General features: G+C 44.8%; 10 protein-coding genes and 1 non-coding gene across 18 annotated transcripts in view; 2 read left to right on the top strand and 9 right to left on the bottom strand.

Moving 5' to 3' along the window:
• LOC105105244 (UDP-glucuronosyltransferase 1A1) overlaps positions 1-57,110 on the bottom strand; it is a 93,043-nt gene extending 35,933 nt beyond the window's left edge. Inside the window, exon 1 of the mRNA XM_031452447.2 lies at positions 56,165-57,110. Within this exon, the coding sequence (XP_031308307.1) occupies positions 56,165-57,019 (855 nt within the window). The 5' untranslated portion in view covers positions 57,020-57,110. The remainder of the gene's footprint in view (positions 1-56,164) is intronic.
• LOC135321173 (UDP-glucuronosyltransferase 1A3-like) lies at positions 527-1,945 on the bottom strand. Its single transcript, XM_064485277.1, has one exon. It carries the CDS (start codon positions 1,738-1,740, stop codon positions 844-846), a length of 897 nt encoding a protein of 298 aa, XP_064341347.1. The 5' UTR covers positions 1,741-1,945; the 3' UTR covers positions 527-843.
• Positions 6,049-7,300, bottom strand: LOC135321235 (UDP-glucuronosyltransferase 1A3-like). The gene has a single exon (XM_064485439.1). It carries the CDS (start codon positions 7,260-7,262, stop codon positions 6,366-6,368), a length of 897 nt encoding a protein of 298 aa, XP_064341509.1. The 5' UTR covers positions 7,263-7,300; the 3' UTR covers positions 6,049-6,365.
• Positions 11,566-12,817, bottom strand: LOC135321234 (UDP-glucuronosyltransferase 1A3-like). Its single transcript, XM_064485437.1, has one exon. It carries the CDS (start codon positions 12,777-12,779, stop codon positions 11,883-11,885), a length of 897 nt encoding a protein of 298 aa, XP_064341507.1. The 5' UTR covers positions 12,780-12,817; the 3' UTR covers positions 11,566-11,882.
• On the bottom strand, positions 17,083-18,334 carry LOC135321233 (UDP-glucuronosyltransferase 1A3-like). Its single transcript, XM_064485436.1, has one exon. The coding sequence runs from the start codon at positions 18,294-18,296 to the stop codon at positions 17,400-17,402; it is 897 nt and encodes a 298-aa protein (XP_064341506.1). The 5' UTR covers positions 18,297-18,334; the 3' UTR covers positions 17,083-17,399.
• On the bottom strand, positions 22,600-23,851 carry LOC135321232 (UDP-glucuronosyltransferase 1A3-like). The gene has a single exon (XM_064485435.1). It carries the CDS (start codon positions 23,811-23,813, stop codon positions 22,917-22,919), a length of 897 nt encoding a protein of 298 aa, XP_064341505.1. The 5' UTR covers positions 23,814-23,851; the 3' UTR covers positions 22,600-22,916.
• Positions 37,564-38,568, bottom strand: LOC135321183 (UDP-glucuronosyltransferase 1-6-like). Its single transcript, XM_064485389.1, has one exon. The coding sequence runs from the start codon at positions 38,482-38,484 to the stop codon at positions 37,564-37,566; it is 921 nt and encodes a 306-aa protein (XP_064341459.1). The 5' UTR covers positions 38,485-38,568.
• A 12,140-nt stretch (positions 57,111-69,250) lies between the features above and the next one.
• USP40 (ubiquitin specific peptidase 40) lies at positions 69,251-145,775 on the top strand. 5 transcript variants are annotated; one of them, XR_838640.3, is made up of 33 exons: positions 69,272-69,380; positions 70,509-70,726; positions 73,281-73,348; positions 74,447-74,560; positions 77,095-77,259; positions 78,973-79,119; positions 81,431-81,574; positions 83,751-83,879; positions 89,545-89,637; positions 91,011-91,118; positions 96,694-96,994; positions 99,607-99,688; positions 101,188-101,359; positions 103,194-103,278; positions 104,284-104,354; positions 105,063-105,385; positions 107,607-107,730; positions 109,058-109,115; positions 114,548-114,601; positions 115,360-115,448; positions 116,692-116,778; positions 120,904-120,940; positions 122,693-122,757; positions 125,158-125,232; positions 126,121-126,247; positions 128,104-128,198; positions 129,510-129,628; positions 133,020-133,085; positions 135,417-135,627; positions 135,767-135,862; positions 139,726-139,817; positions 141,123-141,336; positions 143,117-145,775. XR_838640.3 is itself a non-coding variant. In XM_010999020.3 (32 exons), the coding sequence occupies exons 2-32, from the start codon at positions 70,528-70,530 to the stop codon at positions 141,232-141,234; spliced, it is 3,708 nt and encodes a 1,235-aa protein (XP_010997322.2). In that variant the 5' UTR covers positions 69,251-69,380; positions 70,509-70,527; the 3' UTR covers positions 141,235-142,798. The 5 variants fall into 5 exon arrangements, 4 of the variants coding, with proteins under 4 accessions (XP_010997322.2, XP_010997321.2, XP_031308303.1 ...); XM_010999020.3 differs by lacking the exon at positions 143,117-145,775 and having other exon boundaries at positions 69,251-69,380; positions 141,123-142,798; XM_010999019.3 differs by lacking the exons at positions 77,095-77,259; positions 143,117-145,775 and having other exon boundaries at positions 141,123-142,798.
• A 1,617-nt stretch (positions 145,776-147,392) lies between these two features.
• DGKD (diacylglycerol kinase delta) lies at positions 147,393-249,426 on the bottom strand. 4 transcript variants are annotated; one of them, XM_031452442.2, is made up of 30 exons: positions 249,252-249,426; positions 223,292-223,402; positions 221,504-221,584; positions 182,085-182,189; positions 181,676-181,808; positions 180,722-180,828; positions 180,214-180,339; positions 179,926-180,028; positions 179,162-179,324; positions 176,603-176,711; positions 173,502-173,641; positions 172,499-172,583; positions 171,266-171,360; positions 171,059-171,158; positions 170,704-170,983; positions 169,248-169,397; positions 168,237-168,365; positions 166,901-166,997; positions 164,863-164,973; positions 163,226-163,322; positions 163,015-163,122; positions 161,942-162,055; positions 160,825-160,959; positions 160,380-160,531; positions 159,467-159,578; positions 159,290-159,382; positions 158,304-158,423; positions 151,639-151,756; positions 150,315-150,445; positions 147,393-149,520 (listed from the first exon to the last, which is right to left on the bottom strand). In XM_031452442.2, exons 1-30 carry the CDS (start codon positions 249,405-249,407, stop codon positions 149,431-149,433), a joined length of 3,651 nt encoding a protein of 1,216 aa, XP_031308302.2. In that variant the 5' UTR covers positions 249,408-249,426; the 3' UTR covers positions 147,393-149,430. The 4 variants fall into 4 exon arrangements, with proteins under 4 accessions (XP_031308302.2, XP_064341343.1, XP_064341346.1 ...); XM_064485273.1 differs by lacking the exon at positions 147,393-149,520 and having other exon boundaries at positions 149,892-150,445; positions 249,252-249,409; XM_064485276.1 differs by lacking the exons at positions 147,393-149,520; positions 249,252-249,426 and adding an exon at positions 246,670-247,159 and having other exon boundaries at positions 149,893-150,445.
• TRNAA-CGC (transfer RNA alanine (anticodon CGC)) lies at positions 156,036-156,108 on the top strand. Its single transcript has one exon. It is a non-coding gene; the product is annotated as a tRNA-Ala (tRNA).
• Positions 249,427-256,280: 6,854 nt separating the features above from the next.
• On the bottom strand, positions 256,281-283,855 carry SAG (S-antigen visual arrestin). The gene is made up of 15 exons (XM_031452437.2): positions 283,787-283,855; positions 279,894-279,954; positions 277,893-277,937; positions 276,073-276,266; positions 274,301-274,360; positions 271,864-271,940; positions 270,629-270,764; positions 269,682-269,766; positions 267,691-267,763; positions 265,124-265,261; positions 263,626-263,703; positions 262,481-262,504; positions 260,396-260,451; positions 257,505-257,520; positions 256,281-256,509 (listed from the first exon to the last, which is right to left on the bottom strand). The coding sequence occupies exons 1-15, from the start codon at positions 283,841-283,843 to the stop codon at positions 256,410-256,412; spliced, it is 1,200 nt and encodes a 399-aa protein (XP_031308297.1). The 5' UTR covers positions 283,844-283,855; the 3' UTR covers positions 256,281-256,409.
• Between the last annotated feature and the right edge of the window lie 4,503 nt (positions 283,856-288,358).

Below are 288,358 nucleotides of genomic sequence, written 5' to 3'. Positions count from 1 at the left end.
TCAGGAAAGCCCTGTTACCGCCACGGAAACCTGGGGTGGGGTGTGGCGGGATAGGTCTGGTGATGCGGTCGACCCTTCCTAACAAACCCTTCCCTTTGAGACTCCTTTCTCAGCATCCCTACCCCCACCTTCATTACATTTATAGCCTCAGTTTTATCTCCTCCCTAGCCCTGCCCACCATCCTTAATGACTTCAGTGTCCCAAGCAGAAGACATGCAGTCCAACGCTGGTACATCCCCACATCACACACCAGACACCAACTCTCGGGAAGAAGACACCTCGTCAGCACGGTTCCATCTCTCAAAAGTTGGACTCGGTGATCTCTTGCTCCGATCACAGGAACCCCGTCTTCTCTCTCCACCATTGTGTCACTCCCATTTAGTTTATTCGACCTCTCTGAAACCTCTGCCTCCTTTGGGTGTTTAGGTCTCCTGTGACCACACCTCAGTCCCTTCCAACACTACACCACTAAGAACTATCGTGTCAACAAATGCAATTTGCTAGTTCTTAAATCCTGCTACTGAACACCATGAAGCAAAAACCCCGGTGGATGAGTTCACGGCTCAAGTTCTCCGCTCCTGCTCAGCTGGAGAAAACTGCACAACCACGACGTGGTGCCTTTACCAAAGGGCAGTCTGGGTTGAATCACACCATTGCTTCCCAAACCTATTACAGACCCTCACCCCTTCCTGTCACTCCTCTCAAAGACCATCACAAGCCTTCACCACACTACTGGAGACTCTTTAACGATTTAGCTCACCCAGGACTGTTAGCAAGAGACTGAGAGGTGGAAATATTTAGAAAGATCAGTAGATAAATAAGTACCTGAATATAAGTTCTTTTTTAAATGGGTTGCACTTGGAACATGGACGGAATAAAAGCACCAATACAGACCTGAGATAGTGGTTTCCTGTTGGCACAGTTTATACCCCCAATGAAGACCATGTTGGGCATGACTGGCCGGGGGTAATCCATCACAAAGTCTCCTCTGAACAGCCACACGGACGCAGAGCTAAAAACTTCCACCAGCGACACCTCTCTCTGAAGAAGCTCGGACGCCATCCGTTCGTAAGGAGTGTAAGATGCGTGGCAAATGTACTTCAGGGCCAGAGGGTACAGCATGTTCTTGACCCTTTGAAGGAATGTCATGTGGTCTGAATTCCTTGTTAACAGCCTAGGAACGTACGAGAAAGGGTTTGGGCACGCTGTGCCCTCAACATCGAAGTCACACGGAATGCCACGCAAAAAAAACACCGCAGGAAGGGTCAGGTACTTGGCCAGCACTGCCCCGCAGGGGTAAACAGGGTCAGTTAACACCACATCAAAGGAACTGGCATTCAGGCGCCTGATCAGATCCTTGTGAGACAGCAGCGCCTCGCAAGACCTTTGAAAGATTAAAGACGCATTTTTCAAGCCTACCATCGCATTCCAAAACATCTTTAGAAAATTTACTCTTTCAAATAGCACATGCACCTGGCCCATCATGACATAATCAAATTCGTCCTGCGTGTTCGGAGTAGCGTAGGTTTCCGTGGTGAAAAAGTCCTCTGGCTTGACGTGCATGTTCACCTCTGGAGAAAGGACGACTGTATGGTGGCCCCTGGCGTGGAGCTCCCGCACGGCCTCCCGCATGCTGAGCCAGTGGCTGCCCTCCATGGGGACCACCAGCACCTTCCCGCCCTCGGCCCAGGGCCCGGCGCACAGGCACAGCAGCAGTCCAGCCAGCACCTGGGGTCCCATGGCCGCGGTGGCCCGAGCCAGAAGCAACTGACTGCGGGGCAGGCTGTGCCTCCTACAGTGGTTTCCACTGTCTTTATCTTATATCCCAGCCATTTCAACAAAATGGCATGTAATTGGAGGCAAGTCCCCCCCTTACGTTAATCATTAGAGAATAAATCTCTCCCTGTCTTTCACCATTTTACTTTCTCCCAGATAAAGACCAACCCCTCTTACCTTGGGAAAACTCATCTGACTCTGCTGCTCCCTCTGGGGGGGTGCATTCCAGTTCACTCTCCTGTTTTTCATCCAGTTCCCAAAGTGAGGCTGTGGACGCCCGTTTCCTTGGATCCTCTCCTATTTCTCTGTGAACCGTATTCTGTGAAGTCGACTCTGAGATTTGAGGAGTCACCTAAGGCCTCATCTCGAAACACAACCTCTCTGCTGCAGGTGACGCTATCTGGAGCCCTTAAATCTCTTTCCCACCGTCATGGGGAACACAGAGCACATCCAGGAAAACAGGCATTTCTAAGACAGCTTTCTGTCCATGGGGACCGGACGCTGGCTGCCCATCTCATTCCTGTTCCACCCCAGGACGCCTCTCGTGACTCTTCAAGGAGAGACTACTTGAAGCAGCTCTCAGACATGGAAGTATCTGCAGCGATCCTTGACGAAGACAACAGAAGGGTTGGTTGAGATTCTGTATCTGCCTCGTGGAATAAGAGTTACCGTTATCTCAAGCATCCACGAGCAAGACCACCCTTAGCAGTGACACGGGGGGTCAGAGAACGCCATCCTCCAGGGGCTGCTCACCACGGGACAGGAGGGAGCCGTCCCCTGGCCTCGGATCAGGCTGTCTGAATTCTTCTCCTGATTGTTGGAGGTACAATTCTTCCGCTACTCTGTTTGGGCCCTGGGGTGTGCATTAATTCGGACCTTTTTGCATCTCGTAGTTTATGTGCAAATTTTTCTCCAAGGTCACTTGCAGCCCTAAGTCCAGGTGAGGACACATTCCTCCAGAACAGGAGGCGTACATAACGTGGGGTCCCCTGTGCAGCTGCTTGGATTGCAAGCCCACGAGCCTGGCCCTGCCCCGTGGAGTGACGCCACGCGTGCTCAGTACACCTGGACATCTCCTTGTCCTTTCTGCCCTGGGGATGCGGCCAGAGGGCTCCTTGGGCTGCCCAGGCTTCCCTCGCCCTGAGCAAGCTCTTCTGCATCCTGGCGCTCCCCATAGCCACAACAAGTGCCAGGCTACGTGCTGGAGAGGCTGAGGGTTCCCTTTGGGAGTAAGTGACCCCCACTAGGGAACTTCACTGATAACGGAATCCAGCACCGAGCAAACACGTGCCCAACACGATGCTTCCTGGGTCACATGAGCTGCCACTGGGCAGGGAGCACCTGGCTTATCCATCCTTGTAGGCTGTGAGTCCAGGGTCCCAGTGTTCTTACTTCCCCTCCAACAGCCACATCTGTGCTCTCTTTTACGGAATCTTATTTCCGTCCCAGCCTCACAACTGCACCTTTGCCCCAAGGTCATTTTCTGACCTCTGCTCCCCGCTTACAGCTGTCATTTCTGCTCCCCGTTCACTGCTACTGACAGCCACGCAGAATCCCGTGTGCATGTGGGATCGAGGCTGCTCGTGTCCCACGTTCCGTGTGCAAAGGCATGAGAGTGAGCAGAGCAGGGCGCGGGGAAGGCGGAACTCCAAGTGTGCTGTTGCCGCTGCAGCTGCATGACTGTCCTCAGTAACAGGAGCTGCTGTTCGGGTCCCCAGCCACCCCCGCCTCTAGTGGCACCGTGTCTGGTGGCAGAGCTGCTAGTTAACCAAGCTGGATCCCCTTGCACCTGCTGAGGACTCAGCAGTCCCGGGACGTGTCCTGCTCTGACTGCAGTGGACCCTGGGGGAGACTCTCTGGGGCGACATTTCACGTTAACTTTGTAAGTGTACGAGCTGATGGATGTTCACTCAGTTTACCGCGGTAATCGCATCACGGGATAGGGAAGTCATGTCCTTCTGCTGTGCACCTTGAACTTGGACAGTGCTGCATGTCAACTGTATCTCAAGAAATCGAGGGGGGGATGGCAACAAGCTCCTGAAAAAAATTTTGTATTCCGTGTATGTTTAAAGAATAATGTTTTTGATGTATTTGATTGAATAAAATATAGATTAAAAAATAATTTACTACCTTGGGTTTTTTTTTTCAACATGCCTTAAAAAAGCTCTCAGTTACATACATGGCTTGCACTATAATTCTATTGGATGATTCTATGCTAGACCAGAATAAAATCTAGTAAGAAATTTTTTTAATCGGTGACTTCACAAGAAACCATTCCCTAATTATAGTCCAAAATAATTAGAAGAAAAAGAACATAGCCACAGTATATCTTAACTAGATAGGAATTATAAAACAGACTTGTTTTTTTAAAAAAAATCAATAGCCATTGATTCAAAGAAGAAATCAAAAACAGAAATTAATGTGAACAAAGAGAAAATGATAGCAATTTGTACCAAAACCTAGAGATCTAGAACATGTTTTATTTATGACTTTCAGTTCTTCATTATTTTTATAAGGAATTAAGGTTTACCTAAGGAAATGAGAAAAGCAACTATAAAATGAACCAAAGGCAACAAGGATGATATCATTCATTTAAAAATAAGCTGCAATCAGTGGAAGAGAAAACAGCAATAGTAAACAGAATAAACAAATCCTAGAGTTTTTTTTTTTTTGAGAACACCAATAAGATAATGCAACCCATCCTAAATCTTAAGAAGGAAAAGGAACACACATATAAAAGATTTAGACTTCAATCTTTCATAGTTTGAGATCAATTTCCATAAACATTTAAAGGAGTGATATCTACGGGTAAACCAAGCCAAATAAATAAAAGTGATAAAATCTCAAAGTAAAAGACCATTTAGTGGAACAAACATGACAACGGTGTGCATACCCTGTTATGATACTTGAGGATTTCAATGTAAATGATCTGTCGTGTAACAAATAATTGGCACAAACCTATCTAAATGCCTCCAGATGACATACCTTGTCCTGCTCGGCATCTTCTAAATCACGAAAATGGATCATATTTATTGTGTGCTCAGTGTGGCAATACTAAGGCCAGAATGCTTAGGTCACCCACCCAAGGTCATGCAGCTAGAAAAATGGGAGTGAAGACTTGAACCAATGCAGTCAAACTCCATACAATATATTCCCATTGGAAAACTAGAAGGAAAACAGCGGCAATAATTTTTAAATGCCTTCCGACTTTTCACTTTTTACAAATCTAACGGATACATACAGATTGTGTAACGGGACAAATGCACCACTTCAAGGAAGAAGAAAACCAAGTAGGTCAGATCCTTTGCAGGAAGAGGGCAGCGCTCAAGCGGTAGATCGTACGCTTAGCGTGCGCAAGGGGCTGGGTACAGTCCTCAGTGCCTCGATATTAAAAAATTAAATGAATAAACCTAATTACCTCCCCCCACCAACACAAACTAAACAGAAACACAGACCAAAAAATAAACACACAAAAAAATTGATTATCTGTGTTGTGAGCAAAAAAGGAAAATGAAGTCGGTGTTCTTGAAAATAATATATACATTAATAAACAGAGCTACGACAGTAAAAATACAAAACCTAGAAGACATTTAAAGCCATAGCAGTTAAGATCAATTCAATGACTATGGCATAAACGGGCAAAATACATGGCTAACTCGGTAGATTAAGAAGCAAATCCAGCCCCCTAGAGTCCTATTTCAATTGAACCCAAACATCCGGGGTTTTGTAAGATGCCTCTGGAATGATCAGGAAAGCCCTGTTACCGCCACGGAAACCTGGGGTGGGGTGTGGCGGGATAGGTCTGGTGATGCGGTCGACCCTTCCTAACAAACCCTTCCCTTTGAGACTCCTTTCTCAGCATCCCTACCCCCACCTTCATTACATTTATAGCCTCAGTTTTATCTCCTCCCTAGCCCTGCCCACCATCCTTAATGACTTCAGTGTCCCAAGCAGAAGACATGCAGTCCAACGCTGGTACATCCCCACATCACACACCAGACACCAACTCTCGGGAAGAAGACACCTCGTCAGCACGGTTCCATCTCTCAAAAGTTGGACTCGGTGATCTCTTGCTCCGATCACAGGAACCCCGTCTTCTCTCTCCACCATTGTGTCACTCCCATTTAGTTTATTCGACCTCTCTGAAACCTCTGCCTCCTTTGGGTGTTTAGGTCTCCTGTGACCACACCTCAGTCCCTTCCAACACTACACCACTAAGAACTATCGTGTCAACAAATGCAATTTGCTAGTTCTTAAATCCTGCTACTGAACACCATGAAGCAAAAACCCCGGTGGATGAGTTCACGGCTCAAGTTCTCCGCTCCTGCTCAGCTGGAGAAAACTGCACAACCACGACGTGGTGCCTTTACCAAAGGGCAGTCTGGGTTGAATCACACCATTGCTTCCCAAACCTATTACAGACCCTCACCCCTTCCTGTCACTCCTCTCAAAGACCATCACAAGCCTTCACCACACTACTGGAGACTCTTTAACGATTTAGCTCACCCAGGACTGTTAGCAAGAGACTGAGAGGTGGAAATATTTAGAAAGATCAGTAGATAAATAAGTACCTGAATATAAGTTCTTTTTTAAATGGGTTGCACTTGGAACATGGACGGAATAAAAGCACCAATACAGACCTGAGATAGTGGTTTCCTGTTGGCACAGTTTATACCCCCAATGAAGACCATGTTGGGCATGACTGGCCGGGGGTAATCCATCACAAAGTCTCCTCTGAACAGCCACACGGACGCAGAGCTAAAAACTTCCACCAGCGACACCTCTCTCTGAAGAAGCTCGGACGCCATCCGTTCGTAAGGAGTGTAAGATGCGTGGCAAATGTACTTCAGGGCCAGAGGGTACAGCATGTTCTTGACCCTTTGAAGGAATGTCATGTGGTCTGAATTCCTTGTTAACAGCCTAGGAACGTACGAGAAAGGGTTTGGGCACGCTGTGCCCTCAACATCGAAGTCACATGGAATGAAACGCAGAAAGAACACCACAGGAAGGGACAGGTACTTGGCCAGCACTGCCCCGCAGGGGTAAACAGGGTCAGTTAACACCACATCAAAGGAACTGGCATTCAGGCGCCTGATCAGATCCTTGTGAGACAGCAGCGCCTCGCAAGACCTTTGAAAGATCACAGACACATTTTTGAAAACTAGCATTGTATTCCAAAACGTCTTTAGAAAATTTACTCTCTCAAAAACCAAATGAATATGGGCTATCATGAGGTAATCAAGTGTGTCCTGCGTGTACGTAGTAGCATAGGTTTCCGTGGTGAAAAAGTCCTCTGGCTTGATGTGCATGTTCACCTCTGGAGAAAGGACGACTGCGTGGTGGCCCCTGGCGTGGAGCTCCCGCACGGCCTCCCGCATGCTGAGCCAGTGGCTGCCCTCCATGGGGACCACCAGCACCTTCCCGCCCTCGGCCCAGGGCCCGGCGCACAGGCACAGCAGCAGTCCAGCCAGCACCTGGGGTCCCATGGCCGCGGTGGCCCGAGCCAGAAGCAACTGACTGCGGGGCAGGCTGTGCCTCCTACAGTGGTTTCCACTGTCTTTATCTTATCTCCCAGCCACGCAAGCAAAATGGCATGTAATTGGAGGCAAGTCCCCTCCTTACATTAATCATTACAGAATAAATCTATCCCTGTCTTTCAACATTTCTACCTTCTCCCAGCTAAAGACCAATCTCTCTTATCTCCAAAACAACTCATCTGACTCTGCTGCTCCCTCTGGGGCCATTCCAGTTCACTCTCTTATTTTTCATCCAGTTCCAAAGCGAGGCTGTGGACGCCCGTTTCCTTGGATCCTCTCCTGTTTCTCTGTGAACCATGCTCTGTGAAGGTGACACTGAGGTATGAGGAGACACCTCAGCCTTCGTCCCCATCCAGAACCTCTCTGCTGCAGGTGACCCTACTGGAAGCTCTTAAAACTCTTTCCCGCCATCATGGGGAACATGGAGCACATCCAGGAAATCAGATAGTATTACTAAGACAGCTTTCTCTCAATGGAGACAACACTGGCTGTCTGTCTCATTCCTGTCCCACCCCAGGACGCCTTTCCTAGCGTGCACAGAGGAGTCTACTTGAAGCTGCTGTCAGATAAGGAACTATCTTTAGGGATCCTTGATGAAGACAACAGAAGTGTTGGTTGACATTCTATATCTGCCTCATGGAATAAGAGTTGCCATCATCTCAAGCATCAATGGGTAAGACCCCCCTTAGCAATGACATGGGAGGTCAGATCACTGTCCCCCAGGGCTGCTCGCCATGGGACCGAAGGGAGCCGTTCCCTGGTCTCAGATCAGGCTCCCTGAATTCTTCTCCTGACTGTTGGAGGCTCAAGTCTTCTGCTACTCTGTTTAGGGCCTGGGGTGTCCATTAATCTGGACCTTTATTGCATCTCATAGTTTATGTGCAAATTTTTCTCCAAGGTCACTTGCAGCCCTAAGTCCTGGTGAGGACAGATTCCTCCAGCACAGGAGGCGTACATAATGTGGGGTCCCCTGCGCAACTCTTGATTCACATGCCCACGAGTCCAGCCCCGCCCCAGGGAGTGACGCCACGCGTGCTCAGTACATCTGGACATCTCCTTGTCCTTTCTGCCCTGGGGATGCGGCCAGAGGGCTCCTTGGGCTGCCCAGGCTTCCCTCGCCCTGAGCAAGCTCTTCTGCATCCTGGCGCTCCCCATAGCCACAACAAGTACCAGGCCACGTGCTGGAGAGGCTGAGGGTTCCCTTTGGGAGTAAGTGACCCCCACTAGGGAACTTCACTGATAACGGAATCCAGCACCGAGCAAACACGTGCCCAACACGATGCTTCCTGGGTCACATGAGCTGCCACTGGGCAGGGAGCACCTGGCTTATCCATCCTTGTAGGCTGTGAGTCCAGGGTCCCAGTGTTCTTACTTCCCCTCCAACAGCCACATCTGTGCTCTCTTTTACGGAATCTTATTTCCGTCCCAGCCTCACAACTGCACCTTTGCCCCAAGGTCATTTTCTGACCTCTGCTCCCCGCTTACAGCTGTCATTTCTGCTCCCCGTTCACTGCTACTGACAGCCACGCAGAATCCCGTGTGCATGTGGGATCGAGGCTGCTCGTGTCCCACGTTCCGTGTGCAAAGGCATGAGAGTGAGCAGAGCAGGGCGCGGGGAAGGCGGAACTCCAAGTGTGCTGTTGCCGCTGCAGCTGCATGACTGTCCTCAGTAACAGGAGCTGCTGTTCGGGTCCCCAGCCACCCCCGCCTCTAGTGGCACCGTGTCTGGTGGCAGAGCTGCTAGTTAACCAAGCTGGATCCCCTTGCACCTGCTGAGGACTCAGCAGTCCCGGGACGTGTCCTGCTCTGACTGCAGTGGACCCTGGGGGAGACTCTCTGGGGCGACATTTCACGTTAACTTTGTAAGTGTACGAGCTGATGGATGTTCACTCAGTTTACCGCGGTAATCGCATCACGGGATAGGGAAGTCATGTCCTTCTGCTGTGCACCTTGAACTTGGACAGTGCTGCATGTCAACTGTATCTCAAGAAATCGAGGGGGGGATGGCAACAAGCTCCTGAAAAAAATTTTGTATTCCGTGTATGTTTAAAGAATAATGTTTTTGATGTATTTGATTGAATAAAATATAGATTAAAAAATAATTTACTACCTTGGGTTTTTTTTTTCAACATGCCTTAAAAAAGCTCTCAGTTACATACATGGCTTGCACTATAATTCTATTGGATGATTCTATGCTAGACCAGAATAAAATCTAGTAAGAAATTTTTTTAATCGGTGACTTCACAAGAAACCATTCCCTAATTATAGTCCAAAATAATTAGAAGAAAAAGAACATAGCCACAGTATATCTTAACTAGATAGGAATTATAAAACAGACTTGTTTTTTTAAAAAAAATCAATAGCCATTGATTCAAAGAAGAAATCAAAAACAGAAATTAATGTGAACAAAGAGAAAATGATAGCAATTTGTACCAAAACCTAGAGATCTAGAACATGTTTTATTTATGACTTTCAGTTCTTCATTATTTTTATAAGGAATTAAGGTTTACCTAAGGAAATGAGAAAAGCAACTATAAAATGAACCAAAGGCAACAAGGATGATATCATTCATTTAAAAATAAGCTGCAATCAGTGGAAGAGAAAACAGCAATAGTAAACAGAATAAACAAATCCTAGAGTTTTTTTTTTTTTGAGAACACCAATAAGATAATGCAACCCATCCTAAATCTTAAGAAGGAAAAGGAACACACATATAAAAGATTTAGACTTCAATCTTTCATAGTTTGAGATCAATTTCCATAAACATTTAAAGGAGTGATATCTACGGGTAAACCAAGCCAAATAAATAAAAGTGATAAAATCTCAAAGTAAAAGACCATTTAGTGGAACAAACATGACAACGGTGTGCATACCCTGTTATGATACTTGAGGATTTCAATGTAAATGATCTGTCGTGTAACAAATAATTGGCACAAACCTATCTAAATGCCTCCAGATGACATACCTTGTCCTGCTCGGCATCTTCTAAATCACGAAAATGGATCATATTTATTGTGTGCTCAGTGTGGCAATACTAAGGCCAGAATGCTTAGGTCACCCACCCAAGGTCATGCAGCTAGAAAAATGGGAGTGAAGACTTGAACCAATGCAGTCAAACTCCATACAATATATTCCCATTGGAAAACTAGAAGGAAAACAGCGGCAATAATTTTTAAATGCCTTCCGACTTTTCACTTTTTACAAATCTAACGGATACATACAGATTGTGTAACGGGACAAATGCACCACTTCAAGGAAGAAGAAAACCAAGTAGGTCAGATCCTTTGCAGGAAGAGGGCAGCGCTCAAGCGGTAGATCGTACGCTTAGCGTGCGCAAGGGGCTGGGTACAGTCCTCAGTGCCTCGATATTAAAAAATTAAATGAATAAACCTAATTACCTCCCCCCACCAACACAAACTAAACAGAAACACAGACCAAAAAATAAACACACAAAAAAATTGATTATCTGTGTTGTGAGCAAAAAAGGAAAATGAAGTCGGTGTTCTTGAAAATAATATATACATTAATAAACAGAGCTACGACAGTAAAAATACAAAACCTAGAAGACATTTAAAGCCATAGCAGTTAAGATCAATTCAATGACTATGGCATAAACGGGCAAAATACATGGCTAACTCGGTAGATTAAGAAGCAAATCCAGCCCCCTAGAGTCCTATTTCAATTGAACCCAAACATCCGGGGTTTTGTAAGATGCCTCTGGAATGATCAGGAAAGCCCTGTTACCGCCACGGAAACCTGGGGTGGGGTGTGGCGGGATAGGTCTGGTGATGCGGTCGACCCTTCCTAACAAACCCTTCCCTTTGAGACTCCTTTCTCAGCATCCCTACCCCCACCTTCATTACATTTATAGCCTCAGTTTTATCTCCTCCCTAGCCCTGCCCACCATCCTTAATGACTTCAGTGTCCCAAGCAGAAGACATGCAGTCCAACGCTGGTACATCCCCACATCACACACCAGACACCAACTCTCGGGAAGAAGACACCTCGTCAGCACGGTTCCATCTCTCAAAAGTTGGACTCGGTGATCTCTTGCTCCGATCACAGGAACCCCGTCTTCTCTCTCCACCATTGTGTCACTCCCATTTAGTTTATTCGACCTCTCTGAAACCTCTGCCTCCTTTGGGTGTTTAGGTCTCCTGTGACCACACCTCAGTCCCTTCCAACACTACACCACTAAGAACTATCGTGTCAACAAATGCAATTTGCTAGTTCTTAAATCCTGCTACTGAACACCATGAAGCAAAAACCCCGGTGGATGAGTTCACGGCTCAAGTTCTCCGCTCCTGCTCAGCTGGAGAAAACTGCACAACCACGACGTGGTGCCTTTACCAAAGGGCAGTCTGGGTTGAATCACACCATTGCTTCCCAAACCTATTACAGACCCTCACCCCTTCCTGTCACTCCTCTCAAAGACCATCACAAGCCTTCACCACACTACTGGAGACTCTTTAACGATTTAGCTCACCCAGGACTGTTAGCAAGAGACTGAGAGGTGGAAATATTTAGAAAGATCAGTAGATAAATAAGTACCTGAATATAAGTTCTTTTTTAAATGGGTTGCACTTGGAACATGGACGGAATAAAAGCACCAATACAGACCTGAGATAGTGGTTTCCTGTTGGCACAGTTTATACCCCCAATGAAGACCATGTTGGGCATGACTGGCCGGGGGTAATCCATCACAAAGTCTCCTCTGAACAGCCACACGGACGCAGAGCTAAAAACTTCCACCAGCGACACCTCTCTCTGAAGAAGCTCGGACGCCATCCGTTCGTAAGGAGTGTAAGATGCGTGGCAAATGTACTTCAGGGCCAGAGGGTACAGCATGTTCTTGACCCTTTGAAGGAATGTCATGTGGTCTGAATTCCTTGTTAACAGCCTAGGAACGTACGAGAAAGGGTTTGGGCACGCTGTGCCCTCAACATCGAAGTCACATGGAATGAAACGCAGAAAGAACACCACAGGAAGGGACAGGTACTTGGCCAGCACTGCCCCGCAGGGGTAAACAGGGTCAGTTAACACCACATCAAAGGAACTGGCATTCAGGCGCCTGATCAGATCCTTGTGAGACAGCAGCGCCTCGCAAGACCTTTGAAAGATCACAGACACATTTTTGAAAACTAGCATTGTATTCCAAAACGTCTTTAGAAAATTTACTCTCTCAAAAACCAAATGAATATGGGCTATCATGAGGTAATCAAGTGTGTCCTGCGTGTACGTAGTAGCATAGGTTTCCGTGGTGAAAAAGTCCTCTGGCTTGATGTGCATGTTCACCTCTGGAGAAAGGACGACTGCGTGGTGGCCCCTGGCGTGGAGCTCCCGCACGGCCTCCCGCATGCTGAGCCAGTGGCTGCCCTCCATGGGGACCACCAGCACCTTCCCGCCCTCGGCCCAGGGCCCGGCGCACAGGCACAGCAGCAGTCCAGCCAGCACCTGGGGTCCCATGGCCGCGGTGGCCCGAGCCAGAAGCAACTGACTGCGGGGCAGGCTGTGCCTCCTACAGTGGTTTCCACTGTCTTTATCTTATCTCCCAGCCACGCAAGCAAAATGGCATGTAATTGGAGGCAAGTCCCCTCCTTACATTAATCATTACAGAATAAATCTATCCCTGTCTTTCAACATTTCTACCTTCTCCCAGCTAAAGACCAATCTCTCTTATCTCCAAAACAACTCATCTGACTCTGCTGCTCCCTCTGGGGCCATTCCAGTTCACTCTCTTATTTTTCATCCAGTTCCAAAGCGAGGCTGTGGACGCCCGTTTCCTTGGATCCTCTCCTGTTTCTCTGTGAACCATGCTCTGTGAAGGTGACACTGAGGTATGAGGAGACACCTCAGCCTTCGTCCCCATCCAGAACCTCTCTGCTGCAGGTGACCCTACTGGAAGCTCTTAAAACTCTTTCCCGCCATCATGGGGAACATGGAGCACATCCAGGAAATCAGATAGTATTACTAAGACAGCTTTCTCTCAATGGAGACAACACTGGCTGTCTGTCTCATTCCTGTCCCACCCCAGGACGCCTTTCCTAGCGTGCACAGAGGAGTCTACTTGAAGCTGCTGTCAGATAAGGAACTATCTTTAGGGATCCTTGATGAAGACAACAGAAGTGTTGGTTGACATTCTATATCTGCCTCATGGAATAAGAGTTGCCATCATCTCAAGCATCAATGGGTAAGACCCCCCTTAGCAATGACATGGGAGGTCAGATCACTGTCCCCCAGGGCTGCTCGCCATGGGACCGAAGGGAGCCGTTCCCTGGTCTCAGATCAGGCTCCCTGAATTCTTCTCCTGACTGTTGGAGGCTCAAGTCTTCTGCTACTCTGTTTAGGGCCTGGGGTGTCCATTAATCTGGACCTTTATTGCATCTCATAGTTTATGTGCAAATTTTTCTCCAAGGTCACTTGCAGCCCTAAGTCCTGGTGAGGACAGATTCCTCCAGCACAGGAGGCGTACATAATGTGGGGTCCCCTGCGCAACTCTTGATTCACATGCCCACGAGTCCAGCCCCGCCCCAGGGAGTGACGCCACGCGTGCTCAGTACATCTGGACATCTCCTTGTCCTTTCTGCCCTGGGGATGCGGCCAGAGGGCTCCTTGGGCTGCCCAGGCTTCCCTCGCCCTGAGCAAGCTCTTCTGCATCCTGGCGCTCCCCATAGCCACAACAAGTACCAGGCCACGTGCTGGAGAGGCTGAGGGTTCCCTTTGGGAGTAAGTGACCCCCACTAGGGAACTTCACTGATAACGGAATCCAGCACCGAGCAAACACGTGCCCAACACGATGCTTCCTGGGTCACATGAGCTGCCACTGGGCAGGGAGCACCTGGCTTATCCATCCTTGTAGGCTGTGAGTCCAGGGTCCCAGTGTTCTTACTTCCCCTCCAACAGCCACATCTGTGCTCTCTTTTACGGAATCTTATTTCCGTCCCAGCCTCACAACTGCACCTTTGCCCCAAGGTCATTTTCTGACCTCTGCTCCCCGCTTACAGCTGTCATTTCTGCTCCCCGTTCACTGCTACTGACAGCCACGCAGAATCCCGTGTGCATGTGGGATCGAGGCTGCTCGTGTCCCACGTTCCGTGTGCAAAGGCATGAGAGTGAGCAGAGCAGGGCGCGGGGAAGGCGGAACTCCAAGTGTGCTGTTGCCGCTGCAGCTGCATGACTGTCCTCAGTAACAGGAGCTGCTGTTCGGGTCCCCAGCCACCCCCGCCTCTAGTGGCACCGTGTCTGGTGGCAGAGCTGCTAGTTAACCAAGCTGGATCCCCTTGCACCTGCTGAGGACTCAGCAGTCCCGGGACGTGTCCTGCTCTGACTGCAGTGGACCCTGGGGGAGACTCTCTGGGGCGACATTTCACGTTAACTTTGTAAGTGTACGAGCTGATGGATGTTCACTCAGTTTACCGCGGTAATCGCATCACGGGATAGGGAAGTCATGTCCTTCTGCTGTGCACCTTGAACTTGGACAGTGCTGCATGTCAACTGTATCTCAAGAAATCGAGGGGGGGATGGCAACAAGCTCCTGAAAAAAATTTTGTATTCCGTGTATGTTTAAAGAATAATGTTTTTGATGTATTTGATTGAATAAAATATAGATTAAAAAATAATTTACTACCTTGGGTTTTTTTTTTCAACATGCCTTAAAAAAGCTCTCAGTTACATACATGGCTTGCACTATAATTCTATTGGATGATTCTATGCTAGACCAGAATAAAATCTAGTAAGAAATTTTTTTAATCGGTGACTTCACAAGAAACCATTCCCTAATTATAGTCCAAAATAATTAGAAGAAAAAGAACATAGCCACAGTATATCTTAACTAGATAGGAATTATAAAACAGACTTGTTTTTTTAAAAAAAATCAATAGCCATTGATTCAAAGAAGAAATCAAAAACAGAAATTAATGTGAACAAAGAGAAAATGATAGCAATTTGTACCAAAACCTAGAGATCTAGAACATGTTTTATTTATGACTTTCAGTTCTTCATTATTTTTATAAGGAATTAAGGTTTACCTAAGGAAATGAGAAAAGCAACTATAAAATGAACCAAAGGCAACAAGGATGATATCATTCATTTAAAAATAAGCTGCAATCAGTGGAAGAGAAAACAGCAATAGTAAACAGAATAAACAAATCCTAGAGTTTTTTTTTTTTTGAGAACACCAATAAGATAATGCAACCCATCCTAAATCTTAAGAAGGAAAAGGAACACACATATAAAAGATTTAGACTTCAATCTTTCATAGTTTGAGATCAATTTCCATAAACATTTAAAGGAGTGATATCTACGGGTAAACCAAGCCAAATAAATAAAAGTGATAAAATCTCAAAGTAAAAGACCATTTAGTGGAACAAACATGACAACGGTGTGCATACCCTGTTATGATACTTGAGGATTTCAATGTAAATGATCTGTCGTGTAACAAATAATTGGCACAAACCTATCTAAATGCCTCCAGATGACATACCTTGTCCTGCTCGGCATCTTCTAAATCACGAAAATGGATCATATTTATTGTGTGCTCAGTGTGGCAATACTAAGGCCAGAATGCTTAGGTCACCCACCCAAGGTCATGCAGCTAGAAAAATGGGAGTGAAGACTTGAACCAATGCAGTCAAACTCCATACAATATATTCCCATTGGAAAACTAGAAGGAAAACAGCGGCAATAATTTTTAAATGCCTTCCGACTTTTCACTTTTTACAAATCTAACGGATACATACAGATTGTGTAACGGGACAAATGCACCACTTCAAGGAAGAAGAAAACCAAGTAGGTCAGATCCTTTGCAGGAAGAGGGCAGCGCTCAAGCGGTAGATCGTACGCTTAGCGTGCGCAAGGGGCTGGGTACAGTCCTCAGTGCCTCGATATTAAAAAATTAAATGAATAAACCTAATTACCTCCCCCCACCAACACAAACTAAACAGAAACACAGACCAAAAAATAAACACACAAAAAAATTGATTATCTGTGTTGTGAGCAAAAAAGGAAAATGAAGTCGGTGTTCTTGAAAATAATATATACATTAATAAACAGAGCTACGACAGTAAAAATACAAAACCTAGAAGACATTTAAAGCCATAGCAGTTAAGATCAATTCAATGACTATGGCATAAACGGGCAAAATACATGGCTAACTCGGTAGATTAAGAAGCAAATCCAGCCCCCTAGAGTCCTATTTCAATTGAACCCAAACATCCGGGGTTTTGTAAGATGCCTCTGGAATGATCAGGAAAGCCCTGTTACCGCCACGGAAACCTGGGGTGGGGTGTGGCGGGATAGGTCTGGTGATGCGGTCGACCCTTCCTAACAAACCCTTCCCTTTGAGACTCCTTTCTCAGCATCCCTACCCCCACCTTCATTACATTTATAGCCTCAGTTTTATCTCCTCCCTAGCCCTGCCCACCATCCTTAATGACTTCAGTGTCCCAAGCAGAAGACATGCAGTCCAACGCTGGTACATCCCCACATCACACACCAGACACCAACTCTCGGGAAGAAGACACCTCGTCAGCACGGTTCCATCTCTCAAAAGTTGGACTCGGTGATCTCTTGCTCCGATCACAGGAACCCCGTCTTCTCTCTCCACCATTGTGTCACTCCCATTTAGTTTATTCGACCTCTCTGAAACCTCTGCCTCCTTTGGGTGTTTAGGTCTCCTGTGACCACACCTCAGTCCCTTCCAACACTACACCACTAAGAACTATCGTGTCAACAAATGCAATTTGCTAGTTCTTAAATCCTGCTACTGAACACCATGAAGCAAAAACCCCGGTGGATGAGTTCACGGCTCAAGTTCTCCGCTCCTGCTCAGCTGGAGAAAACTGCACAACCACGACGTGGTGCCTTTACCAAAGGGCAGTCTGGGTTGAATCACACCATTGCTTCCCAAACCTATTACAGACCCTCACCCCTTCCTGTCACTCCTCTCAAAGACCATCACAAGCCTTCACCACACTACTGGAGACTCTTTAACGATTTAGCTCACCCAGGACTGTTAGCAAGAGACTGAGAGGTGGAAATATTTAGAAAGATCAGTAGATAAATAAGTACCTGAATATAAGTTCTTTTTTAAATGGGTTGCACTTGGAACATGGACGGAATAAAAGCACCAATACAGACCTGAGATAGTGGTTTCCTGTTGGCACAGTTTATACCCCCAATGAAGACCATGTTGGGCATGACTGGCCGGGGGTAATCCATCACAAAGTCTCCTCTGAACAGCCACACGGACGCAGAGCTAAAAACTTCCACCAGCGACACCTCTCTCTGAAGAAGCTCGGACGCCATCCGTTCGTAAGGAGTGTAAGATGCGTGGCAAATGTACTTCAGGGCCAGAGGGTACAGCATGTTCTTGACCCTTTGAAGGAATGTCATGTGGTCTGAATTCCTTGTTAACAGCCTAGGAACGTACGAGAAAGGGTTTGGGCACGCTGTGCCCTCAACATCGAAGTCACATGGAATGAAACGCAGAAAGAACACCACAGGAAGGGACAGGTACTTGGCCAGCACTGCCCCGCAGGGGTAAACAGGGTCAGTTAACACCACATCAAAGGAACTGGCATTCAGGCGCCTGATCAGATCCTTGTGAGACAGCAGCGCCTCGCAAGACCTTTGAAAGATCACAGACACATTTTTGAAAACTAGCATTGTATTCCAAAACGTCTTTAGAAAATTTACTCTCTCAAAAACCAAATGAATATGGGCTATCATGAGGTAATCAAGTGTGTCCTGCGTGTACGTAGTAGCATAGGTTTCCGTGGTGAAAAAGTCCTCTGGCTTGATGTGCATGTTCACCTCTGGAGAAAGGACGACTGCGTGGTGGCCCCTGGCGTGGAGCTCCCGCACGGCCTCCCGCATGCTGAGCCAGTGGCTGCCCTCCATGGGGACCACCAGCACCTTCCCGCCCTCGGCCCAGGGCCCGGCGCACAGGCACAGCAGCAGTCCAGCCAGCACCTGGGGTCCCATGGCCGCGGTGGCCCGAGCCAGAAGCAACTGACTGCGGGGCAGGCTGTGCCTCCTACAGTGGTTTCCACTGTCTTTATCTTATCTCCCAGCCACGCAAGCAAAATGGCATGTAATTGGAGGCAAGTCCCCTCCTTACATTAATCATTACAGAATAAATCTATCCCTGTCTTTCAACATTTCTACCTTCTCCCAGCTAAAGACCAATCTCTCTTATCTCCAAAACAACTCATCTGACTCTGCTGCTCCCTCTGGGGCCATTCCAGTTCACTCTCTTATTTTTCATCCAGTTCCAAAGCGAGGCTGTGGACGCCCGTTTCCTTGGATCCTCTCCTGTTTCTCTGTGAACCATGCTCTGTGAAGGTGACACTGAGGTATGAGGAGACACCTCAGCCTTCGTCCCCATCCAGAACCTCTCTGCTGCAGGTGACCCTACTGGAAGCTCTTAAAACTCTTTCCCGCCATCATGGGGAACATGGAGCACATCCAGGAAATCAGATAGTATTACTAAGACAGCTTTCTCTCAATGGAGACAACACTGGCTGTCTGTCTCATTCCTGTCCCACCCCAGGACGCCTTTCCTAGCGTGCACAGAGGAGTCTACTTGAAGCTGCTGTCAGATAAGGAACTATCTTTAGGGATCCTTGATGAAGACAACAGAAGTGTTGGTTGACATTCTATATCTGCCTCATGGAATAAGAGTTGCCATCATCTCAAGCATCAATGGGTAAGACCCCCCTTAGCAATGACATGGGAGGTCAGATCACTGTCCCCCAGGGCTGCTCGCCATGGGACCGAAGGGAGCCGTTCCCTGGTCTCAGATCAGGCTCCCTGAATTCTTCTCCTGACTGTTGGAGGCTCAAGTCTTCTGCTACTCTGTTTAGGGCCTGGGGTGTCCATTAATCTGGACCTTTATTGCATCTCATAGTTTATGTGCAAATTTTTCTCCAAGGTCACTTGCAGCCCTAAGTCCTGGTGAGGACAGATTCCTCCAGCACAGGAGGCGTACATAATGTGGGGTCCCCTGCGCAACTCTTGATTCACATGCCCACGAGTCCAGCCCCGCCCCAGGGAGTGACGCCACGCGTGCTCAGTACATCTGGACATCTCCTTGTCCTTTCTGCCCTGGGGATGCGGCCAGAGGGCTCCTTGGGCTGCCCAGGCTTCCCTCGCCCTGAGCAAGCTCTTCTGCATCCTGGCGCTCCCCATAGCCACAACAAGTACCAGGCCACGTGCTGGAGAGGCTGAGGGTTCCCTTTGGGAGTAAGTGACCCCCACTAGGGAACTTCACTGATAACGGAATCCAGCACCGAGCAAACACGTGCCCAACACGATGCTTCCTGGGTCACATGAGCTGCCACTGGGCAGGGAGCACCTGGCTTATCCATCCTTGTAGGCTGTGAGTCCAGGGTCCCAGTGTTCTTACTTCCCCTCCAACAGCCACATCTGTGCTCTCTTTTACGGAATCTTATTTCCGTCCCAGCCTCACAACTGCACCTTTGCCCCAAGGTCATTTTCTGACCTCTGCTCCCCGCTTACAGCTGTCATTTCTGCTCCCCGTTCACTGCTACTGACAGCCACGCAGAATCCCGTGTGCATGTGGGATCGAGGCTGCTCGTGTCCCACGTTCCGTGTGCAAAGGCATGAGAGTGAGCAGAGCAGGGCGCGGGGAAGGCGGAACTCCAAGTGTGCTGTTGCCGCTGCAGCTGCATGACTGTCCTCAGTAACAGGAGCTGCTGTTCGGGTCCCCAGCCACCCCCGCCTCTAGTGGCACCGTGTCTGGTGGCAGAGCTGCTAGTTAACCAAGCTGGATCCCCTTGCACCTGCTGAGGACTCAGCAGTCCCGGGACGTGTCCTGCTCTGACTGCAGTGGACCCTGGGGGAGACTCTCTGGGGCGACATTTCACGTTAACTTTGTAAGTGTACGAGCTGATGGATGTTCACTCAGTTTACCGCGGTAATCGCATCACGGGATAGGGAAGTCATGTCCTTCTGCTGTGCACCTTGAACTTGGACAGTGCTGCATGTCAACTGTATCTCAAGAAATCGAGGGGGGGATGGCAACAAGCTCCTGAAAAAAATTTTGTATTCCGTGTATGTTTAAAGAATAATGTTTTTGATGTATTTGATTGAATAAAATATAGATTAAAAAATAATTTACTACCTTGGGTTTTTTTTTTCAACATGCCTTAAAAAAGCTCTCAGTTACATACATGGCTTGCACTATAATTCTATTGGATGATTCTATGCTAGACCAGAATAAAATCTAGTAAGAAATTTTTTTAATCGGTGACTTCACAAGAAACCATTCCCTAATTATAGTCCAAAATAATTAGAAGAAAAAGAACATAGCCACAGTATATCTTAACTAGATAGGAATTATAAAACAGACTTGTTTTTTTAAAAAAAATCAATAGCCATTGATTCAAAGAAGAAATCAAAAACAGAAATTAATGTGAACAAAGAGAAAATGATAGCAATTTGTACCAAAACCTAGAGATCTAGAACATGTTTTATTTATGACTTTCAGTTCTTCATTATTTTTATAAGGAATTAAGGTTTACCTAAGGAAATGAGAAAAGCAACTATAAAATGAACCAAAGGCAACAAGGATGATATCATTCATTTAAAAATAAGCTGCAATCAGTGGAAGAGAAAACAGCAATAGTAAACAGAATAAACAAATCCTAGAGTTTTTTTTTTTTTGAGAACACCAATAAGATAATGCAACCCATCCTAAATCTTAAGAAGGAAAAGGAACACACATATAAAAGATTTAGACTTCAATCTTTCATAGTTTGAGATCAATTTCCATAAACATTTAAAGGAGTGATATCTACGGGTAAACCAAGCCAAATAAATAAAAGTGATAAAATCTCAAAGTAAAAGACCATTTAGTGGAACAAACATGACAACGGTGTGCATACCCTGTTATGATACTTGAGGATTTCAATGTAAATGATCTGTCGTGTAACAAATAATTGGCACAAACCTATCTAAATGCCTCCAGATGACATACCTTGTCCTGCTCGGCATCTTCTAAATCACGAAAATGGATCATATTTATTGTGTGCTCAGTGTGGCAATACTAAGGCCAGAATGCTTAGGTCACCCACCCAAGGTCATGCAGCTAGAAAAATGGGAGTGAAGACTTGAACCAATGCAGTCAAACTCCATACAATATATTCCCATTGGAAAACTAGAAGGAAAACAGCGGCAATAATTTTTAAATGCCTTCCGACTTTTCACTTTTTACAAATCTAACGGATACATACAGATTGTGTAACGGGACAAATGCACCACTTCAAGGAAGAAGAAAACCAAGTAGGTCAGATCCTTTGCAGGAAGAGGGCAGCGCTCAAGCGGTAGATCGTACGCTTAGCGTGCGCAAGGGGCTGGGTACAGTCCTCAGTGCCTCGATATTAAAAAATTAAATGAATAAACCTAATTACCTCCCCCCACCAACACAAACTAAACAGAAACACAGACCAAAAAATAAACACACAAAAAAATTGATTATCTGTGTTGTGAGCAAAAAAGGAAAATGAAGTCGGTGTTCTTGAAAATAATATATACATTAATAAACAGAGCTACGACAGTAAAAATACAAAACCTAGAAGACATTTAAAGCCATAGCAGTTAAGATCAATTCAATGACTATGGCATAAACGGGCAAAATACATGGCTAACTCGGTAGATTAAGAAGCAAATCCAGCCCCCTAGAGTCCTATTTCAATTGAACCCAAACATCCGGGGTTTTGTAAGATGCCTCTGGAATGATCAGGAAAGCCCTGTTACCGCCACGGAAACCTGGGGTGGGGTGTGGCGGGATAGGTCTGGTGATGCGGTCGACCCTTCCTAACAAACCCTTCCCTTTGAGACTCCTTTCTCAGCATCCCTACCCCCACCTTCATTACATTTATAGCCTCAGTTTTATCTCCTCCCTAGCCCTGCCCACCATCCTTAATGACTTCAGTGTCCCAAGCAGAAGACATGCAGTCCAACGCTGGTACATCCCCACATCACACACCAGACACCAACTCTCGGGAAGAAGACACCTCGTCAGCACGGTTCCATCTCTCAAAAGTTGGACTCGGTGATCTCTTGCTCCGATCACAGGAACCCCGTCTTCTCTCTCCACCATTGTGTCACTCCCATTTAGTTTATTCGACCTCTCTGAAACCTCTGCCTCCTTTGGGTGTTTAGGTCTCCTGTGACCACACCTCAGTCCCTTCCAACACTACACCACTAAGAACTATCGTGTCAACAAATGCAATTTGCTAGTTCTTAAATCCTGCTACTGAACACCATGAAGCAAAAACCCCGGTGGATGAGTTCACGGCTCAAGTTCTCCGCTCCTGCTCAGCTGGAGAAAACTGCACAACCACGACGTGGTGCCTTTACCAAAGGGCAGTCTGGGTTGAATCACACCATTGCTTCCCAAACCTATTACAGACCCTCACCCCTTCCTGTCACTCCTCTCAAAGACCATCACAAGCCTTCACCACACTACTGGAGACTCTTTAACGATTTAGCTCACCCAGGACTGTTAGCAAGAGACTGAGAGGTGGAAATATTTAGAAAGATCAGTAGATAAATAAGTACCTGAATATAAGTTCTTTTTTAAATGGGTTGCACTTGGAACATGGACGGAATAAAAGCACCAATACAGACCTGAGATAGTGGTTTCCTGTTGGCACAGTTTATACCCCCAATGAAGACCATGTTGGGCATGACTGGCCGGGGGTAATCCATCACAAAGTCTCCTCTGAACAGCCACACGGACGCAGAGCTAAAAACTTCCACCAGCGACACCTCTCTCTGAAGAAGCTCGGACGCCATCCGTTCGTAAGGAGTGTAAGATGCGTGGCAAATGTACTTCAGGGCCAGAGGGTACAGCATGTTCTTGACCCTTTGAAGGAATGTCATGTGGTCTGAATTCCTTGTTAACAGCCTAGGAACGTACGAGAAAGGGTTTGGGCACGCTGTGCCCTCAACATCGAAGTCACACGGAATGCCACGCAAAAAAAACACCGCAGGAAGGGTCAGGTACTTGGCCAGCACTGCCCCGCAGGGGTAAACAGGGTCAGTTAACACCACATCAAAGGAACTGGCATTCAGGCGCCTGATCAGATCCTTGTGAGACAGCAGCGCCTCGCAAGACCTTTGAAAGATTAAAGACGCATTTTTCAAGCCTACCATCGCATTCCAAAACATCTTTAGAAAATTTACTCTTTCAAATAGCACATGCACCTGGCCCATCATGACATAATCAAATTCGTCCTGCGTGTTCGGAGTAGCGTAGGTTTCCGTGGTGAAAAAGTCCTCTGGCTTGACGTGCATGTTCACCTCTGGAGAAAGGACGACTGTATGGTGGCCCCTGGCGTGGAGCTCCCGCACGGCCTCCCGCATGCTGAGCCAGTGGCTGCCCTCCATGGGGACCACCAGCACCTTCCCGCCCTCGGCCCAGGGCCCGGCGCACAGGCACAGCAGCAGTCCAGCCAGCACCTGGGGTCCCATGGCCGCGGTGGCCCGAGCCAGAAGCAACTGACTGCGGGGCAGGCTGTGCCTCCTACATTTGTTCCGCCATCCTTATCTTATCTCTCAGCCATTTCAACAAAATGGCTTGTAATTGGAGGCACTGTCCCCTCCTTACATTAATCGTTACAGAATAAATCTCTGTGTCTTTTACCACTTCAACTTTCTCCAGATAAAAACTAACCCTTCTTATCTTGGGAAAACTCATCTGACTCTAGTGCTCCCTCTGCGGGCTTTCCAGTTTACTCTCTTGCTTTTCATCCAGTTCCCTAGTGAAGCCATGGCCTCCCATTTCCTTGGATCACCTATTTCTCTGTGAACCGTTCTCTGTGAGACTGACACCCAGCTCTGAGGAGTCACTGATGACCTCGTCCCCAGACAGAACCTCTTTGCTGTAGGTGACCCTATTTGAAAGCTCTTAAAACTCTTTTCCCCATCATGGGGAACACGGAACACATCCAGGAAAACAGACAACATTGCAAAAGCTGCTTTCCCTCAACGGGGACAACGCTGGCTGTCCGTCTCATTCTTGTTCCACCCCAGGACACCTCTCATGACTCTTCAAGGAGATACTGCTTGAAGCAGCTGCAGCGATCCTTGATGAAGACAACCGAAGGGTTGGTGGAGGTTCTATATCTGCCTTGTGGAATAAGAGCTACCGTTATCTCAAGCGTCCCTGGGCAAGACCACCCTTAGCAGTGACAAGGCGGTGTCTGAAAGCACCAACCCCCAGGGCCTGCTCATCATGGGACAGGAGGGAGCCGTCCCCTGGCCTCGGATCAGGCTCTCTGAATTCTTCTCCTGTCTGTTGGATGCTCAAGTCTTCTGCTGGTTTGTTTGGGGCCTGAGGTGTCCACTAATCTGGACCTTTATTTCATCTCGTAGTTTATGTGCAGCGTTTTCTCCAAGGCCACTTACAGACCTAAGTCCTGATAAGGACAGATTCCTCCAGAACGGAGTAGGGGGTACATAATGTGGGGGCCATTGTGCAACTTCTTGGGTCCTGCTCTGGGGAGTGACGCCAGTCTGCTCAGGAAGTCGTGAACGTCTCCAAAGTCCTGGTCCTCCTACTTCCCCTCCAACAGCCACATCTGTGCTCTCTTTTTCGGAATCTTATTTCCATCCCAGCCTCACAGCCGCACGTTTGCCCCAAGGTCATTTTCTGACCTCTGCTCCCCGCTTACAGCTGTCATTTCTGTTCCCCGTTCACTGCTACTGACAGCCACGCAGAATCCCGTGTGCATGTGGGATCGAGGCTGCTCGTGTCCCACGTTCCGTGTGCAAAGGCATGAGAGTGAGCAGAGCAGGGCGTGGGGAAGGCAGAACTCCAAGTGTGCTGTTGCCGCTGCAGCTGCGTGACTGTCCTCAGTAACAGGAGCTGCTGTTCGGGTCCCCAGCCACCCCCGCCTCTAGTGGCACCGTGTCTGGTGGCAGAGCTGCTAGTTAACCAAGCTGGATCCCCTTGGACCTGCTGAGGACTCAGCAGTCCCGGGACGTGTCCAGCTCTGACTGCAGTGGACCCTGGGGTAGACTCTCCTGGTGAACTTTATGGCTTTCCTCACTGTGGTCATTGGCCCTTTGTTTACAACCACTGAAAAAGACATCACGCCAAGTGAGGATACACAGCGTGCTTAGGGGTTTAGTAAGGGTGACGGTTGTGGTTTGTGGGAGGTGAGGGCCAGAATAAAGGTTGCAGTAGTGCTGGAAACAGACTGACAGGCAGTCACTGAAGTATCCAATAGGGGGCACTCACAGAAAGAAGGCAGCTCACAAAGGAGGGGCCCAGAGGACACCCGGGGCAGGTCTGCAGAGGGTATCCCACGCCGCCCAGGAGAAGGTGGTATGGATCTGGGGGTTGTGGGTAGACGGGGCCCTGGAAAGGGGTTCTCAGCTATGAATGAGGCATTTCAGCCCCTGAACTATTCCCACAAACCCGTTAAAACACCCATGAGTGAGGGGTGAGGGCAGGAACATTCCTGCAGAGGAGTGAAAGTGTTCTTGTCACATTAAAGAGCTCTCTCTAATTCTAAATTAACGCAGTGGCATTTTATTTAGACGTTGGTGTCATCTGATCTCTACTGGCATTTCTTGGACTTGGAGCCCCTGGAGAGAGGCTCATCTCGGCCACCTCCCCTGGACTCTCATACATGGTTCAGGTGAGGGACCACTAGCCACTGTGGGATCGAACGTGCAACCCAGGCTTCAACTACTCAGCACATCTCATCCCTTTGGCCACAGGGATTAGTGCAGAAATGGACACGTGACTTAATGAGAGCCAGTGAAGCAGAGGCGCCTTACTAGGAATCCTGAGGAAAGGACTCAGGCCACAGCCCCCAATGCTGGGGTATCATGACCCTGAGAAGGCTGTAATCACCAAGGAAGCAGACACAAGAATTACAGATGAAAAATGGGTCCTGGGGTCATGGTTTGAGCCCTGGAACAAGCCATATCTAACCAGTATACCCTGAGATCTCCCCAGTATTTGAGCCAATAATACTGCAAGCAACAAGAACAAATTCACTGAGTCAAGAATATGGTGGGGTTGCTCAAAGAGCTGATGTGATCAGAAGTTGCATCAGTTCTAGTAAGTGAGGGGGGTCAAGTCCAGGTCTCTTCTTCACTGGTCAAACAACTTCATTTAAAAAAAAAAAAAAAGATGTTTAAATAAATAATTAATGAGGGAAATGTAAATTAAAATACCTTGAGATTTTTTTCACCTATTGAGTTGGCAAAAACTTTCAATCTGAAGGTAAGTGTAGACAAGAATTTGAAGAAAAAGTACACTTATACATTGCTGAAGGGAGAAGAAGTCTTAATATTATTGGCATTTAAAATGTACAAGACCCATATGTCCAGAGAAATTTCTAAATTGAAAAGATATGTGCACCCCAACTTTTATAGCAGCACCGTTTATGACAGCCAAGACATGAAAGCAACCTAAATGTTCATCAGCAGATGAAAGGACAAAGAAGATGTGGTATATGTATGTGTGTGTGTGTGTGTATACACACACATATACATTAAAAATAGAATACTATTCAGCCACAAAAAATAATAAATAATGCCATTTGCAGCAATATGGATGGACCTAGAGATTATCATACTAAGTGAGGTGAATCAGACAGAGAAAGGCAAATACCGTATGATATCACTTCTATGTGGACTTTCAAATATGATACAAATGAACTTATTCACAAAGCAGAAACAGACTCACAGACATAGAAAACAAACTTATGGCTACCAAAGATGAAAGGGGTGGGGGAGGGGTAAATTAGGATTTGGGATTAGCAGATACAAACCACTGTATATGAAGTAGATAAACAAGAAGGTCCTGCTGTATGGCACAAGGAACTGTATTCAATATCTTGAAATAAAAAAATATTTATATATTGAAATAAACCATAATGAAAAAGAATATATATTATATATATACATACATATATATATATGTATCTCCAAATCACTTTGCTGTACACCAGAAACCAATACAACATTGTAAATCAACTATATTTCAATAAAAATAAATAAATAGATAGATAGATAGATAAAATAAAATGTACATGACCCAGCAAGTCCACTTCCTCGCATCTACCATATGGAAATTCCCATAAGAGTACAATAAGGCACAGTCAAAGATGTTCATTGTAATTTGTTCAAATAAAAAACAGGACACAGGCTGAAAGAATATATTTGCCATACCTAGTAGCTGCCAAAGAATGAATATCCAGATTACATAAATAACTCTTACAAGCAGACAAACAACCAGTATAAAAATTTTACCCTTGCCGATACAAAAATGGCAAGAGACTTGAATGGGCAAATGACTGATAAACATGTGAAAAGATCCTCACGCTCTTTAGTTGTACAGATAACCAATAACTTCAGCACTCGAGGAAATACCGAATAAGATTATGAGATATCACTGCACAATGTAGCAAACGTTTTAGCAAAAATGGCTAAATCTGACAGTGTTAACTGAAGGCAAGGCTCTAAGGCAATAGGAGCTCTCCTGCAAGGCTGATGGGAATGTAATGTGATACAGCCGCTTTGGATAATGTTTCTTGTTATCTTCTTCTTTTTTTTCCCCCCCTTTTTTATTTTTTGGCGGGTGAAGGTAATTAGATTTTTTTTTAATGGAAGTACTGGGGATTGAACCCAAGACCTTGTGCATGCTAAGCACGCACTGTACCACTGAGCTACACCCTCCCCCCTTCTCGTTATTTTTTTAAATTAAGTTATATATACCCTAAAACACAGCAGCTCCACCCCTAGATATGTACACTAAAGAATCCCACTAAATGTAAAACCATGTTCATTGTACCCTTGTCCACAGTAGTCAAAAGCTCGATACAACCCAATGTCCACCAACAGCAGAATGGATGAATAAAATTGCGGCATATTCACACAATGCAATGCTACTCAGCACTGAAAATGCACAAACTACAACTTGCAAGAACACACAACACGAATCTCTCAACATAAAATTGGCCAAAAGAAGCAAGGGGAAAACAAACCCAGTATGATTCTATTTATATAAAGTACCAAAACAAGTAAAACTCATCTATATTATTTAGAGATGCACAGCTGGATAGCAAAACCATAATAAAAAAAAAGGACATAATCATCAACAGAAATCAGAACAAGGGTAGAAAGGGTACAGAGCAGGTACCCAGAGCAGGTGTCTGGCACTGACCACATCTATTTTGTGACTGGAGTGAATGTTATGGGAGTTTACTCAGTTTATATTTATCTATTAAAATGAGCATATGTATTTGATATACTTTTCTGTGTGTTCTATTTTCTAGTTTTTAAAAATTAAAAAAAAAAACGTTATTTCTCATAGACACTTTTGTGTTTACTTAATTCCACAAATATATGACAGGTGCAATGCTAGTTACCAAGGATAGAGAGGAACACAAGACCTACTCTTTGCCTTGAGGGGAAAATAAACACAAACAAATCATTTAAGTGTAACAAGATGTGGTCTACTAAAGACATGAATAAATTGTTAAGGACACATGAATGAAAGAACATGTTTGGAGGAGGACACATTCTAGGCAGAGAAACCAGCATAAGTGAAGGACCAGCTCCTTGGGGTAGTCTGGGAACAGTACATAGTCTGGTGTTCAAAACAGCTGAGAAGAGTGTATCGCCACCTCCCATAAGCCAGGCACTGGCTAAGTATACAAAGGTGCCCAAGACATGGTCACTGTCCTGGAGGAGGTGACCCCAGGAAAAAATGGGCAGTGGTCTGTCCTGGGAGGAGAGGCCTCCTGGTCTTCGTGTAATTTAAACATTATGTTTGTGGGAGGTAGGGGAGACAAGACTACAGAGAAGACCCAGATTTTAAGAACTTTAAAACATATTTTTAATGTTAAAAAAGGAAAAAGGACAACCTAAATGCTCATTAACAAGAATAAGGCTAAATGAACAGTGACATATTCACATAGTACAGCTACGAAGAAAGAAAGAAGCTTACATGAACGACCATGGACAGAACCTGCAGAAAAGTGGTGAATAAAATACACCACTTGCAGAAGGATCTATGTAGTAAGAGATTCCCATGTACAGTGCATAGAATTGTTCTTGGCATACAGTAAGCACTCAATAAATACTAGCTATTTATAGGTAAGTTTAAGGTATATAACAGGATGATTTGACACACACAGATATTGCAAAATGATTACCACAGTAGGGATAGTTAACACCTCTATCACATCACATAATTACCATTTCTTTCTCGTAAGAACATCTAATACCTACTCTCTAAGAAACTTTCAAGCATATAATACAGTATTGTTAACTCTAAAGTTAACCCTGCTGGGATTATATTCCCCAGAACATTCATACACTGCTGGTGGGAATATAAAATGGCGCAGCCACTGTGGAAAAGAGTTTGGCAGTTCCTCAATAAGTCAAACATAAGATTACCATATGACCCAACAATTCCATTCCTGGGTATGTACTTGAAAGAACCAAAAACGAGTGTTCAAACTTACACAAATGCTCATAGCAGCACTGTTCACAAAGCAAAAAGTGGAAGCCCGAATATCTATCAACTGATGAATGGATTAAAACAATGGGGTACATCCTTACAATGGAATATTACTCAGTCATAAAAATAAATGAAATATTGATTCATACTACAAAGTGGATGAATCTTGAAACATTAAACTAAGTAAGGAAGCTAAATACAAAAGGCCATCTAATGTACATTATCATTATTATCTTTTTATTATCATTATTTACTATTATTATTTTAAATGGAGGTATTGGGGATTGAATCCAGGACCTCATGCATACTAAGCATGTGCTCTATTACTGAACTATTACCTTCCCTTGGCCACCTATTGTATAACTCTGTCTCTATGAAGTATCCAGAGTAGGCAAATCCACAGTGACAGAAAATGGATTAGTGGTTACAAAAGGCAGTGGGGAGGGGGGAATGAGGAGTGACTGCTTAACAGGGGCAGGGTTTCCCTTTGGGTGATGAAAATGTTCTGGAACTAGGTAGTGGCAATGGTGTACAACACTGAGAATGTACTATACTAAATGCCATTGAACTGCACAATTTAAAATGATAAAATTTTGTACCAATACCATGCTGTCTTGATAACTGTATCTCTATAGTATTGTCTGAAGTCTGAGAGAGTTATTCCTCCTGCCTCTTTCTTTTTCTTCAGTAATGCTTTGGCAATTCTAGGTCTTTTGTGGTTCCATATAAATTTTATTATGATTTGTTCTAGTTCTGTGAACTATGTCCTGGGTAATTTGATAGGGATTGCATTAAATCTGTAGATTGCCTTGGGCAGTGTGACCATTTTAACAATATTGATTCTTCCAATCCAGGAGCATGGGATATGTTTCCATGTTTTTAAGTCTTCTTTAATTTCCTTCATCAATGGTTTATAGTTTTCCATGTATAAGTCTTTCACCTCCTTGGTTAGATTTATTCCTAGGTATTTTATTACTTTGGGTGCTATTTTAAAGGGAATTTTTTTTTACCTTCTTTTTCTGTTGATTCATCATTAGTGTAAAGAAATCAAAAACAGACATATGGACCAATGTAACAGAATAGAGAGCCCAGAAATGAACCCACAAACTTCTGGTCAGCTAATCTTCGACAAAGGCAAGAATATACAATGGAATAAAGAAAGTCTGTTCAGCAAATGGTGTTGGGAAAACTGGACAGCAGCATGTAAATCAGTGAAGCTGGAACACTCCCTTACACCATACACAAAAATAAACTCAAAATGGGTCAAAGACACATGAGACAAGATACAATAAACCTCCTAGAAGAAAATATAGGCAAAACATTATCTCACATACATCTCAAAAATGTTCGCCTAGGCAATCTACCCAAACAATAGAAATAAAAGCAAGAATAAACAAATGGGACCTAATTAAACTTACAAGCTTCTGTACAGCAAAGGAAACCATAAGTAAAACAAAACAACAACCTAAGGAATGGGAGAAAATTTTTGCAAACGATGAAACCAACAAAGGCTTGATCTCTAGAATACATAAGCAGCTCATACGACATAATAAGAAAAAAAACAAACAACCCAATCCGAAAATGGGCAGAAGACCTAAACAAGCAATTCTCCAAGAAATGCAAATGATCAATAGGCACATGAAAAAATGCTCAATGTCACTAATTATCAGAGAAATGCAAATCAAAACTACAATGAGGTATCACCTCACACCAGTCAGAATGGCCATCATTCAAAAGTCCACAAATGACAAATGCTGGAGAAGGTGTGGAGAAAAAGGAGCCCTCCTACACTGCTGGTGGGAATGCAGGTTGGTGCAGCCACTGTGGAAAACAGTATGGAGATTCCTCAAAAGACTAGGAAAAGACTTACCAGTAATCCCGCTTCTGGGCATATAACCAGAAGGAAGCCTACTTCAAAAAGACACCTGCACCCCAATGTTCATAGCAGCACTATTTACAATAGCCAAGACATGGAAACAGCCTAAATGTCCATCAACAGATGACAGGATAAAGAAGATGTGGTATATTTATACCATGGAATACTATTCAGCCATAAAAACAACAACGTAATGCCATTTGCAGCAACATGCAAGCTCCTGGAGAATGTCATTCTAAGTGAAGTAAGCCAGAAAGAGAAAGAAAAATACCATATGAGATCACTCATATGTAGAATCTAAAAAAAAAAAAAAAGAACATAAATACAAAACAGAAGCAGGCTCATAGACATAGAATACAAACTTGTGGTTGCTAAGGGGGCATGGGATGGGAAGGGACAGATTGGGATTTCAAGATTTGTAGATACCGACAGGCATATGCAGAACAGATAAACAAGATTATACTGTATAGCACAGGGAAATATATACAAGACCGTGTGGTAGTTCACAGAGAAAAAAAATGTGACAATGAGTATATGTATGTTCATGTATAACTGAAAAATTGTGCTCTACACTGGAAATTGACACAACATTGTAAAATGACTATAACTCAATTTTAAAAAGTTAAAATAATTTTAAAAATAAAATGATAAATTTTATTTTATGTGTATTTTACCATAATTTTTAAAATGGTATAGCCACTTTGAAAAAGAGTGCCTCAAGGATGAAGCATAGTTACCAAATCCAGCAATTCCACTCCTAAACGTATACCCAAGAGAAGTGAAAACATGTCCACACAAAACCTATACACGAACATTCACAACAGCAGTATTCATAATAGCCAAAAAGTGGAAATAACCCAAAAGTTCATCAAATGACAGGTAGATATACATAGTATGGTCTACCCATAGAGCAAAATGACTCAGCAATAAAAAGTGATGCTACAACATGGATGAACCTGGAAAACACGCAATGTGAAAAAAGCCAGCCACGTATTATATGATTCCACTTGTATTAAATGATCAGAATAAGCAAATTCGTAGAGACAGAAATGTAGTGGTTGCCAGGGGCTGGGGAGACGGGGGAATAGGGAGTGAGTACTGACACTAAAGAATTTATTTGGGTAGGGGGTAACTGAAAATGTTCTAAAATTGATGGTGGTGATGGTTGCACAAATCTACAAATATACAAAAAGCCATTGAATTATAAAGTTTAAATGATGAATTGTATGGTCTATGTATTATATCTCAGTAAAGTTTCTTTTTTAAGCCCACTTTACCTCATTCTCCTAGAATCATCTAAATCATTGCTTAGCCAAGTTTCTAGTTTTTCAGATACTCATGTTGAATTCTTTCTTTTTTAACCCTGACTCAGTCTAGTATTGGAAATTACTTATTAACAGAAACAGTGCTGTCAGAATGTACTGCATGTCTGTTAATTTCCAAGATAACCAATCATAAAGATAAACAAAGGGTTTTGAAAGAGAACCAATCCATCAAAGTCATTGTAGACATTGGCAGAAGTCATGTACTCTTAAAAGTGCCTATTAAGAATGACTTGGCATTTTGGGGTTTTGTTCCCTTGACTTGTCTAAACTTCAATCCCCAGCTCAGTAAGCCTGAGTGAGTGTTGCTCATAGAGACTCCAGTAGGGAAAAAAGGTGAGCTTCAAAGGATGGGCAGAGCATCTTTGCTGCCCCCTCACCACCCACCTTGGGGTCCAGCTGGGAAGAAGTCACTGGTAGGCACTCAGAATTTGTCTAGATGAGTGTTAAGTTCAGCACTATTGCTATTTTGGCCTAGATGATTCTTTGTTGGGAGCAGGTGGGTGGGTTTTTCTTGTGCTTTGTAGGATGTTTTAATAGCCTCTACCTCCTAGATGACAATGTCATCCCCCAATTGTGACACAAAAAGTCTCCAGACATTGCCCCTGAGAGGCAAAATCGCCCCTGTTTGAGAACTATTATCTAGACGATTCTGGAGCACAAGAGGAGGAAACTTGGGGACAGAAGAGCTTAGTCCTGAGGAATTGGGATCTGGTTTTCTAGGTAAATGCTCCCCAAAAGACCACGTTGCTTTTATCATCTCATAGAGAGAAAGTTTCAACCAGCGTTGAGCTAAAGTCTAAGGAAGAGAAGGATCGGGCCATCGTTTCCACCGACCGTCACATGCTGCCCTGCATCCTCAAACAACCCTGCGAGGGCGAGGCAGGTGTTATCATCCCCACTTCAGCTGAATAAGCCCAAGTCCATGGTCACACAGCTAGGGGGAGGCTGGCTAGACCTGCTGACTCACTCAGTTCCTTTCTCCCTCTGTGAGGCTGAGACTTTCCAGGTCTTGCATAATTGGAAAAAAGAAGGCCGGACCTGCGGGAGGGAGAGGGACCCGGGAGCAGGTTCTCACCCTGCCTCTGCTTCCGGCTGCATCCCGTGGCCCTAGGCAGCATCCTCAGCTTACCTCGAAGCATCAGTCTGCTTGTTTCTGTGAGAGAAAGGAACTGCCTCCTGTTTGAGGGGCCGCCATCCTGTTATTCCATCCCAAATTAACTCTCTCTTCCATTTGAGTTGCCTTCACAGTTTTCAATGTTCTCCCTCGAGCTCACTCTTAACCGCTCGACACCACAACTGCCTGAGTGTTCCCATTTCACAGGTGGAGAAATGAGCGCTCAGAAGGAAGCCACTTGCCTCAACCACACAGCAGGTTCAAATCCAGGTCTTACAGCTCTTACCCTCCGGATGTGATGAGGACAGGAAGGGATCCCTGGAACCAGCAGGGGAGGGAGAGCTGGCCCTTCCTTGCCCCGGTGCAGGCCAGGGCCAAGCTCTCCCTCTTTCCGTGCGGCAGCGCAGCCTGGGCAGAGCGGCTGTGCTGCTCCCAGAGCCTGAGTGCCAGCCAGGACTTGCCTCCAAGGTCTGTGCGCTCCTGAGCAAGGCGAGTGGAAACCTGTCCTTCCAAAGCTGTGAGCACTTCCCTGCATTGCTAGTGGATGACACTAGGGTTTACCCCTGAATTCCTTTGTTCTGAGAAAACACTCCAAAGGCCCTCTAATAATGAAATGTACAGTGAAAGTCTCTTCTAAGATGGAGATACTTGAAACCTGAGCCTCCCAGTTGGCTCAAGGACAGACAGGTCTCAACTGAGAAGCAAGAAGGATAACAGAGGGAGCGTTCCAGCAAGCAGCCTAGACCAGAACCCCTATGGACAGAGGGAAAGGCACCTTCGAGTAAGCGGCAGAAGCAGAAGTGCCCTGGGGCCGGGTGTCAAGCACACAAGGTTTGAGCAGAGGCCCTGGGCAGGGGCAGGGCAAGTGGCTTCAGAACATCTGAGGCTGCCCCGTGGCCCAGCTTCTGGGGGTCTCCCAGTGGGAACCTCTAGCCAAGTGGCCCAAGGGCTTCTCTGAGCAACACCTGGGGAGCCCTGGAGGTGGCTGAGCACCCCCTCGGGCAGAGGAGGCAGGAAAGGCTGGGGTCAGAGTCACACCACCATGTGCCTTAGGGGGCAGGGCTCACATGCTCTTCACGCAGGCGAGGCTGGGAGCACCCCAGGTTACCCTAAGAATGGGCCCACTCTCCTAAATTGTGAATCATAGCTTCATGCAGGGAAGGTTCACCAAACTCCAGTTTTCATAAGGCTTTGCACATTTTTGAAAGCAATATATGAGTATTTGTTTAAAGCTAGGCCAACAGTTACCTATAAAACATGCTTGCTGATTTGATAAGCAGAATTGAATCTCAGAATATATTAATTTGAATATTTTTTATTATTTCTGAAGTCAAGTGTGTTTTTATTTGTATTGCATTTATATATGGCTTGACCATGTTGTCTGCCTACTAAGGAGTGTTTTGTTAGAGTTTTTTAGCTATAAATCAGGCACTTTTCTTTAATCTATAATGTATCTTCTTTTTTAAATAATTTATTGAGATGAAGTCACATAACAAAATTAACCATTTTAAAGTGAACAATTCAGTGGCATATGGTACTTTCTCAATGTCATGCAGCCACCACATCTATAGGATTCCAAAACATCACCATGACTCCAAAGTGCACATTTTTTTTCACACTGTTGAAATAGTTTGATCATTTGTCAAAAGAAACTTGATTCTGATCTCTGGGATTTAATCCCTAATCATTACAAATACAAATTGATAATCACATACTGTAGAAGGGAATGTTCCCTATGGTGACATACGAGATTGCAGTGGAAGTCCAAATGTGAGCCAAGCACCTGACAAAGGTTCACAGGGCTGAAAAAGCACACTCATTACAGTCTGGTGTTCAGTAGGACTAAATATAACTCAAATTTAGTTTCAATATGACTAAAATAGGATGATTGGTACCAAGGTACCAAAAATGATATTTTTTTTCCTTCTTATGCCAAATGTTTCTTAGTACATTTTTGCTCATTAACTTCATAGTTAAATTTCCCTAACACATGGGATTCCTATTTCATGCCCTGTGCTTCCTAAAACCAGTCCAGTTAAGCTTATCACCCCTGGCCCCGCCAGCTTCCACAGCTGCTGCCAACTGTCCAATGTGTTAGCAAAGAAACAAGCAGATGCAGAGAAACAACAAGTTTATACTGTAGAGCACAGGGAACCAGATTCAATATCTTGTAGTAACTTACAGTGACAAAGAATATGAAAACAAATATATGTATATTCCTGTATGACTGAAGCATTATGCTGTACACCAGCATTGCAAACTGACTATACTTCAATAAAAATATGTTAAAAAAAAAAAAAGAAAAAAGAAAAGAAATGAGCAGATGTTAAAGAAGGGTAGTAAGGGTCTTTGGGACTTATTGGAGGCTTTCTTTCTGATTAAAAAATGCATTAAAAAAAAGAATTCTGAGGGGAGAGTATAGCTCAGTGGTAGAACACATGCTTGGCATGCACAAGGTCCTGGGTTCAATCCCTGGTACCTCCATGGAAATAAACAAATAAACCTAATTACTCCCCTACCCACCCCCCAAAAATTAAATAAATTCTTTTTTAAAAAAAGAATTCTGATGTGAGTGATCTGAAGCCTTTTAAAGGTGTACATATTAAAACAGAAACAAAAACAAAAAAACTCATAAGTTTTTATTTTCCAAAGTAGCTCTTCCCCATATGTCAGGAAGGCATCTCAGAACACTTGCTTTAGGTCAGAGGTCAACACACTTTCTATAAAGGGTCAGTCAGTACGCAGACTTAGCAGACCACACACATCTCTGTCACATATTCTTTACTGTTGTTATTTTTAACATCCCTTTGAAAATGTAAAAGCCATTCTTTGCTCTGGGCTGTAAGAAACCAGGCCTCTGGGCAGATTCTGGGTACTGACTGTTGTGTGCTGACCCCTAGTTTAGGGCCCAGGGAAAAAGCGACACACAGAGGTAGGAGAATGGCTTTTGACCTGGCCTAACCTCTCAGCTCTGTGTCTTCCTGGTTTAGCCTTACCTGTTTCCTCAATAGCTAAGTGTCGGATTTGGAATGGAAACTTCTAAGGCTCATTCTATGATTCTGTGACTGATTACCTAAATCAGCTAAAGACATCTCCTGCTGTGGCCAGAAATGAGCCCTGTCTTTGTTCCAGGCCTCAGCATCATTCAAAACCTCAGCCTCAGCAGGGGAGGGTACAGCTCAGTGGTAGAGCATGTACTCAGCATGCACAAGGTCCTGGGTTCGATCCTCAGTATCTCCATTAAAAAAAAACAAACAAATAAATAAATCTAATTACCTCCACCCTCCCCCCCCCAAAAAAAAAACAAAAAAAAACAAAAAAACTTCAGCCTCAGATCTCCCACTGGCCCCTCGAACCAAGCCTGGCATCCCTTCTTCAGGCAGCCCCTCCAGGGGCCAAATGCATGAGGGGAGACAGAGGATTTAAGAAGGATGTTTGCCCATGAAGAAACAGGGCAATCCAAAGGAAACACAGCTACCAACCTGCGACAGGGCTCCTGGCTTCTTGCAGTTGATCCCCCCAATGAAGACCATGTTGGGCATGACTGGTTTAGGATATTCGAATACAAAGTCATATCTCATCAGCCAAATGGTGTCCTTCCGATACAAGGCAGGTAAGGACACATCTCTCTTGAGGAGATCTGATGCGAGGTCTTCATACTTAGAATACAGACAGTAAAGTAAAATGTTTTCCAAGTATTTAACAAGGAAGTTGGCCACCCGTTGGGGGAAAGTCATCCTGTCTGAGAAGCGAGTATAGAATCTGGGAACATAGGACGTGGGGCTTGAGGTCCTGGTGAACGTGTGCTCGAGGGAACACGGGAAGCCCCTGAAGAGGTACACGGAGGGCAGGCTCAGGTACTCGGCCAGGATCACCCCGCAGGGTAAGGCAGGATCAGTGAAAAGGGCATCGAACTGACCCTCCCGGAGGAAGCTCAGGGTGTCGGAGTCCATCAGGAGGCTCTGGCAGTTGAGGAAATACATGCCAATAACAATCATGTTATTCCTGTACTCGACCAGAGGGGTGTTCAGGAACCATCTCTCAGAAAAGTGGTTTTTCCCAAAAAAGCGGTAACGGCGCTCCAGCTCCTCTTGGTCATAGGGCACTGGATGGATTCTCCTTGTGTAGTGCTTGGATTCTTTTAGAAGCAAATTGATTTCCGGCACCACCACCAGGATCTCATGCCCTCTCTCGCTGAGATGCTCGACTATGTCCTTCATGCTGAGCCAGTGGCTTCCATCCTGAGGGACCACCAGCAGCCTGTCACCCACAGCCACGCCCCAAAGGGCTAAGAAGAAAGCCCCTGCAGAAACTCTCCGGAGCGCAGGGAGCCAGCAAGCCATGCTGGAGGAGGCGCAGGTAGCAACAAGAAGAGGCAGTTCACACAGTCAGAACCCCAGGGTTCCTGGCAGGTCTCCCTAAACTGATTTAATCAGGACTCTTCACAAACCCAGCTTACCTCTCCTTGCTCTGAGTGGCCTTTGTATATGAAAGAACCCAAATTAATATTTAACCCAAAATATTAAAGCACACCGCTTACTGGAAACAATCAGAGCCCTTATCAGCTTTCACTTGAGCTTCCAGGTTAATTTGTGTCTGCATCCCCACAGCCTGTCTCTCCCTCTTCCACCGGGGAGGACAACTTGGAGGGCCCCTCCAGGAAGCCCGCCGCCACCCTCCACCCCGAGCGCTCCAGATTCTGCAACATCAGTGTCGCAGTTGGGGACCAGTAGCTGTCAAGTGCTTCTCCCTTTCCTTGAAAACTTTTCTCATCACTGAGACAAAGCTTTCACAGATGCCGAGTTCACAATTGGAAACAGCACAGTGGAGCTGTTCACTCCAAATCCTGGCTACCCTGTCACCACAGCGAGGGCTGGAGTCAAATTCGGGCTGCAAGAAAACCCACGGCACAGACGAAGCCAATATACCTTCCCGCCCCGCTGCTCCTTCTGGTTTAACCACTGCTACTGGGGGTTCCCTGTGTATCAGAAAACAGAACAATAAATCCTAACAGACAGGTGCTTCAAGACCACAGTGCCCTCTTTGACTGTGGTTCAGAGCAGGAATTCTGGAGTCCTCCTTCCCAGGTGTGAGAATCCACCTCTCCGTGCCTGAATTGCCACATCTGTCACATAGGGATGCATCTGTTCCCCACGGCCACCCCCAGGGGACTGTGAGAATTAGGAAATTAAACCCCTAATCTGCAGCTCCGTCAGAGGCGCCCCCTCTGGCTCTGATCAGGCAGCCAGCTTCTGTGTGGATGAGTTGAGGAGCCCTCTGTTGTCAAAAAATAGCTCTTTTGAGTCTCAAGGAGTGAAAGAGCCAGGCCTGCACTGTGTGCAAAAACTTAAAAGGGGAGAAAATGCAGAAATAGAAAACAAAAGGAAAGCATCAGGGAACGGGGATCTGATGGTAGTGACTCAACCAGCTGGCGTCTGAAGCACACAAAGGCCGCTCTCCCTGGAAGTGGGAGCCTGTCTGTGTGCTCTCACTTACATGCGAGATCTAGAAAGCGCAGCAAACAAGCGCGTATACCAAAAAAGAGACAGACTCACAGATACAGAGAGAAAGCTGGTGGTTACCAGTGGGGAGAGGGAAGGGGGGTAAGATGCGGAGAGAGTGAAAGGCACAAAGTACTCTGTATAAAGTCAATAAGCTACAAGGGTGTGTCGTACAACACAGGGAATGTAGCCAGTGTTTTATAACAACTACGAATGGAGTATAACCTTTTTAAAAATAAACTGGCCTTAAGCTAACTATAAAAAACAAAAACAAAAACAAAAACAAAAACAAAAAACAAAAAGGTAACTAGCATCAGGACCCTAGACACTGCAGCACACTTTCTGGCTCACAAAACAACTTCCCAGTGCCCCTTTGCTGAGGGCCCCTGTAGCCAAGACTGCACACAGGGTAGCCCAAACAGCAGAAGGGCACTCCCACCCTTCCAGGGGCTGGATGCCTGAGATCAAGGCGTGGGCAGGGCTGATTCGTCCTGGAGGCTCTGAGGAACAGTCCACTCCCGGCCCCTCTCCTAGCTTCTGGTGTTTGCTGGCCATCATTGGTGTCCCTTGCTTGTGGATGCATCACCCCATCTCTGCCTTCACATTCTGCCTTCTCCTTGCATGTGTGTCTGTGTCCATGGTTCCCCTTTTTCTCAGCACACCAGTCATATTAGATCAGGCCCCTCCCCTCAAAGATCTTATTTGAACTCAGGACCTTATTTCCAAAGAAGGTCATATTCTGAAGTACCAGGTGTTAGGACTTCAAATCTCTTTGGGGGGAACACAGTTTAACCTGATACCCATACACACTCTTGCACAATACAGACCCCAAAAGCAGATCTGACCATCCTTTTCCAAGTGAGAAACTGAGGCTTGCTGCCTATGGAAAGGGCATGTTTTTGGTAAAACATTTATTTTGGCAGCTTCAGAAGGAAAAAAATAGAATTGTTTATGTCTCGGTCAACCAGTCCCAGACTTCTCAGTCTCAGGACTCCTTGACACTTTTAACGATGACTGAAGACCCACAGAACTTTTGTATCTGTGGGTTATGTCTACCCAAATGAGCTGTTTTAGAAATTAAAGCTGTCACGTTTAAAAAATTGCTTCTTTGTTAATGTATTTAAGATAACAGGAATAAATGCATTACAATTTAACATAAATAACATCTTTAAAGAAAAGCAACTATGATCACCCTACCCCAGAAAAATTAGTCAGAAGAGTGACATGTTTTCCATTTTTTGCAAGGGACAGATTACAGGCTTATAGGGTCATTGACAAACTTCTTCTCCAAAAGAACACGTGGGTCTTTAAGTGTTCGATTTCAGGTGTGCAAGTCTCTGTGATAGCTGGCATGTCGTCAGAACCCCAGAGGAGGAGTCAGAAAGCCTGGAGCTGGCTTCCAGCCTTGCCACCCACAGGTCAGGATATAATCCATCTCCTGATTTTCAGGCTTCTCAACTCTCCCTGAGACCAAGGGAGATCACGTTTGTCCTGCCTGATGTACTGCCTTGCTGAGGGAGGTCCAATAGGGTGATAGATGTGGAAAGCAGGCCATCTGGGTGAGAGGTGGTTCCTAGCATGGCTCAAACAGACCTGCCCAGAGCTGGTCACGCACAGTTTAACTGGTTCTCAAGGCCCTGTCCTAACCCAGGCCTGTTGGCTCAGAAAGCACTTTGGGGCTCAGAAAGGAGAAGAAGCCTGAGGGATGGGTTGGAAAGGGCCATTGGGAGCACAGGGCTGGCCCCAGGAACGCAGCCAAGATGTAAATTCATGGCAGCATCCTGGGGGGAGGGTCAGGGTCTCCCTAGGAGACAGTATATTTGATGGAGGATATGGGGGCATTTACCCTGTTTGGTAGGCTGTAGGGTGGAGGCTTCTGAAGTCAGAATGCTCCGGGCCCAGGTCTCGGCGTAGATCCAAAATAGTCAAGTCTGAATCACCATGGATGGGACAGGACCATCCAGGGAAGTATAGCTTGCCCAGTCTGTCATTTCCAGTGGGCACGTGTCCTATCGTAGGGGCTGTGTTTATGACTTCCTGGGAGGGGCTGCATCAGCGTGGGTGGTGGTCCCAGAAGCCAAAAACAATGGGGAGGGGCACAGGACACTAAATAACCATGACAAAGGGACCATTCAGAAGAGATACAAAGTAGGACTTCCACTCACCTGCATTTACTAGAGTAAGGAGACTTCGAACACAAGGGTGAAGGGGGAAGAACGTGCCCGGGTTTCAGCAGTAAAGATCTCGTGATATTTGGTTTTGGGCTGCAGCTGCTGTCTTCTCTACTTGGCACACTCTCTTCCCACATCCCAACTCCTAAGATCGCCCTCCTCGTCCTGCAAGGCCCCCTAGTGTCAGCTCTATTTGGACCCTTTACTTTTCTTCAAAGTATGTTTCATAATTTGTAATTAACCAATGTCTGCCTCCCCGTTGGATGGCAAGCTTCCGGCTGGTGGTCATGTTCATTTGCTTGTGCCACATCCCCAGCACTTAGCCAGGCACGTAGAAGGCTCTATTTAATAGATACCTGTTCAATGAAGGACCTTTTATGTTAAATAACAAAAGAGCCAACTGTGTGTTGTTCTGTAACACTAGAAAACCAACAAATGAGAGATTAGAGGCCATGAGATCTAAGTGAAGCTCATCCTGGGCAAATTTCACTGCATTTAACTTCCCAAAAGGTCACAGGTAGGGCACTTCCCAAGATGTTCCCAGTCTGCACAGGGAGGCAGTCAAGGGAAAGGTTAGGCATTTGGCCTCTGAAATCACAATGCCTGGGTTCACTGTACATGAATGTTTATAGCAGCGTTATTCATCATAGCCAAGAAGTGGAAACAACCCAACTGTTCATCCGCTGATGATTGGATAGACAAAATGTGGCATACCCAGACAATGGAATAGTATGCAGCCATAAAAGGGAATGAAATCCCAGCACATTCTACAAAATGAATAACCCTTGAAAACTAAGTGAAAGAAGCCAGTCACAAAGAACTATGTATATGTGTGAAATGTTCAGAACAGGCAAATCCATAGAGACAGAGAGTAAATTCATGGTTGCCAGTGACTGGAGAGAATGGGGAGTGACTGCTAAGGTCAAGGGATGTCCTTTTGGGGTGAGAAAGTGATCTGGAATTACACAGTGATGATGATTACTCATGTCTGCAAATGTATTAAAGAACATAGATTGTACATTTTAAAGGGGCAAACCTCTATGATATGTGAATTATATCTCATTTTAAAAAAAGGATCCTGCTTTCCCCACTTATCAGAGGTGTGACCACGAGCAAGTCACTCAGCCTCTCTGAGCTTCAGCTTCACTCTCTGCAAAATGGGGGTTAATGATAATACCAACCTATATTGGCTTTTGTTATATTTAAGTTCTAAACTCTCCCTAAGGGGACAGTCTGTCTGAGGGTTAAGTAACTCATTGGAAGCTCCCAACAAGAGGAGGATATTGACATCTGATCTTGTTGTTTTGAAAGGAGCCTGGTGGCACGGCGAATGTTAATACAGTGAAGGTTGGAAATAATCGTGCTGGGAAACACCCAGCACTGCCCAGTCACAGCAGAGTAACGACCGTCACCGACCCCACGCCGCACGCCCAGCACAAATGTTCACGTGCATTATCGTATTTGATCTGGAAGAGAGGTTTGTGGGGATGGTACTATTTTATCCCATTTAGCCTATTTGGAACCTGTGGTTCTTACCCAAGGTGATGGCGCTGTGAGGTGTCAGAGCTGGAGTTGTCGTGAAGACATGCTTGGATGGCTCCAGAGTCCATGTGCCCAAACACCACCTCCTGAAGCCTTCCAGCGTTTAAACCATAACTTGGGGCACAGCTTAGTGCCTCACTTGTTAATGCCGACACCTGCCATGGATGAGTCAGACAGTAGGCAGTCTTGTAGGCCACGGTAGGGCAGGGTTCATGGTGAGGAAGTGACACAGAAAGGCAAGACGCGGATGGGAAAGGAGGGAGAGAAGAGGAATGGAATAGAGGTTAAAAAAAAAAAAAAAGTCCCAGGGGAGCTGCAAGGAAGAGGGATGGAGGAGATAGTCAAGGAGAACAGTCAGCCGAAAGATTTTGTGAAATTTAGAGTCAAGTCTATGTAGACACCAGCTGGGGTCATCTTGTTCCTGACGATCCAGGTAAGACTGAGTCCCACATCCATTCAACATCCTGTTCCATGCCCTTCCCACGCAGCGTGTTATGTCCTGACGCCTGCTTGCAATTTCTGCTGAATCCTGGACTTCCCTTCTGCCTTCAGAGTATTTTTCTATTTCAAATCAAACACAGGACCCAATCCCTTGATGCTTCCCCGCCCCCACACCCACAGCAACTCTGTTTCACATAGCAAAACGTTCATGAAGGCCAAGGGTCCCTTAGGTAGGAGCTGTGCCAATGCAGCAGAGAAACAGCTTGGAACCATAGAGAGAACCTAAAATTTCCTACAAGTTCTCTCAGCCACTAGCGATTTCTTAGTTATCATGGGACCTCTTAGAGAGACCAGTGTCCTCTGCTCCCTCCCCCAAAACTGAAAGATGTTGGAGAGTAGATCTGAACGTTTGAAAAACGATTTGACTGAAATACAGGACATAGACAAGTATTTTCACTTCTCCGGCCCTGCGAGCCTCTTTGTATTCATAACGGGAGTGGCAGAATCCACAAACGAAGGAGTCTGACATGGAGCAGGTGACTTTCATCCTCTTAAAACAACCTTCTGAGGCTGAGACACTTTGGCACACCCTTATACTCCAAGTGTGTTTCATTCATCCAGTACATGTGCTCCTGGCATGGGGCTGGGTACTAAGAGATAGGGCAACGGAAAAACCAAATGTGACTCCTGCCTGGAGTTTACAGCATAGAGTCATCAGAGAACTCACTCATAGCCATTGTGATAAGCAATTTTTTTTTTCAGTGGAGGTACTGGGGATTGAATCCAGGACCTCATGCATGCTAAACACTCACTATACCATTGAGCTATACCCTCCCTGCCATTGAAACCAAAATGAAAAAGATAAGTGAATTTAGGTCAACCATGAATGGGTAAAAGAGGATTCCAGAAGGAATTCCTGTTCTGAATTCCAGAACAGGTGGCATGAGGGCCCCAAGGTAGGGTGGAACATGGTGATATGAAAGACTGGAAGCAGGCAGTGTGGCTGAAACCTAAAAAGGGAAAAGGACATGGCTGGCAAGGCGGGCAGGGGCTAAAAGACAAAGAGCTTTGTCAACCATATCAACGATGTCTTGGGTCCCTAATTCCATACCAAAAGGTTGCGTGCTAAAACTCGTCCAACCTAAACCATACTGATCACCCATCTGGTTCCCTCAGGACTTCTGGGAAGCCAAAGCAGACAGGTGACAATGTGACTCAGCACTCAGATCAATATCAGAATCACTAAAAGTTGAACAGGCAGACATGGGCTGCCTTCTGATATGATGCAATACCGAGGCCACGGCACTATTGATGAGTGTGCTTGTCAAAAGAGTGGAACCCAGATCAATCCAACCCATACTAAATTCCAGTTTACGGGAACAAGTTAAACATCACCACAAGGGGGCAGTCAGACAAACTCGAACACGAAATGTTCTTCAGGACACCAATCCAGTTACTGCAATAAGCCACAGCAATTTGTAAGAGGGAGGAACCAGAAGAAATGATGCAACATGGGAAACATGTTTGTATCCTAATTCAAATAAATCAACTGTCAAGAGACATTTTTTCCATTAAAAAAAAATTCTGGTTACGTATACATGACGTAAAATTCTCCATCTTCGTCATTTGAAAGTGCACAATTGAGTAGAATTCAGTCATCGCGATGCTGTGCAGCCATCACTGCTATCCAGTTCCGGATCAATTTCATCACCCCAAGAGGAAAGCTCTTCTCCATTAGGCAGTCACTCCCCAGTCCCCTATCTTCCTGCCTTTGGCAACTGCTAATCTGCTTTGTGTCTCTATGGATTTGCCTATTCTGGGTCTTCTATATGAATGGAATCAGACAACATGCAGTCTTTTGTGTCTGGGTTCCTTCACTTTGCATTATGTTTTCAAGGTTCACCCACGTTGCAGAAGGTATCGGTACTTCATTCATTCTAATGGGTGGGTAATATCCCATGGTGCAGATGGACCACATTTTGTTTATCCATTCACCAGTTAAAGGACATTTGGCTATTGTGAATGGTGCTGCTATGAGCATCCCTGTACCACTCTATTTCAGTACTTGATTTTCCAGTTCTTTAGGTAATATACTCAAGAGTGGAATTGTTGAGTCATATGGTACTTCTGTTTCACTTATAGAGGAGGAATTACCAAATTGCCTTCCGCAGCAGCTGCACCATTTTACATTCCCACCAGGAGGGTATGAATATTCCAATTTCTCCACATTTCTGCCAATGCTTATTTTTGTTTTTATTAAGTAGTTATCATATTGGCTGTGAAATGGTATCTCATTGTGGTATTGATTTGCATTTCCCTAGTAATTAATGATATTGAGCCTATTTTCATGTGCTTGTTGGCCATTTCTATATCTTCTTTGGAGAAATAGCTATTCAAGACCTTTGCCCATTTTTTAATTGGATGGTTTGAGCTCTTTATCTATTCTAGATACTAGAACCTTATCAGATACATAATTTGTAAATATTTTCTCCTATCTTGTGGGTTGTCTTTTTACTCTCTAGGTAATGTCCTGTGATGTACAAAAGTTTTTCATTTTGATGAAATTTAATTTATCTGTTTTTTGTTTGTTTCTTGAGCTTTTAATCTTATATCTAAGAAACCATTGCCAAATCCAAAGTCATGAAGATTTACTCCAATGTTTTCTTCTAAGAGTTTTAGCTTTTATATTTAGGTCTTTGATCCACTTTAATTCCTGCATATGATGTGAGGTAAGGATCCAACTTCATTCTTTTGCATGTAGATATCCAGTTGTCCCCAGCACCATTGGTTGAAGAGACTATTCTTCTCCCACTGAATGATTTGGACAGCTTTGTCAAAAATCAATTGACCAAGGATGTATGAGTTTATTTCCAGATTCTTAATTCTATTCCACTGACCTATATATAAAAGACATTTCTTTTTGAGACTATTGAGGAAATTAATTATAGACTGTAAAGTAGATAATATTAAAGAATTTCTTTTTAGGTGTGATAATGATAATGTGGTCATGTAATAAATGTCTTTTACTTTTTATATTTAGTGAAGTATTAATGAATGGAATGACATATCAAGGACTTCCATTTAAAAATGACAGTCAAAAAATGTGTTTAAGAAAGAGAAAAAGGAGATAGATGAATCACTACAGAAAAATACTGAAAATTATTTAACCTGAGTATGTATATATGAGATTCATTACCCTAAGGTCTCTTCTTTTGTGCATGTTTGAAAGCTTCGAGAATTTTTTTTTTGCATAAAGTTCACTTTAAATATAACTTTTATTTTTTTATTTTTTAATTATTTTTATTGAGTTATAGTCAGTTTACAATGTTGTGTCAATTTCTGGTGTATAGCACAACTTTTCAGTCAATTATGAATATACATATATTCATTTTCATATTCTTTCACATCGTGAGCTACACAAGATCTTGAATATATTTCCCTGTGCTATAAAGTATTAACTAGTTTATTTATTCTATATACCCATCAGTATCTACAAATCTCTAACTCCCAGTCTGTCCCTTCCCACTCCCCTCCCCCTGACAACCACAAGTTTATATTCTATGTCTGTGAGTCTATTTCTGTTTTATATTTAAGTTCATTTGTCTTTTTTTTTTTTAGATTCCACATATGAGTGATATTATATATTTTTGTTTCTCTTTTTTGCTTACTTCACTTAGAATGACATTCTCCGGGGACATCCATGTTGCTTGCTGCAAATGGCATTATGTTGTCGCTTTTATGGCTGAATAGTATTCCATTGTATAAATATACACAGCTTCTTTATCCAGTCATCTGTTGGTGGACATTTAGGTTGTTTCCACATCTTGGCTATTGTAAATAGTTCTGCTATGAACATTGGGGTGCAGGTGTCTTTTTGAAGTAGGGTTCCTTCTGGATATATGCCCAGGAGCAGGATGACTGGGTCATATGGTAAGTCTATTCCTAGTCTTTTGAGGAATCTCCATACTGTTTTCCACAGTGGCTACACCAACCTGCATTCCCACCAGCAGTGTAGGAGGGTTCCCTTTTCTCCACACCCTCTCCAGCATTTGTCATTTGTGGACTTTTGAATGATGGCCATTCTGACTGGTGTGAGGTGATACCTCATTGTAGTTTTGATTTGCATTTCTCTGATAATTAGTGATATTGAGCAATTTTTCATGTGCCTATTGGTCATTCATATTCTTCCTTGGAGAATTGCTTGTTTAGGTCATCTGCCCATTTTTGGATTGGGTTGTTTGCTTTTTTCTTATTATGTCATATGAGCTGTTTATATATTCTGGAGATCAAGCCTTTGTTGGTTTCATCGTTTGCAAATATTTTCTCCCATTACATAGGTTGTCATTTAGCCTTACTTATGGTTTCCTTTGCTGTGCAGAAGCTTGTAAGTTTAATTAGGTCCCATTTGTTTATTTTTGCTTTTATTTCTATTTCTTGGGTATACTGAAAACTTTGAGAATTTAAAAGCAGAAATAAACAGTCATGGTGAGGGGCATTAGATTCCCCCACTAATAGATAAATTTGAATTTAACTTTTGGAATGGAGCCAGAATCTCAGAGAAATAAGGAAGCACAGGTCTTTTATTGCTGTGTAAACTCATGCTGCCTCCAGGTCTCCAGAGCTGGAACAACTACTCTGAATTGTATAGACTGAACCCAGCGGATCTGGTAATCAATTCTGCTGGGACTCACCAAAAACTGAAAAAGACTGGAAGTGATTTCTTTTTTTTTTTTTTCCCTTTAAAACTATTTTAAAGTTCTCCTGAATGATGATCTGCCATCCTTGTTAAAGTATTTAATTACATCCTTGACTATCATCCCCCTGGACAGACTCAAGGAGACTCTGTGATAGGAAACTTTCAAGAAAACTCCCACCAGGGATCCTGAGACACAGCCCACAAACACACATGCACACACACCCAAATACCTACACACAGCGCACACTCTATCATCAATCGATGTTTCCTTCTTCTAGGACAGATGAGATTCAAACTATGACTCCTGTTCTCAAGCAAGGTAAACTGCTCAGCAAACTGTGTGTCTTACCAAGAGACTGCCTGCCCATCTGAAATAAGGCAGGAGAAATATATGGTGTCCGTAGGTCTTTTGATGAAAATTTGCTTGTGTAGTTATGTTGTATATAAAGGCTCTTTGTTAAAGGGTCCTCTTTGAGATCAGAATTGCTCTTTGAGAATTATTCTTACTTTATAGTTATATTTATAAGTATACATATGTTTTAAATTCTGTATATAATATGTATTTTATATAAAATTTAAATAAATATACATAAATGTATAATATATAAATTTTAAAATATCTATATAAACTTTCAGCTATAGGAAAGCTTAGGATACATATAATCCTTTAATAGATATATAAAACCATATATTTTATAGATACTTATAGACATATGTAACTAAACATATGTAAAACCATATATGGTTCAATATGTTTTATAGATTTCTTTCTGTAAGTGGTGGCTATAAAATCCATTAGGTTTTATATATCTCTGACCTGCTCCAGATGACCCATGAGCTGTAATAAACTGGGTATGGGGTCAGGAAGCTGCAGGGCCTCACCCTCGGGCAGAGGCGGCAGGTGCAGGCAGCAGCTGGCTGGTGCTCAGTGGGGCTGTGGACAAAGAGCAAAGAGGAGAGGCCCAGCCTCTCAGAGTCCTGCAACTTGCCTCCCCTTGCCAGCAAAAGAACCACAGCCTGGTCTTGCCAAGAGCAGAAAGCCATGCCTAATTCCAACAGGCCTAAGGTGGAAGGCTCTCCAGTTTCTAGAAAGAGCATTATTTCACTTTCCCACGAGGCCAAAAAGTCCCTCATTCACCAAACATCTGCTGAGCACTGGACTAGACCCCCAAGGACGAAAAAAGGTCAAGGGGTCCATGGGATATCTTTGTACCTTCTACCTCATTTTGCTGGAAATCTAAAGCTCCTCTCTAAAAAATCAAGACTATTTTTAAAAAGGATGGAGACTCACCCCTGGCCTCCAAGAGTGCACACACCACAGGGAGACAGACAAGGCAATGATGCCCCGCAGGGAGCGTAGGGCTCGCCTCTGCCAGCTGTCTGTCTGACAACCGTCTGCGGAGTGACAGCCGCAAGGTTTAGACCCACGGTCACTCCTCGACAGCCACAAACAGGAGCCTCTGGGCAGCCTTCAGCTCGCCTCTACCAGCTTGAGTCTGTGGTCAGTAATTCCAAGTTAATACGAGCTCAGCCGAGGACCTCTCTGCAAGGCCCCAGGTACCCGACAGAGGTCACACTGGAAAGGGTTGAGCCCCTGCTCCTTCCTTCCCTCCAAGGCTGGTATGGGCCTGGCTCTGTCCCAGCCTGAGGAGAGGGTGGCCGGTCTGAGCCTTGGTGTCCAAAATGCCACCGGCCTATGCCCAAGAGAGCAAAATGGGCAAGGCAGGGCTGGCAATGGACCATCTGTGAGGCTGGATGCCTCTCCTCAGTTTTCCTGACAGCCTTCCCATCCCAGGTCTGAATCACCTCCTCTCTGGAGCCCCCCTGATTTCCCTAGACTCCAAGCTCCCCTTTCTGTGCACTTCTGCACATTGTGTGCTCAGATCCACTTTCCAAGTCTGTCCCCTGGACCAGAACTGCTCCAGCCCTCTGACCTTTAGCACAGACCTAGCCCAGTAGGATTGCAAACTTAAGCCTGGAAAATTTCAATGGGAAACCATCATATTTCAATATCTCTTGGTAAATTGCACGATAGGTTCCAAGTAAAGTCTATAGAATTAAGTATCTTATCCAGGAAGAAAGAATGGGCTTTTGTTTTTTCTTTTGGGAAGCTCTAGTCCAGACTGGGGTGTGCAGTAGAGAGAAAATCCAACCATGTGACCCAGGAAATGTCCCATTCCTTCGGAGGTGGGGGACAAGATTTCTGCCCATGCCCCTAGAAAAGAGCCAGAAGTGAGACAACTGAGGAAAAGGGCAGTCCAGTTGGGCCAGGACAGAGACCGTTTGTCCCCTCAGCCACATGGGTCAAGGGACATGTGTAAGTCCTACATGAGGGGTCCCTGGGGGTTGAGAAGTTTGCAGAATTACACTGTTTCCAATACATTTGTTGTTACTGATGAGAAGATGCGTGCAGGGGGAGCTTTGGAACCCAAACTGTAGTAGCAAAAACATGACCTTTGCACCCAATCGCAGCACCTTTCTTAAAAAATAAATGCATACAGAAACCATGGGCCCACAGGCGACCAGAGGGACTTAGGTTATCTTTCTAATGTTTTACATTAAATTTATTGCTACTCTGAGTAACCTTGCTTTGTACCAGGAGCATCACTTAAACTAACATATTTCTTATTAACTGGTGATGTAATTGTTTTTCAGAGTGAATAGAACATTACAATATATTTAAATTTTATGTTTCCTCCTAGATTCCCCTTCTTCAGGTGTCGTACCTCTGACTTTTCCCTGGGGGCCCAGCAATCTTGTCCCCCACCTCAAAGGGACTGGAAAATCTGAGCGACCTGATTTTTATATGACTGATGAGCTAAGAATGGTTGTTACACTTTTAAAGATTTATAAACAATCAAACAAAAACAAACAAACAAACAAGATTATGTGACAGAAACTGTATATGGCCTGCAAAGTCTAAAATATTGACTCTGGCCCTTTCCATAAAAGTTTGCCAATCCCTGCCATTGCAGCTTGAATTTACACAAACAAAATAATATGTTCTCTGCTATATGGAATCACTTAAATTCCCTTTTAGCACATGTGTGATGAAAAGTGCTTAATTATTTTTTTCATTTATTTTTACATTTTTCACATTATTTATTACATTTTTACATATCTTATTATTACAATGTTGTGTCAAATTCCAGTGTAGAGCACAAGTTTTCAGTTATACATGAACATACATATATTCATTGTCACATTTTATTTCTCTGTGAGCTACCACAAGATCTTGTATATATTTCCCTGTGCTATACAGTATAATCTTGTTTATCTATTCTGCATATGCCTGTCAGTATCTACAAATTTTGAAATCCCAGTCTGTCCCTTCCCACTCCCCGTCCCCTTGGCAACCATAAGTTTGTATTCTATGTCTATGAGCCTGCTTCTGTTTTGTATTTATGTTCTTTTTTTTTTTTTTTTTTTAGATTCCACATATGAGCAATCTCATATGGTATTTTTCTTTCTCTTTCTGGCTTACTTCACTTAGAATGACATTCTCCAGGAGCATGCATGTTGCTGCAAATGGTGTTACGTTGTTGTTTTTATGGCTGAATAGTATTCCATTGTGTAAATATACCACCTCTTCTTCATCCAGTCATCTGTTGATGGACATTTAGGCTGTTTCCATGTCTTGGCTATTGTAAATAGTGCTGCTATGAACATTGGGGTGCAGGTGTCTTTTTGAAGTAGGGTTCCTTCTGGATATATGCCCAGGAGCAGGATGACTGGGTCATATGGTAAGTCTATTCCTAGTCTTTTGAGGAATCTCCATACTGTTTTCCACAGTGGCTGCACCAACCTGCATTCCCACCAGCAGTGTAGGAGGGTTCCCTTTTCTCCACACCCTCTCCAGCATTTGTCATTTGTGGACTTTTGAATGATGGCCATTCTGACTGGTGTGAGGTGATACCTCATTGTAGTTTTGATTTGCATTTCTCTGATAATTAGTGATATTGAGCATTTTTTCATGTGCCTGTGGATCATTTGTATTTCTTCCTTGGAGAATTGCTTGTTTAGGTCTTCTGCCCATTTTTGGATTGGGTTGTTTGCTTTTTTCTTATTATGTCATATGAGCTGCTTATATAATCTGGAGATCAAGCCTTTGTTGGTTTCATCGTTTGCAAAAATTTTCTCCCATTCCTTAGGTTGTCGTTTTGTTTTACTTATGGTTTCCTTTGCTGTACAGAAGCTTGTAAGTTTAATTAGGTCCCATTTGTTTACTCCTGCTTTTATTTCTATTGCTTGGGTAGACTGCCCTAGGAGAACATTTCTGAGACGTACATAAGATAATGTTTTGCCTGTGTCTTCTTCTAGGAGGTTTATTGTATCTTGTTTTATGTTTAAGTCTTTGATCCCTTTTGAGTTGATTTTTGTGTATGGTGTAAGGGAGTGTTCTAGCTTCATTGCTTTATATACTGCTGTCCAGTTTTCCCACCACCATTTGCTGAAGAGACTGTCTTTATTCCTTTGTATATTCTTGCCTTCTTTGTCAAAGATTAGTTGACCAAAAGTTTGTGGGTTCATTTCTGGGCTCTCTATTCTGTTCCATTGGCCCATATGTCTGTTTTTGTACCAATACCATGCTTTCTTGATGACTGTAGCTCTATAGTATTGTCCATTCAGTTAAACTAAATAAATCCAACACTATCATCTTGGCTTCTGTGTGTGTGTGTGTGTGTGTGTGTGTGTGTGTGTGTGTACCTAATCTGGGTGAAACTTCCTCAACTATGTGAGGGTCCTGGTGCCCTCACTGGGTAAGGCAAAGTGAGCAGAGGCCCTTACAAAATGTTGTCCCAGCCAGACTTGATTTAGGCTTTAAGTAGTAGGAGCTACATAAACAGAGTGTCCACAACGTAATCTCACTGAGCATATAATCCATCTATAACCACTCCTTAGTTCAAAGCAGAAAGAACCCTCAACATGTGAGAAACTATGACCCTATTACAAAATACACTGAGACTTACAAGCAGCCAGGTCAATCGATAAAAATGAATATTACTTCCCTAATAAAAGAATAGGCTGAGATAAGCCACCAGGTGTTTTATCTGGATTTATAGACTATGCATTTGCCAGGAATCTTACTCCTGTGTTTGAAAAGTACTTTTCAACTGCAAGTGATTAAACTCTAATTCAAACTGGCTAAATCAACTATTCAAAATTATTCATAAACTATTGAATAATTGTTTTGAACTAATGATTCAACTTCAGTAAAACAAAATAAGAGGTATGAATAAGGGGGGTATTATTTGCAGATAATATTGTACACCTAGGAAATCTTATAGAGGGACGGGGATAGCTCAGTGGTACAGCACAAGCTTAGTATGCACGAGCTCCTGGGTTTAATCCCTGGTATTTCCCTTTAAAAAAGAGAGAATTATTTCTAATTGAAGGAAAAAAGAAAGAAATAGTACAGATTAACAAGAGAAATTAGTAATATGGCTAGATCGAGATAAATGTGCAAAAAACAAAATTATTCTCTAAAAAATGCCCTATTCATGATAGTTTCAAAAATAATAAAATGCCTAGGAATAAATTTTAATAAGAGAAAATAAAAGATATCAAAGTCAAATGCAGATTTTCATTGGCAGACATAAAACAAGATCTGAATAAATAAAGAGAAGTACTATATTCTGAATAGAAAAAGCATAGCAAAAAGATGATGTTAATCTTCCTCAAATTAGTAAAAATATTTTACACAATGTTAACAGAAATCTAGTGGTTTATTTTTATTTTTTGGAACTAGATAAAACAATATGCAGTTTTGTGAAAGAGAGTAAATTATGAGAATCACCAAGAAAATTTGGAAAAAAAGAATAATGAGTATGAGGCATGCTCTACCACATGTTAAAACTTACTACAAAGCTACCATAATCAAAATATGGACTGGAACGTGAATAGATAAATCAGTGGAACAAGACTGAAAGTTCAAAAGCAGATGCAAAAAAATATGGAAATTTAAAATATGATAATGTGTTTCAATTCAATGGATGAAAAAGGATTTTTCATTAAATGATGTTCGGACAATGGACAGTCTATTTAGAAAAACAATAAAGTCAGACCTTTATACCATGTAAAGTTCTCATTGTAAGAAATAAAATTAATGTTGGAGGAATTAAAGCATTAAAACATAATATGGAAAAAATGCTTATGTATGTCAAGCTTGGAAAGATCGAAACAAGCTGAAATCCAGAAACAATTAAAGGAAAAGTCAACCAGTTTGAACTACCCATAAATGAAAACCCTATATAAGGGCAGATGAAAGAGATTAAAAATATTCACAAGGAAAAAATTATTTGCAGCACATATAAAAAGTTATTAATATTCCCAATACTCAAGAGACTTGAGATAATTATATTACTATTAATTATGGTAACTATAAAAAGAAAGCCCTATAAAAATGATTTAAGAGGGAATTGGGCATAGCTCAGTGGTAGAGCACATACACAAGGTACTGGGTTCAATCCCCAATACTTCCACTAAAAAAATATTTTGGGGGGTGGGTAATTAGGTTTTTATTTACTTATTTATTTATTTTTTTTAACAGAGGGACTGGGGATTGAACCCAGGACCTTGCGCATGCTAGGCACACACTCTACCACTAAGCTATACCCTCCTCCCCACCAAATATTTTTTAATGATTAAGGAATGTGAATACATACTTCACAAAAGAGAGAATGCAAATGGCCAATATATCTATGAAAACAGGAAATAAAAATTGATACAGCCATGGAGAATTTTTTTTGCCAAAAAATTTAAAACTTGGACAACATCTGGAGGTGGAGAGGGTAGGCAAAAACAGAATTCTTTTGACCTACTTCTGACCAAAGCATCAAGTTGTTCAATATTTTGATAGCAATCTGTCTAATTTATTAAAATACAGCATGTGCCTCCCATGTGACCCAGCAACCCTACTCCTAAGGACTCTCGCTTATGGAGATAAGAACAAGACAATAGAAACACAAGAAGGTAAAGAAATTAAGAATGTTTAATACAATCTTGCTTATAAAAGCAAAAGTGGGAAAAGCTATTAATATCTATCAATAACAATAGCTATTAATATTGGTTAGTTGAATAAACTACAAAATAAAAGTAAAGAATTTTATGCAACTATTTAAAAGAATGTGACAGATTTGTGTGTACTGATTGTAAAGATGTCCACAACTTACTGGCAAGTCAAATAAGCAAGGAAAAGAACAATATGTCTAGTCTGGTGGTAGACTGCATTTTAACAAAGTGAGTATGAGAATTTATGTTCGATATGTGCACATGTATTAATAATTTCAGAAAAATCGGGGAAAATGCACACAAAATTGTTAAAAGCATTTTCCTATAGGGGGTGGCACTGGATTAACCAAAATCCATTTCTTACTATATTTTCCAGTATTTTTCCAAAAACAGTATTAAAAAATGCAGCCTGAAAATTATATACAATTACCTCCTCCTCCTCCTCCTCCTCCTCCACATACATACATATCAGAGAGGGCAGCTTTATAAAATTTGATAACACACAATTAAATGAATTGGCACAAAATAATTTGGTCAACCAGAAAGAAATTACAAATGCAAAGGATATAAATGACAAATCACAGTTTGGTAAGGAATCTTTTTTTTTTTTTAATGTCCAAAGTTAGATTATTCTTAATATGCTAAAGGACAAGTAACTTACCTTTGGCAATGGCTTTCTCTCCTGGCAGTTGATGCCACCAATGAAGACCATGTTGGGCATCACAGGCTTGGGATAGTCCAAAACAAAGTCCGCTCGTAACAACCAAATTGATGTTTGGCTGAAGAGATCATATGCTGTGACAGGCGTTTGGAAAATCTCAGAGGCAATATCTTCAACGTTTTTGTAAAAATAGTGGCAAAATACACGTTCCTCCAAGTGCCAGATTTGGTTCCGTACTCTCTCCCTGAAAGTCATGACATCCGAGAGCGCCGTGAGGCCTCTAGGGACATAGGAGAGAGCCATGGGACTCTGAGTGCCTTCTTCAAGGTAGTGGCAAAATACTCCCCTACTGAAGATCACAGATGGGAGTGAAAAATATTTGGCTACAATTAAGCCACACATATCAAAAGGATCTAGAAACACTGCATCAAAAGAACTCTCTTCTAAGTATTTGACTAATTTTAAGTCCTTAAACAGACTCCTACAGTGTGAAAATAAATCATCAAAAATTTTGTTGGCTGGACTCATTAAGAAAGAAAATAAACTTAGCTGTGGATTTTTCCACTGAAAATCAGAGAAAATCTGGAACTCACGATTGAAGTCCTCCAGAGTGTAAGTCGTGGAATAAGTCTTCACTGTAACATTGAATGAATTTCCCAGGTGCCAACTCACCTCTGGTATGACTAGGACCACCTCATGCCCTTTGTGGGTGAGCTTCTCCACAACCGAACGCATGGTAAACCAGTGGCTCCCATCCATGGGTACTACCAGCAGCTTGCCTGCCTCAGCGAAGCCAGGTGTCAGCAGCAGACACACGTATAGAGGAAGGAAGCCGGTTAAAATTGCAGGAGCCATCAGATTAACTGCAGCCCAGAGCAATTCAGCTACCTGGATTCAAAGCTCATGTAACATGATAGCCAGAAGTGCAGGCACAAAACCTGTCCCAGGAAAGGGCGTGTATTTATACATTAACTAAAAAAAAAAAAAATTCATTGCCAATGATTTACTCATAAGAACAACAGATGAATAGCAGTGCTGAAATACTAGTATTATGTGTTCCAGATGAGAATGGCTTTTGATCTTTGCCATGGGCAGAGGTCACGCGCTGCAATGCCCTTTTAGAAACAGAATTATTAAGCAATGCTTTTGGACCCTGAAGACTCAGAAAGATAAGAAAGAAAGAAAGAAAGAAAGAAAGAAAGAAAGAAAGAAAGAAAGAAAGAAAGAAAGAAAGAAAGAAAGAAAGAAAGAAAGAAAGAAAGAAAGAAAGAAAGGAAGGAAATTTCAATAAACCTGGTATTTTTGCAATTTGTTCCAAAGGAAAATTTGGATTTTATCCTCAGACTACCAAAGACTGTGCCCAGAAATTGATTGGCATCCCAGATTCCAAGGAAAGATCTGAAGCCCCTTGCCTCTGACCTCCTCACCGGCAGTGGGCTTGAGGTTCACAAGAGCCTCTGTGATTCCTGGAATTACTGTTCATCTTCATTCTATTTCCAGAATCTTCTGAGGCCCCCCCAAATGCTGAGATAATGGTGACAGTCCCATCTGCATGGACCATTCCAGAGATGCGATGGAATGTCGCCTTTCTTAAATATGCTGCATGCAGAGGGTGGTCTCCCGACCAAAGCTTGACAGAAGCACTCTGTGGGACTCCCGTCTCTTTTCTCTGTGCTTCCACATTCCTCTGTTTAGACCTCTGCTGTGGGCTCGCCCTAATAGCCCTGGTGTTCCCCTTCAGGAATCTCTGTATCTGTCTCTCACATGGTACCAAACACTCTTTGAGGTCAGGGGATATGTTTCCTTCATGTTTGTCCCCTTCTCCCACAGGACCCACATTATGCTTCACACAGATATAACACACAGTTGCGCTGAACTGAACTATATTATGCAGGATTTCTAGGTGCCTTCATGGGTAAACTAAGTGGTGTCAGGTAAGACCTTGAGGACCACCCGGTCAGGGATTATAGAGCCAACCTGGGGGCATAGTCCCGGTTAGGGGCTCAGATGGCTCCTTCCAGGACATCCAAACTATTACTGGTGACATTTGCTTAGTCATCAATTACCCAGGTGCCTGGAAATGTTTCAGATAAATGTCTGAAAAGCAAAAATGGTGGTGAACGATCTACCTCCCATGATGTCTACTTTAATAAAATAGAAAATGCAAAAACAATAGAGATAATCAGTGAACCCAAAAGCTCATTCTTTGAGAAGATGAATTAATTTAATAAAGTTCTAGTCAAATGGATCAGAAAAAAAAGAAGAAATTACCAGTATCAGAAATGAGAGAGATAATATCACTACAGATTCTACAAATAGTGAAAGAATAATAAGAGAATCTTATGAACAAGTTGATGCCAATATATTCCACAGCTCAGATGAAATGGACAAATTTCTTAAAAAATGCAAACTATTAGCATTTAATCAAGAAGAAATAAATAAGCTGATTACAAATAACCTACATATTTTAAATTGAAACTAAATTTATAATTCAAACTTTCCCACAAATGAGACTTCAAACCCAGATGGCTTCACTGATAAATGTATCAAACATTGGAGAAAGAACTACTACAATTTATCATTCCAGAAAATATTCTGGAGTACAGATATTACAATATATTCCAGTAGAAGCATAGGGAATCTCTTAATTCACTCTGTGAGACCATAGAACTGGTTTTTGAGATGAGCAATTGCCATATAACAAAACTAGATAAGACACTGTAAGAAAGGAAAACTATAGTCCAATACCCCTCAAGAACATAAAAGGAAAAATTCTAAACAAAAACTTAGCAAATCAAATTCAATAATATAAATATAGACAAACATATAAAATATCCTATATAAAAAGATAATACATCATAACCAAGTGGGATTTATTTCAGGAACTCAAGGCTGGTTTAACATTAGTAAATCAATCAAAGTATTCACCATATAAATAAACTTAAAAAGTAAAACCACGTAATTATTTTGATAGGCATAGAAAAAGTATTTAATAAAATCCAACATCCATTCCTCATTCCTGATAAAAATTCTCAGCATATTAGGAAAAGAAGGGAAGTTTCTTAGCCTAATAAAGGGCATCTATGAAAAAAACCACAGCTAACATCATACTTCCTGGTGGATGACAGAATGCACTACTGTGCTTTTTAAGATCAGATACAAGGAGGGCTGTCTTACCACTTCTATTCAACATTGCTTTTGAGGACCTATCTAGCGCAACCAGGCAAGAAATAGAAATAAAAGAAAGAAATTTTTCCACCCAGTTTGGAAAGAAAAAGTAAAACTGTCTTACTCACAGACAACATGATCATCTATGTAGAAATTCCAATGGGATTTTTAAAAATCCCCTAGAACAAGTAAGTTCAGTTTAGCATGGTTGTGGAATACAAGCTCAAAACTCAAAAACCAATTGTATTTCTTCATACTAGCAATGAACCACTGGAAATTGGAATTTTAAAATATCATTGAAATGGTATCAAAAATATGAAATATTTAGAGATAAATATGACAAAAGATGTAAAAGACTATACACTGAAAATTATAAAACATTGATGAGAGAAATTAAGAAAAATTTAAATAAAGAAAGAAATAAACCATGTTTATACTGGAAGACTCAAAATTGTTAAAATGTCAGTTCTCTCCTAAATTGATCAATAGATCCAATACAATCCCAGCAAAAATCCCAGCTTTTCCATAGAAATTGGCAGATTGACTCTAAAATTCAAATGTAGAACACCTAGAATAGCCAAAACAATTTTTAAAAAAGAACAAAGTTGGAGGTGTTATGGACTGTATACTTGTGTCCCCCTGAAATTTGTATGTTGAAACCCTACCCCTCATATAATGTATTAGGAGATGGGACCTTTGGGAAGTTGTTAGGATTAGATGAGCTCCTGAGGATGGGGCCCTCATGAATAGGATTAGTGCCTTTATAAGAGTTACCAGAGATCTTGCTTTCTTTCTCTGCTTTCTGCCACATGAGGATACAAGAAGTTGGCAGCCTAAAGCCTGGAAGAGGCCTCTCACGAGAACCCAACCATGTTGGTAACCTGATCTCGGACATCCAACTTCCACAACCATGAGAAATAAGTTTCTGTTGCTCATAAGCCACTCAGTCTATGGTATTCCATTATAGCAACTGAACTAAGACAGGGGGTAAGACTACCTTATTTCGAGACTTGCTATAAAGCTACAGTAATCAAGTATTTCATACATAGACCAAAGGAACAGAGTACCTAGAAATAAATTCATAGATATATGGACAGCCAACTTTTTACAAAGGTGAAAAGGGAATTCAATGGAGAAAGGATAAACTTTTCAACAATTGGAGATCCATAAATGAGGAAACAAGAAAAGATACTACCTCTGTGGTCTTCCACTCTGACCAAAACATCAGACAAACTCAAACTAAGAGATGTTCTACAAAATCACCCGACCAGTACTTCTCAAAACTGCCAAGGTCATCAAAAATTAGAAAAGCCTGAGAAACTTTCACAGCCAAGAGAAGCCTAAGGAGACATGATAACTAAATGTATCCTGGGTGGGATCTTGGAAAAGAAAAAGGATACAAGGTAAAAACTAACGAAATGTGAATAAAATTAAACTTTTGTTAATTATTGTCAACTTAAAAATTAATCTGTTAATCTAAGAAAGAAATGAAAACCTATTCTAGCCAAACTGAGGATTATAACCCAGGAACAGCCTCACAGAAAGCTCCAAGAATTGTTCCACCCACTAGATGTCAAAGTACAGTTAGATAAGTTTTTGAGACACAGGGCTGTACATTAAATGATATATTGCTCATAGTACGTACAATCCAGATCTACACATGCAAAGCAAGTGGTGGGTCATGGGTCACTGTGGCCTCTTACAAGATTAAGAAAGAAGGTTTTCTCCTAATGAAGTCTGGTTAATACAGATGCACAATATACACTAAAGAGGAGGGAGGAGGCCCAAATGGGCAAAGAAAAATTTGAAGTTTGAATTTTTCTTATCTTGCCATAAAATATGATTTTTGTTTCATCATATAATATATCAATATTGGTTCACTAGTTGTGATAAATGCATCATAGTAACATAATATGTTAACAAGAGAGGAATTAGGTATGAGATATATGGAATTTTTTGAGCTATTTTTGCAACTTTGCTGTTAACCTAAAGCTATTTTGAAATTAAAATTTTATTTAAAAAAAGATAGTTCACAAACTGGGAGAAAATATTTGCAAAGCATATATCTGACAAAGAACTTATGCCCAGAATATATAAAGAAATCTCAAAACTCAATAATGAGAAAAAAAAATTTTTAACTAGGCAGAGGTTTGATTACACCTTTCACCAAAAAGATACACAGATGGCAAGCAGACACATGCTCAATGTTATTAGTCACTAGAGAAATCAAATTAAAAGCACAATTTAATTACCCAAAAAAACCCACTTTAATTTACACACACCTATTAGAATGGCTAAAATTAAGAAGACCGACCATACCAAATGTTGGTGAGCACGTGGAAGAGCTGAACTTCTCCTGAGCTGCTGATGGGACCGTACAATGGTTTGGCAGTTTCTTAATAAAGTAAACATACACACCCCGTATAGCCCAAGTATTCCATTCCTAGGTATTTATCCATGAGAAAAGAGGGCATACTTGAGACAGGAGGGAAAGGGACAGGGCACAACCATTCAAGGAATGGCAGCAATTTAACACCAAAATGGTGGAAGATTCAACTCCCAGTTGGCCTTGAGGATTAAGATGGCAGGAGGTTTGACTTCTAGTGGACCTTCAGTTTCATTATATGCTCATTGTAACAGCCTGATAAATAACATGCCCGCAGGTGCCATGACAGTCCAAAGGCTAACTGCAAAAGGCAGTGGCCCAATTCCTGGGAATCCCAGCCCCCTCCCCAGAGTAGTTGTAATGGTCCCACCTGTAGGTGTGTGAAGCTACCAAGCCCATAAATACTGGCAACACCAAGCCTAGTGGCTGTTTTTCGCTCCCTCCTCTTTGGAGATGGCCCACACTCTGTCTGTGGAGTGTGTACCTATTTTTACGTTAACCTGAGCACCCAATTCCCACACCTCTTTCCTTGCCTTTCTCTTGCCTTACACTCTATGCAGTATGTATCTCTCTAAATAAATCTACCTTTACTCAACTGTGGCTCGCACTTGAATTCTTTCCTGTGTGAAGCCAGGGACCCACACCTGGCAGGGCACGTCCCAGGGGCTCCACCAAGACCTGGGACACGGCCCTCCTCACGCCCCATATCCATTTTTCCTGCATCACACTGTTACCCAGAAAACTGGGTTTGCCTCTTGGGGGATGTCAAGCCAGAGATACAACCAAGCCAAAGATCAGGAGAAGGAAGGATCTGTTACTTGCAGCAAGTAAGGAGATCTTTCTCAAAGCAATGTCTCCTTGAACAGCAAAACTGGGGGAGTTTTAAGTTCAATACTTATAAAAGGGTTTGAGCAGAGGAGAATTCAGCATAGAATTGGGGCAGAGGTCAACAGAGTGCAAGTTTTAGTTGAAGTCAGAAAATGTCAACATCATCATTCCGTCCTCCACCTGCACGGGGGCCTTAGTTCCAGCAGAACTCAATGATACGTATCAGATTGCGATGCACGTCCCTTAAGGATGAGCTAGGACTATTTCATTGCTGAACTATTGTTTCTTGATTGCTTTTCCTTGGTTTCTGCATCCCCTCACATCCTCTGAGATCTTTAGGTACTGAGATCTGTTCAAAGGCAAGCATTGTGGCCAGGCTTAGGCCAAAAATAGCTTCTCTTATGTTAAGAAAGCCATGCCTAGTTCTCTCTCTCCAGGAACCCTCTACCCTATCTGTTTACAACACTTCCTGTATTTTTTTGTTTTCTGTGTGTTATGATGTTTTGAGGTCTTAAAAACCCTTTTGGTTGAGAAGAAACTGCCCATCCCTGTGCTGGCCAATTCTCAGACAGAGCAAAGGGTCTAGCTCGGAATATGCCTTTGGTATGCAAACTAATAAACCCAGAGCCACAGGAAGCAACAGTCCTCTGCCCTAATCATCCCAGGGTCAGAGACTAGGCAACTAGGGACCACCCTATAGCATAGACCCTGAAAAATTATTCAAACTAGCCATTCCCAAGCTGTTTGCCCTGCCCTACCCTGTCTTACCTTCCCATGAAAACTCCAGTAAAGGCCACCACCTCCTGACTGGCCCTGGTGCTTCGACATGTGGCCCTGTGTGATGTGTCTTATCTCTAGGACCTGCGAGTATAACATATTTTCCTGAGCCTCTCTTCTGTGTCTGCTTGTGGTTGCACCTAATGTAGTGTCAATGAGAAATTGATCAGTCCATTTAAGAAAGAAATGGAAAATTTTATTTGAGCCAAGTTGAAGATCATAACCCAGGAACAGCCTCACAGAAAGCACCAAGAATTCTTCCACCCATCAGAAGTCAAACAGTTATATAAGTTTTTTTGAGACAGAGGGCTATACATGAGATGACATATTATTAACAGTTTACATAGTCTGAATCTTCAACTGATACCAAGTAGGACCCTGCAGGGGACCTGCCCCCAAACCCTGTCTCTTGTTTATAGAAAAGCTGAAGTCTCCCAGGCCTCCCTGAGTCTTAAAAGAGCAGGTTCAAGACTGACAACTGCATGATGACCAGATCTCTTCCCTAGCCTCCCCTTCAGTAATCTCAGAAATTATTACTAGACTGTTGCCCCCAGGATCATGCCTCCGCCCCTGCATCTAATAGAAACCAATTACTCTCATCCAAGTCTCAGGTGGCAGCCACAAAGAAACAGGACTGGTTATAACCCACGAGGGCCAAGATGGCAGAGGAGTTGACTTCTAGAGGACTTTAAGCTTCATTATACACTCATTATAATGTATTAGCATGATAAATGACACACCCACCAGCACCACGACAGTTGACGATTGTGACAACAACTGGAACAGCCCATACAAGGACAGGAAAAGAAGGTGATTGGCTCCAGCACGCTTGGAAGGAGGACATGATGGCAGAAGCTTCCAATAAAAGTCCACATGGCCCGACCTAGAGCTGGACCGCCATCTTGGCTGATGGCTCCCCGCTCAAGCCCTGTCTTTCCTTTTCCTCTTTGGAGCAACTAAGCAGCTTTTCACTTTGTCTCTCTGCCTCTACTCCAAATTCTTTCACAGCTGGCAGCAAGGACCCACATTTTGGTGGGCATCCTAATTTAGGGGTCTCACTACTGCTAACACAAGTACAAAGTGGTGGGTCATGGTGACCCCTTACCAGATCAAGAAGGAATGTTATCTTTAAGTTGTCTTGTTGATGCTGTTGCTTCTTATGATTGAGCAGGTATTTCTGCCCAGAGGGAGGTCTGGTTAATGCATACAGCAGATACACAAAATGCATGGTAGAGGGAAGAGAGGGGGCCAACAAGGCAGAGAAATTTTTTCTATTTAAATTTTCCTTGACTTGTCTTAGAATACAAATTTTTATTTCATCAGTAATGATGATTTCACCGGGGTTTACATATGTCAAAACTTATCAAATTCTATGTGTCATATTTTATCATATGCTAGTTTACCTCACTAAAGCTGTTAAATATTGAATAATTAATATAAGTAGAATTTCTACTCTTTTATTCTGGTATTCCAAAACCAGCCTTGTCCTCCCCACTTCAGTGCCCATGTGCCCACACTGGGTGAAGTTTGCTTGAATGGGATACAAAGACTCAAGGTGGTCAAAAACAGTGGCTTTGAAACAATTTGGGTCAGGACCCCCAGCAATAATTTACATGTAACATTGAGAATCAGTACAGAAGTCTCCACTTACCTGTGGTTTCACTTTTCTGAGGTTTTGACCTGAAAATATTACGTGGAAAATTCCAGAAATAAATAATCGATAAGTTTTAACTTGCACGCCATTCTGAGCAATGTGATGAAATCTCACAGTATCCACTCTGTCCTGCCCAGGAGGTCAATCATTCCTTTGTCCAGCAAATCCACTCTGTATACACTCCCTGCCCGTTAGTCACTCAGCAGCTGGCTGCATTATCAGATACACTGTCGCTGTATTGCATTGCTTGTGTCCAAGGAGCCCTTATTTTATTTAATATTGGTCCCAAAGGGCAAGAGTTGTGACACTAGCAATTTGGATATTCTCTTGCAGTGACTAATTTATAAATTAAACTTAATCACAGGTATGTATGCAAAGGAAAAAACATAGTATGTGGGTCAGTACTGCCTGCATTTTGAGGCATCCAGTGGGGGTCCTGGAAAGTGTCCCCACAGTTAAGGGGAACTACTCTATGCAGGTATGCATCTGTATATAGGAAATAAAAGTTCTGAAAGAGGAGAAAACTAACGAGATGACTTCTGAGTTGCTCAGACCTGTACTTCTAGCTAAATTGATCTTATGATTAACACGCTCCCCTCCCCATGCATTCTTTTTTTTAGAATAACTTATCCTTTTATGCTACAGTTCTTGAAAGAAGGTTATGGACTGATAGCCTCAAGAAAATGAGCAGGCCCTCCTAAACTCCTCCATAACAACAGCAAGTTCTCATCAAGATGAAAGGAATGTAGCCCCAGCTCATATCCTGACTGGTACCACCCAGCCCCACCACTGTCCCCATTTTTCTATAAAACCCCAGGACCCGTACCCCAAGACGGCTCATAGTCTTTAAGGCATCAGCTTGCTCTGACTCCTTTGCCTGGGGTAAAGCAGTAAAACTGTTCTTTTCTAATTCTCCCAAAACTCTGCCTCTGAGTCTCAATTTAGCTACTGGGGTACAGAAGCTGGTTTTTTGGCAACAGTTCCATAAAACAACCTTTATCCTTGTTACTCTGATTTTTTTTCAATCCAACCAAATCCTATCCTATTTCTTTTCCTTTTGTCTCTCTCTTTAAATGCTGATTACAAGCCCCTCTGAACAGATTTAGTAACCCACTAATAAGACATAACCTTCAGTCTGAAAGATTGCAGTTTACAGCAAGGGTAGAGATCAATATAGCAAACATATTAAGTAACACAACATAGATCAGGAAACAAATTAAAAAAAATACCGATAAATAAAACTGCAAGCTTTTCAGGCTAGGGTCCCGGTTATTTACCTCATGCCAACCATTTGGGGCAAAAATCCCAGGGTATTTACAGAAGTAACCATGAACCTGGAAAGAGTTGGCCCCAAATAATTATGCTTATAGGACAGTGCCTCCAGACACGTGCGAGACTGGATTTCCAGCTGGGGAACACTGCGTCAGCAGGCTCTGCTCGAGAGGCCCTGTGGGCGGCACCAAGAAGAAAGTGGACAGGGCAAGAGAAATTTCCACCCAGGCCCAGAATCAGGAATCTGGGGGTTGGGCTTTAAGGTCAACTAACCTGGTAGTCCCTAATTCGCAGACTAAAAATTCCTCATCTTCTTGCATCCAGGTCCATGTCTGCCCCTCCCTAATAATGACAGTGAAGGCTCAGATCTACTGCCTCACTGGTAGGATCTATGGAAAAGGTCATACATATTCGCAGAAAGAAGAAGGGAAGGAAGGAAGGAGGGAGGATGACAAGCAGGCAGGCAGCTTCCTGGCTGAAGAGGTAGGATAGCATCAGCGGTTAAGAGCACAGGCCCAAGGGGGAGGGTATAGTGCATGCTTAGCATGCACAAGGCCCTGGGTTCAATCCCCAGTACCTCTGGTTTAAAAAACAAATTATATACATATAATTATATATATATATATATATATATATATATATATATATATATATATATATATATAATATATGATAATAATTATCATATTTTATATATATATATATATATATATATATATACACACACACACTTAATTACCTCCCCCCAGCAAACAAACAAACAAAAAAAAACACAGGGCCTAAAGTCAGATCACTGGGGTTCAAATCTTGGATTGAGGCTTACTTGCTGCGTAACTCTGCAGAAATTATCTATCTCTCAGTATCTCAGTCTCCTCATCTCTAGAATGGGGGTGATGTCAGTTCCCACCTAGTGCAGTTGTTGTGAGAATTAAATCAGACAGTGCTTGGAAACTCTCTGCATCTGCCTGGCACAGGATAAATGCTCATACTTCTTTAAAGAATCATTAGTCTTTCTTGAACAGCACTGCACACGGTAGAAATACTCGAGTGAAACTTTCATGGGACCAGAGTCTCATCAACAGTTTTCTTAGTCCAACTCTAACTTTCTGTGGAGCAAATAAAGGATTTAAATTTTCACCATAGACTATAAAGCCATATATCAGTGTTAACAATGATAATGCAGCTAATGCTTTTAGTGTTAACAACTTCAGGGACTACAGGGCAGATAAGGCTCAATGCCTGGCTTGGAGATACTGACAAAATGATCATATCTGACTTTGTCAGGGACATGGGTTACAAGAGAGACACGTGGCATCCTGAAACCTAATGAGAGAAAAGGTCGTATCTTGTTTAGAGAGATATGAAAATTTTTAATGAATGGGTTAGAGTTTGAGATGGGCTTTTATTGAAGAGAGGGCCTGGAAGGATGGACATGCCTCATAGCAAAGGACAGTATGAATCGGCACAGGAGCAGGAAGGCATATGGCACATTTGGAAATACTTTAACTGGAGAATAGGTGCGTAGTAAGAAATACAGTATGAAAAGCTCAGGGACCACCGCGGAGTTTCTATAGTAGGTACAAGGGACTCACTGAAGCCTCTTTGGTAGAGAACTGTGAGCTCAGCGAGTGCCTCGGATGGATCTCGTAGGGCCTAGTGCAGGATGGGATGGATAAATGGCAGTCCACCTAAAAGGCTATCATCCTAATGCAGATGAGACTTCATGAGGGTCTGACAGGCGGAGAGGGAGCCCTGGAAACGGCAGCAGCATTGTCCAGGCAATATTCCGAGTCACAAATGATTGGATTCATGGAGAAAAGATGAATAAAAGCTCAAATCCACTCCAAGACTTTGATGCTGGATGAGGAGAAGGATGGTGGTGTAGACCATTCATTTATTCAACACATATTTTTTTAAGACCCTGTAATGAGCCAGGCAGTGTTGAGGTGGCAGGGATACAGCTGTGCACAAGGGTGAGCCTGTGTCCTCATGGAGCTGACCTTCCAGTGCTCATTCTTGGTCACGGAATGGAAGTTTGGGAATAGTCATATCTACTATTAGGAAGAGAGGCATGAAGTACAGTGGGCAAAGAAGAAGCAGTCAAAAGACAGGAAGAAAAGCGGCAGCACAGAGCGCCGGGGAGCAGGGAGGAGAGTCAGGAAGAAGAGGCTGCCAAGGCGGCAACGTGGCCGAGTGAAGATAGACGAGAACCGAACGCAGGCGATTTCCATCGTGGTTTCCTAGTCTAGACCTTCTAGCTGGTCCCCTACTTCCAGTTCTTTCCCTGCCGACACTTCTTGAACATTTGCAGCCACGGGCATCCCCCTCAAATGTTCCAAACACAAATCCCCGAGACTGGCATTCACTTTGTCTCCTGCCTGGAAACTTCCTCTATCACTATTGCTGTTCTCAATCTCTCAAACCTTGAGCTGAAGTCAAAATGATTTTCTCCCCGCCTCCCTCATTCTTTCCTGGATTGGACAGGGGGCATGCCAGGAGAAGCCTGAGCAGGATGTTGCAATGGTCCACCAGGGGTGCTCAAGTGGGCAAGAGGGTAATTTTGAGGTATTTTAGTCTACTCTTCTGAATGAGAGTTGGCACAGACAAAATAAACACTGAGGATGTTATAAAGGAGCAAAGCTATATGGAACATTTTCCACCGGAGATACACCTGTAAAATGTCTTTGAAAGCGCACGGCAAACTCGGAGCCCTACACAGATGCTTCCAAGGTTTAAGTAACTTCGGCATCACCCAGGACGAAAGACAACCGATCTTTGCATCCTCTACTGCAACTAATATGAGTTGCAAACAGCAATAAACATAAACTTTAAAGTGTGAATGAACGAGTGGCGGGCTGACCGTGTGGACCCACGAACCTGCAGGGAAGGGAATGCTGTCCCCACTACGCCACTCTCTAACTCCGGGGGCGAAAGAACCACATTGCCCATAAGGCCCCGCGCGACGGACCGCGCTCCCGCAGGGCATCCTGGGAGACGAAGTCCGCGCGATTCCATAAATTCCTCACGCGTCGGGGCGCGGGAGAGCTGCCAGCGCCAACATGGCGGCGCCCAGTTGTGGCGAGTTCGTTCGCTTCGAGTTTTGGCCAGGGCGGGGGTCTGGGCTTTAGGCAGTAAGTGTGTCCGGGGCCCGGTGATCTCGGGAGGGGCGTGGGAAGCGCCGGGATCGTGTGGGCGGCACGGCCTGAGGAGGGCGAGGCGAGGCGAGAGGCGAGGCGAGGCGAGGAGCTGCCCGGGCAGGTCCCAGGGTGCGGCGTTCTCGGTGTCGGGTTAGTCGTCTTCTGCCGCGGGGACCTCTGCCTCCTCGCGGCCCTGGACTCAGTGCTGTCTTGAAGGGTTTGAGGCCCTGGCCTTGACCGTGTCGTGGAGGAGACGGGAATTCAGACTAAGGGCTCCAGGCCACACTTTCAAGTTCCATTTTTTGGTGTGCTGTTTCCTGAGGAACGGGTTGAAAAAAATAATTGCATTTCAGCGCTTTCTGTCACTTATGAACCGTCCTAGGCGCTTTGCATTTCTCCTCTCCAAGTGGCCATCCTCCACACTCGATATGAGACCTTGAGCGGATCCTCTGGGTCCCCAGAGCTCACTTTGGGGTCACCGGCTGCATATTGGAAGCCCTTCAGACTCGATGATTTTAATGGGAGTATTTTTTTCCCAGTTAACCTCCTCTTGGCTCTCCAGGTTTGGGACCATGTACTAAACTACTGTAAAGATTAATTTGTCCCATTGAATTTGTTTGAGTGCCATAATCTGGTTCGACGAGAGTGAGAAGCAGAGATTTTAGGAAGTGATTCGTAGTCCCAAGAGCTTTGTCAACTCTCAGAATCTAGGATTGACTTTGCCATCTCAGCCGTAGATTAGGTGTAATGATGGATTTTCTCTCTTTTTTCACTAGTTATATCAGTATGCCTTTTTAAAAACAAGTATCATTTATTGTGGGCTAAACCCTGTGCACTAAGTTACTTTCTTTCATTATGTCATTTCATTGTTTAAATGATCCTCCGTGACAGTTGGTATCCCATTTTACCTATAAGAACACTAGTTAAATAACTTGTCCAAGGTCACCCAGGTAGTGTGGAGATGAGTGAAAAAAATTCAGGTTTTGCTGCTTCCAAAGCCCAAACCACTGTACTTTCTAAGGAATGACCTAAAATAGATAATTCAAGTATAAGACAGGGAAATGTGGGGAAGTTTTGTTTTAAAAACGAAAGCATTTATAAAACATGTTGTATTTTTTTAAGGGTAGTATTTAATTTCACAATGTTTGGGGACCTATTTGAAGAGGATTATTCCAGTGTGTCAAATAATCATTATGGAAAAGGGAAGAAATTAAAGACCAAAGCTTTGGAGCCACCTGCTCCTAGAGAATTCACCAATTTAAGTGGAATCAGAAATCAGGGTGGAACCTGTTACCTCAATTCCCTTCTTCAGACTCTTCATTTCACACCTGAATTCCGAGGTATGCTATGTTACATGCATTTGGTTAGTAATATGTACCCTCATCTCTACATGTAATTAATTATATGTGAAAGCACAAATGTTTTAAACGTGAATTCCACACCACAGTGTGTTTATTTTTGCTAATATAAGACATCAATTAGTAAGTCTCTCTGCAGAGAAATGTGGATCTTAAATTATCTTAAATATATTCTGTGTGATCACAGTGATGTTCAGTAACAAAATTTTAAAAAGAATATATTTCTTTCCTAATCCTATGATTTAAAAAACATGATAAAGACAATTTTGTCATGAGTGCTAACCTACATTATTGTTATACCACTTGTATTTTTGAGGTTTAAAATTCCTCCAAAGTGATAATCACATAAACCAGAGTTATCCAATACAAGTATATGCTTCCTTTTGGAGTGGGGAGGGAGTGTCACATTGTTTATACAGTCCATAATCATCTACCTGCAATTCTGTTACCCAGAAAACTCTTGACAGCCTCATCTGATCTGAACTTGTTTGGTCTCAGAGCCACAGAGGGAGATGATTGTTGTTTATAGTCTTAATTATCTCACTTGAGTGAATAGTCATACATTTGTTACAGGAATATTGAGCCTTTATTAGTGGGTACTGTTTGTCCCAGACCCTGCTTGGGGATGTCATGTTAACATATATAACCCTTTATATTACCTGTCTAAAATCTGAAAATTCTGAATTCCAGAGACCCAAGATGTTAGATAAGGGACTGTGTGCAAGGAACAGAAACCCATTCAGATTAGCTCAATTAAAAGGGAGGTTTACTGTGAGAATATAGGGGAATCTGGAAACCACCTACAGGAAGTCACCCTGACCTCATTGGACCCTCAATTTCTTGCCCCTGTTTTTCTCTACTTGTTTGTCCCATCCCACCTCTGCAAACTAGCTTCCTCTGCAAGGGTTTTAGTCTCTTGATTTCAGTGTGTACATTACTTGGCTGTCACATGGCCCTAATTGGGGGCTGCCAGCTACAAAGCTACATGATTGTAGCACAGCTCTCTACAATGTCTCTGTATTCTGAGGACAGACAGCTAGTTCATCCTGTATCCAGTATCGCAACCCCTTCCCACCACTACCAAATTTAGCAGTTTTGTGATTTTCTATTGCTTCTAAGCTTAGTAAGACTTCTGCCTCCAGAAGATTAGTAAATAATTGCCATTTTATCCTTCCCAGGGAAGTAGGTTGAATTGCATGTGGGATTTAAGGGCCTTGCCTCTTGTCCTCAACTCCATTCTCTCCATAAAAATATCTCCCCGATGCATTCAGTAATCTACCATTAGAAATTTCAGCTTGAATAAGCAGGTTCCTAGGGAGGTTAAATCTTTCCCACGTTTTAATATAATTGAAGTTAAAGGGCAACTCAAAATAGAAGAGTAGCCTTAAAAAGATACTGAAGAAGGTGGTTGTTGGGGAAAATGGGCAGGGCATGGAGAGTACCACTGAACAAGAATAGAGCTGAAAGCCCCAAGCCCTATTCTCTAGAAAGGGAGGTTGCTGGCCAAACACGGGATGACAGCTTAGTGTGGATTGTGCGCTCCTTGTAAGGCTTAGCGTGAATCCTAATGCTTATTGAGGAGAGGTATAATTTGGGAAGTGTAGGGACTGTCAGAACGGGGAAAATTCTGAGGGCTCTTGGGAATCATATTTTAAGGAGTAGGGCTAGATTGGGTTCCATGGTACTCCCAGTTCAATGTAGCTGAGAGAGTGAGAGATGTTTATAAAAGTCTTTGTATGGATTTTATGCTTTACCTTTTACGTTTGCAACCTTTATGTAGTTTTTTTCCCAGTTCCTGCTGGGAAATCAGGAGGAATATGACATGGCAGTAAATCACTGAGGCAGCAGTGGTTTTCAGTGGGAGACAACACCGCCCATCACTTCTGTCCCTGGAATATGTGGGAGTCTCTCAGTAGGGTTGCTATCTATTTGAACACATATGGCCCACAAGATTCAGATATGCCCCATTGGGTGGCACACCTAGACAGTGAATTATAAGAAACTCTGGAGACTGACACTGGCTTGCCAGTTTATTCTTCCAGGCGAGATTACCACCACCTATTATTACCCTTGATGCAGGAAAGACATTTCCATAGCAAAAAGGACATGATCGCAGAGTTAAAAGATGAAAGGATGGTTGGAAGTCTCAAATGTGGCTTGTAAATGAATACATGTGACAAAAGACACTGTTATATATTGTATATTACATTCCCTAATATTCTTTGTGTGGCCTTGGGGACCCACTGCCAAAGGCAGTAGGAAGCCATCAAAGATTTCTGGTGTTACGCTTTCATGTGCATAGTTTTCCTTTTACAGATCTCCCATTTTGAACCCTTAGCTTGCTACTGTATAGAGTCAGTGATTGAAAATAATATTGTCAGAAAGCAAAATGTGTAGAGTAAGGGTATAAATATTGTCACAATCATATTTCTGAATCTTTAACTGATTTTTACTTACTGGTGGACTTTGCTTTCTAAAACAGGTTTCAGAAATGAAGTAATGTCATTTACATCTCTGATTCTGCTTTTTTGTTTAGAAGCTTTGTTTTCTCTTGGCCCAGAGGAACTTGGTTCTTTAGAAGACAAGGATAAACCTGATGCAAAGGTATTAAATCTATGATTTACAAGGTTTTGGGGTTTTTTTTTGTTTTTTTTTTTTTGGAGTATTGAGGAACTGTTCTAGGATTCAGTTGCTTATTCATAGATATCAGCAGTTTTATTAATTACCAGATACAATCTTTATTTTTAGAAAGTGACTTGGCCTATATCCTACTACTAAGGAGTTTCCCTTCCAAAAAAAAATTAATTCTCCAGGTATAATGCTGCTGCTGCTTTATAGACATAACTCATTCTTCCCATTCTTCCACACTAGCCTTCCAAAAAAATCTGTCTAATGCACTTGTTTGTAACAACAACAAAAAATAGAGACCAGCGTCCTGGAAGTAGATTGAGCAAGGAGTGGGTTAATTGTAAGTGCATTTCTAACCACGTTCCTCCCTTGTGTGAATATCATTCAGAAGTTTATTGCTCTCAGGCTAAAATCTGTCCTTTTTAATAGGAGTCTCTCATGATCCAGCCCCTTGCTTCTCAAACCACCTGTGTGGCAAAGAGCCAGTTTTTGTCTTTTTTCAATTCCCAGTCTGTTGCAGATCATACTTTTGTAGGAAATAATAAAAATGTTGTGGCCAGCTAAAACTGCCATAAAAGTTTGTAAAGACTTATTCTCACTTTAGATATTTAAGTCCAGTCCTCAGACCAGGGTCTGAGCAGCATTCTCAGGGCCCCAGCCCACACCATGTGGGCAGCGGGAAGAAAGCAAGGCAGGGCTGTGAGATATTTGTGACTGGATAATTCCTCATCTGGAGTATGTCTGTATCTGAGATATTTTAGAGAAAGAATGGACTATTAGAGACTCAAGTCAGTCTGTAATCAGTTGAGTGATTTATTAGGGCCTTTTTGGGTTTTAATATGGATCTATGCTATGTCAAGTTAGAAGACTCCATGTAGCTCAATTTTTTGTGTATTGAATTAGAATTTTCAAAGAAAAATGAATCTTAGTTCACCCTTTGCAATATTTGTAAACTTTCTCCTGGGAGAACTAAGTGAACTAGGAGATGTGAGAAAACTAACATGCAGTTCTCTTTAAAAGCCCCAACCAACATTTAAAAGACTTCATTTAGAAACGCGTTTGTTTCTCATTCAGGTCCGAATCATACCTTTACAGTTACAGCGGTTGTTTGCACAGCTCCTGCTCTTAGACCAGGACGCTGCATCCACAACAGACCTCACTGACAGCTTCGGGTGGACCAGCAATGAGGTACGAAGGTCAGCTTCCGCAAGGAAGTTACCAGCAATAAAGAGTGAACACTGGCTTAATAATGTTAACTAACTTCTTTTAATTTTCTCAAGATATTGTTTAAATATTTACTTCTAATATTAGATAATTACAAGCCAGAGATACATTTTTAGACACTTGCTGTATGCAGGATTTTATGAATGGGTATGGTTTGGGGTTGGGGAAAGGGTTGTAGACACAGTGAGAAGTAAAAAAGAGCTGATTTTTTATAATTTCTACCTTTGTATAGTCTAGTTGAGATATAACACCAGTTACGGAAGTTAACACTTTTTATAGCACACTACTAATCAGCTTAAAAAACTAACTGGCAATAATTCTGTCTTCCTTTATGACATGCTTTTGTGTTTGAATCTGGATGATCTGACTTGAACATTTGCTTCACGCAAAACAGTGAACCATTCTCGGCAAGTGTTTTCATTTTCCCTGTCCTGCTTTTCTCCTGACTCTCTTCTTTTTCTTCCTGAATCCTATTGTGTGTGGACTCACTCTCATTTTTCTGTTTGAGTTCCAAATACTGTTTCACTTATACAAACACTAAACATTTGTCAGCAACAAGTAAAGATGTGTATTGTCGGTACTGATGAGCTGTTAGCTCTACAAAATCAAAACCAGGTCTGAAATTTTTTACAGAATAGATGTATTCTTGCAGAGACAAAGGTGTGGGAGACCATCAGAATTTAAAGAGGCAATGATCAGAATAATATTATGTTGCCTTCAGAAATAAACTATAAACTGGTCACCTAACCAGGAACACGCATTAACTAGACAATGTTATGTGGTTAAAGACATAAGGCTTGGGCTTGGAAATACAATGGGATATAACATATTCCCTAAACAGTGTGTGTGAAATTTCTGCTGCAGGGCAGGTGCTTAGGGTTAATTTCTTTTTCTTTCCTTGTTTTAAAGAAAACCGCTGTATTGAGATACAATTCATGTGGCCTAAGATTCACTCTTTTAAAGGGTGCAGTAGAGTGGTTTCCTAGTGTATTCACAGAGTTGTACAGCCATCACTACTGTCAACTTTAGAACATTTTCATCACCCCAAAAAGAAACCATATACCCATTAGCAGTCACCCCAGCCCCCATGCCCTTTCCCTCATGTCCCTGGGCACCGCCAGTCTTTCTGTGTCTGTGGATTTGCCTGTTCAGGACACTTCACAGAAATGGTACCAAATCATATCATAAGTGGCCTTTTGTAAGTTCACTTCACTAATGTTTCAGAATTCATTCATGTTGCAGCATGTATCAGTACTTCATTCCTTTTTATTGCCAGGTAATACTCTGTTGGATGGATGTACCACTTTTTTTTTAACCTTGTCATCAGTTGATGGATTTTCCTTTGTTTTTGATGACGAGCTTTCCCTAAGTTGCTGGATTCATACTTCTTAAAGCTCTGAAAACCTTATTATTTCTTAATGAAGTCTTGCAGGAACCCCTCCAAGACTGGATCTGCAGGGGTGGGGGTGGTCTCTGAGGTACCTTTGCCAAACTTAGGATTGTTCAGAAACAGCTTGAAAACTTTCACAAGTTTTCTGTCCCATCAGAGCCAGTGATACTGGAGAAATTTATCCCATCCAGTGTCTTGTCTGCTGAAAACCAAGAAAAAGACCCTGAGTCCCACATTTGACCCCAGCTTTCATTTATTTAGTCAGTTTCTCTTCATATGAAACTTGGCTTTAAAATTATCTTCCCTCCCGCCTCTCCTTCTGCACCTGCCATGCGTTCCTCTACCTCCTTTCTACGTCTCTCGTCAGAGTCGCTCATGGCATCCCTGTGCCACGTCCGGGAGACATAGCTCTGCTCTGGACGGTGCTCAGGAGTGTCATCCCCCTCCTCTCCAGAAACACCAGCTCCCTCCGTTCCCCTGACCTCGCTCCTCCAGCTCTCCCCTCCCCTGCTCTTCCTCCTTTTCTCAGGATTGGTGTGCCCCTTGGCTTTGGTTTATAATTGGTCCTTAGGGAATAGTTCAATCTCTTGCCACACAAGTTACGTGATTCATAGCAGATTAAGGCCAGTTCCATCAGAATTTTTCTCAGTAGCAAAGTGTTAGTCTTGCTTTAATTGTTCTGTATGTCGAGGCAGTACTTTCTGGTTCTTCTTGTGTTGATAATTCAGTGTCACCAGTCCCTCTGACCTCAGTGAGATCCTCTGTGCAGACTTGCCGGCTCTGCCTGTTGTGTCCTTCCTCCCCGCCCTTCTGTGGCCATTTAAATGGTTTCCCACAGAATAAGTGCAGTTTCCTGTTTTCAAATGAGTTGAGTTGTATACACACTGAACACCATCTGTTTATACTTTCATTGTTGTAGTAAAAGCAAAAAACAGGTGATGATCTCTTAGTCTGTTCTCAGCTCGTTTAGCTTAGTCATCCTTACATTTGCTCGAGCCTTACCTTTGATTTCCAGATAAATCTTGTATTTTTTAACTAATATCACTGTAAAAATCTTTTTTAAAAACCTGAAGCACAAAATTGCATTTAAAAGTTACCTGTTTTATAGGAAATGAGGCAACATGATGTGCAGGAACTGAATCGAATTCTCTTTAGTGCTTTGGAAACTTCTTTAGTTGGGACCTCCGGCCATGACCTCATCAATCGTCTATATCACGGAACCATTGTTAACCAGATTGTTTGTAAAGAATGTAAGAATGTCAGTGAAAAGCAGGTGAATATGCAAGAGTATTTTAGTAATAAGTTAAACTGTAAATTATAATTCATGTAATTAAATCTGTGATCTGTACAGCAAGAGGATTAAAGTGTTTCTTTCTAGAAATAACCATATCACCTTTTTTCTTGTACTCTAGCCTCACCCGGGTCATAAGTTTTATAATCCAGATTTCTCCATGTAAACTGAAAGAAGGAAATGTCGTAAGATGTAGCTTTAACCTTTTATTTAGTACTCTAATATTTAGAAAACAGGTTTGGGGAATGTTCACAAGTAGAGATCTGTGGCCTCTTGAGAAAAGTCAATTTCATCATGGTTGGTGGTTGGAATATTATAAAGAAAGGAAATAATACAATAGAGAATACTGAGGAATATTTAAATTGACAAACGTCTGTAATTAAACACTGGATTTAGTTCATTGCTGTCCCTCAGAAAGTTCATTTGTGTGTGTGTGCTTATGTTGAAATATATATAAAGCTATTATAATCCTGTTTAAACTAGTGTAACGTTCAGTTCTTTGTCATGACAAGAGATTGCCCATTTCATATAATTGGAAATTGACTCATGTAAATATAATAATAATTGCTACTTGTGCTACAAATCTTACACAGCAAATGATTTCATCAGTGAACAGTTGTCCTTTAATAGAAATCTTCCTTTTTTATGGCAAGAGTTATAGAAAGTTTCTGTTTTTGACTGTATCAGTAAAAGATTAAATGCCAAGATTAAATGCCGTTTTCTAAATGTTGCATTACTTGCTGTTTTTGGAATACGTATGTTTGTATATATTTCTTTTCTTTTTCTATCTTTTATGAAAGAGTTTGGCATAAAAAATACTTTTTGACTCTTATTACCTATGCAGATGGAAGGTTTGGTCAGCCTAGTTTGGAAATATTAAGAGGTTGTATGTCTTTGGATTACTGTATGATTGACAAGTAGAATGTGATAATTCACTAAGTAATTTCAAAACAATGTCTATGAAGGCACATTATAAACTATAGACATTAACTTTTCACATATATATATTATAAACCATGTATGACTATTACTTTTATTACTTTAGATTTCCATCATAAACTCATCTGTGCCATATTTTTACAATTTTCATAATCCCTTAATGCTATTGCACAGACACATGCAAAAAACTATAAATATGCTTTAAACTTGTCAAATTATAACTGTTTAATACTAGAATTTGTGATTCAAATGTAGTTACAGTAGAATTGATAACCCTTTTGCAAAATACCTTCCTCTTAATTTTCATAAAAATACCTTTTTATCTTGGCTCAAAATAATCTTTTTCTTATAACTTCCTCTTAAACCAGCCCTAGCAGAAGATGAGGAAGCAGTTTATGTCAGAGTCCAGCTCTGCCTGGCTGTGCTAGCCTAGAGACTAAGACAGCACTGATAAACCCTGCACATAATGCTCTTCTTGATTGAGATGTGTGTTCAGTCATTTATTTCCCAATAAAATAGGTTTTATTGTATCTACAGTGAACTTGTAAACTGGTTCCTGATATATTTTAAGCCAAGTTATAATTTAATTTAGAAAGGATAATTCAGTGTTATGAATTTCACAGGAGGTCTGATCTTCATATGTACAGTGTTTTAGAAAAAATATATCTGATTATTCCCAGTATATGTATGAGTTGGTGACGTGTTTGTGAATTCTCTGAAATTGTTCTTTCAATATTATATTCATGTGTGTTTCAGGAAGACTTCTTAGATCTAACAGTAGCAGTCAAAAATGTATCAGGTTTGGAAGATGCCCTCTGGAACATGTATGTAGAAGAGGAAGTTTTTGACTGTGACAACTTATACCACTGTGGGACTTGTGACAGGCTGGTTAAAGCAGCAAAGGTAAACATGGATCCTCTGCCTTTTCTGAGGGTTTCCACTTAGTACTTGGTAGCAGGAATGTCTGTCAAGTCAACTTGTATGAAAAAGTCTTGAAGATACACGTGACGCTCTTAATTAGTACTAAGGATTGGAAAGACATTTATGTTATATATAATCTGTATTTTAATTTTTCATAATAAAGACTTTTTTTAAGCTTTCAACCCAACAGTTCTCTCAACTTCTTTCTCTCTCAAGAAAAATTTGTTTGTACCTCAACAATTTCAGTGTTTCTTAAATAAACCTTCTTTGCAAGTTACCATTATGAACAAGGCAAATGTTTTTATTTCTGCCAACCAGGAAGCTTGCTGAGCTTTCCTTTTTTTCATCTACCACGCTGAAAATAGATGGCTTTCTTTGTTTTCTGCATATGCAGTTGTTTTACAATAGTGAGATAGATAGATCGATCGATCGATCGATCGATCGATCGATGAATCCTCCTATATAGACTCTAACAAATCCAATATGTCCTTCCCTCCTCCCTGAGTTGGAAATACTTGACTCGCTAATTAAAGGGCTTGACAGAGTACTTCTGGATTTCTCTTTGTACAAAAAAGGAAAATGTAGGATAAAAAAGACAAGACTTAAGCAACTGGTTTCTTCTGCACTGTGGCATCAGCTCAGCTGCTGTTATTAGCTGCAGGAGGAACTGTTTCGCTGCTGGTGGATGATATGGCAGGTTGTTCATTAGCATGCTAACCATAAGCTCAATTCAACCAGTGGTTATTGAGTGCTGACTTAGAGAACTACCACAAGAGACATATCTTTGCAGTTACTCTGTTAGGACAAAGAGATAGCACTATTCCTGGAGCAGACAGTATTGAATTTTCCAACAAAGAAAATGAGGGTTGATTTAGACAGCACACGATACTGATTTGGATCATGGAGATTATAGGTGAAAGTGTAATAAAATCAATAAACCTCATGCCTGCAGCTTTCACAGTAGGATTTGAATCCAGGGTGAATTTTATATTATGTAATACTTATTTCCATCCAGCCTTTGTCCCTTTATAAAACCCAAAGAGAGAAGTTTATTTTGTATTTCCTTTTTGGTAGTACAACTACAGCCTAATAAATATAAAATTCAGAAGATGAGGCATCTTGGAAAAATACTTGAACACAGTCTTAGTTTTGGTTGAGCTTAATTTACACGTTACTAAAATAAGAACCTCTTGCTAAACAAAAACAATTCTTTTATGCATCTTTTATATCATTGTTTTAACTCTTTTTCAGTGAAAATTTTTTGATCTTGAAACTTTTCAAATTGCATTCTATTCTACTTATATTAGATTTATTGCATTCTAAGGTTAAGTTTGGTTGTTCTGCCTAATTAATGCAGATTTTCTTATTCTGAGCAATCTTTTCTCAGCCACATTATAGTTGAGTTACTCAGGTTTTTCAGATGTATTTTTTTGAAATATTGTGAAAATTGGCCATGTTGTTAGATTGCTGTACTTTTTGTCATTTAAATTTTTTTTACCTGCTGGCTTTGTGGAATTGTTGTTTTAAATTTATTTACGATTATGGGTAATATATGTGGGGAAGAATTCTTTTTGCCCTCCTCACATGCCATTAGTGCAAGGGCCTTGGAAAAAGCTGATGACTTTTAAATAGAAAGCAACTTAATTTAGTGTTTTGTTTTAAAGCAAGGCATTAAAGCACAAAACATCTTGTTACCTGCTTTTAAGAACAGTAACTGTAAAACCTCAATCGGTGGATCTCAACATTTGGGCAGTTAGAGCCCTCTTGAAAGTCTAATGAAAGCTCTGAGTCTTCTTCCCAGAAAAATCCATGTACACGTATAATTTTCATACATTTTCAATGGTTTGGATCCATCAAAACAGGTCCCTAGGTCCCAGGTAAAGTGCTCTGGTTCTTCGGTAAATAAGAACTGTGTCTGCCAAGTAAAGTGGAGACAGCGACCAAGGGGGAAGGAGAAAAGTCAGGACTCAGGCTGGAAACAAGCTCTGTTAGAAGGAGAGTGTCCAGTTATGATGCCCTCATCAGATAGCTTGGATTTTAAGGTAATCGACATTAAAACATAAAAATTGTAGATTTTTAGTTGTAAGCATAAATGAGTGATGTTACCTTTAGCCCCATAAAATAGATGAGTTTATATCAAGAGCTGTATCAACCATGGTGATTAGTTTATGTGACTAAAGTATGTATTTCTCTTAAAACTGTCATAGGTTGCTTTTTTATATCTTAAGAATCATTGTATATTCTTTTATATAATTCTGCTTATAAAAACCTTAAAAATTTTTTCTTTTGACAGTCGGCCAAATTGCGTAAGCTGCCTCCCTTTCTTACTGTTTCATTATTAAGATTTAATTTTGATTTTGTGAAGTGTGAGCGATACAAGGAAACTAGCTGTTACACGTTCCCTCTCCGGATCAATCTCAAGCCTTTTTGTGAACAGGTTTGGACTGCTTTATTTTGAAATTCTTTCTTTTTCCTGCTCCAGATTGAATCTTTTATTGACCTAATTTTCAGTTGCTTAGTGCAGAATCTCAAGCTTGGCACAGTTAACATTTTGAGTTGGATAGGATGTCCCACGTGTAGTAGGATGCTAACAGCATCCCTGGCCTCTGCCTACTAGATGACAGTAGCACTTCCTGCTCCTGCCCCGTGAAGACAAAAATGTCTTTGGACTTTGCCAAATGTCCATGTCTCCTGGGAGGAGGGAAGAGGGGTAAAATCACTCCTGGCTGAGACCCACTGGTTTATTATAGTCTTTTTGAATTCCCAAAGTATGGATTTGTTCCCAGTTCTTTTTATTAAATTCTTCTTGAAAAGTCTTTGAAATGAAAATTTAAGAACAGAATTAGCAATGACCCAGCATTAGGAAAAATTATTATTAATTGGCACATTGCTATTTGGATTTAGTTTATTTATTTTTAATTTAATTTAATTTAATTTTTTTGGATTTAGTTTACTTTAAATGCAGTAATGAATTACACATCTAGAAAGTGAACAAGAGATTGGAACGTCACTAGTGTAGAATCTGTAATCCTTGAGACATGGGGAAGAAAGTTTTAAAAACAAATGAATTGCATAATCAACCTGCTTTATAAGCTACTGAAAAGACTTTCTGTGTAATTGCTGCACATGCCCAGGTCAGAGTGATGAGACTGATGAATTTCTTGTTACAAAGCATTCTCTCCGTCTACATTTAATACCAGAACATTTATTAGATCACTGTTGAATTTCTATGTATGAAAGTAATCTTTTTTAAAATGTTCTTAAGTTTAGATGGGCCTTCCACTGCTTCAGGCATAATTACTGAGCTTTTTGGTATGGTTATTATATTAATTACCATTCAGAGATTCTAATGTGTTGGCCTTGAGCCTGTTACAGACACACGTAGAATAAACAGATTTTTCTGGAGTAAGTTGATACACTTTTCCCTCCTCCTGTTTACTGTCTGAAAAAAGATTTATTTTAGGGATAATTGAGTTAATTCTCTTTTTTTTCCCCCTAACTTTGTTGATTGTTGAGAAATAATTGACTTACAATGCTGTATAAGTTTAAGGTGTACAGCATGATGGCTTGGTTTACATATATTATGAAACCATTACCACAATAGGTTTAGTTAACATCCATCATCTCATATAGAAAAAATGTTATCCTTTTGTAAAAAGTAGTTTGTCACATGATTTTAACATATGTTGAAATAACAAAACTGAAAAAAGCAAAATATTGAGCACTTATCTAAGAAATTCACAATAATTTTACTTTTTGATTTCTGCGTTAATGAAAAAAAATGATCACTTTGCATCTTGGTTTACATCTCTCTCATCTTTTGCTTGAACCAGACATTTTTAAAAGGCTGCTTAAAAGTACAATATAGGAAAAGAAGTTCCTCAAATAATTGACCCCCTCAAGTAGCATTCATATGCAAAGTAATTATTTTTAATGCCATGTAGGTGTTCATTTGTTGGATCAGTTTTAATTACAGAGCACAATTAATTATAGAAAAGATTGATCATATAATTGATAAATCAGTAAAGAGCCTTTTCATTCTACTAAACTGTTTCTACCTAAAACAGGCTAGTATTCATAACTACTGAATTCCCGTTCATGCAGAGGACTGAAGTGTATGAGGGGTGATCGATAGTAGGTAAGGCCCTGACTTTGAGGCACATGACGATCTAGTTGAAATATAGGACAGATTCAGCTGCTGAAGTTCTACAGCCGCAGAATAGGTTTCCTACAAAGAGGATTTCCTCTCACTAAAACTCTCTGACACTGACTGATAGGATCATGTGTTTTGTTATCACATTAGCTTACATGATTTTGGCCGAAGTACATAACTCTAGCATCTTGTTTAGATAAATGTGTTTATGTTTAACTCAGAGGCAGAATTCGATTGGTGTAGGATGATTGGTATTAGATCAAAGGTAGATAATTTTCAGGCCAAGAATCAAGAATTCCAAAATTTAAGTGGATTATTCAGATTTGTGTTAATTTACCCAATAACAATAATAAAACTGAAATTTCTTAGTAATTACAGTAGTTGAAATTCTTTTCTCCCTTTGGTTAGGCATCTTCCTGTTTTATGTAAACTATATCACTGTTTATGTTCCTTCTTGTAGAGTGAATTAGATGACTTGGAATATATGTATGACCTCTTCTCAGTAATTATACACAAAGGTGGTTGCTACGGAGGACATTATCACGTGTATATTAAAGATGTTGATCATTTGGGAAACTGGCAGTTTCCAGTAAGTATAGAAATTAGTTTAAAAGTATCTTTGGAACTTTTTCCTTTTCTAGTCCTTTATTATTTTGGTAAGCCTAATCTTTTGCCATTCATCATGTATTCATTCACTTTGTAGGAAACTTAGAGGCACTGAAAGTTAATACAGATAGAAGTTTAAATTTTTTATTTCTAGACAATTTCACACTTACAGAAAAATAACCAGCATAGTACAAACACCTCCTGTGTACTCTTCACCTGGGTTCTCCAGTTGTTAACACTTTGCCACATTTGTGCAAGCACATCCTCTCTATACAGACACACACACACACAGAGTTAACATTATCATTATTAGTGCCGAACCAGTTGAAATTAAGTTGAGGACATTGGGCTCCTTTACCCCAAAATACTTCAGGGTTTATCTCCTGAGAACCAGGACGTTCTCTTACATAAGTGTAGATCAAAATCAAGAACTTTAACACTGACTTAACACTATATTATGGAATATGTGTTTTATATTTAGATTTAACCAGTTGTCTCTTCCATATCCTTTACAGCATTTTCTTCCTCACTGTAGTATCAAGTCCAAGATCATGCATTATATTTAGTTACATATGTCTTAAGTCTCCTGTAATCAATAACTAATCCTCAGCTTTTCTTTGTCTTTCATAGCACCAGCCAAAGATTTTCTTCCTATATTGGTTTCTGAAAGTTTCATAGTTTTGCCTTTTACATTTGAAACTTCAGCCTTCCTGGAATGGTTTACTATGAATGGTGTGAGATTGTTTTTCCACCTGGGTGCTTGGTTTCCCATTACCATTTATTGAATAGTCCATTTTTCCCGTGCCAATCTACAGTGCTGGTTCTGTTAGAAAGGAATATCTGTTCTTTTACATGTAAGTCCATTTGGGGCTCTCTATTATTTTTGTTGTTGTTGTTCTTTCTTTTTCCTATCCCTAGGCAATGCCATGTTGTTAATTTCTGTACCTTTGTACTAAGCCATGCCTGTGGACATTTCTGGAATCACCTTGTCAATATTCACACACACACGTAGTGGGGTTTTGAATCTACATGTGTAAAACAAGGTACATCTTTTTGATTTTTAGAGCTTCTTTAATGTCTTCTAAAAAAGTTTTATATTCTCTCTGGGAGCGAACTTGCAGGTGTTCTGAGGGAAGGCACTGACTGGGAATCTAGTTCCAATATATGCAGTGGGAAAAATGACTATATTACACACCAACCCCGAAGCCTCAAGCAGTTTTCTGAAATGTAACTAGAACACCAGTCTGTAAGTTACAACCCATCGTGTTAGGGTTAGAGTGCTTGATACACACCTGCCTGGCGTCAGACAGTTAACATTGTTACAAGTGAACAGTTGCTGCATGTGTAGTAACATGGCTTCTCTGGGCGCCACGTTCCCTTTGTTGACATGCAGTTTGCCTTTCAGGACCTCTGCGCAAGTTTCTGACGTTCTGTCAGTTGTACTTAGAATGTGCTCAGAGATACGTATGTTTTGTAAAGTTTGGATATTAAAAAAGCCTATCTGTTCTATTGGGAAAATGTTGGCCAGAGAGGTGCTCCGTGGGGCTATGTCTATACCGGGTGTTTGTGGACTGTTTGTGGCTGGTGTATTGAAGTGCAGTCATCTCCAGCGCATTGGTGTTTCATAACCAACCATCTTGCTGAACCCTCTTATGTTGTAGACATCTTTGGAAAAAGACAGTTTTGTTTCACCCTTTCCAATCCTTAACCTTCCATTTCTTTTATTTCTAGAGCTGGGTGTACCACTTTGGGATTGAGAAAGCCATGCAGGCATCACTCTCAGGTGCCCATGCTACATTTGCCACAACACTCGCTCATTGGGCACATTCCAGGCAGAGGAAGTGAAGCCCATCTCCTCCTCTGCTCTGACTCTGCCCTCCACGTTTCCATCCTTCGTTGCTGATCCTTATCCTGTTACCTTCCCTCACTCTGCTGACTGCTGGCTTACATTCCCAGGGCCCCACATAGTGAATCTTAGTTTCTAGGACAGCCGGCTGACTTTATTTCATTCTCTCTAAAGGATGAAGTTGAAGCCTTTCATTAGATTCTCACAGGAGCCAGTGAACAGGTCTAACAGATATTTATTATGTGGTTCATTTATCTTCCCTTTGCCTTGTCTGCTGTAGTTCTCGGTTCTCTCCTTCCAGTTATTCTTCCATCTGTTCTAGCCTTTTTCCCACTCATTGCCCTGACCCTCTTCAGTCTTGGAAAGTGCGCCCACCCTCCATGCCAGGGCAGCTTCCTCCGCAGGGGTGTGTCTCTGCTCTCCCCAGTGCCAGCTGCAGGGATGTCCTCAGTTTTGACACCTCAGCCGGTGTCAGATTTCAGGCACTTTTCTAGCTGATGGGATTTATCCTCGGTCTTCCAATGCATGAATAATTTATTTGCAGTTTCCTTTTTAAGTTTATCATTGAAATCATGCAGCGGTGGCTTCACACTCTGTGGTGAGGTCATGTGGCTCAGAAGTAATGATTCTGTCGTGTCTTCTTTTGGGTTTTGCTTCCTCGGACGTCTCTGAAATTTTGTGTTCATTTCTTCAGAAATGATTGGCAGTGTCAGGGTCTTCTCCTGGTTCTGCTAACGTGACTCGAGTGGGCCCACAGGCGTGCTTTTATTTGGTTTTGCTCTCTGCACAGCTTCTGTCCTTGAAGCTCTGGATCTGGAACAAGGTCTTCCTCAGGGCTTAAAGGACAATCAGAAGACTGCTTACTCACGGCCTCTATGAAGCATCCCATTTCGTTTTGCTTTTTCCATATTCTATTCTTCAACAGAATAGCTTTTGAATAGTGAAAAGAACACTAGCTTTTCATCTGTGTGGTGAAATGCATGGTGTTCAAATAATGGTAAGTGCTTTAAGAATTTCAACTTCAGTTGGTACACCTGCCAGACACTGCTTGTCTCTTTACTGAGAGATCTCTTATGCCTGGAGACAAACGATTCCAGATACTCTAATAATAGCCAGGTATTGTTCTTTCTGCTTGTAGTTTGGCAATTTTTTCTTGTCTCTCAATGAGTTGTTCCCTACTAGGTGCTGCCTGCAAGGAACAGCTTTCATCACCAACCTCACAGAATACTCCCTGGGTGAAAGCTGGCATTTCAGTCTCTCCCAGTCCATCTAGAAGATGGTCTTTTTCCTCTAGCATGGAAGTCACTCACTATGCAAAATGTGACTCTCCATCTGGCTATAAAGAGGAGCCTGATCCGTGCTTCTCTCTTCTGGGGGCCTTTTGCTTCACTGATGATGGACGTCACTTTGAACATCATCTTGCACATTTGAGGATGTGGGACAGAGAAGGCTTTACAACAGCTCCCAGTAGACAGCACTGGGACTGGTGCCCGCTGGACCAGCCTGTCCCTGCGAGGCCAAGGATGGACACCAGCAGAGTGCAGCGTCACATACTGGGCAACACCGGCCTGCCTCTCCCCTCCTACCATTTTAAAATCTCTTGTTCCTTAGTCATAATGTCTTTAAACATAGTAAACATACTATTTTGTTATTCTATGTCTGATAGTTGGCATTATCTGAAAACTTTTTGTGTGTCTGATTTGGATATCTGCTGTTTCTAGTTCCTGCAATTTTGTTACTTAACTGTGGGCTTGGTTGGCTGGTTTGTATTTTAAGAACACAGTTCATAGGAATAATCTGAATTTAAGGTACCTTCCTCTAAGAAAGATGTGTGATTGTCTCTACCGCATCCATGGGGTCACATCCAACCTCTCACACCTTTAAAATAAGATCTAGGCTTAATGATTTTAGAGCCACACAACGAGTGTGAATTTGGGCCACAAACCCACATGAGGACCTACTTGTGATTACAGACTGCTAGAGGGAATGTTTTTCTGTTTTAATCTAGTATCAAGGTCAAAGCAAGCCAGTTCCTCATTGCCTTTACTGTAGGGTGGATTTTTTAGTAGGTCATGCTTATATTGAGAGCATAGACCGTTCAGGTTTCTGGCTTTTTGCTTGAGTCTATCTTTGTGGTATAATGAAAAATACATATTTGGTCTTTGTCCCTGGTTCATGGCATAGAGATCCTTGAAGTTTCCTGAGTGATAGGCATGTCTTTCCTGTTCATAATGAAGCCCTTTCAACCGTACCTGAGTTGATGCTAATGAGGTTACTATAGCATGAGGGCTGGTCACCAGAGGAACCAACCACGTGATTAGAGGGTTGGAACTTTCAGCCCTGACCCCTGACCTGGGGAGTTGAGGTTGAGTTCCACGGACTGGAGGTTGAGTTTGGTCATCGAGGGCCAATGACTTAATCAACCGTGCCTGCTTAATAAACTTTGATAAAAACTCTGAAACAAGGAGACTAAGGGAGCTTCAGGGTTGGTGAACACATCCACGTGCAGGGATGGTGGCCATCCCAACTCCATGGCGACAGAGGCTTCTGCACATGGGATCCTTCCCAACCTTGCCTTGTATACCTTCATCTGGCTGTTCATGTGTACCCCTTGTTCTGAACTGTAGTCCTTAGTGTAACTTACACTAATAAGTCATGAGTTCTGTAAGCTGTTCCAGGAAATTAATCAAAGCTGAGGTGGGGGCTGTAGAATTTGTAATCAGCCAGGCAGAAGTGCAGGTGGCCTGGGAACAGCATTCGCAGCTGGTGTCAGAAGAGGGGGTAGTCTTGTGGGATTTAGCGATGTCAGTGTCAGAATTGACCGGAAGGACACCCAGGTGGTGTCAGAGAATTGGAGAATAGGTTGTCACTCAGCTCCCCACTTCAGATAGGTCTCTATGCTCTGTCTCCCAAGCCCTGCCCTGGATGAGCATCAGAGTGGAGGCTGTGTGTCAGCAAGATTGGGCAGCTGGAGGCCTCAGCGCTGGATTTCTTCCTTGGATTCCCATTTCACTTTTCTCTGAGGATTTTCCTGATGTTCTCTTGCTAGTCCAGCATGAATTTAAAAAGATATTTTTGTTTGTTGTGTTGTGTTTTACTTTATCCAGCATTTTTAGTAATTTTTTGGCAGGATGGTTGTATTTCATCTGCCATGTTCTTCTTCTATTTATTATTTTTGTCTTGGGTTAGTTGTTTAGATGTATCTGTATTTATGATTTTAAGCCAATTTCAAATGCTTTTGCAAGATGGCACATATGAAAAAAATCAATGAAAATATTTTATCAGGGGGATTTTGACATATTCCCAAGTAACTTCATAAAATGGGATGAAAACTTGGGTCATCAGGAAATAGAAGGGAGCGTTTAAGCTCAGCTTGCAGAGATGGATAGGATTTTATTAGGCCGGCACAAGTGAGGGAAGATAAATTGAGTGGAGACCAGAAAGTATTTTGAACTGAATGATGATGAAAATGCAACATACCAGAATTTGTAGGCTGCAACTCCAGTAGTGCTTAGTGGGGAAATGTTGGAACCCACCATGTGTATTGTGCTAGAAGCTTTGCTTAACGCACAATCCCAGTTTACAGATAATGCCAGAGAGAATAAGTAAGATGTCTAGGATTATTCAACCAAAGGTGAAATTCAAAGTCAGGCTGCCTGATTCCAAAACATACGCAAGTTACTGTGACGCTTGTATCATGACTTCTCCACCTTGAAATCTCCATGGTGCAAGCATTCTTGTCTTGTTAACTACCTTTTAAGCGATTAGTGATAGAAACTTTTTTTATTGTTTTCCTTCCTAGGAGGGAAAAAGTAACCTAGATGTGAATTTGAAAGATCAGAAAGAGGAAGCAATTGATGATCCATTGATGATTCTAAAAGCAATCTTACTACAGGTAAAGAGAGAGTGTATGTTTATATTTGTGTGCGTGTATATCAGATGTATGATTTAATTGGTAGAAGTGATATTGTTACTATTCATCATTTTTTGCCTGTGGGACATTATCTGTGTTTGTTTTTTCTTGACTGGAGACTTTCTGATTATAAAAGAAATGCATACTCATGGTAGAAATTTTGAGGGGGAAAAAACTAGAAAATATATAAAGAAAGTAAATTTAAATAAACCAAATGCATGGTCATTGTTAACATTGATATATATTCTTTGCATTGTTTTTTGTATGTTTATATGCATATATTGGGATTAGGTTACAGCTTTGGGGGGCATTATTATTTCATTTTAAATAGGATTGGGATTTACTTTACATATTGTTTTGGAATTTACTGTTTTCCCATATTATCTTTTTAATGTCTGTAGGATCTGAAGTTATGTCCCCTTTTTCATTCCCAGTATTGTTAATACCTCAAATATATGACTTTTAATGTTTGCTTAGTATCTCGATGTAAAGATGATGGTCTCTTTTCATTTATTCATTCATTAGTAAACAATTTGTTATAATTCCTTTCTAGGCACCTAGGCTGAGTGTTGCTGTAGGGTCACTGTGTTAATCTACTAGGGCTTCCATAACAAAATACCACATTTTCTCACTGTTCTGGAAGCTAGAAGTCCAGATCAGGGTGATGGCAGGTTTGGTTTCCTCTGAGGCCTCTCTCCTTGGCTTGCAGGTGGCTGCCTTCTGGCTGTGTCTTCATGTGACCTTTCCTCTGTGCACCTGCTTCCATGGTGTCCCCATGTATCCAAATTTCCTCTTCTTATAAGGACACCAGTCAGATTGGATTAGGGCCCACATTAAAGTCCTCATTTTAACTTAATCACTTGTAAAGGCCTTATCCAAATATAGTCACTTGAAATTTTGAAGGTTCAGGATTTAACATATGCATTTTCGTGGTGGGGGGACAAATTTCAGTCCATAACAGTCATTTCTTGCCCTCTTTTAGAACTTGTTTTTACTTAAAAACATTAAAGAGAAACATAGAAGAAACATTAGTGTTTTTTGCACTTAAATATTTCTTCTAAAAATTCCACATAATATCAGGAATTTATCACATCTCAGAATGCTCTTTGGATATTGCTCTTGAAATGTTTAACCTTTGCCACATGGAAAGTAACAGAATTCAACTTTTCTAAACTTAGGCTTAATCTGTATTTTAAAAAATCTTTTCTTTGAAATAATTGTGGTTAATCCACATACCTGTTTGCTATTAACGGGCATGTTAATTAGGTATGATCCTGTTGGTCCCTTTGGATTAAAAAGTGTTACAGTTATATCTCATCAGATTTTCTTAAGTGACTTTCTGGTTTTTTTGTAAGGAGGAGAGTAATCTAATTCCTGTTGATCAGCTGGGCCAGAAACTCTTGAAAAAGATAGGAATATCTTGGAACAAGAAGTACAGAAAACAGTACGGACCACTGCGAAAGGTAATGCGTGACATCCTTATAGGAAGTCTTGTTCCCAGGAAATTTTATTATGATCCTGGTAACATGAATTCCTTTGCAGAAGGAAATTTTAAATAGGTGAAAATATAACCAGTATTTTTGCTTAATGGTTAGAATTCAATTAAGTTACTTATTAAATATTATGTTATTAAGTGATTTATTGTAGAATCAAGAAATAAACAAAAAAGGATAGAGGAGGGGCTTTTAATCACAGTAGCAAAAAAATGTCACAAAGTTCATATCCTGAAGCTCATCATCCCACTTACAGAAACGTCTTCAGGTGTGCACCCAGATTTCACTGGCTCTTTTACACACAATTCTAGTCTACTTGGTGATCTGGTTTCCTAGGCTGTAAGATTAGGTGCAAAAAAAAACTGATACTGCTAGAAATAAGAGATAAAAAATTGACTGAAAACAAGCAGTTTTATTATTAGTAAATATTTTGAAACTATTTCTCATAGAAGCAAAGAGCTTATACATGGCAGTACATGTTCATCTTTTAATTAGATCACAGTTCATAAATGAAGTTAGCTTAATGACCCTGAGTTCATAAGACGGTCTTAGGTTTTCATTTAAAATTATTGGATCAATGTTTCAATATTTTACTTTTAAGTGTTTTATCAGTTGTGCAGGGTTTTGTTTTGCTTGTTTTTAAATATAAATACCTTTCAGAAGTTAGAAGAAGTTAGCTTTTATTCATAGTTGACTGATAGTTTTATCTTGAATAGAGGTTGGATTTTTATCAAATGCTGATTGTTTCCATTTATTGATATGTTCACATCACTTTTCTCTTTTATGGTATTAATGTGAATTCTGTTGACTGACCTTTCTAATGTTAAAGCAAATCTTACACTTCTAGGATAAACTACACTTAGTCATTATATATTTTAATGTATTGCTGTGTTCATTTGGTTCATATTTTGTTAAGGATTTTGTGTCTGTTGTGAGAGATATCGGTCTTTAATTTCCCTTTTTTTGTAATATCTCTGTCGGATTTTAATATCAGGGTTATGCAGCACTCATAAAACAGTGGGAAATACTTCCTTTTTTATATTCTTGGAAAGAATTTCTCTAAGATTATTCTTTCTTAAATGTTTAGTGAAGCTATTTAGACCTGGAATTTTTTTATAATAAGGTTTTTAAATTATAGTTTTAATTTCTTTGTAGACTTATTTAGATTTTCTATAATAGCTTCTTGCACTAATTTAACTGTAGCTAAATTTGACATGTTATCATTGTCATGCAATTCAAAATATTATGTAAATTTCCTTCTGATTCTTTTTTTTTTTTTTGACCTGTGAGTTTTTGGAGGGGCATTGCTTAATTTCCAAGTATTTGGGGTAATTCCTAGTTATCTTTTTGTTATACGTATAAATTGGTGTCTAATTAATTCCATTGTACTCTGAAAACATGCTCTCTTTGATTTCAGTTCTTTTGAATTTATTGAGACTTGTTTCATGCCTCAGAGTATGTATTGTCCATCTTGCTGAATGTTTTCTATTCACCAGAAAAGTTAATTTTCTGCAGTTGTTGGGTATTGTGTTTCATGAGTGTCAGCTAGGTCAAATTGGTTAATAGCATCCTTTATTTCTTCTCTTTTCTTACTAATTTTTCTGTCTTTTTGTATCAATTAAAGAGAGAGTAGTTTTTAAGTCTCTAACTATAATTGTGGATTTGTCCTTTCCTTTTTTCACTCTTGACTGTTTTGCTTCGTGTATCTGGAAGCTGTATTATTAGGTGCATACACATTTTGCATTGTTATGGCCTCCCAACATGAAATACCCCTCCTTTATCTCTGCTAATAGTCCTTGCCTTGAAATCTGTCTTTTCTAGAATTAATGTAACATACAAGCTTTCTTATACAAGTATGTCTCTTGCAAAGAGTGAAGTTCTGTTTATTTTGGAAAATTGTGATTTTTAAGTAATTTATTCTTGTTAAGTGTCAAATTTGTTAGCACAAAGGGATTTGAAATATTACCATATTATCCTTTTAATGTCTGTAGGACCTGAAATTATCTACCCTATTTAATTTCTAATACTGGTAATATATGCTTTTTAGCTTTCTTTTTCATCAGTCTTGCCTTAGGGCTTACCAAGATTATTAAATTTTTCAAAAAACAACTTTGCATTTGTTGTTTTTATCTATTGTTCATCTGTTTTCTATCAAATGATAGGATTTGACAGTCTTTTCCTTTTAATTAGAATGTTAATAAGTCCATTTGTTTTTAATATATTAATTGATATAGTTGAGTTTGAATTTGTCATCTAGCTATTTGTTTTTTATTTGCCTCTTCTGTTTTTTGTTCCTTTTTTCTGTCTTTCTTGCCTTTTGGATTAATCAAGTAATTTTTAATGTTTCATTTTTTTGTCTCCTCGGTTGACTTTTTAGCTATATTTCTTTGTTTTACTTTTTTACTCTATGGATTACACTATACATAAATTAATATTATAAATTATAAACCAATAGTATACCAGTTCATGTACAGGCTAAGATATATACAATTGTATAATTCCATTTCCCTGTACTCTTCCTTCTGTGCTGTTGTCTTATATTCTACCATTATATGTAAATTCACGATGTGTACCTATTTATTTTAAACACTTAAGTGACTTTTAAAGAAATTAATGAAAAATCGTGTTTTATCCATTCTGTTTTCATTGTTCTTTTTTGCACGCCCAGGTTTGCATCTAACATCATTTCCCTTCAACCTAGTGAACTTCCTTTAACATTTCTTGGGAGTCTAGAACTGCTAGCAAAAATACTCTCAGCTTTTGTCTGAAGTTTTTTTTTTGCTTTCATTTTTTGATGGTGTTTTTGCTGAACACAGAATACTAAGTTGATACTTTTTAATATTTTTCTTTCCCCATCATTTTCAAGATGTTATTCTATTATGTTTTGACTTTTATTTTGGCTAAGTCAGTGTCATTTAAATGTAATGTCTGTTTTCTCCATCTACTTCTAAGATCTTTCTTTTATCTTTGGTTTGTAGCAGTTTAACAATAATGGGTCTCAGTATGGTGTTCTTTGTGTTTATTTGCTTTATATGTGCTAAGGTTTTTTTTTTGTTTGTTTTGTTTTTTTGTTTTTTAATCTGTGGCTTGTCTTTCCTCAGTTTTGGCCATTATGTTATCAATTTGTTTTTCTACTCCATTCTCTCTCTCTTCTCCTTCAAAAACTACAATTGCATATATATTAGACCATTCAATATTTTCTCCTAGATCTTATATATTCTAGAGGGAGATTCTTTTTTTCCTTTCTTTCTTCTTCTCTTCTTCAATTTGGATAATTTCCATTGATCCATCTTCATGTTCAATGATTCTTTCTCTGCTATATCCAGTCTTCTGTTAAGCCCAGCCAGTTAACCTCTGCTGAAATTCCCCATCTGAACCTAGTCTATCCATCCTTTCCTATAAATTAACATATTTTAATAGCTGTTTGCTATTATAACATCTGGATTATTTCGGGATCTGTTTCTATTAACTTTTTTTCTCTTGTGAATTGACTATCTCATCTCTTGGTTATACTCACATTGTCCTATTTCTTTGCACATCATATACTCTTATATTGCCTACTGGACATTGTGGATGATGTGTTGTGGAGACTGTGGATTATGTTATTGTTTCTAAAGAGTTTTGCATTGTATTCTAACAGGCTTTTAAATGATTTTGAGGCACCTTGATCCTATGAGAGCTTTTTGGGCTTTGGTTGGGTGGGTCTGTTGCAGTTTTGCTGTTAGTCCTAGGGAGTAGCTCTTAGTCCTGGGGCCTGCGTGGTCCTCCCTCTCAAGGCAGAGGTTAGCAAACATGGTCAATCTATGGCTGCTGCCTTTTTTTGTACATCCCTCAGCTAAGAACTGTCTTTACATTTTTCAACAGTTTTTTTTTTTTAAGTTATAGATACTTACATAATGTGTTCAAGTTTGCCTCTTATCCCATAAAGCCTAAAATATTTACTATCTGACCCTTTACAGAAGAATTTGTCAACCGCTGACCTAAGACCTGGCCCTTCTAGGATTTCAGTGCAAAGCCTGAGGTGTTTGTTATATGCGTCTCATTAACAGGACTTCAATTCCATGCTCTTTCTACCCAGCAGCAGGGCGCTAAAATCTCTGCTCCGATCTTGAGTCTCCCACCTTGCTTTCTGCTGGTTTCTTGCTGTCCGTGTACTTTTCAAGAGTCAGCCAAGGATTTGAGGGGGATTTGATGTGGATTCGGGCTCCTTTATGGGATTTTCTCTTTCACTTCCTGGCTGCTCTGGCTTTCTCAAATTCTGTTTCCTCAGTCCAGTAAGACTCCTGCTCTTTGCTTGAATTCTGTTCTGCCGTGCTCTGCTGCAAACTGGGAAGTGGTGGATTCATGTAAAACTCACCTATCTTGCTTCCCTTTTTTTGAAGGATTATGTCCCCTCTACTTTAGGTCTGCTTTTGGTTACTCTCCAAACAGTTGTTTTCATTATTTTACCTGAAGTTCATAATTTTTAACCAGTACGACGAGTTCTCTGCCATTTCTGGGACTAGACTACACTGAAGTTTGAGGCTTAAAAGAGTTAATTCTCCACTATCAAACAAAAAATTCACTATACAGAAAGTTCATTACTCAGAGGTTTCAAATTGTTGATATTTTATTGTACTTAAAACAAATTAGCTACTAAACTATATTACCATCTGTTATAGTCAGTGTTCACAATATTGCCTTTGGGTCATGTGTCCTATACCCATCTGTTTGATTAGAGAGTTGGCATTTCTACAGATTTTTTTCTTTCTAGGAGAAAAATGAGAAAATCACCTTTCCATATCGATTGGTGAGCTAATGAATGTTACATATACCTCCGAAGTGATGTTCTGTATAAAGTAGTTTGTGCTGAGAGAAAAGGAGGAGATGCGAGGCCACCTCGAGCTGGGAGAATAAGAGGAGAGTAGGGCAGAGGGTAGAAAGGTGGGAGAGGCAATGCGGAGAGAAGTTTTCTTCTTCCTAATCCTTTAGCCAGGAGAACTTGAGAACTAGTCTTTGGGATTATGACTTAAGCCTTTCTATGTTTTGATTTCCTGAGCTAGCCTGTCGGCTCCCAGGACAGACAACATTTAATTTAGTTAATTGAAGCTTACAATCATGACTTTATCCCAACAGAATTTCTCTGAGTCAGTAGTTTGAAATTACCTTCTGTTGTGCTTCACTGTGTAATTGCCTTTGTTTTGTGCTTTGTTTGTTTGGATTGCTTTAAACATTTCAGAAGTGTTTGTTCTATCTAATCTGTTTCAGTACAGGACTTTTGAAAAGCAACATTATTGAGATACAGTTTAAATATTTTTAAGATTATGTCATGGCAGCTTTCTCCCTTGATGTAACTGTTAGGCTGTTTTACAGACAGCACTCTGGTTTTTATTAAATGTTTTATTATGGCCCAAATGGATTTTTTTTTTCCTCTTAGCTGGCCAGGCTAAAAATAAAGGTGAAGTTAAAATATCTAATTACAGAAAGGAAGATAAAGTTTTTTTTAATCATGTCTAATTTAAAAAAAAAATTATTAACCTGGTGTTTGTTCTTTATTTCTGTGTAGTTCTTACAGCTTCATTCTCAGATATTTCTGCTCAGTTCAGATGAAAGTACAGTTCGTCTATTGAAGGACTATTCTCTCCAGGCTGAGTCTGATTTCCAGAGGAATGATCAGCAAGTTTTCAAGACACTTACTTCAAAATCCCCAGGATTAAATGATAGACCCTCGTGTCCCCACTGGTTTGATATAAATGATTCCAAAGTCCAGCCAATCAAAGAAAAGGCCATTGAACAGCAATTTCAGGGTAAAGAAAGTGCCTACATGTTGTTTTATCGGAAATCCCAGTTGCAGAGACCCCCTGAAGGTATGGAAAGATAAATGTTCCTATTTGTTCACTTTGATGAGCTTAGAAGATAAATATTGAATACTATTTGAAATTTTACCCTTTTAGAAGAAGGCTTACTCTTAGAACATTTTAAAATATTTTCAAGCTAATAATAAGAAATATACCAAAAGAAATTTAACAATCTGTCATTTTGTAGAGATTATTTATTTCTGTTTTTTCCCCTCTAATAATATGAGGCCATAGTTTGATTTTCAGAATTGCATTTTCTTGGTTCATATCATGATTTCTTGTTGTGGGGACAGACTTGCTTGCCCTCTGCTCAGGCTGGGCTCTGTCATTTGGCCATGTGTTGCCTTTGAGTTTTCTGTGGCCTTGGACTCGTTTTCATGTGTTCCTTTTTATTTTCCTTTCCCTCAAGGTAGTAAGTCTGAGCAATTGAAATACCTCTGAAGCCCTCTTTGCTGAATCTTCTAAGAGATCTCATACCATGAAGGTTAAACACTGAGACCCACAATGATAAATTTTTGAATTGAAGCTGCTGACATGAATCAGTCTGTAAGACTTTTTGATCACTTCCCAAAATCTACGCATGCAAGAGCGAAAAACCCTAACTAGGAAAGCTCTTTAGATTGATACATATGTCTACTATTAGAGATGAGGATACTGTTCTTAGAGAATGAGAACAGTGATCATTTTTATAAGAATAAGAATAAAGCAGAATTTGCATATGAATCAAAGGAAATTAACTCTCTGAATCTGAAACAATTGCATAACTATCCTGTTAACCAGGAAGGGCTTTGTTTTTTTTCTGAGTGGGAGAAAAAATATATATGTAATGGTTCTGATAAAAAAATTGGGGAGCTGAATTCACAGTTAACAGAAATATATATCAGTTTCTACAGGTGAAGTATCGTCTCTTTCACTGAGTTGAACTTTAGCACATACTTAATTAGAATATGTGCTAAATGGCGGTTTTCCAGTTAGCTGAAGAATTAAATATAGGTCCAACCAAAATCTTGATGGACTTTTTTGGAAAATAAAGGGATAGAAGTTGGCAAAACAACTCTACAATTCACCTGGAGAGGTAAATTAATGAAAATTGGAGGGACTACTCAAGGAAAATTTACTCTATCAGTAAAAATAATTGCTATAGCAAATAAGACAGTGTAGTACTAATGCAAAGAGGTGGACAGATTATTGAGCAATAAGCCCAGAAATTGACCTAAGTATTTTTAAGATGTTAATCCATGAAAGGGTAGCTTTTCAGGTAAATAGGGGAAAAATGAATTACTCAGTAAATATAACTGGAAAGTTGGTAGTTGCTAATCACTTGAATTAGGAATTAGTAAATCAAGTGATTATATTTATCACTTGAATGAAATTATTGTTCCTTTAATGTTTATGTTAAAAAGGAGCCTTAAAATGTATAAAATATAAATATTTTAATGCTCTTAAGGTAGAGAAGACTTTTCTGAGCTTTAAAGCAGGAAAAAAACATTTAAGGGAAAGTGATACAAATCTTAAACAATACCAAAAGGCAAATGGCTAATGGAAAACAGCAAAATATATAACAAATTTATTTCCCCATCTGTGGGGTGCTCTTACACACACTGTGTTCTGTGTATGCTCAGTGGTAAATTGAGAAAAGGACATAAATAATTCATGTACAAAAGAAGAAATAAGAACAATCAATAAACTGCAAAAAAAAAATTCCACCTAGTCCACAATCAAAAAATGTGAATTATAACAGCAGTGAGAGATGACTTTTTTCCTACCAAATCAAATATTTCTATTAATCTAGTTCTCAACAGTTGGCATTTTACAGCTGGTAGGTATGTAAGGTAATACAACCAGTTTGGTTGCATATATTTAAAAACCTGAAACCAGTAATTCTATTTCTACAAATTTGTCTTGAAATAATCAGAGCTGTGTACAAGTATGTTCAAAGCTGTTTGTAATGCCCATAATTTTATAATAGTGACTAACTGAAAGTCACCTAAATGTCTAACAGAAAAAGATTGATTTGATTAATTATGCTATTTATAGAACGGACTACTATGCAGTCATTTAAAGCTTTGGAAGAATACTCGCAATATATGAAACAACAAAGCAAACTACAAATTTGTTTAATATAATCCTAGTAGCTTTAAATAAGGTTGGTGTGTGTGTGTGTGTGTGTGTATGTACACATACGTGCAACACACTGTGTAGGAATAGAAAAAAGACCGGAAGTATATGTATCACACTTCAGCAGTATCTCCTAGGAGTGGAATTACAGGTAATACATACTTATTTTAAATTTTAAAAAATCATCTCCAGAATTTTTACAGTGACCAATTATTACATTTTTTATCAGGAAGAAAACAGCAGCTGTTCTTTTTTAAAAGTATATTTAAAAAGAATTGAAGAAATAGAATTCTTCTAGCTTGGCTTAAAGAACTGTGTACCTTTTATTTGTTCTAATGTTTTCAATTTTCAGGTGGGAAAACTGAGATCCAGAGAAAATTCATATTCACACAGCTAGTAGAAGCTTTCCTACCTCCCAGCACAGTCCTTTCTGGTTTTCAGTGCTACCTTCAGCAATCAGATTTTATTAGGCAGCACAAGTTAACGAAAAGTTTTGTTCACAGCTCGCGCTAACCCAAGATACAAGGTTCCATGTCATTTACTGAATGAAATGGATGCAGCCAACATTGAACTACAAATAAAAAGGTAATTTAAACTTACTTTTTAGGGTTTGAATGGTTTTTCTGGAAAACAAGGATCTAATTTAGGTCTTAAGTATTCGGTAATGAAAATTAAAAAGGAAAAAGTCAACTAGTTAATGCCAGTGTCTTTTTATCAGCCACTGAATTTTTACAGTCAGAGTATCTTTTACTTTGAAATTTCCCTTACCTTTGAGAGGGGATGAAATAATGACACTTAAATGCCATTGCTTGGTAGAGATTGAAGTCTGGGAAAACAGGAGACATCTGGGAGCACGTAGTTGTGCTGCATGGGTTTCATCCTGGCCTGTCAGGTTATTCCTTCGGCAAAAGAGAGCCTAATATGAAAGTCATCCCGTGTGTAAGTAGTTGTGGAGAACTGTCATGTGAGGTGGGCAGCAGGAAGGAAATGTGGGTTCTACAGGCTGTTCGGCATAATGTCAGTCTTGGGCAAACACCTATCATGGGTTATTAAAGGGCTGGTTGTGAGAACTTGATGATCTCAACATTCTCTTTTGAGATCTAACCTCGGACCCAAAAGAACTGGTTCTTTATTTGCTCTCTGGGTTGGTGGGACACTGGATTAGGGATGAATGTACCCATGGTCTCCTTGTGGACCCCAGGGGCTGGTTACATACATTTTTATTACTGATTTGAAGCTGAGGGGGGAAAAAGCAGGTAGATTGAGTGGCAAATCAAGATCAAAGGAGACCTCAACAAAAATCAAGACACAAAATATACAAAACAGAGTAAAATATCTTAGGTGAGAAAAATAACTAACCTGCATGGGTGTTGTGGACTCACAGTTGACATTAAAAAACAAAAACCAAAAACAAACAAGAAAAACAACCTATGGGGTTTTAGTTAGCCAGCACTAAGCCTTTTAATAGGGTCATCAGAAAGCATGCTGCCTTTGGCCACATGCGCAGAAACGTGTCACAGGTGCCTAAGGTGATGAGAGCCCCGTCCATCTCCATCGGTCAGCTGCCTGCAGTGGCTTTGGAACTTGCTTCACAGCAGCTGGGTGGGTTCAGAGACCACCGCCAGCGCAGAGCTGCTGCTGAGGACACTTGACCTGGAGAGAGTAGACTCGCGAGGTCGTGGGATGGACTTCAAATAGTTGCTGGGAGGGTCTGTGGGGTCCGTTGGAAGTAAGGAGAAAATAGAAGTTTGTAAATCCAGCACTTGGCACAATTACAGGAGCGTGCTTTTAGCATTTTGTTCATAATTATAATCTCAGGATTGGAAGATTTCAAGTGTCAGTATTTGTTCAGAGTAACTTTGCAGTGTGCATTAAAACCATTTTCCTAGGAATTCATGGTGGTGGAGCTGTTAATTGAGAAGCCACAGTGAGTCATTTTGGAGCATGGAAGAGAAGGATGTTCATTATAATTACTTAGGGGGAGTGGAGAACTTATTTATATTGTAAATCAAATATTTTGGTTTGAGATGAAAGTGTCTGTTATAGAAACATTGCATTCATGTGTTTTTTATGCCTCTTTAAAGGGCAGAGTGTGATTCTACAAACAATAATTTTGAGTTGCATCTCCACCTCGGGCCCCATTATCGTTTCTTCAATGGGGCCCTGCACCCAGTAGTGTCTCAGACAGAAAGCGTGTGGGATTTGACCTTTGATAAAAGAAAAACGTTAGGAGATCTTCGACAGTCAATATTTCAGGTAATTTGGCCTCATTTCCTCTTAATTTAGACATTATAGTCAATCTTAAGCTGGAGTCTCCTTTTCAGAAATCCTATTTAGGACACGTCTATTTATTTTTCAAAGCTGCTTAGGAAAGTCCCACATCTGCCACTTCTATAGAAGGATGGCCCAAATGTTCCCCCCTTACTTGTAAGTCTTACACAGAGGCTTTTCTACACAGTCAAGACTCACACTGTCCTGCCAGCATGTTTTCAGGGGAGACTCAAGCCTGGTATATTTAGTTTTGGGGCAAGAAATAGTATACGATTGTCCCTTTGGGGAAAAATTAATCAAAGAATTTTTTTTTAAGAAGTAAAAAGATAAAGAGAATTATGTTGTATAAAACCAAGAGCTGCTAAACAAATAAAAGCAGCTAACTCTTCTGCCTCTCAGTACGGAACAGCATTTATTAGTAAGATGCCCAGGTGAAGGAAAATGTCTGCTGGTCTGTAGTAAAACCAAAAATTGCTGTAACCAGTCTCCAAACAATTTATCCAGTTGTGTTTTAATGACAACAGTGCTCTATTTTACTTACAGTGCTTTCATATAAATTGTATCATTTGATTCTTTAACCTCATGAGGCCCTGCTAACCCCATTTTAAAGATGAAGAAATTGTGATTTAAAGAGATGTATCTAGTGGCTTGCCCAGGGTCAGACATGTAGTCAGCAGTAGGACTCCAGCCCTGGACCACCTAGTCTTTCTTTGCTTTTAGTGATTCTTCACGCCACACTACTTCCTGATCAAGGAAAAGGAAGATAGAAAATGTAAGCTTTTCTTTTCCTCTAGAAATAAGTGCATTTTCTGAAAAAACTGTGTCAGTTACCAGAATTATTAGCATTCTTTTGATTTTCCTCCTATACTAAGAAAAGCAGGCCAATTTCTTCTTTAGTTGATTTGAATGATAGTTAAATGTTGGATCAGTATTAGGATTTCTAAAATTGTCTAATATTTCTACACTTCTCCATTGAAGGTTTATTTCTGAGCCAGTCCTGGCAGTGCTGATAAAGGTGGACTTGGAGGTTTGACCCTGTATGGGGTGACATTTCAAGTAGAAAAGACTTTATTCAACTGCATAAGTTCTAGATTCACTCCAGTCTGCTCTTTGGTGTTTTAAGTGCGATCTCTGTTACCTTAGAATTAAGGCACCGGGGAGAGGCTGTGAGGTTGACACAGTTAAGTAATCATGTGTGAGTATGAGATTTCTTTTCAGAACTATCTTGTAATACTGTGGAGAGAGACTGAACAGGACTGACCTTTATGGGTGATGTTTTGGGCACAGTCCCCAGAGTCTTGGATCTAGAAATTTAAAAAACAAATCCCTGAGAATCTATTAAATAAACTAGTAATGCCACTTTTTAAATTTACAGTGGGAGACATTCTGTTCAAGAAGCAAGGATATTTGTCAATGCTAGAGTCAGAGCTGCTTTTCCCTAAACAGGACTGATTAAAGACATAATTTTTGCTCTTTTGGACAAGAATTCCTGGGCTGGCACGCTGGTCGGTTTAGCTTGATGAAAGTGGTTTTCCCCTAAATTAAGTAGAGTTGCTCACGTGGTCGCTGTGCTCTTTGTGTATGCCGGGATTCTTCAGCCACTAATGGGTATCAGATTAACCATCTTTGGATTTGACTAATTTAACAATGAAAGATGTCTTTCCACATTTTTGGTGCTGGGTGGGGATTGTCGTATTCACTTGCCTGCTCCCTGTGTCAGCTACATAAGTAAACTGGCGCAGTGCTCTTTTTATTTAACCTGGGAGAGGGATCTGTATGTTACTTTTCATTGTTCTCTTCTTTCATTCATATTCTGCAGCTGTTAGAATTTTGGGAAGGAGATATGGTTCTTAGTGTTGCAAAGTTTGTACCAGCAGGACTTCACATTTACCAGACACTTGATGGTAAGATAAATATTAAAACAGCAACTTATTTTGTATATTTATATTTTTGTGGGGCTCATCTGTGATTTTCTACTCCTGGCCAGTCTTTCCCCCTACCTGCTACTGTTCTTAGCTATGTAGGTTATCATCACATTGATTTTCAAACAAATAATTTATCCAGTTTATAATGTCTTCAGTAATATGTAACATGTGAAATTTTGCTAACATGGTAATGTTTTATATTTTCTGAAATTAAGGCCACTTCTCTACCTAAACAAATTTTTTTGAAAGGCTTTGGAAATCTTTTTTATATTACCAGGTTTTTGAACAAAATGGTTTGAAACCATTTGAATCTTCATTACTATGGCTTGGTTTTGTTTTTTTTTTTTTACCCGACTCTCAGTTTCAGATTTTGTAGCAAAACAAACAAAAGTACTTCAAGAGCTTAAAAGTATTTCCTTTGAATAACAGCAAAGCAATAATAGCAGTAGCAACAGTAACTTTTATCTTGGACTTCATGGCACCAAATGCCAAGATAAGTGTTTTAGGTAAGTTATTTGCTTTTCACAAAATTCTTTTATCCCCATTTCATTAATGAGAAAACTGAGGCATAAAGACTTGAAGTCCACAAGGATGTACAGCTGATTAGTGGTGGAGTGAGAACCATGTGACATGTAAGCCTTGGCCCTGATCACAAGGTCAACTACAGTTGACCTTTTACATTAACTCTTCATTCCTGCCATCATGCCCACGAAGCTTATGTAGCTACATGGGGAAATGCTTACAGGAAATGAAAATCACACACACACACACACACACACACACACAATGGAAGAGTGTGATGGAAGGAATAAAGATAAAAATAATATAAAATAATATCAATATTACAAGCAGAATTATTGCTTTTTTCTGAATTTTCCTTAGAATTCTTTTTCAAACAGGTGTTGAAGTGCCTCGGCACTTTGTTTAGTTAAAGTGGTTTTGATGATCATGAGAATGGTTTCACTGGTAATCTCATCTTCCTAGGAGATGACCTGATGCTGTGTGAAGTTGACATTGCTGACGGGGAAGACATCTTTGTGTGGAACGGGGTGGAGGTAAGCAAGTGTTGAAGTGATAACCATGTTCATGATAGTTTTGAATTTTTTTTAAGTTATTGTGATAAAATGTTATTCAGCATATGTAACAGCACTTAAGATATTATAAACCTGTTGAAATGTCCAATAAATTTTAGGTACAGTGTTGATTATATGTTAAGGAGCTATTTATAGAGCACCTCCACAGTGCCAGGCTGTGTGTCAGATGCTGCACGCAAAGGTAAATAACCAGTCTGTGTCCTTCACGCTGGCACTGCTGTGAGTCATAGCATTGCTCTGAGGTGAGTGCTGCAGGAGGGTCTGGACATACTCTCGGTGGGGACTCAGAGGGGGCCACTATCCTGAGTTAGGTAGTGATGGAGGGGACTTAAGGGAGCAGAGTGAATTTTCTGAGTCAAAAAAGGGGCGAGGAGCATCTCACTCAGTGGACTGTCCTTGGTCCATCTCATATTTACCACTGCTGAGGACTCATACATCTCTGTCTCCACTTTCAGATTTCTCTCCTAAAAAGTAAAAGATGGCTAAGAAAAAGCTTCAAAAGAAAAATCTAAAGTTGTTCTCCTGCTACTTGAAAGACAATTGGGGAAAGTTTATCTCACTTGAAAAAAAATAAGAATTGTTCTACAAGAGTCTTTTACCATGTTATTATGCTGACTTAAGTTTGGCAAATTTGAACTGTGCGTACTAGTGGTTGACTTGATGTTGTAGGTTGGCGGAATCCAGATTCCAACTGGTGGTGACTGTGAACCTCTGCTTCTGAATGTTCTTTCTCTCACTCCGAGCGGTGAGGGAGGAGAGTGTCAGCAGTTGATAGAATCTCCACGTGTCTTTCCATCCAATGCACAATTAGGCACGGTATTCAGTGCCCTTGCAATCCCAGAAGGAGTCGTCGTCCTAATCAGCAATACTGAATCTATAGGTGAAGAGAGTTGGACCACCGTTCCCAAGGAAGACTTGAAGAAGACATTCAGAGAACAAGGTCTCAGAAACGGAAGCTCAATTTTAATTCAGGATTCTAGTAGTGATAACAGGTAACATGCTAAAAAGAGAATTCTTTTTTCAGTTATTTTAATTGCAGTGCTATTTGTTAGAACTCTGAAGCTTTATATTAATAATGATAAGTTAAATGCTTCTTTTTATTTCAAGACATTGTGTTTGATACATTGTAGATAGGAATGTTCTTTGTTAGGCAACCTGGAGAAGAATGATACTGTGTAAAATGTAATGTGAGTTTTTTGAAGGGGAGGTCAATGTGGTAGCTGAATAATGCAGGTGTGGGCTACACAGAGTCTAGATTAGTTGGCTGTAAAGCAGAATCCTATCAGATGAATTCTGATTAGTACTTGTTATAAAACTGAGGGCATGTTGTCACAAAGAAATTTCCTGAAGTTTTTCACGAGGAGAGTAGTACAGTCCCAGCTAAGTTTGTCTGGCTGTTCTGTCCCAGGACCTCATGAGGCAATTCAGCTTTTCGTTATAACCATGCTCGTGATGCTTCAGGTCCTCCCAGTGGCCCTACCTAGGCTGTTACATGGGGACTCACGCCCTTGACTCCCGTCGTCACGTTTGAAGCTCGGAAGTGCTTCCCTCTCTGGTTCTTGTTATCTGGGTCTGTGCCAGTCCTTGTCCGCAGGGGGCATGTCACTCACATATCCCCGCGTACTTCGGCACGTTAGAGACTTAGGTTATGGGCAGTGAATCGGTCCCCTGCTTCATCAGTGCTGTGTGTATACCGAGATTACAGAGGCCCTGCTTTATTATTCATTAGTGGCCGTGACCTAGGGAAGCAGAGCCTCGTCTGCTTGTGTTTATTTTGTATTACATTTATCACTGTTACTCTTTTGGACAAGTGTTTTCCAGCCATTTATTTCCCCATCTTGTTTATTTAAAAGTTTATTATATATTTATTTTTAGAAAGTAATATCCATTCATTAGGGCTTGGGAAGTGCAAAAGTGAAGACAGGAGACCCAGAACAGCATCCCTGCACCACTCATGCAAGGACCGGCACTGGTAGCTTTTTTTTTTTTCTAAGCTCGAATAATTGGATTTTTGTTTTAAAGATTTTTTTTCTTTTTAAACGTAGTAATTATTTTGTCGATAATTAGTTCTGTCCTGCTTTCCCCCATGTTTGAAGGCTCTTCATAAACCTCGTTTCATGGCTACATGATAATCTATGTTGATGCCATAGTTTATGACTGTGCTCCCTTGTGAGGCAGTGGCTAACGACAAGGACTTGGGAGCCAGCTGCCTGGCTTTGTTTCTGGCTTTATCACTTACTAATAGTAATAGTGTGACCATGGGAAAGTTACTTCACCTCTTTCTGCTCAGTTTCTTTTCTGTAAAATGGGCTTAATAATTAGTACCAACTTCATAGAGTTGTAAAGATTGAAAGTTAAGTGCTTCCAAGTGTTTGCACATAGTCTCAGTGGTAGATATTTTAAGCTAGCATCCTTATCATCATCTAGTATTTCATTATTTTAGGGTGGTCTTCAGAGAACATCTTTGTGCTTGAAACTTTGTTATATTTAGGATTGCTACCTCAAGTCCCAAAGTGGAATAACTGAAATGAAGAGTAGACTTGTGCTTTATGGCTCTGCTGCACACTCTCAAAGAGGACTTCTGCCGGCCCGCTCAGTGCCTCTGTGTGGATTAGGAAGAAGTCACTCTTTCCTCAAGAACCTTTACTTCTGTCTGTAGGATAATTTTGTCAGAACAAGATGCTGCACTGCCATTTGCTCTCATAGAATTTTTTTTAAACTGTACAATGAAAATACACAAACACCCAGTGTATATGATGTGAATGACACCCAGTAGATGTGATACTTGGGTTCAGTGCCAGTCTCTGTGCAGGCGTGCATGGCTGTCCTGACACAAACTGCATCCAAGTCCTGTGAGTGGACTTCTGGCATGGGTGCTCTGGTTACAGTGTGCAGGCAGAAGTCAGCAACTGATAGTTCAGTTACAACAGTTCACTTTGAAAAATATGGCAGCAAATTGTGTATAAATCAGAGAGTATTTGGAGGCGTGAGTATAGACTCCATAGAATGCTCTCTAGCTGCCATGAATAGATAGTCAGCTTTCAGAAAGTCAGCTCAGTAGAGCTTGGTCACCTTCCATTAGTCACGTGAAGTGACATGTGCAGAAGTTTGGGGAAGTGATGCCTAAGGAAAAGCATTAATTTTCTGGCCCTCTCTGAGCCATAAAAATGCGGTGTGAAGACACATTTTTAAAAAATGTCTTTTTACCTACAGTTTGTTGACCAAACAAGGGAAATGGATCACTGGTGTGAATGACACTGACTGGCTCCAAGTTAAAAATTTATGCCAATTAGAATCTGAAGAGGAGCAAGTTAAAGTATCAGCAACTGTTAACACAGTGAGTAGACTGTGACTTAACATGTGGTTGGCAGGTTTTTAGTTAATAGAATTTTATTTAGAAGCTATACCTTAATCTTTCAGAACAGTTGTCTCAGGAGGCTTCTAAATCTTAAGAAATTACCTTTTTACTTGTAATGTTTGATTGTTGCTTATTTACCTTTGTTAGCCCTTGGTATATTTCCAGAAGATATGTGCCTTTTTCCCCCTCTAAAGCCTAGAATTAGAATGTGGGCGTTACCTTTGAAATTAGTTCATGGAATCTTCTGGCTTTGATAAGTATGACATTCTATTTTCAAGGGTCTTTTCTGTATTTTTTGAACCAGATATATGTTTTGGTTTTGTGTTGTTTTGTTTTTGTGGGTTTTTAAAGTTCATCTTAAATTGCTTTACAGTATACTCTGTGCTCCGTATAAAGCCATTTGCTTTTAAAAGGGTTTTTCAGTTTTTCATTTGAAGCCTATTTTGCTGGTTTCCTTAAACATTATTTCAGAAAACATCTTTCTACTTTTCTGTAGTCTCAATTCATTAAAGTTTTTTTCCTGTAACTTTATTTTTAAAAATTTAGAATGTTTTCTTATATATAAAATTATAATTTCTTAAGGTACATTAATATTTGTTGGCACAGTAGCAGGGACAGCATAAGGTCAATGCCCTAAAGCTCAGGAGACCTACTGCCCTGACTCCAGTGGGAGGCTGGTGTGGCCCTTGTTTACTTCAGGCTGTGTTCCTCCTGGGCACAGCGTGGGGCACAGCATGGGGAGGTAGAGGTGCTGATTTCAGACATCAGTCTTACCCTAAATTTCTACAGTTTTGTGCCCTAGAGGCAAGTAGTCTAAAAAAAAAAAAATTTTAAATAAAGTAATTTAAGTAGAAGTTTTAAATAGTACCCTTGGATTAGTATTGTACTTTTTTATGTTATTAATGCCTATTCACCCCGAATTCATCATTCTTAACAGAAAGATACAGGCTTGCCTGCAGTTTCTTTTGTTTGCTATAATCAGAAAGGTTAGTTGTTTGTCAGCTTTTTGCCTTTCTAGCTAGTGTTATTTCTTTAGTTTTCTGAAGTTTTCTGTAGAAGGCCTTTTGGTTTCAGTTATCATCAGTTTGATAAAAACTTAACCAGGAACTAAGTTTTTGCCATTGACTTTGTAGAAGAGAGAAAAATGAATTTCAGGGATGGAAAAAAATTTTTTCAAGTAAGCAAAAACTAAATGAAAGGTAATGAATAACACAGTCTGTAAATGTAGATACCAATAATCTTCATTTTCCTCTCCTCTCATTGTTTTTAACTTATACACAGTCATTAGTTTATTTCTCTATTTTAGGTGGTGTTTGATATTCGAATTAAAGCCATAAAGGAATTAAAATTAATGAAGGAACTAGGTAATCATTTACATTTGCTTTTGATTTTTTGGTTTAATTTAGTTTTGTTTGATTTTTAATTTAAAAAAATATGGGAGTGTAAAAAATAGTTTAGGGGAAAGTTACATATCTACCACCCAAAATGGACAAATGTTAACATCTTGTCATGTGTTTGTTTTTCTTGAAACATTACAAATAAATTGAAAGTCCTCTACGTTCTCCTCCTCAGATCTAGCCTCCCTTCCTCCCCAGATGCAATGAGTATGTCTGATTTGGGTGTGTATCTAGTTTGTATATTCATACTGTACTATGTATATTATACTTCTGTATATATATATGTGTGTGTGTGTGTGTGTGTGTGTGTGTACTGTATTTTTACCTTTGTATAAATTCTATCATAATGAATATAACATTCTGCAAACTCACTCTTCACTCAGCACTAGGTTTTCTTTTACAGTTTTGTTGAAGTATAATTTACATATAAAATATGTAAATGTATAAAGTTGCACAGCCATCACAGCAATCTGGTTTTAGAACATATCCATCACTCCAAAAAAATCCCTCATTCCCATTTGCATACCAAGACCCTGACAGCCATTCATCTACTTTGTCTCTCCTTCGACTTGCTTTTCTGGACATAATAGGTATTGTGTGTCTGGCGTCTTTCACGTAGCACACTGTTTTTGAGGTATGATTCAGCATGTTTCAGTAGTTTGTTCCTTTTTGTTGCTGACTAGTATTCCATTGTATTAGTATACCATGTTTTGTTTGTTCACTACCAGTTGATGGACACTTACATTGTTTCCACTTCTGGGCTTTTATGAATAATTCTGCTGTAGGCATAGTCTTTGTGTGGACCTATGTTTTCAGTTCTCCTGGGTATATATATGCAGGGTTGGAATTGCTGGGTCATAGGGCAAAGTATGTTTAACTTTTTAAGAAGCTACCGTACTATTTTCCAAAGTGGCTGAATCATTAAAATACCTGCTAGCAATGTGTCAGGGTTACAGTTTCTTCACATCTTTGCCAGTATTTGTAATTGTCTGTCTTTTTGATTTTAACCATTTAAGTGAATTTGAATTAGTGTCTCATTGTGTATTTAATTGCGTTTTCCTGATGCAGTGATGGTGGGCGCCAGTGATGTGCTTACTGTCTGTCTGTGTAGCCTAAGGGTCCTGTTAAAACTGCTAGAATTAATACGTGAGTTTAACAAGAACTCAAAATCAATATGTGAAAATCCATGTATGTTTGTCTACTAGCAATAAAAAATGGAAAATTTAAACAATAGCATAAACTATCATGAAATAATAAATTAAGAAAACATTTATAATAGCATAAACTGTCATTAAATACAAGACCTGTACACTGGAAACTAGAAAACATTGCCATGAAAAATAAAAACTCAAATAAATGGAGTGATATACTATATTCTTGGATCAGAAGACACAATATTATTGAGGCTAATTCTCTCAAAACTGATTTGGACATTCAGTGCATCCTCACTCAGAATCCTAGCCTATTTTTTTAGAAGTTGACAAGCTGATTCTTAAATTTATATGGAAATGCAAAGAACCTGAAGTATCCATAACAATTTTAGAAGAAAAAAAACAAAGTTGGAAGAGTTACACTATCTGATTTCAAGACTTACTCTGAAACTATAGATATCAAGACAGTGTGTTGGCATGAGAGTAGTCACATAGAGCAGGGGTTGGCAAGCTGTGACCTACAGCCCATTTCTGCATAGCCGATGAGCTAAGAATAGTTTTTACACTTTAGAGGGGCTTTTTTAAGAAGAAGAATATGTAGCAGGGATCATAATGTGGTTTGTGAAGCCTAGAGTATTTACAGAGGAACTACATTGAAAAGCCACAAGGATGGTAAAACCTAAAACTATAGAAATTTCTGAGGGAAAATAGGAAATCTTTGTTACTTTTACCATAAGGAAAAGGTTTATTAAGATAGGACTCAAAAAGCTCAGACCGTGAAAGAAAAAAAAAAGTCAATTGGACTGCTACAAAATTTAAAACTTTTTCAAAAGGCATTTGAAAAGGCAAGCCACAAACTGGAAGAAAAAAATGTAGAAAACACATATTTGACAACAAACTTGCATCCATGATATTTTAAAAAAATACTTATAGCCTAATCAGAAGACAAACAACCCAAATTGGGAGGCCACCCTATGAAAGAAAACCAATATGTGCAGGGCAGGATGCTCATTGCCATTAGCCATCAAACTAAAGCCGTGATGACACATCACCACACACTCAGTAGAATGATTACAATTTAAAATGCTGACAAAATCAAGTGATATCACAGATGTGGAGCAACTGGAACTTCTGTGTTGCTGGTGGGGGTGTAAAATGAGTCACTTTGGTAAACTTGCTTATTCCTTATGAGTTTGAACATTCACTTACCAATTCTCCTAGATCCTTACCCAAGAAAAGTTAAAACATATATCCTTACAAATACTATACATAAATGTTCATAACCAAAAACAGGAAACTATCCAAATGTCCGTGAACAGGAGAACAAACTGTGTATCCATACAACGGGATACTATTCACTAAAAGAAGGGAACTACCACCCCATGCAAAATATGGATGAATCTCAAAGACGTGCCAAGCAAAAGAAGCTAGACACAAAAAGACTGTGTACTCTTAGGATTCCACTTAATGCATGAAATTTTCAAAAAAGAAAGCCGAAGCTGTAGTTACAGAGGCGGGTCAGGATTGGTGGGGTTGGGGGACTGAGTACAGGGTGGCGTGAGGAAGTTTGGAGGGGGCGATGCAAATTATATCTCAGTTTTCTGGTGGTTACTGAGTGTTTATCTCAAACTCTTCAGATGGTGCACTTAAACTGGGTGTTTCATTTTAAGTAAATTATACGTCAGTAAAGTTGATTAAAAGTAGATGGTTTATGAAAATGGATAGTTCATTGTCTTCCCATGTCACAGGTCTCCCTTCCTTCACTCATGATCCCTTCCACACTATTCTTCATATAGCCAGTGATCTTCTTACATGTACGTGAATCACAACGTCCTGTCAGCTTCTGCTCAGTGCCCTGTGGTGCTCTTCCACTGCTCGTGGGCTGCTCCCTGCTCCTGGTCTCCAGCAGCCTGCTTCCTCTGACCACTGCCTAACTGGCCTCATTGCCATCTGCTCATCTGCTCCTCGCAACACACTTCCTGTGCTGACTTTCTGGAGTTTCTGGTGCACAAGCTCGCGTCCCACCCTGAGACTTTTTAGTCCAGTAATCCCTTTGAACTCTGTCTTGTTTACTCTTCATCTACTAATTTCAGTCCTTTATTTGGTCTCAGCTAAAATGTTACTACTTCCCTTGTCATCCCCAGCTGCACGGCCTCAGTTGGCCTGTTTTACTCGAACACCCTGAACTTCACTTCGTAGCTCTTTCGCTGTAGCTACCTGTGCTTTGTGTGATGAGCGATCACCTCCCCAGTTAGATGAGGCTCTTTGAGGACAAAGTCTATGGCTGTTTTGCTTAGTACTATGTTGTCAGCTTCTAGGACAGTGCCTGACACATGGAAGATACGTGGCGTTTGTTGAATGAAAGTGAAATCTTTTTTTAAAAAACAGTATTCTAAATGCATTTTTAAAATTGGAGAACTCTTTGCATAAGAGTTGCCGCCAGGGAGTTTGTGTTAGAATTCTATGCTAGCTTCGTGTAACTGTAGTATAAGGGCTAGAACTGAGGGAGCTCAGAAAGAGATTCGGCTCTGCTCGAGCAAAGTTGGAACTTCTAAGGCACTTGCCATTCTTGCCCTCTCAGAAGGCTCTGCTACTTCACACTCCCCCACTTCATATCCAACTTGGTAAGAATTCTGTTTGGACTAAAAACTTGGTGTGCTCCTTCCCACAAAGCAGGGATCTTGGTGTCCTCCAAATAGGGCACACCGAGTCAGAGAAAAATAAGTATCACGTGATAGCACTTACGTGTGCAATCTAGAAAAATGATGCAAAGGAACTTATTCACAAAACAGAAGTAGACTCACACACATAGAAAACAAACTTACGGTTACCGAAGGGGAAAGGAGGGGAGGATGAATTAGGGATTTGGGATTAACAGATGCGCACTACTATATACAAAATAGATAAATTACAAGGACCTACTGTATAGCACAGGGGATTCACTATCTTGTAGTAATTGGGAAAGGAACCTGAAAAAGAATGGATAGATACAGATATAGATATATATGACTGAATCACTTTGTTGCATACCTGAAACACTGTAAATCAATTATACTTCAGTTTAAAAAGAAAAAATAAGATACCCTGGCCCTACCCATTTAATCATAAAAATCACTGAACTTATTTTAAATCTAAGCAGTCTCTGCACAGTTTCGACATGCATGAATTTCAGTTACCACCATCATTATGTACCGTCAGTTACCCAGCAGCACGGTTCAGATTTCAGCGGCCACCAGATATTACCTAATAATTGCATCAAGTACAAACTTCGCTAGAAGCTCTTTACACATCACGGTAAAGTAAGATGTGCATCATAATCAGTGACCAGTTACTTCACTCGTTAAAGTCTGCCAGTGACTGGTCACTGCGTATCTACCAATTTCACCACACAGACAGCAGAATGTGTAGTCTATTGCCTCCTTTTCTCCCGGCGGTAAACCCCGATGACATTTTATAAGATTGGATAATCGAATTGGCCAACAACAGTGAAAGCACAGAAAAGAAACAAAAGTGTATGGAGTTAACGGAAGAAAGCTGCCCGCGGGCCTGCTGACCCTGCTGGCGTCCAAGAGACTCCAGCTGTGCAGCCAGAGGAGCTTAATGCACACGAACCCACAGAAGTGAGGGACGTGGTTGTGACGAGGAGGATGAAGATGTCCCAGAGGAACTGACGCCAGCAGAAAACTTCACACTGAAGGAGCTCTTGGAGACGTTTCTTGAAATTGAAAGCACAAAGTATATAAAATACTGGAAGCTAATCGAAACTTAGAAAGAGGATCATCACTAGGGTCCAGAAAAGATGCTCACTGTGTATAGCAAGCTGCACAATGAGAAGGAAACCCTGTTTAAACCATTCTTGATCCGTGTTTTACAAAGAAAGCATTTTAATTCCCAGTGTCCTGTAGTGTTTTAAATTACAGTGTGAATATTAGTTTTACTTTTTTTCATTTCACTATAAACGTGTAAGTGACAGTGTTTAATATTTTGTCAGAAATTTTTAAAGGTCACAGTACAGTCATAATTTTTCTTGTTATTGAGATTTCTTTGCATAGTCAGCTTGCCACAGCATTCACACGGCCCTGCGCTGCGGTGCGCAGGGAAGACTGCCTGCTCCTGGTTTTTTGTTGTTGGGGGTTTTTTGTTCCTTTTTTGTTCCTAGCTTCTTGTGGCTTCCTGCTGATGACCACAGTAGAATGTCTCTTTGGTTTTCTTTGTTTGGTGCACTAACCAGCATCTTTTTATTTGTAGCTGAGAACAGCTGTTTGAGACCTATCGATAGAAATGGGAAGCTTCTTTGTCCAGGTACATCTTTTTGGTAGCCGACACATATCTGTACCACCTGTCTTTCTTAATGCTTTTGCTTTCGATAATGGCTTCCAGTACCCTTACCTTTTAGAAACTGGTTTATAGGACATATTGTCATCAAAGTGTCTTCTTTGTGGATTACAGAAAATCTTAACCAAAAATTCAGAAGCTTCTGTTTTCTAAAGTAAAACACTTATCTTTCTGATTAGCTGATGCTCATTTTAGTCATGGTTTTGATCTTGTTATGTCTTTTTAGATTTATTATCAAAGATTTTTATTAGTTTTGCTACTTTTATTGTGATACAATTATCACAGTAACCAGAGTCTTGGTTCTTACCTCTGGTGTGTCTTATTATTAGGCTTAATTTAGTCTGACTATTAATGGTAGTCACTATAGCAGCATTAAACTTGGAAGAAGCTAGCCCGTCATGCATGAATCAATTGAGAACATCTGGCTTTTAATCCATGAAAAAAACAGCCCTTTGCTTTTTGTTAAGTATGAATCTAGAACATTCCATAGTTGCCTTTTACCTCTTAGCGTTGTTGTACAGGTAACAAGAATAATACGTTTTAGAGTGAGGAAATCTAAAATCAAACACAGCTGTAATTTATGTAATCCTTTTGCATGGAGTGCAACTCTACTTTTTTCTTTCTTGACATTCGTGATTTTCAGAGAAAGGCTGATTTCAGAACATTATTTTGCCCAAGGAAGTAGAAATTAATAACATTTACTGTGTTATCAAATTTCTTTATAGTGCTAGACAGTTACACTCTGAAGGAAGCAGGATTGAAGATGGGGAGTTCGTTGGGACTGTGTCCTGGAAAAGCGCCAACGTCCTCTCAGGTAACAGGAGGTCACCTGACAGATCAAAACCACCCTTCCGTGAGCAGAAGCTATTAACTGTATAATTCATTCCTTAACTACTGCAGGAATACTGTTTCTCTTAAAAGTTTTCTTTTCCTTAAATGATACCTTTTAGGCCTACGTCCATATAGTTCTCTGTGTTTAAATCAAAAATATTATGTCAAAGAATATTCATAAGATTCTTTTTCTGTGAAGATTTTGTGGTTAAGGGGGATCTTTAAAGTTGGGTGGCCACCAGTTTCAACCATTGTATTTCATAAATTCTAAAATGCACGCTTTTCTCCCACATTTTAACGTCTGTGAGATTGTGATGCATCTTACAATCGGTGGCATCCTGCAGTTGTCGCTGGTGCTGCTTTCTCCTGCTTAGTGGCACATAAGATAATAAGTAACAACCAGCAGCATTTTAGGTTTAATAAAACACAGTATACTGATTTTGGACTTAATTACTCCCTGTAATAATGTAATACTCTTACAGCAGCTGTGTCTTCATCAGTCTTCCTTTTACCTATAAAATACTATCAGGCTGACCTTTGCCAGGAGCCCTACCTATTTAATAAACTTTTATTACAGTTCAAAAGTCATAATGAAAAAAGAAATCGTAATGATGTCCTTCCTATTAAGATTCTGTATCAAGGTAATGAGCTGGACTCATGATCCCTATGGTTCCTAGATCCACATCCCCTTTAACTTGTTCTTCCTCGAACTCTAGCAGATTGTAGTGCACAACAAGCTCATAGGGGGAAAAACATGATAAGTGAGAGTGAGTTAGAAAGTAAAAGGAAGGCTGTAAGGAACTGAGTTGACAAGAGATCAGATTTACATTTTTCCTGTGGGTTCCTGGGAGTTTAAGTATATGGGACCTCTGGGCAGAAAATAAGATCACAAACTAATGACCCAGAAAAGAACACAGGTAGTGCTTACAGTGTATTACCATTGCAGAGCTCTTTGAGGAAGGACTGAGAAAGAGACAGAGATCATAGTAGAATAAATAATATCTGTGAGAGGTGTGTGTAAGGAGTAGCAACATTGGTGGTGAGGTAGTCAAGATTATTGTTTAAACTGTAACATTAAAATACCCAACGTAGACTTGTTTTTACATAATTAGAGATTTTTATTTAAGTTTTATGACCATTGGCTTTTCTTTTTTGGAAATAGACCATATATTTATAGAATTTTTAAATTTGTATTAAACTGCATTTATACTTCTGTCTTGATCTAGCTGTTCCTGTTTTTTGCCGTGGGGAGTGATGTTCAGCCTGGGACAGAGATGGAGATCATAGTAGAAGAAACGACGTCTGTGAGAGATGTAAGTCACTTTACTTTGGGTGGGGCGGCAGGTGGGGTCTGTGGGTGTTTGGCATGGGGAGCAGTGGTAACCTGTGCTAGGATTTTGAGGTCCTGAGGCTAGGGTTTACATTATATACTTTAAAGAATTCTGTACTCATTAAAGGAGTAGTTTGGGGTACTTGAAAACTGGTGAACCAACTATAATTTAAAAAATAAGATTACCGATTACCAGTAATACATGTTTATTATAGAAATTTGGGATATATAAAAATGGATTAAAAGAAAAAACACCTCATTATCCCTTATCCCACTAATATTAACCCTTTGGCATATTTCCTTCTGGTGATTTTACTTTATATGTATGTATAATCGCACACACACTGGTATGAATGTTTGTGTGTGTGTGATAAAGCAGTTATGTTGGTGGCACTGAGAACTGGGACTTTCAATATTGGAAAACGAGAGACAGATAACATCAGTGTGGTTAAATAAAGCCTGTACTCCTGAATTTAAATTAGAAGAATCAGAATTAACTTGATATATTTTTTCTTCTTTGAAAAAATTATTTTTCTAGCTCTGTCCCCTGAAACGGCTTTTGGAAACAATAATCAACCTGGTAGTGGCAAGCACCCCAGCACCTAGATTATGGTCACTAAATACCGTTTCCTACTAGAAGGAACCAGGGCTTCTTGGAGTAATGGCTGCTTCTGTATCTAGATCGGGAAAGCCTATGATGTGCCTAGAACGTCTTATCAGGACAGAAAGCAGTGAAGCTGCAAAGACTTCTGGGATCAGCATAGAGACTCAAGCCAAAAGAAGAGACTCCCACTGGTCAAAGATAAGACAGTTTGAACCTCAGTGGGAATAATAATGAAAATTGAGTGGTACACATACATAAAATCCATGAGCTCATACGGACCCTAAAAATACCATAGTCATTGTTCACCTATAGTGGATGCTAGGTAGCCGTAAAGGAAAGAATCAGGCATGCATTCTGTTTCTCTTCTGCAAACTGTACCTCCCATTAACCAAATAGATGATGAGTTGTTTTTTAATAGACATATCCCAAATGATAAAATGAAGAAAAAAAATTTAGATTATCACAGTTTTTCAACTCCTAATGAATTAATGGATCTATACAATGATCCTGAAAAACTGCTAATAGCCCCAAAAGAGCAGCACCTGGACATTAAAGCTCAAAACAATACCTGTGCTCTTCTTGCCAAAACAAAAAACAAACAAAAAGTGGACCTGAGTCCAGTCAAACCTCTAGGTCTGAGTACTGGTTTATAAGAAGTACAGGGCTCAGAGGGGCTTGTTAAGTGTGTCACAGGCTTGCAGTCAGCACAGTCCTGAAGTGGAAAAATCCTCCTCTTCAGGAAATCAGTTGCAGCGTGAGGCAGCCTATAGGCTAGAGAGACCTAGGAGACACAGTAAGTAGATGCAAAGTATGGAACTTATGTGGCCCTTGATTGAAACCAAAAGAGCTTTAGTAATTAATAGTTTAAGAGAAAGTAGGGAAATTTAAACACTGATTAGATATTTGTTATTTAGGAATTACTAATTTTTAGGTGTCATAATTATTTAAGAGTTATGTTTTTTAAAATAATCTTTATCTTTTAGAGATGAGTACTGAATATTAATGAATGAAATGAAATGATATCCAACATTTGCTTCAAAAGAGTCGGGGGGCAGGACGGGGAAGTGGGTAGGGGTACTGACAGACAAGACTGGCCACAGCAGGGATTGAGACTGAGGGATGGCTGCTTAGAGGTTTGTTTTCCCAGCTTTTCGTTTGCCTTTTAACTTTAGTGTCTATTAATTTCAAAGCATGAACCACAGAACTTTCCAAAGGAGCAATGTGTATCATATGTCTTTCTTCTGTTCTGTCCCTAACCCATCACAGGCAGACTGGCACCCTGCCCTGCCACTGACACTGCCCTTATCAAGGCCGCCCGTGGCCTCCACGTTGCTGTGTCCAGTCAGCAGGTCTCCGTCTTCATCTTACTTGCTCTCTCCGCAGCAGCTGACGTACCTGATGACTTCTGTCACTTGCTTCCAGAAGACGGCGGCTCTTCAGGCTTTCCTCCCACCTCCCAAGCACACCCCTTCTCAGCTGGTGTTTCCCCTTCCCTCTACCTTGTGAGCACCTTCGTGCTCAGTTCTTAGACGCCACACTTAGGCCTACAGCTGCCCCTTGGTTGTCTGAGTGTCATCCCAAATTATACCACACCCACAACGGAGCTCCTGATCGCTCCCAAACGCACCTCACCCACATTTTCCTTTTCCGTTACAGTGGCTCCATTTTTCTACTTGCTTAGGCCAAAAACCTTGAAGTTATCTTTTCTTTCTTACTTCACAATCAGTTTTTCAGGAAATCCTTTTGGTTCTACCATCAGGATTTATCTGGAATCTAACCACATCCCATTCCCTCCACTGCGTTCACCCTGGTCACCTCTCACCCAGATTATTCCAGCAGCTCCTGACTGATCTTCTTCCTTCCAGCCTTACACCTCCCAGGGTGTGTTCTCACGAAGAAGTTGAGTGATCCTTCAAAGTGTCAGATCAGTCACTGCTGCTCACAGCTGTCCTCTGCTTTCCCATCTCACTCGGTGTAAGAGTGGAGCCCCTGAGTGACCTTGCAACACCCTGTGTGTTCTGGCCCTTTGGTATCTTTTTTTCAAAAACCACTATTACTCACGCTCACTCTGCTTCAGCTAAGTCCTTGGGCCTCCAGTCGGTGCCTCAGACAGGCCTTTACCCTGGCTGTTTTCTCTATCCAGAGTGCAGTTAAGTTGATGCTCAGTTGTTTGTTTGTTTTTCTTGAATAATGGAGGCCTTTAAGACTGCAGTTTTCTTTGAATACAGCTTTGGTCCCATTCCCTGTTTTAATATATTGTGTTCTCATTGTTGTCATTTTCTAAACAATGGTTAATTCTAAAGTCTCTTTTATTTTTAATCACACAAGTAATTGTGGATTTAGTCTTTCTTGTTCAACTTTAGGAGGAACTAAAAATGCCCCTTAGTCACCACCCTGTTCTCGTCCCTTCCCCAGAAGTCACTATTGTCACTGAATGATACAATCTTTTTTTTTTTTTTTTGAGAGGGGGAGGTAATTAGGTTTATTTAGTTAGTTAGCTATTTAATGGAGGTACTGGGGATTGAACCCAGGACCTTGTGCATGCTAAGCATGTACTACTCTAAGCACTGAGCTATACCCTGCCCAAATGATATAATCTTATCCACATCAGTAGAGTGTATCCTTCCATACCTTTATCATGAATATACCAGTGTGTGGGCATGTATGTACAAGTGGAGGTGAAAAGCTTGACTTGTGTGGTTTCTTTTAAATCATAAATGAGATCCTAGGACTTTGTTTCACTTAAAATAGTTTAAAGGTCTTTTAAGACCAGTACATGTAAGTCTGTTTTATCCTTTTAATTGTTTTAAGACCTTCACTAGTTTATTTAAATCTTCCCCTGTTAAGGGATGTCTGTATTGTTTGCCATTTTTCTCTTACTCCAAGCAGTGCAGCCATGATCATCCTTAGTCCTGCTCCCTCCTGCTCTGGTTTAATGTATATCAAATTTTACTTACCCTTTTGCCCTAAATTTACTAAAGAATGTTTTCCCCTCAAGTTGAGTTTTAATGATTATTTTTGTTTCATTTAAACACCAGCTAATCGTCTCATTTATTGCATGGTGCCGTAAGCTCCCAGTGTGCACAGCACTTCCCTTCTGAGTTGATGTGTGACCAGTTGTGTTTCTTGCGTGCTAAAGACTAATCTCCTTTTACAGGAGTCAGAATTTATTATGTACCTTTGAAATCAGCCTAATTACTCATAACTGGTCAAAAGTGCATTGCTAGTCCTCATAAGAAGAAAAGCACACTGCAGACCTGGAAGTGGATGAACAAAGCTTGAAGTCCTGGTTGCAGACACCTGAACCTGTTTTTTTCAGTCTTGAGTTGGTGCCACCTAGCCCTTAGGAAGGAGAGCTTACTTAACCACTTAACCATGTATATCTTTGTCTATTTGAGAATTATTAAACATAATCAGACCAGGTCCAGACTCTAAAAAGGGTGTTTCTCACAATAGTGTAAACTCAGAAACAGGCAGCTAATGAACATAATTTTTTTCTTACAGTGTTTAAAGGTAATGCTGGAGAAATCTGGCCTGTCAGGTAAGTTACAGACCATGATGACACATAACCTGACCCACACCCTTTACTTATGATAAATCATCTATAAACCTCATGAAAACTCACCAAACTTTTTTACCTCCTGGGTTGTCAGTTGCACTTTGCATTGCTATATGTACATAATTCTCCTGGCTCTTGTTCTTTTAGAAAAAATACGTAGTAGCCTACTACTAAGGGAAGAGACCCTAGAAGGGCCCAACAAATGTACCAAAGAAATAAAATTGACATTTATACCTTCTGGAATGTCCTAGGTCTCTCGCTGATTTTTTTTTAACCTCATTGATTCAGAATTTTTGGGGGTGGGCGGTGGTTGTGAGTTAATTAGGTTGATTGATTGATTGTTACTGGGGACTGAACCCAGGACCTCGTGCATGCTAAGCATGCGCTATGCCACTGAGCTACACCTTCCACTGACTCTCATAATGCAGAATTTCAGTGCAATGTGTTTCATGCCAGATTAGGGAACATAGTATGAGTGAAAAAATAAACCCAGGGTATCCCGAGGTGGGTACCCAAGTGGAACCACGGGAAGGGGCACCACGTGGCTTTCCTGAGAGCACTTGTCATTCTCTCCACCCAGGTGACAGCCTGGGGCCCCGTTACCTGGGGGGCCGTTCACTTGCTCAGGTTCCAGGCACTCTTGTAGGAGTTTGCATACCATGTCTCATTTCATTTTGACAGTAGTTCTCCTGTGCAGGGGTCATCACCGTTCCCATTTTACAGATGCTGAGAATGGTTAAACGGCTTACCCAGAGTGACACAGCAAGTAGCTAGAGCCCCCGATTGCAGAACTCTGACTTCTCCCTGCTATGCTGTGCTATGATGTAATGGTGTCCACTTTTAACTTCCTGGTGGTGTTGGGTTTTTAAAACATACTTAGATTAAGTTACATATTGATATAACTCTTACTGTATTTAAAACTAGAACTAATGACAAAAGAGGGTCTGCAGAGAACAGTTTCGGGATTCAAAACCCATGATCTGTACAGGATAAATATGAGATCTCTGTTTATTCCCTTGGCTTCAGCTTCTTTTGGTGGGTGGGGGAGTTGACTGTTTATAAAATATTGCTGATTTTTTAATAACCAGGATTTCCAACTTGTACTCTACTCAGTTCCCTCTCCTCAAAAAAAATTCTCTTCCCATTTTGTCACTGTAGCAAGCATGCTGAAAAACAGAAGTCTAAGTATAAAGTCTAGTTAACACTTACAAATGTTCATTTATACCAACTTGATTAAATGCTATACCAAAAGCACAGTTTTATTTTTAGATTAACTGCTGATTGGATAGGAACAGTTTTATTATTCACATTATCAGTCGCTGAGCAATGTTAGCACATATCTTCAGCCAAGACAGTGAAATAAAGCTCAATGTCATGATTTTAGAAGGGATTCTGAATTTACGTACATACATACATCTGTCTGTGCTCCCATGTGATGTGGACATGCGTGTGCACAGGTAAGTAGGAAAGATACAAGTAGATACTGCATAGTAGTAGCAAGGGTTATTTTCATTTACAGGTGTACAGTTCTTGGTGGAATAGAAAATTAACCAAATTGAGGCAACAACTTAATTTTTTTCATGCCCTGGAAGACATAATTTACTTTAAAAGTCAGTTAATAATGATTAGGTCAAATCCCCTTTGATATTCATATATCCAAAAGGGTCATTCTTGACAAGTTCTTAAAACATACTCTTCTGAATTTTTTTCACCCTGATTTGGATTCCTTCCTAGGAGACACATGGCATTTACGAAAAATGGATTGGTGCTATGAAGCTGGGGAGCCTTTATGTGAAGAAGTAAGATTATTTCTGTACACTTCATTTGTAAAAATGTGTTTATTTTGTATTTTCATAAGGATGCCACCCCACTCATGTGAATAAATTCTAGAAAAAGCTTTACTTTTTTTAGGAAACAAAAATCTACATGTGGGTCTACTTTCACTTTTTCTTTACTACAGTTTTTCTGTAAAGTCAGAGGGAAAATTTCAGCTTCATCTGTGTTGAGTCCTCTGTTAATAAGAGAGTGTGTCTCTAGGGGTAGTGATTCTTCACTAGGAGGCAGAGAACCACAGAGGACAAGAGGTATTTGAACCAATGGAGGATTTGAAGATGCACTCTGAATTTTAAAACCTGAATTTTTTTTTAATTGAAGTATAATCAGTTGACAGTGTTGTGTTAATTTCTAGTACACAGCGTAGTGATTCAGTAATATACGCCTATATATATATACACCTTTCCATACTCTTTTTCATGATAGGCTATTACAGGGTATTGAATATAGTTAGTTCCCGGTGCTATGCAGCAGGGCCTTGTTGTTTATCTGTTTTATGTATAGTAGTTAGTAGTATCTGCAAATCCCAAACTCCCGCTTTGTCCCTCCACCCCCCTGGTAACCATAAGTTTGTTTTATGTCTATAAGTCTGTTTCTGTTTTGTAAATAATTTCATTTGTGTCATCTTTTTAGATTCCACATATAAATGATATCATATGGTATTTTTCTTTCTCTTTTTGGCTTACTTCGTTTAGTATGACAGTCTCCAGGTCCATCCATTTCGCTACAGGTGGCATTATTTTATTCTTTTTATGGCTGAGTAGTGTCCATTGTGTGTGTGTGTGTGTGTGTGTGTACCACAACTTCTTTATTCAGTCATCTGTTGATGGACATTTAGGTTGCTTCCACGTCTTGGCTGTTGTGAATAGTGCTGCTGTGAACATGGAGGTGCATGTATCTTTTCAAGTTAGCATTTGAAACCTAAATATTTTAATCTCAGAGTTTATCTGTAAGTTAATGATGGCAGAATTCGTCTTACCAACCAATCACTTAGGCTCTGATTCAAACTGCATCTCCAAATCCAGCCCAAACTCTAAGGGTAGATTTAGAAACAATGTTATCACAGGATGGTTGAACTCTGGTTAATCTTACTGTTGCTCCAGGTAGCATCAGAGCTCCCAGTCCAGATCCATGGCCTTAGCAGTAGACCCAGAATGGAACTTTGTGAGGAAGCTTAGACAGCTGTGGTCAGCTGCCCTTCCCCCTGTCTTTATCTGCCTGCTTTCTGTTCAGTGAGACACTGGCACTGAACATCAAGGGAGCCTGATTTAAACAGGTATATTGGGGGCCTTCAGTGCAATGCTCTTTGCTGTGTAACAGTCAGGAACCATGCTGAGAGGACTCTCTTGAGTCCTGGCCAGGAATTTGACTGCCTGGAGTAAGAAGTGGGCCTCAAAAAATCTTGAGGACATACAGTTTGGATGTCAGAAGAGTACTATGTCATCAGTTTCCTCATTTTCTTCTCTTATAAATGCCCAAATTGGTATCAAGCATTTCATCCAAAAGCAAACTTACCCTCAGAACTGGCTCCACTTCCCAGACTTGCTGTTTGTCTTTCCCATCTTGACCTTCTTCATCGTGAAGTGTGGCTTACCCTGCTCACCTGATAGCTGTCATATTTGGTCTCAGCCTTCAAAGGCCGTCAGTTTTTCCACTCCTTAACCATTCCTACTGCTGGCCTCCTGGTTCAGCCTCCCCCGCTGTTTGGCCTCTAATGTGAGTTACTACAACCGACTTCCCTGAGCCCCGGTGTTGCCCACTTCCGTATGTCACATTTGTAGCCCCTAGACTGATCTTTAAAAACCCCCTTCTCAGAAATCGTGAGTGGCTTTTTAAAAATCAGCTGAAAACTCATTTTTTTCTATTCCACATCCCTTTGACCTGTGACCACCTTTGCAGTCCAGTGTTCTTTCCTGTTACTTACTCTCCAGTGGATACCTCCCAGTCTAATTAATCAAGTCTCTTAGCTCTTCCTTCCCCAGAGCAAGTCATACTGGCTCTTGACATAACCTTGACTTTGCCCTGTTTTTCTTTCTTGAGACATTCCTTCTTGTTTCCTGTGACTTTTCAAATCCAGCCCATTTTTTAGGCTTAACTAAAATTTTATCTTCTGTAAATCAGTCTTTCATCATTTCTCATCTCATCCATCTCCCTTCCTTTAATCTTTTGCAGTTCATAATTGTATACTTTTAATAAATTATGATGTACTGTTTTATAGGCTTAGCTTATTCCCTATAGCTTCAGTATCTGCTTCATTATTTATTTACTTATTTCTTGAAAGGGTAATAGAGACATAGGTTTAAAAGAAAAAAGGACTGTTCCTTGCAGAAGTCATAAGTGACAAGAAGGACTTTCTGTATCTCCAGGATGCAACACTGAAAGAGCTTATGATATCTTCTGGAGACGCGTTGCTTTTAACTGAAGGAAAACTTCCTCCTCTGGTAAGATTTTGCTCTGGAATAGACATTTTGTAAATAGCAGTTACTATTTTATGATTACAAAGATGATACATTCTCATTGTATGAAAACAGAGAAATACAGCCATAAAGAGAATACTTACCCAAAATCTTACCAATCAGACAGCTACCATATTTTACATCTTTATATATTTTCTTCCTGTAAAATCATCTGTGCACACAATTTTATTTCCTACCTTTTATGTTCAATTTTTTAACCTGGCCATAAAAATCCAAAAACAATCATTGTAGCCAATATATGACTTACCACAGTTTAATTCACCTAGATCCCTGCTTTGGGGAATTTAGCTTGTTGTACATTTTTTATTCTTATAAATAGTACTTAAATATAAATCCTTCTTAGGACAGTTGTAAAGATGAAAGAAACTAACAAGTCAAGAGGTGTGAACTTTTTAAAGATTTGATGCTGTCTATTGCCAAACCCTTTTCCCAAAGAGATGTGCCACGACACAGCCCTGGTTGCAGTCAGTAGGTTCTTTCTTCTCTATAAAATTCCTTCAGAAACGTTCACAAGTGGAAGCTCGTGTAACCGGTGCGCTGTGCTGCGGCTCTTCCCACGGTGCCTGCGAGTATGTGTGTAGTTTTTTCTGTCAGATGCTTTGTTTATACTTTTCATTTACTGTGGTTACTAAGATACAGAACATTAGTCCCAGTCATCCTAAAGACTGATTTTTATTATTTTAAACTTTTGATTGTAAAAACAATAAGTAAGTATAATATATGGCAATTCATACATACATCTTAAGGATAAATAATAAATTCAGGAACATTTTCTGTATCAAGATGTCTCTCTCTGTGGAAGTTCACTTAGTCTGTGCGCGTCACAGCGGTTAGAAATGCCCCGTTCTTCAGGGTTTTCTGAAGGTGCCTGTCTGGTGGTACCAGCCGCGGATCCCCTCGCACCCGTGGAAGAGTCGTCAGGACCAGGCAAGCTGCACCTTTTCTCAGGGCGGGGACTGGAGAGCTGCCTCCACCCAAGGTGAGAGCAGAACAGAACCGCAGCACCCAGCGTGTCATAAAGAAAAGTAAGAGGGCGGCTTCTGCTCTAGAGGCAACTGAACTGTATGCTTTTGAAAATGTAAAGTTGAAAATCAAAACCTATTTATTTCACAGCTCGTGTCATAATCCTAGTTTTGTATAGTGATTTGTAATGTCTTTGGTTTGGCTTTACCTTTCATTTGCTGTCTGTTATTTCCATTATCTATATGTCAGTATATTAAATTTCTTCACGGGATTTTTAAATATGCTCTCCCAAGCTCCTCATGGCAACATGAATCATAATGGACTAGGCTGGTGAAGCTTCAGTCACTGCGGTGACTTCACTGCAGCCTGAGGGGCGGGTGGCAGGGCTGGGGTCTTTTCTGCCGCCCCCACCCAGGAGCCACTTCGGGAGCGTTCCACGTCACTGACTTCTGAGAGGACACACAGGGTGTAAACATACTGTTTTACTAAGTTTCTTCTCCACGGACAAAACTCAGCACACGCATCATGATGAGCCAGAAGTCACAGGCAGGGAGTTTGGATTGTCACTGTAAAAAGCGGGTTTCCACTTCGTTGTAAAGAAAATATAGAGATAAAGAGAAAGTATCTTTAGTAGGACCAGGTCTTCACATGTTTTCGTTTATTATGCTCATCTAGCTTTTTCAGTGCCTTGATGTATTATGTATTTCTTTTTATCTTTTAAAATTCAGTCCTGAAATTAACATAAATGAGTTAAAGTCATATCTCTTTACTCTTTAAAGTTAGGGTTATATGTGTAGAGCAATTAAAAAAAACCTCATGTTGAATTAGCTATGATGTTGACATTTTTTGTTTGTTTTAGACTTGTTAGCTCTCTCTAAAAATGATGTCATGATCGGATAATAATTACAGCTTAAAAAGCAGTATGTGTTTCTCCATGAAAGTTAAGAAAAAAATCTCATTTTTTTTGTTAGTCTTTCTATATCACAACATATGGCAAGTATTTTTATTCCTGAGAATTTCCTGAAAGTGTCTTTCAGGTAGTACCAGCTTATGGTCCTTAAGACCCAAGAAGAACCACTCATGAAGAGAGCTTTCTTACTTAATTTAGTTATAATTAATTTCTTATTATGTATTAGCAGTGTGCTCAGCAGTAAGCAAAGGCATTTAATTAAAGTGAAAATGAAATTACTGATTTCAAATTTAGTTATTAGCTTTTTTATCCAGAGTTTTAGATGAGAGAGCATTTTGTTTTCCCTTTTTTAAAACAAATGTAGAAAGGCCTTCTTATTGTCAAGGATTCTTTCAGTTGGTAAGCATTTATTGGGCATTTGCTGTGTGGCGCCCACCACATTTGGCACTAGAGAGACAAACCAGATGGATGGCCTGTCCTCTCTTGACAATCATAGTCTTTAGGGGAGACAGAGTAGGTAAATATATACCTATAGGGAAGACACTTAACACACGCAAATGAGCAGACAGAGTAACATGTTGGACCAAGTGCTGTGAGAGGAAGAAACAGGTAAAATAAAAGGTGAGGGCAGGGCAGGGTGTCCTACCAGCAGAGCCCTCAGAGGAAGGGGAGGGTGCGGGAGAGAACGTTCTAGGCAGACGACACAACAGTAACATTCCCCGCAACATCCCAGTGACAAGACCGTGGTGTCGCACCCACACCCCTCCCTGGCGGCCGCCTGACGGGACACTGCTTCCTCCCTGTGCGGTCACCAGGGAACTGCTCAGAGAACTCAGATTCCCAGTTGCGTGGGTGGAGCTGCACTAAAGCTATCTGCAGAATCAAAACATGGCCTGTATTTCAGAAACATGAAATGAATAAGCTTAAAGCTGCTGTCCGACGTCTTGCCCTATCCTCTGTAGGTGCGCCCAGTGATGGGCACGCAGAAGGTTCCCTCCTCTTCTTGGGAGACGTTGACATCTCCGAAGATGCCGCTTTGGTGGAGCTGAAGTCTCAGGTCAGACCCCTCCTGCAGCACAGCTTAGTGCTGATCGGGCTGCTCCAGTGAGATATTAATATATTCTTCTATTTCCTTTTCCCTCACCTGCAGTCTGTTCTGATAGGGCATGTGTTATATGCCATGTTCGGTGGTGAGTACCCAGCAGGCCACACGCACATTGCTCACACAGCTCCCTGGGTTTGTTTCTGCCGGTTGCCCTGTGGCTTTTGTGTGCCCCACTCCGACAGGCATGCTGTGCTTTCGTTTGAGTATCTCCTCAGTGACTTGCAGCTTATGTTCATTTTGATTTTTTAGGAAAACATCTGTTGGAACATTTGTAAAGCATTCACTTTACTCCTTTATTTACATTGTTTTTGTATCATTGTGATTCATGTGTTAAGTGTTGTTAGTTAAAAGCTGTGATATCAATTGCCCAGGAGGCCAGAATATCAGCTTTATGTTAGGATGTGAAACTAGTTATTGGATTGTTTTCTTGGGTATAACATTCTTAGAGAAAGAGGTTTTCTCCAAATGGAAAGGCTGGATTGAATATAACACACGATGCCTGAGAAGCATCTTACTGTCATTGAACTAAAATGAATATCCCTTCCTTTTAAAGGAAAAAAATTCATATGATACGAATATCCGTCGTTGAAATTTGACTCATCCTGTGCGTCCTCAATGTATGAAATAACCTTCCTTAGAAAAGTAAATGGTCTTACTCTCCTGAGAACAAGTGGGAAGAGACTTTTTCCTTATATTGGATTATAAGGTTTCTAGGTTAAAAATGAGTCAGTATCGGCCATTTCATGGATTCATTACAACCTAAATATATGAATACTTACCTGCCCTTACACAGCTAGTGTGGGCCTAGCAGTTGGATCCAAAGATTCTGAGATACTTCAGAATCAAATGTTATTTCCTTGACAAAGTAAACATTGCTGAAGAATTGTATTAGCATTACATTAGCATGGGTGGAAGTTGAAGATGAGTCCCTTGCTTTTATTAGAGTTGCCTCTGCTCTTGTGAGTTAGTCACATAGAAATTAAAGTTTCATTTTCTAAAGCATGATTAAAAAGGAGTCTGGGGCTCAGACTTAGAAACAGAAAACTCATTTACCTCTCAAGCAGCTTTCAGTAGAGAAGACACAGAAATTACTCAGGATTAACTTCATTTAAGAGATATCCCTATGGCTTTTTTTTTTTTTTCTAGATGTTACCATTACTCGAGATACTCTTTCCCTCAGATGCCATTCTGTAGCTCTTCATTTTTTTCCTAAAAGCAATCTGTTTTCAAGAATACTTTTTCAAATGTCTGTTTCTTTTCTAGGCCATGACCTTGCCCTCCTTCTCAGAGTTTTGCATCCCATCCCCAGCCTTCCTCAGAGCCTGGACCGTGGACAGCAAGCGTCCGGGCAGGCTCTTGCGATTCCACCACCAGCAGCTCAAGTAGGTTTCTCAGTGAGCACTCACCAACAGAAAGCCGTTCCTGGTAACCCCACCGCTGTCAGGTGGACGATGCTTTTTATTGTAAATTGAACTCTGAGACTTCAGTTTTTCATATTAAGTATTAATGTAGCTTCGTGTATTTTTACAGTGGTCCAGAGACTGTGAACAAAATTTTGAGTGTTCTTTTTCTTCCCCAGCTTTATTGAGATGTAATTGACATGTAACACTGTGTAAGTTTAAGGTGTACAAGCTATTGGTTTGACAGACTTACGTGTTGCAAAATGATTACCAACATACTGTTAGCTAATACCTCCATCACATCATATAACCGCCATTTCTTTTTGTGATGAGAATGCTGAAGATCTACACTGTTATTAGCAACTTTCAAGTACATACTACAGTGTTACAAGATGAGTACTTTCTGGGGGTGTAATGTACAGCGTGTTGGTTGTAGTTTCTGACTGGAAGTCTACCCTTTGACCAACATCTCCCCTTTTCAATCACTCCCAGCCCCTGGTAATCACTGTTCTAGTCCCTGCTTCTGTGAGTTCAGCTTTTTTAGGGTCCACGTGTAAGTGCTGTCATACAGTATTTGTCTTGTCATACTTCACATAATGCCCTCAGGGTCCACCTGTGTTGTCACTGACGACAAGATGTCCTTCTTTCTTATGACTGAATAATGTTTAACTCTGTGTGTGTGTGTGTGTGTGTGTGTGTGTGTGTGTGTGTGTGTGTGTGTGTGTGTGTGTGTGTGTGTGCGTGTGCGTGTCTTTATCCACTCATCCATTAACAGACACTTAGGTTTTTCCATGTCTTGCCTATTGTGAATAATTCTGCAGTGAACGTGGGAATGCAGATAATCTCTGAGATCCTGTTTTCATTTCCTTTGGAAATGTACCCAGAAGTGGGACTGCTGGATCATATGGTAGTTCTCTTTTTAATTTTTTAAGGAACCTGCATACTGTTTTTCCATAGTGGCTGAGCCAGTTTACGTTTCCACCAATGGTACACAAGAGTTCCCTTTCCTCCGCTTCCTTGCCAGAACTTTTTCTCTTGTCTTTCTGATGGTAAGTGTTCTGACAGGTGTGGATGGTATCTCATTGTAGTTTAGTTTGCAATTCCCTGATACTGCACCATTTCATGTCCCTGTTGGCCATTGGTATGTCTTCTTTAGAAAAATGTCTATTCTCTTACTCTGCCATTTTTTATTCATATTACTTGCTTTTTGCTATTAAGTTGTATGAATTCTTTATCTACTTTGAATATTAACCCCTTATCAGATATTTGACTCACAACTACTTTCTCCTGCATCTTCATTTTGTTGATGGTTTTCTTTGCTGTGCAGAAGCTTTTTAATTTGCTGTAGTCCTACTTGTTTATTTTTGCTTTTATTGCCTTTGCTTTTGGTGTGAAATCTGAAAAATCATTGTTAAGACTGATGTCAAGGAGTTTATTCCCCTATTTCTTTCTAAGAGTTTTACTGTTTCAGGTCTTGCATTCAAGTCTTCTTATCAATTTTAAGTTGATTTTTGCATATGGTATAAGATAAGGGTCCAGTTTCCCCAGCACCATTTATTGAAAAGACTCTTTTCCCCATTGTGTGTTCTTGGCTCCTGAATTATAACTTAATTGACTGGATATGCATGGGTTTATTTCTGGGCTCTCTGTTGTGTTCCATTGATCTGTGTGTCCGTTTTTATGCCAGTACCATATTGTTTTGATTACTGTAGCTTTATAGCACAGTTTGAAATCAGGGAGCATGATGCTTTCAGCTATGTTCTTTGTTCTTAAGAAAAGGTTGCTTTAGCTATTTGAGGTCTTTTGTGGGTCTCTACAAATTTTAGGACTGGTTTTTCTATTTCTAATTGAAGAATGCCGTTGAAATTTTGATAGGGATTGCACTGAAACTGTAGATCATTTGGGATAGTATGGACAGTTTAACAGTATTCTTCCACTCCATGCACATGGAGTATCTTTCCATTTATTTGTGTCTGAATTTCTTTCATCAATGTCTTGAAATTTTCAGTATGTGGAGTTTTCACCTCCTTGGTTAAATTTATTCCTAAGTATTTTATTCTTTCTGATGCTGTTGTAAATGGGATTGCTTTCTTAATTTCTCTTTCTGGTAATTCACTGTTTGTGTATAAAATGCAACTGATTTTTGTATATTGATTTTGTATCCTGCAACTTTACTGAATTCATTTATTAAGTTTTGACAGTTTTTTGGTGGAATTTTTAGAATTTTTATATATATATATATATATGTAAATATATAGACTATATGGATATAATAATTATACATAGAATATATAGACATATAGAATTATATGGACATAATTTTATTTCTTCCTTTCCAATTTGGATGCCTTTTATTTCTTTTTCTTACCTAATTGCTCTGACTAGGACTTCCAGTACTGGGTTGAATATGAGAGGTGAGAGTAGGCATCCTTGTCTTATTCCTGATCTTAGAGGAAGAGCTTTCAGCTTTTTACCATTGAGTATATTAGCTGTGGACTTGTCATATATGGCCTTTATTACGTTGAGGTACATTCTCTGTATACCCAGTTTGTTAAGAGTTTTTAACATGAAAGAATGTTGAATTTTCTCAGATGCTTTCTCTATGTCTGTTGAGATGATAATGATTTTTTCCCCTTCATTCTGTTAATGTGGTTGTATCACACCGATTCACTTACAAATGTTGAACCATCTCTGCATCTGTGACATAAATCCCACTTGATCATGGTGTATGAGCCTTTTAATGTACTGTTGAATTTGGTTTTCTAATATTTCTGTGAGGATTTTTATATCTATGTTTATCAGGGATATTGGCCTCTGATTTTCTTTTCTTATAATGTTTTTATCTGGTTTTGATATCAAGGTAATGCTGGCCTCACAAAATTAGTTTAGAAGTATCCCCTCTGTTCTATTTTTTTTTTTTTAAAGGGTTTGAAAATAATTGTTATTAATTCTTCTGTTTGGTAGAATTCATCAGTGAAACCATCAGCTTTTCTTTGTTGGGAGGTTTTTGATTACTGACTGAATCAATCTCCTTACTAATAATTGGTCTGTTCAGATTTTCTGTTTCTTCTTGATTCAGTCTTGGTAGGTTTGTTTCTAGGAATTTATCCATTTCTTCTAGGTTGTACAGTTTTTATTGGTGTATGATTGTTCATGGTACTTTTTTAAATTTTGAGTATCTTACACAGGGTAATATTTCCCTTAAGAAGAATACTTTAAAAAAAAGAACAAATAAAACCCCTTTTATGTAAAAAAAAAAAAAAACAAAACACTTTTTATGTTAAAAAAAAAACTTACAATTGGTAAAAAAAAAAAACTTAAAAAAAATTAAGTGATATGTCATTCAGCATTATTTTGTTTCATTTGTTATCAGGGAATATAAATTGGGAAGGAGAACTGAGATCTGCTTAGAGCCCCTTCAGAAAGAAGAAAACCTGGGGTAAGACGGCCTGCCACACACACGTCTGGTCACAGTGGACAGTGTCTTTAAAAATGTAACGGCTTAATAGTAAAGTGGTTTTTTTTCACTGCTTCTAAGTAGTCTGGCAACTTAAAACAGATAATGTTCTAGAAATGTGTTTATATGTCTGGTGTCGAGCTCTTAGAACTCATTTTTCCATAAAAACAGTGAGAATTAATTTTTCAGTAAGCCTCAAATGCATATTGAACCCATGATGATCTTAAAGTGTAACCAAGACACTCATCCCCACTCTTGTCAGTGCAGAGTCTGTTGTCAAACTGATCAACAGGAGCGCCTGCCACCACGCCCCCGGGTCCTCCTTTTTCATCCTGACGTCACCTGACATCTTATACGCTTGCTGAATTAGCACTTACTCTGCCTCCTGCTACTGGAATGTAAGCTTTGTGAGAGCAAGCACTTGTTTTTTGGTCACTGCTGGATCCCCAGTACCTAGGACAGTGCCTTTGTCATCATCAGGAATGACTCGTTGAACAAAGAAGCACCCAAAGTTGTCCACAATCAAACCTTCCTATTTTTTTTCATTTATAGGACGGTCTTTTATAAGATGCTTTTGCAGTATCACCAAATATTAAGATTCCTTCTATCCTATGTGGCATGATTATTCTTGCTGCCAGCCTGTTGTGTAATGACCTTCATTTAACCACACTGATTCATGAAAAGGGCTTCTCAGTGCAAATTGTATTACAGGAATAGTTTCCTGGAGGGGATTTTCTGGATCAAATGGTATAGACGTTTTAAACCTCTTAAAAATAAATTGTCAAATTCCTTTCCGGGTAGGTGATACCAATTTATGTTCCCACAGGCAGGGTTTCTGAGTGTGTATTTTGCCTCACTCTCAGACCATCATTCAGTGTTGTCATTGTTTAAATATTCACTGAGTTGATAAATGAAAAATGGTTGTTTTGTCTCATTTGCTTCAGTACTTTGATTACTAGTAAGAGTGGGCATTTTTTTTTTACAGGCTTGTAAGTCATTTGTATTTTGTGAGTGTGTGAATTATTTCATATATTTTGCCTCTTTTTAATGGGATCTTAGGAAAAAGTTAACTTGTGTGAGCTCTACAGTGTAGGAGATACATATATATATATGTTACATAATATCAATTGAGCGTTTGTTGTATTTGTCATGAACAGTGTCCTTTGGAAGACCACGCTGTGCACTTAGTTAGACCCTCTTCTGTCTCTGACCGACCTCCATAGCGCTCTTGTCCCCCCTCAGTGAAGACTCTGGCTCCTCACTGTCCCCTTCACTGCAGCCTGTCACCTCCTTGGCAGCTCCCTCATCTGCACGGACCACCCTTTTGTATGCTCTGGCCTCACTCTGCTCAGCTCCGGACCCTCAGCTCCTCTCACTGACCCAGCAACACCGACACCTGACAGTCTCCGAGGTTCACTCCCACAAATCCCTTCTTGACCACAGTCCCCCTTTCAACCCAGTCTCCTAATTCACTGGGCCTTCACTCTCCCTGTATTGTCTGTTTCCTCCAATTGCATCACCCTTTCTTTTGATAAAAAATACCAATATAATAGAAATAGAGCGTTAAAATCACTCATCTGACCATCCTTAGAAACAAAATTTTCATTTCTCCTCCCTCTACCTTCCAGTTCTTATCTGTAGTCTGTTTCATGTCATATCTGTAACAGTCTCCATCCATCGCGATTTCTTCCCCACCTTCCTGAATGTTTCTCTTCTTCCTCTTCCTCCAAGAACCTCTTATCTGAGCTCTTCTCCTGCAAAGGCCTCCTTTGCTCCTGCAGCTCCTTCCATTCTCTCTCTCTTCCCAGCTCTAAGCTCTCAAATTCTTTTCCCTGGCTACTCAGTAACTCAGATTTTTAGCACCTAAAATAGCTTTTTTCCTGCCAGCTTCACAGCTTCTGGTTCTGAAATCAGCATGTCTGGGGGAGTCGCTGTGGCAGGGTACCTGATCAGGCTGACCCACTTCCCTTTCCCCGCCGCAGGGCGGCCCTGCTGACTCTTCAGCCCTGCCTCCGATCCTCTTCCTTCCACGCCCCACTGAGAAACTTCGTACATCTTCAGCCTTGCCTGCTGCTCCCCGGGGACCTCTGCCGTGAACTCAGAATGGGAGCTCACCTCCATTCTGGGTCAGGATTGAAGGAACTCAAAGTAAAGGTTTACCACCAGCTAGCATTCAACAGGGTGTAGGGAAAATCTCTCCTTATAAAAACTGGAAGAATCGCAGAGGGGAAGCTTTTGCCCATCACCCTGCCATATTTATTGCATATCTCCCATTTTGTTTTAAATCTGACTTTCAACTGTTTTCTGGTGCAGCCCCCAGGACATGCTGCTGAGGACACAGATGCGCCTCCCTGGCAAGAGGGCATACACCCTGCCCATGGACATGGTGTGGGACACTGCCCGAGGCTCAACAGCTGGCTCCCTGAGGCAGCGAGTGGCTGACTTCTATTCTCTCCCTGTGGAGAAGACTGAAATTGCCAAATACTTCCCTGAAAAGTTTGAGTGGCTTCCAGTATCCAGCTGGGTAAAGTTGTGGGGCTGTGTCACAGAAACTGGGCCTTACTGGTATAGTGAGTGGGTTAACTACAGGTTTTCACAGATAGGGAATTAAGTAAGAATTTGAGGCTGAGTTTTCTTGATTTAGATGTTTGATTTTTCTGTAGAATCAGCAAATTACCAAGAGGAAAAAGAAGAAAAAGCAAGATAATTTGCAGGGGGCGCCTTATTACTTGAAAGATGGCGATACTATTGGTGTTAAGGTAAGTTTTTAACAGCAAATTTACCACTTTGACAACACACCAGGATCAATTAATTTTATAGAGAAGTTTTATTACATCTTCAAGGCATAGATAATCTCATTTTATATAAAATGAGAAAAAAGAGGGAAGGCCAGACAGTTCATTTTATGAGACCAATAGAACCTCAATACCAGAATCTTAATTTTGAGTCTGACTTGAATGAAAAATGCTTTTGAATGAAATTGCTTTAGAAGCTTTATCACTAAGTGTGTTGCTGAAGGTTTTGAGTAGGGACCTGCATGTGTGTTGCTGAAGGTTTGAACAGGCACCTGTATGAGTTAAGGTGTCTCCTTCCATTCCTAATTTGCTCTATGTTCTTTTTTTTTAATCATGAATGAGCACTGGGTTTTTAATACTAAATTTTATTTTATGTTTTTTCTGCATCTGTTCAAATTAGCTATTTGGTTTTCTTCTTCAACGTAGTAATGTAGCATTATTACATAAATGTATTCTTAACACTGAGCCATCCTTGCATTCCTTGGACAAACCTATTTTATTATCATACAGTAATATTTTTTGTATTAAGGGTTAAAATTTAATCATTGATTTAATTTCTATTTAAAAAATAATTTAAAATTAATTTAAGAATAATTTATTGATATTAAATCATTGATTTATTTATTATTATATTATTTAATTATTTTATTTTGGCAGAGAGGGGGTAATTAGATTTATTCATTTTTAGAGGAGCTGCTGAGGATTGAACCCAGGACCTCGTGCATACTAAGCATGCACTCTACCACTTGAGCTATATTCTCCCCCCTAAATTATTGATTTATCAATAATTCTTGATTTAAGAATTTTTAACAGTAAGGAATAAGCATTCCCCCTTAATCACCACTTCACATTATACTAAAGAATGTGACCAATGTAACATGAACTTCCACCCTCCAAGATAAGTACATAAACAGAAATTCAAAAACAAGTCAAAGTCCAAAAGGAAACTATAACTGCTCTTATATGCAGTTTTTCTGTGAAGGAGATTCAGAGTCTGTACAGCTAAGCCATTAGCTCTGTTGAGAGAGTTCAAAAGGTTCTAAGATCAGTGTACATAAAAGTACAAGGTACCTGGGAATACGTCAATGAGAAGATGTCTAAGACTTTTCTCGAGAGTGTTATAAAAACATGGTGGCATTGAAGCTTCAGGGAGCTGTAGAGCTGCGTCGTGTCTTAGAAGGGAAGCCTTGGACTGTGAAGACAGCAGTCTTCCCCACATCTGTAAATTCAGTGTTATCCCAGTGAAAAATCACATAGATTAGACTAAAGAGAATAAGTTGTGTGGAAGAGCAAAGGGCCAGAGAGCTAAGGTATTTTTCAAGGATAAGATCAGGGTATTGACTTACCAAGAATTAAGGCTTATTGCACAGCTGTGGTGACCGGGTGGCTTTGGGGCAGGGGAAGACTGAAATAGAGCTCCAGAACGGAACCACACATGAAAGGAAACTCAACAGGTATATGAGGCAGCATTAAAAATGGATTATTCAGTAAATGATGCTGGGAGAATTGGTTGTCCATACAGGAAAAATTATAGTGATAATTCTGATTTCATGTTCATAAAGAGGGTCTCCAAATTTATGTAAGCTTCAGGCCCCATAAAATCTGTATCCACCTCTGCTCACATCTACATATATGAAGACTTAAATGTGAAAAGCAGTGATTTTCAACCTTTAGAAGAAAAACTTTAAGACTTAGGTTAAGAAGGATTTCTTAAAATAAGAAACAAAAAGCATATCCATAAAGAAAAAGACCAGTAAATTTGAGTACGCTGACCCTTGAATGACACGAGTTTGAACTGTATACATGGGAGGAAGTACACGTGGTATGACACCATGGGCAGCTGGCTGAGTCCACAGATGTGGAAGCTCAGATACAGAGGGCAGACTCTGGGACGCGAGTGTCCGAGGATTTTGGTGTCCGTGGCAGGTCCAGGAACCGATCCCCTGTGGGTACTGAGGGATGACTGTACATTAAAAGTAAAAATTTCCGTTCATCAAAGGAAGCTATACAAAGTGAAAAGACAGGCCACCAATAGGAAAAGATACATGCAGGGATACAGCCAACAAGGATTATTACCCAAAACATGTAAAGTCCTTCTACAGATCAGTTATAGAAAGATAGTCTTTGCCCATCTCTCCCTGACTGGGTAGCACCTGGCAGTTCTCAGAAAACTAAGTAACAAGCAGATGAAAAGATAGCTTCCCAGTAACCAGGGAACCCGGAGATGGAGCAGTGAGCTGCTGTCCCGGCCAGACTCTCAAGCCCCGGGTGGCACCAGGAGTGCCGACCAGCACGAGGGCTCTGGAGGGCAGCGGGCCAGAGTTAGCGCAGGTGCCCGTACGACGCATCCGCGTGATTCCTCCCTAGGCACGAGCCCCAGGGACTGCCGTGTGTGGGGAGATGTACGGAAACATGCACTTCATGAAGTGCTATTTGTAACCGCATAAATCGGAAAGGACTTAAATGTCAGACAGGGACTAGATAAAATGGGGAAAGAAAGTACCAATACGGTGGTGTAGAGCACAGCAGTTTTAAAATGAAGAAGCCAGAGCTACAGTGTCAACATGAACATGCATCCAAGTACTTGGATGTTGTTCTGTGTTGAAAAAGAAACACAGAATGACCATTTCTAGAAAGTAGAAAAGCGTGTAAAATGCTGAGGGCCGTGTTCCTGTGTCGCCATCAAGTAGAGACGAAGAAGGAACAAAGCCCTCCCCTCCATGGACTGCTTACCTGGGGCCGGGGGGAGAGCCAGAAACAGAACCTGCGTTTTTACCTTGAAAAATAAAGCAAATATGGTAAAAGATTAATACTGTTAATACGTAACTTTCAGTGAGCATTTTACATTCGCCAAACACCATCCATGTATATACATTTAACTCTGTTTTCCCTCATGAAAACCATGGCAGGTCAATGCCATCTGAGCTGAGGAGAGGGAGGCGCGGGGATGATGTGACTGGCGTGTCCGTGGACGGAGCCACTGTGCCCACCACCTGCGTGAGAACACGGGTGTCTGTCCCATGGTCTCCACGTTTCTCTGATTTTGTCATGTTTCACAGTTTTAAAAAGCACATCATACACAACATACTGAAATAAATATAATATTTATCATGCATCATCATTGGAGCAGTGGTGATAATGTGGCACTTTTCTTACCGGAGAGTGGAGAGAGAGCAGGACCTCCTGCAGCTCCAGCGCTGACTCCCAAACCCGCACGGGGCCATTCCTAACACGGGTCCCGCAAGCCTCAGAAGCCTTTCTGCGACCTACGTTTTCCTTGAGTTGTTTCCTCACGGTTAACGTCCTGATGAGTTAACACTGAGCCGCGAGGGGAGCGGCCGGGGTTGATGGTGAATCGCATCCTCTCTGATGGCAGGTCCGGGGGAGGCGCAGGCCTGGTCCCTCGGGAGAGCAGAGCCAGCGCCCTTTTTCTGTGCAGCCCCGGGGGGAAGCTGCAGGGAAGCGCCCGGCGCAGCCGGGAGATGCGGCTGCAAGTGGCGGTGGAGCACACGGCTGTGTTCCCAGCCGGGCAGGGTCCAACGGGCCCGGCTGCGGAAGGCCTGCCTGCGTCCTCGCCTCCCTGCCCTTTGCTCGCTTGCTCAGTGGCGGGTCTGTGGTCCCAAGGCAGAGATCAGACGCCTAAAACGTAACTTCTCTTAAGCTCTTCCTGCCACTCAGTTTGTTTTTCATCAAACACTAGAATGTCTCCTATCCGTTGTTCTAACTTATGTAAATTTCTGTTATCTTAGGTAATTTTTTACATACATCTTTTTAAAATCTAGGCTAAAAAGATGTCTGAAAACATTGCTCATTATTTTGAAATGCAGAATCTCCTGGTTGAAGACGATGATGATTTCAGCACAGTCAGAGATGACATTGCAAGAGAAAAGCAGAAACAGCTCGCTCTTGGGAAGAAGAGGTACGTTGGGATCCTCGCCCACGTGACAGTCCACCCAGCCTCCAGGAGCCCCTCCTTACTCACTCAGCGCCTGGCCCTGCGGACAGGACTCCCCTCTGCTGCCCGCTGTTGTCTTCCCAGGATCTCCCCATCTGCTCCTGGAGGGCTCCCTGGGCCCCTCTCCGAGCTCCAGTCTGTTCTCACCTCCTCGGGGACCCTGATCCTTCACTCCTCCATTTCCCACGCTCAGCCCCCACCATAGTCTGGTCTTTTCCTTCAGACACCAACCCCCACTTCAGGTCCCATGCAGCTCCTGCTGTCACTTCCCATCACTCTGCCTCCATTCTCTCCCAGCAGTCAGCCAAGTCGCCAGTCCAGTGACTCTGTCCCTCAGCCCGCTGAGCCTACCCCCCATCCCCCAGCCTCCGTCCCAGGCAGCTTCTGGTTAGGATCCTCTTTCCTCACTCTGTCACTTGGCCTTGGGTGGGCTTACTCCTTCCTCTTCTGTACACCGTCCCCCTCCCCAGCCTGCAGGCCACATACACCTAGCAGAATGTTCTGGAACATTCTACCAATACTGATACTTCAGACTCTGTATGCCGGACCTGACTCCCACCACTGCAGTCCCTGTTGTCATCCCGACATAGGCTACACGGGGGCGTTGTGGTCGTCCTTAGCTGCTCCCACCTCCATCCCTGAAGTCTTGCATCCTAAGCCGGTCTTGCCCTGTTCTCACTTCTTCTGGCCTGGTGGACTTTCTTTTCTTACCCAGGTTACCACAGTAGCCTTCCCTGCTCACCTCTGACCTGTAACCTTCCTCTCCTCCTGCCTGTGTATCTCAGGTGCCGACGTGGCGTGCGCTGGGTGACAGCAGCACGCGGACGTGCCCTCTGCCACCGGGGGCGCCTGGCGTGTGGGACGAGGAAGAGGGCCGGGGCGGGGGGCCGTCACCCGGTGTGTGCGCGTGTAACAGTTTTGACAGGAGCTGGATGTTAGACATGAGCGTCTGTGAACGTTATACTCTGATTCGGAAACAGGAAAGATTGCTCCGCCATGAGACATTGTTGCTCAGCCGATCAGAAAAGCACCCGCGTGTGACCCGCAGTGCGGGGCAGGCAGGGGAGTCCGCCGTGGGGAGGGAGGACGTGAGGCCCCAGGGGGCAGCGTGGAAATAACCTGTCTTGATTGCAGACATGCATCTCTGTGGCCTGTTCTGACTTGACCCCTAAAGGTTGGAATGAACTTGGGAGTCACTCCAGACTCCTCGACCAGGCGGGCCCCAGTGTCTGGGATGCAAGTCTGTGACGGCCTCTGTGTCTCCTGCAGCCAGGAAGCCCTGCATGTGCAGAGCAGCGACGTCGCCTCCGGCGCAGAGACGCCTGCCCGGCCCCGGGGACCAGAAGCTTCCCTCTCCATCCACGTTGGGAGTTTCAGATAGCAGCGGGGCCCGGGAGCGGGCCTGTTGGTGCCTGCCTCGTGCGGACACGGACTTCACACCTCTGCCTTGTCACGAGCACAGGGGCGTTTCGTCTCAGGCCAGGCAAGTACACTTGTCACCCAGCCCTGTGGCACATCCCCCGCGGCCAGCCCTGGCCTGGCCATTCCTCACAGGTGCCAGCCCGACCCCCATCTCTGTAAGAAAATGGACTAGCTTTGTATTAATTGCAGGCGCGGGCAGAATGGCACTGCTGACCTCTGACCAGCCTGCCCTTTAATATACATGTGTCCCACTCTTTTTCTTTCTTATGCTGTTCAGGTGACTTTTTCCGTCTCTGACCAAAATCTGACAACTCAGCTCACGCCGTGGGCCGGCCAGGCTTACGGTGTGACATAAGCGGGAGTCTGGGTCCCCAGGGTGCACGTTTCTTTCCCCTTTGGTCTGAGTTAACTGTGATTCTAAGCATTGGCTCTGTTTCCGGGATGAGGAGACCGGCGGGGCACCTCTGAAGTCAGTACCTGCTGCCGGCGAGGACGCCGGGCGTGGCGGCAGCTCCGAGGCCCTGCCCAAGCCACGCTGTCTGAGCGGACCATCCCTGCGGCGGCCCCCACTCGCAGGGCCTGCCCTGTCCCGGAGCCTGACGGGGAGGCAAGGTTACGGCAGGCCAGCGGGTTGGGCTCGGGGCTGGTCCTGGGTAGTCTTGATTAAAATGGGAGAAGAGATGTGAACTAAGGTTCTCTTAATCAGCATGGCCCGCTACCAAATTTAAAAGTTGTAACTGGTATTTATGACAAACACAGCATCTGTGTTACGGGGTTGATGGGTTCAGGACACTGGGGCGATTCACTTTCCCAACCACCTGACTCAGTCAGTCGAAAGCAGGATTCCGGACAAGATACAGTAAGTTCTTCACTTCCTCGCACCTCGGACGAGACGCTGCAGCCACGTTCTTGCTGAGTACCGTTAGCACCTTGGTGTGACACGGTTTCTCAACCGCCTTTTATCACTGATACTAAAAGAGCACTTAAATGTTAAGAGATTGAAAGAAAATGACCAATGTGGACTGGTGTCTCCTCCTGCACCGCCGGCTGGGGGACAGAGTGCCTGTCGTCACACCACACTGCCCTCCACAGTGGGACCCCAGGTGGAGTGAGCGGCCGGCCTTTCCCTCTGTCCTCACTCCGGCGTCAGAACCACGCCCACACACTTCCATCCCCGTGTGCTCGGCTGAGACGGCTGGCTCGGACGTCGTGTACTCACTTGTACTGAAGCAGTTGTGTTGCAAGGAGTTGGCCTTTGGCGAGTGCTGCCAAATCTCCAACACTAAGTCCCCCTCCTGGGACGCGGGGGACCGGGACTGGCTCAGGGGGGCTGGTGGCTGCCGAGGCCGGGCCATGGGCACTGCGACTGACGTGGCTGGAGGCCAACCCTCGGGTGGTCCCCCTTGGCCGGAGTCCCCCTCCCTCCCTCCCTCCTTCCTTCAAATTCAGGGATGGAGTGGGCGGCGGGGGAGAGCTGTAAGATTTTGTTAAAGAAAAAATAAACTGCTGGTTTTGTAGCCTCCCATCTCTGTGCGCTGACGGCTTCACGTTCTCCTGGCCTTTTTGGCCAAGAGAACTTAAGGTGCTAAATCGCCGAGGGTTATATTTAGAAATACGGCGTCAGTGCTGCCTCGGGGGTAACAGGTGTGCTTGGGTTTGATCAGTTCAGACTCATGGGAACAGCCGTATTTGGAGACACTGGAGGTGGCCCGCTTCTCTTTTCCTGCTGGCAGCACTGCCTGTGTTGCAGAAAACACATTTATTCAGCTGTGACGTTTTTCTGGCAGAAAGGGAAAGTGGGGGCCATAATTCCCCAATAATCCAAAATTATGGCTTCACAGATGTCGGATTCCCCCTGGAACAGACTGAGCTGTAAATGACCAAGTCCCAGGGCCCTCAGCCCGTCTGGACAGGAAACGCGGCAGCTGCTCCATCACCCTGTCCCCAGTCGCACCTGGCAGTGAGACATGACGAAGCGCCGTGGGTGTGTGCATTCTGGAAAGCCACTGCACTTCAGAGACTTCACAAGCGAAAGGAAGAGACGTCTCCAGCTCCCTCCAGTGGCCCGTTTCCCTTTGTGAGCCTGCCTGGCCCTGCGGCCTCCTGTCCCCGCAAGCTTCTGCCCCGGGGCTACAATGCCACCACCAGCACCTCCTTCCAGGTGCCTGTACAAGCCCTGGGCCCCCTCACCCCTCAAAGCGGTGGACTCTGCACCGAGGTCAGAGCTGCCCATCAGGCCTGCTCTCCTGCCCCCCCCGGGGGAGTGGGAGCCGCTCCACCACCCACAGCGCGGCCACTCGTGCCTCCCCAGGGACTGCCCCCCAGTCCCACCCCAGTCTCTCCTGCTCTCTAGTCTGGGGTCACCTCCGTGTTGGGTATCTCAGGATTCAGCAACCAGCCGTGACAAACGGTAATCTGACCCAGCACCAGTGTGCCGAGGGTGGGCACCGCGATAGAACGTCTCTTCTGGAAGACAGAAGGCAAACCCCAGGCAGTCCGGCCCCCACGGTCACGGGCCTTGCACCACGTCCTCGCCCGGGGCCTGCTCTCTGGGGATCCTGCCCGTCCCCCTGGCAGTGGAAGGACATCCCTCTGCGGTGGCCGCACTGGGGCACTTTCCCCGAGTGCCCGTCCTGGGGACCTAGGGACTGGGGCCTCGGGGGCCGAGTGACCACTGGCTTTTTTCTGCCTGGTGGGGTCTGGCTGGCTTCCCTGTTGCCTGGAATGCCCAGGGGGCTTGCAGGTGGCCTGTGAGTGAGAAAGCCTTCCGCTCCCCAGCCCGCTGCTTTTCCCTGCTTGTGCTTGTGACCGAAACTGCAAAGGCCAAGCCCTGGCTCCTGCCAGGACCGACACTGTTCGGAGGCCAGTGCCCGGGCTGGGCTGGGCTGTGCGGCTGGAGGTTCCCCCCTGCCCCCCTGTCCTGGCCACCGCGGGCTCAGACCCGCCCCACAGGTGCGCCGGGCGGCTCCGAAGTCCCCTCCGCGCGGTTCCCAGCGTCGCTTTGGCCTCACACCTGCAGAGCGCGGGTAACTCGTGTCTCTGTGTGCTTTTGCCTTTCCAAGGGCTGTGAGGTCTTTGCCCAATTCTACCCTCGGGAGAGATGAGTACTTGTTCTGGAAGGACAGTGACAGGAATCAGTTTCAACTCTGAGACAGAACAGGACACCTGCAGTGCCCACTCACATCAGAGAAGCGGAGACGCGGCGAGTCGGGGAGCAGCTCTGGCTGCTGGCGCTTCGGCCGTCGCGTCCACGCTCCAGGGCAGCAGCAGGAGGAGCTGAGGGAAAGGCACATTCTCATATTTTTAAGGAAACTTTCTGGAAATTTCAGTCAATATTTCTCTCAGTCTTGTGACTAAGGCTGACTGCAGAGGAGGCTGGGGAAAGCGGCCACGTTAGCAGAGGCCCCTCTGGGCCCGTGGCTTCCCGGGACGATGCAGGTTCTGTTGGGGGCGGGGGGAGGGAGGACCGTGCGGGCCTCAGTCGCGGCCTCGGGGACGCCCAGAGAGGCTGAGCCCCAGTGACACAACACAGGGCGACGTGAGGCCTGGGCGCAGAGCTGAAAGGCACCTGAAAAGCTCAGGAGTCATTTTTCAATACAATATTTTTAGGTATCAAAATTAATGCAGAAAAATCCACGATGAACAAAATACCAAAACTTTAAATAAAGGCAAGGTCAACACAAGTCAGGGGCCATGCAGGCCAAGATACTCGCTTTAGAAAACAAACATCTTCTAAAGTCCCTTCCACGTCCTGCGGCCAGGCGCACGGCCACCGCTGGCCAGCTCCGTCCTGAGGAAACTGAGTTGGGGTCAGAAGGAAGAAGGAACAACATGAATAAAAGTGCTCCCTTTCATGGAGGATTGCAGGAAGAAGGGGAGGACGGGGTGCAGCGGTCACATGCGTGTCTCGGTTTCCCTTCTCCAGCCCCCAGGCCCTCCCCAAGTCCTCCTCAGTCGTCAGGCAGTGTACACACTGAGCTGAGCCATGAAGGGGCCAGAATTCAGGGAGGGGCTGGAAGCCCCTGGGGCCAAGGCGAGACGGTCACCAGGAACACCCCCTGGTTACAGCTGCCAGCCTCCAGGTGCACGGTCAGCACCCCAGCCAGCAGGCAGGGCCACACTGGCAGAGGGGCCGCTGCTGCCCAGCCGGTGCCGAGGGACAGCTCACAGCAAGAGGGCTCCCTCCCTCCCATCTCCCCTCAGACCCACGTGCCTCCCTCCTTCCAAAGACCTGGAGAGCATCTGAAGGGGAAAGCAGGACCAGGCGGGCGTTAACTGAGGGACTTCTTCCCTGCGGGGACCTTAAACCCCGAGGCACCCTCCAGCAGAGACCGCTGGCTGGTGAGCGCAAGTCATGGCCCCTTCGTCCTCGGCAATGGCCGCACTGCATTTGCCAGCCTCCTTTGCAGCCAGGTGCAGCCAGGTCCCCCAGGTTTCCATTTCCACAGCGCTGCTTGCAGGCTGGCTCAGGAAACCCCGGTGCGCCGCTCCTCCCTCCCCCAACCCCAGCAGGAAGGCGATGACCCGACCAGCCGTCACCAAGATCCCCAAGTGACCACTTGGAGGGGCTGCAGCCTGGGTCCCTGAGGCCTGAAACACACCTGCCCGCTCCTGTTCTGGAAACGAAAACACTTGGTTCTGTTAGAGTCATTGCATTTGGCGGTTTACTTGTTGAAGCAGCTTAGCCTACCCTAACTTGAAAATTTATGTTACTAGATCAGATCAGATTTAAACTGGACATAGCACTTAACTTGTTTTCTGGTGGATGAATTCTTAACAAGAAACTGCATTAAATCCTGCAATCACATCGCACTTGAATCCTCCCTCCGCTCCTCTGGGCTGTGACCTGGCCGCCCCCACCCCCAGTTGCCACCTCTTGGAGAAGCCTCCCATCTGCTTTCTGATGCAGGGGGGCTGAGTCCTGTGCGAGATGGACCACAAGCAGGACCTCCCCCGCCAGGATGCCTGCATGTGATGTAGGCCCTGTTTTCTCACCTGTCAGGCAGCCTGGGCTTGGTGTCAGCCCTGGGACCCAGGACAAGCACCATACTCTGGTACCCAACTTCCCTGTGGCTCCTGCCTCTGCCAAGTGCTGCTGTGTGACACGGGACAAGTGAACCTCTCTGAGCCTGTGTCCTCATCTGTAATACGTAAATACCCACCTGGTAGGACTATTTAAGAGGAATAGATAGGTTAATATGTGTAAAGTACTTGGGCCAGCGTCTATCATAAAACAGCATAAACGTGTTAGCCATCAGCATCGCCATCAGCCACCACTGGCACAGCCTCTTTCTCTGTGCACCCACTGGCTTAGTCACAGGGGATTCCAGACAATGAGACATGTCTAGACTAACATTAGGTCAGTAGGAGCTAGCGCTTCTGAAGAGGTTCCTTTTATCTTAGAGACACAGACAAGACATCCCACCTGTTCACCCACACCTTACCTTGGACATGGTCATGTTTAGATGTGATACCTGGATAGTGGCAGCTATCTTGCAACCATGAGGCCTGATCCTGGATGGCCACATGGGAGGAGGGTGCACACAGGACAAAACTGGGGCTCCACTAAGCATGGAAGGAGAGAGGAGAGAGCTTCTGGGAGACAACCAATACATCCACAGCCTGAAGATCTTTTTTGTACCCTGCCAGCCTGATTTTCAGTCCCATGATTCCAGCGCCCATCCCTCACCCCAGGAAACTGGGGATGAGAGTGACTTTGAGCTCGGAGAGGCAGCTTTCTTGGAATAAAGGTACTATAGCTAAACAGAGAGAGGTAGAGGCGCTTCCAGCTTGCAATTTTATATAAAAGACTTAGGAAATGAGAATAGTAGCTAAAATGACCCAGTCCCAAAAGGCTGGGCTGCAGCTCGTGGCACGAGGTCTGAGCACCTCGGCTCTGCCAGCCGCCCCTCCCTGCTGAGGGTTTAATTCAGCAGATCCTACAACCCACACCCTAAGTGAGACAATGGCATTCCATTTTGCTTTTCAGCCACCACCACCAATTCAATCTATTTTTAGAGCAGGGAAAAAACATAATTCTGAATCCAGTTTGGAAAGATTTTGGCAGTGATATTTTATGTCAAAGCACAAGGAACGATGACAAGAAATCTGACGATGGAAGATCAGAAACAGGCTGTTTTATTTATACGCAGAACAGCTTACTTACACCCCAGCTGTGGGTATGTACATAGCAACGCAGGAGGCCTTGCTTCCCCGGTGGGCGCTGTATAAATTAAGATCATAAATATGAGGGAAGCCCCACCTGAGGGCGCAAAACCTTTCCTCCAAAGCTCTCTGGGGATCCTTCCTAGCCCGCTCTACGCCGACAGGACCACAAGACCCAGGGCCCCTGGAGGGACAGCCGCCCAGCCGCACAGCAGGGGCAGCAGGGGGAGGGGAGCAGCCCCAAGGGCAGCAGTGGGACCAGCGCAGCGCACGGAGGCCACCTGCACCCACGCGGCTTCACACAGCATTTACTCCTCTCCAACTCACTAAACTCAGAAAATGGTTTTGCGTAAACAGTGTTGCTCTAACCACTGCCATGACTTTTAAACACCAGGCTCGCCCTAAACTAAGCCTTTCCCATGGAAGGGTGCTGAGGACGGGGTGGCCTTGGTGCCCTGGGGGGCCCCGGGAGCACCGGCCACCACTCCCTCACGTGCCCTCCTGTCTGGGCGCATCCTGAGAACCTCAGACCTGAAGCAACAGAGCAGACCCCGTTCTGGAACCTCGGGCCCCGTCTCCCACATCTCCTTGCTCTGCTTTGAAACTGAGTGACTCCTGGTGCCTGGATTCTCTTGCCACCTCCCTCCTCACCATGGCTGTTCTGACGGGCAGGACCCACAGGGCGGGAAAGGTGATACATGACCACCCGGTCTCACCTCCGGGGAACAGCTGAGTGCACATGCAGAGCCCGGGACCCTCCCCACCAACCCCAGCATGGCCACCCACACCTGGGGACGCATGGGCCTGGGGGCAGGGCCTCGGCCGAGCTCGGCACCCGGAGGGACCAACGGTGAGAGCCCCTACCTGGAGGCGGGGGCCTGGCCGGGCCCACTGGTAGGGTAGCCAGCAAAGGGGTGTGCAAAGAGAGTGGCAGGGAGAGGCTGTTCCGCTATGAGCCCCTGAGGGGTCCCCAGAGGCAACTCTGGATGGCACCCTCCATGCCGCATGCCCAGTCCGCACACCTCACTGATGATCAGCCCTCTCCTTCGGGGTCCCGAGGCCGTCCCCCTACACCCAGCGGCTGTTAACAGACGCCCTTTCCAGGCTGGGTGGCAGCCCCTGAGGTGCGCCACCCGTGGAGGGGGAGAAAAGGGCAAAGTTTAAGGTGGTGAGAACTAGGGGTGCCACCTGGGGACCGGCTCCCGGCTCAGCTTTCTCCGTAGCGGGAGGGACACGGGCCTGGCAGCCCAAGACAAGGAGCCACCCACACGGTCAGAGACTCAGGACAGCCCAGACTGCACCCGCCAGCCGCTCTACCAGCCTGTTCTCCCCCAGAAGCCCAGCAGGCCTCCTCTGCACAGAAACAGACTCCACACAGACAGACGCGCCCTCTGCCCACAGGGAGGCAGGTCAGGTGTCCTGAGTCCAGATGGGACCACATCGCAGCCCAGGAGGTGGACCAGGACTAAGGGACTGGGGCAACGGGGACAGAGCCCGTCAGTACAAGAGCATAACCACCTGTTTGCTTGGCTTGAGAAGCAAGTGTTTGTTCCCTTCGCGTCAGACTGAAATGGACAGGCCCAGAGCCACGCCGCCCCACCAGGCCCGGCGAGACCCTGTGAACACACGGGGACACCGGCGGGATGGCGTCGCGGGACTGGAGCGGCACAGAGCTCCAGGGGACAGTGCCGTGTGACACACCACTGACGGGCATGTGGGGAGGAGCCCCGGGACCACTGGCGGCCCAGACAGGCCGCTTCTGCCGAGTGCCCGGCACCCGGAGGCCCGCAGGCCCTGACGCGGTCAGCGAGCTGAGGTGCGGGCAGGCGTCGGCCCAAAGGTAGCTGTGTTGGTGTGGTCCAGACCCGGAGCGGTCGGCCCGGAGCCTGAGGCTTCCTGTCGCAAGCAGAGGGGGTAGCACCATGAGGAGGGCCGCGCCGCCGGGCTCAGTCGCGGGAGGCGCGGGGCACGCAGGCCGAGAGGGCGGAGGCTAGGCCTCGGCGGCAGGAGAGCCGCGGCTCAGCTCCCGGATGCCACACAGGATCCGCTTCATGTGGCCCACCTTGGTCACGCCGAGGTCCTGCAAGGAGAGGACAGCCCTGAGGCCGGGAAGAGCCTGCCCAGGGCCCTCCGCCCAGCATCTGAACACGAGCGAGGGTGAAGGTGACGAAAACGGGCACAGCTGAGGACAGCACGGAAAACAGCCACCATGCAGACGTCCGCCACGTCTCCCCCAGGCCCCACAGTCACTGATGTGCTCAAGAGCACAGGGAACAAGACACAGACGGACACAGGCCTGGCAGCGAGTGGAGGCAGGTGGCCCAAGTGCCACTGTTGGGCACCCACGGCGGCCTCTCATAAAGAGGGACAAAGAGACAAACCAGACAAAGAGCCGGGCTCTGGGAGCCCCAGGGTCACGCTGGCCCCCAGCCCACCCACCCGCCCCCTCTGGGCCCTCCCGTGAGAGGAAGCAGCGTGAAGACAGGCGAGCGTGACCGCTGGGGCAGCCCAACAGCTTCCCGACTCTAATCAACTCTGTCCTCTAGGGAGAGCACCCTGTCCACCGGGTCCCCCTCCACCAGGCAGCGTCATCACAGAGGACTCCAGCTTGACGAGCTAGCGCAGGGCTGCGCCCCATGAAGGACTCAACGTTAGAACAGTTCACTGGCCCATGAGACTAAGGAAAGCAAGGCTCCCCCCATGTCCACTCTGCTTTGGCTGCAGCAGGTGGAGGCCCCACTGCCTGGGCCACCACGTGTCTCGAGTCGTGCATGAAGGCCTGAGGAGAGCGGGAAAGAGAATGCTGATGCCGGGAGGGGGCAGGGGGAGCCGCGGGGAGCCCAGGCGCCTCTCCGGGAGACGCTGCGGAAGTACCTTGAGGTCCCTCCGCTCCAGGTGCAGGAGCTCGGAGCCCCGGATGTCGTGCCGCGTGAAGATGTCCTTATACTCACAGAGACTGAGGTGCTCCAGCCAGGCAGCAACCTCCTCTGTACCCCAGAGGTGAACTGTCAGAGATGGAAAAGCGGGAGTGCAGTGAGTGCCCAGAGCCCAGCGCGAGGCAGGCAGCGGCCGGCGCCCGAGACGCCCCAGCAACCAGCACCCAAGATGCCCCGGCCACAGGCACCCGAGACGCCCCGGCAACCAGCACCCACGATGCCACAGAAGCAGGCACCCGAGACGCCCCAGCAACCAGCACCCAAGACGCCCCGGCAGCAGGCACCCGAGACGCCCCGGCAACCAGCACCCAAGACACCCCGGCAGCAGGCACCCAAGATGCCCCAGCCACAGGCACCCGAGATGCCCCGGCAACCAGTACCCAAGATGCCACAGAAGCAGGCACCCACCACCCAGCCATAGGTGTTGCCCAAGCTGTGCAGAAAGAGGAGGGGAGGCACCAGCCCTCGAGGGGCATGAGTGGCAGCAGGAGCTGGTGTCTGTTCCTGCCAGGTCGGCCATCAGCCTTCCATCCCAGGAGGGACACATGGGTCCGACCACATGGCTGAGGCCAGCTTCCCTCCACCTTCACTTCTGGCCCACAGCAGGAAGGGAGACATGCAGAGATTCCATGAAATCAGAGCCACCGTCATTCAAAGAAACCCAATTTCTGGACAAACATGCAAGGAAAAATCAAAGGGAGCTACCCCTGACGGGCAGCAAACGCCGCCCCCAAATCCAGGCTTGGGGCCGCCGGGCACCTGGGAGCCTGGGACAGCCGTGCTGAGGGCCGATACTTTAGAGGGAGACTTTAAGCCCCAATTTACTGGCCCAAAGGAGAAACATCCTTCAGTGCCGTTTTCTATTGATTTCACCGCCCAGAACCCCAGGCGGCCCAGGTTCCCGGCGCAGAGGCCTCGATCCAGAACCGATTTGTTGGAGATCAGCAGCCCCTCAGAGGAAGCAGGCACAGGGGCCCCCGCGTGTGCCCGGAGTGTGAGCTGTGTCTCTGAGTGTCTTGTCACCTCTGCTGTCCCCTCCCTACCTCGCACCCTGTCTAGCACAGGCAGGCAGCTTGGCGGCTTGTCACCCGGATCTGCATGGGGAGCAAGTGAGGGCAGGGCGTGACCCGGGTCAGCACCCCACGCAGGGTGGGAGGGTGGTGGCGCGGTCGGGCCCAGGACAACAGGGCAGAGCACGCGTTCCAAGGTGGGGGGAGCAGAGACGGGGCGTGGCAGCCGCCAGAGCAGCCAGGGGCAGGTACCCGGGGCTCCCAGGCTGCTGCGAGCTTCTCTGTTCTTGTTGTTCTTCTCCTTCTTAAACTTGGTCACCAGGCGGAATTTACCGCTGCGGCTGCGCTTGGAGAGATCCAGCATCGCGTTCTGCGGGGAAAGAGAGAAAGGCTGCGAGTCAGACCCCAACCAGCCAGGCCTGGGCCGCCGCTTGGCCGGAGGGGCGCAGGGGCTGTGAAAGGACGTGCCCTCCCCCGATGTGCTGCTTCTCATGGTCCTCCTTGACTTTTAGTCTTGTATTTATCATTGATTTTTAATGCCTTTTAAAAGCAGTTTCACAGTGTCTGTTTTCACATTGTTTTTTTCACGTTATACCATTTATTTCTCACGTGATTGATAAGCTTAGTAAATATTATGTAAATGTCAGGATCACTGTGAAGATGAGCAAGTAAGTAACCTGGCCAGTCTTCAGGCTTTGTCAGTATTACGAGCATCTTTCTAAACAAAGTATTCTTCCTGCACTTCGCAGCACTCTTTCCCTGGGACCTGCAGAATCATGGAAGGAGGGGAGTAAGAGGGACAGGGACGCGGCCCCTGCTGGGCGGCCACCGCCGCACAGAGCGGCCCAGGGCACAGGCAGAGATATTAGCTCCCCTTCCCCACCGGTCTATGGACCTTCTTGGCTACGTCCTCACAGATGCTGGGGCAGGGGTCTCTGCCATGGAAGGATTTTGTGCACACACACAACACCTGTGTTGATACACATATTCACAAATAAAGTGTAATATCCTTATTTTTCAAGTATGCCAGTTTCTTCCTGCCCCTGCCGGCCTGGATTCTGCCCCAGGGCCCTGCCTACCCACATCCCCACACAGACTGGCCTGCTTACACTTGGAGCTATATGACGCACTTTCAGATCCAACAGGGTATCTGGTCACGCTGAAAATCACTCCACAGGGATTTTCACTGATATTGCACCCGACCTAGAGCTCGGAACAGTGAGCATCTTCACACGTGGTCTGCGTCCTCCTCAGACCCTTGCATGGTCAACTTCCTGGATTTCTTACCAAAGGCATCTTGGGTTTTCTAAGTGTCCTTCTAGGAAAGAGGCTTCTTACAATGACATCTTCTAATTGATGGCTGTGAATACCAAACAGCTTCTATTCTAACAGCTGCTCCACAAAAGACCTCTAGATCCCGAGTGACCATCACAGCCAAGGCTCTTCTGTCCCGAGACAAGTGCCCCATCACTGCTCAGTGGCCCCTGCAGGAGGGGCGACCGCAGGGTGAGGTCCTCTCCCACACAATCCAAACAGAACCCTATTCCTGACTCTGTAATTTCTTTTTTTTAATGCATATATGAGCATTAAATTTGTTTCTAACTTACAACATGGGTATTATCTTCCATTCGTAAAACCAGGAGACTAGAATGAGGCCGACTATCAACATGTCCTCTCACCTCATCCCCGTACCTTTTAAAAGCAAGTTCGAGACGCCAAACTACCCCACCCATAAGTACTGCAGAGAGCAGCTCTACAAGACTAGAATACTCTTACTAATCACGGCTCCATGACCACACCTGACACCACTGACGAGCATTCATCAGAGCCAGTGAACTCACCTGCAGCCCATCTCCCCAACTGTTCCAAAGATCCATCCCCACAGCTGGTCTGTCTGAATCAGGACCCCCCATCGGCACCCGTGGCCCAGCCGCTCCTCCTTGCCCTTTACCTGCAGAGAAACCAGCCGTCCGCCCTGCTCACAGCTCACTTTCTGGCCCTGACATCTCTCAAGGGTGTGGCGGCCTTGCTCCCCCTCCCCGTGTGGTCCAGAGCTGCTGATTCCAGCCAGCCTCCTGTTTCCAGGCTTGGGGATGTCACAGGCAGGGCTAGCCTCTTCCACACGATGAACCCGCTCCTTCAACCCCATCAATAACCAGGCTCAGTCCCACCGCATGTTTCCCTGCAGGAGGGAATCCATGGCCTTTTAATCCTGCACCTTCCAGCTGGAATTCTTTTATAAAGAATTTCTTTCATCAACTATCTGATTTAAAGAAATGACTTTTACAGCTCTACTGACCGTATAGTACTGAATTTTGGAACCCAATGTGCTAGTTTTAAAAAATGAAATGTTTGAAAGTTCTGGAGCTCTGTTTCGCAATATGAATATATTTAATACTACTAGAACTGGATGCTTAAAAATGACAGATGGTAAATTATATGTATTTTTGAACCACAATTTAACAAAAAAAAGAGCTGGAACAATGCACATCTTTTTCTAGCTGTGATACTGTTTCTTATGTATGGAAATTACACAGTCCTTGACAGTTTCCCTCAAGTAGGATTTTTTTTTCAAGTTTTTCTGTGGCTCTTCTTTTCAAACCATCTTGAGATTCTAATTTGCGTGATTTAAATTTTTTTCTGAAAAATCAACAGTTCCATCAAGAGTTTACGGTTTACTGGCACTTCTCTGTGTGCGCTGACTTGACTGATTCTCGTGTCTGTGTCACAACCCCGCTCACGTCATTCTGTGCGTTTCCCCTCTGACTACATTACATTTGCCGGAGGGTGGCTTATTTTACTTTACAGCTCAAAGATCTATCACTTTTTTTCATTGCGTTCAAGTAAGTGGTTTTCCTGTTTTTATGCCACTAGAAACGTGGCGCCTCGTCCTCCTCCTCCCAGGTTCCCTTTGCCCTTCATACTTCACCTCCTCCTCATCCCCGGCCCGGGTGGGGCAGGGCCAGAGTCCCAGAGCGTGAAAGCACTGAGCTGGAAGGCAGCCAGCAGCATCGGCCAGAGAAGCCAGGAGCCCAGGGAGGCCCGGGAGGCCCGGGAGCAAGTGTGGTTTCCCCTCCACTCCCTGGACCTCTGGCTGCGGTTTCTGGCCTCGGGTCCCATCAGGTGAATGTCTACAGTAACACCGCTCCAGCTGCCTCCAGAGGGTTTCAGATTTTGAACTAAATCTCAGGAGCCATCTGTAGTGTCTCCCACCTACCACTGCAAGAACTGATGTCTGCACTGCCTCCCAGCCCACATCTAGGAAGTTGAGACACCAGGGCCACTCTAGACGTGGCTCAGAGGGCTCGTCAGGCAGGCAACACTTCAGGTCAGAAGTCCAGGAAGGACTCTGTGCTTGTTTTCACTGTGGCTGCACGGTTTTAGACTTAAAGCATCGGAGCCACAATCCCTGTGGCCTTTGGTGCTAAGATCTGACAGACCCCAAAAACTGAGTTGCTTGATCACCCTGCAACTGGGCACCAGGCTGCGAGCCTCCCACGGCAGCGGCCCCCACACTGCCTGTGAAGGGAGGAAACTCCTTGCCCTCCCTCCGTCTTCACTGACGAATCCGTGGAGGAAGAAGCGGCCCGCCAAGGGCAGGGCAGGCTCCGGGGAGCACAGGGGCCGCAGTTCACGGCTGGCGCCATTTCTACTTGAGTCAGTATCTGAGGTTCCCTTGTGGCCGAGAGGTGAGCTACTCAGACTACCCCTGGAAAAGAACCAGCTTTAAAAATTTCTAATCCACAGTGGACTGGTCCTTAATGAAATACAGTAAAATAAATTACTAGAAGAATGAAACCCAAAAAAGACATACAAAATACAAACCTCCATTTTTTTATTAAACAAAATTTCTCTATCAAGTGCTTACAAGTTTCTAGACTCTTCCTCTCAATTGCACACCATCAGTAGTGCTGGCCTAGAACAGGACCAGATTTTGAGAACGTCCTATAGGCAACAGGAAAGAAAGCACATTCCCGCTCCACAGAGAACAAAATTCTGTCTGTAGAGAAATGAGGTAAACGTGCACATGTTCTGTGTACACGTATTCTTTCAGCTTTGTTCTGATGCTGGGATCAGTTCGGTTTACTTGACTAATCATGGACTGACAACAAGAGCTCACACAACTTTCTATCACTTCAAGAAGTTTTTGCTTTACGTATTTTAGGCATGTAAATTAAGATTAAAATTTTGGGAGTGATCACTGCAAGAACAGATGAAAGAGTATGCATTTCCGAACTAGCAGTGGGGACAAACAGCTGTGTGGGAGGAAGGAGACGCTCATCAAACAAAAAGGAGGAATTAAAAGAAACAAAAAGTGGGACAGATAGAAAGCACGCAATATGGTTAAAAAAAAAATTAAATATATCTAAATACTGTAATCATCACAATAAATGTAAATAGACTGGACTCTCTAATTAAAACAGAGTATCACACTGAATTAAAATACAAAATTTAGCAATATGCTATGTATAAGAGTGACATTCCAAATAAAGCTTGAAAATAAAAATACGAAAAACAGTATACCAAACAAGTAGACTTGGAAATAAAAAGAATTACTAAAAGTACTTACATAAAGATAAAACCTAGATGTATCCAGTAACGTAGCTTCAAAATACATAAGGCAAAGATACACAAAACCACAAAGAGGAGGAGAGTATAGCTTGGTGGTAGAGTGTGTGCTTCGCATGCACGAGGTCCTGGGTTCAATCCCCAGTACCTCCATTAAAAAGTAAATTAATAAATCTAATTACCTCCCCCCACCAAAAATAAATAAATAAATAAAAATGAACATAATTCCCCCCAAAAAAAGCTTTAAAAAATTAATTTCAAAAATTTAAAAATTAAAAAAAAACCCACAAAGATAAACTGAGACATTTAGATTCATGGTCAGAGAGTTCAACAGTAATTGACAGATCAAGAAGACACTCCCGCCCCCCAAAAAAAGCCCAGCAAGGACTTAATGATGTAAATAATACAACATTTATAAAAACTGACCACGGGGGCGGAGGGTGTTGGATTGTTTGCAGGGGTGTAGCTCAGTGGTAAAGGGTATACTTACCATGCATGAGGTCCTGGGTTCAGTCCCCAGTACCTCCATTAAAAAATAAACAAACAAACAAACAAACACTGACCACCTATCGGGCCATAAAGTAAGCTTCCGCAAATATCAAAGGGCTGGTAACATAGAAACCATCTCCTTTGAACACAGTGAAATTAAGTTAAATCTATAACGAAAAGATAATTAGAAAGTATCTCATATGTTGGAAAATCAGAAATATACCTTTAACTCCTTTATAAGCACCTGGTTTTACCATTACTATCATCATCGTAAGTTTATCTCAGAATAATGCAGTACAGGGTATAATAATGTGGTTATGCTCTGCCAATATAAAGAGATCCTTTTTATCACTTACTGCCCTCGGTACGCAATTCTATCTGAATATTGTTACCTTGGATCTTTTATTGTCTTCTTTGAAATTGCTTTATTTTTAACCTTTCTGGATCATAATTCTTTACTGCGGGTATGGGAGAGAAAACGGCTCTTGTGATTAGCATGCAGCCACACTTCTTGTTTAACACAATCTGAGGACAATCTGCTTTTAAGAGGGAAGCTCTGTCATTTTCTCTCTTATTTTTATGCTGTTCCTTGTTTTCTTTTACCGTACAGATTATATTTTTTGTTTTTTGTAGTGATTTAGAAAGACATAAACCTTTTCAATTTTACTAGAAACTACCCTTAAGGTTTTAAAACATAACTGACTCTGTATTTGTCTAATTATCAAGTCAAGACTTGTTTTTAACCTTCTTCCACCGTAAGAGGAGGAATTTAACGTGCTCTCACTCCTCCGTGCACGTCCTCTTCCCACACTCCCCACCCCACGCCCACACTCCACGGGCTTGGATGACTTGATCTGGAATCACCGGGCTAGGTTACTGCTACATCTGTTGAATATTTTTTATTATTATTTTAGTAATTTTCTTTTAAATAAAATTTTTATCATATATAAAGAACTATTCAGCCAATTTTGATACGTTTGGCCTATCCTTCTAAACCAAAATGTCCCCGTTCTTACGTTGCTGAGTTTGCTACCTGGCTGGAAGGCCTGAGTCCGTTTTCCATGCAGGGTGAGAATGTGTCAGCAAACACCTGTATGTTCTAGAAGAGCACTCTGGACTGCCCCCCCATCCCCCCGCCCCCACCAATTGCTGCCTGCAGGTTGGAGCAGTCGGAGCCTAGCAGTCCTGTAACTCGTGCGACTGTGTTACCCTACGGTGAGCTCCCGTCCCTGCGCACCTCTGATCTGTCCCTGGCAGGAAGGCCATCGAGGGTTTGCCCTGGGCCAAGTGCTGCCCGGGAACACCGACCATCCTACGAGCCCCTCTCCTGGGCCCTCCTGCCGCCTCTCCTACTGCAGGAGGCACTACTCCCAGGGCACATGCCCAGGGTCCCCGTCTGTCGTCCCAGCTACAGGAGCTGCACATGCTGGAGTCTCTAAATCCATGTAATAGGGAAGTGTGCAGGGAGCGGAACACACCAACTCTGCCCCTGTCAACAACAACCTCCCAAGAAGCTGCCATTTATCTGACCAAAGTGCATCCACGCGGTGGGCAAACAGTGGGGCAGGGCTCAGGCTTCCTTCTACCTGCTTCCTGGACAGCCACGCAGCTCTGCTTCTGAGGGCAACTTGTGCCCCAGCCATCAAGGGTCCTTCTCAATATCAATCCCCCAATCCTTCCTACCTGCCGAAGTCCATCTTCGTGCCTTGAAGGCATTTTAACAGAGAAGCATGGGAAGCCAGATTCCAGGCTGCAAGAGTGACACCACCCTAATCCCAGAGCTTCACAGAGCAGAGCTGGACTGAAGGGAGAGCCCTGCACCCAGGGGCCCTCAGGCTGGAGGCCCGTGATCCACATACCTCCTCATCACCAGGCTCCATGGGCTGGCACAGCCATGGGGTGTCCGCCAGCTTCCTGAGCTGCTGGTCCATCTCGGCGAGGGCAGCTGCAAGCCGCTCCTTCTGAGGGGGATCCAACTGCTGCTCAAGGCAGGGAGGAGAGACGCAGCCGGTTATTAGCAGGGAGGCGCTGGGGCCACAGCAGCCCCACAAGGACATGAGGTCCACCCCAGGGGCTGGGCTGCTCTCTGAGAGTTCTTACAAAACTCCAAGGAAACCGAGTCAGAGCACTGGTTAAGGGCCAAACTCAGAACCTCCCCTTGTAAGTAGTGTCGAGTGAGAGAATTAAACTCTTCTCTCATAAATAATGGGACAAACCAAGCTTGTCTGAAAATCACAGCAGCGGGGCTGACATGTCCCCTGCTTTGGCTGTCCCGGGACCCTCCCTCTGGAAGGGGGCCCGGCGCACCAGCACCAGCACGCCGGCAGCGTGTGTGGCAGCAGAGGTAATTTAGATGAGTAGAGAGTGGGCTCTTGGGGCGGCCCACGTGTGATCTCGGAGAGCGACTCCACCCCCTTGGCCTTCCACGCCCTCATTTCTTAAACAAGAGGGTTAGCCCGGCCCTCTCTCCGGTCTCCCATTCCAGCTTCTGCGACTCAGGGAAAGCCCAGGCGTGTGCCTCTCGAGGGCTGACTCATCAGCCAGGTTTGAAGGGCTGAGTGAGGAAGGGCGGCAACTCCGCGTGCTGGGAAGAGGGCTGGCCAGCCTGGCCACAGTGGTGGCCGCACACCTGAGGGTCTCAGGCGGCTCTTCCCACGACACAGGTGGTCCTGTCCACGAGTCCGACACCCTGGAGATGACGTGCTGAGATGCAGCCAGAGGGCTTGAGCACCTCCACAGGGTCAGCTCAGATGGCCTCTCGCCCCTCCAACACGGCATCCAGAACTCTCAAGGCCGACACTCCAGGGCTAAAACGCACGGCAAGCCGCCCCCCCCCCCAGCTTACCAGGGCCAGCTTCCCTGCCAGCAGCAGCTCCGTCTCGCTGCGCAGAGCTCGGACGTTATTCACCATCTCCAGGACGAAGCTGCAACTCAGCCCCTGAGAGGAACCAGAACAGACACCATGGAGATGGCCCAGGGGCTACAGGAGTGCAGGCGAGCGAGGCAGGAAAAGCGCAGGCACCTCTGTGGTTCTGGGCTTGCCGTACACTCGGTCCATGGCCTTGGAGCTGGCGTTGACAGCGTGGGCGAGCTCCTGCTCCACGTCTCGGTGGGACTGCGCAATCTCCCGGATGCTAGAGAGGGACACGCCAGACCTGGATGACCCTGCCGGCCACCTCCTGACTGATGGCAGAGCAGGTCTTACATGGGAAATCTGACGTCAAAATCTCAAGTTTTTCTAGAAACTCAACCGGGGAGAAAAATGCCCAAGATGAGACTTACACCTTTTAAAACAGTAAGCTGGTAAGAAGCAGTGGGCAGAGGAGGAGGAAGGCAGAAAGCAGCTAGAGAGGGCCAGCCAAGGAGGGGCCTCAGGGAGGGAGAGGCGAGGCAGGGAGAGGAAGTGCAGCCCCAAGACAGAACCAGACAGCACAGAAGGGGTCACCAGATGTGGCAACCATGCAGGCGCGGGTCACCAGGCTGAAGTGACCATGCTGGAGGGGGCACACGGCAGTGGACACAGTGAGCAGGAGGGGCGAGAGGACAGTGGGCAGGGCTGTGACCAGGCTGGAAGGTCCACAGCGGCCCTGGGAGGCTGGGTAAGAGAAGGAAACGCCTCTGGCTGTTGTCTTTTTTTAAATTAAATAACTGTAAGGTTTGCTTTTTAATAACAAACCTGCTCTCTGGGGTAGAGAAAAGGAGGCAGTAAGGGGAAATTAGGACAGATTTTACAGTCTACGCACTGGCCCTGAGGATGCCTGTGGGTGTTAAACTTCCAGCTACACAGACTCCGAGTAGGCTCAGAAAGACAATTAGTGAAAATCACAAAGCCCAGGATGGCGCGTAAGGTCTGGGAGGAGGGCGTCCCAGTGACGTCAGGGGACCCCAGCGCTCCCACGGGAGGGGCCAACCGTGGAAGGAAGGTGAGCACCCACCTGTGGATGAGGGCTCCCGCCGCCTGCCCAAACTGGTCCATCTGGGTGGCCTCCTCCTCGGACAGGATCTCCGGGTGCAGAGAGAAAGACGGAGGGCGAGGCAGTTCACACTTCTGTTTGTCTTCCCAGGACTTCAGGGTGTTCTCAAAGGCCTACGGCACAGAAGCCAGCATTACACTTTCTCCCACAAATGTACACCTAACAAGAAACACTGCTGGGACACCAGCAGGACACCCGCTAGAAAGGGAGACTGAATCTTTTTTACCCTGGGGGAGGAATGGTCCTAGAAATTACAGCCCTACTCACTTAATCTTTGCATCTAAAACATAAATAAATTTCTAGAACAAAACGTTAAAAACTCCAGGCCTTTCTTAGAAGGCGTGCAGCTGCGCCCGCCAGTGGGACCAGCACCCTTCCCCCCGGGTCCGCAGGCAGCCTGTCTTACCCGATCCCTGGTGAGTGTCTGTGCCCGGTTCTTGTGGATAATCCGGATGTACCCTGGGGGCTGGATCCAGGCCTCTCCATCCACCTGCACAGGTACGCCCTCATCCCCCAGGATGGAAATCTTCACTGTGCGACACTGAGCAAACATCACAGCCATTACTCGTGCAGCGAGCAGAACCCAGGGGCCTTACCGTGCCGTCTCAGCACCGTGGGCACCTCCCTGCCCCACACAGCCCGCACTGGCCTCTGGGGTGACACCACACCCATGGCCTCTGCGATCAGAGCATCCCTGTCTGGGGTGCAGCTCATGGAGCCTGGGGGTCTCGGCCCCGACTGTCCCCTCAGCCAGCACTGCGTCTGTGATCGCAGTGAGGGAAACTTGGTGCTCAGACACCGTCACCCAAGGCAGAGCCCATGGGCACCTGGGCGCATGTCAACACTCCCAGGAAAGAGCAAGCACCCAGCAAGTACACCTCTTTTTGACACAAAATATGACAAAGAGTTAAAACTGTGAAATTCAAGCACCCACGGTAGGGACAGGAAAGACTGGACAACCAAAGCCTGGGGCTCAGGTCAACGGACTGGACCTGCTCCCCCCACCTCTGTGCAGAAGAACACTGTCCGCCCCAACCTCACAGACGGACAGACCCTTGCCAACCCACCACCAGAAGTACGTGATGGGGAACCAACCCAGTCTCCCCCTCAGCTGGACGTCAGAGCAGCCAGGTGAGGCCACCCATGCTTGGCCTCCGCTCCCAGACTCCAGGCTGCTGCTTCTGAGAGCTGCAGACACAGGGGCCAAGGTCAGTCGGGCCTGTCTCATCTCATTCCACCGCAGCGGGAGGGGACAGAACACAGCTGGTGCCCACAGAGAGCATCACAGAGGGAGCTTGGGGGTACAAGCAGCCCCAGTTTTGAAAGTATTTAACTGTCAAACCCATCAGGAGGCAGCCAGGGCGATCCTGAAAAGGCGCCTACTCTCCTGGGCTCTGTGCACCAGCAGCACATTTATATCAAGACCACGGTTCTGGGCCAGGTCTGCCTCTCCAAACGTGTGTGAGCCAGAGTGCTTCCCAGTACCACCCACCACCCCCCGCTTCCAGGACCATGGCCAGTACCTGGGCGATTCGGTGATGCTGCAGCCTAATGACGCGAGAGACAGCCATCTGCATGCTGCCAAACACCGCGACCACCTCCAGGATCTTGTCGTCGAACGACGGCGCTGCAAAGGTCTGCAAGGGTCGATGTCAGAGCTGACCTCTGCTCCCAGCTCCCCTGAACCCGCCCCACGTGCGTCCTCACTCTCGAGGCTGCTGTGTTGGTAAAAGCCAGACAGGCCCCCTACAAGGAGCAGCTACGGGGTCAACACATTGCTGAGGGGTCTCTGGCTCAGATCCTGAAAGCAGATGCCTGGGATCGAATCCCAGACCTGCCGCTTACTAGCCAGGTGACCTCGGGCAAGTTACTTTCCCTCCTCCTCGGGTTCGTCATCTGTAAAACGGGACTAACATTGGTCTGTTCTGCAGGAGGTTCCCGCGTGGGCTGTTAACATGTGCACAGTGCTCAGAAGAGCGACCAGCACGTGTCAAGCACACAGTTAGTGTTAACCTTTGTCAGTAGCTATTACACACAAAGGAGCCGGGCCTCTGGCTAAGACTAGCAATGCCTTCCACGTCCTCAGCACAGATTCCAAACTCCTTCCCTGGCTCGTGCAGCCCCATGTGAGTCCTAACCTCCATGCGCTCTGCCCCGGGCACACACCATCAGAGGACCCCTCCCCGCACCAGACCATGCCTGACCACCAGATCTTCACATACGCTGTTCCTCCTACCCCCTGCTCCCACTGTCCCCCGAAAACCACCATAGCTGGCCAACCCCAAGTCACCCTCCAGGTTTGGGTGTAGATGACCCTCCTCCCGGAAGCCTTCCCAGATAGCCCCCAAATCAGGGCTATGCCACACCTGCGACCACACCTGCCCTGCTCGGCCTCCCCTCTTCTGAGGTGGGGTCCTATCTGTCTTTTTCCCACTGCGCCCCCACTGCCAGCACAAGGGCATGTTCATCCCTCCCTCTGCTTCACCAGCAGAGCCCCACCGGGGCCCAAAGTAGCCGACACTCCTGAAGCAACTGCCTCCCTGGTGACCTCCCGCCCCGCCCCATGAGCTCAGGGCCGCCCGCACCCCGTACGCACATCGTCTTCCTTGGTGCCCCCCCAGAAGTTGGTGCCCCCGGCGTAGCTGGGAATGTTGAGCACAGCAATCCCCTGGAGACTGGGCAGCGGGATGGGCCGTCCATCACACTGAGCAGGAGAGACGCGGGGCAAGGAGAGAAGGGGGACGCAGCGTCAGCCAGGGCTTCCTCCCAGCGATCTGCCCAGGGCAGGAGGTGGACCTCGCGCTCACCTCCAGCAGGACCTTCTGCTCCAGGTTCTTATAGGTTCTGTGCAGCAGCTCCCTGGTGCCGAGGACTCCATACCACATCATGTTCTTGGTTCGACTCCTAAGCATGGAAAGCAAAGGACTGACGCGGGTCTCAGTTACCCACAGCCGCTGCTGCCAAGGGTAGGAATGTGTAGGCACCTCCTCCCAGATCCGTCACACTCGGCCATCACTTCCAGCCGTGACACCACAGGACAAGGAAGGATGGGTCCCTGTCACGTGTCCAAGTGGGATGTACTAGAGACACATTTACTGACAGGAAATTCTGCCAAAAAGTAACAGTTCCAAGAAAGTAATCATACTCTCAAAAAGTTGAAAATTTAAGACATTACAGAACTTCACGAAAAAGTATGAATCATGATTTTTCCAGCTAAAAAATTATGCTTATGTAGAAAACTTGGAAAGTGCAGACAAGCACAAGGGAGAAAATAACCTTCATACCCCACGTCTGGAAGCACTGACAACAGGCGCCCCAGGGTGGCTCCTCAGTCCTCCCGAGGACTTGGGTGTACAGCTGGAACAGTCACCACTCACGGGGCCCGGCACCCTGAGCAGGTGCGAGCACATCACTCATGAGTCAACCCCTCTGACAAGGGGCTGCCTGTTCCCACGCCTGAGCCCCACAAAGTGCGCAGCACGGGCCCTTGGTAAACGCCTCTTTGCCCACGTTCCCAATCACTTCTTCAGGACAGATGTGTAGAGGTGGAATTTTCTAAGCAGACCTTCTCAAAGATACAAACTCAGGGAAGGTGATACCAGGGCCCCAAGGTTCTAAAAACACCACGCATGGTCTTGCCCCTCACTGGTTTGTTCTGCCGGATTATATGCATTTTAATGCCTTTTCAGTTACGAGTGGACTAACAGGGGTATTTTCAAATGATTCGGGCCCCATCACGTGCTGTGTAGCAGGGCTGCCCCTGCGACCTCTGAGCCTTTCCCGTCACTCAAGAGTCCCAGAGCTCTAAGGTTTTTGAGTTCTTATGCCTGATTTTGTTTTCCTAGAAAGGTCTGTCCACACAGAACTTGGGAGGACCACCAGGCTACAACCTGGGCGTGAGTGTGACCCCCCCACCAGGAGACAAGGGCACCTGGCAGGGGCAGGTCTGCAGGCTCCCCCGCAAGGGGCCCCGACTCCTACGTCAACGGCTGTCCTCTGCCCCAACTCCGCACCAGCCCGTCCCTGTCTCCAGGCCCCCTGGAACGTCACAGCTGCACCGCCTCGCCCTCCAGGCGCTCACTGCGGGGCGGGGAGGGAGACATTGGCTCTCCACTTCCCCTTCCGTTCCTCCCAGAGGAGAGGAACATCTAGCTCAGCCCAAGAGGAAAGCCTTCCCCTTTCTCTGCGTCCTCTCCCCAGGCGGCAGGTGTGAGTACAGGGCAATTTAGGATGAGGACCTGAACGCCCCAGGGAAGCCCCTCAGGGGCTCTTCCTGCTCCAGAGCCAAGCAGGGCCAGCCCCAACCCTGCCTGCAACACGGCTGCCTGGCAGGCGTGGCCACAGACACACAGGCGTGAGTCCCCTTCTGGCTGCGCACACCCTCTACACGCTGACCCAGGGGCGACCTCGCGCCGAGGGGAGAGGCAGGGAAGCCGCCTCCCACCTGCACTTCTCCGGGTGCTCATCACGCTTGTTGTTGAAGTCCAGGGAGATCTTCGCATCCAGGCCGATGCCGAAATAGTTGTTCATGACGCACTTCTCGGTGTAATACTCTCTGCAAAGCGGGGTTTCGGGCCAGTCAGAACCACCCCGCACAGGAAGTCTCCTTCACAGACCCCCACCCTCTGCGTGTTTCTTCCTGAGAGCAAAGCGTAGCTTTCTGGGGGTAACGGTCTCACATACCATATAATTTCCACATTTAAAATGTACAATTCAATGATTTTTAACAAATTCACAGAGTCATGTAACCATCACTACAATTTTAGAACATCCCATCACCCCAAAATGAAAGCTTACACCCTTTGGCCATCAGCCCCAACCCCTCCCAAGCCCCAGAGACCACTAATCTGCTTTCCATCTATGGACTGCCAATTCTGGACGTTTCCTACAAATGCAATCACACAACATGCTGCCCTTTGCATCCAGCTCTGGCCACCGAGCATGTGTTCAGAGCTCATCCGTGTTCAGTACCACGTCCCTGCTAATGGCCGAACAGCATTCCTTCCATCGCAGGGAGCACCACATTTGTTCATCCGTGTCTCGGCGGACAGACATTGGGTTGTTCCACTGCTGGGCCCTGATTTGTGAACACGTGTACACACGCTTCAGTGTGCACGTGCTTCTGTTTCTCTCAGTGGACCCCAGGAGTGGAACTGCTGGGCCACGTGGCCACTCTGGGCTTTGAGGACGCGCCAGGCTGTGTTTAAAGCGGCTGCACCACATCACGTTCCCAGCAGCAATGTTAACCTGATGACATCCGGGGCAGACATTCACACATGCTTAATCCCAGATCACAAAACGTCCCTAGACCCAAAGTCTCCAAATTTGAAAACGTCCATCCCAGCCCCACGTCCCGGGCCTACTGCTGGTGAGACTTCACTCCAGCGCCTCACTCCCATGGGTGACCCCTGGCACACCTCATGGGGGAGGGAAGAGACAAGTCTGTGTCTCCCCAGGGGAAGGAGAGGCCCCTCCCTGAAGGAGGAGACCAACAGCCTTCGCTGCTGGGCATGCAGCTTCTGTGATCTCAGATGACAGACACAGACGTCTGGTTCAAGGCCCCTGGGGGCGCTGCTCATGGGAGGTACAGCTCTGGCCTCGTGAGGAAAACAACATGAGGAAGGGCCGGGATCAGAGCCCCCTGAGGCCCTGGGAGAGCAGACAGGAGGGTGGTGGTGTTAGGCGGGGGATGAGGACGCTGAGGCACGCGGCAGGCCGGCACCGGAGCAGGGATGTGAACAGAGGCCACTCTCGGCTAACTGGTACCACTGGGCACGCTTTCAGCTCTGCTTTCCAAAACCCAGAGTCTCTAAACCACACTCTCCCCACCACGCCAAACACACAGGGTTGGCAACTTGAAAGCAAGTGCCATCAGCCACCAGCTGCCCAGAACTTGCTATCAGTCAGCAGAAAGGAAAATCTTTTCCTGGGCTTTCAAAGTACCAGCTGTCCCCGCAACGACCTCCGCTCACACAAGAGCAAGCTGTGTGGCGGCGCTCACCGCCGTGGACGCTGGGCAGAGGGCAGAGCGGCATCGGAACCTTCTTCCCGGAGCCTGAACCCAGGACAGCGTCTCCCTGGGGGTCACGAGGAGGAGCTTCCCGCCAGGGGTCCACGACCGTGACACTAACGGGGGAGCAGCAGACCCACAGGAAGAAGGCAGGGTGCGGGGCCAGCAAGGACACTGGAGAGGACACCACCACCTGTTCCCAGCAGGGTTTCCGGACCTGCGAAACCTCAGGATGTCGGGCACATTCGGGAGCCAGGGACGCACCAGGCTACGTTCCAACACAGGACGTTCCCAACCACGGCCTGCAGCTGAGGCCTCACAATTTCTAGGTTTTCCTTATCGGTTAACACCACCAGCTGGGAAAAGCTCACCTAACCCACTGCTCACAGATCTCTCTAATGAATTCTGAACCAGTTCTCTATACTCCAGCATTTGGTTAACAGCGTGCCCGCTTGGTTTAGCCCATACTCACAGGTTCTCTGGTTCAGAGTTAAAGGGGTCAGCGTTAATCAGTAAGCGACTGATGACTGAACCTCCGGGCAAGGAACCAGACATCCCGGCCCGAACACCTGTGAGGGAGGAAACAGGGAGACGGCACTGGCTGGGGGCTACTGAATCACAAGAAACGGGGTCCCTGAGGCTGACAGACACGTTCTTCAGAAGATTATTATAAAAAGATGTTTCTAAAATAACGTATAAAGTGTCCAAATTTTGACAATTAATAGTCTCAGGTCAAAAATCACTATCATAAATCCATATTCACAGAACAAAAATAAACACTGGGTGGTATGAGATACATTAGAAAACAGCTTATCAAGATAGTTCTTGTTAAACTTAACGATCTCCACCCAAATGACCTTGCACTACAACGAACTTAGGTGCAACCGTATGGCTTTATAAGGCTGATTTATGAGAAAAGCTGACCATCAAGGAACATCCCAGGTGACCAGCACCCTCAGAAGAGCTGCGCCTTTTATAAACATTTAAATTATAAATATTTAGGCTGAGATGGAACCCTGCTTTTGAACATTCTGACAATTCATTCCTTCCAATAACATCTCTGTTGCTGATTAACCAAATACGACTCAGCCTCTTCTCCCATGAACTTCTGGAATTTTCTTTCTATTCAGCTGAGGTTCACCTAGAAATTGCCAAATCACTGATGGAAGCAGACAGTGTGGCACATGCTCTACTGGCCCAGGAGGCCTCAGGAGGCTCCCTGAAGCTGGTTAAGGGGGGTCTTATCAGCAATCTCAACCCCTGGTACCATTCCTTCCTGGTGAAGACACGAAGCCCCATCTCAGCTCCCCCGACTTCATCCTACCCAAAAGGCAGGCAGGCGAGGGGCTGGGCCCCGCTCTCCTGGTGGCCGGCTGTGCTCCCCTTGCAATCACGCTGGAAGTAATGGGGTGACCTCAGGCTCCCCACCACCACCCGCCCACCCCTCTTTTCACTCGGCCAACACCTATTCATCCGTCAGCACTCAGCTTGAGTACCACCTCCTTACTGACGTCTTCCTGGGACCCTCCTAAGGCAGAAGTTCGGGTGCCATCTGCCCTCTGTCATAAATAAGGGCATTTTTCATTCTGCGATGGAGCTTCGTAATTGTGCCCATCTTTCCTGTGGGCCTAGAAACTCTTAGAGGACAGGGACCTCGTCTCATTCACCCCTCAGACCCAGTGCCAGGCAGAGCGAGGGGCCCAGGGCCTTGCGGGTCGGCAGGTTAGCACCCCGCCTACGCCCCTCCCCCAGACACGCAGGCTGCAGTGCGGTGCTGGTGACCCTGGCCCACTGTGGGGGACACTCACTCGGGAAAAGGATCTTGGTGTTCAGTGCTGGCAGGCCGTCCCGGTTTCCTGACTGTGGAGGAAGAGAGGCTGAACCGCCCAGGGACAAGCTTCCTTTGCTTATCAGCTTTTCACACGGGGACTTGGACACTATAAAAACAGAACAGAAAATAAACCATCACTGAACACTAGGAGCATTCATCAGAGCAGTGACCAGGCGGAGGGGCCGAGGGAAGGAGCAGTGGTTACAAGCACTGGTTGCCTGAGGCAGAGTGTGAGTTAAGGAACGAGGCCCAGAGAGAGGGGAAGAGTAAGAGGGGACAGAGAGGTGGGTCAGTTCAGATGCCCCTCAGAGAGACACAGGCCATGAAGGGGGCTGAGGCTGCACTGACAAGACCGGGGAAGGGGGCAAGGGGCCAGCCCCTAGCCAGGCAGGGCTGCGGGGGTCCGTGCAGGCAGATGAGCTCTGCACAGGAATGAGCGTGGAGGGAACAGGCAGATTCCTCCCAGCAGCTTGTGAAGGCTACGAGTGGGGGCGCTGCATGGAGTCAGCGGAGACAGGGTGCCTCTTCACAGCAGAAGCCTGAGCTGGAGGGCTGTTCCAGAAGGGTAAGGGTCCCCAGGGGGCTGGCCCATAGGGCTAGCGGGCACCTGGCCACCTGAAGCAAACTGCACGCAGCGCTTGGCTGGCTGCAGGCGGGAGGCCCTGAGCCCTGGGTTAGGACCCTGGGGGCACAGGGAGGTCCCGCTGGCCCTGCGCCCAGCTGGGCCTGGGCGCACAGGGAGGTCCTAAGAGAGTGCAGGCTCAGCAGTAAGGCCCTTCCCTGTCGAGGGTCCCGCCTGCGGGGCCTTCACCCGACAAGCTGTACACAACAGACACGCGTGGGAACAAGTCGTGTGTTTCTGACCTTTTCCACCGCCAGCTGGCCACGGCAACTGTAAGGAGGCACCCTAAAGCTCCCCAGGACAAGCTTCTGACCATCACAGAACCAAAGGCCCACGCAATGCCACAGGCCACCAGGGCCGCTGTACCTTTGCGGAGGCTCCTGCCCTTGGCAGCGCCGTAGCTCTCGCCCCGGCCCACTCTGTCGTCCGACTTCAGGTCCTTCTTCTCCTCCGACTCAGAGAGACCTAACGCGTACCCCTCCTGCTCCTGGGTCTGGGCGTTCTGCTCATCGACAGCTGCACAAGGAAAAGGCATTTGTGCCTGAGCGCGAGGATACGAACCCACAGATGCTGGCGGCTGATGGGGCTCCTGGCGCACACGGACTCCCTCCTCCTCTCACCGATTTCCCTGCAGACCTCGTCTCCGCCGGGGGCTTAGACCCGAAGCTTCCCCCTCAGCCCGGCACACTGCAGCACAAGAGGCACCTGGGCTTTTGTGCCAACAGGCTGGGGAGGAGGAAGATATGGGGGGGAAGGGGTGACAGGGTAGGAGCCCGAGCAGCCCGGAGGGGAGCGCGATGAGGGCCCCGCCTGCCGTCAGCAGGAGGAGGGCCCCATGCACACAGCAGTGTGCAGTGGAGGTCACGACCTTATTGTTCTCCCTGTGAGATGCAGGTCGATCCGCTCAGAGAGAACCAGGTCAAGAGAGAGCGGGAAAGGTGTGAGGTGGGTTTTAACAGGTGATGAGAGAGCAGACAGACCGAGGCCAAGAAAAATCTTGAGGAGGGACCTCAGGGTCCGGGTGGGGCTGGAGGCAATGAAGGTCACAGGTCAATGTCAGGTGCATGTTTTTCAGTGTTCTCAAAGTTTAGGGAATGGAGTCTAGAAAAAGGGAGTGATCAACCGGGCAAGTCTCGAATCCTGTGCAAGACTGCTGATCGGGGACAGCCAGCGGTGGCACCCTGGACGTGGGGCTGACCTGTCCAGGTCCCAGGCCCCCTCCACCACTGCAGCCAGCACCTGCCCCAGACACCACGGTGCAGAGGCTCCTCCCACTTCTCTGACCACCACCCCAGCTCACCTGGCCTCTGATCCTGTCCTAGCCTTTCTTTCCATCAACTGACCTCGTCCACCATCTCTGGCCCGGGCCCACCTCCCTTCTGGGGACAGGGCCTTCCTTTCCAGGTGTCCTCAGAGCTCCTCGGTTCTCAGCACCAGGGTTCTCCTCAGGCCCCCACCCCGGGGGCAGCCCCACCTCTAACTGGACAAGGCCGAGCTGCACACCCCATGCCTGCCAGGCTGCTCCTGGGCAGAGCCATTGCAGGGTAGAACTCCTCTCCAGGGAGTAGGTCCCCCAACACGCTCGCTGCCTGTGACCACACGAGGCACCTTTCCACCAGCTGGGGGCGCCCTCTCGGATCTGCTGGCCACTCGGACACTAGTGTGGGGAGTAGGCTCTGGGGAAGGAGGTGCTATCCCCCGACAGGCAGCCCAGAGTCGCCTGCGTGGCTCTTAATAGGCATGCTGTCTCACCACGTTCAGGAAAACGGGGATGGGCCGGTACTCGCCTGAAGAAAGCCCCTCTTATCAGGAGACCAGCTACCTTTCTCTGTGTGTTCGATGATCTGACGAATCGCCTTCTTCAGGCTGTTGGCTCTCAGCATGAGCTGCTCCCGGGGACGGAAGATCTGCGGCCGGGCCGGGCACACTGACCCCACGGGGCGGTCCCCAGTGGAGCTGGAGCCGCAGCCGCTGCCGGCCCCATCCCCGTCTTCCACCTCCTCAGCAATGGTGGGGGGTGGCGTGGGCAGAGAGGACGAGGCCTGGGACTCATCATCCAGGGTCTTGAGGAGTGAATCCAGTTTCTCTTTCAGGACAGAGCACTGGGTGGGGATAAAGGAAGGAGTGGAGGGGGTGCCGCTCCGCCCCGACACCCCAACCCAGGGGCCGGGACGGACCTTCTTGGCCATGACCTCCGACTCCTCGGAGCTCTCGGTGGTCTTCTCATAGGCTTTTCCCACCCGAGCCACGAAGTCCTTCACCGTCTCGCAGAGCACCCTGTGGGAGGAAACGCGGAAAGAGGCTTCTAGAGAGACAGTTCCGGCTGGGAACCGGGCGTCCGGGGCGGCTGACCCCTGGCTCCCCCGAGGCCACTGGGCACTCACTTGGCCGATGAGATCACCACCGAGTGCTGGTCGGAGGTCAGGATCTTAGAAAGATGGGCCGCGACCGAGTCTTCATAGAAGAGAATCTGCTGCACCTGCAGTCAACCCCCCACAGGGCGGGAAGACCATCAGTCCCCAGATGGGAAACCTGGTGACCTCCTCCCCTGCTTCTCCTGCCGGCCTGGCCCAGCCCCCCCAGATGGGAAACCTGGTGACCTCCTCCCCTGCTTCTCCTGCTGGCCTGGCCCAGCCCCCCCAGATGGGAAACCTGGTGACCTCCTCCCCTGCTTCTCCTGCCGGCCTGGCCCAGCCCCCCCAGATGGGAAACCTGGTGACCTCCTCCCCTGCTTCTCCTGCTGGCCTGGCCCAGCCCCCCCAGATGGGAAACCTGGTGACCTCCTCCCCTGCTTCTCCTGCCGGCCCGGCCCAGCCCACTTCACACTAATCTGAAGGGTTTCAGAAGCCTCACGGGGCTGTGGACAAATGATCTTAACAAAAAAGAACACGTTGCTAAAACCGCGTCAGCAGGTCGTGCTGCTTTAGTCTGAGGTCACATCACCAGCCTGTGCGGGGCCAGAACCCCGAGTCCCACTCCTCCTCGACAGCACGGGCGAGAGCAGGGCTCCCTAACCCAGGCTTCACCCACAGTGGACAATACGTTTCTCTGCCTGCCTGGGAACCTGGCCCATCCCCTGCTCAGCCTACTGCTGCCAGTGGAAGTGGGGCTCTCACCTGCGTGACCAGCCCTCTCTGTAGGCTGTGGCAACCTTGATTATTGACCAACAGTAAATATTTAGGCTTTGCACAAATATCCTTCCTCTCTCGAAATGTACAAACTACTCTCTGCTCGCAGGCCAGGTCAAAGCAGGCCTGGGCAGATGTGGCCTGGCGGCCATGGTTTACTGGGCCGCAGCCCTAGTCCACTGTCCCTGGCCCATCAGGGAGACAGGCCCCGGCAGAGCCTTCTCTCCTGCTCAGCCAGCAGCCAGCTTGCCAGCCGGTGTGAACCCAGCACTGCACCAGTCTGGACAAAGTCTGGGCCCCAAGAGAACCCCTAAATCACAAAATACCCCATAAGATGAAAACAAAGCTAAACACTGAACCAGCACAGACTAACTTCAAGGGTGGCGTGGATGTGGAGGAGGGACCAGAGCGCGAGATGAGGCTGGGAGGTGGGGGGATGGGTGGGGGGTGCAGAACAATGTGAGCACACAGTGGGGCCACTGGAAATACCTCGGAACCCTCACTCAAGTCTTCTGTGACAGTGGAAGAGGAGGCCGGCCGGGGCAGCTTGGTCTCGTAGGCCATGACACTCCACCTGCACACACAAAGGGAGCTCTCAGCAGGTCGGCTCCAGCCCCCCAGGCAGGCCCTGCATTTCCCCCATGGCCTGGGGACCTGATCTTACCACAATTCTAACTTTATCTGTAAGCCCTTTACCTTGTCTCCCATGTCCCTAACCTGGCTCCTCACTTAGCTGAGAACAAATGTCACAACCAGCTGGACCCTGCAGGGCCCCTTAAGGAGGTGAAAGGTACCCCATTACGCTGTGTCGGGGAAAAAGCAGGGTTCCCCCTCTTCAGAGCTAAAATCACTCAGCCCGCAGCCAGCTCTCCCGGGGCTGTGGGCACTTCACAGCCTCCAAAGGCCTATAGGGCTCCTTCAACAGAAGAAATGGCAGAGGCAGCGGGAAGAGGTTCCAAATCACACCTGCTAATCACAGCTGCAGGATCCTCGCAGAGACAACGAGGCATTTTCAGCAATACCGCGTTCCCGCAGGCTGTGGTCAGTGGGGTTTCGGACACGAGCTCAAACTAAAAGCAGCTCACTTGAGGAGGATGCCAAAGGATTTTTAAAGACACAGGGGATAATTAGCCAAAACTTAGATTCTTCTGGAAACACGGGACTTCTCAACCGTGTCCGATAAGGAGGCCTCTGCTGACAGATATGAAATGAGGCTGCAATGCCAGAGGAGACTGGGCCACCTCCTCTAATGGCCCAGAGGATCGGGCCTGGCCTGGTGAGAAGCCCTCTGCACTCTGGAGCGTGGTTCCTAACCTGCTCTGTTTGTTAGCTCTTTCATGATTTGATTACAAGATAAAGACCACCAGAAAAAAGACGTTCTGCTCAGGTCAAATTTTTGCAAGTAACCACAGAGGGCCTATGGTTTCCAGGGACCCGGGGTTAAGAACACCTGCTCAAGGGGGCTCGAGCAGCAGGAGAGCATTCCACTCACCTGTCCAGCATCTTGGTGCTAGCTCTCTCCAGCTTCTCCAAGATCTGCGGGAGCTGGGTGTCATCATCACAGGCCGAGCCCCAGCCCAGCACGCGAGCCAGGTCATTCCCGGTGCCAAGGGGCAGCACTCCCAGCTGACACTGGCAGACAGGGAGGAGGACACAGCATCAAACACCCTCCCTTTACTGCCTGTGTGTGAGGTCTGATCCGAAACGGTGTGGGGCTCTCATTCCAGGCAGAGCCACTGGGCAGGACAGATGTCTCTCTAATCCGACAAAAACCCCTCCCTCGCCCCAGACCCGCTTCTCATCTGTTGCCGCATCTGACAGTCAATCTGCCACGACCTCCCTGACCTACATCCCCATCTCCACAGCAATGGCCACAGCCCTGCCCCTGACTGCCAAGTCCCTGAGCCCCTGAAGAGTCGTCCACGGCTCCCCTCTGCCTGCCCCTCCACCCAGCGCAGCATCTCACTAATGCCGAGATCACCTTCCAGAAACATCGTTAGTGTCGTCTTCCTGCCCTAACAACATCGTCAATGGCTTTAAGTCCTATCAAAACAGATGCCAGGACTTCCACAGCCTGGCCGGCAAACTCAAGCACGTCCTGGCACTCAGCCGACACCCCTCCACCTGCCTCTCCACAGAGACCCCATACACTGTTCAGGCCTCGCCCTCCACCTGGAATTCCCACCTCAGAGACCCCCATGGAAGCCCCACTGTGCCAGCTCAGCACTGAGGAAACTCCCTAGGCATGGGCTGCCTGAGAGCCTTCACCTCCAAGCCCAATACGCAGCTCACTGGTCCTCCCTGAGCCCAGTACAGCCCGCGGTCACCTGCCCCGCTGCCCTGCCAGGCACAGCAAGCTGGGCAGAGGCCCCACCTCCCCGAGCAGGTGAGGACAAGAAGCCCCAGCACGAGGCAGAGGGAGCCGGCACTGGCCTCCTGGAGCCTTAAAGAAAAGGAGCAGGCAGTGGGGACAGAGCGGCGTTCCAGGAGAGACGACCCTGCCGCCACATCAGAGCTCAGCGAGGGGAGGGCAGTGAGGAGGAAGGAGGAGCCACACGGGGGCCTCTGATTAACTGCACTGTGAAGCCTGGACCTTATCCTCAGCCAAGGAGCCACTGCAGAGCGCTCAGCAAGGGCGCAGGAGCAGAACTCCTGAGGAAGGTCCTCGGGGAGGGGAGGCCCAACAGGAACTGTGTGTGACCGGAACTGCTCGAGGGGAGGACCCCAGGAGGAGTGGACAGACGGAGCCCAGGGTCAGCTGAGACACACTCAGCAGCACCCACCACTGTGCTGGACACTCTGGGTGGCAGGACTGAGCCCCAGGGATCCACCAGGAATGAGGAGGGGAGCGAGGAAAAGGATAAAGAACTACTGGCAGGGCTCCCCGGCTTGGACGTCTGCAGGATGGTATTTTCAGACTCCAAGGAAAGGAACGCGGGATGGGTGGCGCTGGGGGTCAGAGCTGGAACTGCCAGGCCTGAGGCGCTAGGAGACATCCAGCGAGGTCCGGGGCAGCAAGGATTTGGTCCTGGGCTCAGCTATGTCTCCAGGACAGAGATGGAGTAGAAGCCCTCGGGTGCTGAGAGGACTCGTGGAGAAGAGCGTGGGTAACAGGCGAGGCCGGGAGTCTGGAGGGTGGGCGGGAAGGGGCAGCCGGGAAGACGAGAACACCGAAGGGGACGGATGGAGTGACCAGAGGACCAAGTGCCACAAAGAAGCCAAAGGAGATGAATGCTCAGAGAAGTCAGCTGAATGCTTGAAAACCTGGATTCCTGACTCATGATAGTGACCTTGGCAACAATCCTGGAAGTGAACAAAACTGAAAATTGGACCTAAGTGTACTACTCTAAACTCACCACTAGGTGGCAGTGCTCTCTCCTGAGCAATGGGCCTCCCTGAGTTAAGGGCACACAGGCCGTCAATTCCTGTGCCCACAGCTAAATACTGACAGCACACGGCCCACCTCACCTACAAAGGCCACCAGCACACTGAAGGACAAGTGACAAACAAGGAGTTTACATCCCTAATATAACAATAATTCTTAGAAATCAATTTTTAAAAAGGTAAATAACACCCCAATAGAAAACTAGATTAAAAAACATGAACAGCTGATTCATTTAAAAATTCAGTTAACTGAGGATATGTCTGACTTCTCCAATATCAATGAAATAAGAATGGAACATACCGTTTTTTTGTCTACTAAGTTGGGCAAAAACTAAAAAGATGTACGGTGGACTGCATACGAGAAAAGGCAGTTTTATGAGCGTCAGGAATGTAAACTGGTACAGCCCTGATGGACAGCAGTCTGGCACTGCTTACCAAAATTTAAATTTGGGCGCTCTTCAAAAGAAAATAACTGGGAACGTGTGTACATGGTTTCCACCAGTATTGTCTTTATGAAGCAATCTAAGAGTCCAGCAATGATGGGAGATGCGCTAACCCAGGGCTGGTGCTGCCCCGCCCACTGGAAAACCATTTACTGGTGGAGCGAGAGGCACCCACAATATGTTGATTAAAAACTGATTTAAAACACACAGTGTTACTATACAATATGCTACTGTATGGGTGGCATGCGTCCATTTAAACAAAGCTGCGCTACACACTGTACCAGACACAGTTTGACGGAGAGAAGTCTGAAGGATAGTTACTGAAATAAACGTTAGCAGTGGTTATTTGGGAGGATGAGGGAGCTGGAGTAGAAAATCAATCAACACTTTTTTAAAAATCAGGAAAATCTATTTTTAATTTAATACCCAAAAAGAAGGCCCCACGAAGTCCAGTGAACCCCAACTCTGACCTAAAGTTCAAGTATACCTCTGAGCCCTGCTCAGCAGCAGGATGCAGCCGGCAGTAGATTACATCATCATCCAGTAAGGAGCTGCGCCCAGAGCTGCCCTTGCCTGGGAGTTTCGGGGACTGCAGGGTTCTTTTTGTCCAGCCCCTGGGCCCCACGACGCCATCAACCTCTCTGCTCTTCCTCTGAGACCTCGGAGCGGGGCCCCAGGGGACGAGGTGCGTCACCCGAGATGGCACAGCCTCTCTGTATTGGTGGCATCACTCTCCCTGGGGCTGGGCCCCTCCACACCCAAGTACCTGTTTGTGAAGGTTGAGGCTGTCGATTTCAGAGAGGACCCAACCAACACTGCCATCCCCACCACAAACGAGAATCCGGAACGTGTCAAACTTCTGGAATAAGCGTAAGCTGCGGAGAAACATAACGTCAATGAAATGAGGTCCATCCTAAGGGACAAATGATGGCCAGTTAGTCCTGACCTGAGATGCCCCCTCTGCACACCTCACGGCTGACCCCACCCTCCTGTGAAAAGGCCTCCTGGAGGCCAGAGCCCAGGTGTGCTCAGGCTCTGCCGCAGGGGCCTCCCATCCTCAGGCCCTGGCCCACTTCCCAGCCCCGCGCTCAGCCAGCACCTGCACAGACCGCTCAGGAGCCCGAGGCTGCAGGCTGCTGTCCACACTTTCCCTGTCCCTCTGAGCCATTCTGTCCTCCCAGGCGACTGACTCACGCTGCTCCCCCGTCTCCTTCCTGTGCGCCTCTTGGTCACCCTGCCCCCCTGCCCGCAGTGTCCCTCCCAGACACCTGCAGCCTCCGCTCACTCCCCAGCCTCTTCCTCAGTAGCCTTATCCCCACGTTGGCTTCAGGGGCCACTCAGATGCTGATGACCCTGAATGACCCAAATGACCCTAGTGATGCCCCCTAGGATTTCCCGGAGAACAGCACTTGCACTTGTCTACCAAGACATGCCGCCTGGGTGTAGCACGGCACCTCCTGGTCCTAGGTTTCCTTCCTCAGAGAAAGGCAGCACCACCACCTACCTGGTCACTGGGCCAGACCCCAGTGTCCCCTGAGTGCAGGCCTCCACTGCTTCTCTCATGACCCCTGCAAGAGCCTCCTACCTACTCACAGCTCCTTCAGGGCACCTCCAGTTTGTGCTTCTAGTGTCATCTTCCCATCTTCGGGTGTCTAGCTTTAGAAGTGGCTGCTTGTTTCCAGGGAAGATTCAAACCTCTCGGCCAGCACCCTGGCCCACCCCTCACTGCGTTCTCACCTCTGCACAGAGGGCTCCCCGCCTTTAAAACTAACTCTCCCAAATGCTAGCCCAGTGGAGAAACTGAATGGGAGGAGACGCCCATTAGCTTCACAAGTCCCTCGGTTACCAAAGAATTTGCAAACCGCACTGCCAGCGAGACAGGGCACCTGCCCTGGGGTGCCCACCCCCTGCAGGCAGGGCGCCACCTTCATGGGCCTGCCATCTAGCACAGTCCCAGCCAGAGAAAGGCCTCGGACAGCAGGCAGGCCCAAGTGACATGGCGTAAACGAGGCATAAACAGAGGTGAGGTCCTGAAGCAGCGGCTGCGCTGGCTCTCTGGCCGGGAGAGAAACCACCGCCTGTCCTTGAAGAACACGGGCCTCTCTAGGCCCCCTGCTCTCTGGAGAGGAGGGGACACATTAAGGCCAGTAATTGGGAAGATGAAGCGGTATCTCTAAGTTCTGTTAGGAACAGTGAGATCAAGGCTGCTTCCCAGAAAGGGGAATGTTCTAAACCGAGCCCCACTGCACCTCTGTGGGTCTGCACCTAAGTGGTCCTGTCTCGTCTTTAACGCTGACTACAAACTCAAGGGCTTTTGTGCATCTCAAAATGAATGTGTGCTCGTTCTCGGGTCCTACCACGCAGCCCGCCCGCCTGAGGCCGCCTCCCCGCCTCCTCTGACACCCCGGCGCGGGGGGAGCAGCAGCCTGAGCCTATTACTGCATCACCACAGGGTGGGGTGCCCCCCTCGGCAGGGAGGAAGCCCAGAGGAGTGCCAACAGGCTGGAAAGCTGCCCTGGGTGACCATTCCCCAACTGTGCCTCGCTGCAAGGGGGAAAGCGACATGGCAGACCCCCAGCAGCCCCCTGCGCCTCCCTCTCTGCCCAGCCCCAGGCTCACATCACAGAAGCACCTGGCTCCAAAGCAACACACTCCCCAGAGCCTCCCAGGAGAACACACAACAGAGCACAGGCGCTTTCCATGACAAGCGCGCTGGACAATCTCCCTCCCACACCAGGAGGCCCACCTTGCATGGGTGCTTCCAAATGACGAAGGAGTTAGTTCAAATGCCAAAATTCTCAGAAGCACGTTTTCCACAAACCGATAAACTGTACAAAACTGGAAAGAACACCTGTGTGAAGCTTTTACTTTGCCCCAAACACTGGGCCTTGCACATCTGTCAGTGCACCTGCCGCTAAGGGAAGGCGTGTGTCCTCCAAAATGAAAAACCCCTGTTTTGGCCTCACTGGAGAAAGGCCTCCTCCTCAATACTCAGCAGCCGCTGAAAAGAACGAGGCAGATCTGAAACTACTGACATCAAACCTGACCACACTGTTGTCTGCAACACCATTAAAAGCAGACCCCAAGTTTAAGAGTCTGTGTGCACACAACTGAAACACACACCGAAAGCTGGACGGACACGCAATTTTATGACCCGTTCAGAGTGGCATCTCTGCCAGTGGAATCTGGGGAGGGGATGGTTCAAGAAAAACAACTTCTATTTCCTATTTAAAATTTTCTGTATTTTTGAATTGTTAAATAAGGAGGCATTATCTTCAAACATTTGTTTAAACTCCAAGAAAGAGGTATTTTACAAGCTTCCTACCCAAGATGTGGTCCTCCGTTCATGAGGTCAAAGACCTGGGCAGGGTTCAGTAGCTGCTTGAATCTTCGGAGGAACTTCACACCCTGGTTGTCCCCACTTTTTGAATTGACAAAGACCAACAATGGACTCGTGCAGGACGGAGGACACGTGGCCTTCCAGAAGCCTGGGTGTGAGGATGGAAAAGGACGGAAGAAAATTTGAGAGCCGTGAAAGACACCAGGAGCACTCTTCATCATGTAACAAGTAGACACCCCCAAGGGACCTATAACTTACATGTCCCCACCCAGGAAACCAGCAAGAGTGTAACTGACACATTCCCACAAGGCCATTCCCTGCGTGGAGGGAAGCGAGGCCCCGTGCAGTCTGACCCCACATTTACAGGACTCGAAACGTCAGACCCTGCTGTCCATCTGGCAGAGCTGACTTCCTAAGACACGTGCCCCAGGTTCCTGACCCAACACTGTTAAAGTGCATCATCATGTACCATCTGGACCAGTGAGAGCAGGCAGGGAAGCATGCTGCTCAGTATCAACTGCTAGGTGGAGACCAGCTGACGGACAGCTCGACTTCAACAGCTCGTGTCAAAGACACAGAAGCATCTTACACTTAGTTTCTACTCAACAGCCAAATGGATCCACCTGACCTCTTTCCGACCACCTCCCCAAACCACCACCCACAGTAACCAACTCCAGAGCGGGCACACGAGAAGGCCTGGAGAAAGAAGCACGAGGAAACACGAAGGTGAGGGAGCAGGTGGTACCCACCATCAGAATCGATGCTGTTGAGCGCGGTGGGTGGGATGACAGACACTTTGCACAGGCCCAGCGGGCACTTGCTCAGTAAGGACTCTTTACATGCCGTGTGCACCTGAAACATGGACCCACATGTCACAGGGGGCCACTGGCCTCCCTCCCACACACCAGAACTCTCCCCAGCCCCACCTCCAGGAGCAGGCACTTCCAGAGCCAGCGGCCTGTGTTCCCACCCAGGAATTCACCGGGATTCAGCAGAAGGATGGTGCCCGTGGCAAAAGCCCCAGTGGCCACACTCACCATGGCCTTGCACCAGAGGCAGCGCCAGTCCTGCAGGCGCAGCACGCTGCCACACGTCTTGTCGCACACCGTGCACTTAGCGCTCACGGGCAGGTTCCCCTCCAGCCACTGGTGTGGCATGGCGATCTGCAAACCACATACCGCGCTGGGGGCGGCCCCACAGCCCTCCCCACGGGCCAAGGGGGCCCTTGGCCAAAATGCTCCAAAATGAGCTTAACTAAGATGGTCTTCTCAGCACAGGGGTGGGGAGGGGTCTGCAGAGAGCTGTCCACAGCACCACTCCCAGGCCAGGGACCCGTGACTCACAGGGACCAGACAGAGCTTGGGGTGCAGTGGCCCACACGCCCCCAAATACCAGTGTGACCAACTCAAAGGAAACCCTGCCCGCATTCCTTTCGAGGAAGAGAACTGAGCAAAGGCCAAGGGGAATGGGGACCTTCTGGCCCCAGCACTGGGAGGGCCATGCGGGGTCAGAAGCCCTGCCGCAGGGCCGGTCCCCCACGCATACCCCGTCCTCATCCTCAATGATGTCTTTCCCGATGGAGGCCAACGTGGTCCACTTGCAGTTACTGGTCGCACGCACAGCACAGCGCTTGTGGGCCTTAAATTTGCACACTGCGGGAGAATGGACACATTAACCCCGCCGAGCCTTGCTCCGGGGGGGCCTCCATGATGGAGGCAGCGGTCTGGGATGAACAGCCTGCTCTCTGGGAAAGCTGGGAACCAACATACATGGTTAGTCTAGTGATAAACTGTACCCAGGATACGGGCAGAGACTGATCACGGCGAGACCAGGCGTCCAGTCCAGCCCGGGGCCGGCAGGCTTTCTGTAGAGGGCCATACAGCAAGCAGCTCAGGGCTTCGTGGGCCAGCGCACACACAACTCTGCCCCCGCAGCACGAGGGCTGCCGCGGACCGTGATTCACATACAGACATTGACATTTAAATTTCACATGATTTTCTGTGTCACAAAACAGTAGTTGTCTTCTGATTTTTTTCTAACATTTAAATTGTAAAAACCATTAAGCTCACGGGCTGTCCAAACTCAGGCAGCAGGTGCAAATTGGGCCGAAGGCCACAGCTTGCCTTTCTCTGCTCCTGCCCACTGCTCCTGACCAAACGCTGCAGCCCCGCCCTCTAGATGTGGGAGATAATTTTAAATCCACAACCCAGTCTACCCAGAGAGGGACGGGGGCCGACAGATATTTTAAGTCTCTTTTCCTTCTGTGTCCCCTATGTTTCCTTTTCATATCTCATTACAACCACTTCCCTTTCTACTCTGTTCCATTACTATAAAAAAGTAATTTATCCAAGACCCCTCCGTAGGCAAAATAAATAAGCATGGAGTCATAAAAATCACTTTGCTCCTGACTAGCCCAAGGTGACGATGTTCGGATCTCTAAGGCTTTGTTACGTCAAGCCTCAGGCCACCTTCCCCCAGAGGTTCACAAGTGGCCCATACCTTCACAGGACAGTCCGTGGGACGTGACCCCAGACAGAGCCTCACGGCACACGTTGCAGTAGGTCGGCCTCGCGTGGGAGCAGGCATACCAGTTGTGCGTCCCCGAGAAGTGGTCCATGCTGTACTGGCTGGGCTACAAGCGCGAACAAAGACGGCAAAGATAAGGCGGCCCTCTAAGAGCTTAAGTGATAGCTTAACACTCTGATACTCTGATGTGGTAATTTGGACGAGATTCAGTGAAGAATCCAAGGGAGGAGAGGAGGACGAGGGCGCTGTCTGATGGCCCGAAGGATGAGCCCCGAGCCTTCGGGCTACAAGGAGTGTGCTGAGAACGCTCCAGACCGCACAGCCCCAACGCGGCAGGACACTAAGGGGAGGGCAACAAGAAGGGGTGTTTTTCTTCTTTAACCTCAAAATGCTCCCTGTTCTGGACAGTCTTCAGTGCTGCAATCCAATCTTCCATTTCTTTTCTGTTATCAGCACACAGGATGAGTTTCCTACATGGAGTGATGACCTAGGAAAGAAACAAGAAACATATCCAATACAACCATGAGCAAAGGACAAACGCTAGTGACTATGAAAATTCTTTTTAAAACCTACTTTCACCATATGCGTGTGTGTGTGTGTATTTTTCCTAACGAAGAAGTACTGTTTCATTCAGGTATCCGACCGAACAGATCAGAAAAATGGTCATCATGGGTCATTAAAAACCAGGAACAATCTCAAACCAAAAAGGCAATCAAATTTAGATTATACATTCCCTAAAAATCAATGTAAGTGGACATTTGCCAACTATCTACTGCTAAGACACAGTAACCAGCCATAGGAAATTCTCAAAAAAGGAGAAGAAAACACAGTTTCTATCGCTCTGAAGAGCTGAAAAACTGATCAGCACTTGAACAGCTCAGGGAAAGTCTGGTCCACAGTTACTCTGGGAATTTCATGAGCATTTCAAATGTATCATACATAAATGTTTTTTTAAAAACCTTTAATATATGACAACAGATCAACAACCAGCTACTATAGTCAGGCCTGAACAACTGAACTGGAAATCAGGTCACAAACTTGGTAATAATCAACAATTGAAAATTACATCGACAACATAAAAGAGTTTTCATAAATCAATAGAAAAAAAAGGCTATGAACTTGCATTTCACAGAAGAAATACAAAATGGCTAAAAAAGGAGTAAAAAGATGCTTGATCACTATAGTTGTTGAGGAACACAAGTGAAACAGAAACCATTCTTCACTTGTCAGACTGCCACAGTTCTTAAAGACAATAACCCAGTGTTGACCAAGGTGTGAGAGAAAAGAGTCCTCCTCAGGTACTAATAGAAGGCAGAGTATAAACGTTTTAGGGAAAAATCTGACAATGTCTATCAAAATTCTTAAAAGTTATAAACTTATACCTAATTTTTTTACAGTGATGTAAAATATCTACATGGTCTCAAAGGCAAATGGCAAAATAAGGCACAGCTTTTGTATGTGTCCTCTCATCCTGGTTCCCTCCCTCCCCCAAGTCGCTTTAGTAATAAATAAAGTGTGGTTTATCCTTCCATTTTTAAGACACATGCAAATACAAGTATATATTCATACTCTCTCCTTTCAAAACAGTAGCATACCACAGACACTATTCTCCACCCTTTGCTTGTTTAACTTAATCACAGTTGACCCTTGAAAAACACAGATTTGAACTGTGAGGGTCCACTTATATGCAGGTTTTTTTCCAATGGCAAACACTCCACAATCCGTGGTTGGCTGGATCAGCAGACGCAAACCGTGGACAGGGAAGAGCTGCAGCAAAGGAGAGCCGATTACAAATTATATGTGGATTTTCAACTGTGCAGAAGGCCAGTGCCCCTCACCCGGGGCTGTCCAAGGTCAAGTGCATGCATCCCGCCCATCACTCCCCAGCAAGGACGGCGGTTCCTCACTCTCTCCTACAGCTGCTCGGTTGCCTCTCTGCACAGTGGCACCAGAGTCCATTCAACCAGCTCCCTATTCATGGAAATTCTACATTGCTGTTTCAAAAGGAGCCACAATGAACAGCCTTTGCATGGATCTCTTCATATTTTTTACCGAGGTATTTTGGGGATAAATTCCTAGAAGCAGAACCGCCCTGACAAAGAATAAATGCATATGTAATTTTACTACTATTGCCAAATTCCCCTCCACGGGGGTTGTATCATTTGCATTCCCACCAGCAGTGTTAGGAAAACGTCTGCTTCCTCACGGATTCTCTGATAAAATATGTTATTTAACTTTTGGATTTTGCCCATCTTATAGCTTTCGTTTTTATTAGAAAGCTCTAATTTACGAACACTCAACTTAAGTCATTAGATGATCATTTTTCTGGTTCAGAAAATTTAGAAACTGTGTTTTATAGATGATCTCTTCAGTGACTTCCATAAACTTCCTACAAAGCTTAATCACAGAAGGGGACACTTAGAACCAGGCCACAAATGCACGATGCCGCTCATTCTTCCACAACCAGGGTAACTGGGACAAGTCCTCACAGAGGCCAGGGTGGGTGCAAGAAGAGGTAAGGCCAGGAGAGGGTGAGGGGAGATGGGGAGAAGCCGTGTGCCCTCCTCTGCTGGGAGGAAGGAGCTGCTCTTTCACGCGTGGAGAGCACCCGCCCACATCCCAGAGCCAACCACACACCCACCCCGCGGATGCTTGCTGAGTGTCTGCTCTGGACCTGGGCTTCCAAAGCCTGGCAGACGAGGTTCTTACTCACACAGGACTTACACTGGGGAGAAACAGACAAACCAGAAAGCAACTTTAGACACTGAAGATGAAGTGGGTCATTTGTAAGGGGGCAGTGGGTGCCCTGGACAGGGCAGTCAGGGAAAGCCACGGCAGGCTGGCAACTGCCAATGGCCTGGGGTCAGTGTATAGGGAATTTTCATCAGTAACTGTCCATAAAATCTCAGCAAACACTTCTTTATTATGCACTCGGGGTGAGTTTTAACATTTGAACAGCTTTATGAGCATAATAAATACAATTACAGAAAGACAGTAACTTATTTTGCATAACTCAAGGATTGTATTAGGAGTTACTCACTATGACATTCACAGAGGAGAACTGTGAGGTTTTTTTAATGCCCATTCTGCTTTAGGTCTTGTTTTACTCCTGTGACAACCTTAATGCAATGAAATGCCCACATTTTTCAGAACTCAGCTATGTCATCTGGGAAGACGGACCCGTGGGCCCACCATCCTCCACGTGCCAAAGGAGCGGGCTTTCCTGAAACAGCTTCGCGGGTACTGGGCACCACTGGGCAGCAAGTTATCAACAAAATGGTTGTGTTAGAAGACAGTGAGTTAGTGGAACAAATGATAAATGATGTCATCTCCTCATCTGTGCAACTGTTTACAGAGAATAATACTGACCAGCAGGTGAATGTCCAAGAACCTGGTTGTCAGTCTTTTTTTTTTTTTTTTTTTTTTTAAATTCTCATGCCTGTTTGAAGAAGCCTCAGACAGACTTGATCTGAACCCCACCTGGCCACTGACTGGCTGGCTCTCTTCCAGAAAAGGGGAGATGACAGGCTACCTGACAGGCTGCCCCAAGCTGAGTGGGAACAGACGTAGACAGGACCCAGCAGGGCCGGCACATGGTGCTCGGGGCACACCCCAGGCCTGAAGCCCTGCCAAGCTTGCAACTTGGAGCAGCTGCCTCCTGTCACTCAGCTGACAACTGGGGCTATTCATGGTGACGCCACCTCCTAGTGCTGTGAGGTCTGGGGCGGGGACCCGGCACAGTGCTGAGGCCGGCACCTCCTCACCCTCGGTGCTATTTCAGCTCTAGGTCCTGACTTTAGGGTATTTTCTATTTGACAGAAACAAAAGTTGGCTCTTCCTGTGGGCAACATCTTCCTGAGACCGTTCTGGGGCCAAAAGTCCACCTCCTAGCTCATGACTCTCTGATCACGCTCTACCACCGCCGAGACAGAAATCCGTATTTCCGTATTTCAAGACGAGTCATGATTGCCCCTCCCTCTCCCCCTGGTCTCCTGCAGGCTCCTCAGCAGCCTTCCAGCCCTGGGGAAGCTCCCCAAACCCTAGGGAGCAGGCCTCACACCCTGGGGCCCAATGGGAGAGGTGAGGGTGGGAGGGTCTCCTCAGGAGGAAAGGAACATGGGCTGTTTCTGAGAGAGAAGTCTTGGACAGAATTTCCTATTCCACCCCTTGGTTGTGGAGACAGAGCGGGCAGGACAGAACCCAGGAGAAAAGCAGGTGTTGGATATGACCAGGGCGGGAAGAAGGCAGGGTTCAGGGGAGAGGCCCTAAGGAGTAACGAGACTGCCCATCAGTTTGGACTGCAGCCAGCACTGTAACTCCCAGCAACCACGGAGTGGTGTGAAAAAGTTAGAACTCCCCAAAACCTCACCCTCACACAGAAAAGACTGTAGGGACCAAAAGATACACTGTATTTTCCAAGCAAATGTATACGGTAAGAAATAGCTCATAAAACTAAATGAACTTGAAAGGTAAATGCAAGTTAAACGTAGGGTATTAAAGTGAACTTGACAGGACAAATCAGTGACACCACCAAGACTGAGCAGGCTGGGCTGTGACTGGAACAAGCAGCCCCGGCACCAGGGGACAGAGCAGAGTAACACCACAAAGCAGGAAGACGGACAGCTATGTGGAAACCCATGAATTTGAGTGAAAGGCACACCACAGACCTCGAAGTCAGAAAACAAATGAAACAGAAAAGTCATCAAGAGGAAGAACAGGGAAAAGGCGGAAGCATTTCTCACAGGACCCTCTGAGGCAGGCCAGAAGCCCGATAAACAGATCTGAGTTCTTAGACACTGGCTGGAATTCTCCTGAAGGTAGAAGAACTTAAAAATCAGTAAGGAAAGAAGCAGAGCAACTAACAGGAAAAGGGACAAAAGACTTCAACAGTTATCTCACAGCAGTTACTTCACAAATGGCGAGTTCAGTACATGAAAAGGTGCCCAACTGCTTAGTTATCTGGGAAGTGGAAATTAAAACCCCAGTGTGATCCACCTTCCACAGCAGCTGAACTAAAAAAGCATTCGGTGTCAAAAGACACCATCAAGTGTTGGTGAGGACACGGAGCTACGAGAACTCTCCTACGGTGCTGCTGGGAATGCAGTCTGAGACAACTACTTTGGAAAACAGTAAAGCTGAACTTCCAGCCACCCTATAGCTCAGCAATTCACCCATGGGCCCAACAGAAAGACAAACACGTATCCTTCTCATCAAGACACAGGCGAGAATGTTCCTAGCACCGCTGCTCCTAATAGGCCTGCACTGGACACGACCCAGATGCCCTGTATTGGTAAAGCAGATAAATCAGCAGTAATATATTAATACAATGGAACTGCAGAGCAATGAGAATGAGCCACCTGCTGCTACCTGCCGTAGTGTGATGAGTTTCACAATGCTGAAAGAGGCAGACACAGTGAACACATATATTGTTGATATAATTTCATTATGCATTAATTTAAAAAAAAAAAGTAAATCTAATCTATGGGGTGAGAAGCTAGTTGCTTCTAGCAGTAGCTTTTGGGGAGAGGGGCACAAAGGAGAGCCACTGGGGGCTGCTAATGACTGTTCCTAGATCCGGAACATCTGTCAAGCTGTCTGTCTACTCAGTGCACTTTTATGCTGTATTTCAGTAAAAAGAATACAGAATTTGGAATAAAACTAACCATGTAACGGAATCAAAGTGGCATAGCTGCCCAGATCCTCAGACAAAGTCTGGCTAGTAAACTCAATGTATAAGAGAGAGGCAAAAGAAGACGGACACGAGAGACTGGCAGAGCTACAGTAAAATATTGGGTGCGTCCTAAACAAATGAAACAAGTGCTCAACCTTACTCATAAGATAAATGCAAATTAAAATTACAAGATACCTTTTTTTAACCTACAAAATTCACAGAGAAGTTTGATAACATGCTCTGGTGAGTCTCATACACTGAGATGTAAACAATGCAACTCCTCTGGAGAACATTTGGTGAAATGCAGCAAACCTTAAAACAGACACCTGTCTTAGCAATAGTGTTTCTACAAATATGCCCGCATGGGAACTGACATGGAGTACATACACGGTTATTCGTGCAAGTTCACTGTAAAGACAAAAGAAACAACTCAAATACTGACCAATGTATGACTGGGGGTGACATTCATACACTGGAAGACTACACGGCCCTAAACAGACTGAAGCTACTTACCCTTCATGCACTTACAGGGAACCACCTCTCAGACGTGCCGTTAAGTGCTCAAAGCAAACTGTAGGAACAGCATGTGTGCAGAGGGAAAAGTAACCTAGCCTAGAGGGGCTGGAAAGCTTCCTTTATACATTTTCATCCTTTTGATCTCTGTATCATATGCATGTATTATCTATTCAAAAAAAAAATTTTTAAGTCTTAAAAATAGATAAACAAGTTTATACTGTATGGCACAGGGAAATAAATTCAGTATCTTGTAGTATCAATATCTTATGGTGAAAAAGAATATGAAAATTAATATATGCACATTCATGTATGACTGAAGCACTGTGCTGTACACCAGAAATTGACACAATCTAAACTGACTATACCTCAATAAAGTCTTAAGCTTAAAATATATGCTAAAGACCAAAAAAGAACTTTAAAACTTCTCTCTTTTTTTTTTTTTTGCTTATTAATTTTTGCTTCCATCCTCTTATACAGATGATCTTCCAGGAGATACAAGAAAATACTAGATACTCCAAATGAGTCTAAGACATCCAGCCAGACAAACAGCTCCCAATGTCCTGGGGAGAATTAGCCAAGGAGGTTACTAAACCACCGGCAGAGATCTTTGAGAAATCAAGGAAAACATGCTGGAAACACACAGCTATGATGTTTCAGTGGAGAAGGCAGACACCCGAGTCACACACACAGGAGCTGATACGACAGGGAAGCCCTGGCCGGGCCCTCAGTGGTCCTGGGAAATCTGCCAGGTGTTGACAGGTGTCTGCTTGTTCCATCTTCTGCACAACATACATAAGGGAGTTGGTACCAGAAGAGTCAAGTGGGGACTGCCGCGTGACTTGCCCCAAGTCCCACAGCTAATGAAGCGGGAGGGGGCACCACGCCAGCTGTCTCCAGGCCTGGCCCCTAACCTCTACCCAACAGCGGCCCCCACCTGGATTCCCGGCAGGACTGCCATGTGAGCAATGCCAGGAATGGCAGGGAGAGGTGGGGAAGAACAGGCAGTCGCCAGGAGTTCCCCCAGGCTCACGTGGAACAAGCAGTGTCTGGCACATCACATTTCCTTTCTGGCAGGGATCTGGCCTGAGGATCAGCACAAGGATGATGCGGACATCTACTGAGTCATCTGACCGCTGCTCCTCTCACTCTGACCAGGTTTCCCAAGAGTTCAAAACAGAGGGTGGGGAAATGCCATCTGGGGGATGATGACAAGGGCAGTCCATGATTCACAGCAACGTCCTGTCCAGTAATTTCCAACCACAGATTGGGACCTGCCCCTCATTTGTAAATGAGACCTTAAATGACAAAAAGATTGAGATCCTGCAAACTTTGTCATGCTGGAGCCACGAGCCAAACCAAAAACCTCAGCAGTAATAAATGTGAGGCCTTGAGACCGGGATGGTTCAAAGGCCACGACACGCAGGGCAAGCAGACGGAGCAGACACGCCGTCTGGTTCGTCAGATTTCACAGATTCAAAAAATTGTAACAGTAACCAGTGGACTTCTGATTCCAGGAAGATGGTTAGACATACTTTCCCTTGTTCCTCTGGCTAAGGACAACCAAAACCTTGGACATTAGACATAAAAAAAAATATGAGAAGGCTCCGAAGGGTGAGGAGAAGAGGACTGACAGGCTAGAAGCCTCAGGCCTGAGGAATGACAGGGCACTGAGCTCCCTGGGGTCTCTGTTAGCCCCAGACATCCTAGACATGGAGCTGAAGAAACCAGCCAGAAACACCAATGGGTACAGAAAAAAAGTAAGAGCTCACCAAAAGCCTGTCTCCTCCAGCTGCGGGTCCAGGAAAGGGGAGCCTAATGAGGCAGAATCAAGAGTAGGAGAGTAGCCAATAACCCCTCTACTCCCGCCAAACACCACAAAACACCTGTGGCCCCCAAGCCCACCTCCTCAGGCAGCAGTGAGGCTCCAGCACCTGCCACGTGTTGTCCAGAGAAGACCAAGTAGGGACTTTCACCCCTGCCGGCCACATCCCTACAGTGTCAGAGGACATACAGAGGCAAATAAGCACAAGAAAAGGTAACCCACGTCACTGGCCATTAAGGAAATGCTCCTTAAAGTGACAGTGTAGTATGACTGTACACCTATGAGAATGGCTAAAATAGAAAAGTGACAACGCCAAATGCTGGTGAAGATGTGGAGAAACTGGCTCATGCTATTGGTGGAGATGTAGTATGGTGTGGCCACTGGGCAAAACAGTTGGGCAGTTTCTTATAAAACCAAACATGAAACTACAAGACAACCCAGCAACTGCACTCTTGGGCATTTGTCTCAAAGAAATGAAGGCTTATGTTCACACAAAAACCTGTTCATGAATGTTTACAGCAGCTTTATTCACAATCACCAAAAACTGGAAAGATGTCCTTCATTGGTAAATGATTGCACTCATGCTGGTACGCCCATCCCATGGAACACGTATCCATATGAAAAGAAACTACCATACACACAGCAACCTAGAGGGATCCCCAGGGAGCTCTGCCGGGGTGGGGGGGACGATCCCAAAAGGTTACATACTGCCTGGTCCCATTTATAGAACATTCTTGAGCGACACAATTACAGAAATGAAGAACAGATTGGTGGTTGCCGGGGTTAAGGACCAGAGCGGCTGTGACTATAAAAGGACAACCAGGGGATCCCTGTGGAGATGGAAGCTTTCTGGACCTTGACTGTACTAATGTCAACTTACTGGTTGTGAGATTTCGCATGTTGCCAGCGGATGGAACTGGGTAAAGGGCACAAAGGATCTCTGTATTATTTCAATTCCATGCAATGATCTCAAAATAAAAGGTTTAATTAAAAATAAGTAACCACAGCCAACAACACTTTCTAACATCTAATGTGTTTAAATTTAATCTTAAGCATTCAGAACAAGGCTGTATTTCCTAAGAACGGTATAATCTTATCTTGCTAAAGCCCTTTATCTGTAGGTGGTGTAAACTCATGAAACATCTGACTTGCCAAGGAAATATTATGTGGACACACCCTGGGTACACATTCTCAAAGGAAACCAGATTGGGTCCTCCACGTATGCTGAGTCCAAGTACATGAGGGTCACAGTACTCATTGTTTTCAGGCTGTGCCATGTGGCCTGGAAGTCGCACCTGCACAAGGCAGAGCACCGGAAGTGGCAGGACTCGCTTCTACACACTTGACAGTGCTAGAGAAATCAGTGAAGCTATGTCTTACATCAGCCGTGAACCACGGGTCCTGACCTCAAATAGCACTGCACTTCCAGGGGGCCAGCCCCCCGCCCTTCCAACAGCAGGTGCGCTCCAGGTGCAACCAGAAACACCACCAAGATAAGCTCCGAACCCACAGACCCCACTGCCCACCAGACAGGCCCCGCTCGCATACACCGAGAACCGACCTCCTGCTGACTGCACCCGGGAGGCCTCAACTTCCCCTTCCCTCCTCTTCCATGCTCAACCCTCATCTTCAGGCTCCAAATTCCTCCTTTCTTCTCAGAAATAAATTCGTGCTCTCTTTCACTTGAATAAACAGACAAGATCCCTTTTCCCATGGAGCTTACATTCAAACGCAGGTAGAAAATATATACTACAATAAAAAAGTAAATTACAAGTATAGAGAGTAGTAGCTGGTGATAAGTCTACGGAAGAAAAAAGACCAGAAAAAGGAGGTGAAAGGATCCACATAGGCCTCACTGGAAAAGACGGGAAGGATGCAGGGAGAGGAGCCAGGCAAGCCTGGAGAAGCAGCCAGGCCACAGAGTGCTGTGTGGGCGCCCGGAGGGACTCCGCTTTTACTCCGAGTGAAATGAGGAGGCCCGGAGCTTTTGAGCAGAATGCTGACACCTGACGGGTTTAAAAACCATCATTCTGGTTGCTTTGTTGAAAACTGGGCACGGGAGCAAGGCAGAATCAGGAAACCTTTTGGGAGGGTGCTCAGCTGTTCCATCAAGAGGTGAAGAGGAAGGGAGGGGCTAGACTCTGACGTGTTCCAAAGGCAACAAGGGTCTCCTGACAGACTGGAGGGACAGGAGCCAGCAAAGACCTATGGAACAGACGGGGAGACAGCTGCCATCCTGGGGCGGGCAAGGCTGTGAGCAGGCTTTGAGGTTGGAGGTGGGCAACAGCAGTCAATGCTGGACATGCTGAGGCTGAGATGTCTATGGAAATCTTGACCATGCCAAGTGTCTTATCTCATCCATGAGGCTCCATCACTCTGCCATCAGCCTGGCTACAGTAAAAAAGAAATGAAGTCACTCATAAGTCACCACTGTTCATGGCTGCTTAAAACAGGAAAGTTTTGGAGAGCAACTTGACAGTATCTCATCAAGCTGAAGATGTGCACCCCTGGCACTTGTACCCTCAGATGCACACTAGAGAGAAACTCGTGCTGTATGCCCAGAAAGACGAGTGTAAGACTGTTCCAGGTAGCGCTGTTCTAATGTGAAATCTGGGAAAACAAGTCAACAGTGGGACACGTCATACACTGCATCCCAACGCAAGCCATAAAATTAATTCTGCGGCATTGTGAGCCTCCACTCAAGCTGTACTTACTTGTGAAAAGTTCTGAGGCTCATGTCCCACTCCCTTGAAATTCTGATTTAATTCCAGGAATCAGGAATCAGTCCTTGAACTCTGAACCTTGAATCACTTAACTAAAGACGAATGCATCCACATGGACAAATCTTGGAAACACAATGCTGGGTGAGAAAAAAGCAAACTGCAGGTGTGCAGCCTAACACCATTCATTCGAAACTTTTAAACTGGCTAAACAATATTATGTACTGTTTATATCGACATATATATGAGTGGAGAAAGTATAAAAACATGCAAACAAATGCTAAACACCAAACTCAGAATGGGGGTGACCTCTGGGGAGGGAGGGCTGGGGGGGAACAAGATAAGAAAAGGAATAAAAAAAAAAAGGACTCCAAGTGCATCCATAATGTGTCCTTCTCAGGCTTGGAAGTGTATATAATTGTTCATTATGTTACTTTTTGAATGTCTAAAATATTTAATAATTTTTAAACACGTCAAATGTTTTGGCACAAAAATATGCCAAAATATCCAAGCTCGGGCTAGAGATATACACCATGTTTTGTATTTATAGTTTAAAGTATTTATACATATACACACCCCTATCGCGTATGTATAATTTGTTGCACTGATGGTTTATAATATAAATTTACAGTTTGCCTTGTGGTTGTAGATTAGCCTTTAAAAAGGGAGTGGGTCAGCCTCAAGCCACACCTGCAGCCGACTCTGCTGGTAAAAGCGGGGCATCTCCGGGCGCCTGCACTTGGTGGTCACACGCTCATTCACTCACCGCACAGACGCCCTCCTCCAGGCGCTCACATGGGGTCACATGTGCATTTCACACAGACATAACCATTCTAATTTGCCTCTCGAATTTCTCACCCCAGAGTGGATTTCTGAATCCCAAAGAGCTGGCTGAATGTGTGAGAATAAGGTTGATGCTTTCTGAAGGGAGGAAGGGGGAAGTGCTAGCTGGACCACTCAGAAGGAAGCTTTTAGAGATCAACAAAGAACCTTCCCTTCCAGCACACCCCCTTTCCGTGAATCATTAGGGTGGCAGCCACCAGAAGCTAACATCACGGCCCAGAAGCTTCCCTTTCGAGGATTCTCAAAAGCGCATGGAAATGCAAGTTCTGCTGCTCAAGGACAAGCCAGCTCAACAAGCCTCGGGGTCAGAATGAGGGCTGTGGCAGAGAGCAGCAGCAGGGCACAGTGGCTGCCACAGACTGAGATGGCAGAGGCCACTGGTACAAATGACTTGTCCTTCCCAGGCCTCAGCTTCCTAACCTACAAAATGGGAATCAGTACCTGCACCCCAGGGTCACTCCCCCAGTGAAGGAGACAGGCTGTTACTGCTGTTAGTGGTGGGAGATGTCACCTGCTGTCCTACAGCAGGAAGGCACTGGTCCGAAGGCCAGCACAGGTCAGGGCATGTGAGTCGATGACAAGAACAAACAGTTGGCCCCCCAGCTGCTCCCACATCAAGATGGCCCAGTCACGCAGACACCCAGGCGCAGGGGACACTGAGCAGCCCATGTGGGCATCTGGTCAACACGCGCCTGCAGCACCCCCCCCAACACCACTGGGTAGAAGTCACCCGCATCTATGGCACCGTGAATGAGGAGGGAGCACTCCTCCTGGGAAGACCACTTCCAGGCTCCACAGTGTCTGGCGATCGGGGTAAAATCTCTCCTGTGACAAAGCTCAGGCAATGAGAATTCATTGCAGAGGAGCTTATTTCTATCTGGCCAGGTGGTGACCAAAAAGCGTTTCTATCATGCAGGTGAAGTCACACCACCCAGCCCACAGCTTTAAAAAATCCCAGCCTTCTGCTTCTAAGAAATAGGAGACAAAAATCAATACCCTCTAGAGATACTTACAATAACCTACAATTTTAAATCCTTATGATTTTAACTACTTTCCCACATGGCTTCCCACGGCCTCATCCCCCACCATCACCTGGAACTCTTACCTGCCGCTCTCTCCCCTTTCAGAACATTCCAACTGCTCAAAATGGATCAGAACTGAAGTGGCCCAGGAAAAACAAAGCTCAACTTTTAAAGGCGATGGACAAGAACCTGTATGTCTCCAAAGCAGACCAGGGACTCAGAGGAACCAATCAGCATGCACAGTTCAGCCACTGACCGGAACAGGAATAAAGGGACAGTGTCCACACACAGGGGATTAGGAACCTGGAAATACTCAGCTAAATATAGTGTCCCAGCCTGTGGGGATCGGAAAGGTGGCCGAGAATAAGCATCTGGCGCGCTGGGTAATTTCTGTCACTTCCTGTTACTCACATCCTGCTGGTCTGATGCTGCCCCAAACTCTGGATTCGCCAAACACAAATCCCTACCTTGAAGCCCCCTGAGACAAACTATTCACAACAGCTGGGATGTGCGTAGACACCGGACTTCCTCACAGAGTGTCATACGAAACACAAAAATAGACACCGCCACGCAAACAAGCTCCTGGAAGTCACTGTGGGAAAGTGGCCCGGATGCCGGTCCGGACCCCCAGGCTCCCGTCCCTGCACACTGCCCCCTGGAGGGGAACTCAGACACCAACTGCAGACACGGCACTTTCCTCTCTCAAGCTGTACCTCATCTCCAGTCTCAGGGCAGCTCTGGGGGCAAAAAGGGTCCCCACCACCAGCTGCTCGACCGGCCCAGGGACCCAGAGCATCCCATCAAAGTCCAGCACCCTCCACCCTGCCCTGACCACCTCCCCACCCTCCTGAGGACACATCAGCCATAGGGACCACAGGACGCCCAGGCAGGGAGAAGAGCCAACTGGGCGCAAGTCAAAATCATGTGTAATCTATCAGAAGACAGAGTTTTTCAAAAGAAACAAAAAGTAAATGAAGCAAAAAGTAAAAATTATACCTAAAATTGAAACATGACAAAAATATTTGGAGTTATTAATCTATTCAATATTTCAACAGTGCTTCATGAGCTCTGAAATGTGTTCAATGTGAGGGAAACCTTAGAGACTGGAGATGGCCCCGAGCAGGTGGCAGGGGCAGGGAGCCCCTGGGGGGAGGGATACCGTCACCCTCCAAGGGCACCAAGGTGTGGGGGTGATGCCCCAGAGGGCGAGTCCCCAACAGCAGGCAGGAAACAGGAAGCTGGCAAGCAGAAGGCAAAACACCAACAAACAAAACCTATCATGCTTCCAATAGCAAAACACTAGACATAGCCTCAATCTCCAAAAACTGGGGAATGGTGGGATGCAGAAATAATGACATGTTCATATGACGAACTACCATTTAGCTAATTTTAAAAAGGGTGATAAGAATGCAGACAGAGATGTTCATAATATAATATAAAACAATTTAATATAACATAAAAGAATGCAGAGATGTTCATAATACAATAAATTTTAAAAACAAGTCACAAATTTGTTGAAATTTTGTTTTTGTTTTTGTTTGGGGTGGTAATTAGGTTTATTTATTTACTTACTTATTTAATAGAGGTACTGGGGATTGAACCCAGGACCTCGTGTACGCTAAGCACGTGCTTTACCACTGAGCTATACCCTCCCCAAGCAGGTTACAAGTTAGTATGCATAACTGATTCCACTTTTTATAAAACTAAAGTATATATACTGATACTCACAGGAAAAAATCTAAAATTTGTCTCCATCAGGGTTTCTCAACCTTGGCATTACTGACATTTTTGGACCTAGTCATTCTTTGTTGTGGGAGCTGTCTCAGAGGATTGTAAAGCGGCAAGCAGCACCCCTGGACACGAAGCAGCATGCCCTCGCACCCCTGCCCCCAGCTGTCACAATCCAAAGTGTCTCCAATTGCCAAGTGCCCTCTGTGGGCAAATATCACCTCCCCACTCCTTAATTCCTCCCATGTTTGAGAACTACAGTCTCTATAATAGTGTTTGTATCTAGGCTCTCAGTGATAAGACTTCTGAGTGGTTTCTGTTCGTTTTGGTTATGTGTCCTTACTTATTTAATCGGTTATTTGTTTTTAAAAAAAAGTGAATAAAAGAACAATTTTATTTAGCATTGGTAAAGCATTACAGGTGTTTTTACTATAATGCAATATTTGAGTTGCTGCAAACCCTCACATTCTACAAAAGTGCACAGCAAAAACAGTAAGGCTCGCGGGAAGGGATGAGCTGGGGCAGACCACTCAGTACTGTACCAAGCACTAACAAAATAGCAGTCCTAACAAAAACAAGAATACTGTACAAACTTTAAAAGAGCATAAGGAAATACTACGTGAATACAGAACTTCACCTTTTAAAAAAATGAAGGAGCTTCATGGGTGGGAGTTACTGCAGCTGAGTTACAGAGACGGGTAAAATGCACGCAGATCCCACATCCAGTGAGCAGTTTCCAGGCAGAGCCTGCAGCCCAGGGCTGTGCTCCTCCCGGGCTGGCAGCACCCTGCTGCTGGTGCTCTGGGCTTTCAGCTGCTAGGTCAGTGTACTTTTTGTTAGAGAAACACAATGCAGCAGAAAGGGCTGTCATTGCATCTCCCTCTTGGTTACTGCACAGAAGGAACAATTAGCTCAAAGTCGTTAGTTCCAACATCTAGAATTATTATTATACCAGTGATGATGAAATCTAACTGAAGTACCCTGGTAGTGAGTCCAGAAGGGACATGGGGATGGAGGGAGTAGAACAGGAATGCTTTAGCAATCAACTCTGAAAGCCACCAGGCTGTCATAAGTCATCTGTTTTCCTCTGGGATTATTTGATGATGAATCTGCATATCACCAAGTGCATCTACAGTACACTTACAGCTGACAAGTATGGAGGGGAAGGGAGGGCAGAGACGAGAACTCACAAGCAACCTCTACAGCCCAAGGTCTGCCTGCCAAGCACTTTTCTGATCACTGAAGGTCAAGCTGATCAGGCAGTCAGACTTCCCAGAGCGAAGTGCCCCAAGGTAAGGACAAGTCCACCTGCTGACTCGCCAGGTACACACCCCCAGGACAAGGTCTCCTGCACCTTTACTGATGAGCTGATCTCAAGGCCGTATGGGAAGTGAACCACGCCATGAAGCCAGAAAGCAAACAAAATACCAAAGGGAAAAACAAAGTTTACAAAGAATTTATTAAAGGCCATATTTATATTATACTACTCTGCTAAAAAAAAAAAAAGAATTTTAAAGGACAGGACACACTCTGACTGGAAAACTAGAAGCTGACATCATGGGTTTTTTTCTTTTCCTTCGGGTATTCTGCATTTTCCAAAATGTCTACAGTAAAAGGTATTTTTAAGTTATCTAGACTTCCTTTGTTCCTACAGAGATGCCCTGTCCAAATCACCTCCTTTCTTTCACTCCCCAGCTGACTAATGTACCCAGTCAAGGGGCTGTCACTGGCAAGCAGTCCAAGAAAGGGCATCTCAGACCCACTCTCAGGCAGTCAGGTAGGCCACAGGCAATGTGACTTTGAGGATAATCCCTCCTTACCTGCAACCACCCTCCCAACTTTAGACAGTTTACCCCTTTCCTCTGACCAAGCTTCCTGTGTTCCTCTGGTATTTCAAGTGTATTTCAAAAATGAAAAGAAGTAATTGCAATCATAGGATTTAACATTTAAACAAAAACCAAAACCGGAAAAGGTTGAAAATATTTCTTCCCTTGGCAAGCCCTGACTCAGAGGGTCTGTCTGCCAGGGCCGTGGACACACCCCCAGGTATCTGGACAGCCGCAGTGGGAGGGCATGACATGTGGGTCAGCCAAGGCCAGCTGGCCTGACTCAGGAGCCACCTCCCTCTGTCATTACACAGCTATGACACAGTCCCCTGTGGACAGAGGAGACAGAAAGCTTCCCAGAGACGCCAAGGCATAGAGACACAGCAACAACAAACCAATCAACCCAACAGATATTTCTAGAGCGCCTCCTTGGTGCCAGCATGGTTCAGGGAGTTGGAATGGAGAGAGCCAGTAAGCCCCGGACATCCCTTCTCTAGGGAAGTTTCCACCTTTTCCTCCAAAAGACAGAAACCAGAGGGGAAAAGAAGGAGTGCATGAAGTGTCAATGTAGAACAAGGAACAAAAATAGTCTGAATAGACTGTACCTCTTTAAAAATTTAATGTATTATCAAATTTTTCAAAAACCTTCCCCCAAAGAAAAATACACATCCAGTTTCACTGGTAAATTTTAACAAAAATTTAAGAAGTAACCCCAAACTGTATCAGAAAGTAGAGGGAGTACACCATACACAAAAATAAACTCAAAATGGATCAAAGACTTAAACATAAGACAAGATACAATAAACCTCCTAGAAGAAAATACAAAACATTATCTGACACATATCTCAAAAATGTTCTTCTAGGGCAGTCTACCCAAGCAATAGAAATAAAAGCAAGAATTAACAAATGGGACCTAATTAAACTTACAAGCTTCTGCACAGCAAAGGAAACCATAAGTAAAACAAAATGACAACCTATGGAATGGGAGAAAATTTTTCCAAGTGAAACTGACAAAGGCTTGATCTCCAGAATATATAAGCAGCTCATACAACTTAACAAGAAAGAAACAAACAACCCCATCCAAAAATGGGCAGAAGACCTAAACAAGCAATTCTCCAAGGTAGACATACAAATGATCAATAGGCACATGAAAAAATGCTCAGTGTCACTAATTATCAGAGAAATGCAAATCAAAACTACAATGAGGTATCACCTCACACCAGTCAGAATGGCCATCATTCGAAAGTCCACAAATGACAAATGCTAGAGAGGCTGTGGAGAAAAGGGAACCCTCCTACACTGCTGGTGGGAATGCAGGTTGGTGCAGCCACTGTGGAAAACAGTATGGAGATTCCTCAAAAGACTAGGAACAGACTTACCATATGACCTAGTCATCCCGCTCCTGGGCATCTATGCAGAAGGAACCCTACTTCAAAATGACACCTGCACCCAAAGGTTCACAGCAGCACTATTTACAATAGCCAAGACATGGAAACAGCCTAAATGTCCATCAACAGATGACTGGATAAAGAAGATGTGGTACATTTATACAATGGAATACTATTCAGCCATAAAAAACGACAACATAACGCCATTTACAGCAACACGGATGTTCCTGGAGAATGTCATTCTAAGTGAAGTAAGCCAGAAAGAGAAAGAAAAATACCATATGAGATCGCTCATATGTGAAATCTAAAAAAAACATAAATACAAAACAGAAACAGACTCATAGACATAGAATACAAACTTGTGGTTGCCAAGGGGGAGGGCGGTGGGAAGGGACAGACTGGGATTTCAAAATGTAGAATAGATAAACAAGATTATACTGTATAGCACAGGGAAATATACACAAGATCTTGTGGTAGCTCACAGCGAAAAAAAAAATTGACAATGAATATATGTATGTTCATGTATAACTGAAAAATTGTGCTCTACAATGGAATTTGACACAACATTGTAAAATGACTATAATTCAATAAAAAATGTAAAAAAAAAAAAGAAAGAAAGAAAGAAAATAGAGGGAGGAACAATGACCCTCCTTGCTTTATGATGCTAGCTTACCTGTTTTATAAAGCCAGCTTACTCTATGTGCCAAAACCCGACAAAGACGAAAGTAAAGAAAGAAAATCACAGATCAGTATCTCCCATGGATATAGATGCAAAAATCCTTAAAAACATAACAGCAAATTGAATCCAACAATAAATTAAAGCATAGTACATCATGAGGAAATAGGGTTTTTCCCAGGAACACAAGGTTGGTTTGACATTTGAAAGTCAATTAATTTAATTTGTCCTTTTAACAAAATAAAGGAGAAACTCCGTATGATCATTTCAATAGATACAAAGAAAGGCATCTGAAAAAATTCAACACCCATTCATAATTAAAATTCTCAAAACAAGAAAATCCTCAAACTGATAAAGGTTACCTTAAAAAGCCTACTGCTAACATACTTAACAGTGAAAAACTAAATGGTTTCCTTTTAAGATTGAAAGAAATGAAAGGATTTCTGCTTTCACTACTTCTGTTCAGTGTTATACTGGTGGCCCTAGCTTTTGCAATGAGGTACAGAAAAGAAATATAAGGCAACTGGATCAGAAAGAAATAAAGCTGTCCCTAATTTGCAGATGACATGACTGTTTATATAAAAATTTCTGGGGAATCTACAAAACAACTAACAGAACTATTAAGTTACTTTCCAAGATCACAAAATCCATTGTATTCTTATATATTTGCAACAAACAACTGGAAAATATTTTTATTTCATTTATTTAATAGGCACAAAAAACAAACTACATAGGAATTAATCTAAGAAAAAAACATTAAAGATATCTACACTGAAAACTTCAAAATTTTGCAGGGATAAATTAAAGAAGACCTAACTACATATAGAGATATATCATGTTCATGGGAAAACTCAATGTTATTAAGATACCAGTTCTCTCCAAAATGATTTATAGATTCAATGCAATCTGAGTCAAGATTCCAGCCGGCCTTTTTTAATAAAATTGACAACTTAATTTTTATTTACATGAAAATGCAAAGGGTTTAGATACCAAAACAATTTCAAGAAAGAAAAACCAAGTTCAAGGGCTTGCCCTGTCTGATTTCAACACTTACTGTAAAGTTGCAGTAATCAAGAAAGTGCAGAGATACGACAGGGGCAGACACAGATCAAAGGAACAGAACACAAAGTCTAGAGATAGACTTACAAATATATGGTCAACTGACTTGTGACAAAGGTGTCAAGGTAATTCAATGGGGAAAGGAAAGTCTTTTTAACAAATGCTATTGGAAAAACTGACCATACAGGGGGAAAAAAATAAACATCAACTCCTGCCTCACATTACATATAAAATTTAACCATAATCCTAACTGCAAAACATAAAACTACAAAACTTCTAGAAGAAAATTTTTGTGATGCTGAGGTAGAAAAGGGCTTCTTGTATAGAATATAAGCATGTACTATGAAGAAAAAAATTGATTAACAATTTTGCCAAAAAGAAAGACTCCATTCTTCTAAAAATATCATTAAGAAAAAGGTAAGCCAGACTGGGAAAAAATATTCACCATACATATATCACACAAAGGACTTATATCCAGAATATATAAAGATCTCTTACAACTCAATGATAAAATTAAACAAGTCAATACAAAACTGGAAAATGATTCTATCATACACTTCACAAAAGAAGACATATAAATAGTCTATAAGCACATGAAAAGATGCTGATATCATCTGTCATTTGGGGAATGGAAATTAAAACCACAATGAGATACTACTACATATCTATTAGGACATGTAATAAAAAGACTGACCACACCAAGTGCTGGTGATGATGTGGAGCAACTGGAACTCTCATGCACTGTTGGTGAGAATATAAAATTCCAAGCACTTTGGAAAACAGTTGAACAATTTCTTGAAAAGCTATATGACCCAACAACTCTGCTACTAGGTTATTTACCCAAGGGAAACTAAAACATATGTCCATACAAAGACTTGTATGTGAATGTTCATGACAGCTTTGTTGGAATAGCTCTAAGCTGGAAACTACTTGAATGGCCACCAACAAGTAAACAGACCAACATGTTGGGGAGGGGGGTGCAGTGCAGAGAGAAGGGGGTGGACAAATTACTGATACATCCAACACGGAAAATTGCAAAATCATAATACTAAACCAAAGAAGCCACATATTTAAAGAAAAAAAGAGGGAGACATACTACCATTATTCAATTATTTAGTATTCTTAAAAAGGCAAAATGATCTACAAAGACAGAAAAGAGATCCATGTTTGCCTGGGGAAGAGATATGAGTAGAGGATGGATCAGAAGGAAATTTCCAGGAGAATAGAAATGTTTGTTATCCTGACTGTGGTGACAGTTTCAACAGGGGTGTGTGTGTGTGTGTGTGTAGGTGGGTGTATGTGTGTTGTGTGTGAGCGAGAGAGGGAGAGCGAGAGTGCTGTACCCTTTAAATAGTGCAATTCATTGTATGGCTATTAGGCATCAACTAAGCTGTAAAAATATTTTTAAGCTTAACATATCTTGGTGTGCTGGAATATTCTTTAAAGGACAGGATGAACCCTTCTCTGAATGACTAGATGACCACAGAGTTTATCATCCAAGCCAGCAAACTTCTGCAAGTCCAAGTGGGTGCTAAAAATAATGAACGGGTGTTAACTCATCTACAGCAGGGTGTGTCAACTGGCAGTGCCTGAGAAAGCAGCACTTACAGCCCTGGGAACAAGGAATGCCCAATCTGTTCCTTGATGTGATTAGATACCTCCTGCGCACAGCAAACCATAAAGTTCGTTCCTCAGAAGACAGAGAGCCAAGCCGGCAACAACCTTGAGGGTCAGCTATCCGGGGCCCCTGTTTCCCAGCCAAGGAAGCAGTCCTGGTTCTCAGTGTCGGGGCAGGACAGATGCCAAGGCTTCTGCCTCAAGGTCAGTGTCCCTTCAGCCCCTCCAAGGATGAGGAGGGAGCCATCCCCACTTCTGTTTTCCCAATGTCTAATTACTCAGATATCCTGTTTTTACACCTTGCGGACTGTGAACAATTAGGAAACAGAGAAGACAGCGCCCTGACCCTACCAGCTTTTCTAACACAAGCCCAGCAGGCACGGGGGGAGCAGCTGGCGCAGGGGGCGCTCCTGGCCTTGTCTGAGCACCTCCGCACCTGGCTGAGGTCTTGAGGTTTAGCTAACAAACATCCTGTAAGAACTCGTACAACAGCTCAGGATCACATGTTTCTTTTTGAGTTTACATTTCAAACCAGGTGCTTCAGCTGTGGAGGAGGGATTGTTGGGTCAAAAAAACAGCACAGTCTCCCCACCACTGAGCAGGGAATTATCAACTTGATAACAAGCTGTTTCAAGAAAATAAAAAGACCCCCTCTCTGTGGACTCTGAAATACCAGGTTATTCTGGGACAGGAAAGCAGGGTTTTTTTTTTTTTTTTAAACATAATACCCTACAGAATGTCACCATTTTCCTAACTTTCAAGGGAAAAAACCAGACAGACAGACTTGGCTCAGTCACATCCCTGAACATTTACCAAATCTCTTGACACTTACTGAACATTTACCAAAACATACTGGGTAAAGAATGACTAAAAGTATTAATTTCCTGGACACCCTAAGAAAAAAATCAAATCCACATAACTTCTCCACTGTTTCTTTTCTCAAAGAACTCTTTACAAGTCTCCTAAATGTCCTATATTGTTTCTTCTGTCACTTGTAAATAAAGGGAATTAGAAGTGTCAACAATTAACACACACACACACACACACACACACACACACACCCCCAACAGTATTGTAAAAATGGCTTAGATTTCACAAACTCAACCCCTACTCAATAATAACACACAGCCCAGACAAGTAACAGCGTCCTCTCCCACCCTCAATTCTAAATATACTAAACAGACACCACAATTAGTTCCACTGCTCACCAGTCAGGCTGCCAGAAGACAATGCCCTCTCTCTCTGCCTGCTGGGAAGGAGAGTAAGAACCACACTAAGCCCTCACATGGAGTACCTGGCTCTCTGGACCATGTGTGCCACAGAGCAGGTGCTGCCTTCAGCAAAACCCCACACTTAGCAAACACATAGCCACCAACTTGGCTCAATGCCTGTTTCTTCCTGCTTCTTGAAACGGAGAACAGCGTGGATTATAAAGTGTGTAACTCACAGGATTAACTTCCTCCTTCAGCTGCTCTCCCAGTCCTCTCGACTGTCCAAGCATGTTTTAACAGTCAGAGAGTTTAATTCTCTAAGCACCTACTACGTGCCAGGTGCTTGCCCCCACCATCATGTGCGAGTACTGCCCCTCCTCTTCTGATAAGAGGATGAAGGTACAGGTGTAAGAAGCTGAGATCCAGAGCTGACAGCTGGCACGGCCAGGATGTGAGGTCAGGCTCTCCTGGAGCTCTGAGCTGCGGCAGGGACCAGGGCACTGAGCCCAGACGGCAGGAGCCACTGTCCCAACACAGGGCTTCCCATCTGGCAGGGTTTCCATAGCTTAAGAGGACTTACGGGACGGCCCCAGCCCACGAGACAACTCTCCCGTCCCAGATCCAAGCCAGCAGTCACAGAAACTGGGAAGTTTTTCCGTGCAAGGAAATGTGCCAGTTATATATATAGCTTTTCCTCTCTCTGAGCCAAAGTGACTGGTGTCGGGGTTTTGCCCAGGAAATACGTGAGCTCCAAACAAACCAAGAAGGAAAACTCATGTTGAAATCTGGATAAAGGTCATGGTTTCTCACCAAAGGAGCAGCACCTGACCATCCCACAGGCTGACATCTGCTGGAAACAACTGAGAAACTCAGGTCCATGGTTTCACCCCAGGAAGGCCTAGGAAGGGACTTTCATTCATTCAACAAACCTGAATGCCAAATAGACAAGATTCAAAACTAAGAATTCTACATAAATCCATTATACAGCTTCCTTTTTATTCAGTTACCAGGCTATAACTAATAAAAACAGAAAAAAATAAAATGTAAAGGAAAACTAAATGTGACTAAAAATAAGATAATTAAACAAAGATACCTCGTATTTTTAATTACATTTGGTTTCCTTTTACATTTTATTTTTCCTGTTTTTATCAGTTATTTGCCTGATGACTCAGGAATAACAATTCCTTACTGATACCTACTCTTCAGCTGTAGATTTTTAACACTGTCTAGAAAATTAACCTCAACTGAAATCCTTCGGAATTTCTATAAATCAAAATAACTGCCAAGTATGAGCAAGTTCAAACCAGTTAACTTTCCTACTAGTCGTGATGAGTGGTGGTGGAGACACAAACTAGGAAAACACTTAGAGGGCACTTTTTGGCCAACCCAGTGACTAATGCGATGGATTCCAGTGTTACCCCCATTTTGCAGATGAGAAAACTGAGCCTTAAACCCCTTGAGCTGTCCACTTCCACATCATCAGACTCAGCCCAGGCTCCTCCACTCCTTTATTACAGGTGGGTAACATACTCACCAGAGATTCTGGGGGTTTACAATACATCAAAGTTCCAATCACAATCCATCTAAAATAATATAAAGTAAGCAGAAGCCGAAATACAAAAGTCCTCATGCTCAAAAGTGACACTGTAAACCAGAACCAAACCAGAACCAAACCAGAATCACACAGAACAGAAGAAGTTTTATCTTCTCAACCTCAAGACGGATGACAGAGGGCAGAAAGGCCCCACAACCAAGCAAAGGCTGCCCTCTCAGGGGAACACGCCCCCTCTCCTGGCAAAGGGGACTCAGCACGGGAGCTGCTCTGCTAATTTTCCCAAATGTCCCTCCTATGACTTAAGACACTCATGCTGGCATCATCTGCAAAAACTGAAAACATTGTAAGCCCCTAATACAGCAGGAGTAAATAAAGTTTAACTGATCAACTGTGGCTCATCTACACAATGAAATATCCACAACTACAGAAGTGATCATTACGGAGACTCGTGACGTGGAAACATTTAAATGATGAAATAATAAATAGAGCCAAAATATAAAATTATACTCATACTGAGATGCATAATATACGCAAAATTCAGCATTTGTCTATGGAAAAGTGGAAAGGGAACGTGAGAAAAAAAACAGCTGCTGAGCTACTACAGGATCTGTTTCCTATTTTAAATTTCCTTTAAAATCATTATTATGATTTAAACACTTTAAGAGATCAGTTACTAAGCTGGCCCACACACTGTTGGTGTTGCATGAACAAGTGCTCCTGTGTACTGTTTCCTGGACGCGTCGGACCTGTTGGCTCTGCTGCCACCATTCTCTCTGCAAGAGGCTGTCCCCCATGTCCTGCTCACACATCCCCCAGTCAGTAGAAGCTTCGACTCCCCTGGCCAACTGAGATGCTTCTTTCTCCTCTCTCTCTGTCTTTCGCACCTTCCTTTATTACACCTGTCCAGGGCAGGATCACGATTCCTGTTCATGCCGAACAGCCTGAAAGAAGTACCTGAGCACAGGGAACACGTTTTTCCACCTCTGTCTGCCCTCAGGCACCCAGCAGAGTTTGCCACAACAAGGACTGCTGAAAAAAGGAAAAACAAGTCTTTCTAAAATATGCATCTTATCCAACTGATTTCTGTTTGATTTCAGAAATTAGGTTGCCTAGGTAAAGCCTTACTTGTTGTCAAATCATTCCTATGTTTTCCAGGGATAAACAAGAAGTTTCCAAGCTGTCAAACCTGGAAACACACACACAGAGCATAGAAGCCAGTCCCTCCCAAAGCTGCTCACCAGAATCCAAATACACAGCTCCTGGGGGAGCTCCTGGATCCTGCTCACTCCCACTTCTCCAGGCATCTGTAAGTGCATAACAGTAACAAAAAGGGGCCCAGCCAACAGGACCATCTGCAATAATGAACAATTCTTCTGTGGGACTTTGCAGAGAAGAAACAATTCAACATCCTCTCTGAACGGAAAGGAGCAACAGAACTGACTTCCTGGCTCCTGCTCCCCTGCACAGCCAGCGTGTGTCTTGCACTGGGACAGCAAGCTGTAGAAGAGAATCCCTGGCCTCAAGTCAAGGCGTAGAAGAAGCCATGACCACGTGCACAGACTAAGGAGCCCATGCTCACTTAGCATCACAGGAGTGTGGTCCCAAGTGTGGCTGTACCTCAAAATCATGGAAAGCTTTGAAAAATCATCCATTTGTAAATCAGCATCAGAATCTACGTGGATGGTGCCAGGAACCTTTTTTTGTTTAGGTTCCAAAGGGTGCTCAGGCACAGCGGAGTTTGGGAACCACTGCCCTGAGGGAGCAGAAAGCAGTCGTGTGTTCCCTTCTGACCACAGCATGAGCAGAAGATCTTACAAAGAGGTAGTTTCGCCCTACCTTTAAGGAATGGAGAGGGTCTACTGGAAGAGTCTGGGGAGGGGGCCTCCAGACTGAGAGGCCCCACAGAGACCAGGGCCAGCAGGCAACCCCGTGCAAGAGCGTTCGCTCCCTGCAAAGAGCAGGCTGGGCTGGAACAGGTCCGGGTCGGGGTGAGAAGCTGGGAGAGTCCAGGAGTCCGAACGGTATTAGATAAGAAATGAGGAGGCATGCAACGACTTACACAGCCTTCAAAAATGGGCAGAATATGACTCTTTTTAATGGTTTTATATTTCAGGTATATTCCAGTAAAACTTGTCTTTCCTCTTCAAGGTCCAACTCAACTGCAGCTGCTGCTGGGACCCAGGGTAGGAGTGAAGAGACTGCTCTAGGCTCGTGAGATCTGGAGTGATCATGGTGACATTTCGTTTAGGAAACAGAAGTATACCAAACTAAAAGAAAATTTTCTAATTAAGTACCAAATGATCCAATAAACTAATCTAGTCCATTGCTTTAACTCATGGAATACACACTCATTATAGTGAGTGCCTATAACACTGTTGGTAACAGCAACCACGTTCATCACCCCTACATTGTATTAACTCATTTAACCCTTCCAACACCCCACAAGCAGGTACTATTATTATCCCTATTCTCAGGTGAGGAAACAGAGGCTCAGAGTCGTACGTGATTGGCTGGAGGTCACTCAGCTGGTGAGAGGCTGAGCTGGGACGCACACCCTGGCTTCCCAGCCCCTGCTTGTGAACACTGATTCTGTGCAAGGCCCTGTGCAGGCACTTTCAGAGACATTAAAAAAGACTGTAACCCAGCCCTGCTGTCTGGGATCTTACAGCTGAGTGAGGGAATATAGGTCCTGAACATCCAAAGACAGAGTCCCTGACTCTTCTGGGAAACCTGAAATTTGGAAATTCCACACAGCACATAATTCCCCCGTAAGTGCAGCAAAATCAAACTGCCATGTCGCAGCATGAGTACACAAGCACACAGGTGGTAGCCCCAGGTTCCTCCCGGTAGCACTGGCTCTGGCTCTCCATCTCAGCCCCACTCTGACCGTGTGGGGGACCCAGAACCCCACAAAGGAGGGGCCGTGAGGCCACACCCACCAGCCCAGGGATTCAGAGGTGCGTCTCAGCCAAACCAGTGAGCCACAGTGGTGCTGGCGTGACAGCAAGTGGCCAGGGCACCCTGACCGAGGTGAACGGCTCAGGAGAGAAACTGTCCTCTCCTAGAGGCAACGTGAACTGAGGGTCTGTGGTCCCTGCGTGTACGAGGCTCCCTGCCGCCGAGGGACGTGGGCCAGGGCTTGGCCGCCCCTGCCTGCGGTCAGCCCCCCACCTGCTCCCCACTGAGCTCCTGGGATCACCTCAGGTGATGCATCCCTCTGTACTCCTTCACTGAGAAAATCTTCCCTAAACGGAATTCAGCTCTGATTCTGCCTCCCTCAAAGGGCACAGAGCCTCTGACACTAGGCACCATGAAGTCAAGTGTCTGGGGTGAAATGTCTAAAAATGGAAGAAGGTCCCAGCAACACACTCCTAGTAAAGGCAGAGGAACAGAGCTGCCGGAGGCTCACCCTGTACAATGGGACCACCATGCCATGTACAGAGCTGCTTTCTAAGAAGCATCTGGAAGCATCTATCACTGACTGTTCAATATCTGCTATTCCTCAATCCTATTCCCAAATCACACAGAACAAAGACCAGTGCTGGTGACAACCAGAACAGCGTTTAACTTCACTGCCTGCTACACCCTGCTCCCCATCCACCTCCCTCCCCTACCACAGAAAAGACCAACCTCTTCATGGCCACCTCCTCCCTGCAGATCTAGTCTCAGCAGCAGCCATAACAAAAACCCACGGTTATCACCCCTGGCTTTAAAAATCTTAATGGCTTCCCAATACATATGGTAAAAAAGTCCAAACTCCCCACGTCCTGGACAGTACTTCACCTCTGCCCTCTGCGCATCTTACCACTGGAAGGCCCTCTCTGACGCCCACCAGAGATGCAGCCCCGAGCTGGTTCCCTCTGGGCCTGCTGCTCCTGACTGCTCAGTACCTGCCGCTCCTGCAGGCCTGCTGTCCGCATGTAGGAGGCTCTGTTACTGATCCCCAGCACCTGACCGCTGCAAGTGTTCTGCTGAGTGAAATCCGGAAAAGGAGCAGGGCCCGAATCATCCAGGAACCAGTGCTGATCAAGTCGCTTTTCAACAAATAGTTATGAGCACCTACTACGTGCTGGCACTTGGGTAAAGCAGTGAACAAAGCAGACAAGAATCCCTGCTCTCATGCGGCATTTGTTACAGCATTTAACAAAATAAACAAAAAACTGCCTGGACTCAGAGGAGAGACTCTCATGGGAGGGATGGTGGGGGTGAGGCAGTGTGAGAACAGAGCTATGCTGTGCCCCACTGCTTTGATTTGTTTTTGCTACATTTTGAAACTTCAAATAACTTTAAAGGAGGTGATGACATTTCATCAAATCTTTATTAAAATAGAACATAGATTAAAAATGATGGAAACACTAACTTGGAGAAATAAGTAAATAAAAGCACTGATACCCCTACAATTTCTGGAACACTCTCTAGCTCTAGGCCGCAGTGGGAAGATGATAAAAGAACCCAGTGTAGGACTTAAAGACAACACCTAAAATCACTGAAGAAAGCTCAAAGACGACTAGATCAGGGAGGGGGGATATCCAAAGTCTGTGAAAGCATTTGGAAACCCAAGAAAAGATGGAGGTGCTCAAAGGACAAGGAAATGACTATGTTAAACAGAAAACATTTTTAAACTATTTCCTCTACCAAATGAGAATAAGACAGAATAAAAACAAAGTAAAAAAAAAAAAAAATGAAAGATATACTGGAATAGGGGTAAAAATCACAAGTAAAAGCAAAAATAAACAAAATAAAAACTCTGATAAACAGAATCGGGGCGGGAGGAGGGGAGAGCTCAGTGGTAGAGTGCATGCTTAGCATGCACAAGGTCTTAGGTTCAATCTCCAGTACCTCAATTAAAAAAAAAATTAGAGAAAATCAATAAATTAAAATAATGCAGAAGAACATGACAGACACGGAAGATAAAAACCCCAACCCCACGATCCCACAGCGCCTGCTGCCTGCTGGACTCTTGCCTCGTTTAACTAGCCTGGTGCTGAGGCAGACCCTTGAACCCCTGGCACCTCACCCACCTGGCTGAGCTGATGGCACCCCCTGTCCACTGCCCACCCTCTACCCGACTCTACTCTGAACCAGAACCTCCCTCCAGTGAAGGAAGGACACAGCAACTGAGGAAAGGACAAACTGGTAACAACCAAGACGGCAGAAGATTTGACTTTCAGGAGACCTTGAGCCTCATGGTACCACCACAGGCGCCATGGCAGTTCCTAGGCGGACCATAAAAGATCAGAAAGTGGGCAGGGGTGGTTTCCTGGAAATCCTTGCTCCTTCCACAAGTAGCTGGAACCCTCGTCTTCCTCATTAGCATATGAAATTACCGAGCCCATAAAACCTAGCAACTCCGCACCCCGCGGCTGCTCTCTCTTGCCTTCTGAGAGGCCCTCACTCTGTCTACGGAGCGTGTATCTACCTTTACTTTAAACTAAACACCCCTCACCTCTCGGCTCCTCTCCCTCTCACCTTTCTGAGAAGGCCCATATTCTGCCTATGGAGTGTGTATCTCCTAAGCCGTTCCCCCTTCTGAGTGAGATAGACCCCACCCTCTGTGAAGTGCGTCTCTCTCTAAATAAACTTGCTTTCACTTTACTATGCCTTGCTCTTGAATTCCCGTGTGAGGCAGAACCTCTTCTCCCACAACACTTCCTCCTCCAGTTCACCCTCCACACTGAGCCAGAGTGAAACACTCCACACTGCAAACGTGGGAATTTCGCCAAATGGTACTAGTCAATGGATGGGTTGAAGGACTAAGTCCTGAGCTCTTTTCACATCTATGATCTCTCTCTCTCTCCCTGTGGCCTCAGCAGGCCTCAGAGCTCTTCCTTCACTTCTGCACACAGTCTGTACTGCATTCCTCATCACAGGACCTTTGCACATGCGGGTCCCTCAACCTGGCCCATTCCAAAATGCCTACAGGCACAAGACACATATGCACAAACTCACACACACTCTCCTAAGCTGACTTTCCAGGAACCACTCTTCACATTTCAGTCAACACACCATTTCCTTAGGGGCAGTCTTTCCAACCCCTCCCCAGGATCAGTGGGGATCCTCTTCAATATATGTCCATGCAGCCTTCCTTCTGTACATACTGCCTGTCTCAAGCCTGTAATCAGACTTCTCTCTGCGTGTGTCATTGAGCCCCCAGAAGAATACAAGTCTGATGAGAAAGAGCCCTTCTCCATCTCTGCTCACCACTGAAACTTCAGCGCTGAGCATGGGGTGTGGCCCCGGAGGCCCTGCACAAATACATGATGAATCAATGAATGAACAAACAAACAACACTCCCGAAGTACAAGACAGAGCACATGAACTTGCAGAGAAAAGAAAAAAGACCTTTTTCAAAGTTGGAAAACCAAAACCAGAGCCTGGAAGACAGAAGACTCTATGCACCAGACAAACCGGTGAGCAAAAAGCAGTATCACTAAAGATTAAAAGAGAATCCTACAAGATTTCAAACAGAAATGTACTGATATCTTCAAAGATGGTAACAACATCAAGGCTAGTTTCAGATGCCTCCCCTGCAACACCAACAATGGAAAAGAGAATGCTGTTGGAGCCATCTGATGAAAAATACTGAATTTTGATTCCAAAAAGCAGAACATTTTGCATTATTTTTCTTCCTTGCACTTCATTCCTTTCTCAATCTCTTAGTTTGATAGAAACAACTGAATAACTGGTGAAACAAAGCATTGAGTAGCATATTCTATGTGGCTAAACACTGTCTGGTACAAAGCTTAACCAAAAAAAAAAAAGCCATCACCATCTGGGCTGGCTGCAAGCAGACACAGCACAAAAAAAACATGAATTGTAAATACATAAAAAATAAAAAGGAAAACTTCAAAACATTATCAAAAATAAAGGTCAACAGTATGATCCAACAATCCCACTAGTGGGCATATATCCAGAAAAGACAAAAACTAATTCAAAAAGATACATGCACCCCAATGTTCATAGCACCACTATTCACAATAGCCAAGACATGGAAGCAACCTAAATGTACACTGACAGATGACTAGATAAACTTGTGAGATAGATATAGATATAGATATAGATACACACACACACATACACACACCATGGAGTATCACTCAGCCATAAAAAAGAATGAAATAATGTCATTTGCAGCAACATGGGTAGACCTAGAGATTATACTAAGTGAAGTAAGTCAGGCAGAGAAAGACAAATATTATATACCACTTACATGTGGACTCTAAAAAACAGAACAAATGAACTTATTTACAAAACAGAAACAGACTCACAGACATAGAAAATAAACTTATAGTTACCAAAGGGGAAGTGGAGGATAAACCAGGAGTAAGGGATTAACAGATACATATCACTATTTAGAAAACAGATGAACAAGGATTTACTGTATAGCACAGGGAGCTGTGTTAAATATTTAATAATAACCTATAGTGGAAAATAACTTTTTAAAAAAGAATATATATATGTATAACCAAATCAGTCTACCTGACACTAACATAATATTGGAAATCAACTATACTTCAATTTAAAAAAAAAAAGAAAAGATACAGTGCATATACCACTCAAAAAAGTGGAAAACAGAAGAGAGATACCAAGAGAGCATTAACTCAAGAAGAACAATATAGAAAGAAAAAAGACCTTTTTCAAAGGTTTCAGGCATGAAACACGGGGTCAAATGAGCAAAAGTCCTGACGAGCAGCACATGTCTTATGTTCACTATTACAAGCAAACTGTTCCAGACTGAAATAGAACAAATTCTAACAATCTACTGCTTACAAGGATTAAATCTAAAATAACAAGGAAAAATAAAGATAACAATGAGGGTGGAAGAGGGAAGTGAGTGTATCAATTAAATTCTGAACAAAGGAAGGAAAGAACAGCAATATTAGTTCAACAGAGAACAGTTAATGGCAAAGACTCTTCAGTGTAAAAAAAGATGTTACTTTATTAATAAATGATGATTCAGTAGTGAGGGTCTGAACATTCAGATGCTTAAAAGAGCTTCAAAAATAGACAAGAGGAAAACTGTTAGAAATACAAGAATAAAATGGCACATGTAATTGCCCTGAAAGAGACTAACTCCCCATCAGCAGTCTATGGAAGACCAAGTAGATCCTAAGACCTGAGCAACAAATTTCTTAGGCTGCAATAAAGACCAAATTTTATTCCCTACAGTAAATACATTCTCTTTCAAGCAAATGGTATCTAACATTTCTCACATCCTATAACGAGTGATCTTAACATCAGTGACAAGATACAGAATAAATTAAACTAGTGACAACTGCCGATTCAGAACTGAAAGCCAAAGAGGTCAAGAAGGTGAACTGAGCCCTGGGCAAATCCACAGGCCTGGGGAAGCGCTGGAACTCAGAGCCCACAGGAAACCTCAAACCTACAGCTGAGACTCCTGAAGGAGTCACCCCCAGAAGCAGAGGCCAAGCTTCAAATCAGCTCCATCACAGACTGGATTTAAGATGATCGGCTGCTCCCCTGCCCACCTGCCAGGAGCACAAGTTAACCCTCTCTGAGGGAAGAGAGCACAGCATCATCCTGAGCCTGAAACTGTCCTCATGATTTTTCAGTGTCTGTCGGCCAAAATTAACAGGCACACCAGGAGGACGGACTAAAGGAACAAAACAAGAGAACAGCCAGGCAATGAAAACAAAAACCAGAGATGAACCAGATATTTGAGTTTTCAGGCATGGACTTTAAAATAAATATGCTTAATATGTTCAATGAAATAACACACAAAACTGAGAAGACTCTGGCATGGAACTAGAAACCTTTAAAAAAAAATGAAAATTCTAGAGCTGAAAAAAAATAACTGGAATTAAAAACTCAACAGATGATATGAAAATGAATATATGTATGTATATGCACAACAGGGGCACTGTGCTGTATTCCAGAAATTGACACATTATAACTGATGGTACCTCAATTAAAATAAAACAAAACTCAAAAGATGGGTTCAACACAGACAAGAAACACCTGAAGAACATCAGAAGAAAGATAGCAATGATAAAACCAGAATGAAGAGAACAGAAAATATTTTTTAAAGAGTTTAAGAAAATACAGAACACAGTAAAAAGATTTAACATAAAAGTCCCAGAATAAGAGGAAAAATTAATGGGTAGAAGCAATACCTTAAGAGGTAATAAGCAGGACTTCCCCAAAACTGACAACAGAAGGGACATATATTTACAGATTTCAGAAGTGCTAGGAACACTAAGCAAGACAAATACAAAAAAAAAACATGCCTGGAAAAATCATAGTAATACAGCACAATGCCAAAGAAAAAGAAAAATCTTAAACGTAGTCAGAGAGAGGAAAATGTGTATTACCATCCAAGGAACAACAACAGGACTGACAATTACTTTTAACAAAAATAATGGAAGTTACTGTACAATGGAATGACATTTTCAGATTGCTGAAAGAAAATAAGAGATAAATAATAAGCAAAACCATCCTTCAAAAAGATGAAATAACCAAAACAAAACAGAAACTAATACTAAAGGAATACTAAAGAGAATTTTTCACAGAAGGAATATTACCCTAAATAGATCACAGAAATACAGAAAGAAATGAAGGGCGGGTGGCAGGGGAGGGTATAGCTCTGTAGTGAAATGTGCACTTACATGCACAAGGTCCTGGGTTCAGTCCCCAGTGCCTCTATCAAGATAAATAAATAAATAAACCTAATTACCTCCCCCACCAAAAAATAATAATAATAATTTTAAAAAAGAAAAAGAAATGAAGGGAAACAGAAAGGGCAAATATTCTCTGTAAATCTAAATGACTGCTGACTGCATAATAATGGCCTATGAGATTTCAAATGCATGTGAAAATTAAAATATACAACAGACCAGCAGAAAGGCGAGAGGCAAGTATAGAGTTTTCCTTTTTAAGTACCACAAATTGTAATTCCAATTATAATTTCTATTACAATGAAGAGTATAGAGAGTTTAAATGCTCTAAGATGCTTGCATTGTCTAGGAAGCACTAAAAGTACTATCTATATTAGAATGTAGTAAGTCAAGGATGTATTCTGCCATCTGTAAAATATGCACTAAAATAACGTATATGAAGCAAGTTAGAAGAGAAAACTAAATAATTCATCCATTTTAGAAAGAAAGATGTGAAAAAAAACATAAAATGTGAGACAGAGAACAAGTAATATATATGATGGATTTGTACCCAAATACAGAGTACCTAAAACTAAGTTCAGATTAAAAAACATAATCCTGAATACCTCATCCAATTAAACAATCCAATAGTCAGAAAATTTATAAAACGACACAACTATATGCTGCTTACAAGAGATACATCCTAAATATAAACAAAAAGGTTCAAAGTAAAAGAATGGAAAATTATATACCAGTACTTACAATTACTAACCAAAATAAAGCTATTTATTGTAGCTATAGTAACATCAAAGCAAACTTTAAGTCAAAAAACATTAAGAGAAATAAAAAGTTATTTTCTAATAAAAGGGTCAATCTAGTAAGAATATAAAATAATTCTAAATCTGTATAATAATAAGCCTCTAAATATATAAAGCAAAAATTAACAGAATAACAAAAGAAAACAGGTAAGCCCACAATCACGGTAGAAATTTTATAAATCTCACTCAGTAACTAACAAAACAAGCAGAAAAATAAGTCAGAAGGTTATAAAAGATGTGAGAAAAATGATTAAGCTTTTGTCCTAATCAACTTTCAACAATTATTATCAAATCCAAGTTCTATTCAGATGCACATGGAACATTTATGAAAAGTGACCATTTATTTACTGGGTCATAAAGAAAGTCTCAACAACTTTCAAGGACTGAAATCATACAGAATATGTTCTCTGATCATAGTAGAATTAAGCTAGAAATCAGTAACAATACGACTAGAAATGCCATGAAATTAGGAAATACACAGATCAGAAGCAGACACAAAATATGAGTCTATTTACATCAATATCTAAAACAGTCAGAATGAATCTACAGTAACAGAAGTCAGGATGGTCGTTACGTGCCAGGGTCAGGGTTGGGGGTGGTAACAACTGGGCAAGATCACGAGGCGAGGTTCTAGGGGCTGGACACGTTCCATCTCTTGATCTGGGTGGCGGTTACACACCCAAGCTCTCTACATACATTTGTGCACTTTCCAGTTTGGAAACCATTATTTCAATTTTTAAATGTTTTTAAAATATAGAAAGTTGCAGCAAAGCAGAAATGCTGCTTTGACAAACTTCTCTGCAGAGTTACGGTAGTTAAAATATACCTTTGGCTCAAATCTGTAAATTCGGTGATAAGGCTGAAAATAATTTTAAAACAGATAACGGGAAGAAAAGAAATATAAGTGGAAAATGAGAAGCATTTTTACCTGACAATTTTTGCCCATTGTCAGTGTATGAAATCTAGTTTGAAAAAAAAAAAAAAAAGACCACTAAAACAAGGACAGCCAAAGAGGGCAAATTGATAGACAAACAGAGAGAGAACAGAGGAATTTTGAACCCCCAAAATACAGAGCTGACTATCCCAAAACACATGAAAAATCAATTCCTAGAGAAATTACAAATACAAATGGCCAATGGAGTATGAGAAATGTTCGACCTTACTTTGATAACCAAAGAAATAAAACAAATTACCATTTTTATACCATTAAAGTGGCAAAGATGTTCTAAAATTTTAACACATGGTATTTGCAAAAGGATAGGGAAAAACTACTTCATTGTTACAACTTCTAAAGGCAATTTGGCAATAATATACCAAAAGATTTTAAGTTTTCATAGATTAATATCAACATGTTTAATAATCAAAAACATACAATTTCATGTATGTATGCAGAGGCTAGGATGGGAAGCTGGCGTTTCCCCTTCTCTTCTTGCTGCTGTATTTCGGGCCTTGTAGGGACCCCACTCGACGGTGAGAATGCAGAGGACACTGACTGCTCTGCTCCCCACCTGCTGAAAGTTTCCACGGCCACAGCCCCACCTATCAAGAATCTGAAGGCAGGCCTCTGTCTTTAGCTGCATCCCAGCTTCACTTTGTTCTTAAAGAATGGAAGACAAGCAGACCCCTCTCTGGCTACATAAATCTCATTTGTACCATTTCTTCCATCAAGCCTGTCTAAAAATCTCTCCACTCCCCCAAATATCCGCCCCCACCTCCTTTGGAAGCCTCTTGTCCCTTGGGTCCTTAGCTCTTTATAATATGGTTCTTTGGCCATTTTAGGGAGGAATAAAAGTGGAGTATTTTCTAATGTGGAGCAAATTTCCTCATTCTTTTCCAGCTACAAAAGGTTCCCATCTGTTGGTTGATTCATGACAACAGCAACTTTTTCACTGCCTAGTAACAGGCATGCAATTTTTGTAGAAGTTATAGAACTTGGAAATTACTGCTGGAATAGCTAGAAAACCAAATGAGATATTCCAGGAAATGTAGCAGCTTCTGGGCAAATACATTCATTCATTCTGCACTCACTTCCCTGAGCGCATGGGCCAGACACTGGCCAAGTCCAAGGCCAGGCCCTGCCTTCTAGGATTTGCACACAGATTCCTGCAGCCTGTCGAACAGGAAGTGACAGGTTCAGAGTTCACATGGTAAATACTGCAGGGAGTTAGGAGTGGGAAAGTGCCCAGAACTCACTGACTCTCTATGGAAGTATGCCTGGGGGAACTGGGCACCAGTCAACTGGCTCCAAACACTCCTTGTTTATCCCCAAATCCCAGACCCCATTACAGATTGCTCGGGGATGAGATTCCTTATCGTGGAATGTTTCTGGGGAACCTCAGTATGAATCTTTCTCTTGTCTTTGCAGCATATCCTCAGGTAAAAAAGCAGTTTTGACAGCACTAACAAAAACCTACAATAAATGTGAAAGACCAGTGCCTCTGCCCTGAGGGCTGGGAATCACCCATGACTACCCGGCATGAATGGAGTTCCAGAGGGTTCCCCAACACAAGACGGGTGCAACATCTAGAAGTCAATTATGTGGCCCTCGGAACACACTTTCCCATAGAGACAGTACATAAATCAGGGTTCATTCTTCAATCAGGCTGACAAAGCTCTGTAGTAACTTATGTAGTACCAAAGCCTAGTGCCAGACTATTTTTTATGGAGATGTAATTCCCATACAATTCACCCTTTCACAGTATAAAAGTCAGTGGTTTTCAGCACATTCATAAAGTTGTGCAACCATCACCACTATCTAATTTTAGAACATTGTGTCACACTCCCACTGCAACTAAAATCCGGTACCCATTAACACTCATCCTTCCCACCGCCTCTAGAAACCACTAATCTACTGTCTCTATAGATTTGACTATTGTGTAGTTCATATAAATGGGATCATAAAATATGTAGTCTTTCATGTCTGGCTTCTCTCATTCAGCACAATGTATTCAAGGCACATCTAAGTTGTAACATGTATTAGTACCTCATTTATTTTTCAAAAGTCTTTTTAAAATTCATGCTTTCTACCTCAAATGGGGTTCCACTTCTAAGAACTTATGCTATGGAAATAATCAGAAATGTACAAAAGGATCTGTGTACCAAGTTACCTAAAACAGGAAGAACAGAATACAGGGATAGGTAAAATAAACTTATACATTTACACGATGAAATACTGTACAACATTTATAAACAAGATTTTGAAGGATATTTTATGATAAGGTAAAAAGTTCATTGTTAAGTGAAGACAGAAGGTTAAAAACTATACTTATAAATGCATTTGGTGAGAATAACCAATCAATATATATTATTAGGTATCTTTGGGTAACAGGAATACGGATGGTTTTAATTTCCTATTTTTATTTATATACTTTAAAATTTTCTTCAGTGACCTTGAATGATCAAAAAAGTAATTCATCTTTAATAAGATTTTTCTACTGGGAGAAAAAACAACTTTCGGAATTTTAGAATGTGAACAGAAAGGCACTCAGAGTTAAATTCTGAATCCTTCATGTTTTATATTATTTATACATGTGAAAATAAAAACAAGGCAATAAATAAATTGTTTTTAAAAGTTGTGAAAAGCAGAGGAAAAAATATAACTGAAGAAATTGATTTAGGTAACAGAAAAATTGAATTGATCAATAATCCAGAATTGGTTCTCTTAAAAAACAAAACAAAATTGATTGAGTTTAAGAAATATGACAAGAAAAACAAAAGCTAAACAAGTAAAATTAAAAATGTGAAAGTGGATCTCACCAGAGACATGTATGTTTAAAGAGTAAATAATACGCGCTACTAAATTTGAAGGTGTGGAATAAGCGGGAAAGTAAATTACAAAAACGGACTCAAGAAGTGAAAAAGCTCATATGGTCAAAAAGTAAAAATAAACCTTTTAGGGTTATTCATAGCCTTATTACCTGCCTGAAAGTAAGTTCTCTCAAACTTTCAAGAAATAATCAGTTCTAAAGCTATAAAAATGTTCCAGAACACATAAAGTCATGGAAAGTTACCACATGAATCTTACGGGGCTAGTTTAACTCTGAAATCAAAACACAACAAAGGCTACCTCCTACCCAAAGAAAAGCACATACACGCTGTCAGAAAATTCTAAATCCGAATGTATGTTGTTACATTCAACATTACCAGGAAAAAAAGAAAAGTTCTCTAAACCCGTGGAATGAATCACTGTAGAAATGTGAACCGGCGGCAGTTTGCCTCAGTTGTCCACTGACTGCCAGCCTGTGCACCTGTCACAGGTTTTTCGGTACAACTGGAAGCCAGAATGAGACTTAAGAGTGTCCCACATTGAGATCTTTTCACCTCACTGAATAACAGACAGCCAATAAACATACCATTTGATTTGAAAAAACAAAAAATGAACCAAAAAAAATTACCAGGAAAAATTATTAGGAAGTGTACAAATATCCAAAACCAAATTGATCATCTAAATTAATGTTCAAAGCATTCCAATGAAATTCAACACGTCTTCCTATTAAAAACTCTAAATGCCACAAATAAAAAAAAAATCCATTTACGTAGTTTAAAAAGGTTTCTCTCCACCCAGTGAGTAAACAATAAAACTAATGCAGAAAAGTAAAAATAGTCCAAGTAAAATGAGGAATAAAATAAGAGAGACCATCAGGAAAAAAACCAAAAGCAGTTAATTACATCAAAACAAAATAAGCAGAAGTTTAAATGGAGGAAGGAAAATCCCATTCGTAGCAGCAATGTCAACAATTAATCCAGAAATAAATAAATAAAACAAAATCTAAAAATACCTGAAACTAACACTAACCCAAAATGTTAGATCCTAAACATGAAGAAAATTATCTACCTTGACTGTTATAAAAGAACTGAAAAAAGTTAGGTAGCACACTGTATTTCTAGATAGGATAGCTTAATACCATAAAGAAACATACTTTAAAACATCTCATTCATCCTGTTAGAGTCATAACTTACACAGTAGATTTTAAAGTCAGCCCCCAATGGAAAAACTATAAAGTCATACAAGAGATGCTGTGCAGCCATTAGAAAATATGATGAACATTTAGATCAATCAACACAGGAAAATATCCACCATAAATTGTCAAGAGGAAAAAAAAAGGTGTAAAACAAAGGAATCACCATAATTTCATGGTGTACGTGGGTGAAGACACAGATTTTTAGAACTAAAGATGAACACTCTAAAGTGAGCACTTGATTGCCTCTGGGTAGAGAGGTCACATGACTTTATGCATTTAAAACTTTTGCAGAAAGTACAGCATAACTTCTATAAATGGAAAGGGGGAGGGGGGTGAGGAGACAGTTTTTAAAAGAAAAGAAACACACTAAAATAGCAACATTCTATATCTCGAGATGGCTGAATTACGGTCGTTTTTTTACCTGCTTCAACATACTTTTCTGTATTTCCCAAATCTTCTATAACAATCATGAAAAACAAACCTCTGTGCAAAACTGTTAAGGAAATGTAAGCCTCAACATGTTAAAAATTTCATTTGGACTCTCTCGTTCATTTGTGCTTAATGTGCCAAATTCTCAGTTATTCTCCAACTACAGTACTATTTTGAGAATTAAACTTAAAATTTACCAGGAATTGTTCCAATCAGAGAGGAAAGGACAGAAAGTCTGAACTGCTCATATATATCTGTTCAAATTCAACAGGAAAACCAAACGTGGTGAAGAATCAAGAAAAGTGTGCATCCAGAGACTCACTGTAAAGCTGTTGTTGACGTTTTTCGTGCTGGATTCAGCCACACTGGCATCTGTCAGGTCCACCTCATCAAATATGATCGACTGGAGAGAGACACAGGGACCATGGTCAGCATGGGCTAAGGCACCACGGGGTGGGTACTTTTCGAAGCCCTGGCCCTGGGCTGCCCATCACTCCCCCTCGCCCCCAGTCAAGTGCGTGAGGACTAAACGAACACAGAGTGAGTTCACCCTACCGGCTTCTGACAAAGCACAGAGCTCATAGGTATAGATCCAAAAAATTTTTTAGCCCAGGGAGTTCATTAGTGATTGCATCAGTGGAGCCAAAAAATAGGTCTTCACACATGTCTGCCTGAGAGAGCAAGGTCCAGGCTGAGGGTCCCCTGTCCCTTGGGCTTTAGTCTCTCCAGCTCACACACTAGGGGGAAAGGTCCCAGCTAAAATAGATGATTCAAGGGAAAGAGATTGATCCAGGTAGAAGGGGTCCAGCGATGAAAGAAAACAAGGGAGCAGAGCATAAAGAGTCTAGCCCTGGAGAGACAGTCAGGCTCCAGGAGAAGGGGTGGGAGCCAGGCCTGGGACCTCCCCCCATTTTCCTCTTCTCTGTCTCCCAAGTCCCCCCATCTCAGCCCCCTCTGCCTGCTTACCTTACTGTCCCCTCTAAGAGGACTCCATCAGGAACCCCTGGAGGAAACACTAACAACTGAAAAAAGAGACTCAGCCTTTTAAGTAACACGCCCCCACACCCCGGCCCCCGAACTAAAATAACCATAAAGTTTGTTTTTTTTTAAATGAAGGATGTGGTCAGAATCCTTTCTAAAAAAGTTGCTCTGCTCAATTTCAAATTTTAATACACTAACTCATTAGGGGTACATCTCAAAACGTAACTGATTCAGATTATAGGTTTTTAAATAACAAAATATCAGTATTGACCGCAATACTGATACAAAAAGACTAGAATTTAGAACGCCAAAAACCAGGTTTGCAGACACACTGGTATTTGAAGTGTGTGCCACCACAGTCACCTACACAGGGCAATGATTCAGGGACTCTCACTGGCTCCTCCTTCACTGGCATCTGCCCACTGATTCCAGCTTTAAACCTGACATACAAGACGGCACATAGGAAAACAGATCATGGCCACAAAGCCTAGAGATAAAAATGTCACATTTCTATTCACGCAGCAGGAAGCCCAATATACTTCAAAAATGCTTTTAATTAGTTTCACAGATACATAGTTATCTCCAAACTCATCAAGCTGTATACAGTAAATATCTGTATAGCTTTTTGTAAGCCAATCATACCTCAATAAAGTGGCTTTTTAAAAAGATATATGTGGGAGAGGGTATATAGCTCCAGTGGTAGAGGGCATGCTTCGCATGCACGAGGTCCTGAATTCAATCCCCAGTGCCTCCATAATAAATAAATAAATAATTTTTTAAAAAGATATTTAGTCTGTAATAAGAGATTTTTAAGCTCATAACCCCCAATCTTCTCAAAAAAAAAAAAAAAGATATCCAACTGTAATGTGGTTATTTCTGTGACCTTTTCTCCTTTCCCCACTGGTGACCTATGTCATTAAAGAAAAAGAAAATGAACAAAAAAGAATGCTTATAAGAAATAAAACACACTTAAGACAAATAAAACCCAGCACCCTAGAGTACTACAAAACTCACTTCGAAATAACAGGTCTAAGAATCGAAGATCTCCTCCAGTGAGACCCGGTACCCAGCCTCCCCCGCAGCTGCTCAGATGGTTTCCTCCCATCAAGCCTCCTCCACTGCATCTCACCTTGGCAGTTTTTGCGTAGTACAGTGTTCGCCCTCGAAGCTTAAAGTACCTCCTTTTTGATCGCTGGAATGAATTGTTCTGTTTGGTCAGCATCCCCTCTTTGATGACAGTCTGAAAGCAAAGAAATTGATTCATGAGCATGTGTTTTCCCAGTGCTGTGTGCTCATCTACTGCCGGTCCAGTGCACTCGAGTCTCGCACGGAAGAGCCTAACAGAACTATTTCTCACACTCTCCCCAGACCCTGACCTATGGACAGGCTGAGCACGCAGCTGGGGGAGGGTGACAATTCTCCAGGGGGTGATGGCATGCCTGAGCGGCAAGGGGCATCAGAGGCCCACAGTGTGCCTTGCACATGAGGGGCTGGGCGAGGCGGGGGGCGCGGGGCGTGGGGGGAGGTCTGCAGAAAGGGCACCATGGCTCGCAGGACCACCATAAGCAGCCCGGGGCCGGTGTGCTCTCTGGCTTCAATATTTGGTATTTCTCAGCTATTCTTGGCCTCGTCTCCGTGTTCCCTGGCCTTCTGCCATTTCTCAGGATCCTGTTGCCAAAACTGCCGATGTAGGTTGCTGTGGGGTTCAACGCAACTCGAGGCCTGCCCCCCTCAGCCCTCACCCGTTCACAGGCCGGGCACACACATCTACCCATACCGTGACACACAAAAGTGCCAATGCCAAAGTCAATAAAACCTCCACATCCCAAAATCTAATCAGCCCACCACCAAATGGGAACACAAAGTGAACAGCAGTACACTCCACTCAGCTCAGTCAAAGCCAAGAATGGGGCATGGCTTCTCCCGGAGCTGTTTCCTCTCACACTGTGTCGAATGGGACGAGGGAGCCCTACACACACGTACAAGTTACATACTCAAGGACCTTCCTGATCATTACACATGGTGAACCACTCAGAGCCACTAACAGTCAAAACTAATAAACAAGACGCAATGACACAAGAGCCAGGCTCTCAGCATCTGCATACACCTAACCAATGTCCATGCTACACGGAGTCTCACTGTGGAATGGAGGTAGAATGTACAAAAGTTCTGCTCAAAGACAAGAATAGCGGTTCAGAGAAGCTTTGGTTTAATTACTTAATCCCATATGGTTGTGCACTTTAGGTAACTTTTTAAGTAGCTGTGTGAAGCACTTGGGCATCTTTGACCACTTAACATGACATAAGATGAAACCAGACACAGAAACCCTATGTCACCCAAACATGTCAGAAGGCAAGGACAGATCACTGTACTGTGCGGTCGGTCCCTCCATCCGCCCACTCCTAATGGAGGAGGGAACGGAACTCAGGATGCAGTGTTACCCCTATTAGAGAACACTGAAGACACACCACCAGCTCCTGGCTGTGCACCAGGACCCCAGCCCTGCACTCCAGGGATCCTGGGTGTCCGGGGACACAGGCAGCGCTGCTCCTCCTCTCGTCCCCGCCATAAGATGTCCCCAGTAGTGTCCTGGACAGGGTGGGCTGCACCTGCCAGGCACCATGGGATCTGTGCTGTCAAGGCTGGCCTAGCAGTTCAAACAGCAACCCTCTCCAACTCCCTAGACAATCAACTCTGGGGAAAAATTACTGAGGAACTGCCCTACTCATTCTGCAGCGTATACCTTCATGTTTCTTTCTGAGGCGGTCACCTGCCATCCTCCCAGGTAATTAAGGAGGAGAAAGGAACACATCACCCAATGAGCAAGGGAAGAGACCCATGCCAAACCAGAGCAAGGCCAACCCAAGGCGGAGAGCAAGCTCCCAACCTCTGGTCCCAGGAGCTTCAGGTAGAAACCAGTCTGCAACACAGAAGAACTGCAAGGTTGTTTCCTAATGTTCCTTTCAGACCCAAGTACACATGGTGATGCCATTTCAATGTGCTCTTCAAAGGCTGCACAGCTACGTCTGTGCACAGCGGTGCAGATCTACGACACCTGTCCCACCCTCCAGGAGAGCCTTTCCTCTGGACCCCACAGGACCCGCCCACAAACCAAGGCACCTCTCCTCACCCTTAAACATCTTCCTTACCTCTGCCGGGGAAGTAATCGCTTCCATCTCTTTCCCAAATGCAAATTAATAAAGAAAGAAAAAAAAAAAAGACAACAAAACCAACAAGCTCAGATCCAGAAAAGTTATCAGAAGTTATCCTTAAAGAATAAATGCTAGAGTATTTTTCCTGTATCTCCCACTACACATCACACAAAAAAAGAAAAAACAAAATTAAAACAAAATCTACTCCAACACACACACACACACACACACAAATCTTTCAGAAAGCGGATGAGAGCTGTGATCTTGGGCTACCCAAGGAGAGCTGTGGTTCTATTTATAGAACAAGAGTGCTCAGAAAAAGACTCTGGTGGGTTTCAGCGGAAAAGGCTGGGGAAAAGATAAAGACCAGTATTTCTTTGAAGCTTTCTCAGAAACTACATTTCTTCTCCTATTCACTGCTCATGAAGACTAGATGTGCTGCAGAATATTTTTAACACTCAGTCAAAAGCAATGAACTACAAGTGGTCAAGAAAAGAACACCCCTGACTAATCTGCTGTGTTTTACATCTGGCAGCCTGTAAGCAGCACCCACAGGAAACACCGCGCAGCTGGCAGGGCTCCTCCTCACGCCCAACAGAGCAGAGAGCCAGAAGTCAAAACCCAGACCCAGTGAGGCTCGCTTATGCTGGTCAGCCAGGCTCTTAGAATCGTTTTGTCAAGTTCTTTGCACAAACAAAAGGGCCAACTCTGTCCTTCAAGCCATCCAGGGCACCTCCATTACCACTAGGGACAAGGAAGGACAGATTTGCAACACACACAGACACTGAGAATCAGAGCAGCAAGTGGGAAGGCGAGCTTTTTGTCCACCTCCAAACAGAGAGACGCAAATCCCAAACTGGGCTCCAGGGATGGAACCAGGCAGGGTATTCAGCCAGAGCTGAGTGTGGCCCTGGGTGCCACAGCCACCTGCGGACCGACAGACCACCCAACCCAGGCCAGACTGCCCGAGCACCTGCTGCAGGGAAAGTTCAAGTCTCTAGTCATCCTGCTTACAGATGAAGAACTTAGTAAGGCAGCTCTGGAAATGCCTTATAAAGGCCTCAAACCAGTGGGTAGAGAAGGCGAGGACAGGTCCGTGAGCCCTGGTCACCCCCACACACCATCCACCAAGAATCCTCTGTCCTTGTGAGTCATGTGCACCCAGTCGGGGGGAGGGTGACCCCTCTCTGCAAAGGCAGTGGGAAACCCCTCCCTCGCCCCCGCTTCACACCCTCTCAGACTCGTGGCAGCAGCAGCAGCGCTGGCTCCAAGGGCTCCAGGGACAGCTCAGGCCAGAGGGTGGAGGACACAGGGCGCAGGGAGGGAGCAACTCCCCCGCGAGGGAAGACTTCCCAGAGCAGGTCTCAGATGAGCTGGGGTCTGAGCAGCCAGGCAGAGAGGTCCACAGCCTCCTGCAGGCGGCAGACAGAGCCCAGGAGGGCTAGGAAGGTGACAAAGGGCCCAGGTCACTGACAGCTAGGCCTGTCAGTCACAGGGGCCCCAAATCAGGGGGTGGTGTCTCAGGATGCACATTTTAGAAAGATGATTTTGGCCACAATGTGGAAGAGAGGAGGAGGGGTGAAACCTGGAGGCAGGCAAACTCCAGAAACTCTTATACAAGGGAAGCCAGCAACAAGGAGCACCTGGGAGGAAGGAGACATGGTCACGGGCATGACAGTGTTTAGAAGAAGACCCACCATTGACAGAAGCCCTGGATCACTGGAGAGGTCTCCTCGGGGAGGATGTGGGCTTCATCTTGGACGTGCCGACTCTGAGGGCCCTGGGGATGCCAGGGCGAGCTAAGTGGAGAGTCTGCAGCAGATAATGTGGCTGAGGCGTAAGAGAAAGTCTAAGGGAGAGATGCCTCAATGACGTCCCTTATGGGAAAGGAATGGACCAAGAAGAGGCCCAAAGAACTGGGAACCCCAGGACACCAACATCGGGTGCAGAGAGAGTTGAGAGTCCAAAGAGGAAGATGAGAAGAAAGTGGCACAAAACCAGGAAAGTAGATGAGAAAGCACCAAGGAGACCTCGTGGGTGATGGCTGATGACGGTTGAGGTCAAGTGCAGGGGCGAGGTCACAGACAGAGGCCGCGAGGAGTCACCAAGGACCTGCCAGAGCAGACTCGTGACCTGACCTATGGCAAAGCCAGATCAAAGTGCCATGAATGTGACCCAGATGGGAGGAAGCAAAGATGGTAGGTTGTTTTTTTTAACTTGCATGTTTCTTTGTATAAACATGGACCAGTATTGCACATACCACACTTGAACTTCCCATTCCTTCTGTCGTGATGTGTTGTCAACAGCCTTCCATATTAGTGAATATACTTCTGTCCATTGCACAGCATTTCACTGCAGTGACGTGCATGTATCATTCAACACACTCCTACTGTGGGAACATTTAGACTGTTTCCTGCTCAGTACCATCAACAGTGCTTCAGAGATTATTCCCATAATGGACTACCTGCACATGTCCTGAGCTATTCCTTAGAGCAAAGTACCAGAAGAATGACTTGGGGTGTCACAGCCCAGAAACAAACACTTGCAGGCTTGAAAGCGGAATGGGTGACAGTGCAGCTTTGCAGGCTGGGGGACAGGGGGACCACTCACTGAACGGGGCTGAGACATCCAGGCACCTAAGGGGAAAGGCAATTGGTCCTGTTCCTCCCACACCACATAGAGGTGGGTTCCAGGTGGACTACAGATTCAGTGCAAAAGGTAAAACTTTAAAAGCAGAGGATAGTTTCCTTGTGACCTTAGAACTGGAAAAAAATTCTTAAATATGATTTCAGAAATACTAAACATAAACTATAAGATTGCTAAAGCCAACTTTATTCCAAGTAAGAACTTCTGTTTATCAGACACCTTACAAAGAAACAGAAACCACAGCCTGGGAGAAGATATGTGAAATAGTGCCCATAGCCAGAGAGAACGTCCAGAATATTCTAAGAGTCCCTGCAAAACTATAACAAAGAAAAAGAAACTACTGAATGGAAAAGTGGCAGAAGGCATGAAGCACAGTAAGTCGAACGGTGACGAAAACATGCTGAAGCACAGAAGGGGGCTAGGAGGGGCATCCCAGGGCTTTGCTGGCAGGACGGGTTCACACACACGGGCCTTGTCACACGCGTCACAACTTACATTTATGCTGTACGTGTTATGTAGTATGTAAAAAGAAAGGGAAAAACAAAGTTAATAGAAGGATGGAAGTAAAATCTCTGGCAAGCCTTGCTGAAGCTAACAGTGTCTGTGCAAGAATTTCCTCAGTTTCCTGACCACCAGCCTGCCTGAGGGGAAGGGGAGAGGGGCTGCAGGCAGGCCAGGAAATAAAGGGGGTGGGGGACAAAATAAAAGAAGAAAGGAATGAAAATTTAGCCAAATGTTCACTTCAGCCATCTACTTGTCCTAAAACCTTCTTAGTCCTTTGACAAAAAAAATTACATAAACCTATGTTAAGCAACACCACTCAAATTCAAAGCCAAAAAAAACTGGAGATAGTAGCATAAAAAGTTAATACACAAAAGAACTATTAAAATGTTTCCACAGAAAGAAGCTAGTAAAACGTGTTACTTTAAATCTGTACATCACTTGAAATTTTCATGAGCATTTTTATATCTATTTGCCTTCTTAATAGAGCAAACACTTACGGTCCATGAGACAGACTCTAATATTCTGACTGACAAATAAGAAAACTGGTCACTGAGGGACTGAGTAATCTGCCCAAGGTTAAACAGCTAACAACAGACCACAAAAGAAATGTCAGACCTCCCTGACTCTTATCTCAAAGCTTCTTCTGTGGTTTTTATGTATAAACAGGAGACAACCAGAAAACAATCTGTTCACAAAACAGAGGCATGTACAACATATCCAAAGGCTGACAGGTTACTCTAAACACTTACTGAGTGAGTGCCCACCATAGCTACTAAGTACACACAGGCCGTTTTCACCTTTTAATCCTCACACCAACTTTGGAGGCATGTGGTAATACTCCTATTTTACAGAGTAGGAAACTGAGGGTCAAAAGACTTAAGTAACTCACTCAAGGCCACATGGCTAGCAAATGGAAGATGTGAAATTCAAACCTAGAACCTAGGTAGCCAGGCCAAAAATATTTGTTGGCAAGTCTGTGACCCTCCATCCTGAAGCTGTCTCCCTCACCAGATCAAGGGAGTCCCGAGGGCTAAGGCTGTCTTACTGATCTTACTGACCTTAATCACCTGGTGACCAGCACTGTGAATTCTGGGGAAACTTTTTGCAAAAATATCATAAAGGGCTAATATCCCTCATCTATAAAAAGGTTCTAAAAATTGAGATGAAACTAACAATCCTGACAGAAAAATGGGCGAAAAATATGACATAGCCATTGCACAAAAAAAAATTAAAATGGTACATTTCTCAAAAAATTGAAATGGCCCTTAAACACATGAAAAGATGCTCAACCCAGCCCATTATAAGAGAAAAACAAATTAAAACTAAACTATTATTCTCACCATCAGATTGACCAAAAAAAAGGCAACACACACTGTGGGCACGGCCATGGGGAAACAGGCTGATCCAAATGCAGGATGAGGCGAGCCCTGAGGACAGGAATCTGGCAAAACCAGCAAATTATACGTGATCTACCCTCTGGTCCAGCAAGCCCACGCCAAAGAACCTATTCCACAGATACTCTGACAAAAATATAACGTGAGGTTTGTACAAGGATACTTGCTGCAAAATATTATAGCAAAAGACTGAAAAAATCCAAGTGGTTGAGTAAACTATGGTACATACAGAAAACAAAAAGAGTCCACTATTGTAAAAGAAATGAGGAAGATCTTTATACAACTATGGAATGATCTCCAGATTATATTAAGTGAAAAAAGAAAGGTGGGGAACATGTGTGCAGTATGCTAACCTTTTTTATAAAAAGGCTATTTGTGTGGGTCCCTGGGCGTAGACAGAGATAAAAGCAAACAGGTACATATTATGCATGTATTATTTTTAAATTTTCAAAAAGAAACAATGGAAGAACACACCAATATAATAAAATAATAAAAAATGGCTACCTATGAGGGAAGGGAAGGACGGAGCAGACCAGACAGGGAAGGAGGTAGGTCATTTTAAAAAGGACTCGTACAGAAGGGCAGCCTCTGCAGGGCGGCAGCACCCCGAGGAACTAACACTGGCCCAAGTCCAAGGGCTTTTCACAGGCAACCCCACTTCATCGGCACAACTTCCTAAGGGAGGCCCCACAAACTCTCCCATTTCACAGAAACGGGCAAGAAGAGAAGGAGTCAGGAGTCAGTGTCGGTGCAGTGCCTTCTCCGCACCAGGAACTTAGTTCTCGCCAGTACTTCACTCAGTCTTCACCACCCCATGAACAGGTACCACCCCATTTCACTTAGGAAGAAACTGAGGTCCAGAGAGGACCTGTGACTACAGAGAAGGCACTGAAGTAAGATTCAAACCCAGGTCTATCTGACTGCAACTCTCTCCACGCTTCAGTTACCAAGTGGGAAAAAAAGTACACTTAAGGAAAAGTTTTCTTTCTTTTTTTTTTCCCTTTGGTTGTTACAAGTTAAATAAGACTAAACTATAGTCATAACTAATCCTCCCACTCTTCCACGGTGAACACATGGACAGACGTGCATGAGCTAAGCTGACCATCTTTTCATGTGTTTAAGGGCCACGTATCACGGCACAACCATCTCCACTGCACACAACATGGCCTCCAAACACACACGCTGAGGCTCCATAAAGGTACCAAAAGCTCACCGGGCCTCTGTAAGCCTAGAGTAAAATCCATCTCCCCACAGACCTGCAGAATGAAATGCACTGTTTATTTCAACAAATGTTTATTGAACACTTAGTGCAAGCACTGCTAAGAATATGATGATGAAAGAGGCAGGACCCTTGACCTTTAGGGAAACTGCATGCTGGTAGGGGGATACTTGCACAAAGAAAAAGGTTCCCTAAGAATTTGCTTTAAATACTCAGAAAAAAGCAGAGCTCAAGGGTGGGGACAGACGACACAAGAAAGACACAACACTGACAACTGTTCAGACAGGTGATTAATTAAACTCCTCTCCCTACTTTTGTGTACATCTGGAAATTTCCATTACAGGGGCACAGACAGGGTGCTCTGAAGCAGAGGCTTGAACGAAAGGCCTGAAGCTGCTACTACTTGCGCTAAAGGCAGCCACTGCCCTCACCCCATTTTCCTGATCAGTCGATCCCCCTTAGAAGGTGCTATACAGAGCGGAAAATGCCTGAGAAAACAGCTCAGACACTGCAAAGTGCTACACGAAAGTAAAGCAGGGCCCCAACCATCATCACTCAAATTCCTCTTCCCAGGTAGGTGCTCAGCCCACTGTCCCCTTGCCCATTTTCAGATACTAGGTGGAAATAAAGTCCAATGTTAAACAACCCAACTCCAGGGCTTACTGGAGGTAACTTTTCCTTTATTTGAATACTCAGAATCCAGCCACTGCTAACACCTGCAACTAACATTCTGTGATATCCTTCCAGCGTGTTTTCAGTGTGTAAATAAAACAGAAAAGTGAGGTTATAGAATACACAAATTATTGAATAACCTACTTTTCCAAACAATACACTGTGACCAGATCTGCTTTTGTATTTTCTCTATAGCTTACTTCTACTTTATTTATTCAGATGCTTAAGGACACTGACATAATTATGAACATACCTAAGAAACTGACAGTGTTTTGTACATTAGTCTCAATGTCAAGCTAAATTATATCTTATTTATACCAAGACCTTGAACTCTCTGCTTACATAAGTTTAGATTTATTTTCAGCAGAGGATTTAAAAGTTTAAATGAAAGGGAACATAACTGAAATGTTCCATATAATATATACATTTATTAGGAGACTATGAAATTTAAATCCTATGTTTTCACAAGTCATGCCTCTTTGTATAGGTGGCTCCTTAAATTTAAATTGTTTTGATCAACGTTTCAAACTGTTCAGCTGTGTCTTAGGACATTCCAAAGACGAGACTGAGGGCAGACTCTATCTTCTGTTACCAGCACACAGCATCTGTGTCAAGACAGCCAGTCTTACTGTAAGGAATCTTCACTTGAAGGGTAGGTAACATGTTATGCTTTTGTTTTTGTTTTATTTACTGTGAAATAATAATGCTCATTTTAGAAAATGCAGAAAAGAATAAAAATAATCCAAACCACACCACCTAGCAGAAACCCTGACATCAGTTTAGAAACTTTGCCCTACTTCCTATGCATGGCGTTTTGCACAGGGTTGAAAGTCCTCCTATACACACTGCCTCTCCATTTCCCCAGCACCACAGAGCACTGCCCGAAGGACTGCTTTCCTCAATCACCTGAAAGGCTGATTAGGCCAGGAGCAGCGCCTGGCTCTGCCGCTTTGCAGCTGTGTGGCCTCCTGCTGCTGGGCACTTGGCCCCCTCAGGGCAACCTGCACACGGTTGTGAAGGTGAAGAAAGACCACCCACACACAGTGCATGTGCACAGAGCAGAACAAGCACCAAACAGGCATCAGCGATCGTCATTAACTCTGAGGTGTCAAACTGGAGCGTTTCAGAGTTTGCAATTTCTTACATTTAACGATGCAATAAACATGTTGCACATGATGGTTTCCAAACTTTCCTACCCTGAGGGTAGGGTCCGCTGGTGGAATCACTGGGTCAAGAGTATACAATTTCTTGGAGTTTTTCGCACACATCACCAAATTGCTTCCCCAATTGTGCCGCCAAAGGGTGAAGCAGCTACGTGTTTCCACAACAGCAAAATTCCAACTCATACACAATATTGGTTAAATACAGAGACACTCAGACACGTATGGCTAGTAGACAGTACAACCACACTTAGACAATTAGACTCACACCTCAGTCTTGACAAACCCAGGTTTTACTCGCCCTCTTAAAGTACATGAAAACTCTGAGCCACCACAGCGAGAACAGAGATGAAGAATAATTTCCCAGAATTGAATTTAATGACAGGAGTATTTATTTCAGATTTTCCCAAATCGTAAAACGTATTTATTTCAAATTGACTCCACATCTCGAACATGAAATGTAGAAGAGTTCTACAGCAGTAAAAATTCTGAAATGCAGGTATTTCTTTTTAACCCCCTTAAATGTGTAAATGTATCATAACCATCCATAGGAATGATTATATTAAGAATCACTTTATGAACTCTACTGAGACCGATCCAAAATGGTCAAGAATACAAACCAATCCTGAAAAGCTCTTCAGCTGCTTTAAAATATTACAGGGTATATAGTTTGAGAGGCAGAATCCAGCTGAAAAAAAGAGGCCCTCTTGCAGCTTCCTCCCTCCCTGTCTGTTGAAAGTCAACCACTGACACAAGGGTTTGGAGAAAAATAAGGAAAACTTTTAAAAAGTACAAAAACAAAGAAGAAATCAAAAAATAAAAAATAAAGAAAAAACAAAATAAATAAAAATAAAATAAAATAGAAAAAAGAGGCCCTCTCAACCAGTGGTACTGGGACAACTGGATACTCACATGCAAAAGAATGAAGGGGAACCCCTACTTCACTCCATATGCAAAAATTAACTCAAAATGGATCAAAGAGTAAACCTAAGAGCTAAAATTATGAAACTCCTAGAAGAAAACTTAGGCATAAATCTTCTTGACCTTGGATTTGGCAACGGTTTCTTAAATATGATACCAAAAGCACAAAAAAAGAAACAGATAAACTGGACTTCATCAAAATCAAAAACTTTTGTGCATAAAAGGACACCATCAAGAGTGAAAAGACAACCCACAGATCAGGAGAAATTATTTACAAATCAAATATCTGATAAGTGTCTAGTATTTAGAATATATAAAGAACTCTTACAACTCAACAACTCAATTTTAAAATGGGCAAAAGACTGGAAAGACCCTTCTCCAAAGAAGATATACAAATGGCCAACAAGCACATGAAAAGATGTTCAACATCACTAGTCATTAAGGAAATGCAAATCAATACCATGAGACACCATTTCACACCCTCCAGGATGGCTATAATCAAAAAACAAAAACAAACAAACAGAAAACGACAGAAAATAACAAGTGTTGACAAGAGTGGAGAAATTGAAACCCTTAAACACTGCTGTTAGAAATGTAAAATGATGCAGCCATTGTGAAAAAGTCTGCAAGTTCCTAAATAAGGTAAACACAGAATTAACCAGCAATTCCATTTCCTAGGTATACACCCAAAAGGACTGAAAACAGACATTCAAACAGTAATATTCATAGCAGTTTTATCCACAATAGCTAAAGAGTAGAAGCAATTTAGATATACATCAACAGATGAACAGGTGAAACAAAATGTGGCACAACTATACAACAGAACACTATCCAGCCATAAAAAGGAATGAAGTACTGGCACATGCTACTACAGGGGTGAACCCTGAGACACTGTGGTGAGGGAAAGATGCCAGACACAAAAGGCCACACGCGTATTTTGTGATTCCACTTATATGAAATATCCAGAATAAGCAATCACACAGAGATGGAAAGCAAATTAGTGGTTGCCAGGGGCTGGGAAGGAGGGGGGATCAGTGAATGACTACTTAGTGGGGAAGGGGTTTTAACATGAAGTTCTGAAACTAAAAGCAGTGACGGTTACACAATATTGTTAATGTACTTAATCTACTGAAGTATACATTTTAAATGGTAAATTAAAAAAAAGAAAAAGAAAAAGAAAGTGACCCTCTTCCATCTTGCCCCCAGGACAAAGCACTGATCATCCTGGAGCCTGCGGTGCACCTCACTACAGTGGGGCCAAAGGAGCTAGGCTCAGGAAAACCACCACAAATCAGGCACCCTTCACCTTCAGACGCAGAAGAGCAGAGCCAACCAGAAGTGGGTTGCAGGTGACCCAAAACATCCGACTACTCAGACCGAGGTGGTGGGAAAGGCACTGGACCTCAGGCCAGTCTCATATGGGACTCACATTTTTTCCAGAGCCAAGCACACAGCTAACGGCAGTTCAAACCCGCAGACCGCAAACACAATGCAATGATCGATAAACCAAAAGAAAAACAAAAAAGTGGACGTGGGAGGTTGAAGATACCATAAAGCACATACATAAATCTGAAATGAATTATTACAGAAAACAGAAGACCATTTTAGAAAATGCATGCTTTTGCAGAATGACACTGCCTCTATTAAAAAATTAAAATCAAAAATTTTTTTTTCAAGAACAGGGAGCACCAATAAGAAGAGGATGAAATTAAAAGACAACAAGCTAAGATACAGGCCGTGATTAGAAAAAGAAGCAAAAATAATCACACCACAGCAGAATTAAAATCCACATGTAAGGAGCTAAAGGGGAAACATGCACTGCAGAAAATGCCACTGATGGCACACAGGACAAAATCGAGATGGTCATAGAATGCTGTAGGACATGGGAAGAGAGAGAAGACTGAGAGAAAAGCTCATGGATGGAGTGGTGATGGACAGATTATCTAAGCTACAAATAATAAGAACCACCCACAGGGAACATAATACATGGAGATGCAAAAATCAGAAGCAGAGAAGACAAAAGTTTTCCAATTCATTTTAATACCGCCCCAAAAGGAAAGCAGAGACCTGTGGGCCTGATGTGCTGAGATCATTGGGCACTGCCTGTCCCGGGCACAGCAGGAGATGGGAGCATCGTACTTTGACCGTCCCCTCTGCCCTGCAGTCCCACCTCTGGGCTCCATTCTGAAGATGAGAAGACGGACTGTGACACAGCAGGTGGTGATCAAAGACCAGAGGGTCAGCCTGAAGGGGCTCTCCTGCGGAAATGGGGACAATCTGAGCATCAAAAAGAATGACTATAACTCATTATAAAACTGAATAAAAGCAGTCATGAATCCACAGTGAGACACCCTTCCCGAAAGAGAGAGAGAAAAAATAAATAAATAAATCATTTGCCTCCACTGGGGATGACTACTCTACCAAATCTTTACTTTAAAAACTGATAATTAAACACAAAGAATCCAGCAACTACTCTGCTTTCTGTAGGAAGAACTGTAGTCCTTCCCCAGCTGAAGTGGGAAGAATTTACAGAATACCAAAAGTAACTGTAGAAACGACAGAAAGCTAGGGGGTGGGGGGTGTTCCAGTTTTCAAACTCTCTTAATAAAATTGAATCAGGCAAGTTATTATGTATAAATGCTGAAAGTCATTTGGTAAAAAGTTGACAGAAAAAAGGATTATTTGCACGATGTCCAGAAATCACCTCACAGATTACTTCCTAATCACAGAGTGGGAAGTCCACATTTCCAGTGGAAAAATCTAGCATCTTCACATAACCCGAAGCCGCAGCAGAGGAGACTGCCTGACAGGACACAGAGCATCCCAAATCTAGATTTGCCCAAAACATCAACCTGAATATAACTGGTCTTCAAACCTCTCACTTACAGTTTATAGCAAATGCAGAGCATAACACAAACCATGAGGAAACAGTCAGACATATCCAGAGACAGATTTTACAAGACAACTGCCCTCATCTCTTCAAAAAGTCAATGTCAGAGAGGGGAGGGGAGGGCAGGTTGCTGAGGGGAGCTGCTCTAGGTTAAGAGACTAAAGAGATACAACAAACAAGTACAATGCATGAATTCTGACTGGTATGTGGTTCCCAAAAGGGAGGCTATAAAAGGAATGTTCGGTTCAACAGGGGAAGTCTAAAAAGATGCAAATATTAGATATTAGAAAATTAGAATTAATTTCTTAGGTGTAATAATGGTATATAGGACAATGTTCTTATTTTCAGGAGTCCTTACTTGTAGGAGTTTAGGTGTAATAATGGTACACAGGAAATGTCATTTTTAGAAGATACATGTTGAGCAATTTAGGAGTAAACTGTTGTGACACCTACAAATTACTTTCAGAAAGTTTAGCAAATTATATTCAATACATATAGGTAAAGCATATTTGGCAATATGTTAACAATTACTGAATCTCAGTAGAAAATAGGTATGCACTGTACTTTTATTCTTTAATTTTCATAATAAAATCCTAAAGAGCTATCCTTGCAAAGATATTCTTCTGAAACATAAGCATACATTTGCATAAGCAACAAGCATTACAAAAAGATAAGAAAAAAAATTTTAATAATATGGAGAAATGCTTGTAACATTAAAGTGAAAACTTACATATAGTTTCATTTCAACTAAACATACCCAGAAAAATAGCCCAGAAGGATATACCAAAGTAACAATAAAGTTAGTGCTGAAAGCACTGACATCTTCCCCGTCCCTCCCTTGCCTGCCTCTCCTACTGACTTCCTTCTCAGGCTGGTCCTCCTCCTCTGCCCACTTCCTAAGAGCCAGTGGCCCCAGAATCTGCCCTGGCCCCCTTCCACTGTCCACTAGTCTCACTCCCAGGCTCAGAAGAACCATGCTTCCACATGACTGTTATGGGGCTGCACAGGACACGGGGAAGAGGTGCGATCTGGAATCTACGAGACCCAGGTGGCCTCAGGGCACACCTGCAAGCACCTTACTGCTCTGAGTTTGTGTCCCTCATCTGTGAAACTGGCAGAGTTGAAGATAACAAGATCCTGGACACCACGCAGCAGAGCTCAGTGAGAGCAGAAGCCCCAGAGTTGGTCCCCAACCACAGCTCCTCATCTGAGAGAAGAATGCCATTATCCAGCACTCACGTGAACAACATGCCTCCTCTTCTCCAACACCCCAGCAAACCACCACCGAGTCCTCACAATGTCCAATCCAACTCCCTCCATCACCACCACCACAATCCCAGCCCAGGCTGCCATCATCTCTCACCACATGGGTCAGCCAGCATCCACTCAGGCAGCCACAACACAGCCAGAGCAATCTTTCCAACCTGGATCAGATATCTCACTTCCTAAAATCTTAAAGCAGTAGTAGGCCACTATTACAGAGCTCCCTCATGTGGCCTCTACCCAGCTCCCTTATGTCACAGTCAGGGTCTCCATGACTCTTGCTAATTCTGTCCACACTCACTTTCTTTCAGCCTCTTGATTTCCCCCAAGTACCCTCTAGCCACAGGGCCTTTGCACATCTCTTTGACCAGCTACCTCCTCCTAATTCTTTTATTAATCTTTTTTTTAAAAAATCTTTTCAGTACAGCACAGGGAATATAGCCAGTATTCTATAATAACTTTAAACAGAGTATAATCTGTAAAAAACTAAATCACCATGTTGTACACCCAAAACTAATATTGTAAATCAACTATACCTCAACAACAACAAATCTTTTTCATTACAAAACAGCACAAAGTCCACAAAACAGAAGTGTACAATTATCACAAACTGAGAACCCAGCTGACCACCACCCAGGTCAGGAGGCAAGCTACCAGCACTGCAGAAGCTCCCTCTCTCAAGGACCATCCAGTCACTCCCCATCTCTTCCCATTACCCAGACCTCCCTGGTAATCGTTTTCCTCGCATGCAGGACACAAGCAGGCAAGCCTAAACACCTCAGTGTTCTGAACTGGATATGAACAGAATCATACAGAATGTATCCTTTAATGCCTAGCTTTTTGGGTCAGACAGCATTAATGCTGTGATTAGTCCTTGTATCAGCAGGTAGCAGTGGTTCATTTTCGCTGATGCACAGCATTCTCTTGTAAGAACATACTATAATTTACCCATTCTACTACTGACAGACATCTGGGTTGCTTCCACTTTTGAGCTGTTGCAAATAATACAGTAGTAATAATCTTGTACATGCCTCTTAGAGGAGTACATTTGCTTACATACACTATTAAATATATAGAAGTAGAATTGCTGAAACACAGGATATACATTTCTTCAACTTTAACAGACACTGCCAAAATGTCTTCTAAGTGGTGCTCCCAATTTAATACTCCCACCAAGAGCAGATGGGCATTGCTTTGCTCCACATCCTTACTGACACCTGGAAGAGACACTGAATGGAAGAGACGGCAAGCTAGGAGGGACTCGGGGCAGAGCATCCAAGCCCTCTCTGGGTGTGCCACCCTCCCAGCATATTAATGCATTCACTAAGCCAGAAACTCCTCAAATCTCCTTGTTCAAGAGTTTATATAACTCAACCTCCAGCCCCACTGCACTCCTAGGAATTAAGGGATAAAGCTGAAAGTAACCACTTGTTTGGTCTTTCTGCTGACCACCCCCCATCCAGATGAAGCTATCCTGGGGCCCCAACTTGAGTTACCTCATTAGCAAGAATTCAGGTGCTTGTAGAGACAGAGGGTATAGCTCAAGTGGTAAAGCGCATGAACAAGGTCCTGGGTTCAATCCCCAGAACCTCCTCTAAAAATAAACAAACAAACCTAATTACCTCCCCAGCAAACAACAAAAACAAACAAACCAAAAAAAAAAAAAAAAAAAAGGAGCTCATTATAAATAACAAAAGACACTCCAATCACTCAGGAGATCCGTGCCAGGAATCAGGGACAAAGAACAATTGTATCTTTTACTATAGCACACAGAAATGTAACAGATTTTTGTACACTACCCTTGTATCCGGCAACCCTGCTATACTGCTATACTTGTTTACTTACTGTAACTTATCTTCATACTTGTAGACTTAAGAAAATAATTATATCATCTGCAAATAATGATCTTTTTTCTTCCTTTCCAATCCTTATACTTTTTCTTTCTTTTTCTCACATTACTTCAGCGTGGTAATGGTGGACATGTATTTCTTGTTTCCATCTCAAGGGGAAATATCAGCATTTACCACTAAGCATGAGGTTGGCTGTTTCTGCAGAGACTCTCAATTAGATTAAGGCTTCCCTATTCCAGGGCTGGGCAAAGTACAGTCCATGAGCAAACCCAGCCCATGACCTATTTTTGTAAAAACACAGCTATGCCCACATTGCCTGTGGCTGCTCTTACACTACCATGCAGAGTTAAGTAGTTACCACAGGAACTATATATAGCCAAAGTCGTCAATGTTTATTATTTGGTCCTTTACAGAAAAAGTTTGCTGACATCCCTCTCCTCCTTACAATCTGAGTATGAATGAGTGCTGAATTTTATCAAAATGTTTCTCCTGTATCTGTTACCATGGCTGTTAGCCCAGAGCTCTAACTCCCCCACTTCCCTGAAGGACCGTAAACTAGGAAGTGTCATCCTTGCCTTACACAAAACCACCAGAAGAGAAAAACAAGAGCCCACCAGAACTGGTTAGAACCAACTGAGCCCAAGATGGTGGAAGATCCAACCTCCAGTAGACCTCGAGCCTCATCATATGTTCACTGTGATACATTAGCTGCTAAGTGACACACTCACCAGGACCATGACAGTTGACAGGTGCCATGACAACAACCAGAAGAGCCCATACAAGGACTGAAAAGGAGTGTTGCCTCAGTTCTGGGCCCTAACCACACCTCTGTTCTCAAGAATATTCCTCCCTCCCTCTCTTCACTCAGCGCCCTCCCTTTTTACCCACACCCTCCCATATACGGTGTCTCAGCTGAGAAGTTGATTTGCAAACTAAGTTCCCACTTCTCCATTCTGTGGCCACTGAATGAAAGCTTGTGCTGTTCCAGCCTCAGCATCGGTGTTGCTACTGGCTGTGTGAATGAGCATCGGTTTTGTTACCGGCTGTCCCAGCCTGGACCGGGGTCCCCACAGGGGTCCAGGTGATCAGTTTGGTTAACATACCTATTGAGATTTTGCTTCGGATTTTTCACCTATGCTTGTTAGTAATACTGGACTGTAACCGTCCTTTCTTGTAATGAACTTACCAGGTTTTATAGCACTGAAGTTTTGCTGGTCTCATAAAAAGAGATATGGAGTGTTCCCTCTTTTTCTATTTCCTATAAGACTTTATGTAAAACTGGTGTTATTTCTTCCTTAAATGCTTAGAATTTACTAATAAAGTCAACTGGGCCTACAGTTTTCCTTGTGGGAAGACTTTAAATTATAGATACAGCATCTTTAATAGTTAGAAAACAATTTGTATTTTCTATTTCTGTATCAGTTTTAAGTTATTTTTCTAGGAATTTATCCACTTCATCTAAATTTTCAAACCTACTTGCATAAAGTTGTCTATAATATCTTCTTACCCTTTTTAGCATCTATAGGATCATCAGTGATGTCCCTTTTTCATTCCTAACATTAACTATTTGCCTTCTCTATTTTTTCTTGATTACTCCTGCTGAGGTCTGTCAATTTTACCAGATTTTTCAAAAAATCTATTTTTGCCTTTGTTTATCCTTTCTAATGAATGTTTTCCATTTCATTAAATTCTGCTCTTCATTATTTCCTTCATTCTGTTTTCTTTGAGTTTAACTTGTTGCTAACCATCTGATACACAGCCTAGGATATAGATTTTCAGCAGTCTTCTTTTGTAATATAAATGCATATAAATCTATAAACTTCCCTCTAAACATGACTTCAGTTGTACCTATTAGCTATATGTCATATATTTCTGCTATCATTCAACTCAAAATATTTTCTAGCCTTCTTTGACTCATAAGTTATTTAGAAATGAATTTCTAAATTTCCAGATACATGGGGATTTTCATTTTATTGACTTTTAGCTTAATTCCACTGTTGTTGGAGAACACAGTCTGCATAATTTCAGTGCTTTGAAATTTGTTGAGAATTGCCTTGTGGCCAGCACACAGTGAATTTTGACCAATGCATCTTGTGCTTTAGAAAAGAATTTCAATTCTGTAACTGCTCAGTACAGTGTTCTATATGCATCCATTAGGTCAAGTTTAGTACTTTATTGTTCAATTTTTCTATAATTTTACAAATTTGTCTGCTTATGAACATAGATGAAAACAGCATCTGAAACAGGTGTGTTAAAATATCCCACTATGATCATAAATTTGTTTCTTTCCATTATAGTTGTATTAATTTTCCTCTAAATATTTTGAAGTTACATTATTAAGCATATATGGATTTTAAATTATTATATCTGAAATAAACCTTTTATCATTTATCAGTATCATATCTTTATCTCTAATAACAAATTCTGCCTTCAAAGCCTACTTTGTCTAATATTAAAATACTATAGTAACTCTCTCTTGGCTGGTGTATGCATACTATTTTTTCTCATTCTTTTACTTTCTATTTTTTATATCCTTTGGTTTTAAATATGTCTCTCTTAAACAGCCTAGTCAGGTTTTGTTTTCTTACCTGTCTGACAATCTCTGCCCTTTAAATGGAGCATTCAAGTCCACTAACATTAAATGTGATCACTGATTTACTGGGATTTAAGTCTGTCTCCTCACTTTTTGCTTTCTCTTGGTTCCACTTGTTCAATGTTCTCTTCTCCCTCCTTTCTTGCCTTCTTTCAGATTTAGAATTTCTTACTATTCAATTTCTCTTGTCTTTCACTTTAGATAGCATATAGTCTTTCACAATTTAGTGGCTGTCTCACAGATAAAAACATGTATCCCTGAATTGTCTAACAGAAACTGGTTCCTTTTTTCTTTTTCCTGGAAATAAAAGGAAAACGCTAAACAGTTTTATTCCATTTACCTCATTTCTGACTTACAACCATTGCTACATATTTTAATTCTATATATGTTTTAAACCCAAAGACATAATTAATTTTCAGTTAATAATCATTTGGTGTTTTCCACATAGACATCCTTTCTGTTGTTCTTCATTCCTTCTTAAAACACTAATCTTTCCCCTGAGATCATTTTCCTTCAGCCAGACACAAACAAAAAACACCCCTCAATGTTTCCTTTATTATGGATATGCACACACAAAAAAAATGGTTTTGTTTATTTGAAAAAGTCTTCATTTCAGAAGGATATTTTGGCTGAATAAAGTATTCAGAGTTAGCAGTTTCTTTCAGCCCTTAAATTTCAGTTGCCTTCTGCTTTCCGTGGGTTCTGTTAAGAACACAGCTGTCAATCTAACTGTTGCTCTTTTGAGGGTAATCTGTCTCCAGTTGCTTTCAAGTCCCCTTCTCTTCTTCATCTATGGTTTTCAGCAGTTATATTAAGAAGTAATAGGTGTGGTTTTGTGTTCACAAGGCTACTGAATCTGTGGGTGGCACTTTTAATGGTTGTGAGAAATTCTCAGGCACTAGTTTTACAAATGTTGTTTCTGCCCAATTTTCTCATAAAAGACCTCCTCACTGTTGTCTCTACCTCCTGCCCTGTCTTCTAATTTCCCCATCTTTTTTCTGTAGTGTCTCCAGGCTTCCTTGTGGGTATTTTCTTTCGAGTTATCTTCTGGGCCACTAAATTCTTTCTTCAATGGTGTCTAATCCATGCTTCCTTTGAGAACTTAACTTTATTACATTTTTCAGTTTTAGAATTTTCATTTGGTTCTTTTTTAGTTTCTAGTTCTCTACCAAAACTCTCAATCTCTGGTCTTTTATCTCCTTAAACATAAGTCAGTATAGTTGTTTTCAAGTCTGCATCTGATATCTAGAGCCCCTGTCAACCTGTTTTATAGTCTGTTGTTTCCATTGGTTTTAATTCACGCAGCCCTGCTTCCCCGTGTGTCTGTTTTTCACTGTACACAGAACACTGCATTTACAGCCCGGCTCGTGGCAGTCCCTGGAGGATGGAATGATGTCCTCTCCCTCTACAAGCACTGGAGTTGTTTCTGCTAGGCACCTGGAGACAGCAGCACTCTGAGCAAGCTGACCTTCATTTCAGAGACATGACACCCTTTGGAAGTCCTACTTTTAATCCTCCTCATTCCTTGGAAGTGGCTTTTTGGGATCCCAACCCAAATTAAGGGAGCGCACCCAGGACTGCTGCCTTTTGGCGGAGCCTAATACCTCAGCCCCTCCAGGCATTCCTGACTGCCGTGCAGAGCTCTGCCCCTCAGCCTCCCCTTCAGAGTTAGTGTGTGCCCTGTGTTAGTTTCCTGAGGCTGTCCCATAACCTAGGGAGGCTTAAACAGCAGAAATTTGTTCAGAAGGCTAAAAGTCCGAAATTAAGGTGTCAGTAGGGCCACATTCTCCCTAAGGGATCCAGGGGAGAGTCCATCTATTACCTCTTCTAGCGGCCCCACCCAGTCCCTGGTTTGTGACGGCGGCGTAACTCTAACCTCTGGCTCTGTTTTCACATGATCTTTTTCTCTTGTGTTCTTCTGTGTCCAAATCTTCCTCGCCTCTCTTTTCCAAAGACACCAGACATTAGATTTAGAGTCCACCCATCACCAAAACAACTCCACACTAACTATGTGGCTATTCTATTAATATCTGTCTTGTCTTCAGACTGTTAATTCTAGGAATGTCTTTTGTTGTTCAGGAAGGTACCCCAAGTGCCCAGCGCACTGAACAATTTTAAGGTCTCTAATATTTGCTGAGTTAAACTGAATCTGTGAAATAAGGAAAATAACACTTAGCCCATGGTATTCTCACTAGTATTCAATAAATTAACAATTTTTTAAAAAGACGTTCTCTGTGAGTTGTCGGCCAGATTTGTTTTTATTTGCTAGTCTAGCTGCTAGACATGGAGACTCACTCAGATCAGCTTGAGCTGGGCGGGGAGGAGTTTGGAGGGGGAAGGCTACTATTTGAGATACAAAAAGTGAACAATCAGAAAGACAAACAATCGTAAAAGCAACCATTTGTTGAATGCTTCTACTATGCCAGGAACTGTGCTAAGGGCTGTACGTAGATTACCACATTTAATTCTATGAATTATCATCATCATCTCTATTTTTACAGATCTGAGAACTATTGTTATCATTTCTATTTTGCTAATATGGAGGCTGAGGCTCAGGAACACACACCTAACATTTATTGTCACCACTGCCTACCCAAGAACTAGTATCTTCCCTGTTTACAGATGAGAAAACCAAGTTTTGAGAGGCTTAGAGACTTGTTCGTGATCACACGACTCAGCAGGAGCGCAGAATGTGACTCAACTTCACACAACACCAAAGTTTAGACTCTTAAATACTATTACACCCTAGCTTTAAAAAACCTTTACACCATTTCACACACTCTAGGATAGCTATAATCAAAATGATATAACAACTGAAGATGTAGAGAAACTGGATCCCTCACAATTAGCTAGAAGAAATGAAAAATGGTGCAGACACTTTGGAAAACAGGCTCGTAGTTTCCCAAAACTTAAGCAGAGAGTTACCATGTGACCCAGCAAATCCACTCCTAGGTAAATATGCACAAGAAATGAAACGCGTATCCACACAAAAATATATACGTGAATGTTCACAGCAGCATTGTCCAGAATAGCCAAAAATTGGAAATAACCCAAATGTTCATCAACTGACGAACGTAAACAAAATGTAGTATACCTAAACAATGGTGTATTAGTCACCAGTAAAAAGAAGTCCTGGCACAAACTACAAAATGGATGAACTCTGAACACACACTAAGTGAAGGAAGCCAAAGGGCACATACTGCATGATTATATTTATATGAAATGTCCAGTATCGGCAAGTCCATAAAATAGAAAGCAGATTAGCAACTGCCTAAGGCTGAGATAGTCAGGAGGAAATGGGGAGTGAATGCTAATGGTTATGGGGTTTCTTTTTTGGGGAGATGAAAATGTTCTAAAATTGACTGTGGTAAATGGTTGCACAATCGTGAATATACTGAAAACCACTGAACTGTACACTTTAAAAGAGTGAACCGTGTATGTGAAGTCTATCTTAATAAAGCTGTTTTTTTAAGTCTTTTACAAGTTGAAACTTTTACCTAACTTCTGCCCGTCTTCATCTCACAATGGAAAAAAATACTTTAAATGTGAAATCAGGAATATAAGCACTTTAATGCACCAAGCCAAAAATATTAAATTTTTTTAGACTTTTAAATAAATTAAACTCTATCTTTACTGATGAGCTTCACAGAATCACACTTTACTCAAGTTTAAAAATATAATGTGTCAGTAAATTTATTTACCAGTGTATTAGCTCCATTTTCTTTGTTCCACCCTAGCTACATGGTCCTACAGAATCATTACTGTGTACTACAGTAAGGAAATGAAGCAGTGTGTTTGCTGCGGACAGTTGGAACATATGAAAATATCAGACATACATGAACTGCTAAACCAATAAACAACCAATCCAAATCTACACACATCACACTGTCAGTATGCTAAAAGACTGTGAGTTATTGAAAACATTTTAAAAGAACCTCATAAACTAAAGATTTATTTGGGGTTTGGTAAGCCTTCTCTTTACACATATGTCATTAAGGGCTTGTTTCTCAAAGTCCAGTCCACGGACCAGCAGCAACAACAGCATCTCCTGGGAGGTGATAAATGCAGAATCCCAAGCCCCATGCCAGACTTACTTACCCGGAATCTGTATTTTAACAAGATCCCCAGGGGATGTGTCTGCACGTAAAAATTTGAGAAGCACTGTTGTAAGATACTTCCTTTTCTTTTTCCATTAAGACAGCTCTAGCTTGCACTGGACTAATATTTCAAAAACTTGACATACATACAGCTCTGGTACTGGGCCAGCTTGTCCTTAGGTCCATTCTTCACTCTTCAGCTCTGTTCCAAATTGCAGAGGGACTAATCCCTGCAGGCTGGGCTTCCCAAACAGGAGGGGGACGGCACGCGTCTCCAGCAGCTGCAGTGCCCTCCCAAGGCGCCAGCCCCCGCCAGATGACCCAGGGTGGTTCCAGCTCTGGCGAATGACAGCTGCTCCTGGCGTCTGATATGCTGCCTCCTCCCCTTGTCCTCTAGCTTCAGGGTGGCAGTGGTTTCCTGTTTGTTGCCTCATCGCAGGGTTGCCTCACAGCCCACTGTCTCCTCAATTCTTCATCACCTGTGGGACCACTCCTCTATACCAAACTCCCTCTGTTTTAAATACTTGAAGTGCGTGGTTCCTTTTGGGGCTCAGAATGATACCCTACACCATGCTGGATATTCCCCTTGTGTACCACATATACCAGAGGAATTTTCTGAATGGCTTATCTGCTTTAAAAGGGGCAGATGGGGAGAAGGGTTGGGAGCTACTGCACACACAGCAAACCTCACATTCTGACAATCTCTAACAACCCAAAAGAAAAATCAGCTTTAAGCTATTTGTACAGCAGATGTGACAGAATTCAGAAAATCAAGTCCTCAGGGTGTATTTTTAACACTCTACCCATCACTCCTCCTCAGCTAGAACAGCTGGTATAGCAGCTATTGTTTTTTTTTGAGGGGGGGTGCCTCCTGAAGAACAGAATTCTGTACAAGCACTGGATTCTCTGAGAGAGCAAATCTTAGTCGTAAATCACATGATCTGCCCCACACTGGGCACATACCATGCGTGAGGACTGAGCAACAAGAGAGAACAACTCCTATCAGTACCGGTTAGGGCTACCTGGAGCTCTTCCTAAAAGTACATCTGACCCATCACTCTCATGCTTTGAATAACCCTCTGTGGTTCCATCTTGCCTAAGGCCAAAAACCCAACTCCAGGGCTATCCTTTCAAAATCCAGCCTGATCTACCTGGAGCCTCTTCCTCATTCCTCTCAACCTGACCCATTCACCTTCTGACCATTCCCAGGTGTGCCAAAACCTTTAGCTACAACATTATCCCTTCCTCACTTAGCCTGACAAACTCTTTCCCTCAAAATCCTGCCTCTTTACAGGGTACCTCCTCATCCTTGCCTCCCAGGGTGGTTGGATTCTCAGCCCTCTGAGCTTCCACAGCACTTACTATGTCATACGTCATGTGCACAGGCGTCCATCTCTTACAGGCTGGAAATCCCTCAGTGGAGAAACTGTCTTCCATCTTGGGATCCTGATGGTAGTTCAGATCCAGATCCACAGAGACTACCCATGACACCCTTGGCAGATCACTTGCCCCCTCCACCTCAATTTTCAATCCCAAAGAAGGGGGAGACAGACAACACTCAACTCAATGGGTTATCACCGGTGCTCAGTGAGTCAGTAAGTGCTGTCAAGTTAACCCAATTAAAGTCCTTGGCACAGAATAAGCACTGAAGAATTGCTATTATTATAACTATTACTATTACTGTCATACTCGGAACAAAGCAAGTGTCCAATACCTATTTGCTGAATAACCGGAGCACTTCACAACAAACCTGTTTGTAAAGTTAGGACCAAAGATTACCCCACTGCAGGTATCAGAGGCTAACAGAAGATAAAGCAAGAAATGGTTCCCACGCCAAAAGTACCCGCTGAACTCACTGGCCCTGGAGGAAAAGCGCACTGCAGCAGGATGAGAAAGTCTGTGCCAGCTGGATCTGCCCCGGCTGCCCACAGACCCAGCCTGCCTTCAGCCACCTGTCCAACCACCTGCCCCAGAAAGGTGCTCACAGAGAGGGATCACCTGTAGCAAAACCCAAAAGCAGTTTTCAACAGAAACCGCAATGGGAAAACAAAGGGTGCAACTTTACTCCTGCAGAAAGGAAATGCGTCTTTCTGCAGCTAATACTTAGCGTCTGGAGTTCTCCATGGAGAGTGGGGTGCCAAGCGGGTGCGCAGCCGGGAACGGCCCCCTCTCCTGCTTTCCCGAGGAGGGAGGGGAGACCGGCATAGAACGCGCGCATCCCTGCCCTTTCCCGCACGAAAACCCTGGCGGGGTCCAGCTGGATTTCTCAGGGGACCACAGGTGAGTGCAGAGCACCCAGCGGGAAATAGCCCGATCGGTCCTCAGAAAGGTGCAGAACCTGGGGTCTGGGAGCGCTCGCCGGCTGGGAGCAGCCAGGGGCCCCATTTCTGGTGCGCTCGCCCCCCAGCCTGTAGGCCTGTCCCTCCCGGTCCTCTCAGCGCGGGGCTTCCTCGCGGCCCACCGCGCCCAGCGCCCCGCCCGCCCGGCCCCGCGCAGCGCCCACCTGCGCCCCGGCCGCGGGTCCCCGCCGCCGCCCCGCCGGGGGGCGCGCTCAGCCCGGGCGCCCGGCCCGTTACCCCGCGGAGCGCGCTCCGTCCGGGCAGCGGCGCCCGGCGGGACCTTAGGCCGGGCCGGGCCGGGCCTGGGCGGCTGCTCCGGCCGGGCTGCGGGCCTCACGGGGCTGTAGCGGCGTGAGGGGCGCGCGCCCGGGCCGCCGCCGCGGGCTCACCTTCTGGCGGATCTGGCCCGACGTGGACACCTTGCGGATGAGCTTCTGCGGGGAGCCAGGCTCCGCCTCGGGCTCGCTGTCGGACGACTCCTCAGGCGGCGGCGGCGGAGGTGGCTGCGGCGGACCCGGCGGAGGGGCGCCCGCCGCCGCCGCCATGCTGCCGGGCCAGCGCGCGCACAGCGGGCGGGGGCGGGGCCAGGTCGGGCCGGGGGCGGGGCTTGGAGGGGCGGGGCCGGGTAGCGGTCTCCCATTCCGCCCCTCCGCGCCCCCTGCCGGCGGCGCGCGCAGCCGGAGGTGGCGCCGCGCCCCGGCCCCCGTTTGCCCCCACCGGTGGTGACTGGGCCCCCGGTTTTAGCGTCTGTTTGTTTTCTTCCTGGGACACAATTTGTATTTTTTTAATTTCTGTGTTCATTTTTTAAAAATCTTTAATCTTCCCGTTCATGAATGCGAGTGACCTAGGCCCGGGACCATGTCTTTCTTGCCCTGCATTGTGTCACCAGCATCTAAAGCAGCGTCCGGCATTTAGCAGTTAATTGCACGGCAAACAGTTCGGGGAGCGGATGAATGCAAGCATGAATGCAGAAAAGAAAAGTACTTGCACGGGCCTCTGGGATGCCAGAACAGGGATACACAACTCCATCTGAGAAGGCTTCCTGGAGAAAAAGATGTTTAAAGAGAGAGGAAATGTGAGCAGGAGTTATCCCTAACCGAGGAATGTGTTCTAGGCCAAGAGATTAGATTGTGCGAAGGCTTGAAGGCAAGAAAGAACAAGTCTCTAGAAAAAAAAGGGAAACTGTAGCCTAAAGGAAGAAAAATACCGTAAGAGATGAGCCTAGGGGCGGGCTGGTCAGACGGGGCTGTGTAAACCTGATAAGAGGTTTGGTCTTTTATGCTGAGTCCTGAAGGCAACAGGAAGCCCTTGAGCGATCTTAACCCTGGGCGGGCCTAGGTCACAAAACTGGGGCCTGTGATCCAGGCTTTGAAGTAATCCGGGCAGGTGGCTGCCCTGGATTACTGGGAGGGGTTGCTGAGACAGAGAAGTGGACTCAGGACCAGGAGTGATCCCTTTGCTGAAGGCAGAGGCAATTCGGAATAAGCCCCTCCTTCCCAGCTAAGACTGCGCGCTGGTTGGTGGGTGGGAGGAGCCCTTCACTGGGAGGAGTGGGAGGGCGGTTAAAGGTAAGATCAGTTGAGTATTTGCTGCCCTTTGTAACAGCTAGGTGGAGGAGGGTTTGGTGCCAACTGAGTCAGCCAAATCCATAGGGGGCTGCATAACTGTCCCCTTGCCCTTTCAAAGGGCTGCTGTCAGAGATAGTGGCTGTCATTCCTGCTGGTCAGCATGCTCTCTGGCCCCCTACACTGAGCACTGCTTTCCAGAAGCAAAATAAACAAGACCCTCAGGGGCCACAGAGTAGCATCTGGCATGAGGACATGGCCAGGGGAATGGATTCACAGACGGGACAGAGCATGTCAGGGCCTAATGCAGGAACACTCTGGGACAGGCAGAGCGCCCCTGGTGCACCCAGCTAGGCTGCCCAGTGCTGTAGCCAGTGGCCACATGTGGCTACTTCAATTTCAGTTTCAACTAATTAAAATTAAATTCTCAGTTCCTCGGTCATACTAGCCACATTTCAACTGCTCAATAGCTGCAGGTGGTTTAGCAGCCACTACACATGACAGCACAAATATAGAACATTTCCATCACTGCAACAAGTTCTGCGCTGGGGGAGGATAGTGATGGCTCCCACGTACTGACTACACGACACCCACCAGACATTCTAGTCCACTCATAAGTCCCACAGAGCAAGCTCAATGGTCTCATTCTAGAGATGAAGACCCTTCAACCTGAAGTTCAGACACCTCTCTCAAGGAATGCAAGACAGGCAGAGTTTGAACTTGGAACTTTTGATTCCCAAGTCCTTGATGCTTCAGGGCTAAGCCTCCCTGGAAGCTAAGTCTCGAAGGAGCTTGTAGGAAGCAAGAGAGAAGGGTCTTGTTATGGGCTGACTTGTCCCCCAAACATTCATATGTTGAAGTCCTAATGCCCCAGGACCTCAGAATGCGGCCATATTTGGAGACAGGGTCTTTAAGGAGGTAAGCAAGTAAAAATGAGGCCATGAGATGGGCCCTCCTCCAGTACAACTTAAGTCCTTGAATTAAGAAGTCTGGATGCGGTCAGGCTCAGAAGGAAGACCACGTGAAGACACACAGAGAAGCCATCTCCAAGCCAAGGAGAGAGGCCTCAGGAGAAACTGACCTTGGAGACACCTTGATTTCCAACTTCTGGGCTCCAGAATTGTGAGAAGAGAAATGTCTGTTGTTTAAGGCCCCCAGTCTGTGATACTTTGTAATGACAGCAGGAGCAGACTTAATAAGGGCACAGAGAGGAGGGGGTCCTGCATCTCCACAGAGCTTGATGATTCTGTATCAATTAATTACAATACAGTGTGATACCTAAATGCAAAAACCTAGGGGTGTGGGGGGAGGGGCTGTACAGCAGGGGCAAGAATTAACTCTGTCAGGTTGTCAGGGGAGGCCATCCAGAGGAGGAGGGACCTCAGCCGGGTTTGGAGATTTGAATGGAAAGGCAAAGAGTGAAGGGAGTTTTCCAGGAAAACACAAAAAGGCAGGAGACGACTAGGCAAGTTGGGAAGATGGCAAGGGATCTGGCTGTGCTGGTGAGCAAAGTTGTAGGGAGGTGAGAGCGGGTAGACCGCTGCACCAGGACCAGAGCAGCCGCTGTGCCTCACAGGAGCAAGGACTTTGTCTCCTGGGCACCCACCGGCGCCACTGAAGGGTTTTTGAAAAGCAGAGGAACTAATGTATCTGGGCAGAGAATGATCCAGAGGAGAAAAGACTAAAAATAGAACATTAAAAAGTGATTTATCAATCCAGGCAATGCTGCTTTGGGCCAGAACCAAGGAAGTGGTCCTGGAGGTGGAGAGAGGAGGTGACAGACAGGAGACACAGCTTCTCTGAGTCAGGGGATTCGGGAGCAGGACCAGTCGGGATGCCTCCCAGATGTGGGGCTTTCCGGGGGAGGATGCCCTACTGAGCACAGCAGGCCTAAAGGCGATGACGAAGATGAACTTGGTTTGATGCAAATTGAGCTTGAGGTGCCTGGGTGCACTGTTGCCTACGCCTGTTAGTGCTCAAGGGATACCTGGGTTCCAGAATCCGTCATTTTAGAGATGAAAAGCCATGGGCACGAACGTGAACACAAGGAAGGGTTGGGAGGTAGAAGCTGTGGCTGGTTAGGAGTATGTCTGCAATTATGAAAAAGTGCTGGAAATTGTCACAGCCAAGAGGAGCCAAGGAAACGTGACAACTAAATGCCATGTGGGATCTTAGATCAGAAAAAGAATATTAGGTACAAACTAAGGAAATCTGAATAAAGAATGGGCTTTGGTTTAATAATAATATGTTCAATATTGATTCATTCAGTGTGGTAAATGTACCATCCTAATGTGAGATGTTAATCATTTAGGGGAAACTGGGTGTCGGGGAAACTCGCTGTACTTTCTTTGCAACTTTTCTGTAAATCTAAAACCATTTGGAAATGAAAAGTATCTTTTTTTGGAAGAGTGTCAGGCTTAGTTGCAACTATATTATGTTTTTAAATCCGAGAGACATAACTGACATATTTTCTCTGATGAGCAGAGATGCCTTTGTGTTCCCTGGTGGCTGCAGAGCTGTTCCCTTGGAGACCTCCCCCGAGGTGGCACGCCTGTAAGAGCACATTCACCCAGTGCCTCCTTCTGGAGTGAGTCACGCTGTGAATCATCTCTAACAACACTCTGCTCCCCGAGTTTACCCCACCTTAAGGGCATATCAAGGTGGCAGTAATAACACACTTCGCATCCAACCTAATCTTTTTTCTCAACCTGTCAGTGTAGAAGTGTGCCTCCTGTCAAAAAGAACTGCTTCATGTTAGGATAAACAAGGCACTTGAAAATGGGAATAATCTTAGTTTACCCTAAACTACAATTGTGATTGACATCTGGAGCAGGACATTTCTTTACTGTGGGTGCCATGTAGTTTCCCTGTCCCCCCAGCACTGTGTCAACCAAACACTATGCCCAGACATTTCCAAACATGGCCAACTCCAGTCCCCTCCCTACCGTGTCCCACCCCAGGGACCAATAAACTAAATCCTTAGGGCTGTGACAGGGAGGAGAACAATGAAAAATATTAAAGGAATAGGAAAACAGGCACCAAAAAGAAGTTATCTACACATGTGATAAAACTATAGAGAACTAAACACACACACACACACGCACACACCCATCAGAATAAGATGTGTGGATTGCATGAATGTCAATATCCCAGCTGCAATACCTACTATAGTTTTGCAAGATGTTGTCCTTGGGGGACATACAGGATCTCTCTGTACTGTTTCTTACAACTACATGGGAATCTGCAATTATCTCAATAATATTTTCAATGTAAAAAAAAGAACTTAAACAACGAGTTCCTACTGTATAGCACATTTTGTATTCAACATTTTGTAATAACTTATAATGAAAAAGAATATATATATGTATGACTGAATCACTATGCTGTACACCAGAAACTAACATAACATTGTAAATTGAATATACTTCAATTAAAAATAAAAGAACTTAAGGGCAGCCATTGTTGCCATTGTTAAATCGTAAATGTTCATCTCTCCCCCGACCCCTCCAAATTCTTATACACATATTCAGCCTCAAAAGGTGAGCGTAGTTCTGGTTACAGACTCAGAGAAGCCAGAGCTCAAGTCCAGACTCCGACTCTCACTAGGTGTGTGACCTTGGGTAAGGTCCATAACCTCTCTGAACTGCCGTTTCCTCATCTAACAAGTGGGAATGGCAGACCAACTTACAAGTATGTTTGGAATGATTAGATGTAGCAAGGCAGGCATGCGATATGGAGCAGGCATCTACTTCGCCAGCCCTCTGGTTGTGGGTTGCAGGACTTTGCCCCAAGTTCTCAGCTGCCACTTTCTCCATGCAGCATCCTCCTTCCTCTGCACCCTGTTTCTTCCACCCCCACCTACCTAGAGAACCCTGGGCCGCACATCCAACCTGCACATGGACATCCTGCAGACACAATGCCACAGGTGTGCAGGCCCAGCAGAGGGGAGGTTCCACATCCCATTCAGAGCAGCCGGCTTCTCGCTTCCTGCTCTCGCCCCCAGCGCCCTCCCAGGTGGCCAGCTGCAGGTTGTAAACTAGCCTGTACGCGAAAGCCTACCAGTCAGGCTTTTAGGTACCAAAATAACCTGGAGAGCAAGGGCTGTTCTGACCTCTGGTCTCCAGGGACTGACCTTCCAGCACTCTCTCTGGCTTTCACACCCACATGGTCTCAAAGGTCGGGCCTATTACTGCCCACTTGGACTTAGGATATACTGGGGTCAAGCAGGGCAGGAACCAACAGGCTGGTCCTCTTGCCAGGCCCTGCCGGGCATATTCCCTGGTCCCTGGCCTGCCCAGGGTCTCCAGCAGGAGTCAACCACAGCTGGCCTGTGGGCTTAGGGCATGGTGGGGGTAGCGGAAGGGCTAAGATCCCCAGAGGAGCATGCCACCTCCCTCATCATCACTTTCCTGAGAATCCTAAGACAAGGGCGGGGCTGGAGTAGAAGCGTGCTGTTCCCTTAGCTCTGGAGAAAAAACAGAGGAGAAATTGTCTGACCCTGCAAACCCACAGGACCCAGCCTCCTGCCTATATCATCATCATCATTCTTCCTCCAAAAAAGGCTCCTCATCCTATCAATATCAGAATGCCTCAAATTCAACACTCAAGTTCAAACTTTGCTTTGTGTGTGTGGGATCCTGTCCAAAGTTCCCAAGTGGAGCACAAAGCAGCCTGGAACCCTACTGAACAAACCCAGATGTGGGACCCTACATGGGCCCCAAACCCATGCTGTGTCCAGCCCTCTGCCACTGATTTTGGTCCTGGAGACCTGACCCCCAGTGTCCAGCCCATACCTGACCCCTCCCATTCACCCTCGTACCTCCTATGAGTGGGTTTAACTGTGCAAAACTCTCCAAACCCCTTTTATCCTATTCTCTTGAAGCATGGACCAGAGCCTACACATCCCCCAAGCCCCTCCGTGGCCACCAGGAGAGCCAGCTCTTCAGTCTCCCTGCCATCATTTGCAGACCCCCAGGGCTGGGGTGCCAAGAAAGGCCCCCATGAAGGACAGGGCCCTGGCATCACCTCCTTCTTCAGCTCCACCTTCCTCCCAGACGCCAGTAACCTCTCCCCACCCTTCTATGCCCAGTCTCAGCAAAGACACTAACCAAGAAGCCCGTCTGGCTCCCAGTGAACCCCTTTTCAGGGACAACCCCTTCCTAGGGCTGGGCTGTGTCATCGCTGGCCACAGGGCGTTGATGCCCTGAACCAAAGCTGGGCCAGTCAGACTCTCCAGCCCGAACAGCACACTGGAACCAGAGACTCCGAGCATTTGGTGCTGAGCCACTACCAGGTGGATGGCCACCCGGAGGGCAGGACCCTGAGCTCCGGGGCTGGGACCCCTGGGCTTCTCTGATTTCTGCCCACCCCAGGCGGAAATCTCTGAGGTCCTTCCAATGCAATCCTTCCCCCCTCCTTTAAACTAGCCGAATCTAATTTCATTGCTTGCATTCAATAGAAATTAACCAACAACCCGGAGCGCAAACAAGACTTGGACCCAAAAGTTGAATCAGAAATGAAGAGTGTTTTTGCTTACATTTGTCTGTTGCCCTGTTTATTTCAGGAAGCTCTTTGGATGCCCTGGAGCTAGGATTAGCCAGGCCATTAGTCACCCTGCCTCCAAATTTCCAGGGAAACAGCTTACCCCAGGGCCCCTGAAGAAAGCCGGACACACCAGGCCCACCAGGTGAGCATACTGACTTCCAGACGCCTTCTCGCCTTGATGGGCCTGTGCTGAGCCTCCTTCTAGATGCCACCCGCCCCTCACCCCAGACTCAGGGACCAAAGGCCGCTCCTTCCATGTTGGTGACATCACAGCCTCCCCAACAAGTCAGCCTGACTCACGACCAGGACAGAACAGACAAACTTTATTTCTCTGAAGAAGACCCACACTTTGGTATTTAGCATAACTAAAGGGCTAACTGTGGGGCGCTGCTACCGCGCTGCTAACGACCCCATTTCTCACGTCCTGGGCCGACCTCTTCACTCATCCATCTGGTCTTTCTTCTCTTCCTTATATTCTCCTGCATCTTTCAGATTTTGGCGAGCAAACTCCTCAAAAACAAAATTTTCATCCTGAAAACTAAAATAAAACAAAGAACATTTTGATCATGGCATGTTCTTTGAAGCTTGCAGTGACATTTCGAGGAAAACAAGATCTTTGATCATCCTTTCGCAACAGAGGAACTGATCAAGAGTTTCCTACGTGAAGGAACACAGCACAATGCCATTCTCCTTGTAGCTTTTCATGCAGAAGCTCTTTAGGAAATGAAAAGAAGAGAAAATGAAGGCACCCACAGAGCAGACACACATGCCCAGGATAAGCGTGTGTATGTTGTATGAGTTGTGTGTGTCTGGGTGTGTATGCGAGCGTGCATGCCCTAGTACTAGGGAGCAAAAGAAAAACCAGGACCCAAGTCAGTATTGAGAACATGGGGTGTGTGTATGAAAAGACCCAAAAAAGGGGTTTGTGCTTGTTTTGTGCGGGTCTCAGCCTATCAATAACCAGTGTTGTGGTTGGATTGGCCCTTCTGGTTCTTATTATGATTACAAGACGCCCTTCAGCAATAACCATCCGGAAACTTTGAGAAAATAAAGGTTTATTACTTACAGGACCTGGAAAAGACACAGCACACCTGGGGCCACACAGCAAGGTCGGGGTGGAGAGACAGCACAGCACAGGCCTGGGGTTCTGCTTTTATCAGGGTTGAGGGTGGGGGCCTAGGGTTTCCAGGGCTCACTCTTTATTGGTGAGTTTAAAACATAAGAGCAGGAATTGAAAGTGCAGAAAGAGAAAAAAAAAAGTGGCTCAAATGATCTCGTATTGAAATCAAGCAAGACTAACACGAAGGGGCCTCAGTGGGGAGAGACACCTGGCTTTTAGCTACCTAGTCCTGTGGCTGGCAATTGTTTATTGGAGATAGCCATCGATGCAGCGGATGCCTCGCCCATCAAAGCTTAAGTCAGGCACTTGCAAAACAAAACACAAAACAAAACACAAAACAACTGTCAGGGCTCTCACACTACAGCAGTGGAGGAGGAAGTAGCAGGACAGGGGACACTCAGGACACTGCTCACCTTTCCATGGCCGAGGCTGTGAGCATGGAACAAAGCAGAGACAGAGATGGATTAGTGTCAATTCTGTGCACCTGGAAATTTTCTTCCTTCTTTAGGTGACTTTATAGCTGGAGGCACAAAAGGCCTAGATATACACGTTTCATGAGAACTGCATGTAATTCCTGCTTCTTTGCCATCTCCCGCTCACAGGGCCCTTCTCCCTGCATTTCTGACCATCACTTCCTTTCTAAGGTGCCACCACAACCCTTATCTCCCCAGACAGAACCATCCGTGGCCTCACCTTTAGGACACTTGCCCTGATTAGCCTCACCCCCTCTGATGGCGCACTTCTCTTCTCAAAGCATTTCTCTCTATGCCTCCTTTGGACCCTGTCCCCACGAGCTGTTATGACCCACACCTCAGGCCATACCTGGAACCTTCCACATCCACTAGGAGTGAATCCTGGGACTCAATGCTTAACCAGCACCCCTAGTGGCGAGGGTGGGCACTGAAGCTTGAGAACCACTCCTGGGCCCCTCAGGGATTTTTTTGTTTTTTAAAAAAAATTTTGTTTTTTTAATTGATGTATAGTTTATTTACAATGTTGTGTTAATTTATGCAGTACAACACAGTGATTCAGTTACACATACATATATATATATATATATATATATATATATATATATATATATATATTCTTTTTCATTATAGGTTATTACAAGCTATTGAATTGTAGTTCCCTGTGCTATACAGTAGGATCTTGTTGTTTATCTATTTTATACACAGTAGTTTGTACCTACTAATCCCAAATTCCTAATTTATACCCGCCTCCGCCTCCCCGATTTCTCGTTAATGCATTGACATTTTGGGCAGAGGGCTGGGTTATATTTTCACGTACATTTTGCAGACTGAGTAATTACAAATTATTTGAGAGGTGTTTTATTTTTTTTCTTCTTTTTTTTTTTTGGTTTTGAGGGTTTTTTTTTTAGCTTTCTGCTACCCACCTAGTAAAGTATTGGTGTAAACCTCCCCCCAACCCCCCCACCCCCACCGCCCCTAGGTGAGCCAGGAACAGCTAAGCAAGGTTACACAACTCCAGAGGGTTTCTCGGGAGCACCACGGAGGTGGTGGTGGTGTCCTTGACTCTCCTGCACATCTGGAAGGCAGCACCACCCGGAGAGAAGTGTCTGTGTGGGCTGCTAACCACAGGGGACCTTCAGAGAGGCTGACTCATCAAAACACCCTGCACAAGAACCATCCTGGACCCCCACGGTGCTAAGCATAAAATTATACTAAATGAGACCATCAGCCTTGAAGAGAATTCAATCAACACCCTGCATTCTGTATGGATGCTCTTGACAGGGGACAATAAAAACTTGGTAGCATTGCTACAGCGCTTATTATGTGCTAATTACATGGCCCCCGGTGCTGGCAGGGCTCCTGAACTCCAACTTATGCTTTCTCTGCTTAGACTCTATCCGTCTGGACGCAGGGAGCCGGGGACTAGGCAGGGAAGATGTGCACATGCATCTGTGAATGAAACTAGGTGACTCACATATCCCTGGAAACCAGAATTTTGAGGCCATTGGGTGATTTGTCCTTTCTCCCTGAGATCTCACGGTATAAAAGATCATTGTTTAAGTCATGATGATGTGATAGGTTCCATGTAAGGACCGTAACAGCATACCCAGAAAAGGAGTAACTCCACTTCCCCCAGTGAAGTCATAGAGCCTGTTCACAGCTCCAGAAAACAATCTGACATCAACTATGATATCTCCCCAGGTCACAGTTTGAAAACAGCCTCTTAAAATGTCCTTGAAAGGGACCAGAATGCATCTCAATCTCATATAGTTAAAAATAGTGTTTTAATGATACAAGCATAAATGAATTAAAAAAATATGGTTAGACTGTATTTTTCGCCCCAAGGGAAGGTTTTGGCAAAGCACACTGAGTATTTGAATCCAAAATATTTGGAAGAGATACTTTGAGACAAAATAGTTCTAAGGCAAATCCACAACGAATATAGGGGCTCATTCTAACGTTCAAATATCATTTCATTATCAATATAGAAAAACTCTTTATACAACATAAGAAAAAAAAACCCTGCTGGTTGACACCACTTTGACTTAAAATAGTCTTAATTACCATAACTACGGAGAGTTCTCATTCATACAGCTCCATTTTTCCTTCCTGTCAACTAACCCACCTTAACAGCCAGTGGAGAATTTTTCCTCAGAATTTCTGAGATTGCACCTATATTATTTTTGCTGCTTCATTTATCTTTTTCTAGAAGAACTGTGTTGAGATTTAGCTCACATTTACAATTCACCTCTTTATGTGTACAGTCCAGTGTTTTTTAGTTCTTTCACTGAGTTGCACAACCACTGCTTCATTTACTGTTAAGGTTCACACAGGAGCCAATGAATTTACAACTCAAAGGAGCCAGGGTGCTGGGAACCCAGCCTGCCCCTCTTTCCTGGTATCTTCTGTATTCTCCTCACAACTGCCACTGGCAGGAAGACTCATCATCTTCCAAATGCCTGTTAATGTTTCCAAATGAAATGCAAAAGCCTCAGGCTGTCCAATTTATTTTTCATACAAATTTTCTTTAAATCTAAGTCCAGGTCTGTTCACAGCAAATCTTCTGCTTTTAAATCATTCCTGATAAGACCTAACAAGACGGTCCTCATCCAGGCAGGGATGCTGCGCCCCCTACACACTCACAGGAGGTAGACAAGCCCCCGGCCCACGACGAGCACTCGTTTCTGGGCAGCCCGGGCACCTTGAAGATGGCCTAGAATCTCAGCCACTTGGCCGGGCCGGTGCTCAGAGATGCGGTCAGGAGAGACTGGCAGTGACTAAATATACATCGGCAGGTGGTATAGAGAAGGCCAAGACAATGAGGGACTGACCTGGGTCCTCGGGCTGGGGGTGCATGAGACGGAACGGCACCTCAGTGGCCACCTCACTGGAAGAGAAGAAGGCAGAGCCTTGAGAACACACGCAGCTGTAAACCGCACAGCCAAGAGCCCTGGCTGTGGAGCTTCGGGAAAGATCCCCAGGCCCCAGCTGAAGGAAGACTCCGAGAGATTCAAAACAAAACAAACCAGACACCAGGAAGTGGTCAAGATGGAATTTTAAATGTAGTCCCTGGAATGTGGTAGAGAAACTCCACTTGTTTGAGGCTGGGGCAGCTGGGATTTTTAGGTCCCCCTTCCTCCTGGTTGTTAGTTTCTGAGACGTGTTATTGTGGGTGGAGGAGAGGTGAAATCCTGCAGAAAGGATAGTTTCGAAAAATATCCTTTGCAAAAATGTAACTATTTTTTACGTGTTAAATCTGTGTCAGTCTGACGTGTTGGGGGCCGGGCACACGGTCTCTTGCTGGAGAGCAGAACAGAGATGGGCAGGGTCCACCAAATTCCAGAAGCTAAAGGGCCTTGATGTGACTTGGAATTTATACCAAAGTAAGGCAAGGAGTCACAAGGGGCAGAGGGGAAATCTGGACACAAGAAGAATGGAAGTTGGGGTGGAAAACAAGAGTTACTCCTTTCTCCATAAGGACCCACCGCCTCCTGCCCCAGGGTTACTGCTTCTTGTCAAAGCACATCTGTTGATAAGGTGCTCTGGACAGACCCCTGTGTGAATGGGGTCAAGGAGAGAAGGTGTGCGTACCCTGAGTTCCAAGTGAGGGGAGATGGTAAGAGTCAGTGAGGGACTATGTTTGAATGCCCGCCTCAAACATTTCTTACCTGCTGCCTCTTTGTGCATGATTTTAAAGGTAACTGTCACTATTTACGACAACCCACGTGTCCACCAACTGCTGAGTGGTTAAACAACATGTGGTCCCTCCATACAATGGAATATTTCTTGGCCATGAAAAGTAATAGAGTACTGGCACATGCTACAGCGGGAACCTTGAAAACATGATGCCAAGTGAAAGAAGCCAGTCCTAAAAGTGCAATAGGGAAGAACAGATCTGACTCCATACTGGATCTGTTTCTTTTACTTTAACCTTTGTATTCTATTGCTTGTTAATCACTAAGGGGACGTTGCCTATAAGCTTAAGTTATACATAATGGCTCATCTCTGAGACCCCTGCCCCCCAGGTAATGAGCATTAAACTAAAATACCTTTTTTAGTTCATAGGAAACATCCTGACCTGGCCCACCTGGGACTGACTGCAGGAAGGAAGAAATTAACATATCCTTTCCGGTGGTTGAGCGGAAGCAGGAGATGTTTGACTTCATTCCCTTCCCTTTTAGTATAAAAGAAGCCTGAATTCTAACTCAGGCAAGATGGTTCTTTGGGACCTTAGTCCACCATCTTCTGGGCCTGCTGGCTTTACAAACAAAGTTGCTATTCCTTGCCCCAAAAACTCAGGTCTTAATATATTGTCCTGTCATGTGGCAAGCAGTACCAGCTTAGACTCAGGAACAAAAGCACAAATATTGTCTCATTCCATTAATATAAAATATCCAGATTAGCCAAATCTACAGAGATAGAAAGCAAATTAGTGGTTTCCAGGGACCAGGGAGAGGGGAGAATGGGAGAAATGGCTTAATAGGTACAGGGTTTCCTTTTGGGGAGGTAAAAATGTACAGGGGCCGGATGGTGGTGACATGCTGAATACACTTTATGCCAATGAACTGTACACTTTTCAGTGGTTACAATGGTCAACTTCACGTTGTGTGTATTTTAACACACACACACACACACACACACAGGCAGCTGCATGGAGAGTGCCAGTTTTCTGGATGTGTGTATGTGTATGTCCCTGCCCAGGTGCAGGCCCAGCTACAGTCACAAAGAAACATCCACAGCCTCACACCTATCAGCCAAGGTGGGCAGGGAGCATCCGGGAGGCAGGGGGCACCGTCTCCTAACACCTCTGAGCATGACTGCCGGGAAAGTGAATTTCACCATCACTATTTTGAACCCCAGGTTTGTCCCCTTCAATATCCTGGAATCAAGCAGAGAAGGCAGGTGACGAGGCTTACCTGGAGGTGAGCTCTCCCAGAAGGCTAGGAAACACAAAAGCAGACAGGGCTGTGGTGAGTGTCCACGGTGGCATCATGACCTGACTTCCCGTCACTCAGAGGCGGGGGACAGCCCAGTCACGTCCCTCACTCACAGCTTTCAGGATATTTGTACCCCTTTGTAGTCACCCCAACTATTCCTCTCTACTTTGACTTCATCTCTCAAGTGAATTAGTTAAAAAGAGGAACCAGTTAGGTCCAAGACCTAATGTTCAAGAATAAACCCCGATCCAGAATTTCTTGGCCTCAAAGGTCACCGTGAAATACCTGTTATTCACTTAGCTGGATGGCTACACTCTACCCTGTTTCAGATCCTCTCAGAGAATATGAAAGAATATACTTTGAAACACACGACAAATATACACACCGTGTTAACGGAATTTGCAAAATCAACCCACGTTCTCCTTTGCTGCCCCAACCAAGATTTGGGGAAGTCTTCCTCCACTTAGACTTGTAGAACAGACGCATGAATTCGCCTCTGATGCCCGAACTACCCAAGGCTCATCAAGTAAAAGTCTGGAGCCTTTGACAATGGAATTTGGAAAGGAAAATGAGAACTTGAGTTTTTCCCTTTTGATAAGATTTTTTTTTTAATGAAAGAAATTGATTTCATAGAAAATGGAAAACCATTTCCTCAGAACTCTGAGATATCTGTGCTCTTGTAGGAGGAGACTCCTCAGTCTTGTGACTGCACGTTGGGAAGGGAAGGAAAGGCCTCCCCGTTGTAGGTGGACCCCCCACCTGAGAGGCAGCTGAACGAAGAGTTCACTTCACAGCCACCATCCTTTTCTGAATGACACACTAAACTGATTTTCCTTTCTGTGCGTGTCAGCTCCCACACGTGAGCACGTGCACACCCATTTTTGCCAGGTGGCACCAACAGTGCACGTATTACGCCGGCTGCATTTCTGCTTTCCTGCCCATAATGTTACAGCAGAGGGAACTGTGAAACTAGGCAAACAGAGCCTCTCCAGGACTCTGCCCGGTAATCGGGAGACTTGGTGGACCTTTCCTGCTCTCTGTCTCGCAGTCACTCAGGAAAGGAACCGTTCAGACTGCTGAAGGCCAAGACAGAGCAGGCAGAGCACTGGGACGGGGACACTCACCCGGACACCATGAGCTTCACTTTGATTTGGTAAGACACCAGGATCCCCATGACGGTCTTATCTATGCCTTCCTTCAGGCTGCTCAGACAGAAAAGAGGAACAAGGATTTGGGGAGCAGCAGGAAACAAAGACAGGATGAATCGACCCCCCTCCTCGGGTGGGGGCATCTTCTCAGGGAGATAAGGTTCTGCCCGGTTTCTGCTGTGGACCCCTCTGGCTGGAGCGCTGGCAGGCAGCCCTGAAGTTGGGTGAACGAGGGACCTGGGGTTAGGGGTGGACTTTGCCATTAACTGACCTGGGGACCTTGGCTGGGCCTCTCGTTCTGGCAGAATCTCAGTTTCCTTATCCACATAATGAGTATAAATTCACCTTCCTCACAAAAGCATGGAGAGACTGACGGGTTTATAAGATACTCCACGAACCACAAACATCTTTACAAATGCAGGGCACCATTGTGGGTGTTGTGACCACTACACCCTGAGTGCCTGCCTCTGGGATCTCAGTCACCCTGCTTGTCTTTCTCCCAGGCCTTCACAGACGTGCTAGGGACCTAACACACAATGTGGCACAAAACCCTCAGAAAATCCTTTGACTCCCACAATCCTGCTTTTGGCCCAATGGTCACTGACCCCACTGTTCCTCTCGGAGCTGCCAGGTCACGGAGGGCAAACACGAGAGCCTTTTCTGGATGGCGTCACCTGGAGGTGACCACTGGGGCCGTGGATCACGAGAGGGGTTGGCAGTGAAGGGCCTCGAGCCCGGGTGGCAGCTCCTGCCCCAGATACTCTGGGCTGACCAGCAGACACACGGCCAGAACGGAGCCTCAGAGGGGAGTGGGAGTGGCAGGGGTATTTGACTCAGAAGCCTCATTCGAGTTTTCACTGGATCTGCTGGCTCAGTTCAGCCCGCGGTCCCCTGAGCCAAGCAGCCGATCAGGGCTTACTTTCACTTACATGTACTTGACACCTGCGGCCACCAGGACCTCCTGTTCTCCACCTTCTCTGATGGAAATGAACAAATGACATTTCCATGACTCGTGTCCCCAGCTGCATCATCAGCTGTGTATGCTTAGGGCACTCCTCTTGCTAACGATATTTTTTCAGGCGAGAGCTGACATTTCTGGAGCACTTACCATGTGCCAGGCACTGCATTTTACATGAATTCTCTGACATCCTCATAACCCCTCTACCAGAAGGAGCTGCCGGCTCCCACACTCTACAGACGGGAAGGCTGAGGTTCTCAGGCAGCTCCAGTGACCTGCCCAGGGCGGCCCGGATGGTGAGCAGTAGGGCTGGGGCTGGGCACAAGGCTGTCTCCAGAGCCCATGGCTGGAACGGCTATGTCGCACTGGGGGTGGGATGGGGTCCCCGCTTGGGCCAATGAGTCTGTGCTCCAGTCCGCCAGCCACCACGCTGCAGGTGCACATCGGCGGGCCCAGGGGTGGGACGAGAAAGGGGAGGGGACCAGAGCCACCCCAGCCCTGGGGCTCGGGGCTCACATGGTGCTGGAGGCCAGATTCGTGTCCTCGTGCTTGATCTTCCCGTCCAGGGCGATGCCCCTTCTTTCGCGGTTGTTAGCCAGCAAGGGCACCAGCGTCAGAGTCGTGGTCAAAGTGCTGTTTGGTGGCACTTTTTCACTGCAGGAAGAAAGACGGACAGGAGATTTGGCTAACTGTCCTTTCAGCCTTAAGGCCACCATTGCCCCCACAAGGCCCTGTCTACCATCAAGCATGTTCCAGAACCCACGTTCCTTGCAACTCATTGGAAAGATACTTCCGGTGCCTGGGCATTTGCCTTATGAGAAGGAGAACAGCATTAGTAACGTCTCAAGTCAGGCCGGCAGCAACATTAGAACATTTCCTCAAGTCCCTCAGCTGCTCTAATTGCTGAGTTTCTAGAATGTTCTGTGGGGTGAGGTGAGACCGACTGGCCCAAGAATCGGGGACCACACCCAGTCTCCTCCTGAGACTTCCTGAACCCTGTGGTGTGCTGCAGGGCCATCTGGCCACTGCCAGCAATAAGCCCAGGCTGGAGTCACCTGTTACTGAAAACTGTCCCTGTTTGGAGGATCAGCATGTGCCCAGCCCAGTGCAGACTGGGTGGCTTTGGGTTCAAGGCACAGGCTCTCTCTTCCCCGGGGTCTCCTCCACTGTCATCTGGGTGGTGGGTTCCCAGCATCTGACAGACACAGGGAACCCCTACCAAAGGGTGGCTCCGGGGACCTGGGATGCAGCTGAGCACATGGCAGCCTGGTCTCTCCAAGGTGGGCAGCACCCCCAGATCACTGAGCAGTGTCTGAAGCCGGAGAGTTGGCTCTGCCACTCAGCCATGTGCTGACCCCAGGCCCGTGCCAAGAGCAACCGAACAGCCTCACGTCCTCTCTGACCGCAGAGCCCAGGCAAGCCAGCAGCCGGTGTCCATGCTCCTGGCACACCCTCCATCCTTGTGCCCAGCCAGGAGAAGGCAGGGCCCCGAAAACACTGCCCAGGAGCCAGCCTCGGGCCCTTTCCTCAGCCTGCTCCGAGACAGAGTGGGAGCGTCACTGCCACCCTCGGAAAAGCTCCCCTACTCCATCTCCCTGGTGTAACTTCTCCCACCTCCAACTGCGTGTGTAAGGAGGCTCCGAGCATGCCATTTATAGAACCCTGCTTGAGCCCAAGGCAGCCCACATCTTTGCATCAGGCTGTGGGTGGAACCTCTCTTAATCAGCTTGGTTTGGGCCTCAGAGTGACAGAAAAATTACATTGCAAAGGCAACTGTAGTAGAAAGAGCCCCTGGGGTTTGGCTTAGATGATGGCCGGTCCTACAGCAGAGCTTGCCGAAGGCCGGTGCCAAGGCCCTGGGGCCGAAGCCCAGTCTGGCCACCTCCTACTGCTTCAGGACCCGGCACTGGCTGGTGGGTAGCAGCCCAGGCATCAGGTCTGACCTGGTTCTCGGGAGGCCTGCCCACCAGAGCCCCAGAAGCCCCAGCTTTCAGTCTCCCTGCCTCCCACCTTTGAGGCTATCTGAGGATGGTTCCCAGCCTCTTGGGAATCTTTGGTCCAAAATGTACCCAAGAGCTGAAGAGAGGACCAGATAGTGGGATATATTAGGTGAAAACTCAGTCGGGGACCATTTTGTTGGGCATATGCCAAAAGGTGAACTAGGAAGACTCCGAGGACACAAGCATGTGCACGGATGCAGACTGAAAGGTAGAACAGACCCCAGGCCTGGCCCCAAGGAGGCGGTCAGTGAGTTACGGTTCTTTCCTCCCTCCCTCCCATCTAGACCTCGCTTAAACTTAGGTCAGGATCCGCTTTAAGTAATAGTTTATCCCAAAAGCGCCTTTTAAATATTATGTAACGTTCTCCTGCTGAATCAGCCATCTTTCCTCACATCCCTCCCATCTTTCTCTAACCGTGGAAGTACTTTTTGCACACAACGGTGCTTAGAAAAGAGGAAAGACCTTCCCAAACCGCCCTCTCTGGGGGGAGGTGTGACCCCAGAAGCCTGTGGGGTAGATGAACCTGACTGCCCAGCACGGAGCAGACTCAGCCACGTCTCACCCTCTACCATAAGGAAGCCATCCCAGGAGTCCTAGTTGCTTTAGATTTAATAAAGGGAGAAAAGTCACTCACGACAACCGGCTGAGAACTGATACAACATTCTAATCCAGTTGTCACTGGTACCAGATTCTCAAATTGAGGAGAAGATCAAAAGGTAGAGAACCCTCGCCTGGCCCGACGGACCATTTGATTATCTGCTCGGGGGCAGAAACAGCATCAAACTCCTACAAACTTAAGGATCAAGAGAAAGTTCCAACAGGTCCCAGTGACATGTCAACCTTTATTTGTCTCCTCTCCATCACTCCTTAGCTTGTCCCATCTCTCAGAACTCTTGGGAGTGAAAACAGAATTGAGATGCTAACTTTCTTTGCAGCCCCTGAAGTGAGAAAAGGGGAAAGAAGTGAAAAGTGGGGGAGGGAGTTGAGTGCTCTACTTCCTTCCTTCTTGAGCGATGACCAAAAGGGGAACAGGACAAAGAAGCTGGGGCCGCCCAGGAAGCAGAACCCCAACCGGCTACTCACTGTGATTCCTCGGTGGCCACCGGCTTGATGTAATAATCACTCGAGTAGAGAACCACGTTGGCCACTTGTTCCACTGCAAAAGAAGGACAGGGGTGGGTGACTTGATATGGTCCCCATGTGTCGCATGGTGCTTTGCGTGGACACGGTTGGTCTTCCCTCTCTAACAGCCATTTGACTGTACCGCTCAGGTGTAGCTTTTAGGCTGAGATTTCTGATCTGTCCTCAGACCACCTCCGTTCACCAACAACCTGCTCTGTGTCAGCCGCACATGAGCCAGTCTCCTAAAACCTTGCCTCCTGGGGACCTCTCCTGCCTGCTGAGCTCATGGGCACGTCCCTGGGTACCTTTCCAAGGTACACAAGCTTCCAGTGTCCAGAATTCACCATTTGCTCTCTTTCCCCAGATGCACCCCTCTCCAACATTCTCTGTCTCATTTAATGAGCATCTCCTTCCGGGCGTCCAAGCTGGAAACCATCAGGAGGCAGCACAGGATTGATTCATGGGTGTAGCATGGGAGGGTGGGCCCTGGAGTTAGACTATTTGGGCTCAAATCCCAGCTTAGCCATCAGCTGTGGGGTTAATTACTGAGCTCCTCTAAGCCTCCAATTTCCCATCAGCAAAATGGGAGTGATCATTGCATCTAATTTATATGATTGTTGTCATGATTTAAAAGGTTATTTTTAATATCCATTAAAATCAAATTTGAAGTGGTAGAGCGCATACTTAGCATGCGCGAGGTGCTGGGTTCAATCCCCAGTACCTCCTCCAAAAACAAACAAGCAAACAAACCTAATTAACCCCTCCCTAAAAATCAAATTTGAGAATTAAAAAGAAAAAATTTGTGTGAAGCACTCAGCACAGTGCTGGGTCTACAGAAAGTTCTCATCATCTTGCTTCAGAAATTTAACAGCTTCTTTCAAAAATTAGGAGCTTTGAAGTTAGGATTCATAAAACTTTGAGAAATAATTTAAGATCTGAGTATCAAATGATACTTTCTTAATCCTGCTGCTTTACAGAATACCATTATTGGACACCACATACAACATGCTAAATAAATAACACCAGATCCTAAAAAGACTTAAAAGCATATGAACTAAACCAACATAAAATAAAGCCATAAATTAAACATGTATAGTAGCATCAAGAAAAGTCTAGAATTTTCTAGTATGCATGTATCAGATCCCTGAGACTTATCGATGACGGACAAAAGGGGAAGAGGAAAGTGTGTGTGACACTTAGGGTGACCAACCATCCTGGTCTGCCTGGGACTGGCCCTGTTTTAGCACTGAAAGTCCTGTGTCCTTGGTCCTGGTCAACCCAGGATGGTCAATCACTCTAAGACACTGTAACTCTAACTTTGTCTCAGTCATCCAGTGTTCAAGTGAGAAATGAACGCAGAGGTATCCCTCCCAGGTCATTCTATTGTGTCTTTTTTATGCCACCCATGTAAGCCCAAGAGCTAGGGGCATCCCCTGCACTTTGATGCCCTTTGGGCTGAGGACGTGTGTTAAGATCAGCACGTGGGAGGCACCCCTCCTGCAGTACTCGGGAGGCTCGGCCATCACGTCATGGTGACAGCAGTAGCAGCAGGGACGGTGGGGATTTACAATTTACCAAGCACTTCCTATGTGCTCAGTTGAGCCCAGGGCCCCCCCCACCACAACCCTCTGCAGAAAGAAACCTCCCCACTCTTCCCCCGAGACCTGGTGCAGGGGCCCCTCCAGGAAGTTGTGACAAGGAAGGATGAAAAATGGCCTGTCGGGGATGTGTCCGGGTACAAAGGACAGCCCTAAGCTGGGCACGAGGCTGCAGGAGATGACACTGAAGGGCCTTCCTCCTCTGAGGTCCTGCTGTCATGGCAACAGAGGCAAACACACAGCTCTAAGGACCCAGGAGGGCCTTACTGACCAGAGGAGAGACCCTGGGGAAATACTACCAGGTTGGGAAATTTTGGAAGACTCTGCCATCCAGCTTTGAGCAGCAGGCCCTACCTAGCGCTTTAATCTTCTTCACCGTCTTCTCTGTGTTATTGGTCACGGTCACCGTCACAGGAATGGGCTCCCCATGGTAATAGATCTGAAAAAGTTAGCAGATGAGTCAGAAAAGGGGAAGAGAGTGTGGTTACGTCTTTCTAAATTTATCTCAGTCCTTCAACTGGAGTGAAAGAGGCTGAAATCCCACACTTTCAAGGAAGACAAGGTGACAGCACCATGTTTCCTGCAGAGAAGGGCCTGGAGCACACTCTGCCTGGTCTGCGGGAGGCTGAGGTGGATAAAGGGGGCTCTGGGCCCAACACTCGAGTCCTAGGAGTCCTGCAGAGTTAGCTCCGGGGGTCCCGAGTGGAATCATGAGGTTATTTGGGGCAGAATGAGTGAAATGAGGGGAAGTCAGTGAGGGAGCTCAGGGGTAGGGCTTGCTCAGGAGTGACGCCATGTGACCTGGGCCCAGGTGGGTGTGTCCTTGCACACACATACACACACACGCATGCATACACAGTCTGCTGGGCTCTTGCCAACATGTGTGCACGATCTGTTGACCAGAGGGACCAGAAGCAGCCTTGGCCAGGGGTTCTCCACCTTTTTTGGCCATGACATTCACACAGGACACAGTCACCTTCTCACTGTGACTGCAGAACTCAAGTCTGTGGGGAAGTGAACAGTGTGTAATACCACACCCATTGGTGCCACACTAGTAAGGAGGTCCCGGGGGGCAGAGATGGGGCAGAGAGCCCTGGCCCGGGGTGTATGAAAACTGCCAGCCCCTCCCCAGTTGTCGGGACCCAAGGCAAGGGGAATGCAGGCCAGTTTCTGCTCTAAGGGTCACCTTCACTGACTGCAGATGATGAAAAAAGCCAGTCATTTTCAAACGTTGGTACTTTAACTATGGCTCCACCTGGCTGCCCGCAGGACACCCACCGCTGAGGGCCCATGACACTCACCTCTTTGCTGAGGGAGACGGTCAAGTGCAGGGGCTTGTCGGACATGAAGAACTGCCAGGCGGCCTCTGCTCGGGGCTGGGGACCCATCTCGGGCGGCGCGTGCTGCACCTTCCGGATCAGCAGACGCACGGAGCTCCTGCAGACAAGGCGTCACAGACGGTTCCCGGGTCAGCGCCTGGGCTTCCTCAGGATGGTCCTCCAGGCCCCCTTCCCATCCTCAGGCTGGGGTTCCTCGGGGATGCACCCACGGACCCCACAAGGACCAGAAGTGGGACCAAGCCTGGGGGGCGGGCCTGGCTAGTGGCATGGGGCCAGACAGCTCCCAGGGGGTCCCTCTCACCCTGTGAGGACCCTGGCTCAGCCTTCTCTCAGGGGACACTGATGTGGGCACGTGTGGCTCTGTGACATGCTTCCAAGCTCTCCACCAGGGTGACGCAATGTCGCGAGCGTCACTTGGTGTGCATGTTGAGTAAGAGGAGAAAGTGCTGAGGGCGCAGTTAGAAACCTTGTTCAGGAACAAGGAAAACGAACGCCAGGGCCTGGGAGGATGGGAGGAAAGGGAGTCACTGCTTAACGGGCAGTTTCTGTTAAGAAACTGTTTAAGAGTTTCTGTTTGGGGTGATGACAGGGTTTGGGGTATAGATGGAGCTATACACAGTGAGAGTGCTGTAACTGGTCACACAGCAGAGTGGATATACTTAATGCCACCAACAGGGGAGGGTATAGCTCAAGTGGTAGAGTGTGTGCTCAGCATGCACAAGGTCCTGGGTTCAATTCCCAGTACCTCCTCTAAAAAAAAAATAAGTAAACCTAATTATCTCCTCCACCCCAAAAAATAAGTTAAAAAAATAAAATAAAGTTAATGCCACTGAATTGTACACTTGACAATGGTTAAAATGGTAAACTTCATGTTAGGTATATTTTACCACAATAAAGAAATTACAAAAACTAAAGAAAGAGGGAATCTGCGGGCTTTTAAGGGCTTACATGAGCCCTTGAGGTTGTAACTCCCCTGTCATTTTCTTTTGTTTTTTTTTCCCGCCAGATGGTCAGCCATTGGCCCCACCCTGAGTGTGGACAGTTTGTCCTGATGGTCCTGACCTGCCGAGGCCCCGTTCCCTCGGCCACGTTGGCCCTGTGGGGAGATTTCATCTCTCAGACGTAAAGCGAGGGTGGTGTCTTATCCCCACACCTTCCCCCCGACCCCTCACCCGTTCCCACGACTACACTCTTACTTCTTGGGGATTTTGTCCTCTTCAGTGTTTTTGCTGTCTGTGGCAAAGGCTTTGACCTCGAAGTCGACCCCGCAGCACTACAGGGAGCGAGAGAACAGGCAGGGCGGCGGTCAGCACCTCCCTCCTGGGGCTGGGGTGGGGGTCACACCTCATTCGGGGGTTGTTACGTGGCACCCTCTTCTTTGTCTGAACCATATTGTTTTTAGGGTTGCGCCATCGAGACTGGATTTTGAAGGGTGCTAGTGATGAAATAATGGCATTAGCACGAGGAGAGGCCCCAGGAGCCGAGGCCCCAGACAAAGGGGCACCACCTGCAGAAGGTGCCCCCTCTCCAGAAGCTGCAGAGCGTGACTCACGCACCCTGGCTGGTCCTCGCCTCCCACCACCTCGCACAGCATGCAGCCCACCCCCCATTTAGTTGTCCTTCTCAGAAGTGACCCTGCGTGCACGTTACTGACGGCCCACTGCCTACAGCAGGGGGCAGGCGCCGAGCCCACAGGGCCATCAGGGGTCCACAGGCGCCCGTGCTGGGGCTCCAAGGCCCTGACCCAGTGGGCAGCTGCTGTTTGGCTACAGCCAACTGTGGCCAAGCTGCCCCGGGGACCCGGTGCCAGCAGCTCTCCCAACTTTTGAAAAGATGCTGGAAGTGGGGCTTGGAGTGAAGCCTCCTGATTTTTAAATTAAGTAAATAAAAAAATGTCACATGCATCTGCCAGCACCTTCACCGCTCAGCTGGTGCACAAATTCCTCTAGCATGGGGCCAGTCCTCTCCCACGTTAACACGCGGGGGGGCGGGGGGCCCCCCAGCTGCCCCCAAGGTCAACAGTAGCATGTAAGCCACAGTCCTGCTGGTTCTGCAAAACTGTGGAATTGCGACAACTCTAAAATCTGGGTTGAAAATAAATACACATCATCACCTACCATCAGCTGGGGTTGTTAGTCATGCAACCTCTCCGCTCTGCCCCCACCGCCAACTCCCACTGGCGGCTGCTCCCTGCCCCAGCCACACCCTGTCCCTGTCCACCCTGGGCACGTGATCGTCCCTCTTTCTGAAACGCTAATGGTTTTCTCTCTCTTTTTATATTTGACCAACTCTGTATTCTCCTAGCCCCACCGCAAAGGCCTTTCGGCTGGGAGGCCCGAGGTCCCCAGGGAGGCAGACGCTCCCCACCCGCTGCACTACCCCCTCCTCTCCTGGGATGGGGGGAGGGTGGCACTTTGGCTGGTACAGGGTCCCCCATTCAGATCGAGTGACCTCCTCCACCTTGCTGCCCACACCCCTGCTTTCCTGGCCCAGTGGTGTTCAAGTGTTTCAGGCTGCGGCCCAGTAAGAAGCAAAGCTCACGGCGCGGCCCGGTAAACAGATGCGCACACGGACAACAACCCTCGTGAAATAACCCTCAGCCGAGCCGCGTGCAATGCACTCTGAGGTTTCCCTTCTCTTGTACCTCCTGCTGCTCTGTTTTTCTTAGTTGCCATTCCTGATCCACTGCACTGATTTTACAAGCCACGCATGGGGCAGGACCCCCACGTTGAAAATCACTGCCCTGGACCCGCCATAATCCAGGCACAGCCCTGCCCTCCTCTGCCCTCGCTTCCTTTGTTGTTTAATTTTTTGGCTCCTTCGCTCATGATTCCCTCAGGCCTGTGAGCCCTGGTCCCCGCACCTCCCTCCTCTTGTCCTCAGCCATCCTCCTGGGTCCACCATGGTCACCACTGTCTTGCACACACTCGGCCCCCTTGCCTCCCTGCTTCAGAGCTCGTGCTCGGCCCAAGCTCGCTCACGGCTCAGCGGCGAGAGGGCGATTCTGGAAACCCAAGTCAGAACCAATTGTTCAGAGCCCGCCAGTGGCTCCCAATCTCACTCAGAAAAAGTCCCGGTCCCCTTGATGGTCTACAAGGCCCTTCATGACCTGACCGCCCCTCCCCAGTCCTCTCTGACCTGCTTCCACGATCACCCCTGCTCCCCCCACTCCACATGCAGCCTCTGTGCTGCCACCAGAACACACCATGAATGGAGTTCCCTCTGCGTGGAAGGTTTTCCCCGAGGACAAGAAGCCGTTTGCCCTGTTGGAGCAGCCTTCCTTAGACACCCCGGACAAGCACCACCAGGAACCCCATGAGCTCTCACAAGCCTCTTGTTCTCCATGACGTCTCTGTCCTCGGACGGGCCCTGTACTTACTTGTCATTTGGTTTTTGTAGACAAGTAAGAGGCTCATTATACTCTTTCTACTTTTGTGCATGTCTGTAATTTTCCACAATAAAAGACTATTTTAAAAAGCCTTTTGAAGGAATGAATGTATCCCTAGCATTTCTTTCTTTCTGTTCAATGGAGGTGCTGGGGATTGAACCCAGGACCTCATGCATGCTAAGCACACACTCTACCACTGAGCTACACCCTCCCCTCTGTTCCCTGGCATTTCTTCTGGAACTGACCTTCCCCACATCTTGCGGAGCTGGCTGCAGCATCACCGAACAGGGCAAGTAGTCAGGAAACTGTGGAAAGAAACAACACATCATTGATTTCAGACTGTTGTTCCATGTATATTACACACTCATCTTACAAAAATGAGGAGAAGCAAAAAGAAAAACAGGTCCACGTCCGTTCCCAGCACCTGGAGTGGCATTAACACAGCCTTCCAAGGGGCCCATGTCACCCAGACACACAAACGTGTCTGTGCCTGTGTGTGTTTTATGGAAATGGGACCAAATGCCGCACACGTCCTGCCATCTGGTTTGCTCATGTCACTAACCCTAACCCTGCTCTGGACGCATAGGACCATTTTCCCATGCCCTGAGGTGTCATTCTGCACCCCAATTTTTAGGGCACCGAAACAGCACATTGAATTCAGCCAGTCCCCCTTGTTGTCTGCCCTTCATCAAATGGTCTTTACTCTGTTGCTGTTATAAACAAGGCTACATAAATAGCTTTCATCTGCCTTAGCACAGGTTTACTCAATTCACTCCATAGGCCACACTGTTCAAAAGGGAATTGTCAGAGGGGAGGGTATAGCTTAGTGGCAGAATGCATGCCTAGCGTACATTGAGGTTGTGGGTTCAATCCCCAGTACCTCCATTAAAAAAGTAAATAATAAACCCCAAAAAAGAACAAAATAAAATAACAAAAAAAGTTTTAAAAAGAAAGAAAAGAATTATCAGGTCAAAATCACAATCTAAAGGTTCTGAAACACCATATCTCCAAAAAGTTATGTCACTTGGAACTCCCAGGACCACAAATCTTTAAGTGATTTAAAAAAAAAAAAAGGTTGTGATAAAATATACGTAACATAAAACTGACTATTTTAAGCGTACAGCTCAGTGGCATTAAAGTGCATTCCTATGCTTCTGTGATAATCCCCACCACCCACGTCCAGAACTTTTTCATCACCCCAAGCTGAAGCTCTGTACCCGCAAAGCATTAATTCCCCAAATCCCCACCCCCGATTCCCTGGAGACCGCCAGTCCACTGTCTGTCTATATGAATCTGACTCCTCTAGCCCCTCATACATGTGGAACCACACAGTATTATCGGTCCTTATGGGACTGGGACTTTCACTTAGCATAATGTTTTCAAGCTTCATTCATGTTGTAGCTTGTGCCAGAATTTCCTTCCCTTTTAAGGCTGAACCATATAACTTTGGAGGACTATATCATCTTAAGACCATAAACACGTGAGTGAAGAGGGTAGCAGCAGCTAGCCCCACACCGAGTTCAGGCCCAAGTCTTCAGAGACAGGAACGCTGACCCCGTGGGTAGCCAAATTCCAGCAGGAGAGACTTGGGCCTCGAGAAGGATGACCCACTGAGCTGTGCTCAAGGCTACAGACATCTTATTTCACTAAGATCTCCGGTCTCACAGGGGACTCTTTCCTGCTTGGAACTCCTCCGGGCCAACTGAGGAGCACTTCTTTCTTTTTATAGATGAGCAAGTGAAGGCATAACATGCACGTATAATTAGGTGGTCGGATACAGGGAAATATTTAAACCGTAGGTTGAAACGGTGACTTCAGAGGCTGGGAGGCTATTTTCAAGGACTTAAAAAAAGACAATCACAGCCCGTGCAATCTAGAATTTCCTCCAAGGGTACAATTTGAAGGCCCGCAAATGTGAAGTCGTTACCCTGGCCCCTTTCCTTCGCTGCCCATCCCATTACAAGGTGCCGTGGTGAGGGGACCAGGCTGGGAAGTGGAGGGGAGGGGTATCACCCACCGTGAGCAGGAAGGGGTACGTGTGGCCCCCCAGCTTCTTGATCAGGCTCTCCTGCAGCTTCGTGGAGGCACCTGAGGCCCCCACAGGAGGGAACACCTGGACCTGGGAGAAGTACAGGTCCCTGCGGAAGGTCAGGCCGATCACGTCAATGTCCTCCTGGCCGTAGCGGAAGGCGCAGGTCAGAGAGACGTACACTGGAATGGAGACGGAGGGGGTCGGCGTGGCGCCCCTGCCCGGGCCGAGTGGGCCTGGAGCAGACCCTGCCACTGCCTGCCAGTCTCGGCATCGCACCTTCAGCAGCTGGAGGGGGCGGACTTGAGAGCCTTACCACCCCACTGGCCCACAAGCTTCTGGAGAACCAGCACCTTGCCTATGGCTTGTGTTAACTGCTCTAAAGGGCTATGTTGGAGGGCTGGGAAGCTCCTTCCATGAGCCACATTATTTTGCCTCCTAACTGCACTGGTTCCCCATCCTCCCACCTCCTCCTTTTGGCCCACCGGCTCAGCGACCCAGGAATGAGGTTGCCTGGTCCTGAGGGCAGGAGGCCTGGATGGAGTTGAGAGTGAAAGTAAGAAGCAGAGGGACAGAGCACAAGAGGGGCAAAACAGACGTGGGCCTGAGCTGGACGCGGGCCTGAGAGGGGAGCTGGCCGGGGCTGGTGGATCAGAAGGAGAGGTGAAGTCAACTCCGAGTGGAAATCTGTCTTTTCACATTGCTCAGGACCTTACTGAACTTCCTTTAAATCAAAACTTGGGAAAATTCAGTGTGATTAAACAGATGTAAACGATGCCCCTAGTGGACGAAGAGAATTAAATGAAACTACACGTTTGGAGGATGGACTGTTTACACCCGTTATTAATGTGGTAAATAAAACCACCCAGGGTGCATTATTCTTGAGCGGAAAGCATGCAGAAGTGGACCCCAAAGTCTTCGGTAGCTGTTGACTGAGGATTTTGTCTGTGTCCGCCCCAGAGATAACTGGCCCTCGCCGCTAAGTTCAGAAGAGCCACTCATCACTCCCTTATCCTCCATCAATGATTGTCAGAGGTGGCTGCTCAGAGATCACCTAGCTTTACACCCCCCTCTACAGGCAGCGCTTTCCTGGCCCAGGGTGTGGGTTTTCCGGGCTGGGACCAGGCTCCTCCAGGTGTAAGAGGAGCAGGGCACGCAGGAAACAAGGCAGCAGAGGGGGGCGATTTTCAGCCCTTTTCTGCCTCGTCCCCTTGACGCTGACGGCCCTACACCCGATATTCTCCGTGGCATATCCAGGGTTAGGAACAATGCCTTGTTGGTTGCCAGTAGCAACCACTCTGAAAGGCATATTTAGAACGGAACTGAGTCAGTGACATTATCCTAAGGAAAACACGAATGTGCGCTCACTCAGTGTACACAACTGTGATTAGTACCAAATTGCTCGCCACACGCTTCACAGCTGCCATCTTTGAGGGTGCTGTGCGGCCATGGACCAGAACCACAGAGGACGCTTGAACAACTCGGCCTTCCAGCGGCCTCAATTCCTTGCTTTTCAGACAAACCCACCAAGGAGCCCTCCTGGGTCTGCCCAGCACAGAACGACAGGGCCAGCGGCCCAGGGCTCTGGGCTCCATCTGCCCAGAAGGAGGACAAGCAGCTCCCCCATCTTCACTTCATCTGAAAGATGGGGCCCATGCACTCTGGTGCGGACAGGGCCCGTGTCCTGAGGATTATACGAGGGCACGCGGGCGAAGGGGCCTGGCAGCGAGAGTGCACGTGCCGCGCCCCCTTCCCAGAGCCAGCCGGACCAGACCCCCGGCCCACGGAGGACGAGAGGCTCCTCTCACCTCTCTTTCCCTTCACGAGCTCTGGATCCACCAACACAACACCATCTAAACCGAAAGAGAGACAACAGTGAGGATGGAGACACAGGAGAGCCTGAGGCTTCTTTAAGCGTGTATGTGTATACACATCGCACGGAACCCATGTTCATTACAGGAGACTTAGAAAGGGAAGCTCAGCAAAGAGAAAGCAAGTCACCCACATCCCCACTACCCAGAGACACCCACGGTCAGGATGTTAGCACAGCACGTTTTTCCACGCATATATACACCTCCATGACTGTTCTTACTAAAGAAGTGAGACCCCGCTACACATACTGTTCAGTTAACTGCTTTCCTCACTCAACTATAAATTGTAAACTTCTGTGCATACACGTACGCCCACATGTAACACGTATCAGTGATTTCAATGGCCACGATTTCCTCCGTGGAATGGATGCACTATAAATTATTTCATTAACCCCCTCTTGTCAGGGCACTTAGGATGCTTCCAATTTTCCACATTGTAATTAATATTGCAGTGAAAATCCTTACATATAAATCTTTATCTCTATCTATGGTAGAACTGAATTTGGCTTTTGATAACACACTACCAAATGAACTTCCAGAAAGGGTTTTGCTGAAGGACACTCTCATCCTTGTGCCTAAACATGCCAGTCTTTCACACTTTTTAAAAAAAGAACGATTCAAGTTGAAGTAATTATAGATACACAGGAAGTTGCAAGTACAGAGAGGTCTGCATGTGCCCTTCATCCAGTCTCTTCCAATTGTTACATCTTAGATAATTATAGTACAATCTCAAAGCCAGGAAGCCACCATGGGTACAATGTGTGTGTAGTTCCAAGTCGTTTTATCACAAGGAGACTTGCGGAACTACCACTGCTGTCTGGTTGCAGCACTCTTCCCTCCTCACAAAGCTCTCCCTCTGGGCTATCCCTTTGTGGTCTCTCCCAGCTGCCTCCCCCCACCCCATCCTTAGCCTCCACAATTCAGTTTTCCTTTTCTGTGACGTTATCATCTCAAGGACGCTTTGTAAATGGAATCATACAGTACAGAGCCCCTAGGGATTGGCTTTTCCCACTCATCGTAGTGCCCTCGAGACCTATGAGCTGTTGCATGGATCTGCAGCTCCTTCTTTTCCACTGCTGAGCACTATTTCATGGCATCAATGTGCCCCAGCATGTTTAACCTTCGCCACCTACTGAGAGACACTGGTTCTTTCCAGTTTGGGGCTCTTACAGATAAAGCTGCTGTGAACAATCACATACAAGTTTTCCTGTGGATAAAAGTTTTCATTTCTCTGGGACAAGTGTCCTGGAATGCAGTTGCTGGGTCATATGATAAGTATATGTTTAGCTTTCAAAGAAACTGCCAAACTGTTTTCCAGAGTGGCTGTTCTATCTTACATTCCCACCAGCAATGTATGAGGAATCCAATTTCTCTACATCCTTGCCATCACGTTTTAATTGTAGCCTTCTGATGGGCATATTTCACCGTGGTTTTAATTTGCATTTCCCCAGTGCCTAATGATGTCGAACATTCTTCTGTGTGCTCATTCGCCACTTGCATATTTTCTTTGGTGAAATGCTTTTTCATGTTGTTTGTCTATTTTCTAATTGGACTTCGTGATTTTTTTTTTCTGACTGGTGATTTTTAAGTGTTCTTTATATACTCCAGAAATGAATCCTTTGTTTCTCCCACACTCTTTAAAATTGTTTTCAATCAGCCAGTGATTAGATAATAATCAATCATCTAATAATGATTAGATTATTAGCGAAGCCAATTATTATTTATTTTTAAACACCTTTATTGTGGTATGATTTCTATACAGTAAACGGCACATAGTTCAGAGGTACAATTTGATTAATTTTGATAGATGTATACGTCAATGAAACCACCACCACAATCAAGACACAAAGCTGATTTTTAAAAACGCAAAACTAGCACTTCTTGTCTGATGACTTAAAGGAAAAGCAGCATTAAAGTCTCGCTCCAAACTCAACTTACCCACAGGCTCTACTTGGTCAACATGGTCTATGTAGTCCCTCTTCCCCAGGTAGATGGTCACCTGTGGAAAGGACAGGTACGGATTCTAAATGGCCAAAGAACACTAAGGTATTCGTGTTAAAAATCAGCAACATTAAAAAATATAATTAGCAACAACTGTACATTTTGACTAGTCTTGAGAAGAGGAACCGCCTGGCTCTGCAGCTCATCCATCACTTCCTCTCTTCCTGCTCGGCTCTAGGCAGAGATGATGGATTGCAGGCAAGGTGTGATCTTTCCTCAGCCCCATAAATCCGCTCCAAGGAATTCTTCCCAACCCTTAGGATAGTTCTCATTCCCCCCACCTTTTCCCATCAAGCCCAGGTTTGATATTAACCAGGTAAACTTGTATTAATTGATGATACTTTAGTGGAATGTTATACCTACTCAAATGAGGCTCCTCCTATTCATTTGCATGTGAAGCCTTTCATGTCTAGCTGTAAATGAAAGGTTTTTCCTCCTTGTTAGAAGAGTTTCTGGACTAATCAAAGAGGCAGATGTTCTGGATCCCCTGAGATCCTATCAGGTGAGCATCTATACAGATAAATCTGAACCCATGCCCTGAAGAGGGCAGGGGGTAGTGGGTGGGGCAAGATGACCATTGTCCCAGCCCTCGTCCTGTCTGTCCATTTTCAATGCCCCTGGCAGCAAAGATCTCTTTACCAACCCGAGTTGGTACATGGGTCGGGTTTACCAGCACTCACCACTTTAACCCATGGGACTGTGAATGCTTTGATGGTAAGAATTCTGTCCTTCATCCATCTTTCAGCCATCCCAGTATCTTGGACAGTATCTGGTACATACAGGAATTTAATCAACATTTGCTAAGCACACCAATGAGTGAGTACACGGACTCTGGCTAGCCCTCTTCTTCCCTAAGCCTCTAGAATTCATGCTTTTATTTCTGTGAACACTCAAAACAATTTTTGTTAGTATTAAATCATCTCCTCCGTCTACCCCCTCAGAGCAGTACCCTGGAGTGAATGCCTATGGCTTCTTGGTTAGTCGTGTTACTGATGCTGAAACAGACGAAGGACAGTGTAGCCAGGGACCGGGATGGGCCTGGGGTACGCTGGGGGTGAAAGGATGCTTTCTGGGGAAAAAAATTCAACGTGTACAAAGCCCAGAGCCAAGAGCATGCTTCTGGAACTGACAACAGTTTCATCTAAAGGTAAATGGCCATCAAATGGGGATGTGAACTGAGGCCAGGGTCTCACAGGGTCTCACAGGACCTGACCCCCAAAGAATCAAAGCCGTGGAAGCATTTGAAGCAGAGGAAAGGCCTGCAGTTAAATGCCATTTAGAGTGCTTGTCGTGGACCAGACACCAAGCTACGTGCGCTGACAGCACATTTTCATTTAATCCCACAACTACTCTGTGAGCTAGGAATTAAGCCCTTTTGACAGAGGAGAACACTGAGACTTTGATTGCATTGGCAGCAAAGTGGAGAAGGAGCCAGGTAGGCAGCTGCTAGTGGTTGGGAGGAGGGAGGACTGAGGAGTGAACGGGAGGGAAGAAGGCAGGTGGAGAGAGATGTCTTCTTCTTTTTCAAGCTTTGGTGAAGGAAGGAGAGATAGAAAGGGGCCGGGGTCAAGAGGAGTTTGTCGTTCTCTACCACCGTTGTTACTGTTTTTAAGATGCATGAGGTGGGTACTTGTTTATGTGCTCAAGCCAAGGACACGTAGAGAGGGAGAGGCTGCAGATAACCCCGGAGGGAGGCTGATGGTGGAGGACCCTAAGGAGATGGTGGACCTTGAGACCCAGGGTGCAAGAAGCATGAACCTCAGCTGGGAGCAGCAGCACCTCTTCTGCTGCAATTGGAAGGGGCAGAAAGGGACAGGAGCAGGTACAGAAGTGGGGCTGAATGATGCCAGGCGACAGCTGACCTGCAGCTCGCACACCCGACAGCCACATGCCCCATCTTCCTGGATAAAAGTCACCAATTGTGTCCTGCACCACCATCCCCATGTTGTGTGCTAAGAGGAGGCCACCCCAGAGGATGATTCTTTTTTCTTTTTCAGTTTTATTGAGCTATAATCGACATATTGTATAAGTTTAAGGTGCACGGCATAATGATGTATGTATAAATTGCAAAGTGATAATCACAATAAATTTAGCTAACATCCATCACAGAGGATGATTCTTGATTGGCCTGATCCAATTCCTTTGTCTCGGGATGGGCTTAAGGTGGGCATGTGACCCAGTTTTGACCAGTGAGCTATGAGAGAAGTCTGCTGGAGAAATGCTTCCTCATTCTGAGGAAAGGAAAAGCAACGGACTTTTCCTTCTTCTCGCAGGAAGTGAGGGTGAGACACCTGAAGCTGGGGCAGTGCTCTTGCCACCACCTGGAGGATGACGATCATGGAAGAGGGAGGAGTAGAGAGAATCACAGAGAAATGGACTGGGGCCCCAGCCCACCATGCCGGAGCCATCCACGAGTTGCAGTTGAAATGATCCTAATATGTGAGGCATTAATTGATGGATTATGGATACAACAATTCTAAATTTCTCAGGTCAAAGGTTGTCTGTTTAGGAAGAGAAAAGTGAGAAGATGATATGATCCAGCAGAAGTGGTTTGTCTCTTCTTTTGCCAGAAGTCAGGATAAAGTTCATTGGAAAGACACAGGTTGGAAGAGAGTTTGGAGAGTGAAAGGCTGAGGGGTACCCAACTGTCACCCCAAAGATCAGAGTTCTTGATGAAGAGGGTGGCGGTCCTTAGCAAGAACACAAGAGGGCAGAGAGTACCCGTGCAGAGCCTGACTCACTGGTGTGGCCCGACAGGCATCAGAGTTTCTTTTGGGCCCAGTGTAGGCGCCGTGAGTCAGCGGAAGAATGATCTAGATCCACACTGTCCAGCACGGTAGCTACTAGTTACAGGTGGCCACTGACACTTGAAATATGGCCATTCCAAACTGACACGTGCTATAAATAGAATACACACCAGATTTCAACCATTTAGAAAATTAAGGTAAAATGTATCATCAATAATTTCTCCATCATTCACACATTGAAATGATAGGGTTTTTCTTTTGATATATTGGGTTAAATAAATTATAGTATTAAAATGAATTCCCCTTGCTTCTTCTTAATTTTTTTAATGTGGCTACTAGAAAATTTACAATTAGATACGCAGCTTGCATTTGATGATGTTGCATTAGATTGTCTGCCCCTAAGAAGCCATCGAGTGGAGGAGAGAGGCCCTCCATTGGGTCTTCAAGGCCAGGAAGTTCATGGGCACATCTAGACCATCGAATGTGCCCCTAATGGAGCCAACAGTGGCATCGTCTCTGCCGAGTATGCAGGGTGCCAGGAGATCGGTGGCCATGCAGCTGCAGTGCAGGGTGGTAGAAAAGGAGCAGCTGGGGATGCTCCCTTAGCCAGTGGTCCTGGAGGCCCAGCAGGCTTTGAGAACATGGCAGCTGGGGTGGGTGCACAGAACATAGAGAGTTGCATTGATCCAGTGTTAGGTCTTTCCCCAGGCAGGTAAGTGAGATGATAGAAAAAGAGCTGAGTGAGTTACAGGTATCAACAAAACAGTGTTTGAAATGGTAAGTGGGTCATGGGTTCAAGGCCAGCTAGGAAAAGAAGTAAAATTGGAGGTGAGGGGCTGGGGACTGAGAGATTAGGAGAAAATTAAGGGTCTTGGGACTAAAGTCTTGTTGAGATCAAAGAGAAGCTGTATTTCTGCAAGTCACTCATTCATTCACTTATATCTCATTCATCATCCATCTGAGACAGAGATGGAATATAGACATATAGTTTCCATTGACCTTATGGGGTTTTCATGTTGATTCATCGAAAAGCTCCTTAAAAAAAATTATTTCCATCAAGCGCCTCACTTCCGTACCACTTACCGATTTGTCCCGGGAGATCTTCTTGAAGATAACGTGGTTTGGTTTGGTGGCCTGCATGTTGGCCGCAACGTTCTCTGTTCCTGGCGGTTTCTTCTAACTTGGGATGTACGCCAGGTGTTAGAGGGCTGGGGAAAGGTGAAATTATCCTAAATATAATGTCAAGAACATTCTGGGAATGAAGCCTACTTCTGAGATGCTGTACATCCATCAGACATTCCTTCTGCCTGCCCAATATCCACGTTTGACTGCATACAGCCTTTGTCTAATTTGTTTCATTTTTCTTTTGCTTGTTTTATTTTTCTTGAAAAGCCTCAAACATTCCTTTGTGAACCTCACCAGGAAGTCCAGATAGATTCCAATGAGCAGGTTTTACCCCTTGCCTAACCCTTGGTATCGTCACACGAAGCCAGATGGAATTTAAAATTCTATCATGACAATGTGTTATATGGCCATTAAAATAGAAAAAGTTCCTGAGAACTATAACATAACCATTTCACAAATATCATTTTCAAAATATATTATACCCCCAAAAGTTCTGTTCAGCAACTCATACTAAGCAGTGCTTTCCCGTTCATCTGCTACCACTCCCCATCTTTACCGGTAATGAGGAAGCCACCTGGGCCACCTGGAAATCAATGCATTCTGAGTTTCCTTAACAAGCAATGTCCATGGAAACTACACAGAAAAGGTAAACTGGGACAGACTGACTACACAAAAATGCCCGTCTTCCTGACCTTGCTCTTCCCTGCACCTGCTCTGAGCTTGTGCAAGGGGGATCACGTACCTCGTGCAACCAGCCTGGATGGGCCCAGGATGCGAGGAGAGGATGTGCCCTCCAGGGTGAGCCAGCAGCCAACCCTGTTCCGTCTAACGGGATGACTCCACGGGGGCCCTGGCTGACGTGTGAGGGGAATTTGTAGGGGATCTGGTGTGGGTGCCCCGCACCCAGGTCTCAATGTCTAGAAGCCAAATCCCATTTAAGGAGCAGAGTGGCAATTGGATTAGAGTTGAGATGGGTGAAATGGTAGTTTCAGCAGTTCTAAGCATTAGACAAAGGCCTCCCAGTCTCCTTCTGGAGGGGCTCACGGGTGCAGGAGCCGTCAAGCTTGAGTAGGCAAGGCTTGAGGGAGGGATGACAGCTCAATGAAAGCTACTTTTTATCTTAACCCACTTTGAGTTCTGGAAATAGACTGATTATCCCTTCACTCCCGCTATCACCAGGAGAAGGGATTTTCGAGAGCTCAACAAACTTGATTAAACTCAGCAGGCAGCTAATGCAACCTTGGGAGTGGGAATATGAACAAAAAGGTCAAGGAGAAATGTCATCCTCAAGATGAAGCCTGGTGTTATACAAGCCAAACTAGACACCCCTCCTCCTCCACCCCACGTCCTATTGATTACATCATGAGTCCTGTCGATTTCCCCCAGCGGGTCTGGAATCTGTCTGGTCTTCCCATCCTCAGCACCTCCTCTTGGGTCCATATCACCCCCTTTGCTTTCCTGGACAATAACGTCTCCTGCTGGCTGACTACATCCTTCTCTGCAATGCCCAGGGGGCTTCCAAGCCCTGAGCAGTCACCCTCCTGCTTAGCATCTCCCGTTGCTCTCAGCCATGGGCACGAATCTCTAAAGCTACACGCTCAAGCCTCTGCCTGCCTTTCCACATCTCCCTGCACCACACTCCCACTGTTGTCTTTGCCTGGAACAATCCTCTTCTCCCTTCCTCCTTGACTCTTTCCACCCTTCAGATTCAGCTTATTTCCTCAGGGGGACTTCCCCAACTTCCCCGATGAGGTTGGAGGCACTATTGCGTTCGATGCTTGCATGGGAGATTATATTATGGGCTCTCTTCCCACACAGCTCTAGGCTCCATGAGGTCAGGGATCCATGCCATTTTGTTTCCCTCATCTTTGCACTCCGGTGCCCAAACACTCAGAGTATGAACGTGTGGGATGCTGTCCTGCTGACACATGTATGTATTGGACTTGAGCTGGTGTCTGGGAATGAAGTCAGTCTAAGAAAACCTGTTCTGAAGTTTGGGGAGTTAGCACTTCTCGAAACACTCCAATGGCTTCCCACCTAAATCTGGATAATGTCTGCAAGGCCCTGCATGATCCGGCTCCCCTTCTCACCACCTCACCCACTTGGCTCAGGTCCACTGGTCCCTTTGCTTTTCTTCAAACCTGCCTCAGGGCCTTTGCTCCTACTGTTTCCTCTTCTGGAACACTTTCCCACAGACAGACTCTTGACTCAATCCCTTAATTCCTTTGGGTCTTTACTTCAGTGTCACCCTATCTACCTGCACCAGCACTTCTGACCTCCTCCTCTGTATTATCGTTCCCTGTAGCACTTATTACCATCTGACACACAAGATCATTTATCTTGTTTATTGTCTGTCCCCCAACCCCACCATTACTAGACTGTAAATTTCAGGAGTGCAGAGATTTTTGATGGGATAAGTTTTATACCCAATCCCATCTAGAATAGGGACCCCGATAGACTTTGAGAGAATCAGTATGTCACTGGATTTTAACAGTATAATACCTTGCAAAAGCCAAAGTTGGGGACTTTTTTTTTCAATTTCTAAGATAGAAGACTTAATTTTTTTAAAAGAGAGGTATGCCAGCTAATGAATATAAAGGAATGATAGAATTAGAAAAACCTCATTTGACAAACTCTGACTGTATTAATCATGCCTTTTTACTTTCTGTAATTCTGATACTTTGACATCTGGAGTTTTGCTGACCCTGGAGAGACTGCCATCCCAGGGCCAGCTCTTTCCCAGAGAGAGTAAATGACTGTCTTTCATATGCAAACCAACCAACCCAGAGCCCAGACACCCCAGTGACCCTTCTTTCTTCCTTTGTCAAATTCTCACACTCTGAGCCATCATTCCTGCCCTCATCACCCTGGAACCAGGTACCAGTCAGCGGGAGAAAGCCCCTGCACCCCAGAGCCTGCTGTAGTAGCAAAATAGCCAGTCTTAGCCTGCTTATCCTGTCTCACCACTTGCTTCCCACAGAAACAAGAGATTCTGCACATGGTTTCTCCTTGACCCCCCTACCTCCTGGCCGACCCTGGTGCTTCCCTGAGCGGCTTGGCCCTTCTTTTTGGGAAATGTGAGTAACAAACTATCTTTTCAATGGTGATTGTCTCCTGATCTGTTGACCTCACTATAACTGAATAACAGTAAAACTTCAGTTTTAAAGCACTGATGAAATTACTGGCTCAGATAAGGATTATTCATTGGTGTCAAAACCATTGGGTGAAGAGTAGAAGGGGAGATGGCTGTTCTTATGGCACCAAAGTGATGCCATATGGATCACGACTCATCCCAAGGCGCAAGCCCAACCACAGAACAGGGGACCAGGCACGGTCCAATGTCAATCTTAGCATCTCCAAAGGTGTCAACCAGATGTGATGCGTCACCTGGGGGTAGCTGGAATCCATCAAGCCTTTAGACATCACTTCTAGTTTCTAGGAACTATGGGGAATAGAGGAAGAAGCAAAATGACACAACAAGAAAGCTACCTAATGAATGTAGAAAGTGGCTGGTGTCCTTCATAAGTCAACACCGTAGAAAAGAGATGCACTGGATTCAAAGACACTTGAGGGGTTCAACATCCAGATCTGTTGTGTGGTCTCAAACAGACAAACAGGATGTAGAGGACATTTGGGGCTTGTTGGGAAAATCTGAATGTGGTCAAATAACATATCTGTAATATGTCATATGGCCTCTGACAGAATGGAAATGACTGAACTAGGGAGGTAGAGATTGTGACCGAACAAAGAAGATCATAGGATGGTACGTGTAGTATGATCACATTTTGCAAACACACAAGTCTGTGTGTGGATATATGTGCACACACGTATGTTTTCATGACAATTATGTGCATAATCTGTGAGGAGCTGACACTGGTGATCTGTGAGACTTTGTTTTTAAAAAACCTTTTCTTGTCTGTAATTAAAAAAATCTTCTCCAACCACCATTTACTACACCTCTCACAGAAGGGTTCAAATACAACACTGTTATAAAGTTAAAACAGTATCTAAAAATTTTTCCCTTAAAAATACAAAAATAAGAGGAAGAAAAGGACTGAGGCCCTTCTTTTAGTGTCCCCATCAGAGGGGCTGCCCTGAGGCTGGGGACCCTCGCCCAGTTGGCTGCTGTGGGTGTTCCCGGGACCCCTGTTCTCCAGGCCCCCAGAGGGTGCAGGTCTCAGTCACTGACCTGCCAACGCTGGGTAGGTGGGAAAATCTGGGGTGGACCGCAGGCCAGACCTCTTTTTGCAAACAACAGTCTCTGGTAGTCATTCCCAGCCCCTGGTCTGTAGTGCATTTTTCTCTGCATTTGTGGGGAAATGAGAAAAATAAGGACAGTGCTGTGAGTTTTCTCATAGAAACAAATGTATTCAGTATAAAGGATTGTTCTTTTTTCTAAGGTTATGAAGCTCTAAATTTTTCAAAACTAAAATATCTTTCTCCTTCCTCCTGATCTTCACTGAGGTATACTTTACCAACAGCCCAATCTACCCATTTTAAGTGCACAGCTTGATGATCTTACCAACATTA

Source organism: Camelus dromedarius, chromosome 4 (genome assembly GCF_036321535.1).
Source record: "Camelus dromedarius isolate mCamDro1 chromosome 4, mCamDro1.pat, whole genome shotgun sequence".
NCBI lineage: Eukaryota > Metazoa > Chordata > Mammalia > Artiodactyla > Camelidae > Camelus > Camelus dromedarius.
The sequence above is the reverse complement of the archived record's forward strand: the minus strand, read 5'-3'. Positions and strand labels throughout refer to the sequence as shown.

Coding starts and splice junctions, on each gene's coding strand:
- LOC135321173 (XM_064485277.1), bottom strand. CDS start 1,740: ATGGGACCCCAGGTGCTGGCTGGACTGCTGCTGTGCCTGTGCGCCGGG.
- LOC135321235 (XM_064485439.1), bottom strand. CDS start 7,262: ATGGGACCCCAGGTGCTGGCTGGACTGCTGCTGTGCCTGTGCGCCGGG.
- LOC135321234 (XM_064485437.1), bottom strand. CDS start 12,779: ATGGGACCCCAGGTGCTGGCTGGACTGCTGCTGTGCCTGTGCGCCGGG.
- LOC135321233 (XM_064485436.1), bottom strand. CDS start 18,296: ATGGGACCCCAGGTGCTGGCTGGACTGCTGCTGTGCCTGTGCGCCGGG.
- LOC135321232 (XM_064485435.1), bottom strand. CDS start 23,813: ATGGGACCCCAGGTGCTGGCTGGACTGCTGCTGTGCCTGTGCGCCGGG.
- LOC135321183 (XM_064485389.1), bottom strand. CDS start 38,484: ATGGCTTGCTGGCTCCCTGCGCTCCGGAGAGTTTCTGCAGGGGCTTTC.
- USP40 (XM_010999020.3), top strand. CDS start 70,528: ATGTTTGGGGACCTATTTGAAGAGGATTATTCCAGTGTGTCAAATAAT. Junction 77,260..78,972: donor AGAATGTCAGTGAAAAGCAG/GTGAATATGCAA, acceptor TGTGTGTTTCAG/GAAGACTTCTTAGATCTAAC. Junction 107,731..109,057: donor TATCAGCAACTGTTAACACA/GTGAGTAGACTG, acceptor TCTCTATTTTAG/GTGGTGTTTGATATTCGAAT.
- DGKD (XM_064485273.1), bottom strand. CDS start 249,407: ATGGCGGCGGCGGCGGGCGCCCCTCCGCCGGGTCCGCCGCAGCCACCT. Junction 180,029..180,213: donor GCCTCTGGTGCAAGGCCATG/GTGAGTGTGGCC, acceptor TCCATGTTTCAG/GTGCACACGGCATGTAAAGA. Junction 164,974..166,900: donor AACTCTGAACCAGAGAACCT/GTGAGTATGGGC, acceptor CCCGCTTTGCAG/AGAGTATTACACCGAGAAGT.
- SAG (XM_031452437.2), bottom strand. CDS start 283,843: ATGCAGGCCACCAAACCAAACCACGTTATCTTCAAGAAGATCTCCCGG. Junction 270,765..271,863: donor GAGGACAAAATCCCCAAGAA/GTAAGAGTGTAG, acceptor CCTTGTCTGCAG/GAGCTCCGTGCGTCTGCTGA. Junction 262,505..263,625: donor GTGAAGCTCATGGTGTCCGG/GTGAGTGTCCCC, acceptor TGTGTTTCCTAG/CCTTCTGGGAGAGCTCACCT.